This window comes from Vidua chalybeata, chromosome 2, assembly GCF_026979565.1.
Source record: "Vidua chalybeata isolate OUT-0048 chromosome 2, bVidCha1 merged haplotype, whole genome shotgun sequence".
In the NCBI taxonomy this organism is placed as follows: Eukaryota; Metazoa; Chordata; class Aves; order Passeriformes; family Viduidae; genus Vidua; species Vidua chalybeata.
This window is the reverse complement of record NC_071531.1, coordinates 86,672,804-86,922,371: the sequence shown is the minus strand read 5'-3', so window position 1 is coordinate 86,922,371 and position 249,568 is coordinate 86,672,804. Positions and strand designations below refer to the sequence as shown.

The 249,568-nt window shown below is 38.1% G+C and overlaps 1 protein-coding gene and 1 long non-coding RNA gene across 6 annotated transcripts; one reads left to right on the top strand and one right to left on the bottom strand.

The window, feature by feature from the left end:
• Positions 1–19,635: 19,635 nt before the first annotated feature.
• GRIA4 (glutamate ionotropic receptor AMPA type subunit 4) lies at positions 19,636–231,500 on the bottom strand. 5 transcript variants are annotated; one of them, XM_053934314.1, is made up of 16 exons: positions 231,310–231,500; positions 229,979–230,137; positions 162,664–162,903; positions 108,735–108,919; positions 93,912–93,965; positions 91,783–91,941; positions 89,811–89,978; positions 88,133–88,237; positions 82,665–82,775; positions 74,962–75,168; positions 68,327–68,697; positions 66,710–66,908; positions 61,632–61,879; positions 36,821–36,935; positions 27,349–27,483; positions 19,636–20,761 (listed from the first exon to the last, which is right to left on the bottom strand). In XM_053934314.1, the coding sequence occupies exons 1-16, from the start codon at positions 231,395–231,397 to the stop codon at positions 20,597–20,599; spliced, it is 2,709 nt and encodes a 902-aa protein (XP_053790289.1). In that variant the 5' UTR covers positions 231,398–231,500; the 3' UTR covers positions 19,636–20,596. The 5 variants fall into 5 exon arrangements, with proteins under 5 accessions (XP_053790289.1, XP_053790286.1, XP_053790287.1 ...); XM_053934311.1 differs by lacking the exon at positions 36,821–36,935 and adding an exon at positions 29,741–29,855 and having other exon boundaries at positions 231,310–231,477; XM_053934312.1 differs by having other exon boundaries at positions 20,675–20,761; positions 27,236–27,483; positions 231,310–231,477.
• LOC128783521 (uncharacterized) lies at positions 169,830–175,482 on the top strand. The gene is made up of 4 exons (XR_008429179.1): positions 169,830–169,945; positions 172,434–172,514; positions 172,879–172,984; positions 175,313–175,482. It is a non-coding gene; the product is annotated as an uncharacterized LOC128783521 (long non-coding RNA).
• Positions 231,501–249,568: the final 18,068 nt, after the last annotated feature.

Genomic DNA, 249,568 nt, shown 5'->3' with positions numbered 1-249,568 from the left:
GGTATAAAATATTAGTTTATTAAGATAAACAAGAGATGGTTAGGATTTCATAAGCATTTGTATCCTTGTCACCTCAAGGTATTTTTACTAGCCAGGGAATTATCAGCCAAAAGAGGAGGAGTTTCTAAAATCCCCCTTGCAAGTGGGAACAGAAGCCCATAATTAATATTTCTTCACCTTTTCACATAACTGTTCATGCAGTTGCTACAAAAGAGCATCAGTGATGAGTATCCTCTCTGGCTCATTCGCCCCTGAAAGGACCCTGCAGAAAGGCACGGAGTGCTCCAAGGAGATGGAGTCAGACCTAGGGCTGATATTTTACAAACACAAAAATACCCTCAAAAATCCTACTCTCTGTCAGTCAGGAGCCTTGACAGAAGTGATAGGTGGGAGAAGAGGGAGGAGGAAAGACTAATTTTTCTCTGTTGTTGCTGAAATTAATTAGTGAATTTAAGCCAGACTGTGTCAGAAAATGTCACCACATGCAATTTTATTCACGTTTTTTTCTCTTTTCTCTTTTTCCTTTTTCTTTTCCTTTTTTCTCTTTTCTTTCTCTTTTTAATTTTCTTTTCTGTTTATCACTATAAGTCTGAGTACCTGCATCACTCAGACACTGTTGAAGTTTGCAGCTAACATTAAGATGAAATATTAATAGGCTGGATTATTCTGTAAGTTAATGGGTTTGTTTTGCATCAGGGGCTCAGAATGTTTGTAGTTGGTATTAGGACTATAGAAAGATTTTAATCCAAGCTTAAAAAAAATTAAAAAAAAGAAAAAAGAAAAGAAAAGAAAAATGATTGCATTTTTAAATGAATTCCCACCTGTTTTTTGTTTCCAGATAACCAGCTTATTTGAAGATACACGCTTCAAGCAAATATGAGGAGTGAAGAACACCTTTAGTATGGGCTTGGGGCAACTTGCAGTACTTCATCTTTTCTTTCTTTCTTTCTTTCTTTTTTTTTTTTTTTTTTTTTTTTTTTTTTTTTGTTTGTTTTGTTTTGTTTGTTGTTGTTGTTGTTGTGGGGGTTTTCTTTGTTTTTTTTTTTTTGTTTGTTTTTTTGTTGTCAATTTTTACCAAAGCCATGATTTTCAAAGCACTAGCTATGCCACTAGTGCTCTTGGCTTGGTGCCCCAGGTGATCTAGCAGTGACACAGTGATCAGCCTTTTGTCACTCAGGCAGCATCAAATGGGAGTCGGGAAGGGAGCTTTGGACAATGGGAGCTCTTGCCCACACCTCATTGGGTTTTTCTCTCTAGTCTCTTAAATCTCCAGTCTCTAAATCTCCTGATGCTAGGTCACAAGATGCCAATGAATGCAAGAGTTCTCAGCCATCACAAAACATAGTAGGAAAAAAAAATAGATCCAAGACCAGAAATAGACGCAAGACCAGAAGAAGCCCTTTTCAGATGCTGTGCATAATCCTTGTAAACTTGACCTGCTTTAGAGGACATTTCCATCCTCTCCTTTTACAGATTATTAAGAATGTCATTGTTATTTTCTGTTCTAGTTTTATTGGTTTTAATTTCCCTGCTTCACTCTATCAGTAGTTTTATTCTATACATTAGTAGACTGTGAAATACCTTGTCTTGTTACTTCCATACTTTCTAATTGCAACACTCCATCATTAGTCAACGGGTTCATAATGTGGAAGGCAAAGTTGCTATTTCATTTCATGCTATATAATACAATGCTTTTGGTTCAGTAATTACATTGTGCCAGACTTGTGATCAATCCTGAGATAGCTCACTTGTGATGGATAGCCCCATCACAGAGCGTATAAGAGTTAAAGGAAGAAGCAAATTTTTAATTTTGCTCCTCTGTCAATTTAGCTACTTTAATACTTCTTTGCACACCAATATTTATCTTGCTGTAGAGATTACAGAAATGAGAACTTAAAAGAGAGAATCAAAGTTTGAAAAGCATTTTATAAAGTTTTGGTTTGCAAACCAGGAAAGATAAAAATTAAATGTTCTTCCACAGAAAGCTATTGTGTGTTATTCTGTAAATGGATTGCCAATCTTCTAGTCACCTATTTAATGTACTGGAGAAAATCATTACCTGCTTCTTATAACTATTCTAAGGGTTATGTGAAATGAGCTCATCATCTTACTAATACTATTGCTCAGTGCTAGGCTTGTGAAAAAAAAGATTTCCAAAGGTTTTTTTCTCTGTCATAGAGGTGTTTGTAAGTCAAACAATTTTTTGAAGTGCTGGCAACGTTCAAACAGTCATAGGATTTAGGGAGTGCCTTTTCCTGACAAGGAAAGGGTTGCAAGTATGGGGTGCAAGAGGGTAGCACGGGTTGCAGGGACAGCCAGGACAGCCATGCCGATGGAGTAAAGGTGGAGTGAGCTGTGGCCTTTAGGGACAAATGACACCCTATTGCCTTGAGGTTGCAGCAGAGGAAAGCCTGATCCTAGTGGAGCATGTTTACATTTTTCTGAAAAGGGCCTCCTCAGAGCCAATTTCACAGAGAGAATTTCTGTCCAGACAGACTATTGCTTTGGTTCAATAAAGCAAAGTTCATGTTCTTGCATATCTTTATAGATAGGAGGGCATAACCTATTCCTATGTTTTTTGAACATAAATAGAATTTTTTTCGTATTTATGTTACAAAATTCTCTGGTCTTCATTGTTCTCTGACTTTTGCTCAGGGCTGCATCTCAGACTTTTCCATCCTACATCCTATCTGCCATACTTACTTGTATATAATCTGTCCCCCGAGGAATACCAGCGAGATCCCACTAATCAGGAATAACAAACTTAAAAACCCCTCAGAAAGCCAAGGTCCAGTACCCTAACGGGGATTTTGTCATCTTACCAAAGCAAGGCAAGGTGGCTGTGTCTCAAATTATGTCAAGGTCATTTTGTATCCAAAACCTTGGGAAAGAAAGGTCTGAGGTTCAGAATTCCATTAGAGGTAGTTCAAATTAGAGAGGGCAGCAGGACTAGACTGGTGAAGCAGGTAGTACACACTCTGCTCTGACAGTGGATATTAAAACAGCTGAAAGGAGTTAACTGTGATACTTAACAAGGAGGTAGGGAAAGGAGGTATCAGGCAGAGAATTCTAGGTGGACAGAGGCTGCCTTTCACTGCCTCCTCCTCTTTCTCAAGAAGAAACAATACAGCATTGCTTTGGATTTTTCATTAGAGCAGCTCCTTCCAGCATTCCCTACATGGCAGATGAGCAAAACTGACATGGCAAGGCCAGCTGTAATGATAAAAGAACAACACAGAAGGACCACATCTGGAACTGGATTACAGAGGTAGAGTCAGTAAGTGGATTCCAGGGACATAGGAGAAGGCCAAAAAATGATGGCAGCTACAGAATGGATAGCATCTCACCTCTCTTCTTGACTCTTCAATATGCTTTTCTATTGATTCAGGTATTCAACTGACTTTGAAATGGAAGCATTGCTACTATTTTATACACATGCTACTAACACAAAAGTTTTTTAGTTGAAGGACTTCAGGTTGTTTCTGAGAACAACAAGTTGCTCCACCAAAGAGAATTTTGGAGAAGTACTGTGAAGACAGATAATTTGTTCAGTCACTCCATTTTGGCATGCATCTTTTTTCACTATTGCATCAAAATAGCAATTAAAAAAGTAAAAACACAGCAGAAAAAGTGGGGAAATTGAATATGCAAAGGTGAAGAGATGAATTACTATTTTTACCATGCCTGGGTTTAGATAAGCTCAGCAAGAACACTAGTGCTTTGAGCTCTTGCAGAACTGAGGTCTGCTTGGTGATCCCTCCTTGGGGAATAAGCCTCAAGATTTCTGGACAGGACCTGAGAACTCAGGAGGTGAAACTAAGAGAGTGAGCAGTATCAGCACAGACTCCTGGGGAGTGGGATGGTCACTAAGCCTGGGATCCCAGGGGTCAGCCTGTGCCAACTCTGAGCAGCTGGGGGAAGAAGAGAGGTTCAGCATCCTGCTGAACTGTGGTTGTCCTCTTCCAACTGTCCCAAAGCTTAAGGAATTGCAAAAAATACAGAAAGGAAATGAAACATAGATAAGTGCTACTATTCTTTCATATTGGTTTTAGTATACAATAAAATCCCAGAGCTGAGGGCAGGAGACAAAAATGGACCAATCTAATGAAAACATTAAAAAAAAAAGATGTTTTTGCTGTGTGACTGTATGGATGCTACTTTTCAAGACCTGCACAGGGCTTGGGCAAGGGTACAGTTGCTTTTAGATGTGTGCAGGTCTCCCTGCAGAGACCTCCCAGAGCACTGGCACGTGGTCTGCTCTAGGGATGGTGGCTGGTGCACTAATGGCTCTCTAAATCACTCAGAGCAGACTACAGTTAAAAGAACTAACACTGTTTCTCTTACAGGTTGGAGCTGGAGAGATCTTTTGGCTCAGAAATATAGAGGGAAAAGGGTGGACTAATCCAGAATGGTTTGCAGGATAGCTCTTACTTCTAAAGACAAGCTAAGGGTTATCGCCAGCCTCTGAACTGACTCACACCCAAGAAAAAGCATTTCTGTCAAGTCAAATTGGCATTGTCACATAAAGTACTGATTTATAGTTGACCTCATATAAAAGATGTAAACAATCTAATTTTTTTGTCCTAGATCATCTTGATAACAAAATATTTTCTGGAAGCAGTTCTTTCAGAGGAAGGAGTGAACACAAACACTTGAACTACTTCATTTTTATCACAAAAGGACCCTTCCTGTGAATTGAAGTGCATGTGCCAGCTCCTCCTTCTTCCAGGAGCCTGCCAGCTTCCCTTCCTTCAGATTGTTTTTCCATCTGCAGTGTTTACAATAGTTGCAATGTTTCTGCAAGATGGAGACAGGGCTGTTTATTTACGAGGCTGTACTCAGAAACTTGTCAGTTTAGCTGGACTGTTTGCCAGAAAAGAAAATTCAGTCTATTAAAAGATGCCAGCTTTTATTCAGGATGAGCAAATCCATTCAGTAAATAAATCCCTTGTGCCCTCTTCATACTCTCCCTTTTGATACATAAGCATTTTTAAGTCTTAGTTCATATGTTTATTCTTTTTGTAGAAAAGAGTTATTTCCTGTAGAACAAAAGTCTTTTGGGAAAGAAATCAAGCTCTGTGAACTTCAGTTCACAGCTTTTTATCCAAGAGTTCAGAAAGAGGTTAGGGGAAAAACAAAAAAAGTGTAAGTGGAGCAGACTTTGAAAAACTTCTCCTGAACCTGCTCTGACAATGTCAAAGGGAGGGAACAACCTCCAGACTTGATCTGCCAGCTTCCCTTGGGATCAGCAGAACCTTCTGCATGGCACAGATGGTGTCAGGGCCATGGTCCTTCTCCTGATGAGCGCTGTGCTGGCATCCTCACCATTGCCTGCACCAAGGGAAGCTCAGAAGGTTCAGTAGTGTCTCCACTGCTCTTCAGTTGATGGAGACATGAACAGGAATGGTACGTCTGTGTGTGCATATAAACCAAAGGAGGTTTAGGAGAATATAGGTTCTGATGGAGATGGACCCCATGGACCACAGGATAAGAGCTGCCCCTCATCCCATGGGTGATGCAGTTGAACACTTGTCCCAAGTGTTGCTGTACTCCTACCCAGGTGCACACTACAAATCTGACATGTGTGACGTTTTTGTTGGGTGGTCTTCATGAGTGAGAGGTGTGGTGGTGCATCCCTTCTTTCCTCCCAGGCCATACTATGGTCTGGGAAATGCTTGTGAGGCCTCAGCCTCTGACGAACAGTACCTGGAAAGAGCTCCTCTCTTGACCTTATCAGAAACACCAAGTTCTCAGGAACTTGTGATGCCTAACAACCTCCTGCCCTTGTTGTTTTTTAATGGACAACCTTAGAAAATTTTTTTGCCTGAGTAACAACCCAAGTAAAATGACATTTTTGTTCTCAAACTTTCAATAAAAGGAAGGATGCCGACCCAAAGTGTGGCCAGGATGGAACTTCATTATGACTAGAGCCTAGTCTCTTGAGGCCCTATAAACAGCAGTCCAAAATGAGAACCTTTGAACTCCCCTGGACCACAGTGTCTCCTATACCACAAGTGTTTATATGCTGTAGCCAATGTGGGAAAAATGCTGCTCTCCTGGATTCTTAAGTACTTTATATTTGTAATTAAGTTAGGCCTGTAAATAAGTTACTGTTGTGTTATTGTAAATCCCATATGAATCCTTTACTCTCTTCCTCTACCTCCCCCCTTTCCCCCATCTCCGCAAAATGGTTCTGGGTTTGTTTTGGTTCATTTTGGTTTGGATTGATTGACCCTGGATTTCTTCTTGCTGTTTTTTCTCACTGTGCTTACCCATCTAGTAAGTAGCAGAGTGAACCTTGCCAATGAACTTTGTCGTGCTGTCGCTTCTGTAATTAACTTTTTTTTACTGATACCTTTGCTGGTGATTCTTTAAGCAATTTACAACACTCATTCACAAAAGGAGGGAAGGAGGTTGTTGTTTTCCTGAACTAGTCTTGTCCAGCATGGCACAAGCATTCTGGGTCCTGTGGCAGGTTTTCCATCTGCTTCACAGCCTCCCCACCATTGCTGTGCTTCTATAACTGGAACCAGCAAAGAACAGAAGGGTGGAGAGCCAGGACAAATGGAGAATTCAGAGATACTATCAGGAAGAGACCAAATTAACACTAGCAACTCCTAAGGAAATTTAAAGCACTTTCCCTATCAAATGACCAGGAGAACATCATTGGCTCAGATCCAAAGTCTACTAAGGAAAAAAAAAAAAAAGCCTTTTTGAGAATGAAAAAAGAAAGGAAGAAGCAAGTCCCATTGTTAAGGAGTGACTATACTGGTTATTCAAACTGATTCTATGATACTGAGATAAATGGATTTTGGTCTGAAATCATTCCTCCAAAAACAATGGGGAACTTCTGTGGTGAGACCTTCAGAAATTTAGTGGTACATCGAAGGAAAGGGAAATCATAAAACTGGAGGGAAAGAAAGGAGCTGCTCAGGTTAGTTGCATAGCAGATTTTCCTGATGGAATGTTTCTTGTCAAAGGCCTGGGCTATGGAAGTGTCCTGGGATGAGTGTCTGAGAAGAGTGAGCAGGTCCAGAGTTGTGACAGATACAGTTTATGTGGCACAATGGCATTGTTTAGACTTAATTTTAATTTGACAGCTAAAATTAAATACCAGAAAGTAAACAAACAGGGAGCTTTGAGACTATATTTTCAGGTGAACCAATATCATCTTTCCATCAAGCTGCTTTTCTGACAGTGTCATTGTTTTTCCAATGTAAATTCCACACTGATCTTATTAATCCTGCATTTTTATTAGAGATATTTTTTCTAGACTTATCTCTGCTCCTTTGTCATATTCAACCTCAAGTTCAAACTGAAATTTTAAATGAGTTTTGAAACCAGTGTAGTGAGACGGGTAGTAAAACTGAACTGTCCTGTTTAGATTTCCCAAACCTTGGGTACAATGCCTACCTGGAAAAGTTTTGCCCAATATACAGATTTTTTTTTTTTATACTGGAGAAGGAAGGGAAATAAAAGGGACTGAGCAAAGGTAGAAACTTGTTTTAAACAAGTGCTAAAGGGAATTCTAGCAAGGTATTTGTGAGAATAAAAACCAAACACCTACAAAGTTTTTAAATTTAACATTTTTGGCTTGTTCCTTATTGAAATTTGACCTCCAGTGTTATTACTATCAACCTCTGCAGCCCTGAGAGATGCTGTTTCATAGGTGATGAGAATCATCAGGGGAAAATGGGTTTGCAAGAGCTGAGCATATTTATGTCAGCAGCAGAGAAAATGTCCCAAATCAATTCTCAGGTATTCCCCTACAATGGTTTCCCATACATCAGCACCCAAGTTTGACAACATCACCAAGCTGAGCCAAGAGGGTTACAAATGGACAGACAGCTTTGCCACCATAATACCAGGCAGTTCATCTCTAGAAGCAAAACACAGTGAAGGATTACTGAGGTGTGGTTTTCTCTTTAAATAAAGGCTGATGTCAAGATTTACTGGTGTGGTCTGGGGGCAGCCAGCACTGTTAGTGCCTGTGGAATATTTTTCCCAGGGCTATACAAGAAATTTCAGTTTCAAACAGAGTCTGTTTGGTAAGTTTTAGCAGTTCTTATGTATTTGGCAAAAAACAAACCTCCAACCCACCAACCATGCTACTAATATATACGAAATGCAGCACTTATTTTGTACTTATTTTGTGTATGTGTGGGCATATAGGAAATCATCCAAAAAAATCAAATTAAGAAATGCATCACCAATTATCAAATATACATAAATTAATCTTTTCTGCCTGAATTACCAATTCAGGGGACATATTCACCTACTCATCACATTTCCCACTGAGATTAACAGAACAAGGTTGTTGGCCCACAAGGAGTAGGCAGGGGAAAAGCCACCACATGTTCACTGCAGCATGTGATAATAGCTCACTGCTGAGTGTGGTTGGGCTCTCATCCCACCTTGTCCTCCCTCCCACAGTCTGTGACTGCCTTGGGATTTGGCCAGTTGCTGCAGGATCAGCTCTGGAGGGGTAAACCTGTCCTAGGGGTCCTGGGTGGGAGCTTGGCTTCATTCTTCTTTTCCCTGAGTGTCCATCCAAGGCTGGTGGCTGTGGTGGGGTTTGGGTGGTGCCCTCATTGACTGCTTTTGGAGGGAGAAATGGTAGGAGCATCTCTCCTTTTGGGTCATTGCTGGGACAGCAAACCTTCCACGTCCCTGAAGAGAGGTCAGGCAGATCTACAGCTATAACCAGGCAAGGCAGAGCTTTCTGTCCTCAACTGCACATGTCTGAATGGATCTCTCATGGCTGCAGAGAAGTTTCCCTTCCTCCTGCCAAAGTGACAAAGCTTTTAGGAGTATGAAATATGGCTGATTAAAGCATTGTGCTGACACAGCCCAAGGGTGCATGAATCAAGAGCTGCTCCATGTTGAAAAAAACTGCTGCACAATCAGCTATTTAAATAATAGATCAATTTAATTTATCTGAGAGAATATGTCATGACAACATAACTTGATTAAGGTCTAGAAGTATCTACATGGGAGATTTCAGAGGGTAGGATATTCTAGCACATAAAGGCAAAACAACACAATCAAATTCCTGGATACAGAAAGTAGCTGTGTTTAACCTTGAAAAAAGTTAGGGTTTAAGTCAGTTCTGAGTGGCATTTGAAAGCCCAGCACCAGCACAGGAGGTGCTGTGGGCTGTTACAAATGTGCCCTCCAGTGAGATGCTTGTAATTTTCCCTTCTCCACTGTAGCCCTGTGAATCTCTGAAAAGAGCAATTTGGGATTGCCCAAATTGTCCTTGCTAATAAATGATCAAGGTCTAAGTACCTCAAGAAGATAAACACCCCAGGTGGTAGGTGGGTATCATGAGATGGAGTCAGCTTGTACCACACAAAAAATTAGCTTGTGAAACCAAGTGACCAGCCTACACCCCAGTGTTTCTTCCCTATTATCCTTATATGGTATGAATTATATTGTATGCTGGTAGATGCTCCTTATGTCCTTGCAATCCGGCCATTATTATGTCTTTTTCCAAAATAAACACCAGGAAACAGCAACTGCTTGGGCTTTATAGTTTAGTGGTGGACTTGGAAGTATTAGGTTTACAGTTAGATTCACCGATCTTGAAGGCCTTTTCCAGCCTAAATGATTCTATGATTAATTTGCAACAGTTTGCATTTACTCTGCTACAAATGTTTGCTCCCTTCAGTAATGATAACCACCCTAGCACTGCATCTATCACACATCTCCTTTTCTCTGCCAGGACTTTGCTATAGCTGCTCTCCCCATTCCTTTGTCTCTATGCTTTTCCTTAAATGTCTTTTAGAAATGAAACTATCTCTCTTTCCTGTATATAGGGAACTGACAGTAGAAATCCAGGCAACTACACATTGATCTTGCAATATGGGGATTCTCTTAGTGAAAGAGATTTGGGAAATATAGGCCATGGAAGGTCATGAAAGGAGCTGAGAGAGCAAAGGGGCTGTGGGGAAGCCGGGCATTATAAGGAGCAACTGTTTAATATATGCTCTCATCCTTTTAAAACTAATCATTTACTAGACATGAATAATCCTTGGTGAAGAATACCAGCTCCCCACTGTGATGGACAAATCAGGATCTGTGGGCGTGCTGTTGACTCCTAAATTTTGTGTATGATCAGCACCTTAAACTGCACCCTCCACATCATCTCCCAGCACACACTGCTGTATCACATGCTAAGCATAAACCTCCTGCTCAGCAACCTGTTCCTTCTGTCCCAGGAAACTTGTTGCTTCCCTCATCTTTGTGACTCATTGCTGCCACATTGGCTGCAAAGGGTTTAAAAGTCAGAAAATCCCACTTATGGAATGTACTTTTAAGAACAGCTCCAAAATCTCATGTCAGCCAGTTCTGCTGCCTTTTTCACTTTACTTCATTAAGTAGGATCTGCTTGGCCACAAAACAACTGTTTTTGTCTCTCTCTAAATTGTCCATTCAAGGAACAATGCTGCTTCATGTTGAAGAGCCAGTGACAGGAAGGAAACAGTCCTCCACTGAAAAATGCTTAGAGAATATCATTTAACTTGCAAGAAGCTCAAGGCCATTGCAAGTTTCTGTACCAACCCCCACTGAGAGCACGGACATCCCATCTCAGTGTTAGATCAGGTTGCTCAGAACCACATCCAGCAACTTTTAATTACCCCTGAGAATGGAGTCTTCACAGTCCCTCTGAGCAGCCTGTCTCCATGTTTGACCAACCTTTCTGTAAAAATTTTGTTTACAATTGTCTAACTTGGATTTCTGCTGTTGTTACTTCTCTCCATGTCCATGGAGATGTCCATGTCATGTCCTTTCTTTGCCTGTATTTCCCCTTCAAGCCTTTGTACACACTCTTCACTTGGTGTTTCCGGAGATGCTCTCTCTTGGAACAATCTCCCACTGGATTTGTTCTAACAAGATATTTGGATTTCTGCTTGACCACGAGGACCAACTCAGTACAAAAGATTTAGCCTTTCTGTGACTCATTCCAGGGACTTTCTCCAAGTACTGTCCAGTTTTGAGAATACGGCTAGAATTCTTCCTTTGTTTTTGTTTCAATTGCACATTTGCTGTTTGACATTAATGGTAGCTGGAACTGTGGGGTTTGGCATTTTTTCTTTTCTTTTTTTTTTTTTTTTTTTTTTTTTTTTTGAGGGCTGACAGTGGGCTTCCCATTGAATGAAATGGTGCTCAGTGGCATGTGCCGATTCCCTATAAAAATTTCAATACCACAGTTGGAAAATGTACAAATCTTTTTCTTTCCTCTTCTTTCTTCTAACAAAGAACATAAGAAAGGATGTTCTAGAAAGGGACATTTCTTTGTCTTAACATCATTTTACTGAATAAATGGGATTTTTTTTTCTATTTATCAGAGAGCTAATTAAAAAACAGAAGATAAAATTTTCTGATTGATGACTTCATACCATGAAAGAAAGAAATATTGTTCTGCCTAGAAATTACTTCTGTTTTCTAACTACTGGGAAACCCTTCAGATATATCAAATTTACTTAAAATGTAATGTTTATCCCTTTGTACAAGCTTACTGTATAGGTATAAATCTTACTTTCCTAAGGGATATTAAAGTAAATGGGCCTGAAGAAGTACTGTTGAAATATTTCTCTTCTTTCAGCTGTAAATTTGGTCAGAGGGAAATTAGGATATTTGGCATTTTATACACAGAGAAGCTTTAAGTTTGCAAAGCTTCATCTCTCTTTCTTCTTCAAAGCCAAACTCATAAACAAAGGAACTGTTCCCAAACTGTCACTATAATGTCACTCAGTTCCACGAAGTCACCACATCACTTCTGTTGTTATAACAACTTAATATCATCTGTTGCTAATGCCTCAAAACCATTTCATGACAATCATTTTGAAAGTAACTCTGAAGTGATGACTTTAAATGCAGTTTTTCTGCAATATTTTGCAGAAAATCTCTGTTTCAATAAGAAAACTTTAGAATGAAGAATTATTTTATTAAATATTAATAGCACTGGTAATTTGTGATAATAAAATCATGTTTCTCACTATTAAAACTTATTTTTCCATTTTGTTCTCCCTTGTTATTTTCTATTTCATATGAAATGTTGAAAAGTTTTATATGAACCTAAGATTTTGAATAAATAGTTTAGAAAAATGGAATGCAATTTAAGATGGGCAAATGTAAAACTGTACACTTAAGTAGGAGTAATCCACATCAGAAATGCAGAATGAGGACTGAGTGGCTCTGTAGCTTTACTGCAAAAAGTCAGGAAGAAAATGCACCAACACCCTCCTACTCCTGCAGATAAAAAAAATATAAATTAGGAATTCTATCTGCAATGAGCGAAAGAAATTTATGACCAAGTGGTCAGCCAGGCTTTGGCAGAAGGAGCTGGAACATGGCAGGAACATGCTGGAGACCAGAGCTGTAGTGGGGCTTGAAATAAGGAAAGACATCTAAGAGAGTGTGGGAGAGTATGTAAAGAGGAAAGGCAGCCAAACAGCAACCAGTAGAGCAGGTTCACAACTCACTCATTTAAATTTCCATCAATTCCTTTCCTGCTCACCAGCTATAGCCCACTGATGCTTGACAGGGCAGAATTCTAGCCTAGAATCTCACAAACAGGAAAAAGGGCCAAAGTGGCCCAGCAGAGAGGGAAAAGAAGAAAGCATGGGACCAGAAGCAGGACCAGAAGCAAACCACCTCAGAAGAGGCCTTTCTGCTCCTCTTGTTTGCTGATCCACAAGTGGCCAGATGAGCATCCCACAAAGTGACATGTCCCTTATACCTGTCCCTTAGACTGTGGATTGCAACTATTACTGAGACTCATAACAAGATGAGACAGTATGACTGGTTTGGGTGAACTCCATGCTGATGGAAAATCAAAAGCCTGTGTTGCCTTGTGAGAATAAAATCTCCCAAGAGCTTTTTTCAGGTTGACCACAAATTGCTAGTGCTCTGTGACCACACACAGTCCCCTTTCCATGCTTCAGAAAACAGCATGGTTATGACAATACTGAGTGAAAGCATCCGTCAATTTCCTCTTTGGGTCAGGACTCCTATGATTTATCTGTAGAAACATCCTACAGAATTTGCCAAAAGTAGGAAGAATGGATTCATGCTTGTCAGTTATTTTTTCTCGGTTAATTTAATGTCATAGTGACTCCTGGTTTTTAATTCCTAACAGAGGATGTGATAATCAGGTGGACAGCTCTGAATGCATGGAAAGTATGTCAGCATGATGGACCAAATCCTATCAGTTGTGCTTGCTAATGGCTCCGATGTCTTCCAGCCTTCTCTCAGGCTTTGCATGCCCCTGTGACCAAATAAAATGGGAGAAAAAGAATGCAGCAGCATTTCCACATCACCTTCCTGCCTTCCTGAGGAACCTGTCTGAAAGCAGTGACCTTAACTGCACTCTCTCTCCTGAAACAGATTCTGTTTGATGGGGAGAAAGAGGAGACAGGTTAGAAGTTATGCTTAAAAGAAACCTCCCCTTCTGTTCAGGAACTCTGCAGGAATTTCAGACTCAATTGCATCACGCTTGCCACTTCAAAGCCTTCAGCGACTGATCACACACTTGGAAAATATCAAACCTAACTGAAGCTGACATGGTTATCAGTGTAACTCAACCTGTTTGACAGTCTCCTTCCTCAGGGTTCCTCCTTGTACTCAGAAATGTCTCTGGGGAAAGAGCAGACATTTCTTCCCAACATTATTCAGAGTGATAATTGCTTGTTTTAAAAGAAATCACCTCTTTACATTTTCCGTGGGAATGATGCAATTCAGTGGTTCATACAGTAGCTTCATTTTTTTTTTGCTTTGTGTTAGAATTAGTTTAAAATACTCCGTTAATGAAGAAATGAAGTCTTACATATAGTCTTTGTATAAATGATGCCCTTTTAATGTATGTTTAATTTCTTTGTTATCATCCTAGATCTGATTCATGGAATAGTTCCTGTGGTGAGGATGAAAACCAGTCTGCCCCTGGCTTGGGTTTCTTCTGTAGACATTCCACTTGGTGTGAAGAAATAAGCACTAATAGAGTGAAATTAATGAAATGAATTAAAATTGAAATTGAAAATGGAAATTTCTGTATTACCTACAGTTAACTCATTTGAGCTGTAGGAAATACAGGCTCAAGTTCCAGCTGTAATGAAAATGTACCTAGTGAAATGCACAGAGAGAGTGCCTCAGGCTGCACTGACCTGCCTTCAGCCCTCTTGATCCAAAATGTCATGCCTGAGGTTTGCTGAAGATGCACTTGCCACTAGGGAATTATCTCCTCACCTCCTCTCACCTCTCCTTTGAGAATTCAGATTTTGGGACATCTAGCTGCTGCTGTAACCAGGGTTCCCACCAACTTACCGTTGGCTTATATTAATTAAATGGCAATTTGAACACAACGGGTACCAAGCAACATAATCTTTTGGAGCTGGAGGACAGCAGTCATTGCTAGAGGCTAGTGGTATCTCAATAGCAGCTGTGAGAGCAGCAGGGAGTCCAAAATTGTGTGTTTACACACAGAATGGCTAGCAAGCAACCTCTGGCATCAGGTATTGTGTAGTTGCAGGTAGTAAGCATTCCGTTTGGAAGCGATGGCAGCAACTCCACCCTTGTGTCCCTGTGTCACTGGCACTGTGATCAGAGCTCGTCGCACTGATGCTGCAAATGTGCCAGACTCACTCCGTTTCACAGGTGCTGGCTGGACTTGGGTCCCCATGAGGAGGAGTCATCTGCCCAAGTGTGGGCACCTGCACTGTAAATGTCATCTATCGAATGAGTCATTCTTGGTTGTCTTCACCAACGAAACTCAGAAAAGATTGTTAGGGCATAACTATCCCACCCACAAAGCATAGTCTAAAGTCAATTATTTATACTACATCCTACAAGTTTCTAGACAGTTAAACTGGAGATGTTTAAAGTCAGTAAGTGTCATCCCGAATATCAGATGTTCTCAGAATGCCATTGCATTTTCTATAGGCTTTCCAGTAATTATTTCGTAATCCTTGTGATGGAACTTTTAACAGATGAATTTTTTTGTAGAATATTGATTCTGTCCTTCAGACAAAAAAGCATTTTTTTCCTAAAGTTGTTTTAGAAATGTCAGGGAACTTCCAGCAATTGACAGTATTGCAGGTAGATGGAATATAAAAGGGAAGAAGGGAAGACACCACCTCTTTTATGTATTTATGGATTTCATGACTACTGTAGAGTTTAGAAAGACTCTTTTAATAGAATTACTGGATTTAAACTGCTGCAGTCTTATGACTTCCAAATTCTCCACATCTTCTACACAGTTGCACCAAAATACATTTAAAAGTCCCACCAGATCATATCTTTCCATTCACACTAGTGGTTACATTTTTACACCATTATGCATGGATTTGAACAATTAGTATTGGGCAAATGGCCAGAACAGCTAAAATACACAAAACCTTGAAAAGTAATATAATTGTTTTTCCAGGACTTAGGAAAAAGTGTCATTTATCTTACAGCACTTGAAAGTCCACTTCAGCAGTTTAGCCTTGTTGAAGCTCTTTGAAGCTCTTAGAGATACAACAATCTAAAAAGACAATCAGGGTCTGGCCTTTAGAACTTTATAGTATTTGGTACTAATGGAAGATGAGGGATTGGTCAGCTAGGGGCGTGAATCTTTGCTTTAGCCATAAGGAAAGACTGACAGCAGGGCACACGCCTCTGAAATGTGATGATAACATGCCTTAGTCCCCTAATAGGTCCTGATTCTGAGCTCAGCAACACAAATGATAATGCACATCTTCATTTAGGTAAGAAGCTTGGGATATGTGTGGCAGCTTTTGAATCTACTCTCAATGCAGAGTAACAACAAAAAATTTAAGAAAATATTGCCCTTAGGAAAATATTGAGAGTGGTACGAACTTTTGAAGAGGTTGCCCAGAGAGGTTATGCATTTTCAACACTGGAGATGCTAAAATTATGATAGAATAACATTGAGAAACCTCTTTGAAATTGGATCTAACTTCAAAGCTGAATCTACTTTAAATGGACGTTTGAAGGAGCTGACCTCCAGAAATCCCTTCTAGTCTAAATTATTTCATGTTTCCTATTTACTGGTTTCAGCTTGCCTGACCTTACATTTAATGCAACCTTTATGAAATCAGTAAGTTATTTGGAATCTGTGGCACTCCTCTCACTTAAGAAAAGGAAGTGGCTCTAAATTTCTATTTGTAATTCCACTGGTGACTTCTTACCCTTAGACATTTTAGTTGAAGCTAAACTTGTTGTTGCATACCAATTACACATTTTGTGGTAACAATGTTAATTAATCCATGTCTACAACAAATTTCTGCAGCTTCTTGCAGGCTGCTTTTCTTTTCTTGTTTTCAGCATTAGTGTGGTAGGTAAATTCTACAGGTGGAGAGCTTTAGGAGGTCCCTTTTGCTGTAATTTTCTAATCATGGATGAAAGTATACTTACACTGAATATTAAAGAATACTTGTTCTTCATTCTGACATCCTGTCAGGGTTGTTATTACAGAATTATTAAGCAAAAGAGGTCAAAAGTGTCACTGCCCTCCTTTACCACATGCAATGATTACAACCAGTTGCATAAAGCTATACTCCTTTCCCCAGGCTCTGTTCTCAATTGCACAGAGACAAGTTCAATTCAGAATATGTACATTCAGTTCCCAGAATAGTCCCTAGGTGAAATTCAGCAATAAGAAGTGGTTGCATAAAACAAATTCTGCATGTGAGGCTATCAGACAACCCAGCAAGTCTGTACTGATTTTAAATTTAATAGGTGTTTAATAGAATACACAACCAGTGTGAGAGGGTTTAATGTGTAGGACAAGAAGCTACTAATAGAACAGTGAATGTTAAAGCAGGCTGGTCCTACATTATGATTCACATCAGCTCAGCAAACTTATTTTGCAGATGAGTCTAATATTGTTGTGAGTGTTAATGTTAATAATTGCTCTTGATTACATTGAAACTGAAATTATTTTAGAAGCAGATAAATGCTGATATTATTCAGTTCATCATTAAGACAGCTAAATTTAGAAATCTGTAGGAAAATTATGTGTCTGAATTCTTTTCATACTCCATGGAAATCTAGTCAATGGAGGCTTGAAATGAACTCATCTGTAGAGACTGGGACACAATTCATTTACTCTCCTACAGGTAGTATTTGAGATGCCTTGAGCCATCTGAGACATCTGCACAGGGATCCCTTATCTTCTCCAGACTGAACCCAAACTCTCTCAGTCTGTCTTCACAGGAGAGGTGTTCCAGACCTGTGATACACTTAGAAGCTCTCCTCCAGAATCACTCTAGCAGGTCCACATCTTTCCTGTGCTGGGACCCCAGAGCTGATGCAGCCCTGCAGGTGGGGTCTGAGCCGAGCAGAGGGGCAGAATCCCCTCCCTGGCCCTGCTGCCCACCAGTGGATGCAGCCCAGGACACCATTGGCTCTCTGGGCTGTGAGAGCACATTTCTGAGACATATTAAGCTGGTCATCCAACAGCACCCCCCTGTCCTTCTCCTCAGGGCTGCTCTCTATGGTCACAGCGTATACAGCAGCTACCCTCTTGGATTAAGACAAAAGATTCAGTCACTGTGGAGACAGCAGACAAACACCCTGAGATTGCTTTCTCAACCACTTGAGCTGTAGGGCAACTCTCCCTGCTGTAGCATTTCCTATCTGGATTTTTTCCTTTTTTTTTTTTTTTTCTCCTTAAAATATTTTATCTGCATATGACAGGGATCAGGAAAATGAGAGTATCCTCTTTACCTCAGCTGACCAGATATTCCCTTGGCAAGGACAAGGCTTGGAAATGGTAAGAGGATGTGGTGATCCCCCACTGTGGCTGCTGGCCGCATGGCCTTGGTGGGCCACGCCACTCTATGGCCATGCAACCCAGTGGCTGCACCGCTCATGCTGCTCAATTCTGAATCCTTCTTGGTGCACGGTTACTGACACTGGGCTTCTCAAAGGACTTGGGTGCCTCATTGCCAAGTGGAAATCTGACTTAGAGAATTAACAGTGAACTCCATGGAGCAGCATTCCTAACAGCAGAGATGGACTGTTTGCTGAAAGTGAAAAATAAATATAATGTGTTAAAGAGACAGGGGAGTGTATAAGAGTAACACTGGAAGGCAGTAAATATCCCAAGACAGCCCTGGCACTGCTCACAGTCATGGACAAGGAAGGGATGAAGACAAGCTCCTGGAAAAACAGACAGACACAGTAAAACAAAACAGACAGCATTCTTCATACTCAGTCTCTCAATCTGTTTAGCCTCTAATATGTTTAATATGTTACTTTGTGAAAAATAGAGGCAAATACTTTTTTTTTTTTTTTTAAAGACAAACTCAGAACCAGCCCACTCAGAAGCTGTTTTTTAAATATAGCTGTAAAAAGAAGGGAGCTTCCAGGTTTACTCAAAAAAGAGAAAAACAAGATAACTCACCTAACCTAGCCAAAGAAACACAGAACAATTTACAGTAACTCATGAGTGTGCTAAACATGCCAGTAAAACATGGATACAAAGTAACATTAGTCACAGTGATTCATTGTAGTGTTATCAGTCTTTTTCTCTAAGAACCCTGCACACACTGTAGTTATTATGCCTGAGGGGTAAGCATCACCTTATTTTCATGTTTGCCTGCACTGCTAAGCTCTGTATAAGAATTGGTCTCCATCAGCCTATATTAAGGTTAGTGGAAGGATTTAGGCTCTTGCTGCTGTGGTTCATCTGTCTGATAATTTAAGGTCTACTTTAAGACTGTAGCTATAAAGGGTCTCTATAGAGTATTTGAGGCAAGAAAGTCGTATTTATATTGTTGATATCTGGAGTGAAACTAAGCCCTGCTTTGCAACTCTGTGGCTGTCTGTGTCAGACAGCAGGAGCATCAGCTCAGCAGTGTCTGGTTGCTGTTTTTGGCAGTAGCTGGGGGTTGGTCCTTGCTGGGCAGCTTTGGGCTCACCCAAGGCCCACTCTTCGCCCATGAGAGCCCTGGAAGCTGAGAGAAGCACCAGCACCAGGCTCATGGGCCTGGGAAACTCAGGAGCTATGATTACTCCAACTCTGAATTCACTTGCAGTCTGGGCTCTGGCACGTGGCTGTTACTCTGGTGGCAATACTCTGGATTTGGACACCACTGCCAGGCCAAGGAGAATGACCATCATAGAACAGACTTGCTGTAACTTTGCACCTACAGACATGCCTGCTCTTGTTCACATCTGCCTTTTATTCAAATGGTGGCTTTTAGTCTTTCCTAGGCATGCCACTGATAGGCTGGGGGATGAAAACCGAGGCTCCTGGACACCAAGCAGGCTGCATCTATCATCTATCACATCAGTCTCAAGAACTGTCATCTGTACTTCCTTGCTCCCTGGTATCGCTTTCCTTGACCTACCCAGATGACAAACACTATCACTAAATAGTTGTCTAACACTTCAAAAAGGTTTTTAGTGGCTAGTACTAAAATACCTAATGAATAATCATGACAATTCTTTAGCTGCTCAGAGTCCTTCCTCCCTGTTTAAGTGCCTTAAAAGCACTTTAGAAATGTGTGGGGACTCAGTCAGACTGACTCTGACAATATTCTGAGTCCTGTTGTAAGAAATGAACAGCCCTTTTCTATTTTCCAGGAGGCATCCCTAATGACCAGAAAACAACTCAAGCTCTGTCAATATTATAAGAACAATTGTTGTTTTATTCTTTTTGGTGGGTACAAAAACCACAGTTTCTTACACAGAACAAGATTATAAATAATATCTGTAACATGAGTGACCCGTAGTCTCTTTTGATTCTACACTGCAGACTGATGAAGTACTCTAAACATTTTATCATTTTGTTTCTTGTATTAGACAGATGCAAATCTGTGGAACACAGAATGATGGAACAGAATGAAGGTAACAGCAAACAAGAGGATGACCAACAACTTTTATAAAAAAAAATTCTCTGAATTTTATTACAGTGATGGCATTTTATATCAATTATTGCAATGATTTTCCCCTAAGATGGTTAGAAAAAAGAATTGTGTTGTCCTCTACTGAATTTACATCAGTTAAAAAGCAAGCATGTTTCTCTTTTTCCAAAGAAAATGTAAATAATTTCTTTATTTTTTTTCACAGGATTTACATATTTATTATTTTTTTAATCACAGTTTAGTGATTCATTTCTACAGCTGAACAGCTGAGTATTCTTCCATTGTATATATTGATGTTCTGGAGACACAGGTTAGCATGTTCATTGACTTCTATAGCTATTTTTCTCTCATTGTCAAAACAAAGACCAAAATGGTGTCCTTTCTGAGCATGTTCTTCACAGTTTAATGCGCTAAATTGGCAAGTCTTATTAGTTTTAAGTCCACTCAAGTGAAATTTGTTGCTGTTAATACACCCTTCCCAGCCCCCTCCCCCCAACAAAACTAAATTATGAATTTTCCTGATATAAAATCTGAGTTTGGGTTTCCGAGCTGAGCTCATGCACACATTGTTGCTGATGATGTCTGGCGCATTTGGACGTACTTCCCTTTCTCAGCCAAATTATTAGTTCATCAATGACACTCCCATGTCGTTACAGTCTGTGCTGTGTTCCCATCAGTCACCAACACAGTTTGATTAAGGCACTCAATTATTTTTTTGGTTTTTATGGTAGGTCCGATGCAATTACAGCCAATCCTGAACTTTGTCTAATTGCAGCTCCAGTGTGCACGGCCTTCGGGCAGTCGGGAGTCAATACGCGTCCGTTTTCTCCCACGCTCCCTGTGATGGATAATCTGGCTTTGTTTCTTATGGCTTCAGAAAAGGTAAGCTAGGTTTGAAGAAAAAGCAGAGGAGAGGAAAGTGTTATAATGTTTCTGTCCTTCAACCGACCAGGACACAGCAAACACCAAAATATTAAATTTTAGACATCTGCATTTTTTCATGTTAACGTTAAATATAGAAATAGTAATCATCATAAATAAAATACATAGCACTTAAGTCTACAGGGGAAAAAAAGACTAGCAATTCTGAGGGTAAATTTCACTACAATAAATTGTTACTGATTTAAATATAAAATTTGAATTTGATAATGAAATTAACTGAAGAGGTAATACCTTCATCTAAATTGCTTCAAACTAAATTTATAAACAGTGAGAAGACCTTTTGGAACCTGAAAGCATTAGCATCTGTGAATAAAGTCATGCACAGGTGTTTATAGGCTTTGACCTTCAACTAGGAATGCCAGGATTAAATATAACTACTGAAAATTGTTTATAAATTGCAATAACTGTACCAGCTATCTGGCAATTCCTTCATTCAAATCTGATGAAATTATTACTTATTTTCACAATGGATGTATTTAGTACCAGGAAATCTGAAAACTGTCATCAAATCTCTTTCATATATATATATATTTTCCTACAATTAGAGAAGGTGATAACTTTCAAAGAAGATGCAATTTATTGAGAGAAAATGCAGTTTTCTACAGTTTTCTACATTATGTATAAATTTCCCATAAGAAGGTTTAAATTTTTGTTCCTTGGAAATCTTTAGTTTCAGCTAAATCAGAACAAAATATCTTGTTTAGGGACTAAATTATTCAAGAAAAAAATCTGGATTTGTTAAAAGACTTATAGTTATTCTATCTAACTTTAGTCATCAAAAAATCAGTAGCTAAATCTAAAAATCTAATAGGGCTCTCAAGTGATTATAAAAAAAAAAAAAGCCAGGATGACTAGTTTAAAGTAAATGATTTCCAGATTACTAAAATTAGGGTGTCTAAGGTAAAAAAATGCAGCAAGGCATCCAAACTATAGTACATTAGAAGAGATTTCAGAGATAACTATGTTAAGATACTAATTAGTGGGGAAATCTGATTTCTAGTCAGAAGCTATGTAAATGGTATGTAGGGATGCAGTCTGAAATACTAATTAGGAAGAAAGGGAGATAGGAGCCTTCACATGGGAGCAAAAGGATGACAAACATCATAAAGTCATTTTGTCTGCTTTGTTACTAATCTGTACATTTTGAACTTTTTCCCTCTGAGCCCAGTTTCTTCTCCTTCTGAGGTAGCAGTGAAATCCTGAGCTGCTGTTTGATATGTGGAATTTATTTTATATATGAGTATATAGGGATGAGGAAGAGCCCTTAAAACTCCCAAACATTTCCACTGCTTGTGATGCACTTCTGTGGAAATGCACCAGTCCAATATTGCATTGTCATCAGTAGCTCCTTCAAAAAGTTGTCAAAAATACAGTGGCTGTTTGTGGCACAGTCAGATTTTGGATTTAAAAGCAGCTTTCCTAACCAATTACCCTAAACACATCAGCCCTCAAAAGCACCCAAATTCAGGAAAAAGCCTCAGCTTACAGAATGCATTATGGCATTGCCCTTACACTGGAAAACCTTGGCTTTGGTAAAGGGCATCCTTTGAAACCTTTCCCTGCCACCACTGTACTTTGTGGCAGGGACTGTCACCAAACATATCTTGATCTAAAACAACACCCAGATACAAAAATGTAGCAGAGGTGGTGAGGAAGTGGAGAACTGGGCCTATACATTACCAAGAACTTCAATTATTTCCCAGCAGCAAATAAAAATCTCTACATTAGCAAAGCACAAACACAATGCAGTGTGGTACAGATCCACGTGGTGCATGTCCTGAGTCCCACTGCAAATGGACACCGGTAACTGCAGAAGTGCAGAGAACATGTTCTGGTCAATGGAAAGAAAAAAAACTAAAGGTGCTTTAGTGTGGAAGAGGGATGAGAGTCCAAACCAGACTAAAAAGCAAACTTGGGTGGAAAAGGGACAGCTTGCTCCAGATGGGTTAAATTTCCCAGAAAGTCATCATTGTGTACCGGAGTCTCTTCAGCACACTGATCATCTGTTCATGGTCATTCAGTTTCCCACTGAGTAAGAGCACTCAGATTTGTATGGGATATACAAGTTGTATGTAACTGTGCTAGCTCAGTCTAAATAACTTTCTGGCCATTGACAACACACTCAGGACAAAAAAACAATAAAAGGGATCCGGGATAAATAAAAAAAGATGAAAAAAAGAGAACAACACTTTCTCAGTAGCCTTCCACAGAAGAACAGAGAAGCTGCAAGGAAACAATTCTTATCCTCAGTGCAAGACTAACAACAGCTCAGCAACACACCACAGGACAACTCAGACACTTACAAAGCCAGGAGGATCAGGTCAAACTTGTACTTGGGACAGTGCCACAAAGCCAAGTAACCAGGTAGGCATCTGCTCTGTGTTTTAAACTGTGTTACAGGTAAGAAGCCAGGCTAATACTCTGCTTAACTGTGCTGCTGCAACTTCAGATTTATGGCCTGGATGCAGAAACAGTTTCAGGAGTGGCTGGGATAAGAGGGAAAAGTCTCGGTATTTCCTGTGAATATTATCCAAACCATGAAAGTCTCCTTTCAATAAGTGTATGCGGTTAATGGTGATAATGTATTTTCAAATTTGTCATTAGTTTTGATTAGATTAGTTGTGAAATTAATCACATGAAAACACTGACTGCCCTGTTCCTAGAAGGGAAATGGAATTTCAGAAAATTATATCCTCAGTCTGTTTAATACAAATATCCAAGCCTGTGTGTGTTCTTTTGTTGTTCAGGCTCCCCTAGTACGTGGGTCACATGGAGGGAGCTTTGGCACAAATATCTAAGATGAACTTTTTATATATTTTTCTCTCTTGACTATGAAATTGGAACTATACAAGTCAAAATAAGTACATTACACACTTACTGAGCCATCCTGTAGCACTTCACCTTTTTTTGTAGTTAATTGTAATAACGATGTTTTTCATTGCTTTTTGTAGTTTTGTAATTAGTTTCATTCATTAGTTATAAACAGCAGCATGGGATGGGCGAACAAGAGAAGGCAGCAGAGCTGGAAGCTGGTTCCTGAGCTTCATGGCCCACTGAGAAGACCATGAAGAGGTGGTGATGGAGGCTGGCTGGATACTGGAAAAACCCCTTCAAAAGCCTGTGTGTTTGGGGTGAGGAACTCAGCAGGGCTTTGCCTTAGAGCAGATGAACAGAAGGATGTTAAACTCCTCACTGCTTTCGGTATCAGCTCTACTTGTACACTAAGGGCTTAATACTAATGGGAAACTGCTGCCTGGAGGAGGAGCAAAGGATTGTTCCCTCCTTAAAACAAATTTCTTCCCTCTCTTCAGCAAATGCAACTGCCTGCCAGTGCTTCTGAATGTCTTTATCCCATACATATAGACTAGTCCATTATCATATAGACCAGTCCACACATACAGACTAGTTCTTCATTTTCATTTTCAGCTGCCTTGCAGGCAGGGTGAACTTCCCTGAGGTAACTCATGTTTGACTGTATGAAACTAAAATAAAAATCAGGGTAATGAATATTAATTGTCAGGAGGGTTATTTAAGCTATTTTATATTAGTTTAAAACATATAACATTAAAACTATTTTATGTTAGCTTAAAAAGTCAGATGTGTTGGTTACTCATGCAGGTTAGAACCACCAGGCAACTTTCCATATTAGTGAGTTTTAGTTCCAATACGATCTCTTTACTCCTTGGATAAAAAAAACAAAACAAAAAAAAGATATCAAAGTTTTCAAAATGTGTAAGACAGACATATTTCTGCAGAAATATGTGCAGCCATCATCGTGGGCTCTGTAATGCTGCCAGCTAAACAGGGGTTTATGACTAGCACGTGTATGAACAGATGGCATAGTCCCCCTGTGCAGTGTGGCACACAGGCAATTCTCACTGCCAGTGTGAGAATTGCTCAGGAGAGGATGACTGGGCCTTGGCAGTCTCCCACATATGAGCATAAGCATTTTTATAAGAAGTTCACTTGAAATTTCTCAATTTCATGTAAATATTGCCAAAATAATTTTTTCTGCCAAATAAGCAGAAAGAATTTCAGAAGTCTGTAAATATTTGTTAAAAATCCTAGTGATTTTTTTTGAATTTTAAATGTCTGAACCCTAAATTGTTAATTATCAGAAGTTTTGACTGACCTAAAAATGAATTTTCAGTAAAATAAAATGCAACATTTTCGTATCTTTTTTTGTATTGTTTAAAGTATATTTTTCCAATAGGAATTAAACCCTGTGTTACAAGTCCTACAGAAATCCAGATTTTACAGTAAGGTATTTATGATCTTTCCTTTAAATACAAAACCCAGTTAGCTCTATTTTTTTATTATAAGAAAACACTAAAACAAAAAAAAAATCCTGCAAGTATAATCAGTGTCTGTTGCAATGGAATAACAGAGCTGGTTGGCAACTGTGGGGATTGTCAAGTCATGCCATGTTTAGCATGCTCAGCCAGTTTGGGTCAGGTCAGTCTTTGAATGAAAGCTTAATTTTTTTGTTTGCTTTTTTAAAGACTGTATTTAAATACACTGCACTCTGTAAACTTGATAATGAATATGTTTTCTGGGATTCTTACTTTTATACTAGCCTGGGGACACTCTCAGTTATGAGCACATCACTAAAGAATTTAAAGGAAAAAAGCACCCTCACTTGCATTTTGCACAAGGATGTGCACAGGATGACTTCTTTTTAAGACCCTTATTACTGACAGTAGGGAGTGGACTTGGGAGATTAATATTGGCATCTGGAAGTCCTGTTTTCCAGTTCACAGTAATGAACACTGGTCTATACTCTTGGAGTACCCTTGGCACATAGGGTGCCTCACATTTTCTCTATGAACAAAGTGCATAGCTGACAGTTTGGTTTTTTTTTAACGTGGGGAAATTGGCAGCTCTGTGACAATTAGAATATACCCAGTCATGACTCTTTCTAGAACAAGGAAGAAAAGAAAATCCCACAGAACAGTGTGTAGGGGACAGTTTCCCAGCCAGCCCCCTCCCTCGCGCCCCGAGAACCCACCTATTCCTCGCAGCGCTCCAGCTATCATGCTCAAACAGCATTCTCTGCTCACTCTGTGTTTGCTCTGTACTGTATGGTTCGGTACTGTACGGGCTGTGCCTTTAGGCTGTAAGCTCCTCGGGACAGGGACCTGTTATGTGTCTGGCACACTTCACCTACTGTACAGCGCCGTCTACTCCAGCGCTATATAAATAATAAATAAAAAATAATAAGTGCATCTCCAATTGTTTCCTACAAGTTTTTTTTTTTTTTCTTCTAGGTGGCGACATAAGTACTATATTATTTGTCTCATTTCCCGAAATTTGTGTTTTCTACTTCCACTATATATGGATGGCTCAGGAAAATGTAGCTGAAGAAAGTTGTTAACAGAGGAGACATGTGGCTTGCTATTTGTAAGGGCAAGGGAGCTCTAGCATGACCGGGTAGGGTGCTAGCTGCACATTCACTTATAAAGCAACCAGCATAGCTTGGGAGCTACGTAAAAGTTATATTTAGAAGCTCAATTTGCTGCTGCATGCCATTTCCAAAGGTCATGGAGTTGATTTGTCTAATGATTAGTTGGCAAGATACTCACTGTATGGATGAGAGCAAGTACATTAGTAAACCATCCCTGCACACCTACTCAGGGGAGCTATGCAGGATGCAGCTCGGCAGCATCAGTGCTTCAGCCTCCAAAATCACTGCATGAATGTCTAAAATACACTAGTCTTGACCTAGGTAGGGGGGTTTGTTACTGAAAGCTGAGGATGATAATCAAGTTCTATCCACTGCTTAGTGACTCTTTGTGACTATTACAGTGGGCAAAAGTTGACCTGAAGCAGGATATTGTGGGGAGAAAAAAAAAAAAAATAGCCACACAATTAGCATAAAACATGTATCAAAGGGAGGGTGAAGGAACAGGGAGGGGAGGAGGGAGAGAAGGTAAAACAACATTTAGACTTCTTGTAACAGTGCCTTTTCTTCCATTAGGTTAACTATGGTTCAGTGATGTTGCCTATCCTAAATCTTGGTTACAGATAGGGCCAATATTGAATAATACAGGCTTGCAGCAATTTGTCACTAGTAGAGTGCAAACCTTTCGGAAAATACACTTTCCAATCAAGTACTTAAAATCTGGCCCTCAGGATATATACTTTCTTATTTAAAATAGTTGTCATCTCTCAACTGATTTGACAACTTTGAGTTGTTCAAAATGTATTTTTCATGTTAAAAATTCCTTGCAATGCAGATGTCTATTAGCAACATAGAATAATATGCTGTACATCTGCAGCCAAAAGAACTGAACCACTTTGCACTGAAGTATTCCAAAATATAAAGCTCTGTTCAGAAGCAAGCACCACTAGACAGACATGTCACAACACTGCGTTACAAGATGCATCACCCACTCGCTGTAGTAGGCCCTAAGTCCTACCCCTAAATTTTAATACTTTCGGTTCCATATACGTTGTAACCTTCTCTATATGTTGCTAAATTCTGGGTATTCTGCGAGGAAGTTGGGTTAAAAGTCTGTGCACTCTTTGCCACCTTCATTCGTTTCGCCTCTGCCCTGGACTTGTAACAGAACTCTATCAAAGCCACCAGCATTGCCAAGCCCAAGCCTCCAACCAGAATGTAGAAGACTCCAGCAACGTTGCTGAGACTCAAGGCACTCGTCTTGTCCTGGGAAAACAGAAGTGACACAGTTAACCCTGGAAAATGGATCCCAAGAAGCACAAAACACACATTAAAACGTTAGAAATAGACAAGTAACAATGTTTAGCTGAAATTTAATGACAGTTGTTCACATACTTTAGCAAAATTTGACCTATCTGGATCTATAAAATATATTTTAAGCAACTAGTTTTCCTGGTTGGCATAAAAAAAATATTCTAGTATATTGCCAACATATCAGGATGTCATTGCTTGCTTACTGCAAAGCATTACTTCCATTACATGGAGAATTAAGCAATGACATGTCTAGGTCTATTTAGGGGACATTTCAGCACTGATACGAAACTGCATTTATGTAAAGCTCTTCAGAAGCCTAGGAATCCTGAAATCTGCTTTATGTCAGACAAGACTCTGCTTGATCTTTACAAAAACCAGTAATTGTACTTGTGATAGGCATTGCTGTTAATTTAAAAGATCCAGACTGAGCTTCTGATACTTCAATGACAGGCAAAAATAACATATGAGGCTTAAGTTCTTTCTTTGAACAAACACTTCCTTTGAAAGTGCACACTGTACCATACACATTGTGATATATTTGCCTCTTACCTATTATTGTATTTTGGTTTTATTTTACTATAGATACAGTTCTGGAACATGCCCATGGACTACTAAGCTCAGTAGCAGTATACTTCTAAATATCAATTTATGCAATTTAACACATTTTTCATAATTTAGATAAAAATGAGGATTTTCTTTAGCAAATTATTAAATATTCATCATTTTAGAATCACCTTCTTGGGTGTATTGTAGTAAATAACTATTCTGCATTTCTCTATACTTCACTGCTTAGTTATGAACCACATTTTTTTTACTTGAAATCCATGTGCTTTTTCAGCATAGTTCTCAAGGAACTCTCTCAGGATTGACTTCATATGCTACATTGTGTGCCTTAAAATACTTATAAAGCTTTATTCTTATGCAGACTATATAATCTTTAACTAAAGTAAGGAGAGTATTTAACTTCTGATTGTAATCTCTATGACATTTTAACTTATGAAGACTGCAAAAAATTTGGATGTTTAATTTAAAGAGGCACTATTCATTGTGCAATCAGTAGATTAGCACAGTAAAGGTTCCCATGGATGTACAGAGATGATTGGGGTTTATAGCTGGGCTCTGCTTTGTGCCTTTTTAGCTTGCTAGGAAGAGCCTAAGTATCTTGGAGATGGCTGTTCCTCTGGTGGCAATTGCTAACCATGGTGCTTGCAAACAAGGAGGAGGCAGGAATGAGAAAGACCTGCCCTGATGTAGGTGATGGGTTGAGGCTTTCTCAGCTGTTATTTACAGGTACTTTGTCACCCACTTAAATGATTTTCACTCATTTTTTTTTCAAAGCACTTGCCAGAAAAAGCAAAATGTATTGAAAGCTTGTTTCCCACATTAATTTTGTCAAGGTAAGTCTCGGAACATGCAGGCATCAAGCAGTCAGTGCCTGTCATTATTTCCTTTTAGCTGTGGCTGCAGAGGCTGACATGGAGTCAGGTACTGTGAAGAAATGTCAGACTCCTCAAATACAGGGCTGGCACTGACTGTGGTGTTTCCCAGCCATCAGAAAATACCCGTTTCTGGGTCTGTCTCCACAAAGAGAAGGAGCTGTCAGTTCTCTGGAACTGCCAGGATTCCTGTTTGGGTATGGACTAAGATAAACACTGGAAACTGCAGAAACTATTAATTACTGAAGCCTTTCACTTCAAAGTTCAAGTTTTCAGCTTTAAAGTTGAGTTTTCCTTGGCCCTCAAGGAGCCAGGGACATCCTCAAAGGCTGCAAGACATCACCTTCCTGGCCAGCAATGAAAGGCAATCCTTTCTGCCAGCATTTCTTCTTCTCAGAAAACTGCTAAAGCAGGCCAGCTCCTAAAGAACTTGTGAAGGGACATTTCCTAAGCAGTCAATGGGAAAAGTCCATACCCTCCAGGCAAGAAGGAAACAGCTAATCTAGCCTGCCTCTTCCAAACCCAAAAATCTGCTTTGTATTTCTTCAAGAGATGCTCTGAATATGTGGGATGATGTTTGTTGATTTATATCACTGAAGACTTTAAAATGCAATAGTGCTTCCTTAAATTAAAGTGTGGCTGCCATCAAGATGGGCCAAAGTTGATTCATTCTGTGTCTACAGCTGCTTATTTTATTTCTATGTCATTTTGTTTATTACTTCCTCTACTGCTTTGTGAACACGATAGTTAGGTCCCGAACTGTAGCGACTGACCTTACTTCCAGAGTCCTTGGGTCCACATTCACCTTTATCGTACCACCATTTGTTTTTCAGCTTGTCTAAGACGCCTGCCTCACTGAGTTTCAAAACGGCAAGGTTTACAGGAGTTCTTCACGTGGAAAATAACATAAATAACATTATATATGTTATTTTATGTTATTCAAGTAAAACTACATAGAATCGCATTGCAAAGTGACAGAGCAGAGGCCACAGTGGGTGCTATGTCATGTACTGTTGGCCCAGGTTTAGAGACAGACATATGACCGGGACCTGCTCCATCGCTTTAGGTAACAGGCACATACTGCTGGGGAAGATTTGTAAATAAATAGTATGCAATTACTGTGAACCCAAAACTATTGGCTTACACATATTAACAACATACCCTTCAGAGATATATGTAAGACAACTGCATATGCGACTTAAGAAACATTAATTTGTGTTCCTTGCTTTCAAACTATTTTTAGTTTGCACGCGTACAAACTAATAATATGATTTGGCCATAGGTATTTCATTTACTGCCCTCAAAATTATCCTGGCAAGAAAAGAAGATGCTTCCTGCAGTGTGCTGCCCATAACCATTTGGCACAGCCCTGTAATAGGAGGCCTGCATGCAAAGAACTTGGGGGGAGAGCTGCAAAGATCCCCTTATCCTCAGCTAAGAAGGACAGCTAGTCTTCCATTTTAATTTCCCATGTCAATATTATTTTAAAATTCAAAGTATTTCCTTAAATCTCACATATTCGTGTCAATATTTCAAGGGTCCCAGGCTGGTGATAAATTTCTGCTTGGAATAGTTATTTTTACTGGTGGTATTTGCTGTGGGTGATGTAACAGAGTTTAATATTGAAATGAAACCTAATCCCATGCCTCAAAATGTTGAAATGCTATGGGTTTACAGTGAAGTTGCTTAAACTCATTGAATAATCTCAGAGTATTATGGTAATGCCCCACTTCATGCAGATCTATCACTATATGTTTTAAAAACATATTAAATTATTAACAGACTTTATTTTAAGTACTTTCCACTTCAAATCATTGCCCAATTCTTAATGGAATTATGTGGTAGGCATATGGATATCTATTTATGTGCAGGTGTGCATGCAAATACAATATATATCAGAGAAGCAGGGAGATAAACATCAAATGGCATGTGATAGATAGCCTTCTAGTGATGTTAAATGTCATGATACTGTGTGTGCCAGCAGATTTCTATGGGAAAATGTATCTCCCATAATATGCCATAATTAATTCATTACTTAAACATTAACTTATGGATTCAAGGCTTAATAAATAAATAAACAGTGCAAACATGAATTAGTATAGTGTAACTGAACCTACTAAAATAGTTTGCATTGAAGAGGAAAGGGGCTTATTGCACTCTATAACCGATTTAACTGGAAATTCCCAAATGCTTTTGTATTAATATATTTGTGCATGTTTATCTATAGCTATTTAATACACAAGTAACAGCTCTGACTCTTGTATGCTATTCTTAGCTCTAGGGACCCTGCCTCTTCATACATTCTGTTTACTCTTTCCATATGTACCTAAAGTGGGGGGATTCACCTCATCTCAGTATTTGCACCCTTAAATTATGCTCCATGCTTTGTCTCTCTGTCCACACCTCCCTGCAGTTAATGGGAAAGGTAGATACCTCCAAGTGGTGGGCTTTGATACCAATATTAACAAAGGATGATGTTGAGATGCCTGTCTCTTCATTTACTGCTGAGGAAGCCTTGGTGCCTTGGAGAAATTTTTGACAGCCACAGTTGGATGAGAGGATTTCCCAGGAACTCTCAAGTGATTACTCTAAGTAAAGGAAAAGCTTCATCCACTTTCCAAATCCCACACATTTAATTCATATGCAATACTCTGTTTCTAGAAACAAAAATGCCCAATTTTTGCTCTTTTCCAGTTTTAAAACTTAAATTTTGCCTTAAGGCTTCTGGCAGCAGGCTGTGCAGGTTGACAGTGGAACATGAGAGTCCCACAGCTGTGAAATGAGTGGGCTTGGGGTGCTGGCAAGTTGCCTGTCAACATGATCCTCTGCTGGCTTCTAGTACAAGCACAAAATAATTAATATTATTTGAATAGCTGTCATCTGTAACATGTCATGCACTGGCACTGAGCCACATTCCCATGCTCCTGAATTCTATCAGTGTAACAGTGCTGGTTATGACAAAGGTAAGGGGCCATACAGGTACTGTTCTCCCTTGGAAAATCAGAAGCCTATGGAATTGTTGCAGATTAAACTGATCAAACTGATAACTAGGAATAGATATGAACTATCAAGGCCACCAGCAAAGTGGGAACAAGTCAGAAAACATAGCCTTTCCTTCTTTTTTTTTTTTCAGCACTAACACTTTAGGCATTTAAAGCCTGAAACAGGCTGACAATTTTTTCTTTTTTCTAACTGTAGTTCCTTTAATGTTATCCTTCCTGCATTGTCTCTGCAAGGAAGCTCTCAGGTTTTCCTTCGGGAAAAAAAAATCAATTTCACACATTAAATTGCCATGCTGTCCTCAGTGTCTAAGCCATCTCAATGGCAATGGTCAGTAGAGGAAGTTCCCATTTTTCACTGGGATGCAGTAGTGATGTGACTGATGCCAGACCCTTGTTTCTCCTCTCCACAAATTTTAGTGGAAAACTTTCTGAGTGAAGACCCTGCTGAAGTTCAAGAAAGCCTGTCCTTGGCCCCTCTCCTTGTTGCCTGCCTTGACAAGGCTCTGTGACATTTCCTTCACATCTGCCCTCAGACAGTACCAGCTGTGATGATGGCAAAGCATTCTGAGAAAAAAACTTAAAATTATATATTAAAAGATTTTAAAATATTTTACACCTTCAAAACAGGTTTTCTGTCCTAATTCAAATCAGTCAGCTGTGATGGGAAATGTACAAGGTCCAATATAAGAAGCCCAGACTGAGGCACTGCAGAGTGGAAAAGGAAGATGTTTTGCTTATGTTTTCCAGATTCACAGCATATATACACCTCTTTGCAATCACAGTAAATGATTGCAGGTGTTATGAATAGTAATGTATTTTAGGCTTTTGTTTCTTTGTTTCATTTTCAGTAGATTTTCAACAGCTCTTATGGGAGATGCATGTCCAGATCAGCTTGGCTCTCACAGCAAGTCACTTATTTTGATGTGACTGTCAGTCACAGAGACTACAACTACTGTAGTCAGAGACTACAACTTGTTACTGGATTACTTACACAATCAGTTGGTGAATAGTGCCACTGATATTAAAGGGGACAGAAACAAAAAAAAAAAAAAAATATGGTTTGCTGTATGTGAACAAGAGGAATGTACTGAAGTCACATACAGGGGATAAATTCAGCATTTATAATTAAATTTCCCATTAAGTTCAGTATTGTATACTTAAAATGGCAGTGGAAAATTACTATAGATTTGGGTCTTGTTCAATTGCTTAGTGATTCCTGAATTACTAAAGTTGGGCTAAATCTTCAGCTAGAGTAAACTGGCACAGTTTGTGAAAATCAGTGTAGTTTTTTCCAGTGTACAGCTGCTGAGAATCTCTCTTGCTATATATAAAGAGGATCCAACTGCCTCAAGTTCATGTAAGGATAATATATGAGAAATAATAACTAAAATTACCCTTTATCTATGGAGAAGAATTTGCCCCACATAGCCATAGTGCAAAACTGCTGTGTGACAGCACAGGAGACCCTGTTCTTCACCCATGTGCTGAAGTCAGTGTTGGCACAGCCTGACCTGGGCACAGGGACACTGGTTTTCTAACTTTTCATCATGTTCTCAGCCCTTCTACCTCCTCTCTTGGCTTCTTATTCATTTCCTCCTATCCTGTCATCAATCACTTGCTGTTGGAAGGGCCATTTTTTAAGAGCCTCAGGCTGGATCTTGAGCCAACAACATCAGCAAAATCAGAGTGCTTTAAAATGGATTAATGAAGTTCTGAGCTAGCTGTGTTCAGGACAACAAATGGGCAATTATAACATTTAGATCACAATACTGAGTGATTCTGAAACAAATATAGAATTCTGGCAGACAAGGATTTTAAAAATGCAATCATGAATATATTTTAGGAGCATTTTCATTACCCACTCATGGCTGAGACATTAATTAAGTGTAAGGTCAGTCTCATCAGCTGACTGAAAAAACACGGGCCACCGTTTTCTCCTGAGGGCTGCCAGCAGAGACTGGACAAGATCTCCATTAGCACAGCTTCTGTCCACTCACACTTTATAAAAACAATGGAGCAAAGTGGCAGAAACTGTGTTTCAGTACCTTCCCATGCACCACATGAAATGATGGCATACAGTTAGTATCTGAGGTAATACTTTCAAAAACACTCAAATGACTTGAGGAACTCACTTTTGTCTTCAATCATGAACTAATTAATCAGATCACTAAACCACAGGTGGTTCACACAGGGCAGCCTTCTGAACTGTCTTTCTGAATTTTGAAAGATTGTCCCTTAAAGGGAACAATAAATGGGGAGGCTAGAGGTGACCTTTTAACAGCAGAGAATGGAGGTAGGAGACATCCTCTTTTACAGAGCAATACAAATCTTTGGAGAACAGCTGAACTCCCTGGAAGCTCCCTCATTTCTGTAGTCCTCTGTACTATCATGAAGGGATATTGTGGGTCTGCACTCTCATATTCTGAATAATGAATCTCAAATAGTAACAGCACAGTTATCAGTTAAGCTTCAGGTGCTGCATTTCTTTCAAGTGGAGTTTCTTATTCTCATTTATGAGAGGACAAAGCCCTGCCATTTAAACTGGAGCTGCTAAAAAAGCTCAGGGTTTGTTCTTTTTAAATTCATACAATGAAAAGAAGTATTCTTAAGCTTCTTAAGAAGGTAAGAACTTAGTTCAGGACTTGTTGGTAGCTTTCAGGATTACCAAAGAAATGCATAGTGTCCTGGTTATTCCACTAGTGATAATTTGCTAGCAGAAAAGAAATAAAATACATAGAGCTCCATTAATTCAGCAGAAAGGGTTTTGATTTCAATTGATCAAGACTGTTTCTGAGCAAGGAAATGAATTTTACAGATGATAAATGGCTAAGTAACCTTTTGGGGAATCAGCCTGGCTGTAGTTTATAACCCAAGATCAGATGCTGCTGCAGTGCAGGCTTTGAGAAGCGTGGGAGTGCCTGCTCACGTGCATGATGTACCTGCTTCCACCAAACGTGGGCACTGCAGGCACACGATAGACCTGAAGCTTCCCAGGACCACTGGTACTGCCAACTCACTCAGCTGTGCCTGGGAAAAACTGTGGCAAGAAACAGGCCCAAGGCCAGATAGATGCTCATGGCAGGCTGTGTATAGTCCCAGAACCACTGGTTGAGCTCCATCACGTTCTCCATCCTTTGCTAACACTGTCCTGCCCACCACATTGTCTACTGTATCCTGAACTGCCTGTGTCACCTACTGTTTATTTACACTGACAATGTGTTCCTTCCTTCCTCCTGCATTCACAGATCCTTGGTTTCTCCATGAACCACACTCCTCATCTTTCTTTTCTACTTTTCCCACCAACTCCTTTTCCTGTCACTTTGCACAGCACTTCCAGACATTTTCCTGGTGAAGCTCTGTGTGTTCCTCTACCATGAGCTGCTCCCTTTTCCCTGATTCATGACTCACAGCACCTGTGGCTGGTAATTAGGGAAAGTAAATTAAAAAACATCCTTAGTTTGCTATCTAGCTTTTGTCTCACTTTGCAACCACTGCAGGCTTATGAGGAGGATATTCTAAGAAAATTGAGGTATTTTAATGATTTTATTCTCTGCCTGTGATATTAAAAGCATAAATAAATAAATACTCCTCCCCCAGTAATATAAAAGCCCAGGCTTGAGTAGAGTAGAGGTAAGTGCTATTGGGTCTAATATATCTGAACATTTTGGAAGAGAAAATAGAGACCATTTTTGAAACTGTGACTGCTGGCGAGCAGAGCGGTGTGGGGAAAAAACAGCAGGATTGCAGGCAAAGTGAAGAGGATTAGGAGACCAGTTCTGGGTGAGTGCAGAACAGCCCAAGGGATGGTCCCTGAGGCCAGGACACAGCACGAAAGAGCAGGAGGACTAAAGAAGGAGAGAAAATAGTAAGAAAAAATATATGTAGGCAACTGTAAAGAAAGCTACATAAACTGTGTATGACAAATCAGTCAAATTTAATCACCTGTATCTGACTAGCTCTGTGCCTGCACAACTACCTGTGAAGTATTTTCTAATATATTGTTCACACACAAGCACATAAATAAATATTATTACATGCTGCCGGGAACAGAAGGGGTATTTTTAATACCTCAATTTTCCCCCCACTTCATTGTCTTCCACATTTTTGCTTCTTTCCAGCACCAGACAGTTTTTCAAATGAAGCTGTGAGGCAGCAAGGAAGTACTGGTACTGGCCATATGGAAGATAGGGGAATGCAGTAAGAATATGAAGCTGTTAACACCTCAGCCTAGCATGCAGCCTAAAATTCCTGTCTGATATATTCTGGTAAATTATGCCTAGGGAACCACCATGGATTTCAATTTGTTGGAAAGTTATCAGAAAATGTCAGTATGAAGATATTTTATCTGAAATTTGTCTTCCTATTTTGGATACTTGTGAAAATTGTAATTTGTAAAGTATTGCTTGTGTCAACAATGGATCCCTGAGCCTGGACCATACATTAAATTACCCCTCAGAGACAGGCACACTGATTTTTTTCCCCTTTTCCTCTAATGTCACTGAAAAATACTTTTAGTAGTACCATACAGTAGGAAAAAAGTCTTAGCTGGTGAGCAGGCTTCTGAAGGTATTTAACAAGCTTGGAAAAGGCTCACCACAATTTCAGAAGATGCATATTTCTGAAAACTGGTGATAGATCTCACCCCAGAGACCATTTATGAGTTCCCCTTGGGGTGCTTAAACGAATGCAAATATTTTTGCTTTGACAGTAATTGCATACACCTCGGTTTCAGCTGCAGGTACCAGCAGTGCTGTGCTACTGGTGAAGCTGTTTTGTCGCAGGTAAGACCCCAGCAGATGCACCAATTACTTCACATACTGTTTACCCGCTTTTGGTGACATTGAGGCTAACCTTGGAGTCACCTCCCCCGCTGCCACATTCTCCTTTGTCGTACCACCATTTGTTTTTCAATTTGTCCAAGAGGCCTTGTTCATTCAGTTTTAAAACTGCGAGGTTAACAGCATTTCTTGAAACGATAAAACATATTTTGTAAGAAACTGCACAGCTGTTAAGATGTTAGAAGGAATGAGGACTTAAGCTGTTTATAAGCTTGATCCACACACTAAATAAACCTCTCATTTCCATATTTTAAAGCCCTTGGCAGCACAAATAATTGTGGTTACTTCCAAATGTGAAAAATGTGTTTCCAGTTCTAGAAATGATTTTCAGAACAGCTTGGATTTTAATGCAAAAATTCTATCAACCAACCCAAATTATTTTTGCAAAATGATGATAAAACTCTGCCTGGAATTAAAAACGATTTACACAGATTTATTTGAATCTATATTTAAAGTGTGGGCCCAGGCTGTTTTTTCAAGCAGATGAGAAAATGTATCCCCATGTACTAAAGACTGCCTGTGCTAGATGCTGCCAGTCACTGTGTCACTACAGTTGTGACATGTAGCACTTCAGACTGATCCTGCATGAGCTAAGGATTAGGGCTCCAGAAACAGGCTATGGGAGGAAGAGCTGAGGAGGACTAACAGCTCACACACTGACTAAGATGCTGTCCAGAGCCAGTCAATAGAAAGCACTGTACAAAAGTGCCCAGAGGTCTGTCTGTCTGAAGCCCTGCTGCTGGCACATCTGCATATGGGATGCAGGCTCTAGAGTCCTGATCCCTTTGCACATTAGAGGCTTAGCTGAAAGGCAAGACCTGGGGTCTTGCCTAGTGCCACGGCTCCAGGGACTGCCCTGCTGTTCTGGGAGAGCACCCTGTGTCCCAGCCCAAAGAACACCTGAGAAATGGTGGAAGAAGGTGATGATGAGGGGTGACTGCACTGGGGAAACCTGGGAACAGTGTGGCCAAACTGAAGCTCAAGCACTGCTGGAAGAGAAAAGCCAGCCAATTAGTTATGTGCTGAGAGACAAGAAGGTTTTTTGGACATCCTGAGGACTTTTCTCTGGAGAGTTTATACATGTTATGCTACCAGTGAATGAAAGACAAATCCTGCTTTGCTAGCAACACAGTGGCATGGGTGCAACAGACTGAAAGGGGTTCTGTGAGCCTGGTGTCCTCCATATCATGTTTAAATTATCTTTTTTTCAGATGAGAGAAATACCTGAGAGAGACTTTGGATCTGTGCAGGCAGAGGGGCATTGTCAACACAAAGGCTAAAGCACAGAACCACTGCTTCTGTAGGAATTCAAGGCTGCTGGAATTGTACTGAAACTCAGCCAAGAACTAGGGCACAGCTGCTCCTAGGATGCAGTTGCTTCTGTGCATGCTCAGAGGTTCCCCTTTAGGTGTCCAGAGAGCATCAGGACTGGATGGCAGCGGTTAGACAGTATAGACCACCATACAAACCTGAATGTAAGGCATCTGGATTTATGATAGTGACTATAGCCACTATATAACATTTTAAAATCAGTTGATAATTAATCTTCCAAGGTGTTTATGCAGCCTTCATCATCTCCAAAGGAAACTTTGCACTTAAGTGTACAGCTTCCTATCTGCATTACTAAGACCCTAAACAGTCACATATCCTAATGATACACAACTACATCAGTATCAGTAAAATTTTATCTTCCTATTTTTATGTCCAGAGGTCCCTAGTGCATCCATGCCTAAGAGAAATATATACTCTCTCTGATGGGTGTCTGTCCAGGCTCACATGTGGCTCTGCAGAGGCACGTGGAGCAGCAGCACAGTTCATCCCCAAAGTATCTGTCAGTCAGGACTGAGTGGGATATGACAAGAACTGTGGCTGTCAATAACATTCTCACTTCAACAATGAGAGGATGCAACACCTTCAAAGCACTCAGAGAAGGGCCAGGAAGAGATTCTCTGGCAGCGGGGCTCTGTCAAATCATATGGCACTAGAAGACACTGGGGTTTGTGATTCAGCCCTTCTAGAGATGGCTGATCTCTCATCTCTGGGGGTCCTTTCTGGTCTTAGAATATAAATTTTTTCTCTTATTAAGAGAGGTATCTTCCTGGCAACCAGGTACAGATAATGGTACTTCATAGCTTATGGAGAGTCCTTTACTCATCTGTGGGACAAATGTCAGCTTCAGGACAAACCTTTACTGTCTTCTAGTAACAGCTTTTCATAAAGCTCCTCCTGGATGAAAGACAGGTCCTTGCTGGCTGGTCATGAAGTTTGGAAACTACTTAAGTAGATCTGATGTTACCTAACTTCACTGCAGTTAGACTTACAGGAGATTTTCAACAGAGATAAAGTGATTGCTTGTCTGTCCCTGAAAGTGAGAACTGTAGGCTGTAGTGGGAGTGATAACAGACTGCTCTTGGTGGATAAATCTTTAAGGGGAATTTAGCAGCCAAGCTGACAAATGTGATTTTGTGTAAGTGCTCTAATTATGGTTCACACTCCAGAGGGAGAGAAGCAATTGCAAAATTGGAATGAAATTGTTCATTTGTCCCTTTTGTTCTTGGAAGCAATTGCTTTTGAATCAGTCATATTTACTACAGATTTTTCATACTCAGCTTTTCATTACAAAGCCTGTGCTTTCAGTCTGTTTGCCCCATTCAGAAAGATAACTGTGTGGCCAGCCTTGCCACTTAACAGAACGATTTCCAGTACACTGAATATAAATGTTACCTTTTTAAGGACATTGGGATCAGGCCATAAATGAAAGATGATCCTGGAAACACATTTCTTTGATACTGAACAACATTACTTATTCTGAAAATTGCTTGGATATATATCTGGAGCCTGCTGTCTACAAAGTCAATGTCAAAACTCCTTCTTGCTTCAAGGGATCCAAACCAAGGTCTAATTTAATGTTGTTATGTTGAATTGTCACACTGGGCAGCAATAACACAAGCAGCTGCTTTGACAGTTCTACAGATGCAGGCAGGATTGATCACTCCCACAAAAAAATGAAATATATCTCAAGGAATATCACTAACTCTCAATTCAACAAGCCACTTAATCTCAGCCTGATTTTAAAGCAGATGGGAAACCCTATCAATCTGTCTATCTGAAAAAAGCATCTTCAAAGTATTTCCTCTGAGCTGTAGTCTCTCAAGTGTGAACATTAAAGCTCACCAAATTAGACAAAGTCCTTATGCTAAAATTCTTAGAAAGGTTTTTTCTTTTCAGTCTTTATCTTATTTTGGGTGAAGATGTTACTTGATAATTTAGAACTTCTTTTTCAAGTTAATGTCTACTTACACCTTTCACTTGGATATTCCAAGATGAATTAAAAACAACTAGTTGATGTCTTTTACAACTAACATAAGTTTTCATGTTTAATTTTCATGTTGAAGGGAAAGAGCTTTCTCACTTGCCAAATGTTTATCTTTCAAAGCATTAAAGATTATCAAGGAAAATATTCCCACAGTCATTTAGAGAAGCTGCAGCTGGTTGATAGTAATCCTAGAGTAATAAATAAATAAATGAAACCCATTCATGAGAGGGTTATTTAGCTGGGTTATTAGCCATATCCATAGACAGTTTCACATCACAATAGAGAAATGAAAATAAAAAGGATGAAGAAGTAAATGTGGATTTAAGCTGCAATCATCACTCTGAAATTAAACTGTATTGTTTATAAATGTAACACATTATTGTCCTCATCATGTCTAGTAGGCCATGTAAAACCAGGTTAGTTTCACACTGCTTTCTCTGTTGCTTTGTTATCCAGGTCCACCTCAACATGTGGAAATAAATAATTTCCCTCTGGTCAGCAAAACACAGAGAACCTTTGATCAACACTTCTGTACCTCCCAGGTAGGTTATAACTAAGAGCCTAAAACGTGCAATGGTGACTGCATTGAAAATTATATACCAAGACCTCAGAGCTGGTCTAGATCACCCACACTCATCCTAGACAGTGCTTTGTTCTGCCACAGAGGAAGGCATTTGGAAACCTGAGTATCCATGGCAAAAACTTTTCTTTCATCTTAAAAAGTAGGAGTGCATCTGCAATGCCACACTTAGTCCAAACAATATATTCCTCTATAAAGGAACTGATGTCTTTGCAAGAGTCAGGGTTTAATAGTAGTAAGCAGGCAAGGCCTTTAATATTTGACCCTTAATCCTTGGTGTCACTGCACAGTCCTGCCTCTTCCATTAGTCTGAAGAAAACAGAGTCTTTGCATGCAATAGTCAAGCCAGTTAAGACAAAACTGCAGACCTCACTTCACAAGTACTTGGGTACATGGAGAGTGATTTCAATGCATGGATCACAGCTATTTTTAACGAGTCTTTAGAATTACAGTATGAAAGATGTGATGAGGATTAAATCATTTTCACTCTTTTAAAGTCGCTGTCCATCTCCCTATAAATAAACAGCAGTAAGCAGTTTAAAATATTAATTAGTATCCCTTCTTTTTTTTTTCTAGAAGAGCCCATCTGTGCTGTAGATACACCTTACACAGTTATCAAAAGATAAAACTCTACAGACAGATGACAACGGGACTACCCAGTCCCTTGCAAAATAACATCAGTGATTCCAAACAGATACCTCATTTGTTACCCAAAAGAATTGCAGCAGGGTGTTTGCCCAAAGCCCAGGGAAGCCAGCAGAGAGGTTTGCTTTGACTTCCAGTGAGTTTGGATCACATCAATGGTTTGCAGTTGACCCATCTGCTGGACTTCAGTCTATAAGAAGCAGTGAGGGAGGCATGCAACAAATCACCTGAACACCATGGTGTACTACATTGTGGTACCCAGCTCATGTACATGCTCAACCACAAGAGGGGCATTTCCACAGCTAATAAAGACACACAAAGGTCCCTGCACCACAAGGAAATGAGGTTAGGTCCAGGCTAGGGACCACCACAGCCAACAGGCACCAATCAGCATCATTCCCAAATGCAATTCCAAGGCCTTGGCCTGGTTCATGGAGACTGCTTCCATGAATTATGGTCTCAGAATATCTGCTTTTGAATACTAAATACTGAATACTGGCATAAAGGCACAGACAGGTACCTAAGTATGCATTACAACCAAGGCAGGATCTCTGCTGTAAGCATTTAATAACAATATTTTAGGCAGCCAGTAGAGCCTTGCCAGGAAAACTTAAATGTCTTAGCTATTTAAACAGCTTTGACATTTTCCTGAATCCCTTTCCTGAACTTAGTCTCATAAATTCTGTGTAACTGGCATGTCAGATACCAAAAATACTTCCTTGCATCCTGGGCAGATTCTTAGCACAGTTCTGCAGTTATCATCACAGACGGCGGCACTGTTGTTTCACTGCTAGAGTTGGGGATGTTGTTCATTTTCAATATTGAACGAGCTAGATGTGGAAAAATAATGTGACTCACTAATGAGACCCTGCATACACGAAAAGAGCCTTGTTTAAATTGCAGCCATAATGTACAGCCCAGCATCCCAGAAATGCTGGGGCCACCACTACTGCTGAGGAGGCAAAAGCAGAGCAGAGACCCCCAACCCTCCAAAAGGCTTTTCACAAATCATTCTCACAAGGGATTTCAAAGTCTCAGAAATTGCTCAGTCACTTAGAAGTCACATGGTGCAAAGAGATGGCATCTCTGGTTAACCTCAGGTTCTCTGAACATACAACAAAGTTCAACAAGGAATACTGAATGTTATATGGACAAAGCTCCATAGGTGGGCCATATACAAGGTATGAGCCAACTGGCAAATTACAGAGGCTTCCTTTCTATTGGGATAAAATATATGACCACATTGCCCTATAAGTGTGTTGCACATATACTCTTATGTAACTGTAAAGAAGAGGGTGCCTGTAAAGAAGAGGGAATCAGAAAGACGGGAAGTAAAACCACATATGTGGTGGTGCATCACCACTACAGGAACAAGCTTTCCTGGGACTGCAGTATCACAGCCAGTGTTGGCAAGTGATGATGTGTCCCAAGCTCATTTTCTTCCTTGCACTTTGGATGTCTTTCCCTGCAGCTACCTGCTGGTGCAGCCATCATGCAGACCTGCCCCTGGGCATTCCTGGAGCAGGCTGGAGGGCTTTCTCCTGCAGGACAAGGCAGAGAGGGTGCTCAGTGAAGCCAAGGGCAATTTCAGTGATGTGAATTGCAGTTATTCTCTCGTGATCTAATCTGTATCCAGCCCAGGTGGCTTGGGAAGAGGAGGCCACAGCTGCCAGGAGCCTCTCCTCATCCCCCAGCCTAGCTCTTCCTGCATGCAGCTAAGGATCTTTCTTAAATGTGCTTAGCGAAACACAAGTGGGCGCATTTTTATAGCTTATGTATATAATCCATTCAAATAATTTTTAACAGGAAAAATTAAAATGCAACCTTACCAAGCAAAAAATTAAGACCTGCACATCTTTTGAGCTGTTTATTTTTACCCATGTTTTGAAAAGCACTGATGGCAGATTGTAATATGACACAAATGTAGTGCGGTTTAAGGGTGTTTGACAATTCATCAAGAGAAATTAAGTGTAAAGCTGCATGGCACTGCTGAATATGTTTAATAAATTAGGAATGAAACAAGCACTCTGTTAATGAGGAAGATGCAGCCAAGGCTTACATCACTGTGTACTCAGAAGGCTTGAAAGATCAATAACATAAATATTAAAAAGAAGAGCTAATGCATGAACATTTTTACAAGAAAAATGATCTAAACTTTAAAGACAAAAGGCCTGCTTTAAAAGCATGTCCTCTTAAACCAATTTAAGATCTTACACGGGAAATTTTTTTACTGTGATTGATAAAGGTTTGCATACTGTCATGTTACTTGTATGAAAAAAACTGTATTCAAATACTGAAGCACAGGAGTCATCAAAACATTTTCACGTTACTTCAAACAAAATAGAGTCCTTGGCACTTGCTGTCAGAATTTGGCCAGCATTTATAATAAATAAAGAACTGCTAGTATTCATGTTGTGAGTCTTCATATATATTAGCTCTTCTCCAGTGGGTCTCTCAGGTTTTTCTACTAAGCTCATCCATTTTTATATTCATGCTTATCAAAGAAAGGACATGATCAGCCATCTCAGCAGAAAGCTCAGGTCCAGCTCAGGACTCACTGGAACAGTGAACGCCTCCTGAATTCCATCTTGCAAAATTCACATACCCCTGCCCTGAAGAACTGACTGGTCTGTAGAAAGCCAAAGTGCTGCAAAAAAGCTCTGAGCAGTTTCTGTGCTTCATTAGAAGCTGAAGCCTTTAAAAAACATTATTTTAAAATCTCCTGTCCAACTGCACTTGAAACACCTTTTACAGAAAAATATATCAAAATATTAGTCAAACAATAAGAATAAAGTAATTTTACAAGAATGTATGTTTATTCCTATCTATTTAGATATGGGAAATTTACAGCAGTGCTCAGATACTTTTCAATTGTGGCTAATTAATATAAGTATAGCACTCTTCATTTAGCCATCCAAATAAGACAGTTAATTTCCAGGGGCAGTGAGTATTTACAGCTTCTATGTATAGCCTAAGTATAGTACATGTTTAGTTCCTAGAGCTGAGCTTTGTAAACAAATATGAGCCAAACTGACACCTTGAAGATCAGCAGGAGTTCCAATTAATGGGAGACCCACTGCTGCTAAAAATTGCCACAGCTACTTTGAATTCAAAGAGGTTCTGACAATTTACACCAACTAGAGGTCTGATGACTGTAGTTTAAAATATTTATATAGATTGAAAGCTGTTTTGCAGCAAGATATTCCAATTACAGTATGCAAACACTTCTTGGCACAAGCAATTAAATATATATTTTGCCTGTGTAAAAACAACAGCAGTTGACCTGGGATTGCTACTCAGCTTGTTTCTCTGTTTTACACAAAACTTTGCTGTAAATAAAAAACACATAAAATTGTCCCTAGAGAATTGGTTCATATTGATTCAGTACACAGTCTTTAGCAGCAGCAGAAATGCTAGTTTCTCCCAACTCTGGGATATTTTAATTTTTGCTAACAATTACCTAATCCTGTTGTCATTGAGCAGTGCATTTTGTTGTGGTTTTTTTTTTTTTTTTTTTTAAGCACAATTTTTCTTGCTGGTTCCAGCATAAATAGGATTTTGTGAATTATGTGAATAGGCTGCTGCAGTCCAACACCTGCCAGTCAGAATACATGTTTTAAAGGCTTAGAATCTTAGAGTCATAGAATAGTTTGGGTTGGAAGGGACCTTAAAGATCATCTAGTTCCAACTCCACTGCCACGGGCAGGGACACCTTCCACTAGACCGGGTTGCTCAGAGCCCCATCCAACCCAGCCTTGAACACTTCAGGGATGGGGTATCCACAACAATGCTTGGCAACCTGTGCTAGTGTCTCACCACCCTCAGCAAATCCCTCATTTGAGTGATATTTTTCAAAAATGTCTGAGACCAGTTTAACACTGTCTCCATGCTGCAGGAATTACTCTCAGGATAAGCTTAGCCCACTGCCAAGTGCCTCAGAACTCTCTTTCACCTCAGAAACATTAGTAACCTTGAGCAATTTATGGTTTTTACATAGTTGAAATTGCTGAAAGAATTTACAGTAATATTTTTAGCATTGAAATATGTAAAGTGAGCATGTGTAAGTACATCCCTCTCCCCCACCAATACATAATGCTTTCAGATGGGCCAACATTCAACTCTGGCTTGGCTGGCAGAAAGCTTTTTGCTTTTTATGCCTTATGTGAAGCAGACATCAACTCACAGTTTTGTTGCAGCAAGATGTTTGGGTACTGTTTCACCTGCCTCTCCAGTAACTCCTAAGTTTAGGGTCCCCCAGCTGAAAGAAAATGACTGTATTGGCACAGACAGGTCGGGGTTTCATGGCAAAGCACAACATGTGGTTCAGTGCCAGGCAGAGGTTCCATCTGTGTTGGATAGGCACTGCTGAAAGTCAGGGAGTAGCAGCTTGAGGTGAGGGTCATAGCAGTGAAGATTTATCATGCCTCATGCTGTCCTGCTCCTCTCCCAGTTAGACTGCATTAGTGCAAGCCTCTTGCAATGACATTATGTTTGGTTACCCAGGCATATGTTGAAACTCCTTATGTCTCTCCACCTCAAGAAAAAGCCAAATGCTGCACAACTGATCTTATTGTTTTGCAAATGGATGATTTAACAGGACTGAAAATATTATTCACCATTACTGATCTTGGCCAGAGGATTTAAATTTTCCTTTATATAATATCTTAATCATATTTGTAAGGCATTTAAAATTTATGCTTTTGAATGCCACAGAGGGACTATTTTCACCCAGTATGAGGCTAGGAAAGCATATTTCTTTTGGATGCAATTCAGTGCTTATTGAATAGAAATATGGTGTGGTTCCTTGTAACTTAGAAAGCTGTTTCTTCTTTACATCCACCTCAATCCATTTGATATCACTGATGGATTACTAGAGAGCCTATTAAGATCACCAACTCTGGCTACCTGATGCAGAGGAAGATTTTACTACATCAAAACCTTCCAGGACAAAGCAGGTGGCAGCTGTTTCAGCAGCTTCTAATTTTTCACTCCATTCAACATGTCCCAGCAGTGGCAGAAATATTGTACCTTTGACTGAGCATTTCACAGCTTTCCTCTGCAGGAAGACCCAGCCCTAGGTTGAATCACCTATCCCAGAAGAAATGTTACTGTGATATCCAAAAGGAATCAGAACTTATCGCTGAATCTCACTACAAATCATGGAAGACAAAATATCCTGCTGGGCTAACTGCAAATATTAAGTTTTCTAGTTCCTTACCAGCCCCATATCTCAATGTGCTATATAAATGTATGTTCTATTTATTGGGTAGCAGGGCATAATAACAAACCCATGATTTTAATGCAGTATTGAATATACCTGGCATTTTTGCAGATTTGATTCAAATCTGGAAATATGTCAAAATATTTCACTCTCAGACTTCTTCTATTATTCATTAATGTAAAGCTGAATCCACCACTTATGAATATACAATAATGGGTAAGAGGAGATACATCTGAAATGGTCTTTGCCTGTTTTCTACTCCTTATGATATGTTGATGTATTTTCCCTCTTGCAAGCATCAGGATCTCACAAGAGCACCTGATTACTGTAAGATGTCTTTAAGACTCAGAAATTGCAGAAAAACATCAGGAGTCACGATAGAGTGATTTCTGCAAGTAAAAGTGCACAACTGAGCATCTCTGCATGCTTTTTTCATAAACTACCTCATCATCAGCTTATGATTCTCCATAAAAAGTGAAAAAATCCTCTATCCTAGCTAATATTTCTGAGATATCCTCAGAGAAGTCATACAAATGGAGTTGCATTTAACCACTTTCAAGGTGACAGATACAGGTATCTGTGGCAAGAGCTACAGTGAAAGAAAAAACCCCAATTTCTGCCATCTTCCCAGCAGCTGCATTTGGGGGAAAAAATACTACTGCTGTTCTCAGGAATTCATGGAGTAACCACATTCAGTTGAATTTATAAAAAAAAACATGGTCAGCAAGTCAAAGGAGGTGATTCTGCCCCTCTACTCCACTCCTGTGACTATCTCCATCCAGCTCTGGGGACCCCAGCACAGGAAGGACAGGGACCTGTTGGAATGGGTCCAGAGGGTTGGACCCTGGCTGAGAGAGCTGGAGCTCAGCTTGAAGAAAACTAGGCTCCAGGGAGACCTTATTAAGGCCTTTCAATACTTTAAGGGGGGTAATAAGAAAGATGGGAACAAAGCTTTTGAGTGGGCTTGCTAAAGCAAAACAAGGAGCAGTGGTTTTCAGCTAAAGGAAGTCAGATTAGACTAAAAGAAGGTAGACTTAGACTTAGACTTAGGCGTAAGAAATAAATTTCTTAGAATAAGGATGGTAAAACACTGGAATAGGTTGTCCAGAGAGGTGTCTCATTCCTGGAAATATTTCAGGTCAGGCTGGACTGAGCTTTGAGCTCTTCAATAACTTTTTCCTAGTAAGGAAAGCTTACTCCACATAGGAAAGCTGTAGGGCAAAACTGCTGTTTGGTTGTGAGGGAATTCATCCACTGACATCAATGTCCATGAAGTTATTAATGAAACATGGCCACTATGCCAAAAGCTATTGGCAGCACAGAAATCAGGATGGATTCTTGACTTTTGTGGCCACCAGAAACAGATCACTAATTCATGAGATTTGTACAGTTGATACAATTTTGGCAGGCCTAAACTTAGACTGAGAGGAGGCATGAGGGATTTCTGTAACATTACATTCATGCTTCTTTGTGCCTCCATACGGATGTTTTTCATAAAGGCAATAAATGGAAAGATTCCAGCTAAGACATGTTTTCTTAAGCTTTGGTCTAATTATGATGCAAGCACTTTGAAGTTCATTACTTTGATAAGAAGCAGAGACTGAAAGACAAAAAACAGGGGAGCTATTTCCCAGGTGGGAACTGAAGCTGCAACTGCAATGCAAGCAATAAAGAACACTGCATAACTTGTGCCCTAGTGAAATGCTGGCTTGTGTTTTGCCTAATGGCAGATCAATATTATACAAATGAAGCAATTACAGTTGTGCCATATAAAGCCTTATTTGGTCAGCAGCCAAAATGGGGATTAGCTGGAAGAGTTCCTAGGACTTTCTGTCTGAATATTATTGCAGAAGTTAATGAGGAATATCTGATATGCTTAGACAAACATAATGAGTGCCAGCAACCAGATGAGATGGTTGGTCCAATAGCCGGTGTGAGGATAATTAAAATGCCCTGAAGCCAGCTGAACAGCAGCCCAAGATCAGGTGAAATGATCACAAGGGCAAGCCAATCCCTCTGGCAACCAGCTATATGATGTCACCATCAATAATCCATGTACACAGCAGTAAACTCTCCATCTTCCCCAAGCAGGGAAGCAAGTTCCACTTAAGCATCGAGCACCTTCACTTTTGCACAGCTCTGTGTCCCTTTACTGCTACTGGTGGTGGTGAAGGAAAGGCCACAGTCAGCTCAATACAATGGTTCTGCTAGGACTTTACTATGTCCCACTCATTCTCATCCACTACACCACCTGGTCCAGTAGAAGGTGCTTCTGCCCATGGCAGGGGCTTGGAAACAGATGATCTTTAAGGTCCCTTCCAACCCAAACCACTCTCTGAAATGCAAATATAGCAGCTCTCAGACCAGGCGGACCAAGCACAGTCGCATCAATATGGTAACACATGCTTGTAATGTCTCAAATACAAGCAGCCAGGCTACAGAGAAAACTCAGTACTAAAAGTGCTAATAGATCTCCACAGTGGATATGGAGATACAAATAATGTAATTACTATGGTCCTGAACACATGCCCATGTGCCAATTTTAATTAAAAAAAACTTACGGAGTAGGGTCCACTGGTGATGGAGATTTCTGCCATTTCTTTCTAAATGGAACACAAAACATGTGGTCATAGACCACAGACTGTTTCAGAAACCATTAGCTGAAGTTACATTTTCCTGGTCGTTTTCTTTCCAGATGAGTTTCTTTGACCAAAGACACCAAGAAATCTACCACTGTGTTTATCCTGACACACACACCTCCATGGATTTGAAATAATCATACAAACATCTGGAGTGGGAATGGGCTTCAAATATCCACAGCACAATAAACACAATGCTATTAATCTTCACCATTCCTCTGAGGCTGATGGGCATTTGTCATTACCCTCAATTTGCAAAGGTGAATCTGAAGTAAGAAGGTGCACAGATCTCCTCCAAGACTCCCAGGAAATCTGGGCAGGGTCATTAACTAAGCTCACCAATATGACACAACTTCAGGCAATAAAACTTCATTGCTTCTCAGAAATCTCTGTGTCTTTTCAGGCAATCATTCATAGAGAATTTATCCTTCTGGTCTCCCAGAGATAGACTAAGCTTAAACTTCTGTGTGTATTTCCTCAATTCAGTCTTTAACCACAATATACTCCTAATTTATCCTGTCAAAAGTGGGAGACAGCCAATCTGAGTGGCCCCAATCACATAACAAATGAACTCTTCCACATTTTGACCTGCACAGGAGTTCCAAAAATATCCAGGCTGTCAATCACTCAGCAGCTGTATAAATCTGTTTAGGAAGTTAACTGCTCCTTTTTCCTGGCAAAGAAGAGGTATGAAGCACTGTCACTTACTTCACTGACTTCAGATTCTCTCACTATATTTTGCTTTTCTAGCAAGAAAATTTTATTCAGATGGGAATGATCTGTTTGACATTTAATTCACAGAAATTGTAACTAAAGCCTAGTGGTTAGGAGAAGACCTTCTACCACGCAGGAAACATGAACATCACTTTCCATAAGCTATTGCAACTTTCCAAATACTCCTGTAGCTCCAGGAGATTCAATGTGATGGTGAAGATATCCTTATCATAGCCATAATTTTCAAGAAAGGATCATAGCACAGTGCAGTCTGGAAAGTGCCTAAGGAGTTGTCTGGTCCAACTTCCTGCTCCATACAAGGGTCAGTCCTGAGATCAGACCAAGCTGCTCAGGGCTTCAACCAGTCATGTTTTGTACACTTCCAAGGATGAAGCCTGCATAGCCTCTCTGAGCAGAGTGTCACTGTCAGACTGCCCTCAGGCAGTCAGGGGAAATAGTTCCTCTCTACATCCAGTCTGAACTTTCCCCTTTCATTTTATGTTTATTGTCAATGACCTTCCTGCCCTACTTGCTGTGAAGAGTCTGGCTCCATCTCCTCGAACACCATCCTGTAGACACTCTGGGCTGCTCCTAGGATGCCCCAAAACCATCTCTGCTCCAGGCTGAACAAGTCCAGCTCTCCCAGACTCTCATCACCTGAGAAGGTCCAGATCCATATCCAGCTCTATCCTGATAATTTTCCATGAAATAGGTTCAATTTATTGATGTTTTTCTTAAGTGAGGAGGCCGAAAAAAAGGATGTTGTGTTCTAGATGCAGCCTGAATGTTTGCAATTATTTTATCTAATGCAACAGTATCTTCTCTTGTGGTCTACAAATTGGATGAACTAAAAGCACTCTAATTGGAAACTGCTTTGGATAATTGCCCACTATCTAAAAGAGATGCCAAAAATAGCAGCCTGCTTATTTAACTGTGACAGGAAAAAAATCCTAAATCCTCAAGAAACTGTGATGGCTTTCTGTTCACTTTCAACTACACTTTCATAGGCTGAGTTTGCATTATTTAAACTGAAAAGTCAGAACTAATAGTCAAGTGTTCATGTGGTTTTAAACCAAAAAATATTAGCAGCAGGTATAGAATATAATCAGAATAGTATCATATACTGATTAAAACCTGAGGAACTGGATCTCAGTAAATGCAGAGCATCTGAATGTAGGTTAGTCCCCTAGATTTAGATAGAGGGCATTTTCTTTTTATTTAAAACCAATAAAGAAATGAGCATCGTCCTAAAACCTGTCTCTTCATATTTTCTGTTGCAAGCAGTAAAAGGCTCTTGTGGAAACCTTAAAATTCAAAACTGTGGTTGAACATGTAAAAATGTGAAGAATTGTCTAGTAATGTTTACATTTAGGCACATGAAATATGGACAATTTGGGTTTTCTAGAAAAAGCTGAGATTTTCTGTAGGAAATAATTAGATCCCATGAATTTTTCTGTAGGCTTAAGAGTTTTAAGATCCAAAATAGACCTAAATCACACAAATGATGTAGCATAAAATGTGTGAAATCAGGTGCCTGCATCTGTACCAAAGAATCCAAAGATCTAATTTTACATATAAAAGCCTCTTAAAGACATAGTTGTAAATCTGGGCCACACTAAATGCAACCATATCAGCAACAGATTGGAAAGAGCCTGATGTGTAATTATGTTTAGAGAAAGCTGTACATTTTCTGGAGGTAACAGATGGGCTGCCAGATGTTGGGGCTGCTCTCACCTGCAGGCCTCATTCATCCCTGCTGCTAATAATGGAAGATCTGGAAGCTAGCAAGGGATCTGGATCTTCCTGCACAGAGATGATATTCCTGAATAAGAGGGGAGAAAAAATATACTAAGAAAGCTCTATTTTCTTTGTGTGCTGGAGGCACATGTGTGGCACATGAAAGAACATGTGTTCTTTCAGAGTAGAAAGAAGTGCCTGAAGTACAACAACAAAATAGGTCTCTGCATCAGGTCATACTTGGATCCCTTTTATCCAGTTGACTTTTGGCTTTAAAAAACTGCAGGGAAAATTTTAGTCAAACTTTGACTACAGAAAACTGCCAATCCTGCCAATAACTGTTAAAAGAGAGTTATAACAAAAAACCAGACAGCATTGCTTAGCATAATGGGATTTGCTAAAAGATACAGTTAAATAGGAGTTAAATCCTTTTTCAGGCTTGATTTAAGCTTTCACCCAGTGACTTGTTTGGAATAGGAAGCAGAGGAAGGAAAGCAGAAAATGCGGGTAAGGCATCGAGTTATAGAAGTACAGAGACGTGAGCTAAGGATAGCTAGAGATAGTTGAGAAAAAGAGCTCTAGTTTTCATTCTACCTCCTACCACACACAAAGTAGATCAATTAAGAGGAAAAATTATTGATGAGCCACAAGTCACCATTTTATCAAACAATATTTTAGACTTGAACTGTTCAGTGAGATATACATATGGCCATTTTTACTTGGAACCTGAGCTCCTTGGGAACATTCTGATGATGGGAAAGAGCTGCATTTTAGAGCTGTTGTGTCAAGGCACACAGTAGCTTAAATTATACATTAAAACTTCTGAATCTTGTTTTGTGCTGTCAACACCTTTCTACCTTTCATGCTGGGATGTTCAGTCCATAATGCCTACTCTGTCACACATTGTGCCAGTCTGAGATACTGTTCTCAGTTCAAAGCAACCACAAGAAAGAAAACAAACTTTTCTCCCTACTTTTGGCTGGCAATTTCTCACAAGAATCAAGGCTGCACAAAGACCAAATGGCCATTTTATGTCTCTTGGAGTCCATCTAGTACTTACTGTCAATTGGAAATGGGCAGTTTTGCAACTATCACACAGACTAATCGCAAACTGTTTTTCAGGTGCTATTTGTACCCTAAATGTCATTTCCACAGAGAGGTATTGTTCAAGCTGCTGAGATGCCTTTCAGCAGCCTGCTCCCTTGCTTCGGTCTACCTACAATTTACCTGAACAATTATTATCTTAGTGGGATCGGCCTTTAAGTTGTCGGGAACTGTACCATCAACTTCAAAGGGCAGTTCCTGGGACTTGACACCTAAACAGCCAGAGAGTTGTAATAAAAAGAAAAGAGAGAAATCATAATGAGCAGCATTGTTAAAATATAAAGGGCTGCATCTTGCCCTCTGCTGAGATGCTTTACAAGGGATTGGGGAAATGGCAGGGAAAAGGGCAGGAGAAAATTATTTCTGAAGTGCCAAGAGGCAGCATTTATTTCTCAGGGGATCTATAGACTGGAAACCATAACCTTTTGTATCCCACTGGCATACAGTGGGGATTAATGTTTATCAAAGATTTGTAAAAGTCCAGAAAATCAGTAAGATGTGTGCACAGCAATGGTATCAGTATTTTTGAGACATTATGGCCTTTGCTGATAGTCTGAGGTAAGTTCATTGGTTATACTTGACTATAAGCCCGTTTTTACCTGTCAGAGAATTCAGCAGTCTGACAAATTTCATTTGGATAGATTTGTTATTGTGAAGCTCCTATCCTGTTTGCATTCAAATCATTCTGAAGCAGAAAAGCAAGAAAAGAACTCTGATCTTTTTGCTGCCTTGATTTCTTTCTGATTGTAGAAAACAAACATGTTGTTGAACTTTTCCTGGTGCTTACTATCTCATATTGGCCCAATGCTTCTGTAAGACAGTAAAGTAATTTTTAGTAATCACTTAATATCAGAATGAGAAATCTCTTGTATAAATAGCTTGTAAAAATATTTTTTTAAAAAAGCCTCATTGTGCTTTTAAGCAAATACTAAAGCATAAGGTACAGAATGGTAGCTTCACCTTTTACACTGATTATACTGCTAACTTAAAAATACCTATTGCCACTGAAATTTTTAGGAAAAAAACAAACAAACAAACAAAACCATTTCTAGGAAATAGTTTTACTGCTGTTTCCATGCTCTGTTCTTTCACTCCTGCTCAGAAACACTTCATTTCACAACTTTTGTCACTAAAATCCCAAGACTTCCCTTGAGTAAGGAGCAGGATGATACTAGCAGAGAGGCACCAGAACCTGACAGTGTGACCAAGATGGGAGCTAAGCTTCTTGGAAGAGCTTTGTCTTCCATCAGTTGCTTCTACTGTCATTTGTAGTGTAGGAAAACAGAAATGGCAGCAGAACAAATTCCTGTGACTTTTGATTTCTCCTCCAAACCACAGACAGCTTTGTTCAATTATGAATCATCCCTGAAGTCTGAGAGCGAAAACTTCCTGCTAGTGGCAATGAAGAAACAGGCTCTGTGAGGCAAGGCAGGTCAGAGATGGCTCTTTGAAGTACTTGAAAGATAGAGTGATTTTATTCTCCCTCAGGTCACAGAGAATTCAGCAAGTACAGAATCATGGACATTAATGAGTTGTTTTCTTTCAAAGAGACAAGTATCAGAAATTATCTCAATAGCACTGCCATTTGCTGACTTAAATGAGAATTATTACAATTCCCTTCCTCTATAAGTAAAAATTGCAAGAATGGGCAAAACTCTTTCAAGTAGAAAATTTTGCCTCAATACATTTGCTTGTACATCTTGCAGGGAATCTTATTAGTCATCAAATTTTCCTTTTTTTTTACTGCACTATTTTTGCACAGGGAAGACCCTTATCTTGATTGAAAATGATGAGATTAATCCAACAAGCATCACTGGGGAACAGAGCAAGGTGGGACTCAAATCTCTATTCCCAAGGCTTTATATTTACTTTTTAAATAGATACTCTGTTTTTAGACAGAAATAACCCAGGTAACTAAAATTAAGTATGCCTCCCAGGCTCAGCTGAAAGAACAACTTGCTAACATTCATTGTCAGGTTCTCTTCACTGATCTTCTTTTGACCCCTGACTTTTATATTTCTTCCTAAGCAGTGGCCCATTCTCTGCCTTTTTACCTAGTAAGTGTTATTTTCAGTTGATAGAAAACCCAACAAGCTCTGAAGGATCTGACTTGCTTGAGAAATATCTCAGCTATAAGCTTTGACACTGAATGGTAATGATGTGGTAATTCAAGCCTTGTTATGCCTACAGTGAAGGGAAAAATATTATGCAAAGTCATACAGTATGATCTAAACCATCAAACAGGATAATATTTATATATGTATAAAATGCTACAGATCACATTCTAGTTTTCATATAATTTTGTATCACAGAAAGAAATGACCTTGGAAAATCCTTCTAGGCTGACTAATATCCTGTTCTTTCAAGTATCAACAGACCACCCCATAACTATGGAGGGGTTTTTGCTTTCTCCAGTGGCCCTTGCTTCAAAAGTGTAGAGGTCAAACTCAGTATTTTCACATCACTCATTTTAATTGTCAAACATCAATTATTCACCAGTTCTTTCTATATCTTCTCTACATCGTATATAAATAACATCAGTTTTGAGGTCCTACGGTGCTTTGCTGAAACGACTGTGAATAACACTGATTAAGGGCAAGACCAGGCATTCCGGCAGGGAAAGGGAAATGTGAAAAAAATCAAACCTGCTTCCTCTGCGTCTCTCCTCACTGTGACGGTTGCTTGTCTTCAGAATGATCTGGGGAGTCCTTTATGTGCCAGTGTTGCCAACCAGAAGACAGCTAACTAGCAAAATATCCATTCTTCTCTCTGGAGTGCCAGAACATGCTCAGAGGCACACAGGCTGCTGGTGTTATCAGGATGACCCAACCACACACTACTTTTACCTATTTTTGTACCTTTCTAGAAACAGGAACATGCCATTGAGTGAAGAATGCAGCCCAGATGCACAGAAACACCAAGATAGAATAGTTATATCAACAATATTGGTTAAAAATTAAAAAAAAATCTATAAAGACCTTTGAAAACTGAACAATATAGGGTACACTGAAGAGTGGTCTAGGGAAATGCTTCCTTTATGATACAACACAGTTTGTACAAGGAAGCTTCACTGATGGGAAAAGTCTATTTCTCTAAAGTCTATGGATTTCTGCAGTACAAAACCATTGAAAAACAACAGTGGAAGAAGTCCTCTGTAGTAAAAAATGTTGACAGTGTAAAAAAATTGGGAGGTCAGCTCAAACATTTTTCCTAGTTCTCTTACTCAAAGGAAGTCTGTGAATATCATACCTAACCTTTTGTACACACAAATCCAATCTTATAGAAAGCATAAGAAACCAGACCATGCAAGAAGTTTGGGGGGAAACGTTTTTACCTGTCCTTACAGTTGACTACTGCATAATGACTCTGATGGTTTTCCTACAGAGCCGGGTGTGAATTACCAGCTCACTGACCTACAGGGTCAGTTATCCAGGGTAAAATGACAACTGGTGCATATCTCAGAATAATATATTAAGTTCACAATAAACATCTTTGGCAGTGAGTGATGAGCTGGGAATTCCTTCCACAATAAGCTCCTTATAGTCTGGTCTGCAAAAATATTGAGGACAATATTTGATAAAAAATTAAATAGTCCCACTGGAAGAAACTATACTATCATAATGCTATTTTCAGGTCAATGAAAAAAAAGGAAAAGGAAGTATCACTTACCAAAAAAAAAAAAAAAAAAAAGGGGTGGGGGGAATATTCCATCCTATGTAAGGTCTGCCAAAATTTTTTATGAATGAGCATGCATTACTAAAATAAGTTTTCTTCCAACACTAGATTTCTAATCAACCATACTAGATATATCTGTGAAAAGCAAAGGTAACATTGCCAGCTGTAGTGCCACATTGAAATGAAGCAATGAAAGAATGGTAGTTTTAGATATTCACCTCATGAAAACAAGAAGATGAAGTCACTGAGATCAAGATGGTAGATTACAGAGCCCATGCACACAAAGACTCCCCTCATAACAGATCTTTATCTTATTCCCACAGATTCATTTTTCTTCAAGAAAAACGTCCTTTCACCACAGATCTCTCACTTCTAGGATCAATCTCTTTCAAGTACTGCACATTACATTGTATAAAACAGGAGAATCCATACGCTGTTGACATGGCACTGTTTGGATGCCTTTTGCACCCAAAGCATTCTGCAGGGTGCTCCTCCCTTGCACGGGATGGAAACTAAAATCTCTAGCTTCACTTGCATTACAGATTTCTCTCCACAAAAGTTCCTAGAATGATGGCAAAGTTACATGTGCAACACTAGCATCCCTGATGCACCGCCCACACTGCACAGCTTGTTAAACATGGTAAAGAACGGATAAAGCCTAAAGAGTCAGTTCATGTCACAAGATGTCACACCAGCAGATATCACCAGGTGGACCTTTTTGCCTTCCACTCCAGAACATAAAGAATTCTTCCTAAAGTCAAACTGAGTTAATCCTTTACTACATAAAAAAATAGAGACTTGAATAATGGAATATAGAATCCCAGGTTCATATATATATAAACAATAACTGTAATTCCAATAGCAGGAACTTACTAGAGCTCTGGATTTCATTAGGTTGTTGAACAAATATCACCAATCTCTAAAACACATTGATGCATCTAGTCAAAGTTTTCCTATTATTTGTCTAAATCTAATCCTGCCATTCTCATCTGCCTGGGCTCAAAGTGTCTCACCAAACACTTATGACCTTGCAGGTTTCACTCATCCATGCTGCATACTTTTGTCTACAGGACAGGACAAATGTCCTTAGTTGAAACAGTAAGAGAAGAAATGACAACAACTCCTCATTTTTTAGCCCAGCCTCTCATTCCCCTTTACATAAAACAGCTTCAAGGTACAAAAAGCTGAAAAACCTTTTAGTGTGTACCTTTGAGGAAATATTGCCCTTAATTCCTTTTTCATTACCTCTTAGGGTGGAGAACTCTATCATGTTCTTCACTATTCAAACTTACTTATGATGCCTACATATCTAAAAACAGAAAAGCAGAGGCATGCAAGGCACAGGACTTGAGTACTACAAGATCTCCAGGTGTTGCCCTCTGGAAACACAGTTACTGCAACTGGCAAGGCAGACGACCCAGGGATGATCCACAATGGCCAGAAGTCTGGCCACAAGAACATCTTCTAATGACAACACTTTAACAAAGGCAGGTCTTGCTAAGCAGACAAGCAGCACTCTCTTAACCACCTTTGAAAGCACCACCTTTGAAGGAAAAAACTCATTAATTCACACTGGGTACTACACAGTGACTTTGGAAGGATACCTACCGTTGTAGCAGGAGAAACAGTAAGAACAGCTGGGTAATGCCATGAGAGAAACTCAATCTTTGTTGTGATGAGAGCCTTTGCCCTCAATCCCACATTCCTTCTCAAACACTTCAGTCTTTTACAACATCATATAGAAATGAATATCACTGAAAAGGATGGAAGGAAGGAGACACACATGATATGTGATGTGGTACTGCCCATTGGGCATAAAAGAAACACACATCAGGCATTTCCCATTCTCCTCCATTCAGTGATATGCATTAATTGTAATACTGCACCAGCACTGAGAATAAATAATTCCAATTAGCCAATAGGTACTGGTTGAACACTGCAGGAGTGTAGCATGAAACCCAACAAGGAAAAGTTTTGACTTAAAATCCACTATCCTGCTCATGTGTACAGTCATGAGCAACAGAGAGACCAGTCCTTGGATCTCTCTGACAGGTGGATTTCATCTGCATGAACCAAGTGATGGGTATGTGCTCTGTAATGAACATGAGCCTGGTGATGTGATGGCAGGGTACCATCCCTAATCCTATACTACAGGAAGAACCACTTTATGTCAGTTAGATGTGTGAAAATATATGGTCTGGTTCTCCATAGACTCACATCAATTTTATTCAGATGCTACTATATTTTCAGGGAAAAAACTCCTGATTTATATAATTGTAAGTAGGACGATTAAGCCTAAAATACTTGTAATGAAATAGGTGTTCAAACAGTTCAGTGATTAATTTGATATGAATAATTCATTTGGAAAAAATGTTTTTTTCCCTAGTCCTGAACAAACCAAAGATAGCATTTGAATGTTTAAATTTTATATGCTACTTGCAATTATTTGTGAAGTACATCAAGTAATTTGTGGTCTACATATAACTCAACTAGGAAATTAGGATTATTAAATAAAACAGAATTTACAATTCCTGTAGCAAATTATGTCTTTTGGCTAATTTATGTAATGAGCTCAGCTAGCCTGCCCTTCATGGATTTCAAGCTGCATGTTCAATATTTGCAATTATCTGTGCAGACAGCAGTTACATAAGTCATCTGATCAGTGATAGAAACACTACCATGTGGGATGCAGCCAAAATAGCAAAAGCAGCATATTCTAAATCTTTAAAATTTCAAATAAATACTGAAACATGCAGATAAAATTTACAGCTGACTCTTTTCTGTTCAAAATCATAGGGGGAGGAAGCATTTCCCCTCTTCTGCAAGTGCTACTCTCTATAGATATACATGAAAGAGGTGGTACAAATATGAGGTATTGCTTGTTCTTTATTTTTATCCAGAACATTAAGTGTGTTGCTTAATGTTTTTAGTAGGTAAGCAGCACTGATTATTTGTTGCTGGGGCTGGAGAGGGAATGGGGTGCAGCAGGAGAACAAGCAGCTTAGCACATGTGAAAGAAAGGCTCAGGAAAGGCATGGACATGGACAGCCAGTCGAGACAGCTTGAAAGAAGATTTGGTCCAATTTTCAAGTCCAGTCGGATTTCCCCTATTCTGCTTTTTGAAACGTGTTTGAAAGTAGCATGTGAAAAATGACATGTTTTTGATCACCTCACCCTAATCATAGCTTCTGACCCCCAGTTAGATGAAACTATGGCCTGACTGAACTGTCTGGGAGCTTGGTCTTCAGCTGGGATGGAACCAGGACTTCACACTGGATCCTTACAATTGTGGTTGTGCTCTTCCTCTCTGCTCTTATTAGTCTTACTAGGCCCTCTTACTTCTAGCTAGACTTATGTCTCATCCCCATTACTCCGATGTATTTTTGTCTAGCTAACTGAACAAACCTGAAATAAGCCCAAATTTGACACAAATCAACTTCCACAGGCTATCAGTGCTCATTATAACAGGCTGTCTCTTGTTGGTATTGAACACGCTGCAGAAGGAAGGGGAAGGGATTAAAGAACACTATAAAGCACACTTAAAGCAAAGAGCCCACTGCTAGGACATATATGACAGCAGCCAAAGTACTCCTAAAATGTATCCCCTAGCTTTGACTCATTAATGGGCAGCTTTGACTGTCAGCAATGGGCATTTCCTTACTACCTAAACTGCAGTGCTGCCTACCACTCTTAGGTTGTCTGAAACACTGAAAATGAGATATTAATTTATCAGAAATATAAAATAAAAACCCGGTGTTCTGAAAATATAGAGCAGCCTATCTTATTAGCACTGCCTTCTAACTACTCTATGAGTTCTGGACATATTTTTCTATAGAATTAACATTTTTATTATCATTTTCCCTCTCTCACCTCCTTAATGTTCTCTTACTACTTTATTCAGCAGTGAAAGTGGCAATTTTTAATTCTGAGAGGTACTGAATGTTAAGGACAAAAATTCATATCCAGTAACTGAGATAACTGGCCTGATTTTCCCCTGCACATTTTGCCATGGATGGAAATTATTCTAATGATATTCATTTCACCATCCCTGTAATACAGTTACAGCTACTGATGCTTGTGGCATTGTGTGCAGGTTAAACTGATGAGTTATGAGTGAGTCTAGTTATCTGCATAGCGGTAATGATGTCTCCTCTGCAGTCAGAGACGTAAACAAATAGGTCCTTAGTTACTTCATCCACAGACATATGGCTTCACCTGCACTTGCGACTCTTCCCTTACACCTACTTCCTCCCCTTTGTTTCACATTGTAATCCCTTATCATGAGCACAAATGTGAGGAATGAGGTGCTGAGCACGCTGCAGAGCATTCCTTTTCCCCCACTCATGTGCACCTCATTACTGTCAGACTCCCTTCAACTGCTAGTTGCTCTTTTGTTTTGAAGAAAATTGGCAAATCTACACTGGAAAATGCAAGTTTTGTTTGCGTTAGACATTAAAGAAACAAAATGGCAAGCACCGCCAATTTTGACACAAAACTGGTACCTTGACTTGTGTCCCCTGACAATTTAAATGAAATGCAAATGGTGTTTCGCCTGTGAATCAAAAACTCTCCTACTTTACTGAATTCATCTGATACCATGAAAAAGAAAATACTGGTGAGTTTGAAGGCAGTACTGAAATGCATAATGCTAGAAACACAAACATTTTTTCTAAATAAGAAGGTGCTTTAGTAAAAAAGTACTTTAATGAAGTTGCTTTAATGAAGGACTAATTAACTCCAAGCACTGACATTTGAAAAAAGATGCTACAAGCAGCTTCTTACTCAGAAATTAGTAGCCAAGATCAATAAACAAAACATAAAATGTAGGCATATTATTGATGCAGATACTGATGTAGATAATGTAAACATAATATTGCTATAAAGGGTTGAATTCCGTGAAAAAAGCTGATGAAATAGAATAACTGGTGTTAATTCTATTGAGGCTGACTTCAAGTAGCTAGTGTTCAACCAGTTTGGTTTTTATATGGCCTTGAAACATATGCCAACTATAGCTGCTCAATCCATACTGCAATTAGAAATGGTTACCTTTGTTGATCAAAAAAAAATGAAATGGAAGAAAAGAAAAATAACATACCATGTTCACACACAAAACAAAAAGAGCTATATCAGGGACATCAGGGAAGGTGGAATACTATAACAACACATTTTATATTGTTATACTATTCCACCCACCTTAATGGAGAACCCTTCGGTGTGGCTACGCCATAGCCTTTCGAATCCAGATTTCCTCCCACTTTCATGGTGTCACATGGCTTTCGTTGCTCAATGTATTCATTCATGGTGGACTCCAGCAGGAAGGCAAACTTGCCCTTGGATTTGCGGACACGAGCTACTCCCTCTGCAGTAGTCCTAGTGAACACTGATGGCTCAGCTGATTTCATGTAGGTCCACATCTTTTCATACACTGCTATTTTTGATCTCTGGAGAAAATCAAAAACAAGTTAGAACAAAAGAATGTTGCAACATTTCAGAATGGCACTGCTCAAATAAAATCAATCATACTTTAACTTTTCAGACATTTGAGGTTGGGAAAATCTTGGAGAAGGGTTTTATTTGAATTCCATTGTTTTAAAAGAGACAAGAAATAAAAGTATCAATACTATAGTAGCAGATAATATTTTTGAGTTTGGCTACCCTCTAGCAGTCAAAAAAGAAACCTGCAAAACTGAATTTACTGTTAGATAGAGGAAGTTCACACAGTCAATGTGTTTTAAGGAATGATATATGAATCAGATGTCCACAATAAGCCTGAACTCTTAAGAGAAACAGTAAAATAATCTCCCCATAAATACACAGCTGAATCTTAAAGCATTTCTCTAACACCCACTTCTTCTACCATCAGAACCACAATAGCATAAGTAAGATTTCTGCTTTCATGATTCAGAGTCCAGAACTGACCTGATTTATATTCAGAAATGCTATACAATATTTGAAGACATGGTTCACAGTAAAAGATGGAAACAGCAAGTTGGAGCAAATATTAAAGGAAGTAAAATGCCATAAGCATCTTTCTTAAAGAATTATGTGTGATTTTAGAACTGCAATATCAGTGGATTTATTTTAAATATTCTGACCCTGCCAATAACTGAGTAAGAAATGTACTTTCTCAAAGAATGCATAAGAATTCATGGCTTAAAGTGCATTAGTTGGAAATTTTCCTGTCCAAGAATGCATGGAGTAACTACAGGTAAATACTTAAGCAAAAATAAAACTACTTCATAAAAAATTAAAGCAAATAAAATTTTTCACTAAAAGAGAGGAATGAAATGCTGTCAGGCTGAGAAGTTTCCCATGCTCATTAGATTCACTCAACAACTCCTTTGCTTCCTCCAGCAATAGGAATACATACATGCAAACCAGCAGTGTGTCAGCTGAACACTACACACTATTTTTATAATAACAGATGGCACTTGTCTTCCCCTATGTATGCTGCAAAAAGGACTTTTTAACCTAATGCTCAAGTCAGCTTTTATTTGAGTCAAGAGGAGTTTCTAGCTAAGCAAGATTTGGTCTATGAACCTGTTCCTACACGGTGCTGAACACCCCAGGAAAATATTCATTATTCTAAAGCCCCAAAACAAAGGGCCTTAGATTATTTAAACAAATACCAGATCCTATAATCTTAGTATTATATAAATTAAAAATGGCTTTAAGAAGCCTAGAACTGAGCCTTTTTTATATGTGAGAGTAATTTCCCTGAAGCACTTCTTTTTACCAATTACTGAATGACTGTACTATTACTTAGAAAATAATTTGTTAGCGACCTAAGCCTATCCTGAAAACAAGGGGCATTTAATTAAAACTGTTCAATAAAAATGCCATATAGCAGAACATCATAAATTATGCTTTCCTTTTTTAGTTTGTCTGTATGCATAATTTTATCTTTCTGTCAAATATAATAACATCTGAATCAACAACAGCTGTGTATGTCCATAATCACATCCTGATTTGTCACCTTTTCTTTCCACTCTAGTCACAGCTATTTTACATTTACATAATAGTGGCTGGGAGCAGAATATAAACAAAGCCACCAATGCATTCTTTTTGCTTTACACTGATGCAATTACATGGATTTAAATTTACAGAAAGAAAAAAATGGAAGAGAGTAGTAATAAATCAGTCATAATTTCAAGAGTATTTTCTTGCCTTTGTCTGCCTTCACTTCCAAACATTTCTCTCAACATCCACTAGATCTATTTCTTTATAAAGTAACCATATAATAGGTCACTTTCATTTATAACTTTATGCAGCACATAAAACAGCTTGATTAGTAGCAAGAAACACTGCCCTACATAATTGAAAAAGGCTGCATTTAATTTTTTTTTCTTTTTGAATCTAGTCTCCTTTGCCTATGAAAATAGAAAAATATGGAAAGTCTAGCAAGGTATCTGCTCTCTAACATTTTCTTCTCCCAAACTTTCATTTGTCTGCATTCAATTTCTACATGTCAACTCAGAGTGAAAATTGAAGGGTGAACTAACAATTATTTTTTATTATCATATGAGGAAACATTGCAGCTTTCACTGCAGTCAGCCAAGCTGGGATAATTTTCATTTTGGGCTTTTCTGAGTAGAACTATTAAAACTAACAGTTTTACTTTCCCTCTTGAGCAGTCTTCCTGGAAAATACAACTCTCACTTCATGTAAATCAGAAAATAGGAGTATATAACAGCTAACAGTATCAAAGTTCCTCTTTTTCTTTATGTTTGCTTTAAAATTATTTTCCCTTTTCTGCTTTCAATCCAGATTTAAAACTGGCTGAAGAGGTGTTCAGAGTTTCTGACATTTTGATCAGAAATGACAAAATGATGAGAAAATGTCCTGAAGGCTCATCTTCAGCCAGATAATCACCACTGACAGAAAAGTTACACATGATTTTAATACCAAAAATTAATTGCTTCTAAACCCACAAAATGTTCGACTTGGCACACAAATCTTCTTGTACTACTGTTTCAGGCTAAGTCTTAATTTATATATTATGAAAACAGCTTTTGTGTAAATATTGTCTGTCGATATTTTATCTTTCTCCCTGTTTTATGAAAAATATTTTTAGAAATAGCATATAAAGTATCATTAAGAATCACTATATTGTGAGAGTGATTAGAAATCATTTGAAAGTAGGGCTTCAACTGCACCATTTTAAAGAAAGTGATCAACATAGTTTAAAATCTTCATTAAGCTTCACATTTTGCATATGCAATAGTATTTAGTATTGGTAGTTAATTTTAAAGTTTCCCTCTGTATTTTGAAAGAAAAGAAAAAATAAAAAGAGCAACATTGATTTTCCTTCTTTTTTCTCTTAACCCTTTAAGATTGAAGTGAAAGAAGGGCTGTCGCCTTAGACATTTTTACTCCATTGTAGTATCGTCTCTTTAAAGTGAGAACTTGCATAAAATATTGAATTTCTGTGTTTACTGGATAATTTAAAAGAACCGTGAATTTTTTCTGACCAATATTGTTTCTACATCAAAATATCTGATCTCATTACTTAATACAATGTCTTGTACAAGTAGTTTGAAACTCTTAAGAAAACAATTCCAGTCCTTCATTCTCTACTATTTCTTTGGGAATTGATTTTTGCATTCCATCACCTAACAAATTTGCAAGCACTAGATACTCTTGAAAATGCAACAAGTTAATAAATACACAGTTACATAAATCTGCCTGACCATCAGCATCATGTTTTTAAGTATCATCACAGCTTCATTCTAGTAGAAAGAACTATTTGTACCCATATATTGTGCTCATTACCTCAAGTTATGATGGACTGAAACTGGAGTTCCAAGAAGAAAATATTTAACTTTCCACAAAAAGAAAAAAAAATGTGTTTATAGGTGAAACATAGGTGAATATAAATAATCAGTAGAAGGGACTGTACTCATTAAAAAAATCGTAAGACAGGTGTAGTTAGAAACCTTTTAGTGGACAGTATCCATTAAAAATGAGGTACCATTCAGCTGAAACCTTCTAGATTTCAAGAGGCAGATACTTTAATGTGTGCTTTATTTCATCATAACACACATATCTCACACAGGATGCACAGGGCTGCTTTTCTTTCTCCAGTGTCTACAGAAGAAATCTAGAAAACTGGCTTAAACTGAACTCCTTGATCAGTTTCATGACGTGAAGGTCCAGTCACTGTGTTTAAGTGAAATCTATATCTTATAAATCATCTTTCCCCAGCTAATAGAACAGATTTGCAAGCTCTTCTATGGGGATATTTGTTGCAATAAAAAGGTTATTTCACTTGAGACACTATCTTTGAATGGATGTTGTCTATAGTTTTCAAATGACATTGAAAAATTTGTTAATGGTTTACTGAGTTCAGTTTGGCCAAATTGAAAACAGTGAAGGTGCATGTGAGTACCCCTTTCAATTAGGCAATTAGAAGAAGTTTTCATTGCATCTTCCTGACTTATAAAAATCCCTTCATCTCCACATTTCAGCTAAATAATGAGCTAATTTTCAAGGAAGGGTTACTGGCTCATAGCATTTATTCAGAGCAGTGTTTAAACACTAAACTCACTTTGGTCAGCTGAGTTTAACTTTAATCTGCTGGAGACATGAAATAAAACAGGAAGGACTGTTTATTATGTACTGCCTGTGATGTCCAAGCTCCCTGCTTTCCAGCTGGCAAATGATGAGGATTACATACCAACCACACTAATCCAGGAAAGCAAATGACAATGAAGTCATCAATAGAGACAGCACAGGCATATGAATGGCTATTTAGGCTATTTCCTAATGCTCCAACCACATCCCCTCTAGTTAAATTTTCTCTTTATTATCCATCTGAAAGTCAGCAAATTAAAAAATGCATTTCCTGCCCACCACCCAACACCCTAAAGCAAAATGCACACAGCCAAATCCATAAGCAGAAACAAAACCTGCAAGACTCCACTTTACCATCACAGGCTTTCAATGCTGCACATCAGTATTGTAGCTTCATATGAATCAATAGTGCAATGCTGCTTTAATTATCACTTGCTTCAGTATCCCCCAGGGCATCTCTTTTGCATCTCTTTTTTTTTTTTTTTTTTTTTTTTTGACAGGATCAATAAGCTTTCCACAGATTAAAAAAACTGAAAACTCCAACAAATGGTCTTTTGGGGGTAAAAATGTAGCTGAAGTATTTCAGGAATTACAAAACTATACTGCATATAATTGCAAAGTCACATTATTTCACATTTCCAAGCATCTTATAAGAGTGGTTGGGAAGGATAGCTGCTCTAATGGACGCGCCAACTTACTCTGAAGAACTCTTTGGTTGACCCTGAGTCCAGTGTCCCGTAAGCAATTTCAGTTTGTTTGGCAAGGTCTTCTGCACTCTCTATGGGTGAGACCATTCGCTCAACAGTCAAGAAAGCAGCGAGGTTAGCAGTGTAGGATGAAATAATGATGAGCGTGAAGAACCACCAGACACCTCCGACAATGCGACCTGAGAGGGATCTAAACATGAATAAGATAATGCACATTTTCCTGTCTCTTGAGCCATAAAGAGTGAGAGAGAGAGAGAGTGAAGGCACCATTATTGCTGAATATTTGTCATTAAGCAACAATCAGTGTGAGGGAGATAATTTGCATTTTAAATATTAATAGATGCTTCTACTCTAGAAACTTAATGTCTACACTGTAGTCCACTATACCATTGTGTATCACACATACACAGAAGTTTTAAACTTGAACAGTCCTCTTGAACAGTAATGTCAGTGTTCCTATTATTTCAGGACATGCTTAAAAATAGGAAAAATGTGTCAAAAGATACTGGGTAGGTAATCTCTTTTTGGAGACAAAAGTAAAGCATGGTAGCTGAAAATCAGTAGCTTTCTTGGTTTCCTCTTTAAAAAAAATGCAAAAGGCTTTGCATATGGATTATGTTGGCTCTAGGATTAACATGTTCCTGTCACCCAAACCTCTCAAAAATTCCACAAGCTACTGCAGTCATTCATTGAACATTCACATTTTTCTTTTTTAAGAAGCAAGAATTTTGTGATAGAAGAGACATTTCTGTTAAGTAAAAAATTGTATTTTCTTTTTCAATACCTGCAATTTGATGAGAAGGTTGTTGAGGAGCAAGGCACATCCACTCTTAATCAGTACCAGTTTTATTGCTAACTTCAATAATAGAAAGATTAGGCCAATGCTGAACACTCATAATTTCACTGCAAATGGCTAAAATGAAGCCTTTAAGTTTGAAAGATTGGGTCATAATATTTAATTAAAAAGTTTTAGTTACTGCCCACTAAAGTTCCAGAACTTCATAAAATGTTGAGAAATTCAGGACTGCATGCATTAGACTAATCATATACTAGATGATCATATATTATAGGACAAATCATGTATTATAGGACCAAAGAGGTAGTAGATCTGAGGCATGTGCTCTGTAAGGCACACCCAAGCAACACGGTGTAGTTTCTCAGAAACAGACAGTCAAATATTGTCTCTCACAGACAGCAATATTTGTGAAGCAGCACTGTAGAACTTGAAACAGAAGTGGGACATTCCTTGATGCAAGGCACATATTCAGTACAACTGTGTGTATTCCATGGTTTTAACACAATGGAACTAATCTAGCGACAACACAGTTCTTCAGAAGTCAACCCAGTGGAATTTTCCCTGTGTGAACCTGCTGTTTCTGAGAGCAGTTTGGGGTTTATGCACATTGACATTGGTAAAATAATAGTAATGACTGAAATTCAAAGCAGTTTAACTGTTGCTCTTATCATGGCTATTAAAAAAGAAAAAGAAAAAAAAAGGAAAAAGGTTGAAGAATGAACTTCAAAACACTGCCAGGAAAATTAATGAAAGTAGACTTTATGCTTCAGTGTTGAAGATAAAATGCAAATGTAAAAAGATTTGACACAAACCTTGGGGAAATATCACATCCTTGTTGCATAAAGGCACCCAGGGAAAACCAGAGGCTGTTGAATATGCCAAACTCATTGGGAGGCTGGTCACTGGGTCCTTCTTTCCCATCCTCTGGTTCTTCTGTGTGCCATTCATATGGACTAAACCTGCTAACTAGGAACAGGACCACACTGACACCAATGTAGGCAAAGACTATGCACATCCAGATCTCATACGCCAAAGGGTCCAAGAAGGAAAACACTCCTGGTTTAGATTTCTGGGGCTTTTTGATCATAATGGATATCCCCAAACTCATAAAAGGCTTAGAAAAATCAATGACCTCTTCTCGTACCAAAGTGATGGTCAGAGGCGCAACAGCAATCTCTGCTTTCTATAAAGAAAAAAAGAAATATAGATGTATAGATTAATTGATGTGTGCTTATACACTTGGTAAAGCAGCTAATTCCAAAGGTATGTTATTAACATCAGGACACTGTGGCTTAAATGCTCTTGGCAGCATTTTTCTCTTCCTTTCTATCACAGTCTGCATTTACTCAATATGCTTCAGTAAAACAAACACATTACAGGTTTTTATTTTACAGAATTATACAAATATTTAATTTTTCTGCTAAGGAGAAGACTCTTAAATCTTATAGAGGTGAGCAGCAGTATAGGAAGATCATTTTAGGCATTAATTTAGATTTAAATAAAGTAATTCAAGAAAGAGTGGAAAATGAGAATGACCCTATTGCCACTGAATGTATAGAGACTTTTTAATTGTTAAATTTGGTAAGACATAATAATATTTTGAGGTAAAGCAGTTCATAGAACTCAAGACAGCTCCAAATGCCATGAGGCTGCAAAAGTGATTAACTGTTGCTGTGATTCCACCAAACTGCACAGAGTTGTCTCAAGGGAAATATAGTTCAATAAGACTGAATCAGGTTTTAAACAGCAAAAAATGGCAAGTATACAGGAAATAGGTGTGCAAAATCATGTGATAAAAGGATAAAATGTGTGCTGAATCCATTCCCACTAGTGTCAGGAATATTTTTAAAATATATTTCTAACATGTTTTTTGGATGACGGTGCCAATCTTGAATGAATCATTATTGATGGAGATGATTATGGCTGCTAACAATGATGTCTGTATGCACTATAAAATACTGGAGCTAAGCTAATGGATCGCTTTTCTCCTTAGGGATGCTACACTACATTAAGGTTTGTTCCTTGCCTAGCTTTGCCTTTTACACTAAAGCTGTCATTACAGCAGTGCTTCAGATGGAAATTGTATGGGGACCTGGGTCAAAGGAGGCACTTCTGAGAGGGGAACAGATGCAAGAGCTGCTGAAAAGAAACCTTTGTCCTGTTCATCATCATAGTGCTGTGTCTAGGTACAGTCACAGAGCAGAGTCCATGCTCGGTGACCAATGTGGACTTAACAGTGGAGTAACAGTCTTCTGCGAACAGTTTTTTGTTTCAATGAGGTTAAAACATGCTGAAAAATAAAGATGTGCTCAAATAGTTTAATCCAGTGTTATGTAAATAGCTCGTGTGCCAAAGAAAATATTGAAATGGAGCTTTTTTGTCATCTTACAACTTTGAAACAGGTAAATAATTTGTGGTTTTTATTTTATGTGCTAATTCATATGGAGTTGTATATGTTTTATGGAATTTAATTTTCAACCAGTATTGTGTAGTTGAAAATTAAACCTATTTTGGCAGCTTTGCAGTTGTAAATAATTCAAAAGAACTGACTCATTCCAGTGCAATGGCCCAAAAATGCACATTTGTATTAAGATGGCTGTATATTAATCATCAGATTACATCTGTCATTCTGAAATTATTGTGATGCAAACACTTACCAAAATTTCATATAAAGATATTATATTTTAAGCAATGCATCTGAAATCATAATTTGGCAAAAGTATCAGAAATTACCTCTGGTGCTAATGTCTCAGGTAAATGTTATGATAACACTGCTAATTCTCTGAATTTTAATTTACATTTTGTTATACAAAGCATTTTAAAAAAATTTGGCTTCTTAATCCCTTTTGATTACCTAAGTCAGGCTGAAATAGATGTTTTATGAAAACAGCTATTATATGAGAAGGGTAACATGTCTAAAACATATTTTTAAGTAGCCTGAAAATTATAAACTAAACTTAGTTTCTGTAGTCTAAAGACTGTAGGATGGTTTGAGCTACCGGCTTTTATACATAGTTTTTTTTTATCTCACTCATAAGTAGCTTTTCTCCAGTAGAATGGTTTCATTCTTTAGAGTCAACATATTTTGTATTTCTAAATTTTGATTACTGAGAATGCCTAATGTGGAGTCCTTTAATTAAGCAAAAGATTCATGACAACTGTGATTTTTTCCTGCCAATCTTCTCTGTGTTTGTCACATAGTGGTATCTTCATTAACACAGTATAAACGACAGACCTGGTCACTAGTCTTCAAAGGTGTTGGCTAACAGTTTTTTTTTGTGTCTGCAGATTTCTGCTGGGGTTAAAACACAGATCCTTGGGGGCTGTTTGTTTTCACAGTGTGAACTGGAAGAGTGGCATCACCATTTCATGTGAATTGAGGAGATTTTAAATACCTACTTAGCACATTGCATATTATATGTGAAATGCTGGAGAGGATTTATCTTACCAAATTTAAATGTTCAAATAGGGTATGCAGAACTTGAACAACATCAGAACTGCTGCCTGCAGTACTTGAAGGAGTTAAAGAGGAGAAATAGCAACTTAACCCATTTTTTACAATAGTGATCTAGTATCAGATAATTCATAATTTAGATAAATCAATTTCATGCCAACAAATCTAAAGGGAAAATATATAGCTAGGTCATAATTGAATGCCAAAAAATTGGAGAAACTACAGCCCCCCAGACTGATCATATTATTATTTTTCTAAGACTATTGTGTGCCATGTAAAGCCTACATAAACTCTTAATTGCAAAAGCCAAATAGTGAAAATAGCTGTGCATGATAATTATCAGCGTTTGTGCTTTGCCCAGTTAATGTACACCATATAATTAAGGATTAAAATGATTAACAATATGGTGCAAAAACAATTAATGATTTTGTTGCCATTGAAATCTGTTTTGACAAAGACTAATGATACTTCACAGTTAAATCAACTGCATCAGTAACAGCATTTCAATCAAGGCTCCACCATTACCAAGTACAGATGCATTCTGGATCCTTCCAATATTATAGAAGGAGACAAGATTGATTCTGATGGAGAGAGACATTTTCTTTTCCAGAATATATAATTATTATAATGTTGTGAATAAAATTTATGCTTGGTACAAGTATTGAGAAGGTAGTAAAGCTGAGAAAAATCATGCAGAAACAGATTTTAACCTCAGAAGCTCATGGCTTCTGAGATTTCAAACAGAAATGGGTTGTGACCTTTTGTGTTAAGCAGTGAAAGAAAGGCATTCTGTGTCAGGAGAATGAATATTTAATTGGAGCTGACTGGTAGTGAATTTGGAAACACCTGTTATATGTGCTTAATGGCATTTCATCCCCAGCCAGCATTTCTGTGATATCTAGTGAGCTAGATATCAAGGCAAATAGAATCCACATGGACCACTACATGCATGTGGATACATCAGGGACAAATGACCAAGATTTCCTCATAGTTTATAATAATGTGCTAAAAACAAAACAGGAAAATAAGCAACCATCCCCACCATTACTTTCTCTACAATCTTAGCAAATGCTATACCCCACAGCATTTTATATGATGTTTCCTCTGGGATGTGATGGAATAATCAACCACAGAGTTTAGGAAATGACTAAGCTGTTCTGTGCAGCACCTGAGTGTCCAGGTACCAGAACAACCTCTGGTGTATACAGGTCTTAAAGGAACATGGGATAAAATTTTCACATGTCCATTGTCAGTAATAAGGATAGGGCTAAGGGGCTTTGGGGTATGATGGTAAGAGCAAGAGAGCAGAGGAACCTTTTGAGTTGTACAGAAAGGGTCCAATCTCACTGGCCAGAGCAAAACTGTCTGTTAATCCATTAACATGGTTGGAAATTAAATGCTGTAAAATGTTTCCCAAACAGATCATCTCGTCAATTGTTTTTAATTCAGTTGCAAATTCTCTCCCAGTCCTGGCTGCAAATAAAAAGCCTTGCTTGAAACACAGCCAACTACTCAGACTACTTGTGTTTATGATTAGGGGATCTATCAGAGAAGATGAACATACTCTTCTTCTAGCAGAGCTTTGCAGCAAAGTCTCTGGCTGACTGATTTTTCTGTTTTCTCCTAGGCCTGGGAACCTGATGCTCTGTAAATTGTCTGGCAAGGACTCAAGGAATTTGCAGGGAGGATGCTCTTGATGAATTCCCTGTGGAAATCTTTAGCAGAAAACTTTGCAAGTAACAGAAAGAACAATTTCCTTTAAAGCTACACCTGTAGAAGTACATTAAGCATTCTTGGGGTAGCTCTTGGCCTTAAGGCCCAGTGGCACCGGACAGGCCGTGTTGCTGCTGTCAAAGTCACCCAACCTCCAAACCTGCATGGCCACATTCAAGCTGCTTATAGGGAAAGGTCTCTGCTCAATCCCAGGGTCCAGCCGGGCTCAGGAATTGTTTTGGACAGTAATTATGGGCCAAAAATGAAATGGAGACTATTCTTGCAATTTAGCAGATTAATCAGGCAAATTCTGACATTTCCTGGTTCCACTCATACACCAGGATCGATACAGCCTCAAGGAGCCTTATGACAGTGGAACAAATGTCCTGGGCAGCAGCTGACTCCAGTAAAAGCAGCTCCAAGAGCTTTGCTGCAGCTCATTCCCAGGACCCAGTCCCAGAATTGCAAAGAGACTGCAGCCATCCTAAACAGATAGCTGGAAAGAGCCTCCTCCTCACTCTTTTCCATTACAAAAAAATGAAGTGTTGGCTTTGTATTCTGGGCTGGCCTTCTTCATGCGGTTAATTTGCAAGAGATTCCTCATGCCTGTGCACTTTACTGCTTTCAGCTCTATTAAAAGCTATTGGTGTTGACACATCTGTGTGAACTTCCTTACAACACTTTTCATTTCAGTCTAGTCCTAGGGCGTTGGTGAGGTAAATTTTTTAAGATAAAAGAAGGAAAAAAAAAGAAAGTATAATATCAAGTTTCCTCTATAATTTTCAACTAGATGATAGGCCACTGAAACTGTGCGTCTGAGCAAAAGAGTTTTCTCATAAATAGTAACTTTTCTTGGATAATTAAAAAACATTCTCATATAAAACAGTGCTTGGCCATTGATGCCCATGGGTTTGCTACTGCAATTAAAAGCCAGAGAAGGAGTAACCGCCCTACTTGATGAAATGAGTTTGAAAAATCTTTATCTTTTGCTCCCCTAAGAGTTGAGCTGCTTTCAACTTCTACTTCAACTTTCTGCTTCTTACTGAAGTAGATATACATGCTTGGTGACATTCAGTGTTTCTATTTTTTAAAGGCAAAATTGAGGTTGCCTCCTTCATGAACTTCAAAGAATATGGATAGTTTTGTGAACCTGATATAACCTTTCCATTCCAATGGGGAGGGGAGATCACTGAAATTCTGGGGCAACATTTCCCACACTCCTACAGCACAGAGACCGTTTAATTCTGCAGAGTCCCTTGAACTGATACTAATGGAGAATTTATCAGCTATGCTAAACTGACAGAAGGGAACTGAAATGGAGCTGCTACAAAAGCCACGAGGCCTTTGCAACATATGGCCCAAACTATCAATGGAATTGTGAAAAATGCGACTGGGGATGGATCAAATGGTATGCAGGAATTTTTTTATGGGGAGGTTGAGGCATGTTATGAGTTCATGGGTGGGAATATTTACACTTGAGTAGTTTGAGGATTTTTTTTTTAATTCTATCACTGAAATAAAAAGTTTCTCTAAGAATTCTGAACTGTTCTCAGTGCAGATACAAGCAACTGTAGTCATCAGCAAAGTCAGCTCTGAGTTTTGTTACTTTTGGTAACACCTGATATTGAAAATATTTATTTAGGTTTGTTGGAACTATTTTCTTTAAATATTGGAACTTTATATCTCAACAGAATTGCTAACTATTTTGGTATTCTGAAGAATCATTCTCCAGAGCACTCTATAACATAATGTTTACAGTTGTTAAACTTACCAGGTTTGCTCTTAAATTTTATTATTGATGGTCATCTTAAAAGTCTGTCTTCATTGTGAATTGCTCAGTTATGTACTTGTCTGTATTGGTTTATTACCTATGTTTAGTATATATGATGGTGGATTTTTCACATCTCAAACTAGACCAAGAATCCCATTTTTTTAAAAAAAGATCTGTCCACTATTCTATGAAAATGAATTAATGAGTGATATTCTTCCCGACCAAGTTTTACAATGTGTCAAGAATAGATGGTCTCTAACATTAACGAATTTTTAAGGCATATACAAACTATGGATGTTCTAATGTTTAAAGGTACTAGTTGAATAAATAGTAGAACTTGCATGAAACTATTAAATTTTATCTTGAAAATAAGTGAAAACTCACAGACCTGAAACAAGATTCTGTTTCTTTTCTGTGACCCCAAGATTAAATAAAATGCACATATACTTCCTATTTTATGACTTATACTATGATAAATTAAATCCTGCTTCAAAAATTGGTATGCTTACCCCATAAACAAGTTCTCCCACCATCCCATTCCAGATTTTTGTCTCTGGATCCCTTGCTCCATATTTTCCATCAGGAACGATGGCAATTTTGTACTTGATACCAATATGTTTTGCAATTTCTGATGCCAGATCTACACAGTATCCTTCAAACTTGTCATTCCCTTCAAACGTATCATGGTTTTTCTTGAACATAACATATGGGGCTTCCTATAATGAAAGAAGTAGAACTGTAAAGGAGAAGTGTACCGAATATAGTCTGAAAAAATACAAACATGTCATGAGCTGACTGAACAACACACAATTTATAAAAAGTTCATGGATAGTATTAGCATGTTAGCATGTTTAAATTAAAATGTATGAACAGAAATCCTTCTGGCAAGTTATACTCTTCACACTAATTTGGGTTATACATTTCACAAGAATTATCGACCTTACTTTGTTTTAAATGAAAGACCTTAGTGCAGTATATGCTAAATTTAAAGCATGAATAGAGTTTGAGCCTATACAGTGCAACAGTGTAATATCATACATAATAATGTACCATATCATATCATAATAATGGCTGTGAGATCATAAAGGTACAATGTAGACTTCTGACTTCACTGAGTAAGCATATCCTCTAACACAGTGGGGTTTCTACCTATGTAATTTCAGATACAGAGCCCGAGTGACTTCATTTCTTGACGTTTAGAATGTATAGATCCTAAGAGGCTGCATACATTTTAGTGAGAATATAGAAATACACTCCCAAGGAAATATTCATCTTCCCTTTAAAATAAACAGTGCAGATTCTGCAAGGTTGTTTAGGATGAACTTAAGTGATATGCATGGACAAGAATGGTATTAAGTTGACATTGATTTTACATGTTGTATGAAAAAGAAGTACCAAATATTTTAGGACAGTGAGAGCCATTGAGAACGAGTAAAGCCTGTCTTGAAAAGTGGATCTTGCATTCCCCATATAAACCATGCTATCACAATAGTGAACATTATGCAACTGGGAAATCAAGGTAATTTTTCTTTTTAGCTCTATGTGAATTCAGACTTTAGAAATTATTAAGTAAAAGTATACTTTCTGATAGTATTTTAAGTTACTTCACATTATTCACATTCAGAGCCAGTTCCAGATGCAATATTTGTCTAATATAAAGAGTAATTTAGGTCACCCTTTGTTTGAATTCACATCACAAAATACTGGCAACTTAAGTTTTCTCTGTGCTTCCTGGAAAATGTTGGTCTTTTGACACTAACCTTGGTAATATTCTGCCCCATTCCTATCTTTCCTATAATTAACACAAGAAAAAATAAAAAAAAATTAAACATGTAGTGCAGCAATGTCTGCTTCACTGAAACTACAAGAACATCATCTGTAAGCAACAATTTTGTAACCTCTATTAGGTGTCTAACAAGGGAGGATAGGTGGTATTACATGAGTGCAGTGCAATGAGTGCCTTTGCCTGTACAGATTTTGCATCTTCAAAGGAAAACTGCTGAGTCTTACCAGCAGCCTGCATTTTTTCTTGTATTCCTATCGCTACTTAAATCACCTTGATCTCAACCACTGGTCTTCTAGAGGGAGAGAGGGAGAAAAGCAGGGAGATCTTGATCTCTGCAGTAGTTCTTGATTTTCAGAAGTATTTTGGCCATGTGTATAAAATGTTCCTCCCTCATACAGGCTTTATGTTTACATGAGAGGAAGATCCAAAGTCTGTGCCTTTCTACATATGTTATTGCACAGAAAAAGATTTAAAATAAGCAGAGGTGAAAAATACTCTGTCCTATCTGTGATTTAGCCAACTGCTTGCTAGAGGGGCAACCAAGTCTGTCCACTGTCCTACATTTGTGAACTCTCCTTACAAGCTTCAGCTACATTGCTTGCTGCACCTCAAAAGCAATTTTGCTTTCCAAAGACCAGTGTTAGTGATTTCTAGCTCTTCTGATTCAGCCATAAATACCCAGCCAAAGGCATGCAACTAGAGTCACACCAGGAGATAATTCTGGTGATGGACTTGAAGAAGACAGGCACAGTGAATGCCAGATCAGTTTGCTTCTTCTTCCAAAAACCAGACACTGTGCTTCTGCCTGCACCTCACCACTTGCAGGGCTGCTGCAAAAAAAACATTTTAACTGTTTCTGCACAGCAAAGCCAAGTGACAGATGCCTCAGAACTTCAGCCCTCCTATCCAGGAGTTCTGTGAAGGAACACTGAGAAGGGAAGTGTGGGGGCCCTATACTGTCCTTGGTAGGCACAAGCAGAGGCCATCCAATGCAGTCGAGTGACCACCAAGATCTAACAGGGATCTGTTTGGTACCTGGAGGAACTGCATTGGTTCTCTTCCCCATCCACCTCCCTTTCTTACACTGATCTCACTGATTTAGAGCAAAATACAGCAGGGAGAATTTTTCATAATGCAATTATCTTATAGAGTAAGGTAGCATGCCTTGCTGTGACTGCTTTTAAAGAAGCAGCGACTGAGTATGATCTGCCAGTGTGGAATGGTACAGTTAAGGATAACAGCAATACCTACTACCATTTGCTTACTGTGTTGATCTTTCCCTCCTAACCTATTTTATATATTTAATTGTTGTGCCTACTTTACCTGCCAAGTAATCAGATATCTATTTTCAAGATAGAATTTGATGGGGGAATGCAGGTGGGACTGCATGTGAGTTTCTGATAAAGACTGTTTAAAAAAAAAAAGAAATCAAATAGTAGTCTTAGTTTTAAATCCTGTCCATTTCAGACTTTGAGGATGTCTCAAACTGATGAGGTGTTCAGTTGTTATAATAAAAAGATACTGAAAGGCAAGTTTTATTGGTTTGCTAACAAGTAACTTACACAGATGAACTTTCAAGGTCACACTGTGAAGTCATGAAATATCTGAATTGATCAATAGCATGTACTTAGCCATATCTTGATGCTCTCTTCGATCTGTGGCACTGAAAAAGACCTTTTTATTTTGTATAATCCATTGCAATAGCATTTTCAAAGTTAGTAGTAATGTTGGTGTAATTATGGTAGTCTAAAAATGGAAGAGCTGCAAGTCGTCTGTGGAGAGGTATTATCTTCTATTAAATCATCTGAAATAGCTGAAAACATAGGCCTACTTTTTCATTTTTAGCATCATTTAGTTTCCAGTTTTAGCATCTTGTCCAATAGAAGGATTATCTCTGCCCACCATCTTTGTGCTTACTATATTTTTGGACCATGAGCTTTTAACCTACTGATACAAAACACACGTCTGACTTACTGCCGAATGAGGTTTAACATTGCAATATTTGCAAGATTTCAGCCGCTTAAGAATATTTTATGGAGTAGCTAATCAAGAAAAAGTCCACATTGAAATGACCAATGACTAGCACGGAACAGATATTTGAAATGGTGCAAGCTTTACTCATATAATTCACAATTTCATAACAATACTTAACATTTGCAAATACAAGTTGATGTCTGCAACAATTACCTTTATAGATGTAAACAAATCATTCCACCACATTGCCACAAATTCATGTGTACAGTTAAATGCTCACAACTGATGATTCATACTATAAGGGAAGTCGGACAAAGTAACTAACCAAAATAACAAACAGATTTAAACTGGGTTCTCCTATTCCAAAGTGGATTTCAATATAATCACCATTGCAAAAATAATTTGTAAAAGTGACAAATATCTGTGCAAGGAAATTTCTAATATTTAGAACAGGTGTGGGACACATTATCACACTTTATTCTGAAAGAAACTTCTGTAAATGTCAATGGAAGGTTTTTTTGGTGACTTTTTTTTAATTTTTCTTTTTTTTTTTTTTTTTTTCTGAATAAAGTGTCCAGGATTCGGTTTGAAGTCTTTATTATTTTCATGCAACAAACTTCATTTTTTTCTCCAGTCTACTGAAGAATTTAATTAATAAAGTTTCTAATGAAAAAATATCTTTCTATTATGTGAAAAAAAGGCTATAATTAGAATTTCTGAGGTAAGACTCTATCAAGAGTATATCAGTCAAAACAGTGATGGTGATTCTCAGTCACCTAATGAAAGTTGCCTATCATCTTAGGTGCCCTAAGGTGACCTGCTTGACCCCAAGGTACTGCTCTGCACGTGCTTTGTGCTTGCCCTTTACAGATAGGTCTGATACCCTCAGTATAAGGCATCCACCTATAGGCCATTGAATCAATTTCTAAGTCTTTGTGGAATTACAATCTTGGGGCAAAACTTACCCCACATGCCTGGAAAAGTACATACACCAGCTAAAACATCCAGAGGGAGAGGTCACATATACAGCATGACACAGGCAAGGGTCACCCTGCCAGTGTAAGAAATGGGGGACAGACTGTATATCCTAGAGCATCTTGAATGTCACTGAATGCAACTGAATCAATACCCTTTGTAAAGTCATCCACATCTAGGTGACTTGCTTGTGAACTGGATCCTGCCCTTGAAACTTAATCTGCCAACACTAAGGATATCTCATTAAGATATTGAACTATAAGCCACAATGCAGATGCAGCTTATCATCAAGCTTTGGTTTTAAAGGAATTTTGTGATTTTTAAGTTTTGCAGTCTTAGAGTTAAGTACAGAGTTGGCTCTATCATGAAATGTATTGGAGAGTTTGGATTAGTCTTCCAAGCCTACTTCCCTAAATTCTACCTCAGCAACTTGGGACCATATTTCTGAACCCGCAAAATTAGAGATGATTGCTCTCCCTAGCTAGATAAGTCCCTTGCTTTATCTTACTGTTAGAGCAGGGCTGCAAAGAGCATCCCTTCTCCAGTCATGCAATGAGCCTACTGTGCATTTGGAGGTGTTACCATCCCATTCCAAAGGGAATGCCTCTGCACAGGTAGGAAATCTGTCCTTTCCAGAGACCAGGAGGCTGTGCATCTCATGAGGTGCAGAGTAGGAACTATAAATGGCAGTTGGTAAAGAACATCAGCTTCTGTCTCCTCTCTCTGGGCTGCTACTGCACCACATAGTGAACTGGGGATAGGCTGAGAGCCTAAACCAAATATGTAAAATAAGTTCTACGTGCTCTCACTATGTTACAAATGAAGGAAACATTTTGCCAAGTAGAAAACACTCTACTAAGTTCTTTGGGTGCAGAGCTGATTCATTATAATGCAGTTTCTATGCAACAGGCATACAGCCACACTACAGCAAAGACTACAGCATAGACACATAAAAGCTGAAGAAACAGAGGACAAATCAACTTGTGCTATTTGGCTTTAGGCAAAAAGTAAAGCGAGCCATGCTGAAAACCTATAAGCTTTTCCTATGCTGCCATGACATCTGTCTTTGAAGACTGAAAAGTCTGACAGCACTGCTTGCAGAAGCTTTTCAGTTTAATGTTGGAAAATATGCATGCAACCAAAATTAAATGTGTCATCTACAATGGTTCAACTTCCCTTCAACATAAAGAGGGCAATGAAGAGGTGCAAAAATCTCTGTGGCATTTGCAACATAACAAAGAAGAGAAAAATAACAGGACTCTGAAAGTTATTCTAGTTAAATATTACTTTTCTTTGTGTGTGTGATCATATGCTTGCAGATGCAAATACATTGTCCTAGCAGGCCAATATTAAGAATCATGGTTCTATTCTGCCTTCAGCATCATGTGTGCAGCTCCCAGAGGAGTACATGGGAGATGGGTATGATAAGGCAGAATTCACCATGTATTCTTACTCAAACCAAATTCCAATATATTTCTCTTGCACTGTGATTTTGAAACATGGAAAGGGGACAGTTTTGGTCAAGAAGCTGTGCTGCTTTTAATTATTTGCATTTATCCAAAAATTACATGCTGCATAAACACAGGGCATGCTTTGGAATATTAATTCAGCTTTTTGGTTTTGCAAATGATCCCACCAGTCCCTTCAATACAAGGGCTGGAAAAGTTCTTTTGAAGATAACATTTATTATGCACATCAAAATGCTTCAATGCAAACAGGACAGGCAAGATAACACATTTTAAAAGCTTTCTTGTTTTCCTTTTTTTTTTTTCCTTTCTGGTGAACAGAAACCTTTTCTATTACTTTTCATTATTATATTTTACTCGCTTCTCCTAAGCTTGGAGCTATTTATGGAAATTACAGTATTCATGTGTGAGAGCTTCAGTCAAAGGTATCAGGATTGGTTTGAAAGGAAAATTTCGACTGAAAGCTTGTAATTCACATCGTTCTCTTCTCAGCTTGGCAAAGTTGAAGGTTAACATCATCTGTTCTAGACATTTCAGATTAGCCACAGAACTTTTCTTGGTGGTTCATTGCCTGGTCATCCAGTCAGAGGAACAGTAATCCATATGGAAAAATTAGCTCAATGTTACTAGACTGGTGGTTAATACTTGAGCCTTAGTTAGGAATGTTCGCAGCATCTTGGGACTCTTTTCTTCCTTGATCAATTTCTTAAAATAGGATTCTTCATCAGAGGCTGAAAAGAGGAGGACTGTACTGAAGTATATTTTTTCCATCACCGAGTCTTTTTTTTTTTTTTTTTAAGGATAAAGATACATATATTTAAAATTTCCCATGCAAAAATAAAATTAAAAGTCACACAATTTGGTTAGGAGTTATATTCTGAATTCCTGTATAGTAGTTTGGTTGTTTTGTGTCCTGGAATGATAACCTTCAACAGGAGATTTATTAAGACATAATTAATGCAAAATGCTGATACAGACTGCTGAAAATCTGGTGATTAACTGTATTTTTAGTTAGAAAATGTCTTGATGCTTTCCTTTGGATTACTTTAAGCTCTGTATTGAGTTAGAAAAATTATCTCTTTATAACACCTACAGAATATTCCTTCCCATTTGAGACACAGTTTATTGGGTTAACATGTCTTGTTTAAATGAAGCAGGTTAAAAGGGCAGTGAACTGAGACGTAAAATCTTAAAAGCGGTCACATAAAGGTCACCCTTTGCCAGTTGGCTTTGATAAACATCAGCTTTAAAGGGCATGTCTGACTTCAGAGGAAAAAAAATGTTAAATATTTTGTTTAAAATACAGATTTGTAAGAAACAATTGTTTTGAAAAATTGTGAATTAAAAATGTAAATGAATGAAGCCTTCGCAACCACTCTTTAAAAACACAATAATCCTGGAAAATCAAACTCCAAATCTATATAGATTTTATTAAAATAGAAATTTTACTGCAATGCTGAATGAACATTAAGAATACATCTACTAAATTCATGTTTTCATTCACAATTAAGAATAGATAACACAGTTTTGACTGGCTGACTGAACCATACTACTTTGAGCTTTAGCTCTTGCTAAAGTCAATTATTGAGTTTATAATTTACCAAGAAAAAGGGACACTGGCATTACAGTAATCTCATTTCATACCCTCTGTTCTACTCTGTCATTTAAAGGTTTTGGGTTTTTCTTTACTTCCAATGTTCTGTGAGTCAAGATTTATCAATTAGAGGTTGCAAGAACTCATATCTCTGAGACTTATTTTAGCAAAAAATGGAAAAGACTGAATTAAAGAAAAAAATTATCACAACTCAATTTTTAAAACCTAACTTTAAGTGAATCATTATATTAAATGCATACCAAAAAAAACCTGTGCAGACATGACAGTCAGTATGATTAAGATATATGGGTCTCATCCTCCCACCAACCTAGGAACTGGCTGATTAAATTAGATCATAACTAGAAATGAGATTGTGTCACACACCAGTATAAGCATTACAAAAAAGAAACACCTTACCAAAATTGTAGTGACAACTACTGTTCGATTCTCAATGGCTGCAGTGTCATTTCCAAGTGTAGGTTCATGCTGAATCAAAACTAATTTATCCATGTCATTCCAGTAACCAACCTGCAAAACAAAATGTATATCATTTGCAGTAAGGTCTACAATCTGCATAACTACAAATATAAACTACTATAAGAACAAGACTGATCCAAAGATGGTTTTGTCCAAAGGAAATGCTGTCACGTTAGGCATGGGCATCTATCACTTTGGGTGTACCACCTCGCACCCCTGCTGCACAGAGACAGACCTGGTGTTGCCTCCACTTTGCTGCTCCTGAATGATCTGAGATACTTACTTCAACCAGAGACACAAGGTAAATCCCATTTTCATTAGCTTGAAGCTTTCCTGGGGCATAAATGAGATATAAGAATTTTTATTCCCCACAAGAATATTTTCATTTGTTAGTCCTCCAGATCTTTTGGTCTTAGACAGAAGAATGAAAGACATCTAGATGACAGTTTTGCAATCCCATGGCTGATCTCAATTCCTTGCTCCACCATGGGCTTCCCAGGAGACCCCAGCTCTGGGATTTACACCAGGCTTGTTCCACTTAACTGCTGGCACTGACCTTTTATTATCTACATTAGAAGCCCTGTTATTTGTGCTTTTTTTACACTCACAGGACAGACAGTACCAGCAGACAGTGACTCAGCTCATGCAGGATAAGCATCCCTCCTAGAAAGGTGCTTGCTTTTCCCACTGACTGTAAAGCATGGTGAGACTGAATTCTTCCTAACTATATTATTGGGAAGTGCCTACAGGGAGGTGGAACAAATCAGGTTTTTCTCTTCTTGGCTGCATTTAGGCTGCCATAACCCTTCCCTGAGCAGCTTTAAGGTAAAACAGCTGCCCTTGTTTGTTGCTGGCAATGAACTTCTCTAGAGTCAGATTTTAATCAGTCGTCCTTGTAATCCTGTGGAGGAAAGCCCCCAAACCTATTTTTCCCCCCCTTCTTGGCCATTCTCTTTTCAGCAGATAGATCATGGCTGTCTGTGCATCCACTGACAAGGCTGCTGGGGCTTTCTTCTCTGACCCAGCACTGACAGCACTCAGCTCCATGTCAAATGGACAACAAGAACACAAACATGTCAGTAGCACAGTGTTTGAATCCCACCTCAAGGGGCTCCCCGGCTTAATGAGAACCTAATGAATTCGGAGACTGATCCCAGCATGATTTAACAGACACATGATCTAAAAGGTTTCTATCAAAAAGATGCAATTGAACCAGGCACAGCTCAGTTTCTGGGAGCACCTGGGGACGAGTCAGCAGCAACTGTCCCTTGCCCCCTTCCTTGATTAATTAGGAGTTCATGAGACCAAGAGCTGGGAGAGAGGAATGCCTTGTTTATCTTACTAGAAGAGGAACAGGAATTTCAGTGGAAAGTGGGCTCCAGGAAAAGCTTCAATGGAATTGTCAGGATGGAAGGACACTCTGTGCCTTGGATGAAAAATTTCAGTATGATGGAAACTGACTAAATGATCAAATCAGTTATGTAGTCAATATTATTTCCAGCACTATTGTAAAACCCTGATTAAATTCACTGTCACATAGGATTCTGCCTCCATGACATGTTCAGCTCAATGCAGTGATGTGATATGAGAGTCTAAAAGAGCAGGGGAGTGCTTCTTGTTCCTGACTCATATACATTATATATATATATATCCTGTATTTTATTAAAATAGTCAACCTTCCTCTTGATTTTTACATTTACTATTTCATTAGTTTCCTTGGCAAAAATGCATGGAGAGGCAAGTCATTTTAACAGTCCTTAGAGCAGTTTGACTGAAAATGAGTGGTTTGTATTTTTTTTTAATTAATGAAGCAAACAAGCACAAACTGTCCTTGCACAAGTTCTTGTATATTTAGTTGAAATGTTCCTTTTCTTTTTGTGATTGTTCTTATAGCACTGGAGCCTTGATTTAGGTGTCTGCAGCTAACAGGAAGTGTCAGCAGTGCTGATATAGTAGAGGAAGGTTTTCTTCCTAGTAGTATACACTGCTAACAAATATTCTTTTTCAGCCAGACAGCCATACAGCTTAGATACAATTGATTATTGAAAATGTGGAGTTCTTGTCAGAAAACTGTGACCAGCTAAAGGCAAAATATGTACACCAAAATCTGGCAGTTTGGGGAAATATGATAGTGAATGATGATTTTTCATTGTGCAATTCTTCACTGCCATGAAGTTCAGAAGGAAAGAAAATGAAAATGAATGATATACTGTGTGACAGAAGTAAGTACCATATGAAAATTCAGACAGAGATAAAGGCATTATTTGAGAAATGACAGGCATCTTTTAAAGGAATTTTAGCTTTTGTGCGTTAGTATGAGCTTGTATGTGTTCAATGCTAACTTGTGCTAAAGTAACTCTGGAACTAGATTACTGAATAAATATGAAAGATATGTCATGACACTTGTATAAAAGTATAGAGATACAGAGTCACTTGGAGAGCACTAAATAACAGTTTGCTTTCCCATAAATACCTCAGCTCCACAAGGGGAAAAAAACTCCTCAAAGGATAGGATTGAATTTAGCTATAAAAGTACCTCCAATTCTATTTGGGTTGCAATTGAACTTCATAGCAGTTGCATCCACTTATACAGAGGCTGAATTTATCTTTTAAGAAAAAAATACTGCAAAAATATTCACCTTAAAGTAAATTTGCCATAACAGTTTAGCATTTAAATGAATAGTGTCCTTTCTGAAGGCCTGTGCTCCTTGTAGTAACCACAGAAGTGATCCTGTTGGAGCCCACAAGCCACTGCGGGCAAGAGAATACAGAAACATTTTGATAACTAATTTTCATGTTGTCAAGTTGGAATTCAGAAGCCAAATCTTAGACTGTCTTGTGCATGTAATGTAATGTATATACTTTGTTTACTTTTTCTTTTCCTTTTTTTTTTTTTTTTTTTTTTTTTTTTTTTTTTTCATTTTGGTGATAGGCTGCATGATGAATGACACAATTACAGAATTATTGAGCTGGGAATGGACCTCTGGAGGCCATTTAATCAAACTCCTTGTTCAGCCTAAAGCCATTTGCCCAGGACTGTGTCTGGATGCCTTCTGAATTTCTCCAAAGAAGACTTCACAACCTCCCTGCACAACCTGTGGCAATGCTTGGTCACTCTCAGAGGATGAAAAAGTATTTCCTAATGTTCAGAAGGAACTTCCCGTGTTTCAGTTTGTGCTCATTGCCTCTGGGCCAGTGCTTGGGCACCAGTGAAAAGCCTCTATCACTTGATCACAACCCTCCAGTCATTCCACCTCAGGAAGTCATTCCATTACATCTCTGTGATCCTTGTCCTCCTGTCCTTTCCCCTCACCAGCAGATTTTGTTACTGCTCTGCAGAAAAGAAACAAGTCAGAAGAACTGCATAAATGAAACTAATGTTAGCATAGGCTCATATTTCCCATTTTACTAAACCATGTGGAAGTCTGCCTCTGTCTAGCTGTGCTGTTTTTAAATAGTCTCTTCACATATTAAAAGCTGTGGGCAACAAAAATCACTTTTCTAAAGATTAGAGCCATGCATTACTCTGACTGGAAAGGCAGTTTTGAAAGGATAGTGCTGGGTGACTCATAAGTCATGTTATGTTGGACATGAGAAGAAGACATTAATAGTGAAGGCCTCTTAGTTCAATTAAGTAGAGTCATTTCTCACATATTATATAGGATTTGTCAGGCTGGACCACAGAACTGGTCCAATAATCACATATAAAGCACTATCTAATACATGAGAAATAAATTCTTATGAGTAGCCAGATCTGTCAAAGCTGTTATGACTTGTTATGTCAAATACAGGTAATGACTTAGGCATGGCAGAGAGGCATGACTGAAAGGTAAGAAAAGCACCTTGGGCCTCTAGCACAGCTCTGACATAGCTCCTCTGTTTGCAATCACCCTCCCCTTAAACTGCAGGCAAGAAGAGAGGATGGGGACATCCCTGCAGTGGGGCCAGACAGATACCTCTCCCATATCAGGTGACAAAGGTTGAAACATCAACTCTTTTCAAAAGTTTGCTGACAAGCAAATTCCCAAATGAGTTACTGAAGTTGTGACCTGATTAAACACATCTCTTTGCACCTTGCCTTTCCTCCTATACAACAGGGAACAGGGGATGGAAAGGGCATAATTCACTGTTTCCTCCAGTGCACCCCAGCCATATATCGTCCTGGCTGCCAATGGTGCAAAGGAAGCAGGGCTGGTAGCAAGATCAGATACATTTTCTGGCACAAGACAGTGGACTTCCCAAGAGAGGAAAGACAAACTCACCTTTCCCAATTTATACTTGAGCCATCTGTCACACTCTCAAAAGACAACTGCACCGACAGGCCTTATATGGAGGCCCACGCTTTGCTTTGGTCTGCGGCCCTATACTGTGATATAGTGGCAATTTTTTCATCCAAGTGTGTAATTCTGCTCTGGGTCTGCAGTTTAACACTCTGTCTTCTCAGATCTGTGGCAGGTGACTGTCTCCAGGGACACACAGTTCACCTGGTAGTATTTACTGCATTTGCCACCTCTGGCCAAGAGCAGAGGACTATTTAACTCAATTTTGATTGCTTTAGCCCTACTCAAGCAGCCATGAGTACCCTATTCACCATCACCTGCTCTCTTTTCTTGTTCTGATGACCTCACAAACAAAATAGGTCACAATGACTCAAAAAAATGAAAATCCTCGAGCCTGAGTATGTTTTCTGCTTTTATTTGTTTTATACTATGATAAATGGACAAATTGCAGCACAGAAGAGAAAGAATCCACAAAGTACCCAAGATTATATTTTCAAAGTGATTGGGCTGAGTGATAATAAGCATTCAGACATGAAGGATCTGCTTAGACATGTATTAACGTGCATTTGCTTGCAAGCAACCAAGCCAATCAAGCACACAGGATTAGATACTGCAATACATTTCAGAAAATACAAGTATTCAGGTCATTCTCTCTTCTTCCTCTCTCCTCTTCTGTCCTTTCACCCTTAAAAGCCTTATGTTAGTTACAGCCTATGGTTCATGTTTACACAGAATGTACAAATTAACTTGCTTAAAAATGCAAGTAATTTTCAAGCCAGAAATCTAGGGATTACATACAAGAAATATCTACTATTCAGAATTCTGACCATTTTCCATCACCCAGCAGCCCAGCAACATGCCATCCAGCTGGCTTTCATTAGTATGCTTGACTGACTGACACCCCACCACTCCAAGATGTACACTTGTTTTTGTGTTCCCCAATTTGAGGCACTGAATAATAGCATCTAGTAGAAAATGCAGCTAAAAACTGCTTTCACCAGAAATATCCACATACTCAGTGTATTATACCTTTTCAAATGGCAGAGTCCACTTTAATATAAGTTTGCATAACATTTCATCATACACAAGTCATTTATATGATATGAGGATAGCAATGTCAGCACATACCTTCCGAGGGCCAGTATTTTTCAGCTCAAAGACATCCATGGTGTAGTTGACTCTGCGACCGTAGTGGTCGAACTGAACATTTCCAGTCAAACCTTGTATTCGAACCTACAAATGGAAGAAAAACCACCGTGAAGATCCAGTTTTATGATCTTTATTTCAAATGTCACAGAGCATTACAAGTTATCCTGGCTACAGCCTTAGATTACCATAAGAACACTACTGTAGAACAGTTCAAATAAATAAAGTTGGCTACTTTCTTTATGTTCTTTTTTTCCTGTCAAACCATGGTCAAAACAGGCTTAGATATGTCAGTATCTAACTGCTAACAAAGACACACAGTGGACCTTCCCTTCTTTCATGCTGTGCAGATCAACACCTTCCAGCTGCAGGTTCTAAAAAGAAATACATTTTTTAATATTCTCATCACTCCTGTGGTCATATAAAAAACCTAAAGGAAGTTTGGCCTGAACTCAGTGTCTTTTTAGCTCACACTCCCACTTGACAACAACCTTAGCTCCAACAAAGCAGTTTACTATCAGGGAAGATGATACAGGGCTGATATGGATAGGGCTTGAAAAGGGTGTTTTCAAAGCATTATAATGAAGAAGGTCAGATGTGAAGCCTTACAATTGTCTGTGGCAGGTTCCCAGCACCCATGCCTCAGCTGAAACCAGAACACTTTTTCTTTCTTTCTGCACTTTATTGTGTCACTGAAGGATACCCCAGCTGTTGTCCTTGTCCCAAAGAAGCTGTGGCCATATTGCTGATGGCTTTGATTTTATCAGGATCTGGCCATGAAAACCTCTTTGGCAGAATTTGAAGTCTCATGCTGTCTGCCTGAACACAGAAGACTGACTGACTGTTTCTCTCAATTGTTACAGATCTGTGCATCTGCACAGAATATGTGAAGCATACAAAATGCTTTATTTCTCTCCCTAAGAGTCAGGATGTGGCTTGAAATCACTTACTCTTTCCCTCTGTCCATTTCTATCTGCTGATTTTTCTCCAGGACCGAAACCTTGTCTTCCAGGCACAGAGCTGCCAGCTCTGTCAGCAGTCACTTTTCCTCAGCAGTTTCTCCTGAGTGGAGTCTGCTCATTTGCAATGATTTAAATTCTACTGCAGGATTTTTATTTTTGTTATTGTCCCATTCAAGGGAAAGGCTAAATCATCTTGACAGAGATCTGGAACTTTCTAGGCATCCATATTCATCAGGAATTCAAAATCCTGAAATAACCCATAGCTCTGGGTTATTTCTTTTTAAAGAAAAAAAATCCCCAAAACTACCTATGTGATTTCCCTGGGAGAACTCTACTTTTATTGAAGATGACAGAAACATATTTGAAAGGTTATATTATGTGGTTATGCCTTTTTTCTTAAATGACAATATCTGTACAGCCAGGTTATTTGCAATAGTAACAATTGAATTCAGCAGTGCAGTGGAGGAAGTTCCAACTCTCTCAAAAGACCTAACAGTAGCTTCAAATAGTGGTAGTTCCTTTCTGCCTTCATTCCAAGTTACAAATCAGAGCAACAGCCCAAGCTGCTTCCAATTTACAAGTAGAAAATAATTTTCCCTCTCCTATTACTACCCTTGTGCATACTGTTTGGGAAGTCATATAGAGTGCAACTAGTATACAAAATTCTAAAAGATCCCTAGAATAAAGCCTCCCCTTACCTGTTTTAATGTCCTCTCCATATCAATTCCTTGACCCCATGGGGCTGCAGGGTTGGCAAGACAATCCCCAGCATTTCCTCTCCTTGAAATATCAATTTTCTGTCTTCTAAGATTACGGAAAGTTTCAGCCATCACAAGTACTCCATCATATGTCAATGCAGATGTATACTAAATAGACAGACAAACACAGCCCTTCAGAGTTGACAAAAAAAAAAATCTGCTGTTTCAAGATAATTCTAGTTTGATTCATTATGCAGCAGTTTCTATACCTACATTTAGAAAACAGCTCTCCTCAAAATCAAAAGCAATTATGTCTAAGGGACAAATGTAGGACATTTCAGTAGGTACAGCTTTAAATTTGTATTTCCTAAGGGTAGAAAAATCTGCATATTAAGAATTAATTAAAAAGAAAACAAATTAAACTTGAAATATTCAAATATTTTTCCTTTTCTTTTTTTTTTTTCCCACTTATACAATAGGAAAGGACCCCATCCACTCAACTTACTCAAAAGAAATGAAGGAAACACTAACTCACTGAGAAAAAAAAAAAAACAAACTGAAAAAATGCACAGCTGATGAGCAGACATCCAGGCTACTGGAACTGTTAAGAATGATCAAGAGTAGATTCTTCCTATTGGAAAACCTGTGTTGGATCTCTGCCTGATAGGTACCCTGAGCAGTCTGTGTTTCTACACTAACTACAGCAATTGCTATAGGTTGATAACACGCCAAATGAAACGTTTAGAACAAGTCTTTGGCAGATGTTAGCCTGGAGCCACATAAACAAAGAGGTGTTTTCTCAGTATGGTCCTCTGACAAAAACAATGCATCAGGGAAAGTTGTTCACATGCCCAGGGCTGATATTGATATGCTCTCTAACTTCCAAAATTCAAATTCTATTATTCAAATCTAATTTCCTTCCTATCCTTTGTCTTGCAGATTATAAGGTCTTTGACACATGGTTTATCTATATCGCCTCAAATTTTGGTTATCCCAAGATGAATTATGTGTGATTCTAATTAATCATGCTGACTTCAGAAGCAGACAGAATAATCTTGGTTTTGTCGCAAGGAGTCCTATAGGTAGAATCTTTCCTGTCACCAGTAACTGGGGATGTCTGCATTACAAGCCCTTGGTTTTTATTTGTTTCTTTTTGTTTTTTGGTGGTTTTTTTTTTTAACATAAATTTTTGGAGTGTCACTGAATTCTGTAGCTGTGTTTTGTAATAACCATGTTGATGCTCTCTCTAGACTTTGCCAAGCTACCAGTGTTCCAGCCAAGGGAGGGCTGGTTGCTTATCTTTGCATAGGGCCCAGCATAAAGGAGCTTATTTTCAAGCACCTCTGGTATGCATTAGTGCATATAATAACAGAACTACTTAGTTGAAGTCATATTTATAGCTGTGCTGTGATTTGCCTGCCAGGAAAATTATATGTCAAAGAAATATTTTCTTATCAATCTGTGAAGGATTAGGGTAGAGGAACTCTGGGATGGCATTTAACTTTAAAATCATGCCTGAATGTGATTTCTAAGGTGGAAAATTTCCAAAGGAAACCCTATATGAAAATTTAAAGGTAACAGATTTACAGTTAAATAATATCTCATCCAGAAGAATTCATCTGCCAGGAAAGATCTGCACTCCAAAGAAACCTAGATAATTAGACTAATTAATGTAAATTTTATTGAAATTAAGTTGTCAGTTAAGCATTTGACCTTTATCTGCTGTCGGTAAAGGGATGAAGTTGGAGAATAAGTGACAACAGACATTTAAGTACATCAGCAAAATGTGTTGCAGTTTTCATTTCCACCATACAAATGTAAAGATAGGCATGATGAATGGCCAGTAATAGTAAGATCAATTGCCTTCTCCTCTGCCTAAATATTAAAGTCTTCAATCATATATTCAGCAATGTTAATTAGAAATTAGAACACTGGAGTGATATCTGTGGTAATGTTTCAGACTGGGGAGTACCTTTGGTGGGGTCTCAGATCCTGGGTATTCTCTCTGGTCCAGTTTCTTCCAGCGCTGCATCAGCTTAGTTACCATTGGGGTACTGAAATCCACTAGCTGAAATCCAGTCACATTGGCTCCCCCATGCATAAACCTCTCCAGAGAAATATCTTTGAATCCCTAGAAAATCAATTTAAGATTTTGTTTGCCTTCCTACACCACTGTGGGTCCAATCTGTTCTAGGTCAGCAGATAATGGCAGAATAAAGAATGCACAACAGCAGGATTCCATTAGAAGGCAAAATTTCAAACCAGGGAATAGTGTTGAACTTTCATTCATAACTTCCATTTGTGTAATAAAGAAAAAAAGCCAAGAAATAGATTTGCCACATTATTGCTAGGGTGGTCTTGACAGCTAAGCAACACATTGTTGGGAATGGCAGACAGTTTTTGAAGAACTGCCTTTGGCAAATCAACTGAAAAATGCCTGCAGAATATTAAAGGCTTAATCCAATTTCCATCAAAGTTGTCAGATTGGAATAAGCACTGCAGTAGTGATTTAAAAAATGCATCCCTCTTTTTTTGCATGTTTAAAAATGAACAATCCTATTCCGTAAATACATTTACTCCAGGATTCATTGTTTAGGCTGAAAATGAAATAATATAATAGACATTAGAAGGCAGAGACAGCGCATGAGGATCTCATTGTTAGTGCAAGGAAAACGACATCAGAGTAACACTTCTGTTAAATACGATTGTGGTAGCTCTTAGATCTGTTATATATTGAAAACCTAGAGTGAATCCCAACACTGAAAAAGAAGATAAAGCACATATATTTCCTGACCTATTGGTTTTTCTGGCTAACTTGTTCAGCACAATTCTTTACTAGAATTTGCCTTTAGAGACAGAACTGAACTTCAATAAACTGCATAACACAAATTGCTAAAGCACTAAGAAGCAAGCATAAATATTTCTCCTTTCCTAGCTGCTATGTAAAAGGCTACAGAGATGCTCAAGAGGCATCTTATTTTAATTTTCTTAAGTTCCTCTGATTGGTATTTATCAGTGAAAAGACAAATCTAGAAATATTTAGGAAAAAAAAAATTGTGGGGTACTGGGGTACTGACCTAATATGCCAGGGGAAAAACACTTGTTAAGGACAGAGATTTGATTCATATCCTAAGGGATATTGACAGTAAATATAAAAGGTGACACATCAGAAAGTTATATTACCCACATAATTGAAGAGACAGTAGATAACAAAGTGTGCCCCTGCTGAAGTAGATCAGATGTGCCCATCTCCACTGCATACCTCACTAGGAGATCACTGCAACATCCAGTTCCTTGTTTACAGCAACTATTTTGCATGAGAAAAATTACTTGTGGAACTATAAAATTGTAATGCTGGAAAATCTAATTTATAAGACCTAAGAGTACAGACATCTCATTTGAAACACCTGAGGCTTCAAATATAATCTGAAGTGGTACTAAGTGAAGGTTCAAGTGCATCAAAGCACAATAAAATATTTCACGTCAACTAAAATTCCTTGAGGGTGAGTAGAAAGAAAACAGTTTAAAGCATGCATTAGACTCTGTCCTACATTCACTGTGCTTTGCCAGGCAGGTATTTTGGCTTAAAGAATGAGTCATTTAAATAATAAAATACTGCATTTGCTCTTTCTTTGCCCTCTTCTGAACATTAGCTGTGTGAACGTCTAGTTTAGCCTTAAAGTAAAAATACTGAAGCAGTAATTTGACTGGAAATAGCTGATCTTACCGGAAAATACATGTTCCTTGGGGAATGTATAAAAGTTACCTCTAGAATTCTTAAGTTACTAATAATAAAAAGACAAGTAAAAAATCATTGTACTTCTGTAAATTTTAATTCAGCTTCAAGATACATGTATCAGTTCTTCCTCCTACCTTGATTTTGATAAAATTTTGGAATATTACTTACTATATTATTGTGCATTTCATATCTAGATAGCTGCAATAAGAAACTCAAGTTCTTCTACACATCATCAAGAATGTATTATGTACAAACACATATTAGAGACAAATGGGAAATGCTGTGTGAAGTGCTATAACTTCAAAGTAAAACTGAGTGTTTCACTTACCAAGCAGGGGTATAATTCTAGAAAAGTATCTTACCAGGTTGGCAACAATATAATGGTATCCTTTAACATGCTTTCCCACGCTCACAATCTGTGGGAGAGAAATAAGACATAAAAGGAAAAACAATGTCATACTGTTTTCTCTATAAAGGTGTTTTCATAGAAAGCTAGATATAAACTGAAATATATAGCACTGGTAATATAAAGCTGGGAGTCTTTTTGCAATAACATACCTATAACTTTCCAGGAGCTTAAAATGGGAAAAGGTTAAAATTACAATGAGTAAAGTAATGAACTGGTATGAATCTGAGTGCCTTCTATATTGAAAATGTTACTGTAGTATACTATTTTACCAAATAGAGCAATTATCTATGGGATACAAATTCAAAAGGAGGAGATGTCACACTAGCTAGAAAGTCTACCCACTGATTTACTTTTTCGTTTGAAATAAGTGCAGAATTTAAGAATGAAACTGGGGGCTCATCTCTTGGGATCAAAGCTGTTTGCTCTTGACATGGTCAAATACTAAGAGTGTTATTTAGATCTTAGTAAAATGCTAAAGATTTTGGGAATGGGCATGGACAAGGACAGAGCAAGGTTGCCTGAGCATTTAACCAAAATGTAGCATCAAGTGATGCAGAAAAGGCAACAACCACGATATGACAAGATCAGCCAGAGGGTTTAAACAAAAACTACGTCCACCTGCATGTTGCATCAATATTATTGTAACTTCTGTGGTGGAATGACTCTCATTTAATGAGCAGAAAAAAGAAAATGAGGTAGTATTTTGCCAGTAGAAAATGGTGATAATAGATGCATTGCAGATTAAAGCTGCTTTCACTAAAGAAACTAACCAGTACTAATAACCAATAACTAGCAACTAAAGTACTGCCAGTAACATGCAGCTTGCAGTTAACAGTACAGTCCTTTGAGCTCTTATTTTTGATAGTCCACCACTCATTTAGAGGTCTGCATGCAGCTCAAATTTTTACCTCCCCAGAAAGCAATTTAGCTTCCCTCCAAATGAATAAGACACAAGCAAAGGTTTTCCATGAAGTGCAGGTTGCTCAGTTAAGTAACAGGAAGCTGGTGGATCTGTTTCCTTTCCTGCTTTGAAATCTTAGCTCTAGACTCTCCCTGAAGAATTGACAACTTCCTGCCTTTAGGAACACCTCACGTTCAAAAGACAAGAAACACTGACTAGGCCTTGCAGCCCTTTTTCCTAGTGCTGTAAAAAGTGAGTAAAAACACATTTTAGAGATGAAGAAAAGCTGAAAAAGGACTAAATATTTTGACCAAAGACATGCTAAATGGATTAAGATTTGGAAATGCTTTATTCTGGACTCTATCATTCCAGTAAATCAATTCCCTTTTGCAGCAGAATGGATGGGAAAATCCAAGGGATGTGGCATAAGTATGTGGTCAAACTTGTTTTAATTTTATTACCTTAAGTAATAAACTAAATAAGCAATTTTTCATTCATCCTTTTGCTCTATCTCAAACTTTGCTTCATATGTATAGATGTCCTAGGTTGACTTTATGATGCTTCTATCCCCAGTCGTCTGTTCTGTTCATGCTGGATATTAAGTTCTGCATCTTCAAAACTGGTTTTGAGAGTGAAGGCGGGGAAAAGAAGCGCAGTCGTTTTCAGAAACTGTGCTCACTCCCCTGCATTCTCCCTCACCATTCTCCCTCACGGACTGTGTTGTCTGCAGCATGGACAGCGAGAGAGAAAGAGACAGGGAGCTTTTTTTTTTTGCTTTTTTTGCTGGTTTTCCTCATTAGCTACAGCAAGGAAAGCTTTCCCAAGACTGTGTCATTTTTTCCTGGAACTTTTCAAACCTGCTCTGGGCCAAAAACCCAGAAGAACACCAGGGGCTCATACCTGTGGCCCACCAAGGCCCAGGATGTGGCATTTTCCAGTGCAAGAGGGACTGATAAGAGACTGAGTGAGCTGAGCTGCAGCCCATGAAAAGGACTCTCTCTGAATTTGCCATCTCTTCAGAACAGTGAGAGGTTCCATTGTTTAATATTACTCATTGTCTAATGTTTGTGAATACTTTGCTTGTTAAATAAACAGTTTTTTCCACTTCTCTCAGAAGAGGTTTATGTCTCCTGAACAGGTGGGGGAGGGGCTGCTTGATTTTGCTTTCTAGAGAGACCCCTTCAGAGATTTCCTCCCTAAATGTGCTCTAAACCAGGACAATAGTCTACAGCTAAAGTGCTTGTATTTAAAAACCAAAACATAAACCTAAAATATCCTAAAAGACACTAAACACCCAAGCCATGACCAGGTTGTTACCCTTCGTATAAATGAATTTTAGGCTTAATACAACTCCCAGATCAGTGATTTAATACCATGGCAACCATTTTATTGGGAGTGGTAGAGAGGGAGAAGTCACAACTTTCCCTATTATAAGCTCAACTTATGTGAGGAGGATACTCTCAAGTAATTAATTTTTCCATAGAATAAAAAGTTTCAAGTCCTGGCTGAGTCAATGGCTTCAAAAGGATTATAATCCTTAATCCCAATAAAGTTTATGCATCTGTACTCATTCAGCAGTGCACAGTAATGAAAATATTTGCCTCCCCATTACTGGGAAACTGATATAAGGTAAGAAAATTACATTTTTAAATAAATACCTCATCACAACCTGAAAGTTATTAAGTGGACTGACATAATTTAAGATCATAGAATCATAGACTGGTTTGAATTGGAAGAAACTTTAAAGATCATCTAGTTCCAACACCTCCCAAGTCTTTCTCCTCGGATCTGTTCTTAATCTATTCACCCTCATCTTGGGCAAATCTCCTTTTGAGATTTATTTCTGTGCTTGTTCCTAGGAAATGCATGTAGAGAGTACTGCAGAATAGCTGGATTTGATGTGAATAATACATAACATATTTGAAAAACCTGAAATTTGATGTTTTCATTATATTCTTTCATTATATTCTTTCATTGTTTCTTTGGGTAAGTGACACAAGCATACAGTTATGTATCACGAAGTTGTCTTAACTTCCCTTATAGTCAGTGGAAAGAGCAGGCTCTCTGAAGAGATGATTCAGCTTATTCTAAAGGACATGTGTAAAACTAATTAGACAGCTTGTGCCCTGAAAGTGTGTATTTTTCTGCATTGACTAGAAAGAGTTGATGGGGATTAGCTCTGATGCAGACACCTACATTTTATATCCTTATTGTTAACTGAAATGAATTTTACCACTATAAAATGCATATACATATAAGAAACTAAAAGGAACAGTGCATTGTAAGAATTTTTAGTTGCTGATCTACTATAACACAATTATGAAAATGCCTTATTCTGATTTCAGAATTCCAGTAGTAATCAAAAGTAACTAGAATTATATTGACTTTAAAGTTGGATACAAGCAGGGCCAATGAGATCCAACTCAGGCTCTTGACACAACTCTGTGACTTTATGATACAATACTGTTCTTTCAATTTAGCTGAACAATAGCCTGGTCTAGGAAATTCAGAAACTATTCTACTATTTGAAAGAAGGGTTACCAGTGTCTGCTTTGATTATTTTCTTTTTTTTTTTTTTTTTCCTGTGTGTGGCAAGGTCACTGACTTTGATAAAACCATTTGCAAACTTGCATCAGCATCTGAACAGAGAATCTGGCCCCAGGTCATCCTCTGTTCTCTACTACTGTGAAATGGATATTGCACATAACTCATTTTAAAATAATGCTTAACTTCTGTAGCATGAAATGTCCCTCGTTATGATTTACAGAAGATGGAGGTCAGTACAGCTGGAGCGAAAAGGACTTATTTTCAGTTAAATCTTTTCAAAGGGTGACAACTGTGCATTAACAAAGGTTTTCCTCTTTGGTATTGTGTCACAATACACTGCCTTAAGAAAAAGAACACCTGCAATAAAATGAAGTCTGTCTAATGCAATATAGAAAGAGTGGAGACTTGTTAAAGACAGAAGATTTAGACCTGATCTGAAATATTGCAGCAGAAATGGCAATGATATAAACCATAACTGAAGTGGGATTTTACACAATATCTGAACCCAGGATAAATCTTTCACAAAGCCATAAAAAAAGCATTTGAGAAACAAGCCTAATTTTAATAACTAGTGCCCAGAAAAGGGCATTCTTACTGGGGAAAGGATGGACAGTCATTAGAGAGGATGCTAAAGAAGGCAGAAAACAAAGCAGATGTGGCTCTGTCTCTCTTGTGAAGGCAGGTGCTGGGCTGGAACAGGGCTGTGCACACCTGCCCCTCTCACAGCTGGGTAGAGAACAATGTTTCCCACACAGACTCCATGCTTACTGCCAGCTGGCAAAGCAGAGAGCCCTGCACAGTGCAGGAGGCTGCTGGGGAAGAAGACCTGGAGAGGTGGCTCAAAGGTCATTAACCAGTGCCCGGAGCATAGCTATTTGCTTCCTTCTGCTGCTAAAGTTGTTTGCTTTCAAAGCCTACTCCTATCCTAAATAGGATGTAGAGACTTGTAAGGAAAAAGGAAGCGAGGAAAGAGATGAAGGGTGTAAGAAGAGGGTCACTTCACCAATCCTTTGAATCATTCATATTCATCCTTTGTCACCTGCTGCCTATTTGCTCTTTCAGTGACTGAAATAGCTTATTTCTCATGTCCAAACCTCATCAGTTGTGTGCTGCAGTAACAAAATGCATTCTTATTGGGCAGTGTGGGACTGTGTGCAAAATCCCAGCCACTCCACAGAAAGGAGCCTGTGCAGAGATCCTCCTGGCTCTGCGGGGTGAGGAAACTACTGGTGGTAGTGCTGGCAGCTGGCTCCTTCAAGGAGAAGAACTATCAGTTTGTATTGGCATTCCAGTGTTGCTTGCAAGCAACTCCATAGACCTCTAGGGAAAAAAAAAAAAGGCATGGAGAGTAGAGAATGATGAAAAAAAGGCACTTCATGAATCTTCCATTCCCTCTGGGACTGAGATATGCAGAGAGCTGCTACTCTGGCCCTGAAGATGTATGAAGTCCAACAATGCTGCTACTAGCCCACACTACTGTGTGCTGTGCACATGCCAAATTCTTTGGTTAATGATTTGCTCCTGTGGTTGTGTGGAAGCATAACTAAACCTGCATTTTATTCATGCAAATCTAATAAACGTAGGGGCAAACTGCAGTCACCCCATGCTGTTTCTGAAATGAGAGATAAAGAAATCTACATTACACCACTAAAATACATGTAAAAGCCATACTGTCTCTTGATAAATACTCATCTGTGTTGTGGTAGTGATCCTTTGTGCCAACACATCTCTGTCCTGATGAAAAACTGGGAAGCAGGAATGTTGGAGCTAGTATTCTATGTAACTCATGTGTCTGGTTAATTTTTGCCTTCCTGTATTATGTTGCAATTTATTGCAAAGTATCATGTTTTAATTTATTACTATATTAAATTATGCATGCTAGTTATGCAAATATGATTTGCAAAAGTGCCAAGTGCTATCTTCAGTTAGCAGACACACTAGAAACTAAGGCAAGAAAAAAAAATGTTTTTAAAACCAGCCAAATTGACAACTCAATCAATTTAGAGAAATTCAGCAGTCAAACATTACTTTTTCAAGTTTAGCACTCCTGAGGAGTGCTAGATTGAGAGGAGATGAAGAAGGAAGGGAATATTTTGGCTTCTGTACTTTTCTCCACACACACATTTACTTGCTCTCATTTTGATGGTAATACTAACTACTAATACTACTGCTACTACTACTATTACTACTGCTGCTACTAATTCTTCTCCTATGACTACTACTACTAATTCTTGCTGTGACAACCTGCTGCATTTTACCTATCAGAGAGATTTGGTTTTCAGTGCAAACACATACATGATATTTCTCAACAACATATCTCAAGGCTCTTTAAGGCTGAGGAATCAGTGGTGTCAAACAATGCATTGAACAACTGATTTAGTTAGACAGCTGTGAACAGCACTCAAGACACTGGGCAGCTACTTCCCTATTATGCTTGTTAATAACAATCATTAGCTGTTATTATTTAGACCTTATTGACTTGCAGTTTTTACAAGATTAATGATACTAGTATTTTGTGGCAACTTTACATCCATGTGTAAATTTTAATATTACATGGACAAAGTAATTCTTTTTATGATTAAGTGTCGGTTCAGCTGCATACATTGAAGCATTAAATCTGTGCCAGATGCTCCATAACAGTTTTCACTTCTGTGTTTAAAGGCAAATAAGCCCTGGATGAGCAATGAGGCTTAATCTTGATGATACAAAGCACTGACAGAGCTGAGAAAAGTGCTCATCTACTGGGAAACATCCTATTTAATTCTTATGGTCTGGGGAGAGCTGGGTGCAGGAAAAAACTGACTGGAATCAGCCTGTTTGGTACACCAGGAGCTAGACTGCTGATCTCTGACAGCAAAACTGATTCAGTATGCAAAATTCAGAAGAAAATGCTGTTCACAGTGGACATTGGAAGGCTCTGAACACACAGAAAGCTGAGGTTTCAACTTTGTCAGATGGAGACGGTGGGAGAGGATGGAGCTGCTACAGATGGAAGAAGAAAGGAAATCCATTGCCATTCATGCAGAAAGGAGAAACATTTCTTTTCTGAATATAGTCCTCATCATGTGGATGTGTTTATGGACATATCTGTATAAATATAGAAATAATCACTGTCATATTACTGCATGTGAAAAGCCCTAGAAAACAGAAATGAGGAGTAGCAATATTCTCTTTCAGAAAGGAATAAACATAAAGGTCCTAGGCAAATGCAATTACAGTTAGCTTGTGCTTTCAGCTCGCTCTGCTGAGTTTCACATGAAGGTCATTATGGAGAAATTAAATCGAATTTCTGGTAAAAATCTGAGAGGGCTATAAGAAATAAGGAAGAAGTAGCAGACTACTCAGTAGCAGAGAATGAGGAACCAAAATGCTGAAGAAGCATCTGTTTAGTGAAGGACATTTTAGATGCAGTCACACAATATAGCACAGAGGTTGATCTGATCACCCTGGTATCCCTTCTGGCTGTTTCTGATGCAAACACATTACGGGTTTGCAAGATTCAGTACAAGATGATACACAGTTCACTCACTCATAAGGTATTTCTACCTCAAGAGCTGTCTATAGGTGTGTAAAAAGAGTACTGTGAATCAAAGGAGCTCATCTGTGTACATCTGTGCCTTATTTCATGGCCTGACTCTCAGCCTGACTCACCAAGCACAGCAAGACAAGCTGGGTACACACTGGAGAGGAAGAGGCCTTGCCATAAGGCTCCTGGGCGTCTGGTTTGAGTTTCCCATGGGCCAGTCATGCACCCTCATGGCAGAGAAAGCCAACAGCCTCTTGGACTGCACTGCCATCACGGCGAGGGAGGTGATCCTGCCCCTCTGCTCAGCTCTGCTGAGGCACACTGTCAATGGTGTGCCCACTGCTGGGCCCCCCAGTACAAAAGAAACAAGGACATACTTGAACAGTCCAGAGAAACATCAAAAAGGTTATTGAAGCATCTGTCATATGAGGAGAAGCTGAGAGAGCTGTGACTGGAGCAGCCTGGAGAACAAATACCTCAGGCAGATCTTAGCAATGATCTATAAATACCCAATGGGATGGTGTAGGGAAGAGGGTACCTGACTCTCCCTTGAGGCGTACAACAACAGGACAACAGGCAAGGGACACAGGTTGCAACACAAGAAATTCCAGCTAGATATGAGGAATTTTTTTTTTTCTATCAGGTAGTCAACTAGTGAAACAGGAAATAGAAGTGTTATGGGATCTCCATCCTTGGATGCATTCAAAATTAGGCCAAATGAGTAACCTGATGTATGGTTGCCCCCTTGAGCACCAGGAGTGGTCTTCAGAGGTGACTTTCAATCCCAGTTATTTTCTTTGCTTGTAAAATAGAACTACGCATGTCAGTACTTCACAGTCAAAACTTTCAAAACCAGCTCCGAAATCTATCTGAAAACAAATACCACCAATTTGAGAGTCCAGCTTTTTTTTTTTTTTTTTTTTCTTCTGGTAACTTATTTGTTCTGCAATGCTTAATATGCGATGACAATGGGAATTCTGTCAGAAAAAGGGACAAGCAAACAAAACCATTAACTTCTTATTTCAGCACTTAAAAGCACTTATTTCAGCCTTTAAAAGCTTCCTTACATAATTTTACATGTCCTTTTGGTATAGATTAACAGCAAAAAGAAAAAAAATATTGAAAGACCAGAAGAAAAGGGCTAAAATATTTAGAGTTAATAACATTATTCCTCATGACCTAAATGACTCTTAGCTTACACTTTTCAGTGTAATTATCAAATATGTTTGGAGTATTGACTGCATTGTATACCTGAACATATTTCTGAGCAGTGAAGAAACTATAAGAAATAATAGCTGTGAGATCAACTATGGCTGAGCAAATGACAGTCTGCTTCTCCAATAATAAAGGTTATTAGTCTCTGAAAAAGTAAAAAGAACAAATACACTGGTTGAACAAATAAAATATGCTTTCACTGAAATCTTCAAAATTATTTTCTGTGATAGTCTTCAAATCTGACCACATTGTTTTTTTTATTTATTGTTCAGCACTGCTTGCAGAACAGCAAACAAAGACATAATGGAAGAAATCTGTGATGTGTATTTAGTGAAGGTAAGGTATCCCAACTAATTAAATTCAAGTACAACCTAGGAGAAAGCACCATGACATTTCCTTAAATGTGTGGTTTTAGCTATATATTTTCTGTCATCTTTCCTAAGGAAATAATTTTTCTGCTACTGAGCTGTCTCTGGGTCTGTAAAATATTTTTTAACACATATGACAATTTCAGCTATATTTGAAAGGAATACAATATCTTTAAGACACATCTAAGGTGTCAAGTCAGTGCAGTCCTTATTAATACTGGCTGCTGGATGGAGAACAGAGACTGTTCTGACTGAACAGAACTGTTTTAGCCACCAAAAGGACAGGAAGCACCCGGACACTACACTTCCTGTCTGACAGCTCCAGTCAGCACATGGGTCCTGACACCTTCCACACATTTCTTGATGAGCCATAGGAATTGCCTTTTCTTTCTTGCTCAGCACACTTTTGGGAAGAAAAATTTTATGGTGCTTGTTGAAGAGGTGGTCTAGGAGAAAACCAAAGCCCACAAAAAAAAAAGGAGATGTCACTTGTTTTACTACTTCTGAACACCATTTCCATCTGCTGTATGTAGTTTCTGTATTGTTTCAGATCTGACTTATACAAATTAAGCGATAAATAAATGCTAATGTAAATAAAATTCTGTGGGAGAAATAATTTTAAAATAATGATTTTGTTAGACTGGGAAGCCTGACTTGGGGTTTCATAACTTCAGCTTAAATAGATGTGTGGTATGAGTTTGACCTTTCTCTGTAATAAATAAACCCACATTACTTTTGTTAGCATCTTTATTTTGGAACATAGATTCTGCATTTCAGACAGAAATTCAGTAAATACATTTAAGTTTAAAGTAATGATTTTATAATTTTAGTAGATATACCCTTCAGCCCTAGGCTGACTTTACTTCTGATTTTCACTGAATGAGCAAAAAATGCAAATACACTAGTTTTAAAAGGCAGGAAGAAAAATAAAATGAAAAGAAGGGCTAAGAGAAGAAGCAAAACTCTCAATGAACAGTTGTGTGTTTCTTGCTGTGCTGTATGTGGCAAATGACTTCTTTGGCCTGGACTGTTCAGATGCTGTACAGCTTGTTGCCAGTGTTAGTGGATTAGTTGGAAGGAACTGGAAATCATGTTACAATGGGCTTCAAGCATTCGTTTCATCTTAAGCAGAAAGTTGTTTGTATTAAATTCATGGAAGCACTTTAGAAACACAGCTTTTAAAGAAGAGACACAGAAGCAAAGAATTTTCCATCCCTTTCATTGACTTTCATCCTTTCATTCAAACAGAATATTTTTGTGCTTTTAAAAGACCACCTGCTGAAAGTGCTATGGAAAAAGGGATGTTAGTAAACAAGGACACAATGGTCCTTGACAGAAAATGAATCACTAGAAATGCATTCTGCTATATAAGCTATAGCTGTTACATAAAACTGTGGCAATATAATTTTATCTTTCCGTGTCTTTGTTTTAGCTCCCTTTCTCTGTCTTTTCCCTGTAATCTGTAAAGGTAATGGCAAAAAAAAAATCCCTAATCTCATGCCTGTAGGAAAATGGGGCTTTGCCTCTGTTTCTAGTCACTTATACAACACAAATAAAAGGCTATACTTGTTTATATTTTGAATTAAAAACTTGTTGTACCTTTTTTTTTTAAAGGCTGTGTATGAACAGATGAAACAAAGGACTAGGTAAATTAACTGTGAATCAGATTTAGTGACATCACTTACAAGGTTCTAGAAGGCATTCTGTTAAGCATAAGACATTTTCTATAACCGTTAAGTGCAGATGTGCTTTCTCCAAAATGGAAACACACTTTCTGAAAGATGTGTGGAAAGCTGACATGGAATAGATCATTGTAAGATAACAGAATCCTAGAATGGTTGGAATTGGAAGGGACCTTAAAGATTATTGGATTCCAACCTCCCTGTCCCCTACTTTCCATCTAATTTTACTGCTCTGGGGGCTCCTGCTCAGCAGTGAAACGCACCAGATTTGGGTTATTTCTGCAGGAGAGCAGCAGTGGTCATGTCAAGCATTGAATCCCCTTGTGTTACAGACTGTGGGTCTGCCCCAAGCACCAGCACTGCCAAGGCTGCCCTGAGAGGCCACGGGGAGGGAGCAGTCCATGCCTAGAGCCACAGCACCCCCAGCCACACACCAGGACTATAATGGTCAATAAAATGGGTGCAGGCCTGCTTCCCCTTCTCAAAAGCAAATCATGTGCATCACTTAAAGTGGGCAAGTAAACAAAACACTTCTGGCAATAATCTTGGTGTTTGTGTGGTGTCTTCCAGAGCCCAGGATGCAGGATGGTAAGGTCTGCCAGAGGAGCATAAAGGATGAATTTCACTTCCAAGTAACAAAAAGGTTTGCCTGGTTATGGTTGTTGTAAGCTGTTAAGAAGGTAAGGTGTTTCACCATCCTGAGAATAAAGGATGAAAAGGAGCTAAAATTATCTTGGTAGGCTTAAGTTATTGCAGATTATTAAGTGTAGGCGGAGATCTGCTGACTCAGGCTGAAGATACTCTCTCTTACTGATCATAGAGGCAGCAAGTGTTTCATGCATGCAGAAATGGATGTCTTGCTTCAGTGTCAGTTTTAAACAGGGCTTTGAGCTGAGCCATGCCAATGGGGACTAACATTAAAACCAAGCAAAATGTTTCCAATATTAAGAAAACTATCACAGTCTCAGAATATCCTTGAGAGGTAAGATCTGAAACCTTTGCTGAGATGAAAACAAGAGGGAGCAATCCAAACAAACCAGATATAAACCCGTAAGTGCAGGCTGAACCCATCTTCTGGATTTAATGTAATGACAGCTCTGCTGTCCCTTTCTAGAATGGAAATCTGAAAATCAAACCCCATTTCTCTGTATTTCACCATAAAAAGCAATACAGACTCGGCCCTGCCCAAAACATTACAGCTACATAAAACCTAAAAGGAAGATCTCATGATAAAAAATGCACATCCTGGGTTGTGCATGGGGGGAGTCTGGAATTAACACACATCACTGGATTCCAGGAGAGAACTCTTCTGTGAAGACCCAGATAGAGAGTGTGGGGGGGTAGCTTCTACACACACACACCCCAATGTACATGGAGAGGAGAAAATAAATGAGAAAATCTAATAAACTAAAAGAAATAGTTTAGTTACAATAAAGTTATACAAGAAGTCAGGAAACAGCAAGGTGTGTTTTTTTCTCTGCTGGCAGGTGAAGAGGGCAGCGAGCAGAAAACATCAGGTCAGATGAGTGGGCAGCAGGCATGGGCAGAGGAGGAGCATATTAGCTCACTTCTACAGCACAGCCAGTGGAAAAGCCTCCAGTCTTCACTGCTTGAGATACACAGTTATGAGAAGTGTGAATGTGTATGTACATGGGCAGTCAGTTGAGAAGAAAACCACAAGCCCACAAGCCAGTTTCCCTCCCTTCATTAGCGTAGATTTAAGGGCAAAGCACTTTGAGTTATGGTCTCATTACTGAGATTTAATTACTTTTCCTAAATGTTCTGCAGAACATTTACTTGTACATTGCAAAGTATTACAGTATAGTCACAACTTAGGCTCTCAATTACAGGAGAACTAGGCAAGAAAGAAGTTGAGTTAATTAGACTCACTGAAGCTTAATCAATTCCTCAGTGTATGCAGGGAAGACTATGCCAACTTTTAGTCCATCTGTGAAGCCACCTTACCTGTCTGCTACAGGTTATTAAAGCCCTCAAGCAAAGGGAAAAAGTCAATGGCTGATATTTGAAAACAGTTGTCATTTTGCATTTTGTACATTGGGCTATTTTCTTCTTGCTAATTTCTTCATTCCTATTTTTTGAAAACTAAATATTTTGTGTCTGAGACTGCTTCTGACTGCCCATCCTCAAAGCAGCATTTGGTCTTTGAGGGTCATACTGGAAATCTAACCCAGCACCCCAGGCTCATTTGTAGGTCAGCCTGTCTAGGAAGACCAGAACCTTCACAGGGGAGAGTAAAGCTGCAGCTCTTCTGCATACTTTCTCCAGCCTGGCTGTAATGCCATTCCTGCTTTTACAGTGATGGTACTTTAGAAGGATGGAGAGAATCTCCAGGCATATTGGGAAAGAAGGGAATTAACATGATACATAATTCCCAATTTAATTAGATCATGCAAATATAGATAGTATATGTTAGATATGTATAGATGGTGACTACTTAGAGAATAAAAAAATCTGTTAGCCCATGAGCCAGTTTCTTTCACTTCAGTAGTGTGGGTTTAGGGCAAAGATTTTACACTTAGGAGCAAATAACATAAGCAAAAGTACAAAAAAAGCTCATTTCCTAGGTAAAATTTGTCCCACCCAAAATTAGACAGTAGCCAGAAAAATCACTTCCTAAAAATGATACGAGTATGTTGCATGTAAGGTGTTAACTCCTACCCTCAAGTCTCCCTGCGCAGTTAATGAAAAAACTCAATTAACTTTAAGACTTGTCTTGTGGAGGTGTGAGACAAACTCACCATGTCTGATTCAGGCTGTTGTGGCCACAAATTCCATTTTTATTTCTTAGCATGCTTGCATTAGCTCCCTATTTTAGGCATGCAAAATCCAGACCTGTATGAACTGACTATGTAGCTGCTGATCTAGAAGGAAAATAAGAAGCAGCTCCTGGATGAAAATAAAAAGTACACGTGAGATCAGTGAGATCCAAACATGTACTCAGTGCCTTCATTTTCCTTTGCAACTGAGTGGATATTCAGTAGGAACACCCATCAGGATGGTGGGTGTACTTCAAGACTTCTGATAACAGAACATATTTTTTCTATATCACATTTGCATGCCTTGTAAAAGAAATCAGGTAATATCATGTGCACACACAGAAGTGAGGGAGAAATTGTTTTTCTGAATGTAATTTAGAAGACCCTCACATGGGTCTTCTGTTTTACTATAATGTAGACTAAACCAGGGGAGGATTTCATTATAAGTTGTAGAAAGTGTGTGTCAAAACATAATGGCATTCAGAATAAAGAAAGATATAATGGCCAAATGAGTATCTGTAGCAATATGGCATTGTCTGTTCTTTTTTTAGCAATAGTCATAAAAAAAGTTCTTGTTATATCAGCCACACTATTAATTCTCTCTTTACCTTCTGCCAGTGAAAGTAAAATTAATGTATATATGATATTGAGTACTATTTTATGCATTTATGAGTACTATTTTATGAATTTCTGTATGAAAAATGACATTTAATTTTTCAGTGACTTCAGAGGCAGATGCATCATGAACAGTTTTGCAACAAAATCTCCAAAATTCTCTAATGCATTAACCAAGAGAAGCCAAGTGGTGTCAAAGGGTCCAGCACCAGCAGATGGCATTCATTCCCTGCAATTCCTGCAGCAGCAGGAGGCACTGAACAGTGAATTTGCACCACGGCAATGTAATATGTGGGATCATAAGAGATGCAAATAGTTAACCCTAAGTTATTTTCTTGTCATTTGGCAAAATTTTTCTTTTAAAGCATAATTTAATTTTTTTTCCATTATTTAAGAAACAGCTTACACATAAACACTATATAGAGATAGATTTGCCACATCAGAGCAGCATGGTTTGATATTCACTTTGCACACTGGTATAGATAATACCTAGTGGAAGCCAGTCTGTCTGACCCAGTATTTTCTTTCCCCACCAGCATGTTTCCATGGATAACTGATGGAAGAACCTGACTTCTCTTTCCAGTTCAATAGCACTTTTATTCACTGCTCTTTGTGTTCCTAAATACCCTGCTAAGGTGATAAAAGTATCAGTTTAAATATTTGTAGCAATAATTTTAAAGCTTTTTATGCTAGAAATACGTGACCTATGCTATTTGGGAAACATGAATTTAAAATAGATTTTTTCCCCCCTCAAACAAAGCAGAGCTTTACCCCCATGAAGGTACAGACTAAGAGCACACTGGCAATTCAACAACACCATGTTTTTCCAGCAACTCTCTGACCCTGATGCAGGAGGCATCAGGCAAAGAGGGGCTGGAAAGTGGGACCAAATGTGCAGCTGCCCTGACTGCTGGCACCTTTCACCACCAAGGTCCTGAGGGGGAAAGGAGAGGCTCCCTGCCCTGACATGCCAGCTGCTAAGTATTGTAGATAAAAAGAGAGCAGAACAGGCAAGTGGACATACAAATATAGGCTGATGAAATAAGAAAAAAGAAAAAATAAAAGAATCAATTTCATTTCCATTGACAAAATAAACAAAATGCAATCTCATCTGGAGTTTCAGTAACATTAAAAGCAGTTGTTACCTGTTCTAAGAGATTCTGAAGCCTCTCTATTTCACAGTCTATTACAAATTTCTTTTCTTGCCTTCGGTCCAGATCTTCTAAAAGCCGCCTGTAGCTGGCATCATTAAAATTCTCCACACAGATGGCACTGACTTGCCAGCTATTTTGTCCTGCTTTTTCCATAATTGCTTGAAGTATTGAATAACCTAAAAGAGAAGGATACAATACACTAGTAACACAATCATTGCGTTTTTTGAATAGGAATTGTCCTTAATCAATACTATGTCTCTTAACATATGCTCCTGCAGGGAAAGGAATAAGAGGATATTTGAATCATACCTATGCTGCTTGTCATGATCAGCATACAGTATGCAATTAAAAAAAATTACAATCGTTGGGAGTGATCAGAATGCAGAGCATTATGGATAATCTTCATATGATTCATACACACAAACTCTTCCACTCAAGCATTCAGCTTCCCAGATTAGTTTTGTACAGTTTCTGTATCTGGACACAGCAAAGGAAAAATCTGAGCCTACTCATTCAGCAGAAGTATTTGCATACCACAAAAGCATTCAAATGCTTTGGTTTGGGTTTCTTTTTTCAATAACAACACTTAATCCAAACAGCTTCTAATACATCCTATTGAGAATTCTTTGTTTAATTTATTTATACATATAAATTATATGCCAATGTAGATGTACTAATAGAAATTATATTGAACTATTTCGGAGCTTCCATATAGCTTGAAATCAATGTATGCAGAGAGATTAGAGGTCAATGAATGAAGGGCACCAGAGAAGCATTAACTGTTACCACTGGCAGGATTATTGCTCTTTACCAGTACCAGTATTTGTTGCCCCGTGTTGTCTTTGAGGCTGTTCACAAAAGGGAAAGGCAGTGTCCTGTCAGAGGTCTCCCCTGAACCTGCAGGGCAGTCTCAGGCTGCCCTGGACCACCAGCCCTTCACCTTCTTCCTGCTCTTTTTTAATTTTTTCACTGGGGATGTGCAATGGGAGGAGGCAGCAGGGGAGCTTATGACATGACTTAGGACAGTTTGCAAACCTCATCTTGACTTGCACAACCAACCCATGAAAAAGAAAGCATGTATTATTCTATTTTTCAACCTGGATAAGTAGGGAATTTGTTTAAAGCAATGAAGATTGTACACCTCACACCCAGAGCTGATTTTTAAAAAAGACAAAAAGAACAAAATGACAGATATGTTTTTCAATAGCAGATTCATAAAATGACACAATTCAGAGGAGCTCCTCCTGTCCAGAACCACAACAGGATTGTGGCTTTTAACTCATTAGCTGACAGAATTTCCCCCCCTAGCTTTAAATGAAAGATTTCACCTCTTAAAAATCTTCTTTAGGGGTCTGGTTACCCAGTGGTAGCATCTTTCTCTCTTCAACAAGAGTGTCCCATGCCTGAGTGCAGTGACCCTCAGGTGTCATTTTAATGCACTTAAAGATGCCACTGCATGACAGGTTCCCTGTAGAAGAACTATGAGCTATCCCCACAGACTTCAAGAGGAATCTTAGTAAGTTACATTTCAGAAAGAGCACTTTTGAGTGTGTGGTTGCTAACTAACTAATTAGCAGAAGACCTACAACACAACGGAAATCTGAGTTTGCCTCCAGTCAAATCAAACTAGATGACAGTGTTATTAGAATGCGACTTTTTTGGACACATGAGAAATTAATCTATTTGCAAATCAGGAGAAACCATTTGTCTACTGGCTTCTATAACATTTGCAGTCTTTGAAATATTAACTTGAAATATTAACTTAAAATATAACTTTTCTTATCTTTATGACTTTATGCACCAGCACTCCAAAATGAACATGGTTTTTTCCCTCTAATTCAGATGACATGTTTTAGATAAAAATACTGACAATTATAATAAATACATAAAATGCAGAACATATTTTTTAACATAAATGAGACATTTATTTTATGAAACAGAATTTTATTGCAGGAAATGAATTCAAATACTCAATGTATCAAGTATTAAAACATTTCTGCACTCAGCATATATTTTTAACCTGATGACTGTTATTTTTTTTCAAAGAACCATCAGCTTTCCTGTTAATTGCTGCATAATTATTCTGCTTTTCCTGTTGCTATATTCAATCTCCTTTTTGCCTGTAATTATCTCTGCAAATCATGACGAGATTCTTTCCCAAGCATTGTATTTCTTGCTGCATTTCCTATTCATTTCCATATATAGACATATATTAAAACCACTCCAATGTTACAGGGGTTCCTGCTTCACTTAGCACTGTAACTTTGACTTGATCTTTGCTACCAAGGCAGTCAACATTTACTTAATTCAGCTTCCTGACACTAATTAACATTTTCTTTGATAAAGAATGAATGGTGTTTGAAACAGCAACTGATATTCCCTCCTTCCTTTCTTAGTTCATTTGGACAACTTCACTAAGATGCGTTTTGATCAAACTGGTAATTTATCCCAGCACAAAGCATGACAAATTTCAGACAAACACACAGAAAACCTTTTCTTCTATCTTGGATCAAGGTTTCACTTGCCACATTTCATTAGCCTTCATTTAGGTATTTGAAGCTTCTGCAGCTACCAGCTGGCACTTAGATGAGGGTTTTCACATGTAGGCACAACACAGCTAAACAGCACTAAGTGGATATCGTGCAATATTCTCTCCATCAGAAGAGTTCAGAATCCCTGTGCAAGTCTTCAGTGGCATGGTCATCTGTTCAGTGTGCAGGAACAATTTTTACTATAACAGACTGACAAGGATGGAGTTTACACAGAATGAATAAAGGCATTCACATGCTCAGTTGGATAAAAATTAGACATGCTGCGGAGAATGCTTATTTGTCAAAAATAATTGGCTACAGCTGACAAGGAAAAAAATGGCTTCTGCAAACATTTTATGAGGCATAAACCTCTGAAACTAACCTAGGATAATTCTCAGAAACTGAATGCTGCATTTCTATTCAAGCAAAATTCCGAATCTTTAGAAAGATATTTGCCCAAGTAAAGACATCAGACATGGATATTATAGCTGTCATCTAAAAGGTATTTATTTTCTGTTTACCGGCTGTTTATCTTCAGTTATGCTACAGACAGATGAATGATTTATTTTCTGGAATACCTTCCCTCCCATTTATTGTGAAATACTATTTGTTACATACATGCAAACAAAAAAAATCCCTAGGCTGGCTCATATCAGCTGAGCTGCATAATCCATGTTTTTTCTAAACGCTATTATTTAGCAAAATGTTTAGGACTATGCCAATATATAAAAGTAAGCTAAGTTCTCTCACAAAATTTAATAGTAACCCTTCCTCATCAACTAATTCAACCTTGAAATGCAGACAACTCATTTATTAAAAAAGACAAATTGTTATGCCCAAGCATAACTTTGAAGCCTGGAAATGTGTATCAAGAAGTTCCTGGTCCTTTATGGAGCTTGCCCTTTCTTTTTTTTTTTTTTTTTCAATTAACAAATCTATGAACTAAATAAAACACCAACAGAACTTCCTGAAAGCTCAACTGAAGTCCTTTCCAAATGCAAGGACATTATATGCAAGAAGGACTTATTTTTCCTCTTTATGGGACTGTATTCTGAGGAGTTTTCCTCAAATGACCTGTGATGAGAAGTCTGCCAACTGATTTTTATAGGTCATTGCTTAAATGTAGATACTACTAACAACTGCTTAGGGACTAGTAATACCAATTCCACCTCAATATACTGGAACCAAAACAGCAACAGGGCAAGTCTGCAAAGATTTTGTTCTCTTTGCTTTTCTGTTCTCTGGTCAGGTAGAATTGTGATGACCTACCATACTGCTATTTTATCTTTTTTTTTTTTTGTCCCAGAAGATAACACACAGTCATAATGTTGGGGAAAAAAACCCATGACCCCGCCCACCCCACCACCCTCCTTCATGAAAATTAAATGTTACTCTATTTGTTTCCAGTAAAATGAAAGCTGGAGATGCCTACTGCAAGAAATCCATGCATTGGGGTCGATACTACAGTTAAATATATTATAAACTAAAATCTCAGATTTTTTAAGCCTTCTTCCCTCATTCCACAACCCATTGGCATTTTTTCGTCAAAAAATGGATCAGTCATAGAAAAATAATAGCATATATGCACCTGGTGCTTTGAGGTATTAGTACTTCTTCAGAGTCAGATGTCTTCTGGAGGCCAAAGTGTGTAAAATGGGCAAGTTTGTAGTCCAGGATTCCTCCTACTCACTGTAATTGGAGCCTATACACAACCTTCCTCCACCCAAGTAGCTGAAATAATGAGACATCTTTTTGATTTCAAAATTTAAGTTATCTTTCAGGCTTTTTTATTTGTCTTCAGCTAGGCTTTCCTCTAACCAATTTCATTTCAGCAGGCAATGATCTGATTTCATTTATTTCAATTTAATTAAAAAGTAAAATTTGATATCTAAATCTCTTTAGCATGTTCAGAATAAACTATAAACTGAAGAGATATAGGAGTACCATCTTGACTTTGTTTTTCTGCTGGAATGCACATATTTCCTTTCTTTTCTTCTTACTTTTGTTTCTTTTTCTTCTTCTTTTTTTTTTTCCTTGCTTGCTTACTTACTTTTTACCAGAAAATAGTTCAGTGATCAATTACAGTGATGTAATAAATTTCAATAACGTTCATCTTCCAGCAGCCTTTTCATTCTGGGAAACCATTTCCCCAACCCTCTAAGCACAAGCAATCATTCCTGAATTCCTGATGGGCTTGCCAGGACACAGACAGCAAAGTGGCTGTTTGCTCCAAACAGTAGCACCCCCAGTAATAATTCTTATTTTGGAGCTTTTGTCCAGGAACCTATTAGTAATTTTCTACAGTTAAGAAGATGCAATATTTACATATTATTACTGTGTTTTACTATGGTTAGCAGACTAACAATACTGAATTAGTAAGTTAACAGGTTAATAAACTTGGAAACATCATAAGCAATATATTTGTTATGATCCCAGGCATAGAAAACATATCTGACAAATATGGGTCTTTTCCAAAGATGAGCTTACATGGGCTCATATGCTGCACATTACTGAAATGCAAATTAATTTATTTCTCTTTCAGGGCCAGTTAATTTTCAAATAGGAATAAATCTCATTCCCAAGATTTACTATGATTCCAAAAGCCCCATACACTGGTGGAGCTACTTTACGAAAGCTACTTCCAACTACAGGAATTAATATTAGGGTGAGTTTTTTATAAATCCAACACAAAACAGAAGTGAAGAATGAACAATAAATCATTTGGTAAGGATAAGACAATATATTTACAATTCAGGACTGGATTCATGTTGCTTAATTCTAGCTGTTTATAGAGTACTTGTCTAAGTTAATCATCCAAGCTTTCAAAGGAGAGACATGTGATCCATAAAATAACCCAATTTTTTGGGTCTTGGATATCTATCTCAAAGGTGCTTTTTCTTCAATGAATGCTGAAGGAGTCTGGGCATGAGGCTTAGTGAAAATATCTACCATTTATTTTATCTGGCCAAATCTTGTCAAGATGAATCCAGAAAATACAGTGATGAAAACCATACAAGAAATTTACAGTATGAGTGATGCATGACCATACATTCCACCAATAACTACAGGCACTCAAATTCATGCATATTTCATTTTTCCTTGTTTTTTTAATTACCTTTTTATTAATGTACAGTTTTGTTTCAAATTTTGGTCAGCATAGAACTTCCAGATTTTAAACAAAATCACTTGCACCCCTGATTTTTTCTACAGTGTGAGCCGGAGCCAGAATTTTCAACAAAAAGTACATACAAACTGGCAAAGTGGAAGCTAGAACTACAGTTGTGTTCAGAGTCCTTCTCGGGTCTGATTCACAGAAATGATACAGAGATTGGAAAGTAAGATAGGGAACTCAAGAAATAGTTCCATCTATTCCTCTCTAACCCTCCATCCCCCAAGACATATAAATTATATTTTAAAAATTCTAGACAGATATCTTTCTTTGTCCTTAAAAACCTCTAAAGAGGATTCAGTCACATCCTAGGTAATATATTCATTGCTTAATTATCCTTATCATTAGGAGATCTTTTCTAAAGTGTAACCTAAGTCTCCCCTGGCATAATTTAACGCCATTCATTCTTGTCCTAGCTCTAGTAGGCCTGGAGAACAGTTTGTTCCCTTCTTCCTTAAAGCAATCCTTTATGTAACTGAAGACTATGTAACTTTTTATCTGCACTTCTGTTTCTGAAATATGATTCTCTCAGTTTTTCCATGTGGAAAATGTTTTAGTCTCAATTCTGACAATTTTCCTTGCTTTCCTCTGGATATGTGGCAATTGATCCAAGTTTTTCCTGAAGTGCATTGGTGAAAATGTGATGTATTTAAAATATGTATTCCAGAGTACACACAGTCCTCTTAAATTTTTATCCTCTGCAAGCTTAACAAATGCGTTTTGTATTTCTTCGTACAAACCATTAACAAAGACACTGGGAAAAAAAAACCTGCAACCAGAATGGATCAATACTTCATACTTCTTTATTTGATAGTGAATCTTATATACTTCTTTCTGACTTTGAGTGTGATCACTGTTTGATAGGTCTTCTAGAAATGGCATCAAGAAAAAATTTCTTTAGCTCATTGCCACGTGTTGACCTTGCATGGATGCTGGGTGCTCACCAAGCCTTTTATCACTCTTACTTCTCAGCTGGATGGGATGAGGGAAAATGTGGGTCAAGACAAAGAAAGGGAGACATCAATCTGCAATTACTGTTGTGGGCAAAACAGTCTCAACTTGGGAAAATGAATTTATTGCAAATCAAATCAGAGTAGAATAATGTGGAAAAAAATTTCTTAATATCTTCCCTCCATCTCCCCTTTCTTCAACTATGCATATGGCTGTAGAAGGTCATTCTTACCCAGAGAAGCTATGGATGCCCCACCCCTGGCAGTGCTCAACGCCAGGCTGGACAGGGCTCTGAGCAACCTGGTCTAGTGGAAGGTTCCCTGTCTGTGGCAGGGGTGTTTGAACTAGGTGACATTTAAGGTCTCTTCCAACCCAAACCATCTATAATTCTGTAATCTGCTCGACTGTGGACCTCCATGGGCTGCAGGGACACAGCTGCCTCACCATGGTCTGCACCAAGGGCTGCAGGGGAACTTCAGCTCTGGGGCTTGGAGAGCATCTTACTCCTTCTTCTGCACTGACACTGGCGTCTGCAGAGCTCTGTCTCTCATATTCTCACTTCTATCTCTGTTGCACAGCTTTTTCCTCTTCTTAAACACAATATCCTAGAGGTGCCACCACTATCAGTGACAGGCTTGGCTTTGGCCTGTAGAAGGTTCATCTTGCAGCCAGCTGGCTTTAGCTCTATCAGACATGGGGAAAACTTCTGGCAGCTTCTCACAGAAGCCACCCCTGGAGACCCCCATTACCAAACCCCTGCCATGCAAACCCAATGCATTGATCTAGCAAAATTTCATGGAAATGTAAAAACTTGCCTTAGGATGAGATACATAATTTTTTTTTCCAATGTTTTATAATAGAATGAAAATTGCTTTATCTCACATAATTTGTTTTTGAGAAATCCATGTTTGGGCTTACTTAGCTTTCCAAATTCTTTCTACTTTCAAAGAGATTGACTATGATGTAGATTGTGAATTAAGCCACCTATACCATCAATGATCAGGACAATTTTACTACACATGGTTCTGAACTAAAACTGAGGAAATAATAGATCAAATTTAGCAATCTCTTCTATTGTATTTTAGTTTCAAGTACTTCGGAATATTTGATGATAAAGGAAACTACCTTTGAGATCATGTCTCTTGCCTCCCTGACAACTGTGACCTTGAATATTTTCTTGGTGTTTGAGAGACACCTTCAAAACAAGATCCTGCAATAGTGTATGGTCAGACTTTCTGCTATTCTCTCCCTTAATCCTTTTGAGACTGGTACCTGTGCACCTACATCTGCAGTATTTAATAATCCTTCTATGCTGAGGACAACTCAAAGCTACAAGAAAATGCTGGCAATATATTACAACCATTACTTCTTAAAAAAAAAAAAATCTTAAGTGGAACAACATAGCCTAAGAAATGTGCTTTCAGGGAACATATGGGAGGAGGTTTGGATTATACCACAATGGGAATTCATGATCAAAGATTCAAGCTGTGTCAGGTCCCATTAATGCTACACCCACTCAGCAGCAAGATTTTCCCCCTTCTTTGCATTTCAGAGTCCGCAGCCTTCATATGAAAAACACTGTAAAGGTGTCTCATCAAAGTGCCAAGTGATAGAGATAACTGGGAACTTGAGAAGGACTGAAGAAAAGCCCTGGTTTTGAAGCCAATCTAATAGTTTTGGTTGGACTTTCACAGTTTTCAGATGACATTTCACTAAATGCCTTCAAAATAGCATTGCAGTCCCATAATCTTTCTTATGACAAGCATGCATGGAGATGAAAACATCTGAAGGTACTTACAGATAAACGCCAAAACCAAATTTTTATACCTTGTTAGCATTTTATGTATTATTTGCTTTTATTTGTCTATTTTTAGTTATGCCATAGGCTTCAGCTACAACTGGCTCAGGTGAGAGGTCATTGGTTCCTCTGTAATTTACAAGCAGAAAGAAGACACTTTCTTAGCAAATTTTAATTTCAGAAATTTAAATGCTAAATTAGAAACTGCAAGTAATCACAGTGTTACCAAAACTTTACAAACTATTACCTAAAAAGCCCTAGCAATTGAGCTAACAAGTGGAACAAAAGAGGGAAAAAAAGAGAAGCATGTGTTATGCTAACCCTCTGTCAGACGATCTATGTAGTCTCTATAAATAACCAGTTATCCGTCACCTTGGGACAATCATTAGGGCTAATGTGTATCAGTATTTTTAATGAAGAGGCAGAAAAGATGAAAAACTTACTCCACTTTGGACGAAAATAAGTTCAAATATTTGCCTTATTACCTTCTGCCAAAATTCTTCCTTTTGCTAAAACCTATAGTTTGTAAGACTGATATTAATAATTTATCCTTCTTGCGCAATATCTTCATTCAGGCATAATTATTTTCCAGAAATTGCAAACTTGCCAATAATTCACCTCTCTAGTCTCAATTTAACAGGATTTACTTTGCCCTGTGATGGTATACAAATGTACACGGAGGTTTGTGTAAATAACATCCTAAACAACCATGTCAAAGGATATTAGCACTGTGAGCTAAAGCTCTCAAGAGATGGTGTATCTTCAAATTAGCAGTACCTTAATGTGTTCTGGTTAATATATTGTGCTGCTGTCTTTATATTGTCACATACTACTTTTCCCCATAAGGCATCTGCCTCCGTAAGATACCTGTGCCCTAAGACAGAACTGACTGTGGGTACTAAATGAAGATCTTCTTGAAGTCAGGTCTTCTGCTTCCTTTCTATAGGGATTTCTTAGAAAAGTAGTGTTTTATTATAAAATGTCTGGCAGTCTCTGCCTATTGGCTGTGTCATTTTTAATACCTTCCTGAGAGAAAATAGAAAGAACAGTCTTCAGACTGAAATAACAGGCATTCACATTAACAAGCATTGTTTTGAAGGAAGTCACAACCTTTATTCTGTCTCTATGGACTTGTCGCCATGTCCATATTTACTGGTAGCTACACAGCACATAATGTTTAGGACCTTATACCTCCCATAAGTTCTATTTGTAGATCCCAGGCACATTATTTCTGATTTCAAATTTCATTTAAGACGTTTTTGATATCTACATTTTGAAGTATTTTCCTTTTTCAGAAAAATGTAATAAGCCCTGGGAAACAGGACTTAAAATCTGAACGCTATGATTATGGCTACCACTTGTTTGAAGTGAGTTTGAAATAAGTCTTACTGTATTTTTTAAACTGACATATGGACCACATATTTATTAGAAGTTACTTGCTCCCCCAACAACTAACATTTTGGAGATAATCCTAAAGATCTATGATTTTCTTCCAGTTCCTAAAATTAATTCAGTGTTTTTCATATGTAGACCAGCGTTAAGATGAGGTTCCTTCTTTTTGAACTGGAGCAGCAACTTGTGAAACATCTGAAGATGTTTGGCTTTTATTGAAGTGTAATGACAATGATCATTCCGCTTACCTGGCTTCAAATTCAGTTCAGGGCCCCTCACTGCAAGAAAGACGTTGAGGGGCTGGAGCGTGTCCAGAGAAGGGCAACGGAGCTGGGGAAGGGTCTGGAGCACAAGTCCTGTGAGGAGCAGCTGAGGGAGCTGGGGGTGTTCAGCCTGGAGCAAAGGAGACTCAGGGGAACCTCATCACTCTCTGCAACTGCCTGAAAGGAGGGTGCAGCCAGATGAGGGCCAATCTCTTCTCCCAAGTAAGTAATGACAGAGACAAGAGGAAAAGACCTCAAGTTGCACCAGGGGAGGTTTAGACTGGATATTAGGAAATATTCCTTCATGAAAAGGGTTTTCAAGCCCTGGAATAGGCTGCCCAGGGAAGGAGTTGAGTCACTATCCTGGAAAGCATTTAAAAGGCATGTAGAGTTGTAGTGAAGTAGATGACTTAGGGGTGAGCACAGCAGTGCTGGGTTAATGTTTGGACTTGATCTTTTTCCAACCTAAATGATTCTATGATTCTATGACATTGAATAATGCACCTGCCAGGCACTTCATTTTAGGGACTGCAAATATCACTCTCAACTAAACCTTGAAAAGGGCTCAGAATCTGAATTTCTTAAAAAAAAACACACCCAAATCTTACAATTAAAAAAAAAGAAAGAAAGGAAAAGAAAAAAAGTGAGAAAACATTTTAATAAGTTCCACTGAATGTTCCAAGACATTACAAGTGTACATATATATATATATATGTGTATAACAAGTAAATACATCTATGTGTATGTATATCTGTAACTGCTGTCTATGAATCTGCAAACCAGTATGCAAAGAAATAATAAAAATTTCAAAGAAGGGAAATGAATAGAGACTGTTGATTGTTTTGGCTTCCTCCTCTCTTCTCGTTCTTTTCAGTACTCCTCTGAAAAGAACGGGCAGAACAAAAGGCTCTTAGTAACCTTGCATCATTTGAGTGTCTTCAAAAACACTGCCATTGCAGTCATTGATATACAGAACTGATCTATTCCATCAATGCTGTAAGACAGCTAATGTAACATCTAGATACTTATACAGAGAATCAGGGAAGATAATGATATGATCTTCACAGAGAATACTGGACTACTCCTACATGGCTGAATCTTCTTTTGGTGTCCACATGTAAAAAATTAATGCTAAAATATTTGACAGAGGTCAAAGAAGCAAATCAAGATGATTTGAGGCCAATATATAAAACATGCCTCAGAGTAAGAGAATTACAGGAGAATTTATCTCAACTGAAATTTTGACTAATTTGAATTTGGCTAATTCTGAGATAGTTTATCCAGTATCTTTCGTCACGCAGCAGAAGGAAACAGGCACCTTCTTGAAGGAAGCTCATAAAACCCTCCATCGTATGTCTCATGTACTTTCCGGAGGAGAAGACACTCCTCCATGTTTAAAATGAAAAATCCCAATATTATTATTTCTCAGGTACAATGCCATGAACACTATTAACCTAATGTTATGCGTATGGAAAGAGCAGAACTAAAAGCAACCAGCAATATTATCCCAGTATCTGCTACTGACATGCTTTAAATTTGTTCTTCTATTTTGTATCTACATTTCACATAAGATACATCATTTCATTTAAGTAGAATTAAAAGTTAGGTTACTTTTATGCTTCTCTTGTGGAGGATGGACAGCTACACATAGGTTTCCTTTGATTATTCTGGTGAAGGGATTTGCATACAATTACAGAGACAATTTCAGTTCCTAGCAGGAACAAACACAGAATGAAGTAAGTACTCACCACATGATTAGACTAATTTATTGCATCCCACTAAGGCAAGCTATATGCCAAGAAGAAATCATAAACTCATGTTCAAAGCTCTGGTAGAATGAATATATTTAATAATTCAAATTAAATTCCAGCTGTAGGAAGTGACATTTAGTGGGAAACATGGAAATGGGCAAGGTAAAATGCAAAGGTAACAGGTAAAAGAATACAAATATTGAAAGATGTGACTGGCCTGTCTGAAAACAGACCAGGAAAGAAAATTGTGAATAAAATCCTGGCAAGTTTCTAGTATGAAATATATGTTGATCTGGACTTTGGTTAGTTTTAACTGACCTTGGCATTAATGTCTGAAAATGAATACAGTGACCAGTCAATAACTGCTCTATAAAAGTTAAGTGCCTGTGACGTTTCATTATACAATGGCACTTGCACTGACCATTTTGAAAGAAAATTATCTTAAGAACTTTGTTCATTTTAGAGCTGGGTATTTTCCTTCCCCTGAACAGCTGTTTATTCACAGAAAAGCACACTCTGGTGTAATCCCAAGTCTTAATGAGCAGAAGTGAGCATTTCTGCCTTGGACTTGCCAGGAGAAAAAAAATTACTAAGGTTTCAAAAGAGTGGAAACATCTCTTTAATAAAAATGGATGTCGCTTAAATATTTCCATTTAGGGCATATCCACAAATAGAAACAATAGGCACAATTTGGTATCTGCATAACTTATCCAGGAGAACAGTGGCAGCAAGACACCTGCTCGGTATTCCTGGTCAAGAAAGCATGGAATTCTGCAAGTGTCACTGAATGCCCCTGAGTACACCGTGTCATGATCATTAGGACTGAGCACGTCCTGGGTGGTTTAGTCTAAACCTTCCAGCAAACCCACAGTATGAAAACAATGCTAAAATAGTCACCAAGGCAGAAAAAGACAGTGAAAATTACTCTGCAGCATGGTACAAAGAATATTTATCAGAAAGGTGGGAAACATTTAATGCAGTCTTGTCTTCAGCGGCTAATTAGTTTTTAAAAGAATATCTGAAAAAGTTGCAGAGCATGTGAGAATTGGCTGCAAAAACTTAAGGAGGTGAAAAATAAGACATTACAGAGGGACTTTCTGCATCTGAGAGGCATGAGAAGTGAGAACACGGGAACTGCTCAGTGGATATAAGATACTTTTTAAATCCTAGAACATGTATTTGGCATTTTAGACTTTAATTTAAGTTGAAAATAAAATAATAAATAAGGTCGAATTTCAGTTGTAGTAGTGCAAAAACAGAAAAGTCCCACTTTGACCATTTTTTTGGATGTCTCCACTTCTGTACTTGGAAATTAAAATCTATTTCTAAAAATCTACAGCAGATGATAATCCATTAAGAAAAACAGTGTTGTTTAATTTTCTTTACACACTGCTGCCAGGAACAACACTATCTATGCTTGTAGCTCAAAAACCACTGTAGAAAAATCTGGTGCCCGCTAATAATTCTTTGTGTATTTTGGCTTGTGCTTCCATTGCTCTATTCAATGTGATTGACAAGATATTATTTCACAGTATAGTATCTTAAATGCTATAAATTACCTCAACTGTCATCCTTTCCTAAAGAGATCCAATGTAGATTTGAATTTTCCAATTTGCTTAAAGCAGTGACATCCAACCTTTTCAACTTGAGCCCTGAAGCATTATTCCAAAAAGAGCAGCGGGCCACAAATATTCCTTGAGGGCATTTTCTCTGGAAGCAGAGTGGAAGGAAGCGGGCATCACCCCTGGCTCCCTTGCTGGGGATCCTAAAGTGTCACCAGGAGACCAGGCTACAGCTGTAGAATTTCACAGAATTCCTTAAGCACATTGTGTTTTGCTTGTGATATTGAATTATGCCCAGTGGCAGCCTGAAGCAGCTCTCACATGGCAGCTTTGTGCCGGGACTCCAGGCTGGGATGTACGTGGTACAATGTCCCAAAGTACAAAAGACAGGGTGACCTCATTCCTCCTGCTAAAGTTACCTGCTAACGGAGGTTCCAAATCATTGAGCCAAATCTCAGGCTAATTAATTGCAAATAAACAAACATCACCATTACAGAAACTGGACATTTGCCTACGTCCCTTATGAGACAGTTTCATAAGAGAAAATTTGCACAGATATAAGCAGCAGCAGCAGGCGCTTCCCTGCTGAGCTGTTAACCCTGGAGATGATAGGAGGACAAAAATCTCAATATTGACACACTGCAGGACATTTACACCAAACAACCTTGCTGCAGCTGGGAGGACTGTGTGCATTTGCAAAGTTGTCGTGTGTGGTGTTGGTCCTCATGTCCCCTCCAAGGACCTCTCTCCTGGAGCCAGGCTGCTTCCATGGCCTGGAGCTACTCTGAAGCATCATGTTGTGTCTTCTGGGGCTGCTCATGACAGACACATAGGAGAGATTTCTCCTTAATATAATGAAGAAAATGTAAAGTATCTATTCATGGAAGAATACAAGTTATCAGTTTCAGCATACATTTAACATTCTATTGCTGATGTCATCATGACTTGTGCATCACTAAATGAAGACTTAAAAAAAAAACCCTTAATGTCTTCATTTAGAAACATATTTGTACATGAAAAAGAGTAGTAACTACTTAATAGATATCTATTTAAGGTTTTATCTCTGCCTGAGAATGTTAATATTCACGATTTAGCTTTCCTCTCTGTGGTAGTTAAAATGAACAAGTCTTTTTTCCAGTGAAAGAGTCTGGTGTTAATGCATTTTTATGATTAAAAAGGTTATTCTGATCCTGAGACAACTATCTGAAATATAGGCCTGCACAATACAGCCTGTGGTAGAAAATGTGGATAAAATTTTAGGCATGTTGATAGGAATAATTGTATTTACATAAGCAATGTTGCGCTCAAAGGCCTCATTGTTCCAGGTGTTGTACCAAGTACATTTGCAGGAAAAGGTCTCAAAAAAGATGACTTTGGAAACCAAATAGACTCAGAGGTAGGACAAGTTATTTATTCCTACTTTTATTTTTAAATGGGTGAACAAGACATTTCAGGCATTTTTCATACTTATCAGTCTGAAAATAAAACAACCTGCTTCTAAATGGATATTCAGTAATTCATTTAGAAGTAGGATGATCAAAAATACACAGTACAAATTAGACATATATTGGATACACATATATTCTTATTTTTATTTATATTTTTTCTTTTAAAATATGCTTAAGAGCAAATAACTTAAATAATTTACTTTGCATTTTCTTTTCTATCATTCTTTTTCAGCATAACAGATAAGTCACTACACAGTCCATATTCTAACTTTCATTTTCACAGAATAAGAACTCGAGAAATACTCGGTGTGTGGAAGTCAGGATTACTTATAAAAGGCAGGACAAATCCCGTTGCATAACTCATAAAATATTCGTATTGACTTTAGCTGGAACTACTCACAGAAGAAGAAGCTGGTTCAATATTTGAAATCTGATATAATTAAAATTTGAGAGCATTTAATTCCAAAACCCATTTAATACATTCACTGAGTTTTAACTGTATAACAACTATTTCTGTGCCAGGTGAAAATGTAATTGACAAAAAGAAGTTAAAGATAACAAAGAACCAGATATGAAAATGGAATCCCTGTATGCTGGCAAAACTTTACAGCTGGAGGGAAGGCAGGCAGGAAGGGGACCCTCCTTTGAAGGACTAGGACTGGACACTAAAACTGTTGTCCTGTCACAAAGCATATTAAATGTTATAGGTGAATTTGAGTAGTAAACAGAAAAATCATGGTCTGGACTGGAACTGATTTATTCTTGTGTTAAATATTGTCATGATATACTTTCTTTCCCACAAAATAGATTATTCACTTTTTAAACAATGTTCACCTGTTCTGTGCAACCTTCTGTAATATATCCTCCATATACATACAGTTTTACAACTTCGGGGTGGTCACAACATATGTGGTGCAATTTTGGCACATGGTTTAAAAAGCTGCTGCATATGTTTTATGATTGTTTCAAAAAGATATAAAGTGACAGGTTCTGATTTTTAAATGACATGCCTTATTTAGAAACAGAACAATTAAAACAGGGCTAAACATGTCTACTATAGATAAGCATACTTGTTTTCTTTAGAATTCATGACATTTTTGACAGTTCATTGTCAGCATGCCAGTATGTCAATATTAGCTGTTTCATGGCTGAGTAGAGCTATGCAGGTGAAATGTATGAAATATTCCATGGATTGCAGTAGTCAAAGCAGCCTTCTACCCTGGAACGTACTCAGTTGATTCATACCCAGGTTAGTTAATAGCTGGCTAAGAAAGAAACTTTAAAAAAACCCCAGCCTCCCATGCTAACAAACGCTACAGAACATTTACCAGGGAGGTAATTTGCAGTAAACTGGTATTTCACCATTCAGTTCGAAAAGCAACTTCCATTGTTGGCACAGTAACTTGCTTCAGGCATGCTCCAGGCTTGCATGTCAACTGAAACCCAAGAGGAACTGAACTTGTGGTCTCATGCCACTCAAAACTGGTACTGGAAAGGCATTTATGCTGCAACACAGTAATATTCAAATCTGAAAGCTACCTTGTCTTTAGGTACCTCATCATATCCTGCACGTTTGCACCACACTTTTCCATCACACTCTGACGCTCCAAGGGTTTTCTATCTGGCAGGTTTATTACAATTCAGGTTTAAAAAAGCTACACATATATTCTGACTTGATGCTTTTAAGATACATGATTGAAACATGGCAAAATACCTAACTTTCATATATTAGGAAGGCTTATGCCAATGCCTAACCTTTATCCTTGGGAACTTCCACCTGTGTTCTGGAAAGGTGCCCAAGAACCTGCTTTTATACACTAACTCTAATAACAGCAGACATGTCCAAACAAATAGTTCTCATAAATGTCACAGGCCAAATTTCAAAGTAATACAACTTGCAGTACAAGCTACATGAATGGGATAAACTTATGAAGAGTGATTTAAGAAAGAATGAACCTAGAAGGAACTGTCAGTCACTTGGGATTGAAAAATACATTTAAAAATCAAATTTTATACTGGATTGGCTCTTTCAGAGTTTGCAAAATGTCTTTATTTTCCAACAAAGTGGAAGGAGAAAATTTAGCAGGAAACCAGGCATCTGAAAGAGAAGACAATAGAATGGGCACATCTGATAAATTAGCACCCTGGGATTTTCTTTGCCTGATATTGCTCCCGATATTGGTCTCTTCAGGATTTGTGAGCTATCTTCATCTTAGACTCTCCCTGAAGATTAAATCCATGCTTCATTAGAGTACTTCATTGCACTTAAAGGGACATGAGTAGGCACCTGAGTAAATTTGCATAAGTCCAGATCCACAGATTTTGTGTGGATCTGAGTATCTGTTTTATGGTGCTTTTTTAATACAAAGGCTTCTTTTCAACAAATACAAAGACTTAATCCACAAATGTAATGTATTCACCCAAAGAAGGTAAAAAGACTGTGAAAAGTGCCCAACAGCCTGGGAAAAAACCCTACATTCTATCTTAGTGCAATAAAATCCCATTCAGTAACTTATTCCTCATTTATTTTTAGAAAGCAGAGTGCCAAGCTACTCTAAGTGTTTAGCCACTCCAAGGCTGAAATTAAGGATTGGTGAAAGACTGAAGTAATCAAGTTCAAAGATACTGGTGATAATCATATGAAACCCATGACTGTTCCGCATTACGTAGCATGGGCATATTACCTTGAGTTAAAACCTCCTCCAATTCTCTGGAGCGTTCATTATTGCCACTCTTTCCCACACCCAAATATGCCGAATCAGGAAAAGGGAATTAAACCTTTCTATGCTATTTAGTCCCATCTCACCTCTAATAATTCAATAGAGAATTTCATCTGGTGCTTTTGCTTGCAATCTGATAAAACACAGAGGGCTTGTTTTTGGCATCAGGAAGCAGCTGGACCTAATCCTGGATGCCTGCTGAATCATCTTCTTTCCCCACAAGCAGGTCTTTGTACCAATTCATTATCCCAACAGGATGTATGCGTCTTCTACACACTGTGGAAGAAAAAAATTAACCTAAAACCAGATTAATTTGTGTTAGTGTGTGTTGTGTTAGTACAGTCCCAGTGAAACTCAACATCCTTCCAGTAATTACAGAGGGGATGCAGTTCATTATATGTCAACATAGGCAAAATACAGTCAGCAAGATAGAAAATGCTTTTCTAGGGGCTTTTGCCAATTAACAGTTTTTTTGTTTGTTTGCTTGTTTGTTTGTTTTTGAGGGTTAGTTTTTTGGGTTTTGGATTTTTTTTTGTGGTGGTGTTTTTTTGTTTTTGTTTTTGTTTTTTTTTTTTTTTTAATTCAAGAGTCTGCTTCATTTGACTGGTCAAAATCTGAGGTTTTTTTTTTTTTTTTTTTTTTTTTTTTTTTTTTTTTTTTTAATCTGACAAGTAGACATAACACCCCAGTGAACAGCAAGAGAAGAAAAGGTCTTCCTGAAAATATTGCTTAGGTATCGGGCATAGGATAAAGTCCAAAAGGAAGTGAATTAATTTCCTAAAAGCCCTGCCAAAGACCAGTGTATCTAATAAAAGAGAAGAGTTACTTGACCCAAACAGTCAGAAGAAGAACTCCCCTCCAGCCAGTGAGACACAATAAGAAATAGAGAGGCAAAGTGTATGAAAGGGTCAGGCATCTCATTTTCAAAAACTTACTTTTTCTTGAGAAGTAAATAAAATCCTGACAGTTCTTGGTTTTTTATCTTCTTAGAAGCCTGATCTTTCTTTTACCATAGTGGTGTTTCTGACCCTTAGTTTACAAAACTAAATCCTATATTTCATGAAGAATTTGAACAGGATCATTTTCTATTTATTTTGGACTCTTCTTGGTTTATTCAGATGATGTTGATTTTTCCTAATGGCACAGACATTTGCAAAAGTAAGACAATACAAAGCCCAAGATTGGGGAAAACAATTTTACAGAAAGTAAACCAGCAGAATTTCTGATTTTCTACTATAAGTTCATTGATTGGTTATTGATAATGGGTGATTTATAGTGCATATAGTATTTTTAAAGTCTTCTGCAGTAGTTATCACTACTGTATTTTTGAATCTGAAAAGTGGGTTGTATTCATACAAAACTACCACTATTACTTAGAAATCGCCAAATATCTTTGTTCCCTATCTCTGCACTGCTGAATACGGTATGTTCCCCAAAAGTGTATGTATGCCATTTTCAACAGTTGATACAGAAACACAATACTAGAAGCACGTGGTATCAGAACAACACACATTTCTTTTTTCAAACATTAAAAGTCATTCTGTGATAAAACACCTGGACAAAATCTAACCTTAAGACAAGAATCATCACTCTACCTTTCAAAAGTACTTCACAATCTTTTCTCTATAAAGCTCATGTGGTGCTTCTTCCACAACCTTCTTCCATTTTTACTAGATAAAATTATTTCCAATATAAATTAGCTTTTTTGGCCATTACTACATTACTTTGTGTTTGACTCAACACTGTTCTTTAGTTTAAGAAGTTTTATTTCTTCCATTACTTTTATTCTCCTAATATATTGATGAAACCCAGTAATTTTTCATCTACAGACAAGCATCTTTCTTTCATGACACGAATGGTGCATAGTGATGATCGTCCTAGCAGTTCTCCTCAGAATCCCTCTTTCTCCAAGAGATGCCATAAGAATTAACTGGCTAAAAGTCTTCAGCACCAAATAATTAAAAAAAAAATTCATCCTGAACAGCATTATGCACATGAACGCTAACAATCATCAATTCAAAGCACAAAACATTTATTTGTTTTGAGTTTGGAAAGAAATAAAAAAAAACATTAAGAAATGTTAGGAAGCACACAGACTATTTAACATAACTCAGCATGAAATCTCAGGAGATAATTGAATACTACAGCACCTTGAAGAGTGGTATCCAAGTAAATTCAGTTCTCCAGAGGTATGATAATCCAATTTCCCTGACGTTTGTCTCAGGGCTGTTTGAAAAATCTTTAATATGCAAAAAACCCCTGATACTTAAGACGAAGGCAGATGAAATATGGAGCTCAGAGAGCAGAACAGTGGTTTCCAATGAATCAATGAACATCGTGAGTTACGCACAGTAATCTGCTACTCTTTGAATGTGTACTAATAAAGATGAGTGGTTAAAAAAATCCATTTAGGCAGCCTTTTTGGTGGGGGGAGGGAAAGGTACAACTCATGCATGGGAAATAGTTTCACATGCCTGTCACGTTTTCAATGTTGCTTTTTAAGAAGCCATCATGATATATATTGTAAACATTAAGGATGAAGAAATACAATTTTTTTCCTCCTCTAAGTAATATATACAGATGTGGTAAGAACCTATACCAAAAACATTACTCCGTCATTCATGTTTTGAGGAAAAAAGAACAAAAGGCATGAAAAGGGCAATGAATTGTAAAAGCAATTCTTAAAGAGATTTAAAAAGAAAAATGCACACATGTGTAAATTTAGAGATTAATTAAAAGACATAAAAATATTTTAAGTGCCTTAATGTAAACTATTCCGGTCTTTCTAACACATTTCTCTGGGGAAGAAGAGGAATAAAAACAGTAATGCTTATAGTACACAACATCATTACCAGTACTTAATGTGTCCCTTTCTCTGTCTCTCAAGTTCTAAATGCTAAAAGAGGTAAAAATGACATTAAATTCTCCAAATCCTTTGCTATCATCCTCCCCAATATTCTCATCTCTAAATTTGAGAGATACACATTTGATGCCTGAAGTGTTAGGAGGATAAGGAAATGTCTGTCTGTCTGCACTGGCCAAAAATATATTGTCAATGGCTCAATGCCCAAATGGACACCGTGAGCAGTCTTCCTCAAGGGTTCATGTTAGGACCAATAAATATTTAATATCTTCACTAATAACATAGGCAATGGGACTGAGTGCATGCTCAGCAAGCTTGCACATCACATCAAGGTGAGCTGATTTGGTAGATGGATATGGTGCCATCCAGAGGAACTTTGAAGACTTGAGAAGTGAACCCATGAAAAACTCAAGAAGTTCATCAAGGTCAAGTGTGTGGTCCCGAACCTGGGTCAGGGCAGTCTCAGTATCAGTACAAACTGGGGGGATGAATGGATTGAGGACAGCCCTGATGCGAAAGGCTTGGCAGCATTAGTGGAGGAAAAATGGGACATGATCTGGCAATGTGTGCTTGCAGCCCAGAAAGCCAACCATATCCTGAGCTGTACCAAAAGCAACATGGCCAGCACATGGAGGGAGATGATTTTTCCCATCTACTCTCTGCTTTCCTGAGATCTAACCTGGAGTAGATGTCCTGCTCTGGGACCCAGTACAAGAAAGAATGGATATGTTAGAACAAATCCAGAAGATTGCCACAAAAATGGTCAGGGACTGGAACAGTCAGAGGTAGAGAGAGCTGAGGCTGCTAAGTCTAGAGAAGACAAGACACTGGGAAGACCTTATTACATCCTTTCAATATATAAAGTGGGCTTGTAAGAAAGATGGACAGACTTCTTGCCAGGGCCTGTAGTGGCAGGACAAAGGACAATGATTTTAAAATGAAAGAGGGTAGAATTAGGTTGGATAGAAGAAAGAAATTCTTTACAGTGAAGAAATCCTTTCCAGTAAGGCTGGTGAGGCACTGGAAGAGGCTGCCCAAAGAAGCTACGGATGTCCCGTCACTGCAACTGTTCAAAGGCCAGGTTGGATGGGAATCTGAGCAACCTGATGTAGTGAAAGACATCCCTGCCCATGGCAGAGAGGTTGGACTAGATGATTTTTATTAGTATTTTTCAACCCCAACCATGCTATGATTTTATGAAAATAGAAGTGTTTAAATTATACTCAACAAGACTAGAGAAAGAAAGAATATTTCTTTCTCAAAAGGATCTCCTAGAATGTAAAGACCAGCACCACAAAATATAAAAAAAATCCTACAGAAAACAATGGGAATTATGTGTTCAAGTGCTTTTGCAGACTAGTCTTTCATGTTGACCATGTTGCTGGGGGATGGGCTAGGCATTGGCCTGCAGGTGGTGAGCAATTGTATTGTGGATCACTTGTTTCTCTTGCGTTTTATTCTCCTTCTCTCTTGTTTCATCACTATCATTATCGTTAATATCATTAGTATTACATTTTGTTTTGATTCAAGTATTAAAAACTTAATATCTCAACCAACAAGATTTACCTTTTCTTTCTGATTTTCCTCTCCACTGGGGGGTGGAGTGGTGGGCAGTGAGTGAGCAGCTGCATGGTACGTATTTTCCGGCTGGATTAAAAACCACAACAGCCCCTAAGGCACACCACCAACCACCAATACTTGTCTGCAAACTGGGGTTTGTAGAGATAATCACAACCCTTTTAGCATAATTAATGCTGCCCCCAGTACACCCACCTTAGCACTCATGCACGCAAACTGTATCCCAGTTGTTGATAGCATAGAAGATAATGTCAAAAGCCCAGCTAAAGTCCAACTAAACACTTCTACTCACAACTGTACTGGTTTCACCCTTGTCCATGGAGTCAATATTTTGATTATAGAAAGCAATCAAATCATTTAGGCACAGTCTTACAGTCACAGTAAATCCATGCTGGCTATTCCAAATCACCTCCTTGTCTTTCATATATGTAGAACAGTTACTCCATAACTGTTTAGCAGACTGAGCCAAAGACAAGCCTCTTCCCCAAGTCCTCTTTCTTCCCCTGCTTGAAGATGGGTATGAAGTTCTCCTTTTCCATGTCATCATGAACCTTCTCTTGAAAAACAAGATCTTTCAAAGACCATAGAGAACAGTCTTTAAATTATATTAGCTGGTTTCTTGAATACTCTTGGATAGAAACCATCTAGTACCATGGGTCTGAATAAAAACAATTAGCCTAAAAGGTCTCTGACACAGTCCTTCTTCATTCCAATTTTGCCACTTTGCTCATTGACGTAGAGGGCCTGAGGGCAGATCTTCCCCATAAAAATCAAGATAAAAAGGCATTGAGATTTTTGTGCACTTGTCCACTCTTCCACTCCTCATTGGAGAGTGGGCTCACATGGCTTTTTTTTTTCCCTCCTTCTTCTGCACTTTCAGACACACTTTACACCCCTTTGTTGACTCTTGCTCTACTCCACATGCTTGAGCCATGTTTTTGTAGTCCTTCAGAGAGCTTGTTCCTGCTTCCATCTTCAGTAGACCTACTTTTTACATTTGGGCTCTGTCAGGAGTTCCCCATTCAAGCGCTTGCCATGCTTGCTTGACTTGCTACACATCAAAAAGGATAATCTCAGTGGTTTGAGGAAAATGTCCTGGAAGATCAACTGGCTTCCCAGATCCCTTCCTCTACAGGGTAGAAGTCTGTTGGTCCATGTCAAGAAGATCCCTAAATGAGCCGCTCTCCTTAAAGCCAGGGCTCTGACTCTTCTATTACCTCTCTGCATTAATTTCATAAACACAGAGCTGATGCTTATAAAGCTGCCATTGCCTTGTCCACCTCCAGCCTTACTCTTCCTTGCTTGTAGCTGCAGGTTTAACAGGTCTACCCTGGTTATAACCTTCACTGCCTGTTTCAAGAAATCATCTGGATATGCGTCAGAAATCTATTTTGCTTGCATTCTACCTTATTGCATTTTGACCACTTAGCAAGACAGCTGAAGTTCCCCGTATCAGAACTTGCAATTTTGAAGCTTCCTCCAGCTGCCTAAAGGTTTCCTCCACTTGCACCTCTTCACTGCATTTAGCAGAGGTACCATCACACCTACTTATCCATCCTGTGCTCCTCACCCCCACAGTCCAGGCCAGTTTGCCCCATAGGGAATTTCCTGGACAGTGCAGTAACCCCTTTGCATAGAGCACAGCACTGGATCCTGTCCATCTCCTCCATGCCCTGCAACACCCCCATCCTTTTAGTCTCTGCACTTTCTGTAACCCACCACACTGGTGGCCATACAGAGACACCTAATCCCACTTGCTTGTTCCATATGCTCTCTGAATTCACAGAGACAACTGGGATGGGACTACAGCCACCATTTTTTCACCAGGTGAGAACATGAGAGCCTCTCCCACTACTCTGTTCTCCTGGTGCTTTCTCATGGCCTGCTTTTTCATGGCCTCCCAATCCCCCTTCAAGCCATCTGAAACATTTCTAAGTAAACAGATATGCAGATTATTTTGATTTTTAGGCCTAAATGTGACAGTTTAGACTAGGAATCAAATTAATTTTTATGTTATCAGAACACAAATGTGCCTCAAATTATTACTATTGCTACTTATTATGTTTTTCCTCCTTCCTTTACTTAAAATGAGCTGATTTAGCTTAGATTTAAAAGTCAATTCTTAGACTAGAGCAAGGCCTCAAAAGCAAATTGCAGACTTCTAGTAATAGTATTATAAAAGAATATTTTTACTGTTGTAGTATAAACAACAAATAATTATGGTATCATGAAGCATCATTGCTAAGGAAACCATATTTGTATTAGTTCCTATTCATTATTTGCTTTAGATCCTTATCAGAAATATATTACTTTGCAACACTTCTTGGAGTATCCTTTGTATATGGGTTAAATCTGAAAATCGGAATACTTGTCTGATTTGATTGGATTTTTTTCCATATAAAAAGACTAATAATAGAGTGAGATTCAAAGTGTCAAAAATACATTACATACATTCCATTTTCTCTCTTTATTTCCCCATTAATTTCTTTCTTTTCATTTCTAGGCATTAAAAGTGGTATAAAATGATCAGCAGTTGATGCAGTATGCCTCTAGTCTTGCATTAGCTCACATAGCAGGCCTGATGAATTGGCTATGATTTCAGGACTTTATATAGCTCTCATTATCTTTTGCTGCAGCAAAGGAGGTTTTGAAAAGCAACATCCCTCCTTTTGCATATTGTACTCTAAATGTAATATAAACCAGTTATATTAGCACTTACCTATATAATTAGTGGAACAAAGCTCTTAATAGAACAATTTAATGCAGACCCTTCACACATTAAGTCAATGTTATGTCCTTTTTACTCTCAAGGAATTGCTGAATTCGCAACTTACATACTTAATATAAAATAAGGTGGCAATGAGGCTACAGTGAAAGAAAAAAGTGATTGTGTTTGCCTTTGGAGTATTTATTTTATAAGCTTATAAGTATCAATAAACAGGTATTTGCTCTTCATACACATTAGTTATCATCATTTCCTCCCAATCAGAACTTAAATTTGCACCAACTCTGCATCCATTTTCCTTTACAATTACTACTTTAATCTCCTTTCTTTCTAAGCTTTCTGAATCCACTGCTTACATTCCCTTTAAGCATATTTGTCTGCCAGATCCCTCTCAGATCATCTCGTCTGCTTTCCCACCTACCTGTCTGTATCAGCTAAAGTTTCTGCTTAAGCATTTAAATCTGTATTCTGTCCCTGCTTTCCCAGATATTTAACCATTGTCAAATGTATAACCTGTGCATTTGTGAGTCTAGCCTGCGTTTTTGATAGATGAAAATTGTCCTCTGCCTTTCTACTCTTTCCTCATGAACTCAGGATCAGCATGAATAATTTTCATTTTTGACCTGCCTATTGACTTAAATAGTGTGATAACATAAATGGCATATCTTATTTATAAGGCAGGATCTTAACCTACACATCAGAACTCTAATAATTTATCACATTAAACATGCTAATAGTACAATACTATCTTTGCAGTTTAAATTCCTTAATATTTGCATATTTTATCCAGCCTGCAGTCCAAACTCACCATAGCTTCCATCCTTTTTCTCATCTATTTCAACATTATTTATTAATTTCTGAAATACATATTTTTTCCTCACTCATATCCATCCATATTATTATTCAGTGTCTCTTAGCTTATTGTTATGGTGATAATATCCCTTTCTTTGTATTCCTGTTACTTTGCTCTTCTTTCCTTATGGCATCAAATTTAAATATTTCTCTCCACTTTCAAGGCCCTTTCTGATGAGATCCACCATATTATTATTTATTTTAGAGATGATGATGATGATTGGTGATGCTAAAGTCACATCCACTTACTAAATTTTCCAGCTTTTAACTCAGCTTTCTCCTTTGTGGCTCTTCAGAATCTGTGAGGCTGAGCAGAATCCCTGTGAGCATTTGCTTAGTCACCTCGTTATCCTCCCTCAAATACTGCTTTTCCATGCCACCTGCAAGAAAGCTCGACAATGAGCAGACTGCCATGATGCTAAGAATACTTTTCATGCCACCTGTATGACTGAATTCTCACATCTTTTGCTCTCGCTGTCCTGTTTAATGCCTAGATGTAATCACTTTAAGCAATGGTGATGTCCTTCCTTTGTACTTCTATGTGTAAGTAATTTACTACAGTTCTCCAGTGCTATGATGATCCCAACAAATAATACTCATATGAACATACTACTTCCATTTTTTTTGTAGTTTACCTTTGGGTAGTTCTGCTGTTAATTCCATTCTAAAATTGTCATGCTGTTGATCCATTAAGGTTTTTGAGGAAGACCCATTTTTGAAATGCTTCTTGAGCAGTCAGGAAACCTTCATGCAATATGACAAAAATGGTCAAAAAAACCAAGCTGTCAATCAAAGCATAACACGAAGAGAAGGCATAGCCCACATTGTCTTGACTCATTTCTTATTATGTTTAATGAATCGCTTGTTAGCTAACTATGCAAACCAAGAATCCTATATCTGAAAAACTGTAATCTTAAAACCAAAGGCTTTGAATAATACTAGATGAAACAATCACCTGGATGTTTTGTTAGCAGCTATTCCGTCCTACCAGAGGCAAAAAATAGTCACGACTATGCCACACTCCCACATTAATTCCTTTCAGCAGCTCTGCCATCTGTAAGTGAATCTTTGGGATTGAAGAGCAGAAAAATCAGAGCACTGTGCAATGGTCCTCAGCCATTTTGTTGCTGCCACCTTCTCCAATTTTGCCAATACTCCTCAAACATCTTTGCGGCCATATGAAGCTAAAAGGTGTATTCCAGAGTACATTGAAAATTAGAAGAGTGAAAAAGGAAAGGAAGCAAGAAATAAACCCACTGCTGTTCATTTGCTAATGCACAGCACTTGTGATAGTGTTTACCAGGTAACAGTGATAATTCAATACCATCAGTAGTTGTACTTTTTGTAAGTACAAAAGAAGTCAGAAAGTCAAATTACAGCTGCAAGAAAAAAAAAAAAAGTAGGATGTCTCAGCGTGCTCCTCTCTCTGTGTTTCAGCATGTAATCTATGAAATATATTTCATAAGAAGAGTGCAATTGAGCAAATTGCAGTTTCCACGCTTTGGAAAATTGTATGTGACAGATACTGAAGAGGAATCATCTACAGTTGGTTGTTTTAGCCTTCCACATGTAGCTGACATCACTTTATTAATTCGAGGGGGGAGAGTTTTAAATAAAAATGTGGACTTTTGTAGCATAATGAATAGTTCAAAAAGGCAAAAAAGGGGGATCATTTTATGTCATCAACTGGCTTTTTGCCTGCTCCAGGGATGTGGACATATAGACTTTATTCTCTCCACAAACAAAGTAATTTACCATGTGATTTGACAAAATCACAAAATAGAGGAAATGAGGAATAAACTCTCTGTTCTATGTTAATTATCACTTCTTTTATAACATTCATATTCCTTTTTCATAGACTTCAATAGCTTCTGGTATTCTTGTATCTCAGCATCTAAAAACTGTACTTTACTGTGCATGTTTTTGCAATCAGAGACCAGATATTACCCCATTTTACAACGAACTTGGACAGCCCCTATTCACTTCAGGTAATATTAATGTTCTTAATATGTAGCTATATGCCAAAGCCTGGTCCTTGATAGGTACCTAGAGATTATGTATTTCAGTGATCCCAGGATAGGTATAATGTAGCCACTTGTAGAATACTTGTATGTTATAAGGCAACATCATTCTGTTTTTCAAAACAGAAGGAAGTTGTTAATAAATAAAATTAATGACTAAGAAATTGTAAATAAACTCTGCCATGTCATTATTGAACTATATGGAACAAATTATATTACTGTCATTCTGTAAAGACTATGAAGGATTCCAATGACTGCTCACAAATATGTCCCCCTTCAGGGAATAGGGATAATTTGATCAGTGCTAAAAATACTGAAGGAAAATTTTGTATAAACCATTTCAGAAACATAATTATTTTTTCTGCTCATACCTTTTTGCTTCTTTTTTCTCAAACCCATGCAAAACTTATTGCTGGATTTTTTTTTTCATTTTCATAATCAAGATCGTAATTAATTTTGCTTTTTTTAGTACTTTAATAATATTGATTCCATTCTGATGATGCAGCATTGCTGTTTGCATTTCCAAAGTATGCATGCCACCGTTCTATACCAGACTGATGTATTTCAGTATGCATGTGAGATAGCCTGTTTCCAAAAAGGAGGATGATACTATTACTTCTCAATCTCCCTCACTTTCAGTTTTTAACTTGGTCCTGGCACAATGACTCAAAATCAGATCTAGAAAAAATGCATCTATTTTAAAATTGCAGTCTGACTGTTGTTGACAATGTAGTATTGAATAAATGTAGCTGTTTTTTCCTTCCCTCTGGTGCTTTCATCCTGAGTTCTTACAATTGTCAGCCTTTACATACAACAGCTACACACAAGCAGTGACAAGGAGAGACCTCAGTGGCTACAAGTGCTTCTGCTTCTCATTATACTATCTCCTCATATCCTGCATTTCTTGCGAAGTCACAATACAAATGCATCCAGATCTGATGTTGTCTCAGTTGCAGTACAGGGCCTGAAAGAAGCATCAGTTCAGGGACAGACTTCTGACATAATCACACATTATTGTTCAGGAATGCACACTGCTATCTGCCTAGTTATCCCCCCCCCTTTCCTGACTTTGATCCTCCTTTCACCCCCAAATCAGGACCCACAACACTCTTCTGTATACAACATTGGAAAAATTTACTGAGTGAACACATAAAACAATGAAAATCCGGATGAGCAGCTTTCAGTAATAATACATAATATACTAATAAAATGAAGTTACAATTTCTGAGAACAATAGTTCAAATTTTCTGGCATACAGACACTTATAATTGTCTGATGTTGGATGTTCTGCATTAGTACATTTATGGTTTGGAGGAGCTATATTAAGATCAAAAATTTTCATTCTGCATAGTAATTCCATCAGGAACAAACACAATAAAAGGTATTTCTGCTGATGTTCATAAAGGCTTTAAATTCAGTTATGAAGCCTTACGCTGTATAAGAGGTGCTCAACTTCTCAAAGAAAAGAAATAAAGAGCTGTCTTTGTTGGAGGAAAGTTAAATTGTTACAAGCAACCTATCAGGAGCAATTATGCTGATTCATGTTGTAAACATCATTCCAATGTATGCTCACCAGAAAATGTAGAAGCATGACATTTAGTGCATCAAATTTAGCTTTGTCATTGTCTTAGCTACAGGGTAGAGAGCTTTGCACACATTTCCCAGTAGAGAAAAATATCCAGTTAAATCGTCTTCATAAATACCCTTAATTTATAACTTGAAAACCAAATTTCAGTTGAAGAAAGAATTATTTCAGAATTTTCTTTTCGTCATTTCTCTACACTGTACACATAGACAGAGTTCACTGCAGTTCTATAAAACAGCCATTGTGCCAACTTATCTAATCACAGCTACATGAAAAGAAGCTCTGAAATTTATTTAGATCACACAGTCAGCATGATCCCTGAATAAGGAAAATGTGTAATTGCATAGCTCAGGGGCAGATTCGGGTGTGCACGGTGACCCAGAAAGTCACATTTCAGTCCCCTGCTTCCTCCTTGCAGTGGGAGCAGCCGGAGCCAGGCATGCCCCAGGTGTACTGAGGTGCCCTCCTGACAGCCCAGCTGCTGTGAGGAGAGTGCTGGGGCTCAGAGACACAGCAGGCCTCTCATTGCTGCCTCCTTTACACTTCCTTCATTAGCTCACATAGGTGCAGCACACTGGGGAGACAGCTCCCATCTACCAAGGCACTGAAGCAAAAAAATTCAGCCCTCAGCACTGTGTGTTTGCATATCTAAGAAGTGGGACATTTCCATGCCATTTGATTATCCCTACTCCTCGTGTGACCAATCCCTCACGCACTACTCACTAAAGCCAGGAACAATTTCAATCCTGACACTCAGTGGTTTTTCAAGAACTGTTATTTCATTTGGTGTCTCAGAAAAGGATGGGCTCAGGTGGAGGGGAGATGATAGATGTACTCTACAGAGTACAGAATGGAGCAGAGCCACAGCTTGTTTTTTCCCCTGCCAAGAGGGTATTATAACCAGCAAAGTCTAACACAATGTGCAGTTTCTGTCTCTGCAATCAGTTTTCCCTCAAGGCAGAGAAAAAAATCTTCTTATTATAAAATTATACTACTGACACCATAACTAAGATTGAAAAAGGCTATTACTGGTGTAAGTGACTCCAAATAAGGTTCTTTATTCATTTTGAATAGCTATGCACAGTAAAAGAAAGACAGGCCCAATAGATGCAGGCTCCAGACCCAGAATTTTCAATTCTCATAATGAAAGTAATAAAAGGGGGAGATTTCTCAGAGATCTAGGATCCTTATCATTGGAGATACTAAAAAAAATGATTAGAGAAGGTTTTGAGCAACCTTTCTAAGATTGAATTTCGCCCATGTATTGGGGTAGGAGAATTTTCACATAATATCCAGAGGGCCTTTCCAACACAAATTATTCTGTGATTCTGTGATTTTAGCAGGGATATCAGTCTGTTTTGCTATAAACTCAGATGTATGTTTGCATTGGGTTTGCATGGCTGGGTTTTGGTGGCAGAGAGAGCTACAAGGGTGACTTCTATGAGAAGTTGCCAGAAGCTTTCCCCATGTCCAGCAGGGTCAGAGCCAGCTGGCTCCAAGACGAACGTGCTGTCAGCCAAGGGCCCACAGAAGTGATGGTAAAGCCTCTGTGATAACATATTAAAGAAGAGGGACAAAAAAGTTATGGCACAGATGTAACTGCAGCCAGAGAAGAGCGCAGTGAGAACATGTGAGAGGAACAGCCCTGCAGACACCAAGGTCAGTGCAGAAGGAGGGGCTGGAGGTGCTCCAGGCATCGAGCTGAGATTCCTCTGCAGCCCATGGCACAGACCATGGGGAGGCAGCTGTGCCCCTGCAGCCCCTACAGGACCATGGGATGCAGAGCTACACCATGAAGCCCATGGAGGAGATCCACACCAGAGCAGGTGGATGCCTGACAGAGGGCTGTGACCCCATGGGAAGCCTGTGCTGGAACAGGTCCCTGGCAGGGACCTGCAGACTTGTGGAGAGAGGAGCCCATGCTGGAGCAGGTTTCCTGGTAGGACTTGTGACCCATGCTGGAGGAGCCTGTCCTTGAAGGACTGACCCTGTGGCCCATGGTGCAGCAGTCTGGGGAGCACTCTTGCCTGCAGATACCCACAGTGCAGCAATTTGCAAAGAACTGTTGCCCCATATACGGCAAAATGCCCAGGTGATGAACACAGTCCAGTAACTCATCTTTAGGACCCCTCAGTTCTCATTGAGTCAGACTGATGGGAGTATTAAGAGGTTCTGCATTTCTTCACCATTTATGTGGTGTCCATCAGAAACATGATGATTAACAGTTCAAGGAAAAGAAAGAAGAAACTGGACAAAAAGAATGTAATGTCAGAAATTCTGCCCATGTCTAACAAGAGAATCTCACCCTCTTTTCATCTGTGCTCCCATTTTTAACACTGAATCAAGTCTAATGAAGAAACCCATATAAAGATAGAATACATAAATGTAATCCAAGATGAACAAAACATCCAAGACATAGCAGGTGTGTTGATCAAAACTGTAGTAGCTGTGGTATTTTCTCAATGAAGACAGAAGTTTTTCTCATATACTAACTCAAGAGCTTTTTGTTCATTTTTTTTTTTTATTTTAGCAACCAGATTAATCCTTTAAAGGGCATTCCCCAGTTTTTCATTTTAAAACTGCAACTGGGCCAGACCACTATCAGGTTAAGAATCAGCCAAAAGGAAAATTATATTTCCTTTAATTTAACTACATGTTCTTTGATTAACTCTCACAATGTAATTTGTACATGAGAATGTTTCCAAATGAGTGTCTGTTTCTAGTAAAAAATTACTAGGAACATTTTAGAGCATCAGATTTCTAGTTAATATTCTTTCACTCATTAACAATAAATAGCTTTTTTTATTTTTGCAGGCTCTCAATGTGAACTAGTGCTCAGGCTGTTCTGATTATTTATAATTGCATTATTCATTATTAGGATGTTGTTATCAAGCACTTTGTTGTAACATTGAAAATCTGCAAATACTTATATACTATGTGAAACAAAAAAAAAAAGTTCCAGAGGGCAGGCTTTTGCCTGTTTAGCAGTTCAGTTGATAGAATCCCTCAGGAGGCAGTCCTGAAGGGCAAAGGAGTCCAGGAAGGTTGCACATTTTTCAAGAAGGAAATCTTAATGACACAGGAGGAGACCATCCAAATGTCCTGAAAGATGAGTGGGCTGGAAGACCCACCTGGCTGAGCAGAGATTTGGCCAGAGTTCTGGGTAAAAAAGAGACTTTAAGAAGGGGCAGGCAACTCAGAGGGGCTACAAGGATGTTGTGTGGTTATGAAAGGAGAAAATTAGAAGGGCCAAAGCCCAACTAGAAGTTAATCTGGCTACTGCTGGAAAAGACTAAAAGATGTTTCTATAAATGCTTTAGCAACAAAAGGAGGGCTGAGGCAGAACCTCCATCCTTTACTAGATGAAGGGGAAAACATAATGACAAAGGCTGAGGAAAAGGCTGAGGCACTTAATATTAAGTACCTCTTTGCCTCAGTCTATATTAGTAAGATCAGTTGTATGCCAGGTATCCATCCATTCCCTGAGCTGGAAGACACTGATGGGGAGAAGAGTGAAGTCCCCATAACCCAAAGAGAAAGAGTCAGCAACCTGCCACACCATGTACACAAGGTTTTAGCTTCTTTCAGACAAGATCTGGCAGTCAGCTAACTGTTGTCTAAATAATTCAACTGGAGTTCAGCTGTGCATAGCGATATGGAAGAGCACCTATTCCTAATTAGTAGATAGTGATAATATAGTTATTCACCATAGGGTGAGCAGCCCATGAGTTAGAATAAAAGTGTCATGCAGAGCAGAACAGGTAGAGGTGAAGTGCAGATGCCTGATACTGTAATCACAAATCACAGCAGCCAGTGGCTGGTCACTTTGAAGTGACTGTCAAGGATAACAAAGAGAACAGAAAAAACAGGTAAGACAGAATTGGAAACCAGTGAAGAAAGACCAAGTGGGACAATCATTCTCAGAGCTGCTTGGTAGTTAGCTAATTGCCAGTTTATTGCAAGCATCACTTTTAGGTAAGTGCTAAGAATATACACAAATATTCTTTGCTAAGCAATGTAGATGTGTAAGACCTGATAATGACATCAGAGATCTATGAAAAAACTTGGTTTAAAACTTCACTGAAGGTGGTTTTAGATTTTTAGACTCATTTCCCTCTTTATATATATGTGTGTATATATATATATTTCCCTCTTTATATATATATGTGTACCTTGTTACATTTGAAGAATGGCATTTCTGAACTACCAGAAAACAGGAATTTGTCTGCCTGATTTATGTTTTATTTTCATTAGAACTTTAATTATTTGCTACAGTATTCACAGAACTTTTACTCCTCTAGTTCAGAAAATAAGATTCTACTTTTTTGTGGGTTGATGGCTGTCCTAAAGACTGTTTATGGAAGAAGCCCCAACATTTTCTAGGATATGGGTTCTCTTTTCTTTTTCTTTTTTTTTCTTTTTCTATGTATTTGAATAAGTTTTTCACTCAATGGTTAAAGAGTTTGCAGTAACTTTGACTGTCATGGCACCAGATATATTAGTATCTTTTACACTGCTTAGGCAACATAATACTAAATGATACAGAAACACACACATCTTTTTTTCTATTTTTTCATCATCTACATTTATAATTTTATTGCTCCCAAACCCAATAATATTAGCTGTTCAAAAAGTAGCTTGATATTCAGTTTTTAGCATTTGAATGTTCCGATTTTCTACACAAACATTAGTCAGCTGTACTACCTCAATGGCATCACCTGATGGTGAGTTTTACCAGTTAGCAACAGAAAACACGGGAGCTGCATCCTATGAGGAGACTACATGATTCAGCTTAAAAATCAGAATGAAATGTTACTTCCCCACAAAAACTAGATTTTCATTTTATGTTGTCATTAGTTTTAAAAACAATTTGTTAGCTTTGTAGTAGTTTTTCAATCAGGAGTTAGAAGATTGATTACTTCTCAGTGCTTTTTTTTGCTGAAGTCTCTTATGTAGCTTATCTTAAAACTCTAAGACCTACTGTCACCTCGAATAAATTACTACAGTCCTACCACACTGAATGCAATTGGGCAAACTATCCAAGAAAAATTTGGGCCAGATAATTTTTATAGACAGTTTTTATATCACCATATTTGAGAGACATTGCCATATTTTTTACTTTGGAACTTATAATATTTGACCGTAAAGCCAAATCCATCCAGAATCCTACCTCTTACACTATGCAACACCAGCTGCTTCACAAGAAGGCCAAAAGGCAGTTGCTATGTTTTATACCCTCTATCAGTTTTGTCACACTCCCTTACATTCAGATACTCGTTTAAAATCTGCCATGAGTTGTCTTCCTTGTAATAGCTCTTCTTTGGCTCTGCTGAAGAGATAGTGGCTCTACTCAAGATAGTGTTACTCATCACAGTCTCCAATTGATAACTGAGGCATGCTACATTTATACCTTCAGCAATATCCTGTAAGTGTCATTTTTGTGATATACTTCAAAACTGTATACAAAATTCAAGAGTTTTGAACTGGCCGCCTTTCCATGGCTGTTTCAATCTAGGATATCTATAGATTTATAAATCTATCATATCTTTGTTCATATGCCCTCAAATGGAGAAAGAGAACTTGTCTTTTTTTACAATAGCTTTATTCTCTTTATTAGATAGCTTCTGTATTTCCTCTGATTAATTTCAAAGGCAATTAATAAAATCTACAGCTATCTGTGCCTGGTATTCAATCGTTAGCTTCCTTTCCCTTTAGTGATAGTCCTGTAGTTACAACATTTTACATTTCCCAGCATCTGAATTCATCCCACTAGGCATTTTCTGAGCCTAGGACTCTGCTCTTAAAGGTTTTCTTTGGTTACTTTGAAATAGAATTCCAAGTAATTTTCCATGTAAGTTTTTGATGCTTAAATCCCCCATCTTAGTAGCTCTTTTGTAATCTTACCAAGCAAAAATAAGAGTTTGATAAGGATATCAACTCTTATATTTTGCTTTCCATTCACTAAATTTATTGAAGTCTTGTTGGCTGTTAAAATTCTCTGACTGAGTAAATCTTCTGCCCTCTACATTTTAAGCAGTTAGTCTTAGGTGTCAGTTTGCACTTCGATTCATTAGAAGAATAGAGTGGCACATTTTTGCTAAAGATCAAAACCATGTGTTAGATCTAATTTGAAAAGGACAAGGGACAGCAAGAAAAAGAGAAATGAAATGGCTTATTAAGTTTTACTAGCAACAGGTAGTGACTTGCAGTGTTCACTATTAACCAAATATAAGCATTATGCTCACCTGTATGCATGGAAAGTTAAGAGGGGTTAAAGCAGTTTGCAAAAAACTCTGGAAATTAAAGTCTTCATTGATCTTTTAACCAAAAGTCATCCATCATTTATTAACTAAAGAATTAAACAGTCATAGAAGATTGCAATAGTTCAAAATTACATACATTAAAATATCCTAATCTGCAAATAAAGAATATTTCAGGCAGTCTCTGCCATACATTTCTCCAAGTTGTCTGCTACCAGGCAGACTTTGTCACCATTTTCAGAGGCATATATTTTCCTTTATAAAAGGCAAAAAGGTTCGAATCGTTAAAGTGAAAATATCTTTGCAAAAGGTCTTCACATCTAGTACAACTTCTTTGTACTTTTTCAGTTGTTTCTCTGCATAAGAGCAATGGCTAACAATGGCTCTACTTTTGTTCAGCATTAGAAAAAAAAATCAATTGCTCATAGGCCAGTACTATTTTTCCTTCCTTCAAGCTGTGTCATAATCCATAAAGAAATAATCCATCACTGCAGTATATTTTCTTCACAGCTGTGACAATAAATTCCTCATTTTGTTCTCATCTTATCCCAGGTAGCTCCACTGCCTTTGCTGGAGTTACTGCTGATTTTCACCACTGTCAATGAAGGCTGAATCAGGCTGAAGAAATAGCCACTGCCATGTGCACTTTATGGAGTGTATCTACGAAGCACAAAATATATTAAAAGCTTTGTATCCCTTGTTTCATTAATTGAAGACCAGTTCATCTAGGATTTCATTTTAAGCCCCAAATGGTCCTTTTAATTCAGAAACACAAGACATGCACATATATTAGTCATGCATTGAAAAGCTTTCACATTTGTAGAGCTGATATTAACTGTTTGCACACTGTGATTTATTTTGATTGATGTGAGCTGCTCTAAATTTCTTGTCACACAAACCAGTGGCAGACCAAATCTAAGACTATGACGGAAATATTATGCTACATAAAATATAAACAGGGATAAGAAAATTCACCATAAATATTGATGTGTTTGTACTTGCAGTTTTCTATTTTTATAAATCCACTATGTCTTACCGGAGTTCTTTAATACATTATTTGAATTTCAAACACTCTATTTGAAAATTCAAGCATATGTATGATCCAAAGTAAGGCCAAGCTAAATTCATAGGTTGTCATTTATAATACAATAATCCATGTGGAAAAAGGAGAGGTAGTAAGAAGCTACACACTTCTATTTAGATAAGACTAGGATTTAAATGTTTTAAGAGATAACATTGACCATCATCAAAGTGAAGGTCAATATTCACTTGCCAAATGTACTGTAAAGTTTGATGATCTGAAGAGTGAGGAATCAATTTATAAGGCCTTACATTTTCATGATCATTTAAGGTAAATAAATGTAAATTTGGTGTAGTGTGTTTTAATTCAGATAAATAATATTTCACTTAAAAGTAATACTATTTTATCTAGAAAGTAAGCTACTCTGCCTTACAGAACACCTGTACCAGTATTTCTCACAACCAGTAAGAGCTCAACGTGCCCAATACAGTAATGTCCTCTCCTTGTGCTTAGGTTGTAGGATGCTGGAGGAAAAGGGCCTCAGAAACACGTCTCCTAACACTTTAAGGAAAAAAAACATCTCACCAAGTTTTGCCTAGGGTGAGTCTGAATACCCTGAGTTCTTGGAAATGCAGAAAGCAAATTATCTAGTTATTCCAGGCTGGTATATGCATTTTCTTCTCCTGCCTAGGTTGTGAAAATTCTGACAGCTATGGAAAAGATGGTACCAAGATGCTGGAAAACATCTTTCTCACTTACAGCAACATTATTATCTAGAAGATAAGAAGAAATTAAAGAGAATAAGGTAGTAGGCAATAAACCCAATTAAATAAACTGTCAGTGATTGTGGATTTCATAAGATCTTTAGCAGTGTGTTGATTTTGGGGGTTCATTTGTTGGGTTTTTTTTGGTAGGATCTTGTTAACTAAAGTATAACTAAGCAAAAAAACTTCCAAAGCAATTGCTTGATACTAAAAAAAGAAAAAAATCACAAGACTATAATATATATAAAAATAAAGAGATGTAAAGGTAAATGTTTTGTCACCTGATTTCTGAGCCAGTGCAGTGTTTGGGGTCATAAACTCTTTTACATGATGGAGGAGGAGGACAGAAATTTCTTTTTTCATGTTTTCTTTTTGGACAGAAAGGAGTGCTGAGAGCTTCACAAAACTTCCTGGCTCTCCAAGCAAGACACTCAAGGAAGAAAACAATAATTACTGTTAGCTTTGAAATTAAGTCACATGGTTTTGCAGAATGGGGTGAGGTGAAGTGCTATGAAGCCAAGAAAAATGGACTTAAACACAGCTAGCTAAAATGAGAATTGACTATTTAAGAGCTCAAAACAGCCTCAAAGAGATGCATCTTGCCATGCTGTGTAGCTAGTTGTGGCAACAAAAAAAAATTTGCTTTTGATTATAGCAATGCTGTTTATCAAATTCTAATGTAACAGATTTAGTAATTTGACACAATTATATTCCAAACTGCAAGGTCTATATAGATCAGACACTAGTTTGCTTTGTTTTTAGCACCAGAATTAGAAGGAAACATGGAAAAATAACCTGGAAAAAATTCCTGACAGCATTAAACAGCTTTAAGGCTTCGGGTCCCATTAAAAGGCCTCAGGTCCTATTCTTCACATTGGACAGCCTGATGTCAGAGAGCCATGTGTAAATCCACCTAATAGGATTTTTAGTTAAGTAGATCAAATTTTATAACTTCAGTCTCTGCCAGAGAGTGGATTTTTCTTTACAAGCCAGATAACTTTTTAGCCCTTCAGAAACTGCCTCTTTACTACAAATGGAGCAGAGAACCAGAAAGAATTTAGTGTCTTGTGCCAGATGACTCTTTCAGACATATCAATTAAGGTACTCTGTTACTATCACAGCCAATGTGGTATAACACCTTGCTAATAAAAGCAGTGGCCAAAGGGGATGTGATGTGGTATTTATATGCAACTCACACGCTTAGGGCAGGACAAGGCCATGGCACAGCCACTTGCAAATGAATGTCAAAGTATTAGGAGCCTGTTTGCATTTCTACAAAGAGGTTTGCCTTTTAGCACACTACAGTCTCAGAACTGCCACACTGGTATTTAGGGATTCCAAACAATCAGAGTTGTCCTTCTTTCCAAACACCAGATGTAGGCTGCAGAAATAGAAACAATGATGCAGAACTGTTGCCTCAAAGTCTTCATACCCAACAAAATGTCAAAAGCACTGCAGAGCACTGGAGACAAGCAAAGGATACCATGCAAATATGAAATAAAGTTCATGGCTGATGTGTGGTAGAAGAGAGACAGGAGAGAAGAGAGGGAAGAAGCTCACAGTGTACCAGCTTATGTTTGTTCTCCAGATCACCGGGGAAGGAAAATTCGACACCCAGGCAGAACAAACCATTGATAGCTGCAACAGGAGTGAAAGGTGCCAGGAGCAGAAACAGGCGCCACAGTTCACTGGAGCATGATCCACTTTGCCCCTGCTCTGCACACATTCATGCAGTTTGTAGAGGTCTCTAGAGACTACAGACCAAGTTTTCCTCTTGATAAAAGAGATTCAGCATTTCTAAACCTAAAAGGAGTGCTTTTTAGCATTTCTTGAAGGTGTGGCACTAACAGAGCACGGCTCAGCAAAGCATCTTCCACTATTAACTTTTGACAGTTCATCTTGACTTTAAGATCTTTGCTTTTTCTTCCAAATGGAGCAAAAAGGATGAAACAAGATGAAAGAAAGAGAAACTAGTTAAGCCCACATTGCAGTAGAAAGTAGCTGCTGGAGATACAATAGGCATGTATATTGCAGATATTATCAGCTATGGTTCACGTTTAGTAGTTTTTTCCCTATTATTTAACCTCCACGCAAACACTTAAACCGTTTCGACTTTTCTGGTTTTTAGTCTAAAAACCAAAAGCTCTGCTCTAATACATGGATGCCTGCAGAGGGGCCAATGTGAGCCATGGCACGATGGGTTGCCCAACACCTGCACAGGGCTGAGCCCGGCCAGGGGCTCCCCTCCAAGGGTGAGGGGTGTCTGGCCTGGTCTGCCTTGCATGTGACACCATGGAGGAGCCATAGGGACACGGACCGCACTGCCCTGTCCCAGCTGTCTTCACAGGCGTGAGGGGAAGGCTGTGGCCACTCGCCAGCTTTGGCTGGAGTCCATCCACTTTGCACCAGCTGAGCAGCATGACATGGACTGTAAAATCTGGCCTAAAGGTTTTTAAACATTTAGAGCTGCAAAGGCAAAAGGGTAGACTGAAATAATGGTGTGGCCTGCCCTGACACACTTCTCAGCTCTGGGAGTATAAGAGATCCTTCTTATTATCCCAGACAGGAGCTGAAAAATGACATCATACTGGAGGAATAGGACACAGGGGTTACTTTAGAGATGATTCAGATCTTATTATTAATTCTCTTTACTTGGCAGAATGTTTAAAAACTGGCAAAGGAGCATTAGCATTTCTGGCAGAGCATTTTAACAGCTGCACAGGTAGTGAGAAGTCAGCAAGAAGCTCTTTCCAGACTGGCAAAAAGGGATAAAAAGCAGAAAAGAATACTGGCCCTACATCTCAATGACAAAATCATGTGACAAAACTCAAAAGCAGGTCAAATAAAAAACAAACAAGTGTTCCATCCTACAAGGCTGGCACCAAAAAACTGAAGCATGTAATGTGTTGATATTTGGATTTGGCCTCTCTCCATAGCAGAAGTCCTTTCCACAGGTCAAGCAGAGAGGGTGAACAACTGATTTGATGGCTAGAAAAATGCTGAGAGAAAGAGAAAAAACCTGGAGATGGTCCAGTGTGTAGTACACGTTTCATAAGTGTATCTGTAAGAAAGAGAGATAATTTTCTTCACAGTTCTTTCAGCAGGTGTTTATCCTTTTTGGCATCGACAGCAATATTTTGTAGCTACACAGCAGACATGCAGAATAAGATTCCTTTCCACACTTGAAAAGAATAATTTCCCCTTATGCGACTTACAGCTGCTTCAGTCATTCATAGCTGATGTCCTCCTTCTCCAAACCAACACTATCAAAGTATTGCTGCTTCTGGCATTTACTAAGAAAAACAAAATCTCCAAGTTGTGCCCATAAGCAAGTGACCAAGGTGTTCTATTGGCTTCCCTTAAAAGCCAAGGAAGATGCTTCCCTATGAGCACAAACAGAAAATCCTCAGAAGAAATATTATGTGCTGTTTTGATGCTAAGATGATAAGAACTGTTGAAAGAGCCTGAATAAGGCAAGAATCAGTGTACAAGTACAAATTAAAACAATCCCTTCACTCCCTAACAAATTTTACTCCAACAAAAGAAAATTTTCTTTCCCTTCTGAAATGCACAGAGGTGTGAGGATGTCTGCAAGGACAAAGTCAAAAGACATGGTTTTCTCACTGTAGCTGAGGTGAACCCTTTGCTGAAATAACTGAAGGAGCTCAGGTCAGTAACCACCTTTTAGTAAAGCACTTCCTCATATAATAGCTTAAATGCAGCTTTACAAAAACACCAGCTGCTGAAGAAAAGGGTATCTGAGCTCTTACTATGGACAAAGCTGAAATTAGACCTGCCCCAGTAACAAGACCTCTTGTAAAGACATATGGATTCATAAATCGTGCATGAGCACGAAGTATAGGATCGGTGGAACAGAAAATCTATATAACATTAGAAGTTTAAACCCAGTGGCCCAATTCCTTCTCAGTACAAGATGCAGTCAGTAGGTTACGTTGAGTTGCTCTGAGGATCTGACCCTGCATTTCCTTACATGTGAAAATGTTCTCACATCTCTGATGAATGCATTTACACTAACTGCATTTTCTATTATCCCCATTTCTGCATTTACTAGAACAATTTTATGTTCAAAACAAATTAGAATGCCGTTTAAGATGTTGTACCTTCTTTTAGCAGCTTGAATTTGAAGTAAACAGTGTTTTTGAATAAAACTGTAGTACTTTCTGCTAAAATAAATAATAAAATGGCAGAGAAATACTCTGTATTTCACATATTTTGGGTAGATTAGGCCAATTATTCTGAAAGTGAAATGGACACTTCATACCAGCAATATTTTCCAGTGATCTCTATCCTCATTAGGTATTCTCAGTACACCCAGAAGAGTAGTGTAAATAAAATACACTGTTTTCTGATGAGCTTTGATGAGCAGATGTTTGGGGTTTTTGTTGATTAATGTCTGGGATGTTTTTAAAACTTTCTGCTTGTGCTCCATTTCCTGTTGAAGGAATTCAAAATGACCCAGATGAAAAGAGACAATTGTGACTGTGTCTGCCTGGATGTCGCCCAGGCCAGCAGCTGTGCAGTGGCCACTGCAACGTGCCTGACTTGCAGGAGGAGAAATTACGTAATTTTGTGTTTAGACTACTTGTGAATTCATCTTTTGGTACAGATTAAATACTGCACCTCTATGCATTTCCTATTGTCACTTGTCTGGAAGCTTGGAAGTGCAGTTGAGATGACAAGATAAAGCACTTGGTGAACCTCTCCACTTGCTGTTTGGTGATTCATGCACATGAAAACCATGAACATTTTTAGCAGAAATAAAGTAAGTAAAAAAACCCTGGAATTCTTTCTCATCCTAAAATGCCATAGATTAAAACAAAAATTAATTGATATCTGGTTTCAGGTTTTGTTTTCTATTTTCGGTTTTATGTCTTTCAATTCATTCAACTGGAATGTTGATGCATTAAAATGTACTGATAACTGTTTGTTCACCCTGAGACAAAAGTGCAAGTTTTTTCACTGTGACAGCCACAGACTAATTTTAAGTCTTATTATGTTTGATTTTTCAAGCTAAAAACTGTGATCTGTGATAATTGTAAATAGCGGAGATAGAAATAAATTACAGTGGGATGCTCCCAGACTCTGAAAATAATGTATGAGAAATGAAAATGGATCAAGCTGACTGGAATGTACTGAAAGAACTGGAAAACATGGCAAAAGGATTAGAAGGTGTGAAAAAAATCCCAATATAAGTCATCAAGTAGGAAAAGAAAAGCAGAATCAAGCCAATAAATATGGGCAAATATGTGAAAGCAGGAATGCAGAGGTAGATCCTGAGATGATTCACAAGATAATGCAACTGAAAAGAATTAAACTTCCCCGAAGCAGTGGAAATGTGAGCAACAAAACAGCTGAGTTTTGGGAGGCCCTACCAAACAGACTTTCTGAAGGGACAGAAGATAAAGTTGCTGCAGTTCTACCCACAGTTCACAGATTCAGAACTTGCAAGGAGATATTCTGATACAGAGGAGAAAGGAAGTTCCTCTTCCCACAAGGGGTAATGAAGAGATCACGAAAGAGAAGGATGCATCAGGTGGGGGGGTTTAGGGGATGTTTCACAGAATAATAGAGGTCCTGTGCAGAAAGGCACACTGTGAACGTCACCCTTGGCTTCAGAACAGAGATTTTCATTCTGCCTCAAGATCAAGAGCATGTAGCTGCATTAGGAAATACCTGGCAGAATGCTTTGCTTATTTGAGGAGGAATTGGATGTGAAAAGATATATACAATGCTCTATATGGTCTTTTAAAACACATTTATTAAACACTTCAGAAGACGGATATTACTTTCTCAGTAAAACAATTATATGATAGTATTAGCTGGGACATTTTTTGCCCGACTCTTTCCTTGAAAAACGCTTTTCATGGGAAAAGGCTATTTTAGATGATTTTCTTATTTTGAACAGTTTTAAAACAAAATAATGGAGATGTTGAGATAACTAGTTGAAGGCTGTAAAAAAAGTTTGGTTTTAATCTAATGCTTAATAAAAATGAAAATACAAATTAAAAAGAAAATATTATCTAAAATTACTGCTAGAATATTTTTCAGTAGCATGATTTGAATTTGTAAGATATGTAGATTTTTGATATTTAAATGATTTCAGTTGTTCTGCATCCAGACAAAGCTAGGACATATAATTAATATTAGGCATATATATATATATATATATATCTATATATATCTGTATATGAGAAAAATTCATCCACACCCTCAAAAGTAAATTCCACACAAAAATAAATGATAGGGTCAGGTCCATGTCCTATTTTGTACTCTAAATGTAAACTGCTTATAATGTAAATTTGGCAAAGCTGCCTTATTTTTACTACCATTAGTTGAAGATTCTTAAAAGAGTTTTTAATAATTTAGACCTATTTGAAACCCTCCTTATCCCATTATATAAAGGAGAGTACTTTGTTTTTTATAGGAAGAATATAATTCAAGACAGAGATATCATAATCCCTTACTTTTATCAAGTTTACTAACATAGTAAACTTTTTTCTTTCCACTTGATTTATCCATACATATCAAATCATTTTAAAAGAAGCATCTGCAAATATATTTCTCTGGTATGAGAGACATCTTTGAATAGCACACTTAAAAAATGTTGCTTATTCTTCTTCTGTGTTTAATACTTGTTTATTATTTTATGTACACTTGACATTTTTTATTTAGTTTTCTTATTCTGAACTCACTACAGAGGAAATTTGGCTCCGATACCTTTTATGAAACAAAAACATGTATTTAGAACCTTCCCAAACTCACTGTCCCATGCTGACTGGACTCACCCTTAGGAGAGGGATGATCTAGGATACAAGTCCTTACTCCCAGGAGAGTTTGTGTATTCTTTTCCTAGTGAGAGGTTAACATAAAATGTGTATCTGTTTGAGGGACCTACTAGCAACAAGTTTTGTATTCACAACCCTTCTCTTTGGTGACACTTCATCATTTATTATGCCCAGATCTCCAAAACCACATTAAATGTTCTACTTGCCATTTGCCGATGAAGCCACACTGGAACAAAATATATGCCCCTTGTCCAAAGGAAAATGTCCTGCAGCATCCAGGTGTGCATTAATATTAAAACCCACCAAGGTAGCTGTACAAAAAAGGGATTTTGAGACCCCAGGATTAAAGGACCCTTTGGTAACTCTCTTTCCAACTGCAAAATGCTAAATACCTCAAACATGCATTGCAATTTTGGTAACAGAAGCAGCTGCTAATGCTGTTATCTGTAAATACTAGTGCAGGAAATTCCCTGTACAGAGGCAGAAATAGCATCTGCAGAACTGTGATAAGCAGTCAATCATTTTAAAAGGCTGTCTACACTTCAACCACCCCTTCTGGAATTGACCAAAGACAAATTATTTGTATAAATATGTATGCAAATAGGATTCAGCTGTAATTTAAGAGGGAACCACCTAAAATATATTCCATTTACAGGGAAAATGCATCTCAGAATAGTGAACGTCTAAATACATTGGAATATGCTTCTTTACAGAAGCAGAAAATGTAGCCCTAAAATCACAGATTACATGGATGATAGAATGACAGTTCAATCAGCTGAATTAAGAATGTGCAACTCCAGAAATACCCTTATGTACAAACACAGATTTACACTAAACCAGAATTACCTTTACCTCCTGCTCCAGCTCTGGAGAAGTAACTCACACTACACAAGGGATAAATGTCTCACAAATATGCCAAGGAGGGATCATGAAGAATTAAATTAGTCTTATACATTTTGATTTTTTTTAAAACAATAGGTGCATAAAAATGGAATAGTATATCTTGATATTTGTAAGTCTATGTTTTGTTTATTTATTTTTATTTTTAAAAAGCCTGCTTTATACTCTATTAAAACTTGAAACATTCATCTACACAAAGATAATACTCTCAAAAGACAAGCTAATTTTTCTAACTAAAAATGCATTTAGAAACAACTTGGCACAAGTATTTGTTTTACATTCAGTATTAAACTGGCACCATGTCTGGACTCTGGCAGCATTGACTATACTGCCCTTTGTTTGCTACCACTTCGTGCTCCAGCACTGAAGCCAACACCTGTGGCTATATAAAAGGCTATGTTCAGCAGCTGCAGGACTCGGATGTCCATACTGAAAGGAATTTCTAAAGCAAAAGCATTTGGATGTGTGGCTGGCTTCCTCGTCTGAGTCTTTTCAAGGCCCTCTTTGGTGGGCCACACTGCTGGGTGCTGCATCTATCAACTGTCTGCTACTGCTGGCCAGTGTGTAGTGGTGACATAGCACAGCCTCAGACTCAGAAAAGATGCTCTTGGCTATGCTGATGTAAGGCTGCCTTCACTGAAGGTAGTTTTTTGCAGGGTTTGTCAAATGTGATACCACTGATACAGATATATGTAAAGAAGGGTAAAGTCTACCCTAAATATTAATACGAAAGTTAAATACTAGGGAACCATAGCACAAATTTCTGCTTAACACTTTGCTCTCTGACAGTAATTGGATTGATTCACAAAAAAGATGAACACAAGTCCAGTAATTAATTATGTAAAACACCTCCTCTTATTTGGGATTGAATAATAATAAAATCAGAAATGTGCTCAGAGTTGCTATTTGAAACTCATAAGAGCAGCTGAACTTAATTCTACTGTTCATAAAATCTAGAGCAAAAATGTCAAGACATGAGCTTTTTTCAGAAAAAAATTATATGAAGTATTTTTTTTTCTTAACTGCAGCCTTGTGTGAAAAAAAGCTCTTAAGTAAATGGAAACAGACATTCAGAATTACAGACCATACTGTCCCTGCTTTCAAGTAAATACAGAATGTGTGTAAAAAACAGATAAAAATGACATGCTTTCATTTAAAGGAATGTATTACATATGCAGGTAACAACAAATTAACTATTCTCTAATTCTCTGATATCGTTAGAACAAGCCATTGGGAGTTGCAATGTTATTTACATTTGGATGTTGGAATATAAAAGCATATAGAAGTTACAGGCATAATCTTGTATTACACATGTGCAAAACTGAGATAAATGCTACTGAGAAAAGAACTTAGCTCTAAGGATTCTACAACACTGTCACAAACAAATCATTAGAAAAGGCAGAGATGATTCACTGGCATGGCAACTTAAAAAACAATATTTAAAATTATCATGAGTCTCTTGTCTTCTCCATGGCACCCACTAAGTCAGAATAAAGAAAAGCAAATTCTTCAGACTAGGAATATAATAAGCAGCCGTTTATTTAATGTTTTAGGATTTATATATTTCTATGGCATTTGCATATTAGGCTGCACTCCATTTTCTGAGTGTTTAGCCAGATGACCAAACACACAGAAAAGTTCTCATGCAGCATAGTTTGAGCCACATCTTACATGGAATACCAAAGTCAGGGGACTCATCTGTACACTTGATGATGAGCTTTTGATTCCAATACCTGCATTTTCTGTTAATTTCAACCTTGATCTAATGTTCAATCATTTTAGTCAACAAGCACTTTTGTTAAATGAAGCATTCTGAAAGCTCTTGGAAGATTTTTCACATGTAGTAAATTAAATGATGACCCTGTTGATTTACCAGTATTGCTTCTCTTCAGTGGTAAGACAAGGGAATGATGTAAAGTCACAGTATAAATACTAATGCTGATTTTAGGAACCAGCTGCGTTTTAGTTTCACATGCACATTTATTACCTGTATTTTCAAGCTGCTACCACCTGCTGAGAAGACGAGGATGAGCTGGCATTTTGCTGGTATAATTATTAATGAGCTAACACTGACAAAACAAAATTTGCTGCAAGCTAATTACTGATGGATAAAGCACATTGCCCTATTTCATTAAAAACATGGAAATTACTGTTACTGAGTACAGACAACAGTAGATCATATGACAAACTTACTGCAGTTCTCTAAATTCACTGATATTTGACAAAACATTTTTTTTCTATGTTCTGTGTATTGTTTCAGATTGCCCTGCATTAAATTACAATATAAATTTGGTACAAAACAAACACAGTGGTAGCTGGATCCCAATGTGTGTGTGACATGATTCACTGGCCATGTAGGAGCGTTTGCTGAAGACAAACAGCTTTTATCTATCAGAGCTAGTGAGGAACATGGAAAAGTTCAAATCTGCAGACCATGATGTTAGAGCAGTCTAAGGACTATGAGAGCAGGTATTGGATGCTGTTCCTTTTATCAATATTTCTTTAATGTCATGACAACACTGATCTTTATTTCACAAAAGTTTGGCACAAAACTGCATGATGCAAGTAAGAACCTCACATTTTTAGTGGACCCAGTCATGAACTTATGTTTCTTTTCTATTGTCCAACATTTTGCCAAAGATCAGTAGGATGAAAAATTCATATTGTGGGAATACTACCAAATTCTTCCTGGTGATAGTAATGAAAAAAGGACCCAAGACAACGTGGATGACTGCAATTAAACAAAGTCAGATTCCCAAAATAATGTTCTTTACAACCCAAGACATAACTTTTTTTTCAAGCTTACCTGTGATATTATTCTAGAAGTTTAAGGCAAGAATGTTGTAGGTTTGGGCTTAACGGTCCTATACAGAAAACAATAAATACAGAGCACCTGGTGTCACAACCATTTTTTTCAGTCTTGTGTTTTAAGGTCACCTGCAATTTGCTTTTTATTAGCAGCATTTGGTCCTTTTCACTTATTTCACAAATAAGAGCCTTGACTCAGAATTTTTATTCACATAAAAATGTAAGTTATATGTTTATATCACTACTGACTTTAGCAAGTTTAGCTCTTTCAATTGGGGTATTGAAATAACTTTACAACTTGCTATTATATTACCACTACATTCACTAGTGAGACATTGAAAAATTTGTTCAAAAGTGCAGTTAAAATATCGAGTAATACTTGATGTAGGGCCAATTCTTTCAGCACCTAAATGCCCATCCAATGATAACTTATTGAATACCATATTCTAATGATAGTCCTTCAACCTGATTTTACAGTGCTTTTATCTAGATCACTTAGAATATTTTTGATCTGAGTTTTGAATAATAGAACACACTAAATGTTTTACAAAGGCTATATATATATAATTGAATAGAAATAATATATTATTGAAAGTTGCTCCATAGTAGAAAATTAAGAAAGTTATCTTTTCAGTGTCCCAAGTACTGTGAAGAAGCCATTCCCAGTTTCCTAGAGAAATCATGACAACTGCATAAATAATCCTGAGGGGATATAAGAGATCATCTGAGGTGGATATAGCAAAGCCCATCACCACTGCAGATATTTAGTAACCTCTTTAAAACTTCTGAACTGGTAACAATCTTACCTCAGTAGTAAGAACCTCATGGGCTTATTCCAACCTGATTGAAACATTTTTTCCTAGTAACACCTCAAATAATTCTACACGCCCACATAATTCTATCTTGCCTACATCTCATCAGCTACAAACAATTGATCTTGCATCTTAACAGTCCTACAATTTAAAAATTTAAAATAAAATCTCCATTTGTGAAGGTTTTTCTCATCAGTCATGTATTTTTTTTTAAATATTTTTTCTCTTCAGTGGACCCTTGAAACTTATATCTGTATGTGGTGGTCAGTGATCACAGTGCCATTCCAGCAATGGATCCTTGTGCTACATTTATACAGAAGGTCCTTGTTATAGCTGAAAACAGTGTCTAATGCTTCAGAAGGGCAAGGAATTTTTTTTTTTTTTTAATTTTTGATGTTTTCTTTTGCAGTGGAAATCTCAACATGTGACACAGCAGCATGGCCAGCTCAGTGACAGCAATATTCAGCTTTCACATCTCACATGCAACATTCTTTTTCGAAATTTCAAAATAACCTCCACTTTATTGGACTCAGTATGGCTTTCTGTACTTATATTATACTTATAGCTCACCACAACTCCTGAAATATATCCCATGACATTAATTCTGAGACAGTTACTCTGCACTTTGTATCTATGATTCTTCCCTACTATGTTTAGCCTTTATACCACCTTATCACATTTCAGCTTCTTGAACTATCTACTTGGCAGATCACTTTGAACCCTGAACCCCTTTTGTACCACTCATACCTTGGCCAGGATCATTAACCCACCAAAGCCTTTCTCTGTGCTGTCATTGCAAATTGCAATCCTTTGCACCTCATCTGATACCTGCCCTTACTTTTAAAATATGTTATTAGCAGAAAAATTTGGGGTTGTGGTTTCTACTTTTCAAACTGCTGTGGTATAGTTGAACTTCTATTTTCTATCTTTTTGTGTAAAAAAGTCAGGCCTGAGGCAGTATCACTGGAGGTACTGATCATGGATACACCAAACCTAGTGTTTTCTGCTGAGCCAGATGCTCTGCCAAAGCTGGAAATTAGATTAGACTGATAAACTGATTGTAAATAAAATCCATAATCTCCCTCAAAATAAGAGGAAAAGCTTGAAATTTCCTATACCATTATTAGCCTTCTCCAGACATCTTCTGTTCTCTTCTGAAACTCACTTATCCTCCACAAGTTCTTAGAGACAAATTCTAGAGATTGCTATTCTGTGTACTCTAGGATTAATTCTAACAGGCCAACAGTACTTGTATAAACCTTCTGCCAGGTTTAGATAGTGATAGAACAGTTTCAGCTTTAAAGGAGTTACTATTAAAACACTATCCAGAAATGCAGGAAAATTAAATTTACCTTGTGCACAGTGAGCTAATTTTCCTCATCTGCAGCCATGACTGAGTTGGCTTTATGGACATGTAATTAAAAGGAGTGGAGGGAAAGAAAAAAGCATTAGCAAGGTACATAAGCAGGCTCACACATGATGCCTAATTTCTGTAGAATATAACTATTTTACAATCCTTGCCCCAGGTGAACCAACTGCTAGGCCAGCTGGTAGCTCCACCCTTTGTGCTCCCCACTTCAGTCACAGTCAGGGACTGAAAACTTGCTGGGAAACACAGCTGAATTCAAATGGATGCTGACATTTTGTGAAAGCAGTTTCCAGCTTGCTGGCTGCCATTCCCTCTGGTGTCCTATGTGTCCCCATGCTGCTCTAGAGCATCTCTGCCCCTCTCCATTGTGAGACCTCTCAGCTCTGGGTAATCCCTGGAATTAAACTAGCAACTTCAGTCATTCCAGCTTTCACTAAGGCTGCACACGGTGTGGAAATCTAACACTGACCTCTTGTAGGTTCAATTCTTGCACTGCTCAACTCTATACTGGATATTAGCAATGCTAGGTGAATGGTTGGACTTAAGGTTAAGTGTCTTTTTCAACCTAAGTTATTCTATGATTTTATTCTTAAACAGCTTCTCATACATCACACAAACTCCTCCAGCCTTCTTCTGTGATTTCAGGGTCTAAACTTTTCTTTCTGGTGCCAGAAAATGTTGTCACCAACTAGTGAAATCACACTACAGGCATACTTGTGCTAGGTCAAAAAATCCCATGGATTTACAGATACAAAGCTCCACTTGATTATATGCCTCTTTTTAAATCAAATACCTCTCAGTCACAATAAAACAATATATATAAACTGAATGTTCTTCTGCTCTACTTATTTGGTTTTTTTCACTTAATTCCCTTTAGCGATGACATCAAATATTACCTGAGTTCTTTTTCCCTGCTGGACTTCCCTTTCGTCTGGGTATCTCAAGGAGGCACGGTTTTGTTTCAGCCCTTTCCTACTATGCTTTGCATAACTCAAATAAATGTTCTTCAGCCTCCCCTTTCCCTGTCCTGTCTGTGCTCCTGGCACTTTGCTGTTAATATTAATTGTATTAGGCATCAGGTCATAATTAAACCTTTTTAAACCTGGAAGGAGGATAAGAGAAAGTGGAATGTATTGAAACAAAAGGACCCTTCAGGCTTTAGCCTTCTGTGTCATTCTTGACTTGCTCACTTTCCCCTGTTAAATAACGAGCTGCATTTTCCTTCATCTTTCTCTTAAGTCTCATCCCTCTTGCAAAACCTGCTCTCCTCCATAATGTCCCCTGCTAGATCCAATTGATTTTGTATTTTTGCCACTATTCTTAGTATCTTCATTCTGTCACAGGATGTTGATTTTCCAGACTGTGAGTTTGGCAGAACATCAGAAAGGGAGATTTAACATAATACCTGAAGCCAGCACCTCATCATAGTTTGTGTGGTACAAGACTGCTACAGGGTCTAACCCCAAGTGTGGTATGTGGGATTGACTTACAGAGATGCAACAAAAGTACATTCCTGGCCTAAACTGAAATGTTAACATAGGTGGCTCCAGCACTAAGGACTGGGGTTCTGCAGGGAGCTTAGGGCTGTCAAAGAGACGAATGAAATGATACGACAGAGAAACCTACCTTGGTAATAGGATTTCTCTGTTCAACCCCCAAGACTGAGCAGCAACTGAGTCACATGCAACAGAACCAAGAAGCAAGCAGGACAGAAAGGCTTGAAAGCAAGTCTGAAAACAACATTCATTTGTCCACCACTGCTGCTGAAGTGTATTTTGTGAAGTACCTCTGCCTTTTACAATACTGACAGATGCTAAATACTGCCTTCTTCACAGACAGCTACTGTGTCAGGCTGGAATTTAGGCTTATTGCTTACCTTCCCCCATAAGAATTTATTCATAGCTTTCCACTTAAGCTGCAAAGATCAGCTTGCAAGCCCAGCAACAAAATGCTGAGAGGGTTCCCCTTCCTTCAATTTGCTTGGTTGGGGCTGCTCAGAGAAGCAGGGAGACATCTGGCATATAAAGGAAGGATCTCTGGCAAAAATCTGGACAAGGTTAATTTCTGGCCTCACTGACAGAGAGTCTATGACTCAACATTAATGATTTTTTTTTTCTTTTTACAGTTATTCTGTTAGTAAGGTGATGCTTGCCTTTTTTTTAATAGCATATCTGAGGTCCACACTGACCTTTTTGAAATTTTGTCTTGTGCAAAGGTGGTGAAAATTTACTCAACAGTTATGTGTCTTTACCATACTCTAAATACCAAAAGATACATTGAATCTTATTTTCTCCAGCATGAAACTGCATCACAAGACCTACTGAGAATTTGAGAGACAACCCAATGTAGCATCCCCTGAATCCAAGCTGGAAAATGTCACGTCTTTATCAAAGACGTGCTGATGAGTTCAGAGTGGCAGAGTTCCGTGCCGTAAGAATTAATTATTAACCATGCTCTTATAGACTCTGTTCTGAAACTATCCCTGGTGTGATATCACCTGCTTAAAAATGATGTCTCAATCTAATTAAGTGCGTGAATTTAGATGAGAAAGGTAACTACAGGTTGCGAACTTCTTTACTTAACAATCTGTTGAACTTGTAAGACCTGACATCTGACATCTGTAATTATGTGCATGTTTTCTTGTTACCCATATCTTGAGTGGAAATTCTTTAAAATTCTGTTATATTTTTCTCTTTCCAGTTACCTATTACATTCTATAATGCTTCCCAGAACTTCCTCTATGGGTCCAGCAAGCATTAAAAAAATATTCCGTTAAAAACAACCAACAAACAATTATGAAACAATACAAACTCCTTCATTTTCTTCCATTATTCATTTTGATTCAAATTCAGGTATTTAGGCAGCATATCAAGGTAAGAACTCACTAAAATGTAGCGCTTGTATATAGGAGAAAAATAGCTTCTATAGCCATAATCAAGTAATTAAACAGATTTAGGTCTGTGTAATTCCCTATTTCTTCTGTAGAGTAATTATACTGGAATAAAGCCACTTTAATTCTGGAATAGACTGTCCACATGGGGAACTATATTGAAACAGCTGTAGTAAAATAATTATTTGACTTCAGCTATGCTGTTTACTCCCTCCCTGAAAGCAAGCCACCAACATAAAATCTTGCCTCTTTCACAGAAGCTCAGCTATGCTGGCTCAGTCCTATTCCACAAAGACTTTGCCAGCAGAATGAACACACCACTCAGAGAACAGCTTTTACCTCTCAGTTCCTCACTGAGAGGTAAAGTACAGTGATGCACTTACAGTTTTTTATCACTTAAACAGTTCTGAGATGCATTGGGATGTGGAATTGAGACTGTGGATAGAAAATACACCCTTTTCTGGAATTAACTATATATTTTGTAAAAGTGTAGTCCATCACAGAGATAACTCCAGCTGAAAGGAGCAGAAGATGGGCTGTGGCATCACTCCCTCCCTCTGCCTGTGGATACCTTGCGCCTTCCAAGCATTGCCTCTGACCTCCACTACTCTGGCACAGCCTGAGGGCAGAGCCTTTCTCTGCCTTGACCTTCCAAAGCTTGGAAGTCCCACAGGCTTGCTCTCATCTCAGCTTACAGCAGTGCAGATGAAGAAAAGAGGCTGTTCCTTTCTACTTCTTTGTACTGCTGTCTCTTACAAAGTGAATTGAAGAGAGAATAGAGCTGTAACATTCTGCTTATTGAACTGTATTTTTGTTTCACTACCATTAGTTTAAAGATTTTAGTATTCTAGACTTAAAGCACAGGCTTTGGCTGGTCGATTACATACTATGTGAATCCAATACCCAATTTTTGCAAACTAAGGAATTCTTCCTTCAGCCACACAGCTACTCAGTAAGAGGTATTTCACCTCAAAGGCCCTCTAAAATTTGGCTCCCCAAGCGATCAATGGGACATAAAAGTTCACAGCTCTTGCAAAAGTCATTTGAACGATGCAGACAAGAAAGCTGGGTCACAACTTACCTCGATCTGTGTCATACAGGAAAACAAAGCGGTTCCATTCATAATGATCCAGCAAGCTCAGGAGGGCTCCCCGCAGGGACGGCCGCAGTTGCAGCACGAACTGGCTCTCACCCTCCGTGGGGAAACTCGGCGTGATGAGGGAGATGTGCAAGGCGCTGCAGAATGAGGTCAAGGTATGTACTGATCTCTTATCATATAGTCCAAAAATGGCAAAAACTCCTCTAGAATACTGGGAGCAAACTGAAAGAAAAAAACAAGCAAACAAACAGAGTTTAAGTAGTGACAAAATCTGTAAATATGTGCTTACATATTCCAGCATCCTCAAATTTCTAATTTGAAGATTTTCAATTCTGCCTGTACAGTTACATTCAATTTTCACATCGTTTTATTCTGGAAATCAATAAAAAAATAGCTAAATAAAGTTTTGTGACTTTCTGATCCTATTCATAGAACACTAAAGTATCCATAGTGGTTTTACTTTAAAATAAAATGTAAAATAAATAGCATATGTTTTTGCATAGCAGTGAAAAAAGTCAACATATACTGTTTTAGCCATAGCTCTGCATAGTATCAGGCATTGAGCATTTCCATTACCTTGAACTGGAAAATGCCCACATTCTAAAATGTGAAAATTATCAAAAAATATTACTGACCTTGTAAGTGAAATTTGGACATTTTGAATTGTAACGATGTAAAACCTTTGCTCCCTTTTAAACAGGAAACCTTTGCGGGACATTAAAACACTTCTAGAGACATTGAGTAAAACCTACTTCATTAGTAATCTCCTTGATTTTATGAGGGCAATTTAAGTAAAACGTAGTAAGTCAATGTAATTTAACTTTTGCCCCAACCCTTTTATTTCTACTCTGTACTAACTGGAAACCAGAAAACAAATGACCTGAATATATTTTCTAAGTTTTGATTTGCTCTTGGACTCATTTAAGACATAAGAGACTTCTATTGATTTCATCACACTGGGTAAGGACTTTACTGATCTCTGCACATAAAAGCAGACATATGGGTATTTTCTTGAGCATCCACTGCATTCCTATCACTATCAATTCATAAAGGGTCTAATGAAAAACATCCCATTTTTCTGAAGCAGAAACCAAATTGTTAGAAACTGTGTGATCATTAATAGTGTTACCTCTCCTAGACACACAGAAAAGGGAGAAAGGAACAGTCAGTTAGGGGATCATCATATTTTCTATGCTTTCATCTCACTATTTCCCATGCTCTTCTGTTCCAGATCCTCTCTTCTCAGAGTCTGTTCTTACATGTTGCCTAAACATGGGAAAACTTAAGGCACCTTCCCGCTAGCTGGGAGTTCACACTCATTCTGCATGTGCAGCACACTCAGGGAACAATGTACACACTTAGCAAATTCAAACCACTCCGGGTTTAATTTTTTCATATTACATTTATTGCTGAAAATAAAAACTGAGCATTTTTCTCCTAAGACTTGGGTGATTTACCCAGTTCTGATGCCAAAACTGGAGTAAGTAGCTTGAGGTCAATTCTGTGATTTTATGCTCTCCCCCACTGTTATAGCTCCCATCCTAATGATTTTTAATTCAGATTTTATATCAATAAAGCTTTTTCAAAAGTTTTCTTCCTTTACCTAGGTTCACCTTCAATATGCGCATCTCTTACAAAAACCCTCTTAGTATTTTCTTTGCTGGACCACATAAAACAGTTTCTCACAGACCCTTCAAATGATTGGTTTGTCATTCCACTTATGATCACAGGGAGCCTTGCTCTCTGCTTTCCCAGCTCCATCTCATCTGGCTTGAACACAGATGACTGACGTTGAGAATTTCAGTTAAAGGTTTCCTGCTTTTTTTTACATTATTTCCCCATCTCAACCATAAAATATTTTTTCTGATATATCTTGAGATAACACTGTGTTTTTCTAAAATATGAACCTCAATGATGGCTGATGATCATGTTGGGATCAAAAGTCTGCTCCTTCTTCCTTCTGGGCTCTTTGCAAATGATGAGTTTCTGCTTATAGCAGAGTATTTTCATTAGTCACTGTATTTGTTTTCCATCATGCCACATATATTTCTGCACTCCTTTAAAATTATTTCCTTGTATGCTTACAGTCTTAGTCTGCTCTGCTTGATGTACTTATCTGTCTCTCCAGTGAATTCCATCATGGTACCCTGACTTTTTATCTCTGTGTCTACTGTAAAATTAGTTATTATCTTTCTCCTATAGTTGTACTTCTCCAGCCAGGTACCTCTTCTTCTACCAAAATTTGTTGCCATCTTCTCCACAGTTTCATGCTTGCCTTTTCACTCTGTTTGTCTCCATTTCCATGAATCATTTCTCTTAAGACCATGTCTATTTTATTACATTCTCTTGGCAACTGGAAGATAGAGATCAATCCTATACTGTCTACCTTAGTAATGCATTTTATGCCATTTTCAATCTATATCCATATTTTAAAGCTTTCTTTACATCAAAATCTGTTCTATAACTTCATTGATCATACATATTACAGCGCTAGTAAGAGGCACTTGTTATTGCATCTGCCCTTCAGTAAACCAGTTCTGGAAGAACCAGGGAAGAAAGATGCGACGTCTCTGTTCCCATTAGTCATCACACCTCTTTTAAGAGCAACATTCTCCTTGAGTGAAAATCAGTGTGAAATATCTATTAGTTTTAAGTCTCCAACCAGATTTTCCTACTTTTCTGTCTCATCATCAATATAGAACAGCTTCACTTATTTTTCTATTTTCTGTATTTTTATTTAAATAGGTAATGGAATTCTACTGTTGTTTTAATGTACTTCAAAAGTTTCATTTTCCAGTGGAAGCCCCTAACTTAAGCTTTCATTTCTGAAGCAAATGTCCTTTATATCTCCTTTTTTTTTAAACACAATCTTTCTTATTAATAATATTTTCAAACACTTGTTTCTTGTATCTTCCTTCAATAATCATTCATTCAGTCCCATCCTGTATGTTACTTTCCTCTGCAAAGGGAGTTCTTCGTGTTTTACATGGATTTCTGTGAGGCTATGTCAGGCCTTCTCTATTTTTAAACACAGTTCAATTAACTGAAATAATTGAACACAACTCTCATGTAAGTGTTAGTTACTTAATGTGTTTCTTGTTTAGACAAAATCCTTCCTAAGGCTCCTTTCTGTTGTACTTTGCAGTTTTACAGGGGCAAAGAGTACTTTTTGTAACACATGGTCCTTACAGTAGGAATCCATATGATGAAAAATTCAAGAAAGCAATGCCAAGCTGTGAAATGGTACACTTAGTGGAGTTAAAGCTCAAATTCATTCTCAGGATGGAGAAAAACTCAAACTTGAAATTTCATTAAAAAACATAATATGACCCTGAAGTACTTATAACTTAGAGTAACAGAATAATAATTCTTCATGTTCAAAGCAAACTATCCTTGCCCCAGTCTAAATCCAAATACGACAAAATATTATCTGAATATCATTAAAGTCCTGAAATAGCCAATCCAAGAAAACTTGTGCTATTATACTTGAGATCAAGACTGGAAAATAACTGAAGAGTGTCCTTCTTTGCTCCTTGATAAGAAAAAATGCTAAGATGAGGGTTATGAGATTTTTTTCTTACTCAGTACAAAACCCACAGAGAGGAAAATGCCTGTGACACTATGGAGATGAAGCTTAAACATATGCAGAGATGCTGCAACACTCCTGAATCAATTTTACAGTAATCAGCAGCGACCACAAAATCAGCAAAGCCATGAGGATTTGCATTCCAACTCACTACTGTTCTCAGAAAATGCCTCCTGGCAAACATGACTACCTGAATTTGCCAATTCTTTTTCCAGTTCTCTTACACTTCTAAAGGCATTTTACTTATTAAAAATTAACTAAATTATGCTTTGTAAAGCAGTAGCATACTAGCATTCTAAGAAAATTTTGTTCAAGATTTTTTCCCTCATAAATACAAAGCATAAATATTTTTATGAGCATACTTTGAAAAATATTGAATAATAATTTGTCTTTAAACTAGATACCTCTTAGTAGCTGACAACTTACTGTCTGTATTACACATACTATTCTTTCCTGCAGATTTTGCAATGCCATTGGTCTCACCAAAGATGAGATGAATGGTTTGGTTTGAAAGGGACATTACAGATCATCTAGTTCCAATATTCCCCGTCATGAGCAGGGATACCTGCCACTAGATCAGGTTACTCAGAGCTCCATTCTGCCCGGTCATGAACATCTCCAGGGATGGGGAGTCCATAACGTCTCTGAGCAAGTTTTTCCACTGCCTCACCACTGTCACAGTGAAGAATTTCTTCCTAATATCTAATCTAAACCAACCGTCTTAAAGTTTAATACCATCCCCCATTGTCCTGTCACTTTATGCCCTTGTAAATAGACTCTCTCCATCTACCTTGTAGGCTCCCTTCAGGTACTGGAAGGCTGCAATTATGCCTGAAGCCTTCTCTTCTTCAGGCTGAAACCTGGTTCTCTCAGTCTGTCGTCACAGGAATGGCGCTCCAGCCCTGGGAACAAGTGTCCCACCTTTGGACTGGCTCCTTGTTGTGCTGGGGACCCCAGAGCTGATGCAGCACTGCAGATGGTGTCTCAGCAGAGCAGAGCAGAGGGGCAGAGCCTCCCTGGCTCTGCTGCTCACAGTGCTTTGGATGCAGCCTGGGACAGCAATGCCTTTCTGGGCTATGAGCACTCATTGCTGAGACATGCTGAGCTTCTCATCCACCAGCACCTCCAAGGCTTTCCCCCACGGCTAGTCTTGATCTTTTCTCCACCCAGCCTGTTCCCTTGGAACAGACTCCAGAAAAAAACCCACTGCATTGTATCTTATGCCAAGATAGCATTATTGCAGTTGTTGGAATATGAATTAGATGTGTTCTATTCTAGCTGATCGTACTACATGTTAGTACAATCACTTTAAAAGAATAGGGGACTTGCGGGACCTTCAGTTAAGAAATGACCTCATAATGTCAAAATGGCAAAACCTGCATATACTGAAAGGTTTACTGAGACACATGGAAAAATCACATGGTCTTCTTTCTCTGTAAGAGAAATACTTTCCAAAGTTCCTGGTATTGCTCTAAAGACAAGTCCCTCACTTAAAACACAAATCTTATCTTGAAAAACAAAAATAAAAAAATTCCAACTTATTATTCCCAAGTTATACCCCAAGTTATGCAGCTTAAGTCCTCTAAATAATATATTTACAAAGAATAAGTAGAGTACAGCTGGTGTGCCAACAATGTTAGTTTTGCGCAGCAGCAAACAGGCAGCAAGTATAGAAACCATATATGTAGGAACTTGGAAGACCTGCAGCCTAAGACCACAGTAACATGATAGAACCTTCACCAGTCATGACTCGCTGACCCTGAGTGTTCCAGGACACAGGTTCTGGAATGAGCATTATAAAATGCTTTCCCTTACGTTTTCAACTCTTTTGTGGGAAGCCCTGGCACAGTCAGCTATTACAGATATGTTGACAGACACACTGATATGTCACAAAAACACAAACTGTGGAAGTGTCAAAATTGAAAGACTCGAGTAGTTTGCATTGTGGGAGTTTTCAGATATGAGGATAGTCTTTCATTGCTGTCTCTTCCCTTCCTCCTATGCTTTGGACATCCAAATTGGTTAGGGATTGTGATTGGTCAATGACAACTTTTGTCTGACTCTCCTTCCTCCTCAGGCTGCTCACCTAATCCAGCATTTGATCTCCTCAGGAGATACCATCCTTTGCAAACTTCTCCAGCATGTGCCCTTGCTGTGGGCTGCAGATCTTCAAGAACTGCTACACTGTAAGCACTCTCCAAGAAGTAGTCTTTCAGGAAAAGACTGCTTCAGACTGCAGGGTCCCCCACAGGCCACAGTTCCTGCCAGAACACCTCCTCCAGCATGGGCTCCTCTCTCCATTGGGCCACAGCTCCTGCCAGAAGCCGGCTCTAATGTGGACTCTTGTTGCCCTGTTCTTTTAAAAGTTTCAAAGTTCTTCTAAAAGTTTTTTATGCCTTCTGACATTTATATATTTCTACTGGATTTCTCATGCCTGTTTGTGTAAATAATGATTGTTTTACATTCTTTTTTGTGGGTAGAGAGAATTGATAAACTGTTGGTTTGACCCGTGTGGTTGGAGAAGTAGCAATTTCATCCTCCAATCCACTGTCACTTTTGGAATTCTATATATTGCAAAGTCAGAAAATAAAGCTTTCTCTTTTTGCTCTTTTCTCCTCTTCTGCATCTAACGTGTGTGTGTGAGTTATTTCATGTCGTAGTGAGACAGACTCTCCATGCGCTGCAGCGTCATTCAGGGCACTTCCACCTGCTGGTGTGGGACCCTCCACAGGCTGCAGGTGGATCTCTGCATCCCCATGGATTTCCATGGGCTGCAGGGGCACAGCTGCTTCACCATGGGCTATGTGCCATGGGCTGTGGGGGAATTTCATCTCTGGCACCTGGAGCACCTCCTGCCCCTCCTACTGCACTGACCTGGGGGTCTGCAGGGCTGTTTCTCTCACATGTTCTCACTCTACTCTCTCAATGCTCCTATGCAGTGGTTTTTATCCATTACTGAATGTGTTATCACAGAGGTACCACAGCATCATTGACAAGCTCAACTGGCTGAAAACTCCATCTGACATAGGAGTGTCCCCTGGCAACTTCTCACAGAGGCTGTCCCTCTATTCCCCTCCTCCTAGCCAAAGAAGGGCAGGCACTGATCTCTTCTCTGTGGTGGACAGTGACAGGACCTGACGGAATGGCCTGAAATTGTGTCAGGAGAGGTCTAGGCTGGATATTAGAAAAACGTTCTTCACCTAAAGGGTGGGTGCGGCTGGGGAACAGGCTCCCCAGGGAAGTGGTCACAGCAGCAAGCCTAAGAAGAGTTCAAGGAGCACTTGGACAATGTTCTCAGGCACATGGTGTGACTCTTGAGTATGGTCCTGTGCAGAGCCAGGAGTTGGACTTGATTATCTTTGAGGGTCACTTCCAACTTAGTTTATTCTATGCTTCTTTGATCTGGTAAACTCCAGAGAGCAACAAATTTAAAAAGCATATTTAGGGAGTCACATTTCCTTGTGCCACCATAAAAGTACATGAAGACTTGCATTATGAGGTGTGTCTGCAATGTCATCAGTGATCCATGTCTTCTTGGGTCACAGTCATGTACACTGTTTTGTTCAGCTGCTGTGCACCTGCTAGCCCTGATGTAAAAAATACTGTGCAAATTCTTCTGACCTGAAGAACTCCTTCCAAGAGGAACAGCCTACCCATATGGAGATGCAAGCTCTACATGTGAGATTAAGCACAGAAGGGAGAATCATTTAATCTAAATATGAACCACCTCCCAAGGTCAAATGATTTATAAACTTATGTCCAGAAGAACTGTGACATTGGAGATGAGATTAAGCAGTATTTCTAAAATAGCTTTGGCAATGTCTAAAGCAGACATTGGCATTTCCTGTTAAAATGTCTATCTTTCTGTTCATTTTGCACAGATCATCCCAACAGTCTCTTTTTCCTCTCTGCTCTCTGATCCATCTCCTCCTGATTACTCCATTGACCTCCACCTCCCAGAAGAGGACACAGGGCTAGTTAGAGCTCTGGAACTAAAAGACAAGTCATCTAAATTCATCCCTCTGTAGTTTTAAACTACCTTGCACCCAAATCCAGTACAGATTTGAAACACATATGCTCTTCCTCAGTTGTGTTTGAGACTGCTAATTTAATACTAAATTATGCTCTTGCATTAAGAAAAATTCCCAACACTCAGATGAACTTAATAAGCTGAACTAAATCACTGATATAAGATGACAGACAGGATTATAAAAAAGGAAGTAGTGTTACATAAAGTGGGCAGATGAAAAACATTATAGATGTATAAGGACCAGTTTACTACTATCTTAAAAATTGTCTGAAGTAAAATAGGATACCTCTAAATACAGTTATCCAAAATAAGACAAAAGGGAAACAAGGACTTCTTTATAAATTATATAGTTAATACAACCAACAACACCCAACAAAACCCTATTCATGTTCTATATATAGACCTGCACCCTCTAAATCATCATCTAACTTTGCCTTTTGATCACAAACTCCTTCAATCAAATTAATTATCTGGTATTTAGGAGGCATATATCACATATCAGGTAGCAACATATCTAAAGTGTTATAACCACAAATAATATCACAGCACTACTTTAACCAAAACCAGCTTATTGCTCGAAAATTTAACACCATATTAATGGTGTTTGAGGTGAACAAAAAGAGACTACATTATGATCTTTCCAGCTTAAAACAAACAAACAAACAAACAAACAAACAAACAAAAAACCTCCAATGAGTCACAAATATTACCCTCTTGAGAATTTATTCCTCTCAAACATTTGTCCTCCTATAATAAGACATTGCATAATGAGAAGTCTGGCATGTTGGGTACTGAATCACTGAAAGAAATGAAATTCATCCCCAGAGCAAGTCACTTTGCATTCCCATGTCTCAGTTTTCAAAGTTTAAACTGTCTGTTCCACTGAGGACTATAAGCACTTGACAGGAAGGCCAGTCTTCTATTAGATATCTGTAAAATGTTTAGCACAATGGTCCAGCTGTCTCAATGTGGCTTCTGAGTGCTACCCCAATGTGTATGAATGTTATACCTTGCAGTTCCATAGTAAATTCTGAAACCCTAAAACTACGTAAGCCTTTGCCCTAAAGGTCATTGTGTTTGGCTGTAGGCATAAGATGAAGCATGTACTAAAAAGTGTGCAGGAGTTTTTTACTGGAGTTCAACACCAGATCTACTGAACACAGAAAATTCATGAGTGTTTTCTACTCGTAGCAGTGGATTCCTTCTAGTACTCTCTTCTAAGCAACTTACCAGCTCATTTAAAAATCCTCTCCTAAGTACAATTAAAGCCTTGGGTTAATGTGCTAGATCAAATGGTAGTTTGGGAAATGAAATTCTGTTTGTTCAGCTGCAGATGTGAGAACATATTGCAAAACAAGATACAAACTTACTACATTTTTTAATTAATTGCCACATTTCCAGAAATCATTTTTGCAAATTGTCTCTAAAAGACTATTTCTGCTCAAAGACAATTCCTGAAACAATATTTGAAAGTGCGAGTGCATTGCTTGCCTATTGAATGGATAAATTGAATTGAATGAGTTTGCCTAATTGCCTAATGCATTGTATTTTCTTATTTTAAAATAAATTTAAACTTTTTAATATAGTATTTTGTGTACAATGTCTTATAGCAGATCACTAAGCTACAGAACTTTAGCTTTAGAAGGTTATCCTTAAAGATGCCCAAAATAAAAGACCATTGAGACCAGGCAAGACTGGCTTGTAAGTCCAGCTGCTGAACTCTTCTCCATGCTCCATATGGAGGCAAGATTTACTCTCCACAAATTAATACACTGATTAAAGTTTCCTCCAAGCTAATTGTAGAAGCTGTGAAACAAGCATGTGTGTCTTTGTATGAATAGGGGCACACAGAGAGTGGAGGAGCCTGTCTCACCTTGTTCTTACCACCCAAAAGTTAAGGGTTTAATTTCTGGGGCTTTTTTTTCTGTCTCTAAAATAGAAAAAAAAAAGTATATTCCAAAGACAGATCTTAAAATGGGTTATAAATGGTGTGTACTGATTTATCCACTAGAGGTACCTTTCTCTTTTTAACTGCAAAATGAAATTACACAATTTAAATAGACAGATTAAAACCTGTTCACACAAACTCACTTTAGGAAAAATATCTCTGTATTTTTAATTCCCTTTCCATCCTAGATTCAATGTGATTTGGAGCTGTCCTTCTCTGAGGCCCATCTCATATGACTCACACAGATCCCTTGCATCCAGCGGCTCCAGGTATTTCTCACACACAGATCATGTATCTCTATTTTCCTTAAAAATGCTCACAACTCTCATTTCTTGATAAAGAACATAAAGTAGCTTGGCCATTTATAAATTTCTGAGAGGGAAACTGCTTTAATCTTTAAATACTTTCCATCTGAAAACTTGGGCACAACTAAAGTATTTTACTTTCATTAATATATAATTCCACATAATTTAAATCCAATGGAATGCTTTTACCGAACAAGAAAAAAATTTCCACTGGGTTTATTTACAAAATTTCCTTTTCCTCTGTGCCTTGGCTAATTTCTTTGATAGAGCACCCCTCATAAATTCCACATTTGCTGAACACTAACAAATCTTTTATCATTTTAAAAAGCACTTTACAGCTCTACAATAAATCATCCAGTCTTTGTGCCTTTGTCCTCCAGTCCTGTGCACTCCATGGATCTGATATTTATAGCTGTCTGGCAATGCACATACACGTGCGTATCCCTAACTCTGCCAAAACTTTCTTTTTGAAAGCTCTCCCATAGAGAATCCACATACAGCATTTACCTTTCATAGTCACATGAATGAGAATCCACATTGGTACAGAAGTTCTTTTTTGGCTGTTTTTAAAAGCTGATAAAAATACCAGTAACACATGAGAGTTCCAAGCTTTTCAGAACTACAGAAGTTTTTTAAAAAGTTAAACGTGGTAGGAAGTTCCTATGGCACTGGCAGGTTTTCTCAAGGACAAAGTCTCTACAGCCATCTTTGATTTTTTTTTTCCTGCTTCAGGATAAAAGCTTAGAGAGGCATAACAGATTGCATGGAAATTAGATTGGACTACAGTAAAAGACTGGCTTATGGAATCAATTGTAAAATTCCCAGTTGCTTAACTGAGGTGTACATTTCACCTCTGATACTCCTGGTGGTTAGAGATCTTGCAAAATCCTATCACCTTTTGAGTTTGCCAGCTGAGGGAAAACACATCCTCATTAAAAGAATATCTAGAGAAATCATGTTTGATAACTTATCTAGATTACCTATGTGATTAAACATTTTTTGGTTCTCTGATAAAACATTTTTTCTCTTTCTTGGATTGATTAATTTTCTTACAAGACCTATTAATTCTTTCAGTTCAAATCTGGACTTCATCCAAATATTTCTTTGTAGAGAAAAAAAATTACTTTGCAGCTTGTTTTTCCCCTAAAATCTAAGATTTTATAAAACCTTGCCCCATATACTACTTTAATGAAACAGACCAAAGAAAAATATAAATTTTGTTTTAAGAAGTAATCCTTTGATGGCCCACTTCTCTGCAACCCTAGCCTCTTTTTTTTATTTATTTATCTTGAAAAGGGAAAAAGTAGGCATATTAAAAATAATTTTTTCTTTCCAAAATAAAAAGAGATGGAAAAAAAAAAAAAGAATCAGTTTAATCAGTTTTAAATAGGAAGGTAGCTTATGAAGCATGCAGTTAATGACATAAAAATAGCTTTTTATTCATAGCTATGTAATCACAGGTTTCTTTTACATATTAGAAGAACTATTTACAGTTTACAGAAAAAAATAGCTACCATTTTTTTTCTTCATTTTGGAGAAATACACATTAATTTTGCAGTACTCCTGTGAGCAAAACATATAGATGTTAGCTTAGATGTTTCTAAAAGAAGTATGGCGATAAGCCTAATAAAGTACATCACTTTGTGTCTAACATATTTATCTTACATATTTCTCCATGTTTAGTTCACAAGGAGAGTTTATTTCATTTCAATTCTGGGGCAGGAGATACTTATGGAAATGAATGTACTGTTGTCTGAGGGCCTAGCAGTTGATGAGAGGAGAATGTTTATGCTGTCTCGTAAAACATTGCTACCACACACAAAACAATTTTTCACATGAAATAATTAACTTCTGCATTAAACCATTAACTTCCATTATGAATAAACACCTCTTTTGTAACTCTGTACTTGTAAAACATTAAACAAAGTGGTGTCTTTACCCAAAAGTTAATCTCTTAAGGGCTTCCAAACTAAAAGCAGACTGTAGAACAGAGGTAAAGGTTTTGAATGCTTGGCATGACCTATCTCCCCTTGACTCATGTAGCCATTCTGAAACCCAACACTGCCTTTCATAGGCAGAAATTGCTTAGCACACCTTGTATTCCCTTCTAAGAGCAAAACTGCTAACTTGCATTAAAATAAATTGATGTTACTGAATTTAATTATTACACTCCTGACTACAGTAATACCAGAATCTTTCTTGCAACCACACAAAAAGATGTCAATGCTACCTACTGACTTAAAATTATAAACTCAAAGAAATCAAACTGCTTCTCAAAAACTATCTTCCCATTGCTCTCCTTAGGCACAATGTAACGCAGATATTTTGGTTCCCATCCTGCTTTTGGCACAACAATCAAAAATGCTGTTTCCATCTCTCTTCCTATGACATTGTCAGGTTGTGAGGTTATAAATGAGAACAATAGTCTGAAAAGCACAACACAAAGATGGTAAAATGTATTTGAAATGAGAGGGCATTGCTGGTCCAAGCCTAAAGTAGGTGTCAATATTCAGTTTTATGCACCAATTCACACCTTTGTACATGCAATGAGTTTTCTTCATTTCACAAAAAATACACCTTCTGGAGGCAGAGCTCTTGACTTCTGTAGTTGGAAAATGCTTAACAACAACAACAACAACAACAACAACAACAACAACAACAACAACAACAACAAAAAGGCAGCGACAAAAATATGTGTTTAGTACTCTCCATTTCTTCCTGAGTTTTCAGCTAATTCTATCTTCTCTATGTTTGGTTTTCAGGCACCATCTTATGTATTTCCACAATTTCACTACTTTAAAACAGGAGCGTGAGCCCTCTCATTTTGTTCTCTCATATCTTTGGCAGAAATGGGGCTTCATCCAAAGGCATTTTGAAATAGACTATCTATAATTGGGATTTCTACAGAGCTGGAAAATGTGCTGGTGATAGTTTTAGAAACGAAGAAAGATAAGAAGGGAGCTGAGATTGTTTGGCTGGCATCCTATTATCTCTGTGAATGGACCAAAGGAGGATGTACTGTGGGGTCTGGGGGAAAAGGAGGCACATTGTCAAACAGGCTTTGCCATTACAAATGGTTTTTTAATCATGTTTATCACAAGAGATTTAAAATAGCTGTCATCTTATGTAAACTTCTTTTGCTGTTCCAACAGCAACCTTCTCAACTGAAACCTATGTTTTTTCTATTTATTTTTGGACTTTAGCAGAGCAGAGTCCATCACTTCACTGAACTGTTTGGTCAACAAAATGAGCAATATACTCTGTTCTTTTGTACATGAAAACAGACAACTGATATTTAATAAAATATTTAACAGCTTGGTATGCAAGAACATGTCTTTGTTGATGTATTGAAATCAATTTGCTCTAAAGACTGCTTTAAGAATAATGAAATGTTGTATATATCACCTTAGGCATTATGTAAGGCAAGTAGCTTCTATGCTGGCATTTGCAGTAATAAGCAAAATTAGTTCAGCACAGTTCACAGCTGTGATCACTGGAGTAAAGCTCAGGGTCTAGGGGCTGCTAGCTTTGATACTCTACTAAAAAGGCAGCTGTACTTTTCTACTGGTCCACTGGGCCTGATGCTAATAATTTTTAAATGGCCGGTTAGTTACAGCAGTGGCCTCAAGCTACCTCTTATTTCAAATCCTATTAACATTTGTGTATCTTTAAACCACTTTATTGTCTTAATTAGCATATATTCATTCATAATTCCCAGTCAATCTGTTGCTATATAAAGAAAGGAGAAACGAGAAAAAAATATTAACAGTGGCCGAAGAGTTGGTGGATGAAATGTGACTGTGGTAATGTGGAACCAAACCAATCACACAAAACAGCAAGTGCAGAAATGCTTCTGTACACGCTGCTTTTCTCCACAGTGCTCTGCAGGATCAAACTGCTGCCTTTGGATAATGGATTGGTACTGCCTACAGGCATACTGGGGGGAAAGAAACCAATATAAGTAGAGTATTTAAGAAAACCAGGTTCAATGTTATTTTTCTTGGTTGTAAAATTAGATTTAAAAAAAAATGAAGGGTTTTCCAGAGTTTTATTGGTTCCAGAAAGATGTACTCAAAACAGTTCTAATAAAGCAAGTCTTGCCTTGCACTCTGAGACTTATCTTGCTTATTCTTCTGTTTCAGGCAAAATTTCATTAACAGAAATGGAAGCTTTCCCTGAACAAGGATTGTAACACATTTCTTAATACATATATACTAACATATATAAGTACCTCTGTTATTAAAAACTATGAACTTCTGGTAGCTCAAACCTACCATAACATGTATTTTTAAAAAAAAAGTCCCATTACATTTGTCTTAAAAATGTTTTGTGATCTTTACATTTGTAACATACACAAAACTCAGTAGTTAAGTACCACAATGATTTTATTACACAAATATGCAATTACTGGCCAAAATCAACTTCTTCAAGTCTAGAAAATGCTGATCATGCTGATTAGGACTTTTCAATCAACCAAAGATTTAAAAGAAATGCTGACATATATCTAAACTCAATCAGTCAGGAAAAATGTACAGAGCAAAGCAATTTTTTTTCTCCTACACAGTTATGCAAAATCTAACTACTTTTTGCCTGATTAATTTGTTTTGCTTATGGGTAAGCAAAGGAACATAGATGCTACTCGAGCTTCAGAAAAAAAAAAAAATCCAGAATATTTTTCACAGCTTGATTTGAAGTAAAAGGGTTGTTGTGAAAAAGGTATAATACATAGAAGCACAGAAAACTTATTCTTTTAAAACTTGATATTCTCTACTGTCTCTTAGCCTATTTTTTAGCATTTCCAAAGTAGTTATGCTTCTATACCTACTCACAAAAGAAAGAGATGCATTATTTACTCTTTTGTTTAAGATAAAACAGGTAGAATCATTTCACTTCTTTCCAGGTTCAGCTGGGTTTAAGGTGTGTCTTGTTGAAATCACACTGAGGAGATTAAAAAAAAAAATCCAGTCCTTGTACAATCTTGGTTTTCAATGCCTGGATCATCTACTTCACAGCCATACTTGCTGCCTAATTCTTCCTATGTTATGATCAAGAGATAGTTTAACCAAGCCAGTGGCATAATTTTCTTCTCTTCTTTATTCTAGACTGAAGGCAAGAAATGTCCTGCCAGCTGGTGGCCTGTGAGAATAGAGGAGACTATACTGGAGACTCAAAGGAATCTCCTCCAGCATCATGTTCCTTGTCATAATGTTCTGATCTCAGGTGCTGACAAACTCAGTACAATCTCATGGTAAGGATTTCCTTACCATGGTACTTTTTATCCTTGAGTTTAACTGAGATCAAAATTCAGAAAAAGCAAATACAGATAGAGAGGTTTCAAGTAACCTGTCTGGAGGGCAGGAACAGGATCACAGGATAGTTCAGACTGGGAGTGACCTCAGGTCTCTGGTCCAACCTCCTGCTCACAGGAGGCCAGCTCTAAGGTCAGACCATATTCTCAGGGCTTCACCTGGCCAAGGTTGAAAATCTCTAAGGACAAAAATGGCACAATGTATCTGCTTGTTCTGTTCTACTGCCTGTCTTCACAGGGGCATCTTAAAAAAAAAATATTCAGTCTGACTCTCTCTTGATTCACTTTACTTTCACTGTCCCAACTTCTCACCCGGCCTCACTTCGCTGAGCCCAGCTCCATCTCCTAGATGATATCCCAGAGGCACTGGGGGCTGCTGTCAGGTCCTCCCCAAAGCCATCTCTGCTCCAGACTGAACAAGATCAGTGCCCCCAGCCCCTCCTCACATGGCTGGTGCTCAAGGTGAGTAATACTCTGATCTATTGTCTCTACCCCTTTTCATACAGCTTAGGATACTGATATTGGTTAACAAGCCCTCTTATAAATTTTACCTGAAAATGTCACCATTTTCATTGCACATGGCAAGCAGTAAGTAACTACTATGATCAAAGTCAGCACAGATACTAGGAAAAAAAAAAAAACACCAAAACCTTAACAACCAAGGCTTATCAATGGTAATGTCAATGAACACAAATGTACATATGTGCCTGAAAATACAGACTTAAAACATAATCATATTTGCACTTGATAATCATATTGTTCTATCCTAATACAAATTTGGACCATGAGTAAGGCAACTGTAGAAACATAAAGAAAGTCACACCCACTTATGCATGCACAAGCCCATGACAAAATATTGTTAACACACTGAGGAACATGTTTTATTCCAAATCACTTACTAACTCCAGAAATCCAGACTGATCATTTATTATGGATTTGGTGCACTATGAGGTGTCGCAAAATACAGCTCCAATTGATTAAATAATTGCATTGCCATAAAGGCTGACAGACAATATCCCACTTCTGTGTGGAGTCACCTTGCCTCAAAGTCAGTAAAAACTGCTTCTGCACACACAAGGGCAAAATCTAGCCTGAAGTCATCCCACAGCATCAGAAAATAAAACAACATATATCAATGAGTATTTTAAACAACACAATTTGATTATTTGACACTGTACACAGCCTAAGGCATAGGTCTAGACATGTCAGAATAGTGCAAAGGCCTTGCTCTTTAGAGGTTATATTTTGTCCTGTTGTACTATTCTCTATTTGCTGTCCTATCTTTTTGCATTACCTCAAGGAAGTAAGTGGCAGACCAGAGCTGTAACAGAACACCTGTGGAAATCAGTTCCTACACAGACATAGGAGATTCAATTAATTAACAAAATTAGGAGGCTATGTAGACAGAGGACACACTTTAAAAGTGATCTATACCCTTAAGTTAGTGGAAGGATTGTGAAAAAAATAGATACAGGTCTTTCAAATATATTTCAATGTAGCATTTAAGGACTATCACACAGGTGTACATACATTTAAGAGAATCTGTTGGCTCTTCCCATTTTTTCCCTCATTATTCCCTGCAACTGCATGAAAAGAGAATATGACGTGCTCCTCATCCCTTGACCTGTCATCCCAAGGCCATAAAGTCTCTTAATTGCCCTTGGACTTCTTGGTGCAACTTCAACACGACCTACCTGATAAATTAATAATGATCTGAGAATCTGAGGCCCATATCCAGGGTAGGAGGCTTTCTCTTCATCTTTAACCTGATCCCCAGGGAGGCAGCAGGCATCCCTAAGGAGTGGGTCCAGTCCACATATTAGGCCTTGTGTTCCCTTCAGCAGGCCATCTCCTATGGCAGTGACACATTTTTTTTCCCTTATGGAAGTGGTTTTGATGCAGGGCATAGGATGGGTTAACCTTGGCGACAACTCCAAGCTGAATGAAGCTTCATCCTCGTCGCTGTTCCATCCCACTTGCACAGCCTCACTCCTATTACTCAGGGTACCTGGGAAGGGGACGCAGTCACAGCACTGAGCGCTTCCCCACAGCACGTGTGATGGACAGGGATGCTTCTCCTTAGAGATAAAGCAACGAGCTGATGGTTACTGAGGGAAACACCAGCACTTCAGCCTCCTCCTGATGCTTACATTTTGCCTGACACTGAGTGCTGTGACACTTCAGCACTGAGCAGTGTTTTGGTTTACGCTCGTCTGGCCGGGTGAAGCAAGGCGATAGCCTTGCTTCACCTAAAAGCTCCTCCTAAAAGCCAAACGAGGAAAGTGCAAGTTGTTTTCTGCACTAGCCTTGCAGCAAAGAAATAGTGAATAATTTGTCAAAACCACGTAACTTTGCTTTTAGTGTAACTCCAATCTTCTGCAAAATGCTGAGCAATCAGGAAATCAAGCAGCTAGTGAGATATGCCTTAAGCGGTCTCTGATAGAGGGCTCTCTCTTATCCAAAATGCTGCCAATTTTTCTCCTTGTCGCACTGCATCACATAGGCAATGATAAAATATCTTCTTTTTGCAAGGCTATTGTCTTTAAATTACATCTACTACATTATGCACATATTTTAGATTTATAATAGGGACAAAACAGAGTGATACATCATACAAACAATGAAGTAAATAGGTAGTTATATGTGTATATACACACAGTCAAATTATTTTTTGCCATAAGTACTTTTGGTTTTTGTATTTAACACAAGAGAAAAGTAATTAGAAATTGTGACATTAGTCTGGGTTGGATTTCATAGATGAAGTATTTTTAATTGCATAGATGATTACTTACTGACCTTTCTCTAATTTTCATCTGTTCATCTCTTGAGATCCCACATGTCAAAAACCAAGGACTACCAAATAATTTCAAAACAATAAAAATATCTAATGAGAACTAATGGTCCTAATTTCAGTAAAAAAGCCACAAGTGTAGAGTGCAATCCAAAAAACTCTCTTTTTCTGATATCTAAACAGGAATATTATTAGGAAAATACAATTTCTAAACAAATAATTATATTTCAAATAAGAGTAAAATAAAGCATTTTTTTAAACTGACTTGGAAAAATTTGTTTCAGGACATCCTTATTAACTTCCTTTTTCAGATGATTTTTCATTCTCACTTGAAACAGAGCTCTCTGGTCAGACCACAGTTCCCATCATGGAACAAAACATTTCCCCTGGCCTTCTGAACAGGATGATTACAAGAGCTGCTGCTAGGGTAGAGGGAATAAGGAGCAGTGGAGGAGCAGTCTTTTTGATTTTCCATCTTAATTTATTCAAAAGACATGTAAGTATATGCCATATAATACAACTATTTGATCTCCATTATTTCAATAAATGTCTAAGAGCAAAGCAGAAGGAGGTTTTTTTAACACATGGTTTGGTCATACCTGACACTAGTGCTAGTCAAGAAACCTGTCATAAAATGAGCAGTCTAACTTTGAGAGCTATGCAACTGGAAATACACCTGACATTCAAGGATCATGAATAATACATACACCTTCATCACTGCCAAGAGTTGAAACAAGCACATCAAAATACATAGTAGTTTTAAAAGGACAGGAAGTCATAATTTTGTAAGACAAAAATAATTGACTCGATTTCACAAAATACCAGTTGTTCTGCAATTAAGCTTCAGTGACTCAGATTTTGAACTTGTTAAACAGAGCCCTGCAGTGATTATATTTTTTATACTTCAGAAGATAACATTTCACTAAGCTAAAACAACGTGTACACAGCTCAGCATTCAGCTTACAAGCTGTTGAGAGGTGAATTTGACAAAGATATTTTGGCATCTTTTATAATATTAAGCTTTTCTCAGATCAGGAATGTTTATCTAGTTCCCTTAAAAACCTCAGCTTCAGAATCTAAATATTCCCATGTTCAATCTCAGTTATCCTATCAACAGAAGACTCCAGTAATTAAGCCATCTGTAGCTGTGAAAGAGGAGAAGTTTGAAACCATCATGATATAGGACACCTAACATAGTAAGAAAAACATAATTTTCAATCAAGAGTACAGTGAGAGTCTGGCAAAGATATTAAACCATTTATAATGGTGGCTAAAGTTTAAGAAGAGGAAATATTAATATATGATATATAGTAATGTACAAAATACATGTAGTAAATGTTACGTACATATGTATGGGAAGAACTCAGAGATATCAATATACACCTAACAGAAGTGTAAAATGTAAAGTAAGCTAAGGTAAAAGGTAGTATGGCTGTGCCAGTGTACAATCAAATGTCTGAGGCTTATGGAAACAATTTTGCCCATGGAAAACAATAAAAGAAGTCCAAGAAGAAAAGCATATATGCTCCTGAAAGCAGTGGACAAGCACTGTAAGAAGCAAGCTGGAATTGGTAATGCTGTCCAAAAGAGTAAAAGAGGCAAAGTTTGGGCAAGGATTCAGGCATCAACCAGGTTTGTCCCCAAAGCACATTGGAAGAGGAAGAAGTGAATGGGCCCAGTGCCACAGACTGGCCCTCTGATACTAAAAAGCAACTATGGGGAAGCTCTAGCAGGCCACCAAAAGGCAGACTAATTCTGATAAATACAGAGCAGTAAACCCTAATTAACAGTTGATTGTGGGAGGGGAAAAAAATGGAGGTAACAACCAGCAGAGTGGGGGAGATGAACTTATGCATGATCAGGAGCATCTTAGGAATTAAATAATATATTTTGAAAATGATAAAATTTATATATATAAAAGAAGACAGTAAGCTTTCATACAATACCCACACCAGAAAAAAGCTTTAGCCAAAAAGTACTAGAAAACAGAATGGAGAAAATGTGCTTGGGGTTGGGAAGAACTTTCCTTTGGATGTTTTCACTGAATTGTGTCTCTTTGTGTGAGTGTCAGCACCCAAGCACTGGCCCGGAGGGCTGCAGGGACCACAGTGAGGGAGGCCAGGGCTGCCTCCAAGGTCCCCACCACACACCATGGCTGAGGTCTGCAGCCAAGGTGAAGGACTCAGGAGGGAAGGACTGCAATTGGCCCTGGGAAAAGCTACTTAATTAATTTTCCCACAATCATGTCTGCATTGTCCACAGCAGTAATTGTTAAGGTGGCCCTTAGCCAAGGTCAGCCAATGACACTGTTTATGAGAGTTTTTTAATTCTTAAAAAAAAAACCCAAACAATACAAACACATAAAACTGAGAAGCAAAGAGGAGAAAGAAGATGCCAAAGAAAAAATAATTTTAAATTTGCTTCCTCAAAGAGGTCAGAAGAAACATTTCTAAAGGATAGAAAAGTAATAGTCTGCAAACACTTCAATAAAAAGGAGGATAGAAAAGATACTTTGGCTTGCACAACTTGCACACTCAAGCAGGACAGAATGAAGGTAATGCGTGACTTAAGACAAGTATGAAGAATCAATCCAGCCATACCAATGTGTAGATGAACCACCCCATGAGCAGAGGCAGAAGCTCTGCTGCCTCAGACACACTGAACTGCAAGCTGAACACAGAAAGTTTCATGAGGTGGGGGAAAACCAACACCAACAGGACATCATAGAATAATTAAGGTCAGAAAAGACGTCCAAGGTCATCAAGTTCAACCTTCCAAAATACACTGGAATATCCAATCTATGCACTTTAAAAAACTCTGATTTTTCAGAGCAGCTAAACTGAGCTATTGCACCAGATGTAGAATTCATGAAGACAAAAAAAGATTGAATGATTGAATGAATGATTTGAATGAAAAAAAGCACACCTTTAAGTCATTTGTACAAGAAACACAATTCTGTAGGAAATCCAGCTAACCCTCAATGTGCACAATTTTCTGCAATAGTAAAGCTTAAAGTATGAGCAATTAATGCTCTGTCACTCTCAAGAAGGCCAAATTCAGCCCACAGCTGAATATTGCCTTCTTCCATCAGTAGAAATTTCTACCATCCCATCTAGGAGAGGAGCTACAGTTAACCCAGCTAATATTTACAAGTAAGAGCCTTTGCAATCAACCAATCTACCATAACACCCTGAACATACACATTTTTAGTTCAGAAGACACCATACTAAAATCTTGTCTAGGCACCCTCATGATATAAACTAAGTAGTTTATTTGTCCTATTTAAATTGATTAATTAAAACTTTGATGACTCTTTTACAGATTTTTGAAAGTTAATTTTTTTGTTGCTTTTGGTTTGTTTGTTTGTTTTTTAACAAAAAGCCTAATCAGATCTGAGAAAGGCAAAGAGGTACATTTGCAAATTAAGAGAAGGAATGGGCTACAAAACTATGAAGTTCTTTCTTGTTTCCAAACCTGCATTTAAAATTATATGTGCTAGAGTAGTGGCTTCTGGTACCAGACTTTTGATTGATCCAAAGCAGTCTGCAAATCTCAGCCCATTAAGCACTGAGGAATCTGTACCTAAATAACCCAGTGCAGAATCCTGCAAATCCTGACTGTGACTGTAAACCCTTTTCGTGTGAGGAACTTCACAACTGCAACAGCTTCTACTTGCTCTTGCTCGTTGGTATAAATGTGGTACATTACATAAATATTTGTTTGACCTACAATAATTTTCCTGGCAGGTCCATTCTTCGCTAGCACCCCTGCATAAACCATAACTTCAGGTTCATCTGCCTTAAGATTATGGATTTTTGTTTATCTTTAATCTTATAAAATCTTAAACACAAACCATATTTAAATTAATTTCTATCAGAGAACTTCAATCCTTTGGGGTGTTTGTCATTATTTTGCCACCAGTGCCATGCAGGCATACTTTTTGCATTTATTTATTTAAAATCTTCTTTTGGGTATCACCACCCAGCTGGTTCATGTCAATAGGGCAGCAGAAGTCATCATATCCCACTGCCTGATATAAACCCCCTGATAAACCTGGCTTCCTTCCATGTGAGACTGAAGCAAAGCTTTTATGGGATCTGCTGCAGGCTGGTTATTGAAAATGGAATATGCTCAGTGCTTTGCATGCATAGCCCTTTATAAATAATATATAAAGGTCAAATAAGTTATTTATTGGGTCTTTCTGTCCATTTTATGTATGCTACTTTGTTTCAGTATTGAAGGTCTGATTTTCAGTTGTTGTAAATTCAAACTGATTGACATGTTAACTTACCATGAGCTGAGAAACTGGAAAACAGTGAGAACAGTCATTTTATTTTTTTGGCTCAGTCAAATGCAGTTGTCTACCCATATTCACTGATTTCTCTTGAAGCTGTCTCTTTTCGCTCTTTTTTTTCCCCCAATTTTGCATGTTCACACACTGTTAGGTAATAGTCTTGTATAGGTGACTCACAGCAAAGCTGCTTCTTCAGTGATGGCCTGTCTCAATTTATTCAGTTCTGTAAAACACTCTAACTCATGATTTCACAGTATCTGCCCAACTCACCATGGCAAAAGAGAGCTCTTCTGTTTCCTCCAGGAATTGCTTCACCATGTAGTTCTGATATAGCCTAACACAATGTTCACCCCTTTTCCTTATCTTCCTCCCTCCTGCAAGTCATGTCTAATACTTTTTTCTCACACTGCATGCAAGACATTTTCTTTGCTTTGTTCTCCTATTGCACCTTCACCAGCTCAACTCACAGTGATGCCTGCACAGTGGCCTGACAGAAATCACACTTGTTACTTTCTGGTCCGTGTAAGAGTCATCTCTGACAGGGTCTCCCTTGCTGCTTCTCATCACAGCATCACCTCTGAGCTCTCACCAGTGTTACTTTTGAGATCTCCAGCTGCAGCAAATTGAAAGCAAATAGTCATGAAGGCATTATTCACAGCTCATTTGTTACATTTCTCACAGTTATGCCCTCACTTCTCTCCATGGTTCAGCTCCAATGGGATCACCTGCTCTGAAATGTTTGGAAAAGCTTCCCACTCCCTGCCAGGTGTCTCCTTGAGTCACTCTTCTTCCCTATGGCAGCTTTCACATATGCATTGTACAGTGCATAGGTACAAAGCCTACATTCACCTAGCCAGAATTGCTGCAGGAAAAAGGGTAGCAGCAGCCCAAATTCCAGCTGCTACTACGTGCTGCATCATCATACTTCATGGGAATGAAAGGAAGAGACAGCCCATCCCCGAATGGGGCTAGGAGGCAGTGGAGCAGGGAAGCAAATCCAAAGCTCTCAAGCATTTCATACCCAAAGAGCACCATGGGAGCATTTCCCAGTCCAGCCCAGCCTCAAGGCCCCGCAGGACCTATCTGGCCTCAGCAGCATGCTCCAGCTCCCGTGGCTGCGGGGTTTATTTCTGCAGTGATGCCCCTGATGAACAGCCCCATGGTGGCTCCACATGCACACGCGGCAGGGGCTGTGTGTCACCTACTCAAGTGCCACAGGCTGGTCACACCTGACTTAGATGGATCACTGTAGACAGCAACAGCTTAAATACCACAAATGTGTTAAATTTAGACTCAGACAGGAGAAAACCTGCAAATAATGAGACGTTTGCCCACCATCAATCTGACTCTTTGCATATTACATCTGTTCTCGCTATTTTATGCATTTTTTTTAGATGTAGGCTATGCTATCTTCTGCATTTCTAAAACACTTAGTAAATTCTGGAAAATACTAGAATACTAACAGTAGCAATAATTATGGCCCTGCTCTTGTCTAAAATGCTTAATGCATTAATAATTTTCCACAGTATCAACATTCAGTAATAATGAAATTGATAACTTTTGTACAAGTCATTAGCAATTAAAATTTATTTGTACACTATAATTTGAATATCTGAAAAAAAAATAGTGCTAATTAGTGTATACAGAATCTCTTACTAATGAGTTAAGGATATTAATTTGTCTTTTCTTTAGTAAAGTCATATTTCTCTAAAATGACACAAACAGTCCAACAAGAAATTAAATTCTATAGAAATAGTGATTTTCAGCACTTGCCATTTTTTCAATAGTGCACCAGAATTCAAAAGGCAAGACTTTGCCCTCTGCCTTATGAATACTAAACAGCATTCTTCATCTAAAGGTTAAACCAGAAAAAAATCAGTCTCTCTGCCTGTATTTTTATGAGAATTGCAGAGTATTTTATGTGTATTGTTCTTTTTAAGTGTAGCTAAACCTGTCCTGTATGTCAGCAAACTTTAATTTAGCATATTGTTTTTCCATAAAAACATAACACTATAAATAACCTTCAAGACACAATCGCGTATTTTCAGTCTATTAAAACAGGTAATTCAGAAACACCTCTCCCCTATTTTATCTCTTTCAGGAAATCCACAAATGCATTCCATGTCTTGAAAGAAACTGCCAATACATAAATATTTTGGGAGTCTTACCTGTTCTTAAAAGGGGTCCTTTCACAAGAGGGATAGCAGCCACAAAGCTGCTATGGCCATTGAATTTAATTGACTCTGAGTCAGAGTTCAAATGACAAAATGAGAAAGTTATGAAATGGAAAGATTTCCTAACAGAATCCATGGGCTGCATTACCCAACACCTAAATCAGGGATGAGCTATGCAGTACCAGATCTGGGGGTTTTTTTGGCACTTATATTTGAAGGATTCAACCGAAACAGTGCAGACATAAAGCAGTTCACACCAGGGTTTTCCTGTCCTACACTGCTCTCAGAGCTGAACACAGGAGGGTTCCCCATACTTTCAATGTGGGCAAACCACCATAGACCTGACAAGTGTTCCTGCTTTCAAATATCATCAGCCTTCAAGATCGACATGATAAACCAGCTTAGTTAAAGATTACAATAGCAGATATTCAATGAAAATATGTGACTGGGGGAAGGATGATGACAGCATTTTGCCAACACATGCAAGACAAGGAAGGATATAAATTTCTATGTTGCAATTCAGTGTGCTCCAAATACAAGTTCTAAGCCATAAGAATTGCATCACCAGCCAAAACACATTGCAACTGTTTCTACCAGTGCAACTTTAGCTATAGTGCTATGGGGAGTATCTCTAGTGTGGTAGGACCATACTGAACTTTTTCAAAGCAAGGAAAGATGTGAATTCATAGCAGTCAGAACCCCACAGTTATCCTTGGCAAATGCATATGAAGAAAGATAACCAGAAATATTTTTTGTTTACTGAGAATAAACTACAAATTAATAAAGACTTCTGGGGAGCATCACCAGTCCAGACTGACTTTCCAGGAATGCTGAATTTTATGTCTGGATCTCTGTTTTACTAAAAAATGGAGAGAAAAAATACAAATAAAAAGTACAGGTGATTTTGTCTCTTTGTGGGAGGGTATATTTGAAGGATCAAAGACATAGTGATTTGAGAAAATAAAATGTATTCTTGTGTTATCTATACAATAATATCTACAGAGAGTACCACAAGAGAAGACTAAAATACTGCAGACTGGCTCCACTTCCTGCCATTACCTCATTCTTAAAAAAAAAAATACAAATGCATTCTTCCAATCTAACACATTTTAGGAGACAGGACGAGAGCAGGGTAACTATTTTGGACAGAGACTGCATTTCCAATACAGAGTTCATTCCAAATTTGGTGCTATGCTTCTGCAGATCTCAGATCAGAATCAAGCCTTTAGGCATTAACTGAGATAAACAAAGTACGATACGTCAAATCTAATCATGCTATAAATATCCAAATAATATCTAGATCTCCAAGGTAATTCTAAAGAGCCTCAGTGACAGAGAGGCAAATATGATTAAGTTTAAACTGCAAACAGCTTGTGAAATATGGGAAATAGCATTACATGTGAAAATATCTGCAGGGAAATATTTTCTTTTAACTAATAAGGCAGGAAATTTTGTGACATAGTAAATAATATTTCCAATAGCTTAAGGCATCTTAAAGAAAAAGAAGGATGCTAAATAACTACTATACATTCCAGCTTTAAAGTCATCATCAATAATATGTGTTTCATAGCTACCAAGTAATAAAAAATAGTGGAACACATCCCCCCTTCCTCTTCTTATATGTTTGCATCAATTATAATAATGAAAGAAACACTTAAATTGGTTAGTGATTCAGTTTTATTTAGGACATGTGAAAATAAAGCCTTTGTCTCCTCCCCTTTCACAATTTTCATAGCAAAAATATAATGTCAGCAGGTAAATAAAACCAAGAAGGATTTGAAGGAAAAAAACCCCACTGTTAAATGACAGACCTCTGTCATCCCATTTACTGCCCATAGAGGCACTGATGTATGGTTAAGTGCACCTAGCTACAATTTTATTTTAATATCAGACTGAAACTGAGCTTGTAAATGCATACCAAGCATCTGTATGACTCTGCCCTCTAGTCCTCCTGTGTGAGTTCAAATCATAGAAGTCCAAAGACACTTCATGGTTTTCTCAATCAAATGACAGAAATTCCAAAACTGTTCAGTGCAGTTTTCAGGAACAAATTTACATGCTTGTAAGGCACCTGGAGCTATATGCCTTAATTAAATCTGTTTCCTTTTGCATTATCCTAAAGCACTTCCATTAACTTTTTACCTCTTTGAGCTATGTGTGCCAACATTACTTCACAGAATATTTGGCCAGTTGCACACTCACACAGCCTATGGGAAACCTTTTAGGAGAACCTCAGGAACATCTCCTGGCATGCAATCTTACACACTGCACTTGTTAAACCTCCATCTTTCCCATGCAAACATGGTGCATACGGAGCGCCTCCATCTAACATTCAAATCCAAAGACAGCAGCTTGGTTGTATCGCCCCTTGTGGTCTCACTCCTCCGTCAGTGATTTAACCTGGCTCAGTTCGTAGTCAAGTGATGAAATATCGGATCACTCACGTACATTCATGAATACAGCTAAAACCTACTAGATCTTGACTGTACACAAAGTTGTGTACACAAGTGTTCTCTTCAGTGATCACCAGCTAGAACTTGTTTCTGCATGAGGGTGTTATAGACAGGACACACAACCAGCCACACAGGCTGAGATGGGATACAGCTTGGCCAAGGTGAAAATCCCTGATTAGTCCAGAATTGTCCTAAGCTTTCAGGTTCAAGTACAAAACTGTGTACACAGACTCAACTAATTCTAAGACCCAGCTTCTAACTTTGGGGATGTGAGTACAGAGATGTATAGAGAAATGAAACATCAGCTTTGACAGATACGGATTTAACTACTGGGGCACTTCTGCAGCAGCCAGCCTGCCGCATTCCCACAGCCTGAATTGAAGCCAATGACAGATATATTTGCAGGTCTTCTTCCAGTGCTGAAGGAATATATTTCATGGTTTAAGGAAAGTGAAGTCATGTAAGAAGAGCTAGATAAAGACAGAAACATCACCTAAAGGAAGGATTATTCTGAGCTGCAGGAGGAGGCTTTTCTAAGCTGCAGAGAGATAAGGCACTGCAATGTGTAGTGACAGATGTGATCCCAGATCCCAATGGACATTGCTACAAGTCATCTTGTTAGCTATGCCCATTCTCAGGTCACTTCATGTGCCCAAAGTAGTAATATAAGTGGGCCCAAAGGAAATCTGGGCCTGCTGGAAGAGTCCCCTCTTGTCTTGGTACCTAGGTAGCAATAAAACATTCTTCACAAAGCCTTTGAGCATGGCTTTCAAACAGAAGAAATCTTAGGAAATGTTCCATTTTCTTCCTACTCCTTTGAGTCACTGTAAAAGAAACTGGAGGCCTTGTACACACTGCACAAGTCCTCTATCATTCACAGTTCCCTCACATAGAACCTCAGAAAATATAAAAACTGAAAAAAGCTCTCCAGCCCCTCCAGCAAAGCACTTTTTTTTCCCCATTCACCTTGTAACCAGATAGCCTCACCAGACATTACTGGATAAAAATACGTCTGGTAAGTTATAATTTTGGTTAACAATATGACATCTTTAAATAGCACCACAGATGTAAACAGACAGAGAAATTGCCACCCTGATCTAAAGACTTAATCTAAATTAGACCCACTGAATAGTGAGACATTATATTTGCTGAACAGAGTGACAGAGGGCTAATTGCACAGATACAATTGCAAGGACAGCTTTATGGAGAAAACTCTCATGTTTACAAGACTGTCCCTACCATTGGACCAGGGAGGATTACCGGACCTTAGAATCTGCCTTGGGAAAGCCAAGCACCAAGACAAACATCCTCAAAGCAACCACATGCAGTTACAATCAATATTATTAAAATGTGATCATATAGACTTAAATACATATATTTTTCAAAGGGTTCATTTTAAAAATTTACATTTATTTTAGGGACAGAAATTCACCACATACTATAAAAGTACATCCTACAATTTAAGGTCATGGACACATATTTGCAGGCAGCTGGAAGAGCTGCAAATGTTAGTACCTCAGGCCATTATTTTCCACTTCCATGTTGGAGTTCACCATGACAACAGCAAAGCAAACTAAATGGAGCCTACAAGCGCATCCTAGACTCAAGGCCCCAGTGAAAAGTCTTTTTTTTTTTTTTTTTTTTGTAAATCTTAAATCAACAGTGAAGGCATTTCAATCTAACATGCTTGACTCCACACTCAAACAAGGAAAAGGTCAATGGAATAGGGAAGGCAGCAGTCACACACGCCCGGAGTTGTACAACAGCAGTAACGTGGAGTTATAGGAGCTGAGTTACCAGCATTAAAAGCATCAGCAGCTAGCTCCAGCCAAGAACAGCTGCCATTGCCAAGGAATTCACTTAACAGCAATCTCAGGCTGAAATATCCCAATGAGCAATGTTCTAGTGGAGTCTATGGATCCATAACAGGACCTGCTTTGCTGTTTCTCGTCTTTGAAAGACATCAACTTACAGCTGTGACTTAGCTTACAGTTAAGACACAAAATGTTTACAGACAATTCTTAAGGAAAGATTCTAAATCATGGTATTTTTCTACTGTTCCATTCACTTCTAATTACATACATGTATGTAAATTATAATGAACACCAGATGATTTATGGTTCAGCTTTTGTTTCATTTCAGAGATGATATGCAGATCCCTAGACTTTGAAGTCATGAACATAAACTCCAAATTTATGTTTCTTCATTTTGTATAATGTTATCTTCTTTGTAATTTAACTGCAGATACCATGAGTTCTTAGAAAACTGGTTTCTCTATATAGAACAGTAATTAAAACATGTCCCAGGTTCATAAAGTTTTTTACAGGCTTGCCCCATGCCCTCATTACCTGAATCTATGCATATAATTTAGTGTTCTGATATTTTATCTCAGGTCATCAGCCTTTAGAATTAACCCATAAATATTTTTCTTGTAAAATGTGTTATTCAGATCATGAATCCCTTAAGCTTCAGGAAGTTGAAAAAATTGAATGTGATTTCTTTCAACAGAAATACCAGATGCATCTTGCTATGCTTCTATATTATGAATGAAAAGAAGCATTTAATGATCCAGGAAATTTCTCTCTAAGTATCTGCAAGCACAGTGGTTTTTTTATTTGCATTTTTCTTCACTGTATTTGAAATTTCAAAAGCCTCCATTCCTACAAGTATAAGCAATATTTACTTCATGGAATACTGTTCACAGTACTTGTTTCTTATATTGTGCATTGTGAAGGAGGCATTTAGTAGGTAGGTGAACATTTTATTCAAAATCAGTGTGCAATGGGTAATGAGAATTAGACTCAGAAAACCTGCAATTTCTGCATCCTTAAGAGATATAATTCAATGTTATTTATCATTCTAAAATTCAGAAGCTGGCTGCAATATGGTCATGTGAAATTGAATGTAGTTTCTTTCAGGAACTAGCACCTGTGAATAGTACCTGAAAAAACACTATTCCAACAGCTAAGAACAACATTTTGGCTCTCAAAGCACCCTGGGCAATGGCTACCATGCACAATGGTTTTATATAGTTAGAAAGAAAAAAATATTAAGTGACACAAATATAAGGCATTATTCATCAAATAACAGATATTAGAAATTAACTAACAGGAGAATATCAGAACCCCCACCTAAATTTTTGAGCTTTTCAAGACACCACTGCTCATTTTTATTGACTTCTCTAAATAACATTTATTATCTATGTACAAGACTTCTTATTCCACTGTACTGTTTTCTGTTACTCATCATATCACCAGTATCTAAGGAGATAAACATAAGGGTCTGAAAAATTATCAGCAGGAACAGCATCTCTGACTGCTCTTTATTCATAAACTATTTGTTCAGCTCCATTTTTCAACATATCTGCAAACATTAAACAGACATTTGAGCCAATAGGACTAGATTGGAAGGGTAACACAGTTAATTATGGGTTGAAGCGATCTTTTATTTAATTGAGGCTGGCTTGCAAATGTGGATCCCAAATGTGCTCATCCCAGCATGATACAACAAACTTGCATTTCTATTATCTGTGATCTGACAACTAGTGTATTACATAAATCTGACATTACACAATGATACTGTTATTCAACATGTATTGGCAGTGAGCTATTTGGACAGCTGTTATTCAAGTTAGGATGATCGAACCTTACTTGTCTCAGGAAATCAAAATATAAAAGTGATCAAAAGCAGATGCTCCTACCACCTTTTCATAGCAAAGGAAATCTCTCTGAACTGTCTCCAGGTTAGTGAATCTCCTGAATTTACTTAAGCACTTTTACTAGCTTTCAGACATAAAGCAAACCTTAATATTTTGAGCTTCTCCTTGCCTGCTGTGGAAGGATACCCTGAGGAGCTACCCTTTAAAGGGTCTCCAAACACTAGTGATCTACTGTTATTTAGACACCCATATCACCAGTACTTTACATTACACCAGTCTCAGAGGATTAGCATGAAAAGGATAATACTTTCAATCAGCTGATAGCTGAGGAGGGACTAGCACTGCTGAATTTTCAGTTTTGCTCCCAAGCCTCTATGTAAGCTGAGTCAGCAGTTGCTTTATTTTAAAGGCTCTCTTTATTCACCTGCACTGCTGCAAATTGATAAGACCTATAAATTCCAGTTGCCTCTTAGAGGCCTGCTGTAGAGATTAAAGGTATATACCTGCTTTGATACCACAGTGTCGCTCCCAAAAGGATTAACAGGAGTTAAGTGCGTGCATGATAAACAGGAGATACTCTACACCTCCCGCCGACAGAAGGCAAGAGAGGAAACAACTCTGCGCAATCCTTCAGAGAAATGTAAAGGCCATGCAGGTGAACTGTGACTAGACCACCCCTCTGCTCCCTCAAGCAAGTCTGCAGCTCGCTGTATGGTTCATGTTAGGAGTTCAAATCCGAGCAAGACACAGCGCCGTTAATTAGACACTAAAATCCTCATGTAGGAAAGGGCTTCACTGCACATTTACTACAAACTGGTAATACAATTTCAGCTTTCCTGGTGTGCCCAAAAATTACATTTCTTTCTTCTACACTGCAGTTGCTTTTGATTTCATGGCCATATTGCAAGTGTTCATAAATCAGCACAGGGTATTGAACTGTTCTGCTGTTTACCTAGAGCTTTTTACTTCATAGTGCATAATACAAAATAGAGGTAAGGCAATGATTGGTACTGTGTAAATCTGGTGACCTTTCTGGTGACATCTGAAAGAAAACTTAACATCAGATCAATTCACATGCTCACTAATTCTACATAGGATACAATGCAACTTGATAGCACTTCTCTCTATTGCAGAACTATTGCCCTCTGGTTATGTAGCTGATCAGCTTATGAGTGCAGGACGTCATTTTTTTCTTTTAGATTGCACACACTAAAAATAAGAAAGAAAAAAAGCTGTATAAAACAGAAAATATCTTTATGTAAGACTATGTAATTGATCTCAGGAAGTGGGGTCTATATTCAGGCTTTAGAATTTATAATTAATGCAGTTTAAAATGGATACTTTATTTTTGTTTTTCATCCTAATGATAGCTGTTACTAGTCTTTTTTATGTCAGATACTTGTGTAGAAAGGATTATGACAAAGCTTTCGCTTCAGCATGTACAAAGAGTAATTTAAAACTGAATTAACATTTTTAGTAACTTGTATATATGATGGGAAGGGATGTTGCAGCAGTGCAAACAAGTTACAGGCACTTACAGTTCAAACAAGTACAGGTTTTATGGCAAGCATTGTCTAAATTAACAATGAATAAAACAGTAAACAGTTCCACAACAAATGAAAATAAAAGGTGCTTTTATACTGTAAGGGCTCTTTCCTAAATGTGTTGTGAACTGCCTGAATATGGGGTACATTCTTGCAGCTGCCTTCATAGGAATATCTTCTCCTGACATACAAGTGATGGGGTGCCAACACTGCAAGGCTGGCAAGATCTAGAATCTCTTTACAGCCACAAGTGCTGTAGAATGCTGCTTGTAATGGTGAAGGTCTAGTGATGCAGGTGAAGAAGAAAGGAGAGATCAGAGGAAGACATGAACCTTTACAAACCACAAATTTTCAATCTGAGAAGCAAGGAGGGGCAGGAGGAAGGACTTTCCTGGGTGGAGAATGACCCAAGGAAGCACATATCCAAACAAGGCAGGAAGTTGAGATGAATGGGAAAGGATATGGTGCACAGAAAACACCCTGGAAGAATCCTCTATTGAATCCCAGTTTTACTAGCTGATGTACCAAAAACCAACAGTTTTTTGTTGCTGTCAGCAGAAACTTTCTAAGGAACATGCAAAATTCCCAACATGTTTACACCATTCAGTATCTCACTATTTATACAGATTGAGTTTTATCTGTTTAGCTGCCTTGTATCTTATCTGCAATTAGGGTTAGAAATTAAATTAATTCAAGAACAGTAAGCATACAATTTCACAAACAAGTCTGTGCTGGAGCATGGATTTGAGGCACAGGTGGGATATACAGAAAGACCTTAGAACCAAGAAATACCTCCAGGTCCAACAACCCCAGCACAGTCATTGCAGGTGGCACAAACTGCAGCCACAGCATAAGAAGCCTCCTAAGGAGATTCTGGAACAATGTTACCACACACTCAGCATCAGCACATGTAAAGCTTCTTTGGCTGTTTTTCAGCAAGTTCCAATGAAGACCACTTGCCAAAACCTTCTTTTCAGGAGGCTGACGAAAAAACCCAGGGTAGAATAACTATTGCAAATTGAAGCTCTCTGTCACTTTCTGCCTTTCCCTAATTCAGCATGGGCATGCAGCACCCTTCTCAGACCCTGCAGGCACTCATGAGGTGAGTAAGGTGGCTAGATTAGACCTGCAAACATATCCTTGACCTTGAAACATTGCTTATTAATATAATTGTTTACATTTACCTTTCAATTACTGAGATACTATCCACAGGTGACTTAAGTAAGAAGGCAGAACAAGTACTTTCATTTTGTTATGAGTCTATTGTTACGACATTTGTGTAAAAAAAAAAGTCTATTTTCTAGAGGTTTTATGCCAATGACACAAATTCAGTACAGACTTACATAGCAGAAGTGAATGGAACTCCACTACATCTCTACTGGTGTTTTAATGTATTTCCTTTCTAAGCCTACAAAACTCAAAGCATAAAATCACATTAATGTTTCCTGTAATTTAATAGAGTGCATTACCATATAATTAATATTTAATAAAAGCAGGAAACTCAGCTTGTGGAGTGGCAGAAAGGGACACACAGAAAATGAGAATGGTGCAGCTTTTCTGACAGTACTGAAAACAATTTATATTGAACAATACTTATGTCTTTCATGATTTTTTTTCTTCATGGGTGCTAAAGGGCAATTCCCAGTGCATCCTTCAGGAAAATGGACAGCCTCCAAGATTTCATTCTTGTGAGCATCAAGTCCTGAAGACTGTAACACCAGAAATACCAGAAAACCCTCAAATTCATTTCCTAGAAGCCCTTAAATAGGTAGAGAATAACAGAATTTGTGGCAGATCTTTGTATAGGGTTTACATATCCATTATCCTGACAAAACTGCGCTGTTCAACATTTGTTTGTGGATACAGGTAGGCTTCTCCTGTGTAATTTTATTATGACTCCAGTTCTGCCTTTTTTTCTTAGAAACTAGAGAAATTGCTAGAATTCTATTTATGTACTAAACAAACAACCTTTACAAGAAATTTCTGGATGCCAACTGTAAAGAAACACACTTTCACATTAGGGGGATATAAAGGCCAACACTTCAAAATTCATAGATTCAGACCTGATTGAGAGACTGCCCTCAAGCCTCTCCATCAGTTAATTTCAGTGGGAATAGTAAGACATTCTCACACCTCTCAAGCACTTAAGTACTTGGTATTTGACACCTGTAGTAGAAAATTTAGGCTAAAATATCTGTTTTCTTCCTTTCTCATATCAACATGATTCATCCATAAATATTGTGGAGTTTGGTACCACTGCTACCTTACCAACACCTGCCCATATGAGCACTGCTGATTCTTTTTGGGAGGGAGGGTATTCCCAGTCTCTGCACTAATCATCTCCTGCCCCTTGGGCAGGGACTGATTCCTTAAGCTGCTGTAGTGCCCAGCACAGCATTATTTTAAATATTACTACCTTCAAATTATAACCACAGGCAATACTAATATACAGTACACATGGCGACCACAATCTGTGACTTCTTGAAATGAAATGTTTCCATTAGACTGACTTTTGGTAGTGAACAATTGAACTAGACAATCAATGTGACACATTACTAATATGACACCTTTCAGTCTAAAATTTCATTGAACACTCACATAGGCAGCTCTCAGCTATCTGCTTTTCTGTATACTTCACATTCTAAATTCAGCATTTCATATACTCAACATTCAATATTTTTATATGAAATCAATACTTACCATTACACTTCTGTTTGACTGAAAAGTTAAATGCATGAAAAATGTCATGCTTTCAAAAGAAATTTATGCATGAATAATATTCAGGGACTCAACTGATTCAGGTGTAAAAAGTATCCACCAAATGTGCTTAAAATAGAGGACAAATGGGCACATAAAAAACTTGTTGAGCTGCTGTAAGTTCTCCAGGAAAGTCATAAATTTATGTGATGGTTTCAGTACCTTAGTGCCCAAAGAGAAAATACACAGCCAGAGATACAGAAATACACAGAGAAAAGGCAGCCAGATTATGGAGAAGCAAAGTCTTTCGGATACATTACTCTTTTTCTTTTTTTAGGGAACTTTACACAGTGTACCCATGCTACCCAAACTCCAAAGCACCTATAAACCAAGGACAACCAGGTATTGCCTCAGCAATACTCGTAAACACATTATAAACAAAACAGAAATTTCAGTATAAAAAGTATAGTCTTAGTCTGGATTAATCCTTTAGTCCTAAGAATCTATTTGGATCTAGCAATAAAAAAGAACAAAAAAAAACCCAAGGCATCAGGTCCCCCATGCCAACCAAGCTTCCACAACACAATCTTTCCTGCTGCATACAAAGTGAGTGCTGATAGCTTCTATTGCAATAAAGATAACTAATCATCCTAGAAATTATTATCTAACAATTTGAACCACATGAATTCATTCTACCAGAGCCAGCTCATATTTTCTCTGTCAAAACAGAAAGAACCCTGCTTTCATTGTAGTCCCTGACACTCCCCTGCATTGCGCTTCGTACAGGCAACCACGTTTGGCAAAACACTTCTCCAAAATGATATTAGAAAGAGTTGGGTACCATTATGTGGCTCTGAGCATGCTTTACAGCCACCTTGTACAAAGTAGGGCAGAAGCTCATCCTTCATGTCTCTGCTCAGCAGTGAAAAGCAGTACAGCCTGATGAGGATCTGAGGTGACAAGCCAAGACGGCACATCAGGATATTTTAGGTCTTCAGCTGGGAAAGTACATTTCTGGCTCACACTGCAGCGAGACAGCCCACCCTGGCAAGGCTTGGGGCCGGTGCCTGCAACCATGTTATAAGTGGTTCCTACAAGGAAACCTGTGAGCAGCTCAGGTATTAAAAGGATTTCATAATGTTCCTAACTGCTGAGTGAGCCACTGCTGACAAAGAAATGTAAAGCCAAAATATTAAGTTCTTGCTTAACAGCATCAGGGACCATTTCATGTGGCTTTTAATTAGATTAAATCAAATCAATACTGGACACAAAGGTCATCTGTTCTGTATCCTTCCTCTGAAACTACAGCCTAGTCTAACTTTTATAATAAATTCTTATGAGGAGATAATATTCCATTTTTAATATTATAAAAAGAGTTTCTGTAACTAAATAGTGGTGGCTTCCTAACACTAAAAAATACATTACATCTATTCAAAGTACAGAAGAGCACAAAAGACACTTAAAAGCCAAGGCATATAGTTGAATAGCATACACAGGTATTTAAGATTATCTTTTTAGAGAGACCATATAATAGAAATTTCAAAAGGCAAGGTAAATCTATCAGTAACTCAGTAACTTGGTTTTACACAACTCAAAGGCATTTTCTCTGACAATGCTTTTTTTTATTGCAAATACAATTGACTTTCTTTGGCATAATACTCATCCTGATACTCAGAAAGCTGTCAGTTAAAGAATGTAGCTGTGATGTCTTAATGTGCTTCTCACTACTAAGAAACATACACCATAAAGTATGTTTAGAAATAGAAGGCATTTTTGCAAAATTTTTGGAAGAAAGTTTTGCTTTGTTCAGTGGAGAAACAATAATTTCATTTCCCTTCTGCCTTTGAAGTAGTAGTTTAAAACAGGCTAAAGTAAAAATTTCAATTACTCATCTCCAAAATGAAAATAAAATTAAAATAAAAGCATAAATATTTCTTAATCCAAAGTAAAAAATCATTAGTTTTATTTGAAGATTTTAATTTTGCTCATTTTTTAAACAATCTAAAGAAATCCTTTGGGAAAAAAAAAAAAGCCAATTTTTTTTTCCAAGTCTATTGTAAAAAATAATGTATCTGGAAAAGTACCTCCCTTTCATAGAAACCTGTAGTACAAAAAAATCCAAAAAAACCTTACTATGATTGGCACATATAAGCACATGTATTATGCTACTTTAAAAACTCTATCTCAAACATAATTATATAAATGTACATTTTTTTTCAATTTGAAACACACATACACTTCTTATTCCAATTCAGCAGCAACACTAGAACCTTTACTGTAGTCCTAAATTCACAGATCACATTTTGACTTCCATCTGGTTTAAACAGTACTTGCAATAATAAAAATCTTATTCAAGTGAGACAGAGAACATATTTCATCATTCAAGAATATACTATGCATCTTAAACATAAGGACTTAAAATTATACTCTCTTACACATATGTATAAAAATACATTTCCATCCATTATCCCAAGTGAAGAAACTCCTCTGTTCAGATACTTGGAAACCTCAAGGCTGTTGAGAGTTTATTTTACCTTCAAAGAGAAGTCATTGTCAGTTAAGGCAAGTGCTAGGATATTTGAAGTAATAAAACATTTAATATTAATTATAATATTAATGGTTATGAATCTTTCTATTAATTATTTGAACATTACCTGAATAAAAACATGACTGACTTTTCAGTATTATTACCCAGCTATGACAATATTTTATGAGACTAAATTTGGCAGTGCAACCTTAAGTACAGGTTATCACTGCAATACTATAATGAATTTAGGGTTAGACAGTGATTTACTTATATTATCCCTTGTCAAGCTGATCACATGTTTTACTGAGCTGAGGAAACATGCTGTCAAGCAGTTCCACCCTGAAAATGTATAAATGTTGTTACAGTTCATGTTAGTGAGATTGTGTCCCAGTGCATTAATAGAAATGAGCAATTTGGTCTGTTTTTTCTTAAATACTGTCAGTTCAGCTATTATTTTATTCACTCTAGCTGATTTTATGCTTTTTAAGTCCCTAATCAATTTTAATTTTGAGGTATGACTTCTCTTCGGCAGTGAATTCCTGCTGTGATTCAGTGGCAACACCACACTTACTGCCAGCTCCAATGGTTAACACTGCAGTGCTTTTACCTTGTATTGCAAATATAACCCAATATCTTGAAGTAACAGATTCCTTTTAAAAAGTGCGCAAGGTCTGAATCTGAGTTAGCAGCACTTGGATAACCCATAACCTGAATTTCCACATCCAGCATCTCATCCCAAGCTAGTCTCACTATTACTGGTACTAGAGAGCTATTGTTAGTCACAGTCCTCCTGTAAAAGTGACACAAATGGACATTCTGAATTACTGCCCAGAGCTACTTAGACTGCCCTCATTTAAGAACTGTATGTAAGCTTTTCTTATTTCTATGGCAAGAACAAGTGGTAATAGCATTTGGCAGTATATTTACTTGATAGCTGTTTGCAGCTACGCTAGATCTCTGTAGAGAAACATGTACCATGAGCCTGTGGTTAATTTTTTACAAAAGGAAAGACTGTGTATTTGCAGTGCTGTAAATATTGACTTCCTATAAATGATCACTTTATATAAATGGTATTTTCTGGCTGTAAGCTTCCCCTTTGATTGTTCTATCTCTTCATTATTTTGTGGTACAAATAATGAGTAATGTTTAATTGCTGCTTGAATCCCAGGGAAATCTGGTGGAGCCCCACTGTAACTTTTTATTTAAATATGTATTATCTTGTCAGTCAAGCTGGAACACTACAAGCTGGTTAATGTTATAGTAAACAGACACTGTGATATATATTTTAAAAGTTTAAATTATAATTTTTAGTCAATAGAGCACAAAGACATGCATTCTTTAATAGCGTATGACAACTGCCTTCTAGAAAGGCCCCCTATGAGTTACAGGGTAATTCTCAATTTCCAGTCATGCTTAGCATGATTCTAGTACACTGACAGGAGCCACAGCAGCCACAGTCACTGCACCCAAAAGGTTCATTGCCATGAAGCTGGGCTGTGCTGGAAGGGACAAAGCCAGACATGTGGCTCCACTGTGTCTCCCTCTCCTGTCTCTTCTGCAAGCAAGGCATGATAGCTTGGCACAAGGATTTACCAGGTATGAAATTTTCAGTTCAGCCCTGCCTTTCTGGGGTTCATTTTTTTCCTCTGAGTTTTACTCAATTTGAAATTCTTTCTCTACATCTCTAACTCTCCTCATCTAATCAATATGATTAAGTATGCCTCTCATGGCTTAATTTGGAGTGTACTGATGGGCACCCGTCCCAGTACATAAGAATCTATTATTTGATTTGTCAGGCATGACAAATCCTCAGTGTACAACCATTGTGACTCTAACAAAACATCAGGTAAAGCTTTGTAATTCCCATTCTACAAAATTCATGATGCATAATGGTAAACTCAGCATGTGAGAGAGCAGAGCACTATGGAACTTGTGAACAGTCAGCAAACACAAACTTCAGTGGTCCCATTGAGGAATTAATTTAGTGCAGATAAAATAGCTCAGCGTGCAGCTGCAGTGTGAGCTGCAGGTTGGGTGTTGGGAAATGATGGGAGCCCCAGGCAACAGGCCATGAACTGGTGCTGCCCCTCTGCGCAACAGAGAGACCTCTGGGGCCAGCCAGGAGAGCAGGCACTCAGAGATACTGCAGGAGCCAGAGACTCAGCAGGAGGAGCCCAGACTGTGGCACACTTAGACTGCAAGGGTATAAAAGCTCAGGTATTTGGTTGTTCAGGGTCCTTCCTTGGATGCACCCAGCTCAAGCTGGCTTTGTGTTCTTGCACCTTGACTAAATTACTTAAAGGATTCAGATGTCTGAGATCCTGCTATGGGAAATGTGGAGTTGAGCCAGTAAGGAAACTTAGTGCCTGACTGTGTGAGCCTTGCTACAAAGGGGCTTCAGCCCCAGCAGTGAAAAGTCTTTGATGGTGGGAGTGTGACTGCCAGAGTGCTCCCTGAATGGTCAGACAGGAAAGTTTCCTTAACAGGTTAAAAGACATGTCTATGTTTATCAGTCAGCAAAATGAAAATATAAGATACTACAGTTTCATTTAATATTTTAGTTGTTCTTTTAAAACAATGGTTACTAATTAAGGAGATAATTTGTTCATATTATTGTCAAAATATTTGTTATAGTTAAATCACATATTAGAGTTCCACAGCAAAAAAAAAAAAACAACCACAAATTTCCTGTTAAACTAGAACACAGATAATTGTTTAGAAAGCAAAATATATTTGCATTATTGTTTTACTGTGAAAACGTAAGGTTTACAAACCTATTTCACGACCCTGAACTGCTTTAAGCTCGTGAATACTTCTTGTAAAAACAGTAGGACTGCCAAGTTGCTGAGCTGCTAGAGGTGCAAGTGGTTACTAGAGCAGGGTCACAGTAACAGGTATGCTAAATTTCCTATTGGGAAAGTCTTAAGGTTATACTTGGTCAAAAGCCAATTTTCCAAAGAGAAAAACTTCCACTACTCTTTGTAGCTATCTTAATTTTAGCCAAGGGCTTTCGCTTCCCACAGCCATGGCCATGGCCTCTCTACAAGATGGGGAACTCAGGGATAAAATACTTTAATCTCCATTCACACTTCTGAGAAGGAAAATAACTTCATGTAGGGTAAGGATGTGTATCTGAAAGGGAGAAATCATTCAGAGCAATAGGGCTGCTTTGTTCTTTCTCCTGTTCTATCTTTGCAGTTGGGTTCAGATCCTGGATTAGTTTTTCCAGTGCCCACAACTGGACCTACAGTCCCACAGCCCTCCATGCCAGTCCTAGAGAACCTACATGGCATCCAGCAAATGGTTCAAAGGCAGAGAAATCTCATGCCTGGCTCATTTGGTTGGTGAAACATTCCCAGAAACATGTTAATCTTTGCAAGCAAAAACAAAAGGAGCACAACTTTCACCTTTACTAACCTTAAAATCTTATTTTCCCGAGGTATTTACAGTTACTTCAGTACATGTGTCAAACTTGCATCAGAACCAACAACTAGGCTTAGGGTAAGTCTAACATGCACACATGCATGTCTGCATCTGTAGGCATACTTACACACACACACACACACACACACACACATATATATATATATATATGTGTGTGTGTGTGTGTGTATATATATGCACATGTTGCTGTAATTTATAAGGGTTTTTTAAGAGGAAAATAGGGAAAAAATAAATAGGTAAAATAGGTAAAAAGAAACAAAACACACATATTCTAAAATATCTAATATGAAAACAAACACAAAACCAACATCAAGTCTCTTGCATTTCCCTGCTCTAAAATTTACATACTCACTTTGTAAAATCCTTTAGCACATAGAAGTACTAAAATGACATTACTTTTGCAAAACAAAGGTGCACCACACAGGGCAATAATTCAGCTGACCTCCAATACATGGAGAGGGACTTTATCTGGAAGATCCATTGCCAAACTGGTAAAAAAACATTAACCAATTTGGTTGGGCTAGCTGCTTTTTCACCTGTTGTACATACCAATGATCAAGCAAATTCTCATTAAAACCAATCTAAACAAAATGAACAGAAGAATGACTTACAAAATGAATGACTTACCTTCCTCCACTATTTCTACAACTTAACAGGATTCACAACACAGATTATGGGCTAACTTTTAGCTCTAAGAATGCTAAAACATTTTGAAAGACTACTTTTAACATGAGGATTAGAATCACATTTGCTTTGCTTCCAGTTAAAAGCAAGCCTTGAGCTTACTCAGACAGCTGTGTAACCTGAACATAAACACTTCCAAGGTGGTCTGGTACACCAAGCAGTCTTTACCATTTTCAATGAAACAAAACAAATCACTTTGCACTGTACCAGACTTGGAAGACTGCTTGGCTTCCAAGCACTTTTTCTTGGCTTCCTCAGTCATCTGGGGGACATGCAGACCACAGGCCTGATGTTTCCTCAAATTAGCTGGTCAGCTGAAATGGATTGATGATTTCATGTTCTGATAATAACTAGGTGTTCCTTATTCTGAACATATATTATTCAATAGCAATGAAAAACATCCTTAATACTATGATTTTCATCTATCTGTAATTTAAAAGCTGAGAGAGATCAAATTTTTTCCACAGTAAGTTGGTTTATGGAATATTTTGCAATCTCTTCTCATGTCTTTGGAGGTGTCTCTGAGTATCTTTGCTCCAAGGACCAAAGACTCTTTGACGGAACTCGGCGCCAGTTGATATTTTCCTTCCACACTCTGCCTCCAGCCAGCAACTCATCACACATCTCCTTTTTATTACCCCTGTACACACAGCTGCAAGTCTGAAGGAACAGAAAAATCATCTCAACATCCACACTACTGCACCAAAAGATCATTTCTGTGTTGGGTGGTGAGTATCTGCCTTTGTCCAGTGCATGACTATGTTGTAGGTTTCAGCAATGTCCATGTATCAGGAATGCCAAACTGGAGCAATGTGCTATTGTGACTTGAATCCTTGGACCTCTGACAACTCCTCATGACTATCTCCTCATTTGAATGAACACCTATGGATTGCAGTTTTTCTGAGATGAAATTTTGTTCCATAATATCTTACTTTCTCTCTTCATATGAAACTGATCACAATTTCAAAAGACATGAAGAGTTCATTTGCACTCTAAAGTATTAAAAAAATTAAATTTGTCATAAATATTGTTGCCCATTATCACCAAATCAGCAAATAGGAAGCAAAATATAAGGTCTGTCAGCACATGTTAGAGAAAAAGCCATAAAATGGTTGATTTGTTCAACTGTTAGTTCTGAGGTAAGAGTGGATGTCAAAACCTAAAAAAATGTATTTCCATTTTTAAGTAAAGTGTTCATTACTTTTAACTGAATATGATTATTCATTTTAAAAGTATTTATATGTTCACCCATACTGCAATTTAAATGGAAATATTTTTACAGGTCAGACAGTCTCCTTTTTGACTGTAAAGATAGGAACAATAATTTCTTGAAGCTTACTACATTCTTATCTAAGAAGCATTAATTCCTTAAAAAACAAGGAAAACATCACTTGTCCATGTCCAGCACAAAGTCCCACTTTTTTTCTGTTCCCTAAAGTCAAGTCACTAGAACACTAGATAGGTAAGCAGCACTCTAGACTGCATTTCTTTGTTCTAATTGTGGTATGTACTATCAACTAATAACACACATCCCTGTTCATTAGTGCTCTGCAGTAGGGTCACATTGGAAAGACCTCTTCATTACTCATGCACTGCTTGTCAGCACACAGGCTGGAGCAAGATTACTAATACATCCGTCTAATTTTACTGAGAATATTGATGTTAAATCAGTCTCATTCACTGTCTACACAACCAGAAGCCTGTCCAATTGGGAAAAAAAAAAAAAAAAACAACACAAACTTGTTCTTCTTATCAAACATCCTAGGTGGAAATGAGGAGATGTGTGTAGCCTATTGTGCTGTATTTGTAATCTGCAATAGTTATCCAACACCTTTATTTCAGAGATTATCACATGCAATGCTGAAAACCAAAAATTCCACAAAGGGACATATGCTAGTTTTGTATAGGAAAAAAATAAGGGAAAAAAATTGAGAAAAAAAAAGCATATCCTAGTAGATTTTCTAGATACCACTCACAATACATGAATAACATAAATTATCTTCCCGATTTATACTTTAGCTTGCATTAAAAAGTTTGGGGTTTTTAATGGCTTTTACAAAATAAATTTCTGTTAAAAATTTAGTAGGTCAATATTTCGAACTGAATCTGAACACTTTTGGTGATTCTAGTTGCTTTCTGCTGCTTCAAAATAAGTCAACAAAAGGCCCCAATATTCAAGCAATTTTCTCACCTATAATGGGTATCTTCCTAATTAGGCAGTGTGAAAAAATACAGAGAGGGAAAAAATATAGGGAAAATAAAATCTAAATTATCTACTTACATTGATTTGTCATAAGGATTATTTCTTGTTCTCTATTAAGTGGTGTAAAAAGTTGAGAGTAAAGCAAGAAAATGAATTTCTTATATTTCTCAAGGGACAGAGTTCTAATAACTCTGGTAGAGAACAGCTACCTGCAACATTACAGAATTAAACTTCTACATCTCGGGTCTGTCCCTGCTTGCTGTGTTTCACTGTCTTTCTTCACTGGCATGACATAAAAAAATTTTCCCACTTATTAAATAATTTGCAATTTTTGATCATTCATACAGACATTGTAATATCCTTTAAAATTATTCTGCGCTTACTTATCATAAAAGTGCAATTTCCAAAATGAAGTCTTCTAACACTTTTCTCTGTTTAAAAATTTTAGTGCAGTGGTTTCAGGAAAAGAAGTCACAGATATTACAGACAATTTTACTGTCATTTTGATCTTTTTAATCAAACGCCACCTCTTCAAAGAACTTTGACAAATCCAGTGTCCTCAAGAGCTAGATGTTCCATTTGGATTTTGATTGACTGAGCAGTCACAAGAATCTTAAGGGGACAGGGAGTACCACAGCAACTTCACAGCTGCATAAAGAGACAAATTTTTTGACAGTTAATGTCTTATTTTGGGATACTTCATGCAATGTACCAATGGCATACGTGTTCTTTTATTATTTGCAAAACTAGAGTACACCAGTGAGTACTAAAATACAAATTATTGTCATCTGAGGCTTCTAAAATAAACGAGTTTTCCAAAGATGCATGAGGAAAACAGTCTGCATAACTTCTTTTTTCAGTTTGCTTGAAATTCTGCAAATGAAATCAACATCTTATGTGAGATTATGTGAGATTTTTTTTTTCTCAATAAAACAGTCAGGAACATATCTGATAGTAAAAAAATAATTCTGTAATTTCATTGTTCTACACTGAATTCAAAGTAGTTGTCAAAACTAAAATGTCAAATACTAAACCTAGAAATTGGTATTTAAGTATGTTGAATGTGAAGGAGATGAAAGAGACAGGGAGAGAACATGCTGTCAGACATACTCACAAAATATAAATGGATTAATGAAATATATCAATAGCAACAGATCTGTATGTTTGGCTAAGTGATATTTTAGAGGAAACATTTTGCCTGGTTTAATCAAAGCTTGATGCAGCTTTCTGCATAAACTTCAGAAAAGCAACTGGCAGTAGATGAAGATCTGACTCCTTCCTATTAATTTCATAACTTAAAACAGGAAAGATGCTGCAGGTGATGGATATGATGTATCTCCAGCTCCCTTCCCACACCAGGATGTTGACAATTTCAGGAGGATACACAAATTCAGAAAGGGATTAGGCAAATTCCTGAAGGATAGATAAACTGATTGAATAAGTCACCATGGCATGGATAAACACATTGGCTCCAGAAATCTCTTCATCCTGGTAGAAGTGGCACGGTCACAGTGCAACTGTTCTCATGTTCCCGCTCCCTGGAATTGTTTTTCTTACTTTCCTATTTGTCTCATGGCAGTAAATCCTTTCCATCTGCTTTTTACCCTCTTTTGTAATCTTGACTGAAAGAGACCACGTTAACAACAAGACTGGTTCACAAGTCTCCAACTCTGGGTGTGGAGAATACTTTTCAAATTAAAACCCAAAATACTGAAAACAAAAATTTAATAAAAGAGTTAAGAACCACTGGTAATTCAGATAAATGTCAATGAACTCAATCTAATTAACTTTTGTTTAAAAAAAAACCCAGTCTGGCAAGAAGAATCTAACATCAAAGGCCAACAGTGTCATATCTTGCCTTTTTTGTTTTGTTGGGACTTAAAAAAAAAAAAAAAGGAAATTAGCTACTGCTTCCACCTTGCAATGCAGGCAGAATTTTAGTATTCCATGTCTGTGAGTGTAGTTCTGGTGGCAAATCATTTGAATTATGTTTTAGGGGTTGCAAGGCATTAGACACTCCTAAGAATTTTGTGTCACTGAAAAGCAATAAAAGAGAGATGAAATTGGGCTGACACAATTCCGGAACTACAGAAATGCAGCTGACAGACCTCAGCTCTTATCAGTCTTTGACAGGTGCATTTAGGTATTCTTGGGTTATTGCTCTAGGACCTATTAACCTCTACTGAGCCCAGATTTCGCCTCTTACAGTCAAGATCATGCAGGGATACTTGGGGCATGTAATTTAATAGAAACCTCCAGAAAGTACATAGTTTCTCACATCCTCAATTTTTCTGCCACCCACAAAAATTTCCTCACCGAATAAAGTAAAAGTTTTTCTTTATCTCCTAAGCATACAAAAGCAGACAGTGCATGCCAGGATGGCAAGTGAACTGCTGAATAACATATTTCCCTATTGGTTGTTTCCTTTGCAGGCTGCTTCTTTTTCTGGTCTCCCGGTCAACCACAGGACGTAACTGTGGGCTTGGCAACATCTGCACTAAAGGCAATTTTACTGCAAAAGGTAACAACAGATATCACCGTGGATTTTATTTTTTGACCTCTTATATTCCTGACCTCAAAAGGTCCAGTTTTCAGCTGCCAACTGTGAAAATATCTTTTTCTGCATCATCACTGTTATAAAAAAGCTCAGAAGATGAAAAATAACTTTTTGGTGTATCTATGCGCCACAGGACTTTGGATTATACTCTTGAGTTGTACTGTGGTATTGACCATTGCCCTCAATGGGACCATTACAGCAATGGATGGGAAAGTAGCAAAGACGCAGCACTAACATTCAGAGATGAGACACCAAGGCTTTTTCTCTCCAAACTTTTGAATATATAGAGTTTGGCAAAGATAAGGTTTTGGCCATGATCCAGTGCAGGAAAGTTTGTAGAAGAATTGAAAAGAGCTTCTGGTATTCAGCCAAAGCCTCTAGTTTCTATTAGTTTTGAGCTTGCCTTTTTTATTTTAATATTCAATGCATATTTTTCATTTCTTGCATGGTACCCCAGAGTACAACACAGTTGCTTTGGCCTCTAGGGAGAAAAGTGCATCACCTGAAACTGAGCAAAACTACATAGAATCATAAAATAACAGATTTTTTTTATGTTGGAGGAGACCTTTAAGATCACTAAGTCCAACTATTAACCATTTTGTCTTGAAAAAAAAAAGAATGTGCCAAACAGCCAAACAAAAAGAAAAAAAACACCAGTACTCTTAAGGTCATCAGCTAAACCACTCTACACTAGCAATTTAATGATGTCCCTAAATGTGCAGTAAATGTCTTTGGGTACTTTTACACCTTTTAGAAACTCTGTTTTACACAGTGATATCAGGTAAATAAATCAGTTCACTAGTTCTGTGGTGTAAGACTCATACCCCCGCCTGGGAGGGGGAAACACATAATACTATCTTGTCCACTTAGGTATCCAGCATGTCAGCAAGTCTGTGGAAATTGCCTTGGCTTATGTAGAGTGCAAAACAAAAGGTTTGGGGAGGTGAGGATGTGCAGGTAGTATTTGCTGTTCTGAGGGTCATGTGTCCCAGTGTGTCAATTCTTTTCACCAGTTCCTGGAGCAGACAGACCATTGTCACTGCACCATCCTGCCATGTCGTATTACCACACCAGTCCTCTGATGCTAATAGACAACACCAAACCATGGTCTTGCTTCATGTCACTGCTCTGTGGGACTCTGTTACCAACCCAAGCTGACAGTGGGAACAAGACCCCCCAGCTCTACAAAATTAGAACAGTACATGAAGACCTGCAGTGGACACAGTGGAGTAACTCTGTCCTATCCTGCTTGCTAGGGTGTCTCATGTCTGTCCTTTATTACCTACCAAGGGTAATAGGCCGTTAGCTGGGGAGAACAGAGCTTTTAATGGATTCTGTTACAATATAATGCTTCGTTAACAGAGCTCTCAAAGAAATCAACAACTTCAAAACTCCCATAATCAATCCAATTTCATCTGATATATGCTCTGTCAAATTGCATTTCAAAAGGCTTTTATAATACCGAAACTCAGTTATCTAATAACAGCATTAGCAATGTTAATTTTCTAATCAGAACGCAAAATCATTAATTAACCATGCCTTCTTTAACTGAAAGAAGCTGCAGTTCCTAATCAGTAACCCTACGAATCCTTTGATGTTTATGCATAGAAAGGGTACATTCTCCTCTGAAAATACCTGTGAGGCTTTCATTAGTGCTGGTGTTTGCATTGGACACAAAATTGCTTCCCTGGTTCTGCGCCTCTCCCATCCTTCCATCTCGTGCCATTACCTACAGCCACAGGAGGCTGATGCTCAGTAGCATGAGCAGCACTCCCAGGTGGTTCTTGCTTCCCAGAAACAACACTCAGTTGTCCAAAGACACCTCAGGTCAGTCCCAGCAGCCCAAAGATGTTGGTTTGCCATCATGCCTAGCCCGTCCTCTAGCCCGTACACAGTGGTACATAGAAGAATCTATAACTGTAACAGGATTGGGAGCATGCCTTAGCGTAAGAAAGGCAATTTTACCTCAGGTAAAGGATCCACCTATCTCCACTAGTGTCCAGAAATCAGTAATTCCCCTGAATATTCACCCAGCATGCAACTATTTGCATTTGCAACTCCTGATCACAGCTTCTGAGTGGTTTGGACTCATGGATCTCTGCCAGTGCACAGCTAATTTGAACTTGAATACATGAAAATTGCTTGCATCCCCAGTTTTCTTCAGGCAAAGATCCTATAGGACTACCACTTGTCATGCAAAACCATATCTGTTTTTTGTTTTGTTATATGTTTGTTTGTTTTGAATCTGCTGCTTAAAAACTTTGTTGAGAAAATACAGAAAAAATATACTAAATAAATAACTTTAATTTACACCATTATTACTTAAGCTACAAAAGTTCATTCCACTCTCTGGAAACAATTGTTTCCACACTTTAATGGTTATTAAAAAGTCAGCATGGACATAAATTTTCCTTTAAAACAGCCCAACAATAAACAGAAGAACATTTTCAGATTTTTTTTTTCTGGCATAGATTATTATGTGTGAATCTTACACTACATATTTAATATATTATTAAAACAAAAGTTAAAAACAGAATAGTAAAACAATAGTTCAGCAACTGTTCTTGACATTTTCAATCAGGGAATTAATTTTCTTGGGAAACACTGTGCTCCATGCTCCAGGAACATACCCTTTAAATCTGATGATAAACCAACTAACGATTGCATATCCCACTAAAATTAAATTACAGCTTTCATATTTCTAGGGAAAATAAAGCATACTGCTAAGGCTATTAACTTTTTCATGACAACACTATAAGATAAAAACAAGAAAGTATGTACAATTTTTAATTTATTTTCATAATAATAGATTGCCATGTAATAGCTTATTTGCTCTTTTAAAAATCCTATTTTTCAGATAGAGCATTTACAGAGAATGAAGACAGCCATACAACACATCCACCATGAAGTTTCTTACACCTATATCTAAATAAGTAAATGGCTCTCAGACTGTGCTTCATCTGTCAAGAACCTAGTGAAGGAATTCAGTCCCTTCCAAGCCTGCTGGCAACCAGTTCCTTAGCCTCAAGCAAGCATTTAACTTTGTTTTCCCCATTTATAAAATATTTGTGCTTTGGCCTGAAGAACAATGAAATGTCCTGAATGCCTTGTTCAGCTAAGCATTTCTAACTAAGTGTGCTTAACTTTACACATACACATAATTGCAAAGATTTTGACATTATAGGTTTTCTTGAAAAAGCACAAAAATAACTTTTTTTTCTGAGATGAGCCTTGAAGAACATCTGTAACTTTTGTTTTAAAGTGGAATTGATAAAAGCATATTAGATGGATCATAAAGTAATGATTATTTTCACTCATAGCTTGGCTACAAGTAATTTGTAGCGGATAGGGTGTAATGTCTTTCTGAAGTATAAAAGTGCCCCCTTAAACTGTCAAATATGGGGAAGAGGACCATGCCTGACATGATTATGCCATTGATTTCCTTCTCAAACTTTTTTGTGTATTTTCAATCTTTAAATAGCAGATCACTTCTGATGAGGACATCTAGCTAAAATAAAATTTCTGTGTTTGGCACATACATGAATAAACTGTTGGAGATCGGACCTTGAGTCATTTTGCCATGGAATTTCCCTAGGAGATGTTATTGCACACACAGCATACACAGCTGAGCATTGAATCTTTTTGAAATTTGCAGCTGTCCTGGAAATTATAAAAGAAGTTTGTTTTGGCTGATTTTACCTATTTTACAACCAAAAATAGAACAAGAAGTTAAAGTCAGTTCACCAAACTACTGACTCTGTAATTGGGTGAAACCATTTATGTGCTTCAGCAGAAACCCTACTGACCTTTTTTTTCCAGACAAAATAAACTGCCTTTGACATTTGGTGATTCAACTGGGAGAAAAATTCAGCCCTATTTTTCAGAAAAGTGAGAACACATCTCCCATTAGCTTTCTGGCTCATGGAACGGTGTGTGTCGTCAGCACACCACTCCTGGAAATAAGACACGAAATGCCTGATCAGTAGAAAATTAAAGAGTCATAGACTGGGTGGAATTGGAAGGAGCCTGAAAATCTGTCTCATTCCAACCCCTGCCATGGACAGGACACCTTCCACTAGGTTGCTCAAAGCCCCATCCAACCCAGCCTTGAACACTGCCAGAGATGAGGCATCCACAGCTTCTCTGGGCAACCTGTGCCGGTGCCTCACCACCCTCACAGGAAAGAATTCTTCCTAATATCTAATCTAAATCTTAGCATAGCTTCCAGGGGAACCTGCTCCATGACTTTGCTGGCCACCAAGGTGAGACTCACTGGTCTTTAGGTCCCTGTGTCTTCCCTTTTTCTCCTTCTTAAAAATGGAGGTTATGCTTCCCCTTTTCCAGTCAGTGGGAACTTCACCTGTCTGCCATGACTTCTTAAGTCTGCTTCTGAATATCATTTTATAAGTAGGTGTTTTCACAGTAGGCAATGGGGTATCTGGCATTTTTTTACTTTTAAAAAATTACAGTACCTTTTTCATTCAAAATCTATGAATTATGTTCCCAACTAAACTGCATCATGTAGAGTAAAACAAGTTAGGGGCTCTGAAATTTTGTACTCCCCTAACACCCATGTGTGGGAACTAGTAGAGGCCATGGAGCCTCCCAGCCAAGTCCTGAGACAATCTGGAGACAGTCAAAGAACTACCCATTTAGGAGCAAGGTAACATGTATCTGACACTAAGTCTCCACACAAATAGTGCATTGTATTAAATGCCAGTTCCATCCTAAGCGTCCCAAGACACCTCCACAAGAAAAAAGGTTATTATGAACAAACAAAGAATTTCTATTTTCAATCTTCCACTACATTTTTCATTTAAAATTTTATTTCAAGCCATGGACATGTATACTGCAGAGTTGCCGTTTATTCACCTTTAGGTTAAAAGCATTCCTAGTTATAATAATTGCCTCTAATGATCTAAAATTATGTGCTCATCATTTTGTTATAGCTGATTACTTCTCCAAAGCCAGCCTGATGGTTAGGCAATCATGTGCTTTGCTATCTAGACTCAAGTTAGAGATGAGTATGTTATATACTGAATATATATGACACATCTCACATGCTACTTTTAATTTAACCTGAAAAAAAAAAAATTTGAAGCTGGTGATTGTATGTTAACAAGAGAAAGACTGTGAAAAGGTCATTACCTAAACGTGTCAAATCACTGACATATCATCTATCACACCACCCAAATTAATAAGCAATTCTTAGAATATTTATCATTAAGTCAGATAGATATATATATTCAAGAACAAATGCAATAGACATGGTTAAGAATTATTTTACTTAATGCATCCAAAGTTTCAATGGTTGCTGTTAAGTAACCAGAGAAATATTTGCCACAGAGCATACATAACATCATGGCTGATCCTTTAGCTTTTGCATTTAACAGCTCTCATTGTACTTAAAGCTTTGTTTCAGAATTCTGAACATTTGTGATGAATGTACATTTGTCCTATTTCCAGCCCCTCTTCCTGGAATGACTTTGAGAGTTCAAGAAAAATAGCTGCAGCAAGACAAAATGGAGGAAAGAAAAATTCTACACACTCTACTCCAGCATCTATTACCTATGCACCAATTTCCATCTATCTTTCTTGCGCTGCAAAGCCAGCCCAGTCTATTTGTCTACCTCCTATTAATTAATTATGAATTCACCTGATAATTAAAATTCTGTGTTTACAATCCTGGCTGTGCAGTGGCACAATGTGTGATTCAAACCTGTCACTCTGTGTTAAAAGCAAGGTATGCAGATCTCCAGGTCTCTGGCAGCTTTTCATTTTCTTGCTAGAAACACTTAGCAGACATGCTCTTATGACATGGCCACAGTGTATTAACCCTGAAGAGCAAGAAGAAGACACACATAATTTCAAGGCATACAAACAAGCACCAGTTATTTTGCTTGTTAAAAAGTCTGAAAGTTTCCCTTTGAAATCAACTATTTTTGATTATATTCACTTATATTCATCTTAGTAGCTGCAACTGAGCTTTTTATGGCAGAACTCAGTAACTGCAGTAAGCCTGAATTAATAATCAGCATTTTTAGGTTCTTACCTCTATAGAAGAAATGCTGATGCCCTCTCCAGCCCCACTGCCTGGCCACCCTCTCCTGGGGGGATGTAGGTGGGCAGCTCCATGTCTGGAGCCCAGCAGCTGGCAGGCAGCCACAGAGGTGGGCACTGCTCCACACAGCTGGAGCTCAGGGCAGGTTTGTTCCATCACTCTCACGGAGCTGCAGCTCCCCCGACTTCTGCACAATTTTACCAGCTAAACCTCAGCCCCACCCGATAGCCAGCCCTGCCTGTCCCCCGAGTGCCTACACATCCCTTCCCAAGGCCAGCCGGGATGGGACAGCGGCTGCAGAGACAGGGCTACCCCGCAGGGAGGGGGTGCCACAGCCCTGGGGGTAGCACTGACACATCTCCCGTGGCCGTGAGGCAGCCGCTCCTCCGCAGGGCACTAATGACCCGTGAAACAGCATTAATCCAACACAACACCTGCCCTGGTGTGCCTCGCTGAAATGGAAAGTACCAGCTCTGCCCACATTCACTTTTTTTTCTTTTTTTTTTTTTTTTTTTTTTTTAGATTTATAAGACTTATGCAGGGGATTCTTGGTTATTAGTTTTGAATTTGAGATAAAACAAAACAACTTCCAAAAAAACAAACCAAAAACAGACATCAAAGCTAAATCATCGTCCCAAGCATATCTGAAAGATCACATCTGAATGCTCACATCTCTTGCTCACGCTTGATCACATCACTAACCCTCTTCTTACAAAGACATGCATGTTAGAAAGACATGTTCTGTCCCCTCTGCAGAAGGACTTTCCTTCAGGTCACAGTTGGTCTTTCTGACTGAAGAATGCAGAAAACACAGATGGCAGGTACAACAAAAATATGAAAAATATATATATATATAAAAATCATCCTGATAGTTAGCAGGTTCCTTTCATAAAGCTTGGTGGATGTGATAGCCCAAGAGCGAAGGGAGAAGGAAGGGCAACCATGTCAGGCAGTTCACTGGGACTTGACTCCACTCATCTCCTGCTGCCTGTTCTTGTTTCTCCAGAGTGCCCTTGTTACTGCCTAGACCCAAGAGTTCTGCTGTAGCCTCTTAAGATCCAGAGTGTGCTCTGGGCAACACCACAGACAATGACAGAGGAGCAAGAGGGGCAGAACAAGCTGCTGAAAATCATATCATCCTGTGAGCAGCATGTGGAGTGGGACAGAGGTGACTCACTAAATGCTTCTACAGTGCATGTGCACATTCCTGAATATTAGAAAACAATAATTAAGTTGAAATAGATAAGGACAGCAGCTAAAATACAGTCAAATATACTAGTTCCTGGGACAAATTTCACTTTGGTTTTACATCTCTACAAATTTTGAAAACTGCCTTAAGTCTCTGCAATGTCTCTTGAGTCCCCATCCTGTGACAGCAGAGCACCGAGCCAAAGCTTTGCCCCGGGAATTTCTAGCCGCTCATTTTTTGTTCTCACTGGGTGCTCTAAATAAGCAATTGGATGAATATCACCACAGAGTTATTATTTCTGTCATAAATTTTCAAAACTACCTATATGAATAACTGAAAGCTAAAGTCCTTCAGGGAGTGGCATAAATCCAAAAGCTGTCTGAGTGCTAGATTTAGTATTTCGATCATTGAAGTGGCTGAAAGTAGTACAAAAATATATGCACAGAAGGACAGTTCTCTGTCAGCTGTACACATTTACACAGACTTCTGGGCAACAGTTTCAACCAGAAATTAACAACTTGGTCTAAGTAAAGTAACTCCCATCCAGGCTTCCAACAGGGTATTGGAATTTACCCTGCCAAGGTGTGCAATGCTTAAAGTACCTTAAAGTGTCTTCCTGAAAAGCATCTCCTAAAGGTTTACTGTTCTCCATATAAAGCCAAAATACAGCATTTTAAAGGTATTTAAATGTTTTATAGAGCTTTCTCTACATACAGATGGAAGAAACTCAGTAAGACATTTTTCCATGTATCTGCAGCTCAACCTAAGACACCATCCCAAAATGCTGTAGCATAGTCTTGGTGACTTGTTCCTGTTATCCCAAACCTCCTTTCTTGGGTACAAACACTGTCAACCAAGTTTATCATTTTGAACACAAGTAACAATCCTAAGAAAACAGTCCAAGCTCCAAAAACTAATCTGGGTAGAGGCTGTACTGGATGAAATGTAGATGCAAGAGTAAAAGGCCCAAATAAGTACAGGGTCACCATCTTCTGCTCTCTTCATGTCCTCCACAAAGCTAAATGTGAATAGAATTAGCTGGGTAAACACAGGCGTGGTGGAAATGAGATACTTCAGCAAACCTCTGGTGCAATTCTTTGAGATCATTGTAGGGTGTTATAAATTCCAGGGGATTACAGCCAAACAGAGATCAGGGACCAAAATATCTGTTTGGTGAGGATGAAGAGAAGAGAGTGAGAAGTATTACAGTATAACCTCTGACGTTGCCTTCTCATTCAATGATGATGACCAGTAGTGAAAGCATTTCATCCAGTGAGGCACCAGGAATGGCCACATCCAAGCTGCCACTATGGATAACAACTGGCTATATAGGGAGCAGAATTGTGGTGCATCCTGGATTTTAGGACATCTGAGGCATTATTTTCTCCCTGGAAGTCAAGTATCAGGATAGACACATTAATGGAAGTGACAAAGAATTCTTTCAGTCACCCATGCTATAGAGGCAGGGAGATAGTCTGCTTTGTTCCTGACAGGTTTTGAATGCTTCCATCTCTGTCTGCTGAGACAGGTGGAAAAACAGTCAGGTTCCCACTAAAATCTGGAATTGTTCATTATTCTCAGTGTGGAAAGTCTATGTCAACAAATTAAAAAAAAAAAAACAAAACAACCCAAACCCTAGGATTTTAATGACTTTTCTATTTTTGTCTTAATGAAAAAACTATAGCACCCCTTTATTACGGTCACATACCGTAAGGAAATTACCATCATCACAGCACTAACAATAGGTAAAAAGTTTTGAAAGTTTGACATTATTGACCTTATAATTTTAGTTAAATGTGAAACACTTTTATTGAGGCCAAAAAAAGACCCTGAGGGATTTTATTTCAGTAGATAGAAACTGCTAACTTACTGTGCCAATAATCCAACAGTTTGCAGACAATACTTTCCCAGTCAGGAAGTCAGTACGTTATTGTAATGCACATCTTTTAAGAAATCAACAGACTTAAAGCTATAACAGTGTGTTACATTTTTGGTGGCACACACTTCACTCTCTTAACTAGTACTTCTGAGACCTACATGATGTGCAGTCAAGAAAGGAAAATATCTTATGTAAGCATGCTCCCACTGAATCGGAGAGATTATCCTTTAATGTTCTCCTGTCTTTTATGGGCACAAGAGGAAAAAAATAGAAACTTCCTTTTATAGGCACAAGAGGAAAAAAATCTTCTTCATGGTGCCGATTCCTCTCATTCACATCCTCTTTCATGACTTCATTTGTGCAGTCAATTGCTCACAGACATGAATAGGAAGGTGGCAGTACAGCCCTGCTTTACCATATAAAATACAAGGTAGCAGGAAGGTGAGGCCCTGGAGAGCAGTTTCTCAAGGTGATGCTCCTGACAGGGGATATCCACACCTTTTCAAACAAGTAACATTATGCTGGATCTCATTTTAATTTCACAGACATTATATAAGGGCAAGGAACTGCAATAATTATTATTATCCTATTATTGTAATTGCTCAAAGGATTTTCTGCTAGTCTCCCATTTAGCATAGTATGTGAAAGGCTGACAAAGAAAACGTGATGAAGTTGTGAAGCTCTGGTGCCTGACAGCTGTTCTGAAGAACAAGAGATTCCCATCATAAACAGTAACTGAAAGAATGATGGGCTTTCTGGTCCTTTCATCAGGAAATGAAAAAACAGTAGTCCTTCAACATCTGTTAAAGACCCAGAAAAGTATGGAGAGAAGCAACCCAATTCATGTGCATGAACTGTTTTTTTGTGGTACAGCACCACCACTCCCTCAAAATGTTGCACATGTTGAAGTCCATATCTGACTTGCGGGAGTAAGACAGAGATGGAAACAGGCAGAGTTGTTCTGAGGTCATATTCAATTTCTTTTTTGTTTGTGACCAAGAAGCAAATGTTTTATACTCCTTCCCTTTCCTTCCTTTCCCTGCAGTAGTTAAGCTGACAGTTATCTGCAACCAATACATTACAGGATCTAATAAGCTGCTGTGGCTTCTGGTGCTGAACCCAGAAGATAGAACAGCCTGTCCTTAGCTATGGGGTAGGACTGGGACATTATGATTTTGGTTCTGGGATGCCTGGATCCTCTTCAGTGGTGCAGAGCATGGTAAGCACAATGTCAACTGCTTCCACGGGTAGTGCTTCTTGAAAACTGCTCCCATTTTGTCATGTAAAGCTGGGGTATATAACAATAAAAACCAGAAGAGAAGACAGAAGAAGATAGCTGATGGAAGCAAACAGAATTTTCTCTGTGTTTCTTGGAAGAGTATTTTTCAGTCTTGTGCTATTCTGTTACTCCTCCTGTGCTTCACTGGATGTCTGGTCTAGGTGTTACTTACCGCTCTGTACTAAGTTTTCAGATTGTCACAACCACATATTCACCTTAAAGCATTTTAAAGTCATGTCAGTTCACACCAGCTATAATGCCTGGTTCACAAGCACCAGCCACACCTTACAGCTGTTTTCAGAAGCAGAAAATTCCCCATGCAGTGAGTAGTGCTCCATGTCAGTCAGTTCTCTGCTCTCTGAATCCTCTTTCTCCAACACCAAATAATGGTGTTTCCTTAATACATGGCTCCTGATGTATCTTGAAGCTCTTCTCTCACCCAGCTGGGCATCCACGGAGGGCAAAGAGCAACTTCAGGGGCAAGATCTCAAACTCTAAATTAAAGTCCTTACTCTGGATAATCTCCCATTTCTGAGTCTGCAGAGGTACCTGAAGAACCAGGGCAGACCCAGCTCCCACCTGGGCTCCAAATCATCTCACGCAGCACCTGCCAGAACCTTGTCAATTATCTGCTGCACACATGCATTTCCGTTAACTGTGCATGTTCTTTTTCTGAGTTATCTGAAAAGACCTTTACATTTTCCAGCTGATTTCAATAATAACTGAATAATAAATTTAAGTAAAGCATTTAATGGATGGAATAAACAGAACGCTGTAAATACAGCTATTACTACAACCATAATTAATTGTTGAGGTCTTCTGTTACTACTTGTCCCTGTTTAAGTGACTTAATAGTATCAGGAAAGAAAGGGTTTGTCCTTTTTTATTCTTTCCATATACATCTGGTATTCAGAACACTGCAACAGATCATCAAAGACAGCTATGGGAGCACTTCTTTTATTCCTTTATTCAGTCTTTTGCTTTCTGCAAATATTCTTGTGTTTTAAATCTCATTCATCATCATGTTTGTGTTCAGGCTGCAATCTCGTCTGACACACAAAGCAGATGAAACTAGGGATTTCGAAAGCTAAATTCATAACTCTTGATATCTTAAGCTAACAGACCAAAGCCTCCAGGTGAAAGCAGTAACAGATTCACGTCCTCTGTGGCTCATAGAAAGTGGAATATGTGTAACATATATGACCATTAAGTTGAATTTGTAGGTAGATGAGTCTGTAAATACAAATAATGGGGATTAGCACACATTTGTTAGCAAAAATGTACTTAATGGTCTTGGAACACATTTACCAAGCTTATATTACTTTTGCTTCAAGCCACAGTCCCTGCTGGGGTTAGGAGACATTTTTCTCTTATGAGAGGGGAAAAGTCCTACCATTTGTGTCACCCTAAGCATTCTTCAAGGGAACTTGAAAAAGGCCCCAGTAAGTCCTTACATGTCTTGCTATAACTAAACCATGCTACTAAGGGTGTCCCAAGCCACCTTTCTGTGCTGGCAAGACACAGTTCCAACCATCCAGAACAAACCCCAGTAAAAGCCAACAATTAACTCAGTAGATTTTTTCCCTTGCCCACTCTTTATGGCTCCTACATTCAACACAGAGAAAGACACTGGATGACATATCCCAATGAAGTCTTGATTACATGACAATTTACCTGAGATTTTTTTCTGTCTTCAAGTCAAGACTGGATTTATTCAGGAAAAAAAATAAAATTACAGGCTGAATAAAGGTATTGAGGCTGTCTGACAAGCATCTTGATGGTCCCACTGAGTGATCAAAATGGTCCCATTTAGCCTTAATCTGTGGACATTATTGCATACTATCCACACTCCCACTCACTTGGTGACCTTTACTTTTTCTTTGTTGAAGCAATGATGCTCGTAGCCATCAGTCAATATTTCCTACCCCAGACTGCTCTCACATCTTTCCTACATCATCTCTAAGGACTTCTAACTTGGATCACTTCCATTTGGCACCACACCTGACCTTCCAGACACACTTTGATGGGATCTATGTAATTCTGCAGCAAATGCCAATGAAGGTACTCCCAATACACCTCTACACCTCTTATGCTCTTTTTCTTGAATCTTTCTTTGCCCCTCCAGACAGCAACTCTAATTATTAATTAATCTATATAATAACATATCATACAGTAATATTCAGCTGCTTTTACCACCTCAGAGAAGCTGACCAAAGATACTGATTTTTTCAACAAAGGACCTGAGAAAGAAAAACCTCTGACCAGCTCTCAATTGCAGGCCACACAAACAGCTAGATACAGTGTTAACAGGGTGCGCAAACAGCCCCCAAACACAGCTTTTTACTTGGCTTGTGCTTTCTACTTGGAGGGGAAGTGAGAAAAACTCCTGACTCAGCCAAGAGCCCATGACTATTGATTTTTAAAGGAAATTATCCTTCCAGTTGCAGTGGTTTTGAAAAGCCCACTTTTAAACACTCTTCTCAGTTTAAATGAATGGAAATTATCAAGGCTGAATGCTTTTACTAGAAAACCTCTCCAGGATAGATCCATACAGAAAACCTGGAGGAAATCACTGAAAGAAGATCTACACTACTCTGCTGAGACTGAGGGTCTGTAAAAGATTCTTCCTTTTTCCCCCCATCAACTTAGGTGAGAAAACAGAGAGCTCAGTTTTTTAATAGCCACATGCTACTTAAAAATTACAACTTTCTTTCCTAAATTTTACGTGAATGTATCTGTGTTTGATAAAATCTTTCTCCTTTATACTCAATGTTTTTCAGACATTAACATAGCATCATCCAGATCCATATCTCACATTAACTAGTAGTGTGAAACACCTCTACTGAATGTCAGGAATATTAAAGTAGCACAACAAGATTTTGGGGACAAACCATATGCTACATTTTGTATTTTTTTTCTACAGGAATGTCCTCTCTTTCTGCTGTGTTTACCTTGAATATCTATTACATGAATCTCTTTTCCCACTGGGAAAACAGCTCTGACCCTGACACGGTGACATCAGTGAAATTGCTAACAAAAAGAAATCATGGAATGGTTTGGGTTGGAAGGGGACCTGGACAATAACCAAAAATGAAGCATAAGGCATATCTGAGAAAGAAATTAATAAAAATTGATTATTTTTATAATAATTCCTAACTACTTTGCATGATAATTTCTAATACTAACATATACATCATCTTTTACACCATAATGTGAAGATGTAAATTCTATATCCTTGAAAACTGTGGCAAGCAAAGCATAAAGGTCTCAATTCCTTTCGGCAATTAACTACCTGTGAGCTTTCCTAAAATTTGATGGATATTCACTAGGCATATCTGAACTTTACATCAAGAACATAAAAAAATAAATAAAAAGATGAAGCAAATAAAAAATGAAGTTGCATTTTTATGGGTTTAAAAGTTCATTATGAAAATACACATCAGAAGCAACTGGAAGAGTGTGCATGCAGAGATGGCACAGGATCTACCCCACAGAGGGTCTGAAAGCGAGAAACAAAGAGCTGTTATGAGTAGTTAGATAAGTATGTATTTTAATACATCTTCAAAATGTGTTTAAAGCCTTTCCCCACAAATAGCCTAATAAATAATATAGTGAAAAGTGTAAGTACTTTTTCTTTCTTTTGGACTGTACTTGTATTTACAGGAAAAAAGCCCTGCATGTTGGTTATGAATATAGTGAAAGGTACTGCACAAGCCTGCATGCTTCAGGAGCACTTGCTGCATATAAATACAACATTGAAATAGGCTGTGGAACACAAGAAAACAGTAGCCCAACTGACTTTCTTTGTAAACAGGCAATTATGTACCAGGGGTCCAATTGCTAAACATTTTGGTTTTTAAAAATAACAGGAGTTAAGCAATTTAGTAAGTTTAAAAATTTGAGCTATGATATGAAAAATGAGAACATATTCTCCTTGCAAACAAAGTGGATTCCTACTACTCCTTCTTTTTAAGAGGTTCTAAACTCTGCAATCACTGCTAAGGTAGAGCCCCTATTTAAATCACAAACAGCTCTGTCTGGGGAAAAAAAGCCTGCAGGACAAGGGCCAGTGTTTGCATTGGAGTTTGTTAATGCTAGCATAGCTGGTCAAAATCCAGCCATTACAGTAGCTTTGTTGTAAGTATCCGGGTATTTCCAGTTGAGTCCAACATAAATTTAGCTATAGTCAGCTCTGGAGGAACTGGTGAAGAGGAAGAATGATCTGGGTCTTTCCAATGTGTAGCCAGGACAAGGGTGATGGGTATGTGTCACCCTGGTTCCATCTTCTCACCATACAGAACCTGCAATTATTTGTACAAGTCAGGCAGACTTCATCTGGACTATGGGCAAAAGAGCAGGGAAGAAACAGTCCTCACAAGGAAGTAGCAGCACCAACAGAAGACACTTGCTCCATGCATTATTGCACAGAGGAGGACAGATTTTCCCAAGTGGTCAGCAGTAAGCAGTTCCCAACAGGAAGGCAGGTGCTTCTAAGGACTTTGGAAAACACTAGACTATCTCTGAGTGCCAAAATATAAGGTAGCGTTTCTATTTGAACTTTAGTGCCTGAAAGCAGACATCACTAATACAGAATTTTTGAGATAACTCAAGATATAACTGTGTTGACAAACTGAATCCACATCAACATTGATAAAAGCCAGTAGGATCTTTGTAAACCATAATAACAACAAAAATCTAATAAGAACCTGAACTAGATAGAGGAAGATGTTAAAATTTCTGAAAAAAATTATTAAAAGTAAACCCAAAATTTCAAAACAAGACACTATGATCAGATACTTTTGAGTAAATTTATTTTCCAAAGTTCAGAACAATTCTTGATTTACACAAAAATAAATTATTTAGTTTGACTTTGTGTCCTACCACATAACTTCGGTGTGCCCACCTCAGTTGCAGAAGCAGACTTGGTGCTATACTAGCCCAAAATCTTTGCCTCAAGCTAAGTGCCAGAGGAATGGAAATCCAGAGAACAGGCCAATTTTCCCTATAATTACACTGGTGCAATCATAGGGACATCTTCACTTTTGCACTAGCACAGATTACATACCCTTAAATCAGTCATATATTAAGGAATAGGAACTATGAGAAATGACTATTTGGTCCCACATGTTTAAATCCAAAGAACTCCACCTGCTCACAATCTGGAATTGCACAATTCATTGTAGGATCTAAAACCGTTAAGAAATCAAAGCAGACGTCTTCCCCTCTCATGAACAAGCAAGTCTCAAAACAATCAAGACCTAAAAATGAAATGCATGAGTTATTTTGACTAGCATACAAACTTAGATCACAATGATAAAGCTGAAGTTAATCAATTTAATTTAGTTGTTAAAGTGCTTTGTCCTACACAAGAAGTACTGCACTGTTTTGCCTACTGCAAAAGGAATGAAGAAACACAGTCTTATTAATCCTCTGAAATGAACATTAAATTACTTCTATAGGCTACTATAAAGCTTTTGAGTTTAAAGTTTTAGTCAGTCCAGTAACATGCTAGGACAAATGCCAGGGAAATGAATGTTTTGGATTTCCAGGGTAGAAATATGACTGTATGTCAGCGAAGGCCCATCATTTATTTTCCCAACAATAACCCTGAAAATTAAAACCAGACTCCGATGGATTGGAGATATGGACAACTGATCTTCTCTCTGTTGTATGGCTATTTACAAATGTCACATTTAGAGCTATGAAACTCTTTGAATATGGATGTTCTTATCTCTAAAAAATATACAGAATCCTTCTTATGGCAGATGACACCCAAGTACACACACATTCTTTGATTCCATCAGCAAGCGCTAATAATAGAAATTGTTAAGAGAAATTGTTTTCAATAATTGGAGTCTAGCTTGAGATAAATTCTGCATATTAAAGCAAAACACTCACTTAAAAGGATTTTTGTAATCAAACCTATCTTAGAAGGGTAAAATTTAATCTAGTTCCATCTTTCTAGCCAACTGGTACACTATTTGCTTTTGCAGTTAAAACCTGACTGTACGATAACTCCCAACACACCACAAACTGCATCCTTGGGAATACTGCACTGCTCTTGATAGCAAAACACCATTCAGCTGTATGAAACCTCACTTTCTAAAGAACATCATGGTTTTAAATGACACTGATTATTCAACCAAGGTTATGCTTCTATTGCTAAATTGAGTTGTAATTATAAAGCAGAATTAATAACCAAATTTAATGAAAATCCCATTATGATGCAGCTGAGGAAGTCAAAGTTGAAACTCCTGTAGGTAAAATGACAGATAGTCACACAATATAAGGGCAATACTATGTGTGAGTCTATTTCCTCAGCTTTCTAGAGCTCTCAGCAGAAAGTTAACTCCAAAATGACATTGCCTCTCCCCTCAGGAGCATGCACAATCCCAGAGACAAACACACAGAGAAGCGAGGGTGACAAGGGAGGCTCCTGTCTGACCTCAGGGCTGCCTCTGGCCTCAGTTGATCTTCCCCAGAAACTGCATTCTCACCAGTGAGGCAGAATCAGGCCCTCCAATTTCAGGTCACCAACCTCACATAAATCTAGAGGGGGCACAAGAGTCAAAAACACTAACTCCTGGTTAAAGAGGAAAGTCATTCCAAGATACAAAATTTTTAATTCCAGTAGGCTTTTCTTCTCATCCATGTGGCACATAAACAAGATTATGCTTTGGGAGATTTGCATCCACTGGGATTAAAATCTAGTGAAACCAGAACTGTGCAAAAGAGGAAGGAAGTGTCTCATTTTCCCTAAATTATACTTATTAGGTATATATTCATCTCAGAATACACATTAAGTCAAACGGACTCAAAGAGAAAAACTTTACTTTTATCATAAAACACTGATGAAAGACTGGAATTAATCTCTCTTCATCCCCTTTAGCCTAATTCTGTTCAAGAACTGCAAGATGCTACAGATTAAGGATTTTTCCAACTTCAACAGAAAAATTCTCAACCACAAGACAAGAGCTGAAAGGGAAATAGTTCTTAGTAAATCATAGCACTACCTCTCATAAGTACTCAAGCATCTTTAATGTTGACTGCGTTGCTGAGATATACTAATGTACTATATAGATGGTGCATGGAAGGAAGAAAATTATTTTACATTCAGCCAAAGAATAAATATATACAATCCTCTCCAAAAATCAGTGTTTTGCTCCAACATCTGAAATCAAACTGAATACAGGTAAATTTCATCATGAGCAGAATTTCCTGCTTATAAGTGGCAGACCAATGTATGCCAATAGACAAATGTTTCAGCTCTGGTGTATTGTGTTCTGATGAGTAAGAATCTTGTACTATTCATGTTTTTGAATAATTTCAGCTCTGTCAGTAAGAGGGATTCTCTGAATAATGTATGTAGTGCAAAAGAAATGAACAGAGTTTAAATAAAACACACGAATGTGAAGGGAAAAGAAAAAGGACTGAAATCTCCAAAGTGATATAGATCAGATCAATTTTGATAACTTACAACAGATTTTATCTGCTAAGACAACCTGTTTCATATGCATTCAAGACTTAAAATAAAAACACTAATGTTCTAGGCCTGTTTGAAGAAAACAAAAATGCATAAAATAACCGTTGGCAATTAGCTATGACATTGAACACACAAAATTTTTCCAGTTCCAAAAGTACTCCTGGGTGAACATTTTGATGTATGTTTTTTACCTAGTGAAAAGAAAAAAAATTTAAAGTTTTGCAAGTGTTGCAGTGAGTTACCTGCTAGTATGCCATCCATAATCCTTTCGAATAATCTGTCTACTGTCCCTGACACATGCAAAAGGTCAGGCCCTGAATCTTCACAAGTAACCTCTGCAGGAAATGGAAACAGAAATAGAGGAAACTGGTAATGTCTCAGAGCTTTATGCTTGAACTCACATGAATATTCATCTCGGTCCAGCAGCTCTCAGGTTTTTGTACTGTATATTTGGGGACATGTGCTCTGAGTAATTTCTACACAATAGCAAGGTCCAAACTCACTGTTTCACAGCGGTTCAGCAAAGAGTTTTCATTTCATATTACCATGAAATCGCTTAATTCAGAGCTGATGGTGGGGGTTTCTTTAATTAGGTTAGAAAAACTCACACATCTGTGCTTTAGAAGCCTCTGTCAAGCCAGGAAATTCAATCACATGGAAGCCAGTGTCCTCCAGCTATCAGACAATTGATTTTTGCAGATCTCTGCTCACATTTAGCTTAAGGAACATGAGATATGTTCATTCAGTTGTCAGCCGGTTTGCCTACATTTCATTTGGAGAATATCTGTTGTTTAAAAAATATTCTTCAGTAATAAAATGTTTTTAAAAAGAAGAAGTAGTCAGATTATTGGCACAAGACTGCAAAACATGAAATAAATGCAAACTTGGACTAATGCAAAAATACATGTGCATTTAAGCGGCAAGTAGAAACATAAATAAGGCCTTTAGGATTACTTCTATTTAATATAGATGTACAGAATTTTATGAGCATACACACACATAAGCATATAAATTTAATTTTGCCTTTCTTCTCTGCCTCCCCCCCATACTACAAGGATTCATCATTTCTAAAGCTATTAAACACTTTGGAACCGAAACTGGGTTCAGCTTAAAGAGGAAACAAAAAGGATCAGGTTATGAATCACTATTTCCATAAATGACAGCAAACATAATGGGAGAGGTGTTCCTCAGCTAAATATAAAGCAAAAATAGCATAAGGTGATTGGAATGAGAGAAGAATCTGCTGCAAACAGTGTAAATGAGCAAAGGTTTGGGCAAACACTTTTTGAATTTAAGGTGCTTAGTTTTACACAGAAAAGCGGTCCAATTTTAGGCATTTTTAAATTTGTGCAAATCAAAATTAATTCACTAACATTCAAATGGAAAGACTAAGCAGTATCCTTAATCCAAAATGTAGCAATAGCCTGAGAAATTGTCAGAACTAGATGCATAGGCAGAATCTAGAATAATTGACTTCACCTAAAATTATTGATTTTAGTACACAAAAATTTTAGTCCCATCCTCTTTTACTAAAAATGTACGTTTAAAAAAGGTACTGTGTCATTGGTCTCCGTGGAAGACATGCAAAAGTTGACATGAACTGTAATATTTTCTCAATGAACTACACCTGCACAGACCTGATTCCTTCCAGTTTCAAAGCATCTTTTGAAATGTTTTTACCTTATGGAATTTGATACTGATTTCCACGCTACACACAACTAATACATTGCTTAATACAGAATTCACGCTTTATGGGACATCACTCTTTCCTGCATAAAATGAATGGAGCCATTTTGGCAGCTCAGAAGCTTTTCCTCTTAAACAAGGTGGCAAGGTCATCTGAAACTTGAAGTAGCAAAGACTTGTATAAATAAATTTAGCAATCATGCAATAAATTATTCATGAGAACTGCACAGCATATTGTATGTTTACATATTAAAAAGTGCCACAGAGATGGCAGTGAGAAAGTGAAGAGAATCAGAGCACATATTTTTAAGGCACCATGAACACTTAGACATTCTCCAGTATGTTTCTATTTTAAACTCGCTCAGCAATGTCGCTTAGAGCATCTACTTCCAGAGGCAATTCACTCTTGAATGAAGAGGAGGGATTCAAAAACTTAAGAGCTACAGAGAAAAACCTATAGAGTCCTTAAATATGAACATCAAAGTAGTAACACTACTAGAGTCTTCAGCTTTGCCCCACTGTACACCACTGTCTTACATAATAACATGAATTCCTTTTAAGAAGCCAGACATACACGAAAACAAATAGAAATAATGCTTTGCCCCTCTCAGAGATTAGGCATATCTAGTACGTGTTTCAACCACTGGTAAAGACCCTGGGGTGACAGAAATGTAGCAATTTCAATGCATCTAATTATATGTCGCTTTTATGAAAATAGAAATTAAAGAAAATAAATGTTACCTCATTTGTTAAGGGCATTTCTTGCTCTGACTTCATTTCATTGTGTATGTGCATCTGTGTGTATGTGGGTGTGTGTGTGTTTATAAAATATATAGTAGGACAACAATATTTGTTCCAGTTGAGGTGGTCTGTGAAATCAAGTAGATCAGATAATAACTTGATTTGGCACCAATGTATGGATGCATAGAGACATATCCACAGGATGTATGCATTACGAAATGGTAAGAGACATTTACAACCTAGAATATAAGAGCAGGGCTGCCTCAAGTGACATCACCAGATCAACTGCAGCGTCAAGCAACTCAGATATATTATCCTGCACATCACTGCTTCCCTGTCTCCTTTCCAGCCATTACAAAAGCATTTGGGAGCACAAACATTATCATATATTTTCAAATACACTCAAGGCACAGTATGCACAGAAACAAACAAAAGTGTGGGGTTTATGCACTTATTGAGACATTCATATTTTTTCTTTACAACAACAAAATTCATCTCCATAGAAACCAGGAAACAAGAAACTACAGTAATACCGCAGCTTACTTTTTTACTAAAGTAAATGTCACATCAGGTTAGTCAGCAGAAGGCAGGAGAGGAGATTTTGCTCCATTAAGGAACCAATGAGGACTGCTGCCCCTTTTGCTCTTCTGCAAAGGCTATCTGTACTGAAGACAGACTTCCTGATATATTTATAATGCAAGATAACAACGTGGTTTCCTGTTCTTTCCACTACAATTTATGCGTAAGGTGGTCAGATCAGTGGCATGTTTACTTACAGGCATTTGTTACAGCGAAGCTGTTAGCTGTTTCAATGTTGTCTACATGAGGAACCAAATTAAAAGGTGCTTCGGATGCATTGGGGCTGGTGTTATGAAGAAAGATTGCTAATCGAAAAGCAGTGTATTCCTGATCTGTGTTCCTGATGAAGAGACCACCTACAAAAAACAGAAAAAAAAAAAAAAAAAAAAACAAAAGCAAAAGCAGCTGGGTAAATCATTTGCAAGCCTCTTACTGTCTTGTAAAACCGAGCAACTGTCTCTCCCAAAGCTGCCCAATAAGGCAAGTCCTAAGACTTTAATGGATAAAGAACTAATCGTATTCATAATCACAACCACTGCCTTTAAATCACCGTCCTCAATCGATTTTAACCTCCCTGATGCATTCATGCTTCTTTTCTGACTTCTCAGTTTTCAGCCTTTCATACATAAATACATAAATACCCAGATTTGTCATGATTACAGTGACCTTTTAAAGTGTTTAGCCTCCATCACCCTGATACTGAACACACTGGTAAATCAGCTGCTCAACAGCCTCTCACATTAAGTGGTGGGCTGATTAAGCGGAACGATGCTTTCTGGATTAAAAGGGAATACCAACTCGACGTAGGATAATCTACACTGAAGAGGAAGATAATGAACTTTGCTCCTCTGCAGCCATGTGCAGGCAGGGAGCAGCTCAGCCTTATTAGCAGCATCTTTACAAGTCCACAAGAAATGATGCAGTGATGGAGCTGAGCTGGAAAGAATTCAGATAGCCGCGTCCCATCCCAAACACGTCCGAAAGAAGGGAAGCAGGAGGCGATGGGAAAGGGGTGAGGATGGGGCACAGGACTACAGGGAGACACTTACAAAACCCTAAACTTTCCAACAACAGAGAGGAACGAAGGACGCTGTAGCCTTTTACCCACCCCCCCCCCCCCCAATCCCTGCCGGCTACCGCAACCTCCGGGACTCGTCATTCCTTCGAGAGTCAGGCAAAAGCAAAGGGGAGTCGGAGGGGGCTGAAGCAGCCAAGGGGCATTAGCTCCGAGCCCCTTCCTGCCCTGCCGATACCGCACGCCCGGGGCTGGAAGGAGTTCTGCACAACATAAGCATCCTCCTTCCCGCACGCGAACGCACACAGAAATATTTACGCACACAGAAATATTTACACACACAGACACACGGAGGCACATATACAGAAACACGAGGATGATTCGTGCAGGCACGGAAATGGGATGGTGCTGGAGGAGAAATCTACAAAAACTGCCTTCAGAGCCTCCTTTCCAACTCACTTCGCAAAGGATTGAACCCCTGGACACACGCACGCAGCCCAATGCAGCGCTTACCTATTTGCACGCTGCTAGGAAAAGCTCCCATTGCTAGTCCCCAAAAGCCAGAAAACAACAAGACAAGCTGTCTGCAAATTATCCTCATCTTCTCTTCTGCCTCTCTGTCTCGCCTTCTCCCGCTCGCTCGCTGGATGCTGCTCAAAGAGGCATCGAGGGCGAGGAGGATACACACAAAACCAGGAATAAAAAAGAAAAAATTAAAAAAAAAAAAAAAAGGGGGAAGGGGGAGAAAAAGAGAGGTTTCCTCCTTTTTCTTTTTATTCTTTTTTTTTTTTTTTCTGGTGGTTTGGTTTTAGAATTTGTTCGCTATCCTCTCCCGCTCGCGCCCTGCCTCTCTCCCGGCTGCCGCTTCAGCAAGCCATGCCGCCGCGGCGGATTTTTCCCGCAGTCTCCATCGCCGGGGAGCGGAGTGTGTCCGGCTGCAAATGTTGCACATGCAGAAGATGGTGGTGAGTTTGGCGGCGGGGGGCAGCGTCTGGCGGAGGCGCGGCGCGGCGCGGGCGGACATGCGCCGTGCGCCCCCCCCGCCGCCCGCACCGCCGCGGGCGGGAGCCGCCGCCGTGCGCGCCCCGCTCCGCCCCGCGCCGCGGAGCCCGCCCGCGCCGGCCGCAGGCGCGGCGTTTGCCTTTATTTTTCATTTTTGGGGGGACTTGCTTTTGTTTTGGATTTTTTTTTTTTTTTTTTTTTTTTTTTTTTTTTGTGGTGGTGTTTTGTTTTTTTTTTTTTTTCGCCCCCCTCATCCCGTCTTTTTCCCTGCTGCTCGCCCATCCGCGGACGCGCAGCATCGCAGAACTTTGTGCTGCGGGAGTCCGGCGGGAGGACCAGGCAAGGACAGCGCCCCGGGCTGGGCGCGGGAGGCTCGCCCGCTGCAGCCCATCAGTGGGGCTGCTCCTATTAAGTACCTGTTATTATTAATGAAGGTGGACGGGCGGATTTGCGTGCGCTGAGCGGCTCCGGAGCGGAGACGCGGCTGGGCAGGCGTGTCCCCCCCCCCTCCCCGCGGGGGCGCTCCGCTCCGCGCGGGAGCAGCGGGACCCCTCCGCTCTGCCGGGCTTTGCGGCAGAGGATGGAGCGCAGGGACGAGAGCAGAGGAGCGCTCAGCGCTGTGACACTCGTGCCAAAGGGAGGGAGAGCAAATGGAAAGGAAAACTTCACTGCTCCTACACCGTCTCCTTTTCACTGTCTTCCCCCCCACCCCTTTTTTTATTTTCTTTTTTTTTTTTTTTCTTTCTTAATATTTTTAAGTGGGGAGAAAATAATGGAGCTCTTTTAGTGTCTAGTCTTTTTTTGGTGCCTTTGAATTTTTCTCTTCAAGCCTTGGAAGTTTCCCAGAGGAGCTGCCAGAAGTCTGGGTCTATTGCAGTTAATAATTAAAAGATATATATAATAAATGATAGGTAATGAAATCATCCAACAATAGCTGTATGTCAGAGGAGGGAGCTTCTAACTTCACATGTGGCTTTACAAGATACTTCTATCAGTCACAGGGAATGACTGGAGTTGCAATAGCATAATTTTAAAATGTTAATTGACAATATGAAAGAATATTGATTTTTTTTAAGGTGAACTTTGTGGCTCTGCTTTGAAACACACACATTTGCTCCAGGATCAGAGTTTTGCTTCCTTTCATTCAAGTTTACTTTCTTAGTTTTTAACTGCACCTTGTGACCTCAAACTCTCCTGTTGCAGGGTGAAAGACAACCCCTCCATTTGCTGCAGAGGGTGACAGTGATTTGTGAAGAATGATTGTGGGCTCCTAGCATCTACCACATGGGAGAATAAGCACAGAACATTGAAAGCAGAGAAGTGTAGACAGACAGACTTATCAGCATGGACATGTCCAGCTGTGTGCATGACTCTGTGTGTGCATGCATTTGGGAGACGGCAAAGTTCCTGTAAATGAATTACTTTTTGAAAGATTTCTTTGCAGATCAATGGCAAACAGACTTAACCTGCATTTCAGAATACTCATTCCTTTATGTTTCAGTAAATCTTCTACTTCTGTTTACTTTCCCCTCACGTTTTCCAGTCTTCTCTCTGAAACAGCAGGCTTGCTCTTCACATTATTTACCCATCTCTTTTTGTGACCTCTGCTTTTGCTCTTGCTTTACTTTTGTTCTTCCGTGCTTTGCCTTCTTTGTCTCCCTAAATTCTCCCCAAAATTTGGTTCCTCTTTTCCTCCATTCTTCATCATTTAACTTTTTGACTTTGTAAACCCAGATATAAAACAATGACAATGAGATAATATTTCCATGGCTGCCTAGTTCTTCACCACTAGGAGCAAGTGAGCTTAGAAAAATATTTAGTTATTTTGCTGGCATATAAGCATGTGAATTCATGCAAAGATTCATGTTAAGATTTTGGACCTATATCTGTGTTAGTGAATCAGCAAGTTACTGCCTGAGCTGAGGCATATGTTTTGGTCTTTTTCAAACACAATGGTAGTATGTTAATTTAAATTTAATTTGAGAGTTCACAAGGAACATACAGTGGTCTAACCTGATCTGACCAAGAGTCTCACCCAGCGATTCCTACATCAAATCTGTAATTTCTCTTGGAGTTGGACAATGTATTTTAGAGAAACATCCAATCTTGATTTAAAGACTTCAAGAGACAGGAAATCCATCACTTCCTGGGCTAAGTTGTTCAAGTTGATATCTACTCTCATCTGTTAAAACCTGCATTTTTCTAGCTTTGGTTTCTAATGTTCACTGTCAGAGATGAACCCAGTATTCCTGTAATGATATCACTCAGTGCTATTCCTGGAAATAATCCTGTCCTCCACTTGACCCTCCCTTGCTCAGACTGCTCAGGATCATTTTGGCAGCTGTGGAAAGAAGAGGAAAGTAAGGGGAGGAGGCCATACTATAGCAATTTTGTTTAAAAGACACAAGGGGAAAAAAAAATAAAGAATTGCAGTGTCAAAGGAGGGAAATCCCATTTCAGTAAGTTTTGAGAAGTGAATGGCAGATGATGAAGCAATTGACCACAATGTTTATCTTACAGAAGAGCTGGAACAGGGAAGGTAACAGGGATGTAATCAGAATTAAGGCTGGAGGAGAGGAAAGGTGAGATAAGATTTTAAACTCTCTAATGCTCTGGTGAGTTAACTTTGTCTGGTTGCCAGGTCCTTATGAAGCTGCTCTCCCTTTCCCAAAAGGAAGGGGGGTGAAAAATAAGGTGAAAAAGCTGATGGGTCATGGTAAAGATGAGGAGATCACTCACCAGTTACTATCACAGGCAAAACAGATTCATATTGGGTAAAGGTAATTTATCGCCAGTAAGGGATAGAATAGGATGGTAAGAAACAAAGACAAAACTATAAACACCCCCCACACACCCCTCTTTCCAGGCTCAACTTCACTCTTTCTTTCATGACTTTTCTCCCTCCTCCTCCTCCTGAGCAGTACAGAGGTGCCACCAAGCATTACTCAGATTTGGGCAGTGATGGGTCTGTTTTGGAGCTGGGTGAAACTGGCTCCTTTTGGGAGCTTGTGGTGTCTTGTGACAGAGGCCACCTCTGCAGCACACCCTCCCACCCCAACCTTGCCATACAAACCAGTTTAGCTGTAGTTTGCCAAGCGAGACCAGAAGGAAGAGCCTGTGTGTTTTCCTGGTGACAGCTGTGGAGGCGCTGCACTGAAGCAATTTCTGAACTGAGATCCCAGGATTCCCTTAGTTCCCCTCAGGCAGACCAGGAAGGTTGTGGTTGGTGATTAAGGGAATGAGGGACAGATCTCAGAATTACACAATGAAATATCAGAGAAATTAAGAAATTAGTGAAAGAAGTTTTGTTGAATGCATCAGTTGTATGGAAATGATAGACTAGAGGGGGTCTGCCTAGGGAGCACTGACAGTTGGTGGTGAAGTCTTGCTCTGCCTTAGGGCACAAACAGCTCATGTTGGCCTTGGCTGGAGGCCACCACTAGAGAGAAGACTCACTCTGTAGAGAATCTGAGCCTGACTATCTGCTGCAGTACATGAATGTGATTTTTTTCCCCCCTTCTGGCAAGGTTTGGAAACCCTTGGATGTTTTCTTGATCAGATAGTCTTGCGCTAGAACAAAATGCCTGTATGAAAAGACCCTGCAGGAACTTGAATAATATGAGAAGATTTACTCGAAAGAAGAGATGAAGGCTGTATGTTAGCTAGGAGGAATAATACTGCAGAGAAGATACCAGAGGCATTCATCTTATGGGAATCCCAGAGGAAAAGCAGGATATGGAGGAGACAGACACCTTGCACTGTGGACAGAGTTTGTGTTGCATATGTAGCAGATAAATATCCACATGCTGAAGTAGAAACTTTGATTCTTATTTATATGTTCTTGTATCCAAAATGCAAATTCCAGCTGCACCATCTATTAAAAAAGCATGCCATTATGTGTCTGGAAACATGTAACTTTTTGAGGGAGGTCTTGAGTGAGAAAGGGGGAAAGTAACAGATGTGCCAATTGTCAAGTATAGGTTGTAACAATTAGGAGCACAGAAAGGAGGAAAGAACAACAATTTCACTATCAAAAGACACAAAAATAAAGATACACCATCACCCGTTCCTAGCAGGTTCCAGGTGCACAGAGGCAGCTTTAAAACAGGCAGCACCATGCCCCTGGCCTGTTTGCCAGGGCTCCTAATGAGTCCTTTCAGAGTAGGCAAATGTTTGCACCACAATGGCTCCCTATGGCACAACCATCTGGGTACAGAGATCCATCCCAAAAAGAGACTCCTTCATTTAGATTAGTCTTGCTTCAAATACAATTTTCATTGCAGCTCTCACTGTGTGGCCACTGGAAATGCTTCAGCAATAAATAAATGGTGGCAAAACCAGTTGAGTCAACACCTTATACTTTCTTAGTCCTTTCTTGCCTTATGAAATGCTGTAGCTCACATATCTGTCAAATAGATCCCTTAGACTGTAAACTCTGGGACAAGGCTATGTCTTTTATGAAGTGCTAGGAATAAAAAGTAAATAAAATACAAATCATCTACGTAGAATTTTTTGCATTCCACCCTTTGGTATGGTCTCATGTGACCTTTTGCAGTTGTATCAGCAGTACTGAATAGATGAACAGCGCACAAGAAGAAGATAGAGTTTTCTTTCAGTAGCAGAACTCCTTTTCAGGAAATCGCTTTACAGCAATTTCTTCCATTTGCAGGATGTTTTCCTCCCATTTTCATTCTTACTATTTTTCATTTATTTAAATTCTGGGGTAGCAAGAACAGTTAATTATTTTTAATAATACTTCTCATTAAGAGTTTTATTTTGTACTGGAACAACTGTAGTACAATGCATCTGGCTTTGAAAGTGTTCATACACCAGTCCTACTCCTTTCTACTGTGATGCATGTTAACATCATTCTTTACAAACCTAATGACCTGAAGAAATTAAAAGGATACTATAAGACACCATGACCATGAAAGGAGAAGTTGTTGTGGAATGGGAAAAATCCTGATTGTAATTTAAATTGTGCTGATATCAGTCAGGGAGTTTTTTCAGTCTGAGAAAAATGTGGTAACACTGATATAATTAAGAACTGCCTTATTAAGTTAGACTCAATGTCCATTTTTAACAGTATCTTATGTGTAACATTAACTGATAGAGGTTTATTATGAAAGAGTATGAGAGCTGAGCAGCTTTTCCTTTAAACTTTAAGGGACTTTGGGGAGGGTATTTGTTGCTGAGTCCTCTGACCTCCTGACAGTCAGGAGGGCTTTGAGGCTTCTAAACTAAAGATTTTCTAGAGGTCCTTGTGTTGAAGAGTTGCATACAGTGTTGTTGCCTTATATTTACTTCCATGTCCAGCAGAATCCTATGCAAATGCACTATATAACTCCATATTAAGAAAGTAGTTTATTTAGTTTGATTTAAATCTTACTTTGTATTGACCTTTCCCTGGAAATTCCTGAAGGTAGTAATAATAAAGAAATGTTTACCTTGCCATATAATTAATAGCTTTATATACTGTTATAATGTCACCTTTCAGTCACCTCTTTCTGTCTTCCCATATCTTATAGTCTGTACTATATATCAATTCTCCTTGCCACTATTCTCTTGCTGCCTCTTATGTCTTTCTGAAAAACAGGACACATAAAATAGGAAACATTTTTTCTGTGTAAAACTGGTTTCTGCTTAACTCATTTTTTTTCCTAAAGAGTCCTAAAACTTCATTTTCCTCTGAGCATGCAGATGATTTCAGGAAACTATCCCCATAGACTTCCATATCTCTGTCCTGGCTAGTAATAGCTGACTTAGAGCCTATCGTTGTATATGCATAGTTAAGGTTGTTTTTCTCATGTACACTGCTTTGTATTTTTTTTTGATACAGAAATTCTTTTGCTATTTTATTTTTCAATCAATTAGTATTGTGAAATTTTTCTGCAATACTTTTGAGACAGCTTCAGTCCCTGGGAATTTGATAAAATAACAAAATCAGAATCTATTCCCTATAAATTTGATCTTATATCCATTAAATTTATAATGGCTTAATAGGTTTTTTTCTGTCCATATTTATAACCTGGGCTGCATCATGAGGTGTACCTGAGAAAATACAAAAGTTTGAAGCAATGTTTCTTTCCTAAGTACAGCTTCTTGCAGTAGTAAATGCCAGGCAGTTCTGAGGGATGGGGAAATTTCCTCATTAATTAGAGGTGTGCTTATGGGGAAAATGCAGCAACTTAAAAGCATTCCACCTGAGCCCATCTGGTCTTGTTTATACAGGGAAGAAAGATCAACTTCTGCTAATGCTGTTTTCTGCCCATCACTTGTAATAATTCTTGAATTCAAAATGAGTTATTGCTAATCTTCTAGGTACTGGGCAAGTTAGACCAACTGTCTGTAAACTTACATGAAATAGGGCTTAAAATAAGTGTATTTCATTCTCATTTTCTATACTTATTCATCTGAGTACTTTTCTAAAGTAGCAAAGGAAGGGTTCCTCTGGGTATATCTGAGGAGTCTAGTTAGCAATCACCTGCACCAAAAAGACAGGTTGTTGCCTGAAAGGGAGGGTACAAGTTGAAAAAGGTCATTCACCCACATATTCCTTTACTGTGGACAGAACACATGCATATGGCTCTTCTGAATCATGCAGTATTTAAAAATTCCCATTTTTATCTGGGATCAGGACATTGGTTCTACGTCTCCTAAACAAAGAACAGTCACAGTAACAAAGACAACTCCCCGCAGGTGAACGCTTTGTAGAGAAACTGAATTCAGTGTGGAATGAGATGGAAAGAAACTAGGAGAAAATCAGGAGACAGAAACTCGATTTAGGTAATTACAGATATTTAGAATGTGAATTCTTATGAATAAAAATTTGCTTTTCCTAAATAAAAAAAGACTATTTTTTTGGGGCTATATTAATCCAATAAACCAAAACCAAACCAAAAACCAAAACCACAAAAACATATTAAAACATCACACTAATTCCATGACAAGATTTTCCCCCTAAACATTTTTCTACCTTGGGGTTTTTTTTGCCAAAAGTTGATGGAAAGTATTTTTCATTTTCTTACCAGTTCTCATTAAAATGTTTTCCCATAAGCTCTGTGACATAATCTACTCAGCAGAGTGAGGAACATGCCAGAACCATATGAAAAATAGCCTCTGTTCAGTACCCATAGCATTTTGCTGTATTGACCTAATTGTCACTTCTTGTGAAAAAACACCCCAAAGTTCACCTTTGTTTGAAGGCAATAGTTTTTAGCTCATTTCTCTTGTTCACCTCCTGAGTTCTGTCACCCATAAGAAGGAGTGAGCTGGTTTCTGTGTGTCTTGTGCCACCACTATCAGAGAATCACCTCATCAGATCAAGCTGCTGAAGTCTCAATACTGATGATGCTGGATGACCAAAAAGGATGATTCCAGATCCAGAGAGAAAGAGAATGGTGAAATTGCTGAGGAGAAGCTTCTGCCCTGTGTTTTTAACACATGAAGTGAAACAAATTTGATAGAAAATATTTCAAGCATGATAACCAGGAAACCTTCAATACTGTTTCTGTAAAATCATACTTACAGAATGTAACTGCAGTTTGATACACTAAATTGCTCATAAAAATTAGTTTTAGTGAGGTTTATTGCCAATAAAAATGATACTTTTCACTTACATCCTGTGATCTTGCCTTGCATTTCCCAGTCCCTAGCAGACTTTTATCTGCACGTCTGAGAAATAAATATCCTGCTTTTGTACCATCTATACTTTTGTCCCAAAGCATTGCTTATTTATATAAAGCTATTTCTCAGCTTCAAAAAAAAAAAAACAACCATACAATCAAATATTGCAATGCTTTCTTCAAATCACACACACTCTCTCTATTTTCTGCTGAATTTCACATTAATAAGAGCCTATAAAATATTGCCTGGATTTGAAGATGCATTTTCAGCCCACAGTTTTGGCCTTTCTGTATTCAAAATTGTATTTTTCTCTCCATGGTAGGGTTAAAGTTTATCTCAAACAAATCTGTCTTTTTGGCTCAGCTCTAGCTGGCTTCCAGCCCCTGTCCCCTACACCACAAAAGCTGCAGACTAGATAATTGCTGTTATTCAGCTATAGCCATATGCTGTGTTTGCAGAACTAGAATCTGTTTCCCTAGAAAATCAGACAATCTTTGATGCCTTAAATGCTGTAAGTATAAGTTCTTACTAGTACTCTGATAGTCAAGACATGCCTGTTTTAATCCAGTTATTTCTTCTTCAGAAATATGTAGTGAAGATAGAAGGTGGGTTTATCTGTTGCATTATTAAGTAACGTTTATGAAGCAATTTAGTACTGTAATGGTCCCATTTAGCACTAATGTCCCTGAAAAGAAATTAATTTATAAGCTGTTGGTTTATTTAACAGTTGATACACAATGATTCATACTCTAAGGGCTAGAGGTTATTGGCAGAAAGTTTTTTCATTGAGCATCTTTTAAAACAGGTCAGATTTTGTCATAATAATTGAGGAATACATACTTATAAAAATTATCCAAAATACATTTTATGTTAACTTTCTCAGTCTTCGGCTGTGCTACATAGCACTCTAAACTGCAAGTAAGTGCAAGGCAAGCAGGGGTACCTTTAGCAGAAGAAAATGTTACTTTGGAAAAGGGTGGAATTATCTAACCTTATGTCTTTTAGAGCATCTTTTAAAAAACCCATAAGTGGTCCTTACTAAAGCACATCATGTGGTCATTGAATTAGAAATGCAGGGCTGGAATAGATTCCAAAGGTTATATCGTCCAGTCCTCTGGCTCTAGGGAAGGAACAAATACACCAGAACTTCCTACAGAGATTTTTATCTGCTACTTTTTTTTAGAATTTCTGCTAAAAGACTCTCCAAGGGTGTCCTCTTCAAGCTTTCTCCTCTCAATTTTTTTATTAATATATGACCTATATAGACTTTTCTGTCAGTTATACTGGGTCCTTTTTGTCTTTCCTTCCCATGGACAATTCACAACAATTGATCATTTTCTTTCCTATTAACAATCTGCCATATCCTAAAAGATCTATCAAGTCTTTTTCCGCTTAAACTAAAAGAAATCCTTCTTTTTGCAGTCTTCCTTCACTATTAATACTTTCTTAGCCCTCTTCTCTTTTCTGCTGTTTTCTTCTGTATTCTTTCCAGAGTGACTATGTGTGTTTAGGAGTATGGCACTGAAAGCCACTGGCACTCCTTCAGCTACATTCTCCCTGTAAACAAGTAGAAGGAAATTATTCTGACCCATATCTTACCTTCCAAATGCTTGACAACAGATTTTCCCTTTCCTTATTTTGCAGAAATACTTCACTGTTGACTCACAGGTCTTTTCTAATACTTTAAAACTTCCAGGTCGGTCTTTCCTCACTTGGCATTTTCAGTATTCATTTATCCTTACTAGTTATTTTGCTCTGAACTTTATTTCTTTTTTATTAATTTCTTTTTAATTCTAGATTATGTATTTATTAGGACAGTTCAGAAGTCTCCAGACTTCTATAACCCTCACATTTCCTATTTCATCTACACTATTTTTTAACTTTTTAATCCATACTTTTAATGAAAGAACTGAACAGAGTTGGGCCTGAAATCTCTGATGGTTGCAGTCTGAAAGAAAATCCCCATTTGATACTGATAGTTATTCATTGAGAAGAGCTTTCCATGAAGTCACACACAGTCTCTATATATTTTTTTTCATGTAGAAGACATTTCTTTTATTTTCCTACATGAATTTAATATGACAAAAAAATTAAATTTCTTACTGTACTCAAGACACTTCAAATTTATTCGTCTTCCCTGTGTCATGGTTTAAACCCAGCTGGCAGCTCAGCACCACACAACCACTTGGTCTCTCCCCCCGCAGTATAATCAGGGAATCAGGATGGTAAAAATGAGAAAACTCATGGGTTGAGATAAAGACAGTTTAATAAGGAAAGAAAAAGACACACATACAAGAAAAGCAAATAATTAGTTCACCACTTCCCATGGGCAGCCCAGTGTTCAGCCATCTTCAAGAAAGCAGGGATCCATCATCACATGTAACAGTGACATGGGAACACAAACACTACCACCTCTGAACATCCTCTCTTCCTTCTTTTCCCCTCAGCTTTCTAAGCTGAGCACAGTGCTGTATGGTCTGGAATGTCCCTTGGGTCAGCTGGGGTCAGCTGTCCCAGCTGTGTCCCCTCCCAGCTCCTTGTGCACACTGAGCACACTTGCTTGTAGGGTGGGGTGAGAGGCAGGAAAGGCCTTAACTGTGTAAGTGCTGCTCAGCAATGACTGAAACATCCCTGTATTACTGACACTGCTTCCAGCACAAATCCAGAACATAGCCCCAAAACAGCTACTATGGAGAAAATTACACCACCCAAAATCAGCTGACCCAGTAATAAAGTTATCCTGCCCCAGGAGAGCAGCTTGACAGTTAATTTTTGAAAAATACACATTGTTTGATTTTATTATTCTTCAGATGTTTCCAAGTGTTCTGTGTACACATCTTTTCCATTTTAATGTAGTCTGTAGTTAGGTGAGGTGTCCTGTTTTCTTTGTATTTCCCATTATCCCTCTTTTGAAGACACATTTTCTTATTTTCTGAGATTATCCCTCTCTGACTTCTCACATGTAATCACTGATGCTTCAAATACAGTATTGTTTATTTCTTTATGCACTTGGAGGTAAATTTAAACAAGTAGTGGACACTTTAAAATAAAAAACTCATTTAAAAAAATAGCTACTCTGTCTTAACTACTGAAATTCAGATGTTGTCCTTGAAATAGTTTAGAAGGCTTAAAAGCAGCTTGAAAGAATCATCATCATAAAATTGTGCTTTAAAGTATGCTAGTGGTGTTTGAAATATCAAAAGCCTGTTTTACACAAGTAGCCAAGACACTTTTAAAGCTTTTTTTTTTTTTTCAGTTCTTTTGGAGCATTTCACTTTTTGTTCCTTGAAATGTTTTCTTATTGTGCTATCTTGTAAGGTGAGGAGCTAAAGCAATAGTTCAATAAAGCAGTATTTCAGGAAGAATCTTGAGTGGTTGGAAAAGGATTGTGTAATGCCTGAGGTGAACAGATTATTTCTTTTAGCGGTATTTTGAACATATTCATGTTGTACATGCACCTGATGCACTTAGCACATGTAAACCTTGCAGAGAGATTTTACATTCAGATCAGGTAAACCTCCAGCCAATACACTCATGAATACTGAAGTAATTACTGAGCTCTAAGGACACGTTGCGAGGACATTATCATTTGTCAGCAGGATACCAGTGACTGCTGTCATGGAAAATTTACATTAGCATCATTGTTAAATAGTCTGTTTACTAGTTTCTTAATGACCTGCAGCAAACAATAATTTGAACTACTTTATGAAGTTCAGCGTGGAAGGCTGCAGTTATGTTGAATGTATTTTCATAGGTTAATGGTATTAAGACAGAATCAACAGCAGCTGTCAAGTCATATGCAACCAAATCATCTGTGAATAGGTCTAGGTGGCAGTTGTTTCTGTGATGCTAGTGTTTGTTGGAGATGTAAATTTAGTTTTAAAACATATTATATAAATATAAATATAAATATAATATTATATATAAAATATATTCTATTATATAAATATAATATAAATATATATATATATTATACTTGAAATATAAGTAGCCAGATAGCTGTGCTGAAGCATGAAGCCCAGGAAGGACTCTGAAAATCCATCTCACAGGTTAGGAAAAGCAGGACTTCCTAAGGCAAAGCTGCCAAGAGTCATTCACTGTAGCAGATCAGAAGTTTCTAGGAAAGAAGTGTGGACAAATCAAAACATATATGGTCTTCTTGGTAATTACAGGTTAATAGTTACTCAAGAAACACTGGACAGTGCTAATAGGATTAAAAATATTTTCTTAGGTTTTAATGAGAATTACCTGCTACTCAACAGCTGAGAATTTGGAAATTTCTTTTTAGCTTCCACAAATTATGATTTGATCCATGATCAGATGTTTCTGGAAAGATTTTTAATTAAATCTTACTAATTGAAAAAATATACATGATTTCTGATGATGCACAACAAACTTTACATGTATTTAATATTTGAAGGAATTCTTTCCCTGAGCTGTCTAACAGGTTTCATGGAGGGAAAATCAGACTTAACTGTTATTTGGCACACCTAATAGAAAGAAAATGTTCTTGTAAAAGTCTATGTGCGGTGTATTATTTTATTTTTCTTTATCAAATATAATAAAAAATATTGATCTATTTAACTGCCCACAGCCCTTTCCCAGCTGGGGTTCCTGGCTCAGTCTTTGACAGGAGCCAAGGAGCAGGACCGTCCTGGAAGCAGGTGTCTGTAGTTCCTGAGTGTGTGTCTGTGTGCACCTGTGTGTCTGTCTGTGACAGCTTGCTGGTTTTCAGCTGGTCACTTAATGATGTGCAGAGAATGTTCAAAAGGAAACTCAGCATAAAGCTCGTGAAGCGACATGCGCTTTGGCACAAGATTGAGTATTCACAGAACAACTTTAATAGCTTTGTGAAGCAATACATAAATTATGTTATTAATATAAGAGTCTGTTGTATTATCTTACTTACTTGAAAGGGTCTTGGTGGGAATTTTGTGAATTTTCAACCCTTCTTTAATTTTCAAATTAAGGACTTGTGTTTGTCTGTGAGTAGGTTGTGCTAACTCTCCAAACAACAAAATGTCTGAATCCCTCTCATATCTTCATCATTACATTCAGTAGGCTTTCTACCCTTTTAAAAATTATTTTGTATATTTTATTAAATTATACGGAACAAACTGTTTTTTAAAAGAAACTGATTCTCAGGGAAAATGTCTTTGCATTTATTTTGAATAATTACTGCTATTCCATGTGTACAGGATGAAATGTCTCCTCATTTCCATCTTTTATAGACTGCCTCACAGTACTGCGGGCTACCAGGAGCAACAACAGTGGGGATTTCTACATTCAACATTTTTTGACATTTTTAGGATTTAGGCTACAGCATAGTCCCAGAAGAAGAAATGGCAGCCTTAGAAAAATGGTGTTAGTTCAGTCTTGTAAATGAATGTTACATATATTCAAGCAAGCTTAATGAGGGAAAATATGTCAGATTTAGTGTTTGCTAATGTTATTGGCCAATGCATCATTGTAGCACATTCATCAGATCTCCCCATGAAGGCTCCCGCAGGTCTTTTCCAGCGTAAACCATTCTATGATTCTGTGATTGTAGATAAAGATGGGTTGATTTTTTCCACTAAATATTTACTCACTTGAATAATGACTACATACCGAGTCAGAATTATGTGGAAAAATATTCAAAGTAATTGTGTAATGACAGTTTATAGTAATGACAGTTTAAATTATGTCTTAAAATGAACAAATTTAAAATCACAAATGCAGCTCCAACGCCTTGATTTTCACAGTTCTAACTGCTTGATTTTACTATTTTAGCTGCATATCTTGTAGGGCTTTTCTTCTTATGTAGCATAACTTTAAGAAGGAAGTAAAAAAGTAAAAATGCTGCTCCAAAAGGATAACTACTGAATGTAAAAATGAGAAAAATTTGTTTCTCAAGCTTCATTGTTGCATTCTTCAAAATTATATTGGACACTGTGTTTGCCTTTTCTTAAATTTTCCTCTCAATGTTCAGTGTCTTTTGAATAGATTTATATCTACCTATACAGAAGAAATAATTTCACTATTATGCAAACCCAGTAAAATGATTAAACTTAGACCAAAAAAAAAAAAAAAAAAAAAAATCTGGAATTCTAATGGAGCCAGGAAATTTATGAACTTCTAAATTTTTAGCAGGCTTATCTTGAAGCTTGAGAGCTGATATAATAATAGCTTTTCTCTTTTTGGCGTGAACAAGTGGGCTTCTACAGAAAATTTCTTGAAAACTCTCAGTCTCTAGTAAGAGCATGCTCATGAATTAATAGGTTCTGCCCCCAAAAAGTGTGGGAGCTTTTAACTGAAGGTGAAATTTACTCTTCTAACAGAAACTTATGTAAATGCTCAGAATCCCTGTTTTTATAGGACAGGGAGAGTCCTGACTTAACTAATGAATGAGATTTTTCGGGATGAAATTTGAGTAAGGAAGCAGTATCACTTACTGTAGGAAATTATGGGAATTTCTGTAGAGCAGAGGAAGAAATAATCAAAAATCTGAAAACTGGTAATACTGAGCTGGTTTATCCAGATCTAAGCATACAGCTATTCCACCTAAATGCAGAATATTTTTACAAAGTATGCATTAGTAAATACAGTTGAGATTTAGCAAATGGGGAAATATTAGGCATATTTAGGGTTTTTTTAGTAAAATATCTGTTATCTGTAATTCAAGATTTGCCATTGGCACTAGCTGAAGATGTCATTGACTTGGGAATTGGGAGCTGGGGATCTTGATCTAAGGGAACAAATATATTCTTGATTTGAAAGAGCTTAAAACAAGATCAGATAGAGCAGTAGATATTGCATAATAAAGGACAAATCATGTTAACAAGCAGACTGATACATTATTGTAATCTGTTCTCTTCCTAATCTTGTTTCATCCTTACTGTGTGGCCTATCACTATGAGGAAGAAATTATATTGAGTGATTTATTTCCAAGCTTCAGTTCTTAACACGAACTTGTCACCCCGTATCTGAATACCTTCCCACCTGGCATGAGTGTCCAGTGTGATTTCAAGTTTGAAGAAAATCTAGCTCTTTCAGAATCACTGTATCAACCTTCTTCCTCACTATATCTTCCCTAACAGATAACCAAATATCTTTGGGAATTTGACTTCAAGGCTTATTGATAAAGTACCATTAGATTCGGGGAAAAAAAATAAAAAACTTGCAAAACAAAAACAACCTAATATGTTTTCACCACTGAGATAAATAAAAATGGAAATCCCTGTGGATTAACTTCTTTCTAATAGACCTCTGGAAATATCACATAGTTGTGAAAGTTTACAACATCTGGGTGTACAGTCCTGGTGTTACTTCTTTGTTTGCCAGCTCACTTCTGCTAGGAAGATATCAAAAAACAAAATCACCTATTCTATTAATCATAAGTTAGGAAATCCTAGGTTTGTGTTATCCCAAATGGAGAAAAATAAGTGAAAATGAAAGTTGATTTTGTTTTTTTCCCTGGACTTGGTACATCTTGCTCTGGAAGAGATTCAAGTCGCATCAGGAAAGCTCATGCCACAATTTGAGAGCACTTGATCCATGCAAGTGAAAATACTGACATATATTGTGGTTACAATGAAGAAACAAATATATCCAGTTAATTCTGAATCTAAAGGCATTGTCAGATTGCAAAAAAAAAAAAAAAAAAAGTCTTGCAATGTGCCAAACATAAAGGAAAAACATAAAAGAAGATAATCTGGAAGAGTATCAGCTGTTTTGCATTAAATCAAAATTGCTATGTTTCTCACTAGGTTGCTCTAGAAGAGTTCAGTAATTGCAGAGGGGAAAGGAATGTTAATGTATAGCTATCTTCATATATTCAAAACCACCGAAAATTACAACAAATTGAAAACCAGACTGGTTTTCTGATAAAATTTCATGGAAATCATCTGTGACTTTTTCTCTCAAACATTATAGTTAGTCTTTTGCACTTAAGCTTACACTTAGTTGGTGAACTTTTTAGTAAAAATGCTTTTCAAGAGTATAGTCCTGTTTACTCAGGCAGAGGACGAAAGAAACCTTGTAGAAATCTAGTGGTATATATTCCAAGAGATTGGAATTTGCTCTTGTTATTAGTGCTAAAGTGTTCTGAGATTCATTCAGGTACTTTTCACATGAAGAAATAAAGTGTACTGCTTCAGATAGCCCACCAAAAAAGTTCTTAATAGGAAACAAACCCCAGCCAAACAGAGAAGTAGGAGCTGGCTGAGAAGGATGTCAGGCAATAATAAAAACAGTGATAGTTGAGAGAGGTTAAGAAATGATCAAATTATTTCCAAGTGGTCAAGGCTTACTACAGCTGCTTTAGAGTTTTCTCCTCAACACAAGATGAATACCGATGTGTCAGCACATCTTAAAAAACTCCTATCAATTATTGTTAATAGGAGATAAAGAGATTATAATATGTGAACTTCAAAAGTTTGACTGTGTATTACGTTCAAAAATATATAATGTTCAACCATACAATTCAAATATACCTCAGACATAGTACGTGACCCAAATATTTACACAGTATAGTCTTGATCCTGTAAAATTATTTACATATATGTTAACATTGAAATCATCCTACTACCTCTGAGGAATTATTCAAAGTTAATACAATGCAGAATGGTTTACCATGCTGCAAGCATGAGATAGTAAGATGACATGTGAGGTAGAGGGCTGAAGTATGGGGAAGGACCATTGTGATGCTTCTTAACACTTGCAGCAGCAAATGGTTTAAATGCCACACCTGTGCATTCAAAAAACAGTCTGTGAAAATCAATGCAAACAGATGCTGAACTGATTGACTGATATTATATACTTTGACCTTTAGTCTGAATTTCAGTGAACATTTACAGACATTCATCATGTGGCTCATGGTTCATGCTTTTTGAGCACACATGTAGAACTAGGCTTTGAAAGAAGACTACATTTCTATTTAATGTGTATTATTTAAAAGCCTCTTTTCATGATGCACACCCCTGTCTCTCATCTCTAACTTCTGTCTTGGGAACTGGGCTCTTGTTTCAGTTCAGGATCATAACTTAGATTTGTAGAAAAGGAATACTAGCTTTCTGCTCAAAAGCATTGTTTTCAAAAAGCTAATGAGTATGAAATTAAATTCTCTACTGAATATTTACTGCCATGTCACCAGTTTTTCAGACCTTCTGCATGCAGATTCTTTGACAGTGGGGAAGATCCTCTAGCAGGAAGCAGACTTTTTGAGAAAGAGATATATCTGCAAAAATCACTGTCTTCTTGTACTGCAAAACATTCAGGCATAATTTGACTTTCTTCAACTATAAATGTCTTTTTTACCTATAAAATCTTGTTGAGGGCATACAGATAGAAAATTAAACATTCAGAATTTGATTTATACCTAGATATTCCCAGGTAAATATGGATATGTTATAATTATTTATAATGTAGGCTTGCCACATATGGTAGATTTCTTGTTGATGGTATTGTTCATGTGAAATGGTGTTATGCTTGATAACACAACAAATTCAAAATTGGAGCAGAAGTACACTGATATTTGGGTCTCTGACTAAAACAAAAGAATCACATAATCTGGCATGTCCTCTCATTGCTCTTTTTTTTTTTTTTTTCCGTGCTGCTGCATTTTTCTTCTAGCCTAAAATAGAATAATTGACTCATGTAGATCATTTCAAAGTCAAAGCATTTTAGTCAACAATCATGATATTTTGTAGGGTTACTAAAATTTCAGAAATGTAGGTTAGGAGTTCTTTTTGTCATTAACACATATTTTGTTGTTGGGTCTGAAGACTGTAATGCACAGAGCTACAATAATTTGGAAAACCTCTAAGAAAGTGAGGCGTATGAATTTAAGTAATGAAATATCACCTTTATCATGAGAAAAAAAGATAAACTGGTTTCTAGAGTAACACTGGAAAATGACTGCTGAATGATACTTTTAAAACAGTTAATTATTTCCTGTATATTACTTTGCCTTTAGGCCTGAAAACTTACTTTCATGATAAGGGTCACAAGTCCTGCCAGCAAACCATTCTAGCATGGGCTCCTCTCTTCAAGAAACTACAGGTCTGCCCAGGAGCCAGCTCCAGCATGGGCTTCCCTCAGGGTCACAGCCTTCTTTGGGCATCCCTCTGCTCTGGCGTGGGATATGGAATATCTCCATGGATCT

Excerpts from the sequence above, each read along its gene's own strand:
- GRIA4 (XM_053934314.1), bottom strand. The coding sequence starts at position 231,397 with ATGAGGATAATTTGCAGACAGCTTGTCTTGTTGTTTTCTGGCTTTTGG. Across the intron at positions 230,138-231,309 it reads TCCTAGCAGCGTGCAAATAG|GTGGTCTCTTCATCAGGAAC; the intron begins GTAAGCGCTGCA and ends TGTTTTTTGTAG. Across the intron at positions 162,904-229,978 it reads CTTCGCTGTAACAAATGCCT|TTTGCTCCCAGTATTCTAGA; the intron begins GTAAGTAAACAT and ends TTTTTCTTTCAG.